The following is a 214161-nucleotide window of genomic DNA, read 5'->3' as shown; positions in this document are numbered from 1 at the left end:
GTCATCTTAAATGGAGGTTCACTTTGGCAGCAGAATAATACTTTGTGCATTAATTTCTGTAATGCTGCAGCTATTATGTCATCAGAAGTTATGAGTTAGAGTATAAGTTAGACCTAGCACAGGATTTTTACCATGCAATGCCTCCAGCCCAGTTTTTCATCATCTGGCCTAATGTCTCCATTGTGGCTTATTTCACATTTGGTCATTACAGCTCCCTTGAAGCATCTCAAGAAATTTTCCTATGCTAAAGATGCGCCATCAGTTCTTCTTGTTAAGCAATTTTATTTTAAATAGACAAATATCTGGAACCTGATTAGTTTATACACAATTTCTTAATTTTCTTATGAACAAATTCAACAACCCATGAATATGTTTCAAAGTATTCAGCTAAAATGAAAATTTGAAGAAAGTCAAAGGATGTAGAATTTTAGAACAGTATGTCAAAGAGTATGATTTTGGAGCTAGTTATGCACATTGGTTCTTTTGAAGATTGGGGGTGGGGATGGGGCTGGGGCAATTGTGGTGGAATATCTTGCTCCAGCTGGTCTTCCTCTCCCCTCTCTCACCTGCATCTACCCAGGGGGACAAATGGAGCCTTGGTTTAAAATCCAAACTAGAAAATAGCACTTCTGATTGTGTAGCACTCCCTTAGTGCTAGTACTGGATTTTGTGTTCAGGCCTCCTGATTGGCTGAAGACCTCTCCTTTTGGGACTTGGCCAATTGAATTTTTTAATATTGAAAAAACAGCTGCTTGTCAGAGTCTGAATTTGTCCAACAACAGTAGAATGAAGCTAAAGATATCCTAGTGGTACCATGATTCAAAGCAATTGGTATTTCTTGGAATCCTGAATAGTCCCTTAATAGGAAAACCAAGCTCAACATGACTGATTAAACTGTCAATCAATAATGTTCAAGGACACCAAGCAAGTGGGAAATTCAACAACAATCAACAGCTTAGTTTGGAGTTATTCCATTCTTGACAAGAATCCAAATTAGCTAATACAAAGATCTGATAAATTACAAGCTAAGCATTGCATAGGTGACCAGAGAAATGCCTTCTTGTAACTGACCGCACTGAACAAGGACAAAAGTGAAATGTGTATGTCTGGCAGAAACTTTGAAAGGCTCTTTAACTCAAATTGTAATCATAGAATCTTAAAGCACAGGAGGCAGCAATTTGGCTGCATTGGTTATTTTGAAGCCTTTGTGCAAAATCAACCCACTGCTTGCACGTGGTGTGCCTTTGTTGTGTTCTCAAGGATTTATTCAATTCCTTTTTTGAAAGTTACAAACAAATCTGCTTCCACTTTCTCTGACAGGGCATTGTAGAACTCATAACAACTCTCTAAAAAGGTTCTCATTTTCCCTTTGTTTCTTTTATCAATTAACTAAAATCACTGTTCTCTGGTTATTGATCTTCCTGCCCATGGAAACTATTTCTCCCAAATTAATCCATCCCAACCTTTCATAATTTTGAATGATATTAAATCCCTTCTCCTCCTACCCTTCTCTGCTCAAAGAAGAACAACTCTAGCTTCTCAAACATCTCCACATAATTGAAGTCCATCATCCATGGTATAATTTGGCTCTACCCCATCTGCTTCCTTTCCAAGGCATTGATATTCTAGAACAACATAAGTAATTTAAAATAAAATCTAGCTACAGGTGAATTTTGACATGGATTTTAATTCAATAAGATGCTACTTTTATCAATAGGCTTTAAAATCAGGAAAAGGAAGTTTCTTCAAAATAAAATTTGTTTCCATGTTTCACAGCTGGTTATTTTCTAATGTGATTGACAAGAATGTTTAGGGTCTTTCAGGAACCAGCTGAGACATTGAGCAGATTGGAAGGAACCTCCTTGGGATGTAGTTTAGACTGCCCTTACAGTGATGAGAAATGCAAAAAATGTTCCATTCACAGAAGAATGGCATACTATTAGACATCTTTTACTATTTTCCATTTGAGGAGATGGATGGAATTTCTACTTTAGGACAAATGCATGTTCATGTATCTTAGTCCATGTTGTAATCAATTTATAAAGTTGCTTTGCTCTTGTGCTTAATGTAGAAGGCAGGTTAAGAGTAATTCCAGTATCTTAAAATATTGTATTTATTCTGGGTGGCCACCTGAAAACTTATTTTGTTCCAGGGCTCAGTGTAAGTGGGAGTCAGTATTACTTAGGCATAGTGTTCAGATCAATTTGTCTTTTAAGTAATTTGTAAAATAAAATTTTAATTTTTCCCACATGTAAATAAGCAATAATTAAAAATAATAATCCTGGTGTACAAAGGACATAATTGGCATGGAAATTGCTACACTTAATTTCAACATATTACATTTTTGTAAAGAGGTATCTATTAATTGAAAAAATAATTGTTTAAATAGTGTAGAGGAGCAACGAGATCTTGGTTTATAGATAAATAATTCACTTACATTAATACTTTAAATAAATAGGGAGAAAAAAAATAACCGAACAGAATTCCAGAGTTCATTTCTAGAGGGATAGAATTGAAATAAAAGGAAAGGAATCTTCTATATAACCTGTACATGAGGGACTAGGCTACTAAGGGCTCAACTAGAGAATACATAGAAATGTGAAGCAACTGCCTTTCTCTTTGGACAGACTAGTAAATGAAGAGCTGAGTTTTAATTCCAGTTACTGAATGTAGGATAATTTCAAATGAAAGATAAAGCATTTATGCAGAACTTTATTGTATCTGTTGTGGGTGTCCCATGGTACCTCAAAGTACTTCCTGCACAATGAACTACTGTAAGATCTGGTGAATGCAGAAAGACCCATTTGACCCATGCTGGTTTCCACCAGAGAAATCTCATCCCACTTTCCCCTGACTTGCCAGTAGTCCAACTTTGATTCTTTTGCCTACACTAAGTGGTAATTTACAGTATTTAACCTACCAGCATGTCTTTTGAATATGGGAGGAAACCAGAGCACCAGCAGAAACCCATGCAGTTATGGCAGAATGTGCAAACTTCATAGAGATAACCCAGGGTCAAGATCTAACCTGGAGATGTATGGCAGTAGCACTAACTGCTGCACTACTGTCACACTTTTGGATAACAGGATAGTAATTTTTAATAAACAGCAAAATCTCTCACACCAAACACTGAATGACTTTTTGTCCTTGTTTTAATTGTGATACAGGATCTTGCGAGATACTGAAACAGACAGATGTTCCATGTTATGTAACAACATGGCACTTTTGCAGTCTTGGAAAAGATCAGCTTAGATGAAAAGTATAGGACTGAGAGATTATACATCCCTCATGTCTGCTCTGCCTTTCAGTCAGATATGGGCTGATTTAAATTTCCATTCCATTCATCCCAAAGTTGGAAACTTTAATCTCAAGCATCTCTTTTGTGGAAAGTAATTCAACATTTCTACAACACAATGTAAAGCGATTTTTTCACCTTTTCTCCTGGATGACCCAACATTAATTTTACCTTGATGTTCCTTCATTCCTGATTCCTTCATCAGTGCAAATTGCATCTTCCTGTCAAATCATTCTAACAATTAACCTTCAAAACTCTAGTTAATGCAATGTTCATTCTAATCCTCTATCCCCATATGCCCCTGGGTTCCTGTCAATCTAGCCCCATAAAAATCAGGCTGTGCCTCCCTCTATTTTACTACAGACTCCAACAGCTTAAAAGCTAAACATGCTTCACTGCTTTGACTCTGATTTACTGATCAAATATTGCAGCATGGAGATTCAGAAATTAGTTGCTGTTCCTGCTGTTATAATGGTTGAAAAGCTTCAACTCAAAACATCCATTTACTTTAACTCAATAATGGTAGGTGAATAGAGGATGATTGATTTAGATTGTGTTGGATCTCACAGGACATCCAGAAGTGCATTCCAGATAAATAAAAGCATGGAAAATCTGCACACAGCAAGACTTTACAAAATACTAAATGCTCAGTTTATCTGATGGTTGAAATGATATTGGTTAACATATGGGGAAGTTGTCCCCGGCACCTCTTCAAAATAGTTAATGCAATTGTTACATCCACCCGAGATGGGGCCTTGGTTTCATATCTCATCTGAAAGACAGCATAGCAATTCCCACAGCACAAAAACTGGCCAGATCATCTTGCATTATCTGTTCTCTAAAGTGAAACTTGAACAAACAGCTTTTTGACTCTCAGGGGATCCACTCATGGAGCCTGGCTAACACCCAACCAGCCAATGGATCTCTGTATTTGACTGAAGAACCAGATGTTTATTGTGCAATGGCATACAGCTGGAGTGGTGGAACACTTGGGTGTGTATTACTGAGAGGGTGTTTAATAAAAAGGCATCAATCAAGTACATAAACACAAACTGTATTTGACCAGAAAAATTAAAATTGCACCATAGATGTTACAGATACAAAAAGACACACGTAAAAGGAATACATTAATCACCCTACACATTGCTGGTAATATCAAGAAAGATCAAAGGTAATAGTGGCACAATATGTTGTCCAAATAAAATAAAACAGTACCTTGGCAAAAAGAATAGATTCTGTTCTTAACAAAAGGCAACTTGCGTGCGATTTTTCATTTCCAACTCACAGCAGTCAGTAAGGGTGAGGGTGATACGAGGTCAGAACATGAAACTAATACTGAAAATGATTTAAAAAAAAACTAAAATTGAACCAATGCGATTAACAACGATACCGTACACACAATCATATCGCAGAAAAGTTTTATTTTGAGGGGTTATTTGCAAAGAGTGTTCTAAGCAGGCTTTGGAGGAAAGGTCTGTCTCACAATATTGACAAGTGTCTGCTGGCCCAGGAGCTGATGTCTGGCAATATAAACTCAAGACTGAGTTGATGCCGCCTTTCTTTGCTTTAAAAAGGATCTAGAAGTGTGTATAGGGTGGAATAGTAAAAATTCCAAATTCTACTTCATGTCACAGAACGGCTTGAGAATTGACAGAATTTTAATCACACTAAGCACAAGTAGAATTTGCCTGTTGAACTTGACGTTGGACATATTTGTTCCTGGAAAAGGATCAATAACTTCCAGGCTGTAAATGCGAAGGATTACAAAAGCACCTCAGAGGCGCGAAAACGCACCTATGCGTCAGGAAGAGCGAGTGATTTAGGATTAACCTTTTGAAGAGGTAGCTGTAGCCACACCATCATGCAGAGTGATACTGCCAAGCACCTCTTCACTTAGGTTGAAGCCTGCAACCATCAGATGTTCCACAGTACTCATGGGGAAAAAAATCACATTCTATTCTTTTCCAAAACTACTCAGCAAGTTTTTTTTTGAAAAAGAATTTCTCTGATGTAGGAACCCGGGATTGAGGCGGTTAGAACACTTTGATCTGCCTACCTTGGCCAACTGATACCAACTCTCAAAAGGATTTGTTTATTGGGCATGGTATTCTTCGGGGAAGCTTATCTCTAACACACCAGTCACAGCGCAGTCAGGGTCTGAGAGAGCCCGGAGCTCAGTCGACCGATGTGTGCAAGTGAAGCGACAATGGGAAGAGTAGGCAAGGGGAAAAATAAAAAACTGAACGTAAAACCTGAGAAAATAAATAAATAAATAAAAGGGTACCCGAATGTGCTCACCATACACACCCACCAGACAGTGTGACCTGTATCAGATCAGGTGCAGAGGGTAATTCACGGCCATGTCCTCAAAAGATAAACTGCTGGACGATTCGCCTGGCGACATTAAACGTCAACATGCTTTATCATTTTAAATTCCGTTTTTGACCGACGGTCCTGTCCTAACCTACGGAGTCTCCAGGCCGTGATTCCGGAAACCGTTCCAGATCATACTCGACTCCCTCACCAAAAAACAAACACCTTAATTTCAAGTGCTTCAAGTGTTTTTTTTTAAATATTATGCAATATTTTGCAATTATGGTAGCCACTTTTTCCACAATGCAATTAAAATAAAAACTACACACTGATATTGTCGGGATAAAAATTCTGGAATTAGTTCTCACGTCCGAGTTTTTCTTTAATGTGGGATAACTCTGAATACAATGAGGAATTTATATTATATGGATTGTTTCCTGAAAGCAGAGGCGACCTGTTTAACGTTCGGCAGGCAGAAGTGGGGCGGGTTTAAACGTGTCAACTGGTGACAAAGAAATTTCTTCCACCGTCTCTAGACCAACAATTTTTCATATCACATCAAAGTAACCTGCAATTGAGTGAACCGATTTAATAAATCAGAGCAATTCCTGACAACGTTCTTAAACGTGGCTGTGGCACACCGGTATGTCAGCCTGGCATTTTTGCATCCGTGGAGCTGCTGGTAACTTGGTTTTTAGCCGGTCTCCATTAATGAACCGCATTGTGTTTGGCTTAATCACTACTTCAGCTTATTTTTAAATTGAAGTAGTGATTAAACCAAACACAATGCGGTTCATTGCAGAGGACTGGAACTCACCACTGACTGCAGTAACTGACAGCGGGATCACACTGTGGCTCTCCAATTACTGACCGCAAACCGACGTTTCATGATCAGAATATGGGGACACAATAAAAAGCGGTTGGCTTTTTGGTCCGGTCCTGGTCCTTCGATTCCTTCTGATGTTGGAGGGGCCAACTAATCTCATCATTACCGACCTCGTTATAACGTCGGAAGGAACCCAGATTTGTCACACTTCTGAGTCACGCGTAAATTTGGAAAAAGTTTCCAAGTGCAGTCGGCCTTTACCTCATCTGCTCGCACCGGCTGAACCGAGTGTTTAGTGGACGGACAGGTGGTTATTTCGTTACTGCACATACAGTGCACCACATCGCATCACCCCCCCTGCTCAGTTACAATAGCGCAGCCTCACTAACCTCGACCAAAGCAACAAGCAACCCGCCAGTTAAAAAGATTTTTCAGATAGGAATCTTAATTTTCTGCTCAATCACACTTAAAATAAATAAAAATGCTCTTCTCTGATTAACACTCAATGGGCAATCGATTGTTCTGTACCATGATGGTAACACTCCACATCCGGGAGAAATTCTGGTATGAATCACACGCTAATCATGCTGTTTTAATACGTCTGTCTCACCGCCGCTGCACATAACAGGTCCGACAACATTGTGATGGGAAGATGCGCGAGTTTACACGCTTGGTCCCAAAACATCGGGAATTCCAGACTTAAGGGGCAGTGGTCCGAACGCGATGGTTCTCGAGTTTGACACGAGTGAACCTATCGCCCTTCCAGAAACACCGGGGAGAGAAGGGAATAGATTGTGATGATACAGAAAGATGACAGAATTCATGCGTTTAAGGAAAATTAGATAAACAGGATGGAGGAAAGTTACGCAGATACGATGAAATGTACCAGGGTGGTGGAAGATCCTTGGGGAACAGAAGAACCAGCACAGACCAGTTCTGGAGAATTGTACGCAAAACAACTTCACTGTTTAGAACATACTTTCCTCTGGATTACTGAAATATTTAAGTCGAAGGTATATGCAGAATAACAGAGTATTCTACCCACTTGTTCAACTGTTTCAAAAACTACTCAGCTGAACTTGTGGTTGCACAGTACGGGGTTTCTAAAACCAGGTGCACATGGACAAGAACACAAAGGCTGCAGTTGGTCTGCCATTCACGTCTTGACACAAGATGGTTTCAGATGGCATCAGCAAAGAACTGTGCACAAAGCCCTGAGACAGACAAATACGTCTGACATGGCTTTCCAACCAGTGTCCTTCCTCAAGAATACTGCACAAACACATGCAGTTCTGGTCACCTATCTTGGGGATTACCCTTGGAAAAATTCTATTCACCCAAATTACAACAGGTTTTAAGAGATGAAATGTTAGGGACAGGTTTCACAAAACTTATTCCCTCCAGTTTAGAAGACGGAAGGTTAGCTAAGGGGGGGGGGGGGGTTTAAAATAATAGATTTAATAAATCAACAACTGGTGGAGAATCCAGAATATTAGAGATAGGCTAGTCTTGAGTGAAACTGGGAGCACATTTTTTCATGCAAAGTATAGAGGAAATTTACTGCTCCAACCCCACAAACGGTTGCAGGTGCTGGGGTAGAAGGGCAACGGCACTTTTCAAGACCGAGATCAATGGATTTTTGTGGAGTGAGAGTATGAAGGGACATGGAACAAGAAGGTGGGGAAAAGGTGTTGAAGTACAGATTAGTCAAAACCTAAACGAATGGACTAGTAGGCTTGTTCCTTATAGCCCAAATCCAGACAAGGTCACAGGGACAATCAACGTCAATGTGGACAGGTTGGTTTAAATAGTCTGCTTCCATGTAATAACCTCTATTTGCAAATTACATACAATCTGCTTTCACAATGACCTTGTTTTTTTTAAAATCTGGTAAAAGTTTACAATGAGATTTCTGGTTTCCATGCAAATCCATGTGCCAGAAGCTGGTGAAAACCTGATGAGCATAATATCAGTTTGCAGGAATGTTTTGCAATCAAATCTCCAATTCAGATGCCCAGGGAGGAGCTACCAATATAATTGTGAACAGTTTGACTGAAAGGCATTTATGGTACTGGTTGGAGGGATGAAAGAACAGATTCTGGATTTGCCAACATTGTGCCTTCTTACCTGTTGTATCGTATTTGGAAACTGAAAATCTCTTTTTACAAAACAAATACTGCTACAACATACAGAATGAAAATAGTGCAGCTTTGGAAATCCAACCTGTCTCAGTGGAATCAGGTGATCCTGACTGGTTATTTCAGAGACCATTACATCTTCAGTGATTATCACTGTGATGAGGGAATCACAAGAGAACACAGAGAACAGTTCTGAACTGTTTATACATGAGCTTTAGCAACAAAGCTAGACCTCAGCGTAGAAAATATACAAGTATTCAAATTCTTTCAAGTCTTTTCAGATCATTAAGTGGAATTAAAATAGCAAGCTCTCAGATTCGCATACAGTCTGACTCTGATGTGCCACATTTAGCCTTCCTTCTCCAGATTTCGATGCAGTGCAGTTCTACAATTATAATACAAAAAAAACTCATTCTAATAACCAACAAAAAATATAACTTTATAATTGAAGAGTTTGGTGGTTGCTGAAGTCATTACACATCTGGTTAACAAACTTGGAAAAACACGTTTGGTTGAATCAATCTTTGACTGCTGTGCGAAGGAAGTTAAGGCATTACTTAATAAAACTATAGTGTAAAGATAAACTTCACATCTAGACCATCTTGATTTTTCACATTGTGCTTCTACGGGTCTATTTTCCAAGCCCTTAATGATTCAGAGTGAGAAGTGTCACACATGCTAATGTTGTGTTTAAGCCAGCTATCACAAAAGACCTGTCTGCCCCAGAAGCAGTGCACAGCATACACTTACCAGCTTTATCACAGGCTGCTTTTGTGTGATGCCATCAAATCAAAACAGTATTTATTTTCCCTCTCCACTGGCACCACCCAGCCCACCCTCCCACCTCATCCCAACCCCAAAACAGACTCCTTATATTGCTAGTTCACACTGTCACCAGGAATGAGAATATCAGTGGGCAGCCTTGACATAAGGTCTTGACTTAACCTAGCAACTAATAAAATACTTGCAAGTTCTTCACTTTTTGCAGGCAAATTCTGCAGTCATTAGCAAGATTCTGGCTGGTGAAATTCACAGGCTAAGTTGAAGTATTCCATTGTTTCCAATGACTTGGCTGAGCTTGCTTGAGTGACTTTAGTGATTGGCAAATAACATTTACTGCTGGTAGCAATTTTAATTGTAAAAGAGAACACAAAAACTTTACCACTTATGAGAATTATTGCATTCAAGCCCTGTGACTTGATCTCAGTTTTGGCAGGACTGAGACAAAATGTAAATATTGAATGATAGGTCATGTCCCCATGTTTGCTTCAGTTACCAAAGGTAACATTACCTACAGTTCTCAGAACTAATTATTTTGACACTGATTAAAATATTTATACAGCCAACTCTCAAATTGCTGAATGTCAGTAATCTTCACTTGGCTAGGAATATATAATCTTCAACTGAGATTAAGGCTTTATTTCCTTAGAACCCATTTTAAATTAGCATTTAGATCATACTTATCTCACCACAAGATTGAGAGAAAGTGGTGTTTACATTGTAAAAGAACTTGCATTTATATGGTGCCTTTCAGATCCTCAAGACATTCCTTTGCATCCTGAAGCCAAATGAGTACTTTTGCATTGCAGAAAATGTGGCCAATTCCCAAACAGCAATGGGATCATCGCCAGATCACCAGTGCAGCTGCATAAAGTGCTAACACTATTCCAGACAGAGAAGATGATTGGATAATTCCCAGTCAACAAAGCCAGTGGCCTGCATTACTGTTAAGTGACAGTTTGTAGTTATGCACATAATTTATATGCAACTAACCTCCACCAATTTTTCTTGATAAGGTACCCTTTTCTGATGGGACAAGCGGCTACAGTTTGCCATAAGCTGCTCCTTCAATAGAATTTGTTTTCAGTGTAAATTTGTTTGTGTGAGTCCTGCCCTTTCTCCAACTTACACAAAAGATTCAGTGATGCCACAGACCCTCAGAATCAGTTTTCAATTATGTTGACTGAGAGATAAATGTTGGCCATATCTGCAGGTTTTAGTGTTTGAATTTTGTTGTCCTGTTTTTAAAGACACAGATGAAAAACTTGAAATGAAGAACATCCAAATCGGTTACTTCCAATTAATGGGGTAAAATCAACAACAGTGATACCTGCAGCTCAATAGTTTACGTGGCTCTAAACTTTATAAAGTGTCCCCTGACCCTACCTTTCACTGGCCTCCATTCCCAAAGCCTTAAAACTACACAGTGGGTCGCTGCGATAAACTGTTGAGAAATTCCTGGCATAGTTTACTTTCTCCTGATATTACTCCCTCTAACAACTGGCAGAATAGAAAAGCCAGATCCACAATATTCAGTTAGAATGATGTAAAGGAAATGTTTGATATGGACAGGGACAAGGGGAGGGGGTAGGGTGCAGAATGAGGATTAAGACAGACACATTCCAGACAGGTTATGAATGACGAAGGATACGAGATGCCAGAAGCATGCCAAAGCTTCTAGTGACAAATTAGTTCATGAGGAATAAATTTTCCAAAATACTTTGACAAAGGCCTTGAAGAAGTGAAAAAACAGTTTTCTGAGGTAGGGACACATTTGGAGAGCAGCATTAACACTTCATCTTATTAATCACAGCTGCTCCCGAGTGGAACTAGTGTTTCCCTGTGAAATTAACAGAGTTCATTGAGTATGGAAGCTGCATTGCACCACCAGAGATGAGAAGCTTAATTACAGCTTCCAAGCCTCAAAATGTAACAGATAAGTGATGACAATGTCTTCTTCAGAATCTACACACTGCATCAAGGATGCCCATTACAAGGATTCAGCAATTCCTACAGACCTAAATGATGTGAATAAGCATGAATGAGGAATTAACAGAGGGATGTTAACGGCCAAGATACAGGAAGGTGGGAAGAGGCTTGTGTGGAGCATAAGCACTGGCACAGACCTGATCAGCTGACTGTCCTGTTTCTGCGCTAGAAAATTGGATGTAATAACAAAACCCTGACAAGAGGAAACTGAAGCAGACATGGGGAATTATAGGGCTACCGAGCAACGAAAGCAATACTTCCACATACACCCCTGGCAGACAGCCAAATTCAAGTCTTTCCCCTGATTCTATCACACTGTTTTGGAGTCTGGGAGCAGCTTTTTGTCTATATTTTTTCCCTTGCACCCCCACCCCCTGAGCCTTTGCTACCTCTGGACGATGTCACTGATTTCTTTCACAGATGAGAGCAGTTTGGTAAAGTCCTGGCTGGCTGAGCAGATCTGTAACTGCCGTAAGTTACTCTCCAGCTTGTTGATGGCCTCCCTGAAGGCAAACTTATTACGCATTTGCTGGATGGAGTCCACGTAGCTGACACAGAAGGTGTATAGGTTCTTGCCTGCCTCCAGTACTGCACTGTGGCTGGCCATCTGCTCAGAGTTCTTCCCAATGGCAACACGTAATGCTTCTGTGCTCTCTAAAACGGTGTCCTTGGTAATGTTGGCACTGGTGATCCTCTCCGGCTGCTGCCGTGTCTTGCGTAAGGACACTCTGGTGGAGATGAGTGGGATGAAGGCTGTGGTTGCTGAGGACTGCTGGTCACCGCCTGGCGTTGCTAAGGCAGACTGTGCAGAGACGGAGGGTGCGGTTGAGTTGGTGCCCGATGCCTTGGAGGAGGACTGGGACTTAGTTGCTGAATGGAGGGCAGACTTTTTCTCCCCCGGATGACCTGGCTTCAAAGCGTCACTGCTCACAGTGTCTGTGACCTGAGTGGACTGCTTGAGCTTGATGCTCATGGCAGTCTCGCCTGTGGCCTCGTGGGTTGGGCTTCGAGGTGGTCGGACAGATTTCACGCCGGGCGGAGGAGGGGGAGCTGGTTTCAATTTCTGCAACTTACCCCGGTCTTTTATGGGGGTCGACAGGAGCTGCTCAGGAGGTTGCCTGAACCTTCGTACCTTGGAGTCATCATTCAACAGCTTCACCCCGCCCAGGATCGAGGTGGAGCTCTGTTTTGATGTGCAAGCAGCAACACTGGAGGAGATATGCTCTTGTTGAGAAGCAGAACTTAAGGCACAAGTCTTCCCTCCCTCGTCCTTGTCCTTAGGGACAAGATTGATTGATGTGATCACTGTGGGTTGCCTTCGAACAATCTTTGGAGTAGAAGATGGTGGGCTCGAGCTTGGACTGGACTCCAGGTTGTTAAAAACATCATCGTTTAACTCATCAGTCTTTTTTGGCAGTCGGGACGATGCAGTTTGGCTTCCCCGAGGAACAACGTCCACTTTAGTCTCATTTGTCCTCTTTCGAGGCAAGGCTGGCTTCTCATTCCTGTCACAACCTAAGATCCCAGCCGGATCGGACTGTTTCCCCGCAGACTGGAGATCACGAGGAAGTGTCAATGCTTTCCTCTCCGGGTCCTTGCTTCCAGGAGGCATCGTTGATGCAGAGCAAGATCTCAAGAATCGCTTTGAATTTGAGAGCAATTCCTCTTCATTCCCAACTGGCTTGCCCGCAGCTAATGTACTGGACTTTCTCGAATGCAGAAAGAACCCAGTTGTTCCCAAGAAGCTGCCATTGGCAACCCCGCCACCTCCATTGTTTGTGCTTTGTGCCCCAGTATTAGGTGAGTTCTGAAATTTTGTTGGGTCTATTGTGTCAAGAGGCACCATGTTATTCACACAAGATCCATTGTTAACATCTTTTGCAACTGCATTGACATCCTCCGCTGCTTCCTTTTTTTCTGCCTGCCCATCCATATCACGGAAAGAGCTACTGCGCTTTGGTGGGGTGGGTGCAGTCTTTTTCTTCTTCTTGATGAAAGAGCTGAAGATTGAACTGGATTTGCCTTTCTCTTTAGTGGAAGACTGTAAACGATCATCATCCAAGGTGCTGTCTGTGTCTTTGTCTTTCCGTGGTAGCATTGGAGAAATGGCCATTTCATGGTCCCCAGAATCTGTAGGAAGAAACAAACGTAAGCACCTGTACTTTTTACACATTACCAGATCCTGAATCTCTGGACAAGTGCTACTCCTACTGTTCAAATAAATGATCACATGGATCACAGTACCTTCAGTGGTCTGAAGATGGCCTCTCAGTTTGTTTATGGATGTGTGACTGGGGAAGTGGTCTTGAGCAATGGAGGATGGTCATTGTGTTGGATATGTCTATGAGTTTGTGATGGTGTGACAAAACTGTGCTGTTAATGGGAGAGATGCAGGCATGTGGGTAGGACATCAGTGGGGAGTAAAGAAAAGGGGTGGGCCCAGTCTGTGTATGCGCATGGTGGTGGAGGGGAAGTAATGCATACTTGTGTTGGGGTTGAGATGCCACTGAACTGCCTAAGTGCAAGGGCGAGTCCATGATGAGAGTGGTGAAAGACTGGATACCGATCACTGTTTAGATAAAATGTCTTGTATGAAATGAGTTCGAATCCACTCAATTCAGCTACAAATTCACGTCGGCCCACGGCACTGGATTACTTCTGATACAGGCCACCCCCATGTTGAGGAGGGGGTGCGGGGTGCATTCCTTGAAAATCATATCACAATTTTCTGTAATGTGAAGCCACACCATCTGTGTATGCATCAAGAAAGGAGAGTTGGAAGAAGTTTTGTATTCATTTACTTCTTCCCCCCACATAAATTTTGTGCGAGTAAATTTTTATTCCATATCTCAGATTTTTGGTCATGACTTGTGAATTCCGTAAGGGCGAGCTTCTGTGACCCAAACTGCTGTGATGTGGGGGGGGGTTCACCTCAAGCAATAACAATCACCCTTCCAAACCTTCATGTCACCTCCTACTTTGTTACTTACACTTCCTCATGTGATGGGAAACATACCAAGTTCACTTGAGACTTTAAATATCGAATGGGGTGCCTCTTGAAGTTCATTCGGTTCTTTGCTCTCGGTGGTTCTGCGAAGAGTACGTGTTTTGGTTGGCAATTCTGGTGCTTGTGGCTTACTACTGCCACAACACTTCCCTCCTTTCTTTCCGAGTTCCTTTTCGACCTCTGCAAAGCACATGACAAAGATCACCATGACACTCCTGGACTGTTGCACTTCTGTTTCAAGCAAGGTAGGAATTCCAAACATGAATGGAGAAGAGGAAAGAAGACAGTTTGGGGACAAAATTAACACTCAATCTGACACAACCATAGCTACTTCAATCTGTCCTGAGCCCAAATACCTGCAATTGTTTTACAATGTGACCAGACTCTTGTGACTCCCGTCCTGGTCCACTCAACACAGCACTGAGGTTCCCCCAGCCCCATGTCAATGTGTCCAATTTTTAAAATTTGGTCCCAAACCTCAAGAGTGAACGTATTAATTTATAAAGAAGTGGCAGTTGCAAGCCTGACTCAATCTACCCCAAACTTGGAGATCAACAATTATTCGGAAAAAACTAACTGAAACCAACACATGCAGTTGAAGCACATCAGATCAATCAGGTAGCCAGGTCCAGAAGATTAGAAGATAATCAGCTCACTTTCACCATCAGTTGATTTCTAGAAATTTATCATAGACTAATTAAACAATGGAAGACACTTGGCGCTTAATGACATACGTATGCCACGTTTCATCTACACAACTGAACTGCAATGAAGTCAATGGTTTAGCCACAAAACATTCAGTACTGCAGATACTTGCAAACTTTCAAGTACTCTATGCAAATACTGGGAAGAGTCTCATTCACTCCCTGCAAGTACTGGGCAGAGACTTGGAGGCTTCTGCAAAGAACCAACACATTCCCATGCCAACTAGAAGCACTGGCAGGGTTCCGAAGATATGATTTATTACCATGTGGAAATAAAGTGCAAATGAATCTATAAATATGGAATTTATCTTTAAAACTGAGATTTTTGTCTGGGGTTTAAGGCACTTTACAGTTTAAAGGGAATGAAACCAAGTCACCCTAAGAATCCCAGTTTGTTCTACACCACCACTCACCTTCTGAAATACTGGATTCCTGAAACATGGTATCGAATGCTTGATGGACATCTGCAAATGACGGTCGATCCCCTGGGTTCCACTTCCAGCCTAGAGATACAAACACCATATTTTTATGTTTGTCAAACAAGGAAAATTATTTCCATCCAACAGCATGCCTACCCATTTCTTAGCATTAAAAAAAGGCAGATGCTGGAAATCTGAAACAAAAATAGAAAATGCTGGAAACACTCAACAGGTCAGGTCGCATCTGTGAAAAGGGAGTTAATGTTTCAGGTCAAAGACCCTTCATCAGAACCTGCAACTTAACAGATCTCTATGATTTCTGGGAAACCAAACCAGGGTAGGACTTTCACAGTGAACAGTAGGGCCCAGGGGAGTGTTGTAAAACGGAGGGACCTAGGAGTACAAGTACATGGTTCTCTGAAAGTGGTGTTGCAGATAGACAGGGCGGTGAAGAAGGTTTTAGGCATGCTGCCCTTTATCAGTCAGGGCATCGAGTATATGAGCTGGGACGTTATGTTGCAGTTGTAAAAGACATTGATGAGGCTGCATCTGGGGCAGCTGGTATAACTTTGGTCACCCTGTTATAGGAAAGACATATTAAACTGGAGAGAGTGCAAAGAATATTTACGAGAATGTTGCAAGGACTCATGGGCCTGAGTTATAGGGAGAGGTGGGCAGGCTAGAACTTTATCCTTTGGCGCGTAGGAGACTGAGGGGTGACCTTATAGAGGTGTATAAAATCAAGAGGGGGCTTAGATAGGATGAATGCACAGAGTCTTTTTCCCAGGGAAGGGGAATCAAAAGCTAGAGGACATAGGTTTAAGGTGAGAAGGGAAAGATTTAAAAGGGGCCTGAGTGGCAACTTCGAGGGTGTGAATATACAGAACGAGCTACCAGAGGAAGTGGTTGAGGCAAGTACAATAAGAATATTTAAAAAGGCATTTGGACAGGTACATGGATAGGAAAGGCTTAGAGGATATGGAACAAACACAGGTAAATGGGACTAGTTTAGATGGGAATCTTGGTCAGCATGGATAAGTTGGGCCAAAGGGCCTGTTTTTCCATGCTATATTTCTCTACCTATGGCAGGCATTTCATCAAGTTTCAAGAACTGCTGACTGAAATCAATCACTTTAATACTTTGCTGTCTATTCCCATTCTCAAATCAACCTTCTGTTGATTTAATAATAGTGACCACCTTTACCCAGAGTGTGATTACACTTTTTTTCATCCCAGGATTAGGGATGAGGGAATTCAGTTATCTGGAGAGACTGCAGAAGCTGAAATTGTTCTCACTTCAGCAGAGACCGAACAGAAGTACTCAAAATTGATGTGTTTGGAAAGGGCAGTTTATCTCAACCACTCGAGTAATATGGCAAACAGGGGGAAAAGAACTAATTATTCTGCCAAGTGGGTGGGTAACCAGAAGTCACAGATTTTAAATAACAACAACAAGAGGGAAAATAACAAATTTCTTCACAGAAATTATATTGCAATAAAGGGTGGTGGATTACACAGCAACTTTGAAAAGTCCATAAGTCGTACTTGAAGAGGACTAATTTGCAGAACTATGGGGTAAAAGCTTGAAGGGTGGGTTAAGAACTAAATTGGACTGCTGCTTCGAAAAGGCAGCACAAGGGTAATGAGCAGCAGTCTGCATTTAAGAGAAAGCAAGGTAGGTTCTGCAAGGCAAAATTAAGGACAAGATATAGCAGGGTGATGGAATAAAAACTGTCATGGGCCTGTTGAGCCAAATAAGGTGCAAGTTCTTTGTGGAGTGGTCCATTTAAAGCATGACACACTTTCATTTACCCAAGTATTATTAAAATCTGTACTGAGGGCAGATTTTCAGTTGCCATGACTTGTGGGCATACTTCATAATCAATCCTGCATGTTCTTAAGTCAACAGTTCCTGTTCAGTTTTGCTCCATCAGTTATGATGGAATTACAGGCCATGAGCTCCAGTGAGTTACACAAGTCCGTATCCAGTATGTTAGAAAATTAATCAATCAGCCTAATGGTCTCCTTGGCTTTTTCCAAGCAGTTAGCACAGCCACAAGGGGCTAAACAGCTGCCTATTTGTCCTGCAAGGTTTTCCACAGGACAAATTCTGCAGGTAAATAACGACTGACCAGTGAAATAATCTGGCAAAAAGCAGCTTTGATGTTATACCTAATAGTCCAACAATGAATATATCTTTGGATGCTGCAATGCAATGGTGCTTTTGCAATGAGTACTTTTCAAGTATAGGAAAAGCTGCAGCCAATTTACCTACTGTAAATCAGTCCTTAACAATGCTGATTAAGGAATAAATGTTGGTTAGATTACCTCAGACACCCCAACGCCCCACACCCCTCTTCTCTTTGAAATAGTGGCATGGGATCTTTAGCATCTTAAGAGGTTGGCAGGGCTTTGCTTAATACCAAATCCAAAAGAAGGCATGTCCCACAGTGCAGAACTGCCCCTCCAGCCACAATTACTGTGCTCTGAATTGGGACTTGGACCCACTACCTTCGGATTCAGAATTAAGTGTGCTGCTAATTAAGCCACGGATGACACAAATGCAACTCATTTGATTAAGTGACTAAAACATTAGCACACAATATAACTGGTTCTCCCTTTTTCTCCCAAGGTTTATCAGGAAATGTTGGCAGCTGTAAGATAATGTATTATGCAGAGTGTAATTGTGCCAATGAATTAACTCGCACTCACATGCACGCATCAACTCATAAACTTTCTCCGGGCAGCCCTCGGGCCGCTCCATCCTGTAATCCTTTTCCAATAGGTCATAAACTTGCGAAAGGTCAATTCCAGGGTATGGGGACATGCCGTACGTTGCAATCTCCCACAAAAGAACACCAAATGCTGCAGAGAAAGTAAATATTGTGTAATATCTCAGGTAAAGTGCGAAAAGAGATCAGTTTCATTGTTGCAGTTTTACATCGTAACCGGTTTAGTACATTGCCTTATGAGACATACTGGTTCTCTTTACATAACAGGAAGAATAAGAAATGCTCAAATCACTGACAAATTCCCACTAAAGCAAGGGAAGGCTGACACAAATTACCATGTGTTGCATTCAAAACCCCATGCACTAACTAGAGAGATACTCAAGATGCATATCCTTCCATGTTTTCCTCATTATTTTTACCCTTTCAATAACGATCAAAGATAGCCTAGTCAGGGAGTCTTGGCTGTGTGGAGAGAGGAGAGAAAATGACTTGAAAGCTCAATGGAACAAACACAAAGCGAACAACTCCCTGTTAATGGTGAAATTTTAATATCAGCTTGCATAAATATTGTTAGAATCAGAACTCAATGTTAGAAAACACAACATAAATGAGTTAGATGTTTGGGAAATATAGTTATTTTGAGCCACCTGCTTTATTTTTTTTTAAATAGAAGAATCTTTCCTAAACCAATAATCATGAATCGAGATGGCCCTCTCCCAAATCATACATGTGTACTTACCCCACACATCAGATTTAATTGAAAATTTGTTGTAGGCCAGGCTCTCTGGAGCAGTCCATTTAATGGGAAACTTTGCTCCAGCATGTGCTGTGTACGTGTCTCCTGTCATCAATCTGCTTAGCCCAAAATCAGCCACTTTAACCAAGTGGTTCTCCCCTACAAGACAGTTCCTAGCGGCAAGATCCCTAGAAAAAGATACAATAGATATTTAGGTTCTGTGAAAACAAATAAGGAGAACTCCAGGAAAAGGCAAGGAACTGTTAAATCTCCAGGAATAAAAAATACAAGAAACGATTAGAATTAGATGAAATTTCAAAAGAACAATTAAATCGATAAAGTTGTAAGGAATAATTAGACCTTACCTTTATACCTTAATTAGGTATAAATGAAACATTGTAAGAAACAATTGGAATTGCAAGTTCAAGCAGCGAAATTTATCCATGAAGGATGGAAAGGTAATGTGCTAATGCAGATAGAAAGGTCAGATATTCTACAGACCAAACAACAGATAGTCAAGCACTCTTAACTCATGGATGCCCATTTTAAAATGATAATTCCATCTCTTTTACATAAATTAAATATAACTGTAGAAAATAAATCAAGTTCCAGTGATCATAAATATAGAAAACGTATAAAAAAAAGTAGTCATTTTATGAATGTTTATGTGCAAAGAAAATGATCATTCTTCACGTATCTCAGCATGAATTTATGAAAGGGAAATCAATCTACTGGAGTTTTTTGTGAAGATGTAATAAGTAGAGTAGATAACAGAGAATCAGTGGTTGTTGTGTATTTGGACTTTTCAGAAGGTTTCTGATAAGGTCCTACATAAGCAGGTACTGTGCAAAATAAAAGCACATGGGTTGGGGGTAACATACTGACATGAACTGAGAATTGGTTGATACACAGGAAACAGTGGGAATAAACAGTTGGCAGATCCTAACTCTTCATAATATTTATTAATAATTTGTATCAGGGTACTATATTTAACATTTCCAAGTTTGCAGCCAAAAAACAAAACATGGGGGGGGGGAGGGGGGGGGGAGGGGGTGGAAGTGGGGGGTAGTGAAAATGGGAATAGTAACAAGGAGCATTCAGAGAGATTCCAGTGTGATTTAGACAAGTTAGGTAAATGCACGGCAGACTTCATACAACAAAGATAAATGAGGTTATCCACTTCGGTTCAAATTCAGAAAGATAGATTTCTAAAGTGACAGATTGTGAGGTGTGATAAGATCTGGGTTCCCTTGCATACCAGTCACTGAAATCAAATGTTCTACTCCTGCAAGCGGTTAGGAAAGCAAATGGCACGTCAGCATTCATTGCGAGAGGATTTGTGTATAAGAGCAAAATTGTCTTGCTACTGCTGTAGAGTCTTGGTGAGACCCCATTTGGAGTTGTGCATGCAGTTTTGGCCTCCTTGTTAAAGGATGCTCTTGCCATGAAGGGAATGCAAGAGAGGATTATTAGACTGTTCCTAGGTGTGGCAGGACTAATGGACAAAGAGAGTTTGGTCAATTAGATCTATGTTCAAGTTTTTCTTCACTACATATTCATCCAATTTCCTACTGAAGGCCACAAAGGAACCTGCATCCACTACACCTGCAAGCTTTGCCTTCCAGATTCCAACCATGTGCTGTATAAAAATGTTTACCTTCATGCCTTCTTAATAATTCTCTCCTCTTGTATTTGTACCTGTGAACTCTGGTCAACCTCTCTACCAAAAGGAATAACTTCCCACCAGCCACTCTGTCCAGAGCCCTCAGGATTTTATATCCTTCCACCTAATCTTCCCTCAGCCTTTTCTCTGAAGAAAATAGGCCCATATCCAAAGAAAATTGATAGATTATGGTCAGTGACCCAGCAATTTCCCCCCTATAGCTCTCTCAAAGTTCTTGTGCATACCATACATTCCTGGTGACTTATTTACTTGAAATTCAATCAATTTTTCTCATACCTCCATGGTATCAAATTTTAACATCTCTAGTGTCTCAACTATCTCTTCCTTCACTACGACTTTGGAAGCCCCTGCTACCCTGGTGATGACAAATACATAGTACAGGGGGTCCACCCCAGTTACAGATGACTGACTTAAGGAAGTCTGACTTAATGCAAATTTTCCCAGACTTAGTTATAGGACTTGAATCTCTTCACCAGGAAACAGTGCAAAGATTACCCATAGAAAAAAAACCAATGCCTCCTCCAACCTCTCCTTCAGGCAAGATCAAACGTTACAGACCCCAAGCCACCTCTCCTTAGCACACACACTTTCTTTTATTAAACTATCAATAGTTTTCTTGCTGATTAACAGATCAGCCCTGCAACCCCTGTACTCATTTAGTGCCCTCAGCATCTATATGCAAGTTCCCATTTTTGCCTTAAATGCGCCCCACCACTCCATGTGCTGCCCTTTTATTATTTATGCACTTATCAAACACCTTTAGATTCCCATTTATGTTGGCAGCTAACCTTTTCTCATACATTCCCTTTGCCTCTCATTTTAATTTTCATTTCCCCTCTGATCCTTTTGTAATCAGCTTTGTTCTCACTGATATTTACAATCTGACGCTTGCCATTAAGATGCTGGAGGAAGTCAGCAGGTCAGGCAGCATCCGTGGAGAAAATGTCAATGTTTTGGGTCAAGAATCTTCTTCAGGACTGAAGATAGGAAAAGGGGAAGCCCAACATGGCAGGGGGAAGAGGTGGAAAACAGAGCAGTGATAGGTAGACAAAAGAGGGGAGGTGGGGTGGGCACAAGGTGGTGATAGGCAGATGCAGGAAAGGAGGGGAGAGCAGATCCACCGGGGGATGGGTCATAGGTATGGAGGCAGGCGGCATAGGGGGGAGGGAAGGAGAGGAGAAAAAAAAGAGGGGCTACAAACGGGAAGAAAAGAGGCAAGGTGGGGGAGGAGGTGGGTGTTTTACTTAAAGTAAGAGAATTCAATGTTCATGCCGTTCGGCTGTAAGGTCCCAAGATGGAAAATGAGGTGCTGTTCCTCCAGTTTGCATTTGGACTTCTCCTGGCAATGGAGGAGACCAAGGACCAACATATCAGTGATGAAGTGGGAGGGGAAGTTGAAGTGACTGGCAACGAGGAGATGCAGATCGAGGTTACAGACAGAGAGTAGGTGTTTTATAAAACAGTCACCTAGTCTGCATTTGATCTCGCCAATGTAGAGGAGGCCACACTTGGAACATAGAATGCAGTAGATGATATGTAAGGAGGTGCAGGTAACTCTCTGCCTCACCTGAAAGGACTGCTTGGGTCCCTGGATGGAGGTGATGTAGGTAGGGGCAGGCGTTACACCTATGGCAAGGATAGTGGAAAGTTCCCCAGGGTGGGTGGGGAGGGAACAGTGAACTAGGGAGTCACGGAGAGAGTGGTCCCTGATGAAGGCTGAAAGGGGTGGGGAGAGGAAGATGCGCTTGGTGGTGGGGTCCCACTGGAGATGATAGAAGTGGCGGAGATCGTCTACTCCATTCGGTGCTCCAAGTGTGGCCTCCTCTACATTGGCGAGACCAAACGCAGACTTGGTGACCATTGAGTAGAACACCTACACTTCGTCCATAACCACGATGTGCATCTCCCCATTGCCAGTCACTTCAACTCTCCCTCCATCACTGATACGTCAGTCTTCTGCCTCCTCCACTGCCAGAGAAATCCAAACAAACTAGAGGAAAAAAAACCTCATTTTTCGTCTTGGGACAGCCTAACAGCATGAACATTGAATTCTCCCACTAAGTAAAACAACCCCCCCTCTCTTTTTTTCTCCTCACCTTTTTCCTTCTCTCTCCTTTCCCTCTCCTCCCCACCCCCCATGCCACCTGCCTCCATACCTTTGACTCATCCCCTAGTTTTTCTGCTCTTCCCTCCTATCACTATCACTTACTTGCATCTACCTACCACCACCTTGTGCTCACCCCACCTCCCTTCTTGTTGTCAACCTACCACTGCTGTTTCTCCCTTACCCCCCCACCCCTCATCCAAAATATATTGGGCTTCCCCTTTTCCTATCTTCAGTCCTGAAGAAGGGCCCTGACCCGAAATGATGACTGTTTTTCTCCACTGATGCTGCCTGACCTGCTGAGTTCCTCTAGCATCTTGTTGTTCTTTATCTAGAGTCCAGCATCTGCAGTTCTTTGTTTCTCTTGCCATAAGCAACTATATTTGATTTTTACCTTCCTCTTTTGGCATTCTTGGAGTTCTGAATGTGTTTGTTTTTCTTTTGCCTCTCAAGGGAATGTGCCTCAACTGAATGTTTTTGCAGCTCACAACACACTATTTAAATAAAAAAACATAATGCTGGAAAAGCACAGCAGGACAGGCAGCAGCTGTGTGTCTTGGACCTGAAATATTAACCGTTTCTCTTTCCACAGATGCTGTATTTTCTGTTTTATTTCAAATGTCTAGCATTTGCATTTAAAAAAATTCACATTACTTTGTTAATAACTCAACAGGTGACAAAGTGGTGTCAATACTCACTTCACATATCAAGTTGGTTATTGTTCAAGGCACAATCTCAATACTGTGCTCTATTTTAGATTGTGTTTAAAATTAAGTTTTAAGTGTGAAAGTACGCTGCAGTGAATCACAAAATAAAGTGAAATTAATAATATCCAAACAAAATTCTAGCATGCGAGGAGAACATACCTGTGAATGAAATTCTTCTTCTCTAAATACTCCATTGCAGAGGATATCTGAGTTGCCATATATAGCAGCACAACTGCATTCACCTCCTCTTTGTTACAATCACGAAGGTAATCAAGGAGGTTTCCATGAGTCATGAATTCTGTGATGATGTAAAATGGAGGCTCCCGAGTACATACACCTTTTGGGGCAAAGTGAAACAAAACATTTTTTTAAAAAATGGTTGACTAATAGTCTACCAGATGTTCAAATACGACAAGTTTTTTTCAACCGAGTTCAATACAAAAAATTGCACTAAGGCATTTGAATATTTTGACCAATAGAATCAATGTTTCCCAACTTCATTATAAAATGGCATTCAATATTTCAGGGTGTGAAAGAAATTGCAACATTGCAAAGTTTTTGGCTGAACTATTCCACATAGCCTGTTATTCCACAGCTCCCACAGGGTTCTTGGCTGTGATTTTAGAACAAAATTCCACAAACCTTTTTGGAACAAGAATTTTAGTTATTTTACACAAAAAAAAATCCTGTTTTGGGTTTGTTACATTTTAGTCTTGAGTATTCAAAAACAAAAGACATGAAGACACAAGCTGATTCAACAATATGATCATTATTTGTTCCCCAATTCTATTAAAACCTTAAGAAATATAGAGTGCTTATGAAGGATCATCAGCTTGAAACCTTAATTGTTTCTCTCTCCTGCCCTGCTGAATACTTTCAGGACTCCATTTTAATTAAAAACACACGTTGTAAATATTTCTTGTTTCTCTTCTGGTACCTTTAACCTTAAATCAAGTTCCCAAGCCTTCAAATATTCTACAAAGAAAAATTTTCCAAATTTAATTTATCCACACAATTGCCCCTAACTGCACCTGGTAATTAACTAAGTATAAACATACGAATCAGAATCAGGCTTGGGCCATTTGGCTTCCTCATGCCTGCTCAGCCATTTAATAAGATGACAACCGATCTGACAGTCACCTCAAATCTACCTTTAGGAACAATGCCTTGGCTCCTTCATCCAGGTCATTGATAAAAATTGTAAATTTGAGTCCAAACACCAATCCAGTGGCACAACAGTCTTTACATCTTGTCAACCAGAAAAAGATGCATTTATGTTTGTTAGCCAGAAAATAATCTATCCTCGCCAACATCTTCTATACCAGGAGCTTTTATTTTCCATAATAACATTCTATGCGACAAATTATCAAATGCCAAATGGTTGATAGCACATATATTGGTTCCCCTTTATCCAAAGCACATGGTACTTCTTCAAAGAGCTCCAATAAATTAGTCAAATGTGATTTTTTCCAGAAAACACATCGACTTTTTCTGATTATTTTGAATGTTTCCAAGTGCCCTGCTAACTTAATTCCCTCTCTAATCCCATTGCACCTTCCAGAGTAACAATCCATATTCCAGTACCAGTCAATGTAAAAATAATGTGCTTCTAAACTCCATCACCATTTTTATTTATAATGCTGTTATTTTACCTTCTTGATTTTAGTTATTTTGTGGAAGGCCATTGAAATCAATGAGATGATTTTTCTTCCTGAAAAGCAGAGCGTTCATAGATTTCGATTGGTATAACAAATCAACTCAACTGTGCAAACTTACCTAGCAGCTGTACCAGGTTGGGATGCTTAATTTCCTTCATAACTGCAGCCTCTTTCAAGAACTCTTCCACTTCCATAGTATCTTCCTGGGGAAAGGGAACAGTTCCATATTAGGTATGAAATACAATGGAGCAAAGTGTGCAGCAAAACACAAAAATGGAGACATTGAGGCAAGCTTCTGCTGAAGTTCATTGGTTGCCAAGGAGAGAGAGTATGGCATCACCTGTAATTCAGGAGAAACATCAGTGCCCCTTACTTGCAGGAAACATTCTCTTTCCCTTCTGACTTTTGTTCACTGGATTGAATGTGATGAGACTTTATTTTTTAAAAATATCATCAAATACACATTGTTACATTGAAATTTGCGATACATCAACAATGGCAATAAGGTTCCTGACTTATGAGTAAGTGACACATATCAAATTTTAAGAGAGCAGCAACGCTACTTCTATTTACTGATATTCACTTGTTCTCAGGATTACGGCAACACTTTCAAGTCAGCAATTATTGTTCACCCCGGTTAACTTGAATAGCAGTACTCGAGCCTGACGAGGTGGAGGTGGTAGTACATGTAACAACCAATTGTTATTTCTGCTGCTAACCCACATACTATCATATTTATCTTCAGCTCAGTGTCACAACTTGCTTTGGTGGGGACATTACCCTGAATTGAACGTGTACTATAATAATCACTGGGCTAATGTTCCAGCATTGCTGTGCATAGAAAATTTAAACTTGGCTGCTTTTAGAGTGGCATGTTAAGCACACATAATATATACTTTAATGTACTCTTGATTATTGCAAGTGGGGATGGTTCTAAACTCTTAATTGTTCCACAGTTCATCAGTCCTTTGCTCAGGAAAGACTTTTTCTCCTTCCCAATCTCTTCAATATCCTTCAAGATAGTTATCCAAAGACTCTATAATCTGTAACTCTGTGCAGCCAAAATGCTGGAACATCAGTTGATAATGGAATTGATGGGGATTGGCACAAGGGACCAATGCATTTCAAACACAAGGAAACATAGCTGGAACTACTGATGCCAACAGCTTAAAGAAAACAACTTGCTTTTACAAAAGGACTTGTTGCACCACTTATCCACGAGCCAAACCAACTTATCCTTAAATTATTTCAAATTATATGTATTTTTATATAAACTTATTCATTTTTGTTTGAATTCTGAGCATCCCTGGCATTCATTGTCCATTCCTAATTCCCCTTGAGAAGAGGGTAATGAGTTGTCTTTTTGAATCACTGCAGTCTTTCCAGTGAAGGGTCTCTCAGGGGAGGGAGTTCCAACCCATGGAAAAAAAAAGTGAATGGCAATATACATTTCAGAAAAAAATACTGTGGTTTAAATATTTTTTGTTTGAAGTATTTCAGATGAACCACATATTCAAACTTGGGTCATTTATCACATACATGGTCACTGCCTGTCACTTATGTCTTGGGTCTTTCCAAGAGAATCTCAAACTAATTTCCTTGCTCTTTTCCCTCAGACCTGTTACAATTTCTGCTTTAAATTTTAAACTACTTTTTCTCTTACAGGTCATTTCTTATGAAACAAATGCATAACATAACAGTGGAATGGCTGGAGCTGCTGCCTTACAGTTCCAGTGACCTGGGTTCAATCCTGATCTCTGGAGGTGCAAGTGTGGCATTTGCAGATTCTCCCAATGACTAAGTGGACTTCCCCCAACATCAAAGATGTGCAGGTTGCAATTGGCCCTAGTGTAGGTGGGTGTAGAATCTTTGGCCGGGGGGGAGAGAAGAGTTGATAGGAATGTGGGTTGAATAAATGGGATCAGTCTAAGTGGATGCTTCACAGTTGGCATGGACTCAATGGGTCCAAGTGTTTATTTTAATGCTGTTAAACTATGAAAACTGAAGAAACCATAACAACTAAACTAACAATATAGTATTACCAGTACAGGGGCTCCTCGGATTATGAATGACCTGACCTACTGAAATCCAACTTTATGCAACTTTTAAAGCATTTTTCAACGTAGTATGTAATAACGTTTCATGGTATTCATTAATGACTGGATACAATATATATTTCATTAGTTCAATAATGGATAGTGTGAGGGTGATTATTCAGTGAAACGAAATTATCACGTGTATATACAGCTATACAATATGGGTAGCTAGAGAAAACAGACTTCTGACCGACAGAAAATCGGCGCATGGACAGTTCTCAGAAACTGAACCCTTATGTAGGGCCCAGGGACTGCCTGTACTGTATATGTGCTCATACAGAGTGAAGCAACAGACTTGTTGCTGGACACCGACTTCAGGGACACTTTATATTTATATTGTACTCATCCCCATTACCATCAATGCTGCCAGAATGGAGCTTCTGGGCTCCAGTTCCTATATGTGAACCAAACAGAAATGTGATGGAGAACTCATTATTACAGCTTAACTTTGGAACTGGTTTAGGCCAAATATACAACTCGCATTGTGCAACTTCAGCTAGTGCTTCTTAATGTAAACTCTAAACTTGTATTTTAAAAGTTCTCAAAATTCACTTACATGGCTACTAAAGCCTAACTTTTTTCACTGAAGTGCACAACCATTAAAACAGTTTGGTGAACCAGGGAATCGTGGAGGGAATGATCCCTCAGCAATGCAGGACGAGATTTGTTTAGTGGTGGCACACTGAAGGTGGCAGAAATCGCGGAGGATGACCCCTTGACTGTGGATTGGTAGAGTTGAAGACAAGGAAAATTTCAGTAGGATTTTTACAACACCCAAACAAAATGATACAAACTAAATTTATGGCACATTTAAATCTACAAGCCTTTCATGAAGAGCACTATTTCTGGAATGTAATTTTTCTGTCAGAGAACCTGTCAGGAATTCAGGAGCACCTCTAATTATCTTTTGTTCTATCAGGAATTCAGAAAGGTAACTTGATTGGAACAGACCATTGGTTTTATGGCTTAAATAAATAGTTTTCAATCATTATCTAATAAAAATTCTCAAAGGAAATATTTTAATGATTGACCATATCAGAGAACTTGTTTAATCCTGTGTCCTAAGGGAGCAACCTAAAACTTTCACCTGCAGGGATTTGTTCTGTGTCAGTGGTGGAGGTAACATTCTTGCTGCACATTAGCATACATAATAACACAACCATCAAATAACTACTCAGTTATTTTAAATGCTTACATGCACTTAGAGGGTAGGAACACAGAAAATGCATCTTATTATGGATCTGCAAAATGAATCACTGAGTATTTTACGTTTGGGTACAAGAATGATCAGGGCAGAGAGACCTGCAGTCATGCATTTGTATAAATATGCCATCAATGTTATGGTATGACTGATTCCAGTTTCTCCACAGCTGCTCCCTGACTCACTAAGCATTGTCAACATTTTCTGAAAGGAAAAAAAGACCTCCAGATGCTGGCAAAATGCAATAAAAACAGAAAATGCTGGAAATGCTTAGTAGTATCCAAAAGAGAAACAGAGTTAACAGTTCAGGTCAACGATCTCTCATCAGTATTTCCAAAATAGTGTTTTCATTCCAGCTTTTTCTTTTTTGGTTAATGTCAAGGATTTGGATAACATCAAGGCTCCCTTCCTTTCTTCAAAGTAATTATGACAAACTGTCAAAGCTGAAAACAATGAAATGAGCATTAGAACAGAACTTTCAAATCCTCAGGATACCCTACAGGATGGCAATTAATCTGGGTAAGATCCCACAGAAAACAAATCATATGATAACTGTTAACTGTTACCAGCGCTATTAAGGAATGCATGCTCACTTGGGATCCCTTCACAGGTGTCCTGTTGGGGTTACGAAATTCGCTCTTACAAAATTTACAAATGATTCCCCAAAAATTTGAGGTAGGGAATAAAATGTCCTCTCTCAGAATTAACGTGGAGAAAAAAAATAAACAAAATCTATTTTTTTTCTCGACTCATGTTTCTTGACGCATGCACAGATGACACGGCTTCACGTTATGGAAAATCACAATACGGACTATTTACTAGGGACGCAACCCCCCGCAATGCAAGGGTTGGTATACGTCCACCTAAACTGGCAGACAGATATGTGGCTCAGCTTGCAGCATTCTGGCCTGAGTCAGAAGTTGTGGGTTCAAGTAGCCCTCAGAGAGAAAAATCTGGCTGACAGTGCAAAACTGCGGGAATACTGCACTGTCTTTTCTGAGAGACATTAAACCATTGCCCCATCTTCCCACCAGACACGGAGGTAAAAGATACATGCTATTACTCTGAACAATTAATACCCCTTGCATCCCAGCCACAAATCATAGAAACAGTTCACCTGGTCTTTACCACATTTGAAGCTGTTGTTTGAGATTTCTCTGTGTAAACTGCTGCCTTGTTATTTAAAAGAATGAGTGTGACAATACTTCAAAAACTACTTAATTGGCTGTACAGAACTTGTTGCCTTGAGGTTATGACAAAATATTGTTCTAAGCATTAATTCAGGAGAACAGCTCCACTGGAGTTAGCTTTCCAAACTCACTGCTTGCCAATTATGTCTTGAAGGAATTCTCTCTCTTTTCTGACCCTGGTACTGAAGTCACTTAAGATCATTTTGTCTTCCACTGGGATCCAGAATAGGGTTTCTGAAGGTCATTGTATAGTTTTCAGAACTGGAGCTTATTTGCTGATGACTGTAGCATGCTGGTTCCTTGTGTGAGTGATCCAGAGGGTCACGACATGTTCAGCTATCCCACAGGAGGAGTTGCGCAGATGCCCGACTAATTCGCTCTTGATAGCAAACCTCACTGTATGATGATAGTATCCCTCTCAGGCCTCCAAACCTCTCATATCGGGGGAGAACTTCCTACCTGCTACCTATTGTTGCATTGACGAAATGCAGCAAGATCATGTTATGCTCAAGTACAACACTAGATGGAGTAGATGGTACACTTCATATGGCGTATGCGAGCACTACGTGGTGGTATTTCAAATCAATTTGTTTTGTTAAACTTTGCTCATGAATGTTCCCCTTCCTCTCCTTACATTTTTGGGGTACTCCTTTAATTTGTGGTCCAACATTCCAAGTGGTGAACTACTGCAAGACTATCACGAACACTCAGGTAGGCAGAGATATAGAGCCATCAACACTTGGCAAATCCAAACCTGGAGATTTTTAGCCATATACACACAAGCCAAAATCTTGTTAAAGTGATGAGAAGCATCCACTTGTTGGATAGTGGTCTGCATTTTAATTCCAGTTTGCCGGTCTATTGCAGTTTTTGAGTCCCCAATGCTTTTCAGCACTAATTAGTACTCCCTGAAAACTACAAAAAAATGCTTCCCATCAATTAGCTATGAAGTCACAGAGAGGTGGTAGCATCAGAATGAGGAAGCATAAATTAGGAGGGATAGGAATTGGCTTGCCATAAAGACAGATGTCAGCCCTAACCACAAACACCAAAACGCGTCCATTCATCAAAAGCACTTATGTGATTATCAGTCAAAACACCTTGACAGCACTTTACTGATGTTGAATCATTTTAGTGACCATTATGTAATTATCTTTTCTCCAGCTGAGCAAGCTCTGGGAGCGTTCAGTTAAAGTTTGGCTAACTTGACAGCTACATTCAATCAGAGTAGGGGAAACTTGAGCAAGGTGGTTGCACATGTGTGTACATGGAACACTGCTTTCCTCAACACCCCAGCAATGCAACTTGGGATAAATTAAAACCCTGGCTCCTGGCTCTGACAGAGGAAAAAAAATTTAATAACAAATGCATTTCCCTGACCATCTTCTAATACTTTCTCTTTTAGCCCATCTGTTTTCCATTTCTGTCTCAAAAGCTGTTTGGCAGCATGTACGTATGATAGAGTCACTGGTCTTTGTTTCCTCCTTCAATCAACAAATGCCTTGTCAGTACAGCCTGCTCAAAATCCATAGCTGCTATAAAATGTTTCAGTCCTCTTGTGAAACAGTGATAGATTTTGAGAGTCTGGGAAAGTGCCATTTCTATTCAGTTCTTTCTCATTTTTGCACAACTCAGTGAAATAAATTAAGTACTAAACACGGTTGGCTGTTGCAGTGCAGATTCATGGAGGGGTGCATTGGTTGAGTTGAAGGCACAGGTACAAACACTGCAGGGCTGAAGAATGAGGGAGATGAAGGAAATGGGAGTTGGATTTAACACCTCATCTGAAAGACACTACTACCATCAGCACAGCACTCCCTCAGCTCTGAACCAAAGGGTTGTGCCCAAGTCAAATGACTGTGGGTTAACAACTGTTGATAGGGTTAACAATTTTTTTTAAATTTGAGGGGTGTGGGTGTGTGGTCGATGTACAGGGACTCAATAGCCAGTAGGACAAGGATGATGGATGAGGACTTGGTGTATTTGAAGACATATTTCCAAATAAACTTAGGTTCATGGAGACAGTTGATGGAAGATTAGCCAGGAGAGTAATTGAATCATTGAAACTAGAGGTAACAGAGGAATATTGTAAAGCCAGGATTCACCAACATAATGAAGGCAGGAAATTGTAACTTTTGGGACAATGTAGTCTAATGTCTTGTGCAGGGCTGTTGAACTCAAATGAATCTGTAAGAGTACATCAATTAGAATATCTCCTGCTCTTGGTTTCCAGAATTCCCAATGTATGTCAGTATTTCCAAGTGGAAGTATCAGCTTAATGGATGTTTAAAAAACCTTCTGCTCTCGAATCCTTCTATTCACCAATTCATGCTTTATTGTATACAGGTTGATTGCTGGATGCCCTGGCTTAACATGCATCAGGACACTAACAAATTAGAAGTCGTGACATAACCCTAATTTTCACCTTGTTGGTTAATCAACCTAGTCAATTTCCTTTGTAATTATTCTCCAAGAAAGTGCACATAACTAAAAATATTAAACCTCTCTTTTGCCCTCTGTCTTTCAATGACTGATCACTTATATTTGCTAATCTTGAGTATCTGTACTTGGTACGACTGCTCTCATTTCCCCACCATCTTTTTCCTCTTCAATCATGTCACTGAAGACTCATTTCAAACTATGCCCTCCTTCAGCTCTCTTCCTATTCCCAAACCTTTCATCTGCCTGGATCACTCCTGGTAAATGACTAACCCATTCTAGGTCACGTTCTTACACAGTAGGGAAGGGAAGCAAGGTGGAGCTCCATACCAGATCTCAGGGAGCCTAAATGGAAAGTGTTGTACTTCCAAATCCAAACAGGTCAGGGTGGAGGAGCAGGGCAACTCTGGTGAACTGCAAGAAATGTGATTCTTTGGATGAAGGGACAGAACATTTTCATATTAGCTTCATTAAATATGTCTACAAATAACTCAACAAAACTTAGAATGCATTCTGCCATGGTTCATGTCCATTGGTCACGAATGAAAACAGTAATATTCCAGCAGTGGAACTGTTCAAGGGTAAATGTTCCAACTAATGGGAAAGATCAACACATTCAAAGGTGAGCTACCAAAACAAATTAACATTGAATTTTTAGATGAAATGCAGAATTTCATTTGCCATGACCAATTCTGTTTGTTTTTGTTTAGAATCCTTCAGCAAGCATTAACTACTTGCTGCATACACAATACTCGCTTGGTGCTGTTTCTTTCTCTCTCATCAACCCCCTTTATCCCTCATTACACAACAACTGTCTCCACCTTGTACAACCTATTTGTTCAATCAAAAATAGCCAGTTTCGAATTATACTTATGTCTTGGAATATTTTACCATGTTTAAGATGCTATAAAAATGCAGGGTGTTGTTTCAGTTTGATTTACTTTACTAAAATAAGCCACATGGAAATGCCACTTCAGCAAGCAATAAAGCTAACATATTCCACATTTACACTTGTGTTTAGTCACAACTGTTCACTGAACTTTCATCTCCTTGCAGTTAGCTGCAAGTTGCTACAAACATACCTCACAATCTACCCTGTCATGGCCCTTGCACCTTATTGTCTATCTGCACTGCACTCTCTGCAACTATAACACTATATTCTGCATTCTGTTATTGCGTTTCCCTTGTAGTACCTCAAATTACTTATGTTTTGGAATGATCTGTATGGACAGCTTACAAAACTAAGTTTTTCACTGTATCTCGGTACATGTGACAATAATAAATCAATACCAATAGTTATTACTTGATTGTTTTTATGTACAAGGATAGTTCTGCCTGTAATCAAACATAATCCATATCAGAGTTACTTTTATAGAAAGAAAATAATTTCTATAAAAATGGACATAATGTGGATCATATTGAATTGAGCATCTCTTGCTCCATAATTACAGTCACTCTAAGATACTGCAAAGCAATCAAGTACTTCTGAATTGTGTTCAAAGCAAAATTTAAAACAAATTGCACATAAACTCCCAGAAACAGTAACATGATTGTGACTGAATGGTCTGTTTTATGGATGTGATTTGAGGGACACCTGAAGACCAAACAATTCTCCAACTCTTCAAAAGAAATCATGCGACTTCTTTGGCATCCACCTGAGATGAGACTCCAATTTACCATCTCATCTCAAGGAAAGCACGACTCAGAAATCCACCCACAAATGTCAGCATGGATTGCCTACTGAAACCTCCAGAACAGTGTGATGCCCTGCAACGTCGGTTGAAGGAAGCCTTGGGGTAATAGGGGATCCACAAGATTTTAATACTGAGATAAACTGAGTTTTCAAATCAGGTTAACAATAAATAAATACAAATACATTTAGCTTACTCGCTGCATTGGCTACAGGGCTGATAACAGCCCCTGGAACAGTCCCAACTCCTGAAAAGGAGTGCCTCAGCATCACCCACCCACCCCACCCCCCCAACCTAACAGGGACAGAGTTCCCCTTGTCCTCACCTACCACCCCGACACAGATTGGGTGACAACTTCGTCAGGCACCTTTGTTCCGTCCACCACAAAAGCAATGATCTCCCGGTGGCCATCCACTTCAATTGCACATCCTACTCCCATAGTGACATGTCTACCCACGGCCTCCTCTACTGCCACGTTGAGGACAAACGTAGGTTGGACGGACCACACCTTGTTATTTCGCCTCAGTAGTCTCCAACCTGATGACCTCAACATTGATTTCTCTAACTTCTGGTAACCCCCCCCTCTTCTCCCACCCCTTCTTTTTTTCCCTCCTTTGTCTTCCTTCATTCCTGTGGCCCCCTTCCCCCATCCTCATGACCTGCCTATCTATTCCCCACCTCCTTCCCCATATTCCATGGTCCACTGCCTTCTCCTACTGGATTCCTTCTTCAGCCCTTTGCTTCTTCGACCTATTGCTTCTCAGCTTCTTACTTCTCCCCCCTAACCCACCCTCCTTCCTCCTCTCACCTGGACTCACCGAGCACTTGCATGTGCTCCTCCCCCTCCCCCGACCTTCTAGTTCCGGCTTCTGCCCTCTTCTTTTCCAGTCCTGATGAAGGGTCTTGACCCAAAACATCGACTGTATTTCCCTCCATAGATGCTGCCTGACCTGCTGAGTTCCTCCAGCATTTTGTGTGTGTTGCTCCAGATTCCAACATCTGCAGAATCTTGTGTCTCCAGGCATTTTCTTGGTGAAAAGGTGAATATTTTAAACAAGTGCAAACAAGTGGGGCTTTAAATTTAAACTCTGCTCTAGAGTGAGCAAGCTCAATCTTCTGATACAGGAGCAAGTGCAATCTGGGGTTAACAACCCCAGATTTTGATACACTAAGAACTTGCATGAAGTTTACCAAAGTAAATTGCAAATCTTTCACAAGAAACTTTGAGCCTGACAAGCAGCTACTAAGATTCCACCCACTTGTGTGAAAGGGCTGTGAAGGAAAGCTACCATACCTTTAGTGTCTTTACTGCCACGGTGAGATTGTATTTCTTCCAGACTCCCTCATACACTTCCCCATATTGTCCACCACCTAATTTGTGTTTCATTGTAATGTCTGTCCGTTCAATCTCCCACTTGTCATAATTAGGCGAGACTCCATAGATCGTAGGCTTGTTGCGTTTTGGAGCAGGGTAGTGTAGGGTGGTGATTAGTCCATCGGCCACTGTTGAATGGTGGTGAACAAGCTCTGCCAATGTGTTGAAACGACTCTCCGAAGATACATACAGCTGAAATAACAATGGTAAACATCAGTAGTATTCAAAATAACAACAAAAATTTCATCAAAGAAACCTTGCTTCATGTTGCTTTAAATACCCTTGCACCCTGGATACACCATGTCTGTTCCTACCATGCCCTCTTCCAAACCAGCTTGCATTTGTTACCAGGTTTTCAAAAGTATACTGAAACCTTCAGTCTCATTCACTTGCAAATTTCATTCACCTACTGGCATCCCATTGTTAAATTTTGAGATGTTTTTTTATCAAGGTGGCTTTAAAAAGGCAAGGTGTTACACTGCTGTCTCCAGATGGAGCTACGCTATATACAAGTAGCATAGAAATATCAAATACTGAAAGTTGCTATCAAACTAATGGGAGGCCAAAGCTTGATGCCTCAAGAATCGAAAAGGTGAAATTCACACATCAGGAGCAATTTAGGTTGAGTTCACACTTCCAATATCAAATTATTACCATCTAATTTTTTTTTTAAAGCTGGCTGTCAAAATAAAATGGCTTCATTTGTCAATAATATGCTCTGTTACAAGGTAATTCCAGCAGAGAAACAGTCCTTTCAGGTCAACTAATTAATTCCAGCATTTACTCTCCAGACAACTTTTGTTTCTATTCCTTACGTAACCCCATCTACCATTCACTTACAAAATTCCTTCAACTAACGGCACCCCCTTGTCAAACTTTGAGATGTTCTTTTTTGCCACATTGCTTTACAAATGCAAATTGTTACATCAACATACTCTTATATTCTTTTTCCTTTTACACATTTATCAGGTTTATCTTAAATGCATCTTACTCAATTTCTTAAAAACTCCTTGTACCTGTAAATTTTATATTCCAACCATTCTGGTGAAAGCTTCTCCTGAATTTATTACAGATCATCTTATATTCCTGTGTTCTAACAAGGGTCTTGCCCAAAGTAATGAATCATACAGTAGAAAGACCATTTAAAATAACTTTAGTATCTAGTAGAAAATTTCTAAGATCAGTTTGGAGAAGGAGTAGTTTAAAATAGGAAGAGTAAAGACAACTGCAAATCATGGGATACTGACAGGAACAGGCTGGATGGAATCCTCCTGAAACATCTAAAACTGATTTAATTAGTTACTTTTTTTGTCTTTGTGGGAACTCATTAAGCCCAAATTGGCTGCCATGTTTCCTGCATAACCAGATATGATTACTTCGAGTACTTCACTTATGAAAATCACCATCCAGATTCAACTTATTTTACTATTCAAGAGTAATAGAGAAAGAGAAAACAAATTGATGACAAGTTATTTTAATCAGCTTGTAAAAACTGGAAATAACTTGCCTCAGGATAGACAAATGGATTAAATTGAACTTTCGCATATCAAAACAAGAAACATCAGTTCATGGGGCCTATTTTGTTTTCAGCCAATGGCTCCAGAAACTTGGGTGTCCTGTGACTAGAGGCCACAATTTTACAAGGTTATATTAGACCAGTGGCAGACTTTATTGAATCCAGTAAACATACTAAACAGGACAATGCTAGTCATAAGGTTTTCTGTAGTTTTCATAACTTTTGATATTCATATTCTGCACATGTTCTGGCCAAAATCTCATGGCTAGACATGTGAATGTGGGGTCCACTGTGAAAGGAAGCAACTTAAATGTATATGCCACCTGTATGTCATCTACTAAGATCCTATTCATTTCAAAAGGAGGACCAGCATTTGTACAGCATCCATAAAATACAGGTGTTGCTATGTTTAGCAGCTGTACAAAGCTAGAAACCAAAATTACAATGAGATTAATGACTAGGAATATTGATAGGAGGAGGAAGAACTTGCTGGTGTCCTTCAAATTTGCCATTAAGATCCACGCCAGTGCAAAGTAAAAAAGTGTCTTGGTTCACTGCCTCATCTGAGGGATGGCACATCTGAAAACACAGGACTCCCTCAGGAAGGCTTCAGACTTTCAGCCTCTAATTGCATGTTCTAGTCAGAGAGAGCAGGAGCTTGAATCAGCAAAATGGAACAAGGGGAAATCCAACCAAAGTAAGCCAAACTGAAAATCAGTCCAGAATGAATTTTACTGAAGTTTGTGAAAATACTGGAAACTCCTCAAAGAAAAGATCAAAGTTCTGACTGGGTGAACAACAAATGGTAAAAGTTTTTCTCTCACCCATGCATTAGGAAAATGTCTCAATCTCCCATAATGATAGTAACACAAATCAGCAGAAACCAAAATTAACGCTTTTGCTCAGAGGCACAACAATTTAAATGCAAGTCAATGTAATTACTTTTTTCAAACCAATGTTATGGTATGTAGTGTTTTGGAGTATGAAGATGTCCATATGTATTTAGCTTTGGGAGAAGTGAAACTCTACCAACCGCCATATTAAACATGATACTATTGAAATATGTATTGTATATTCTTTCAAGTATCATTTACACAGATTGCAGCATCCAAGAGAACATTTAGAAAGGATTGCTGTTGTTGGATCACTGCCTCTGAGACCACTTTCAAACCATTAAGGTAAATGTTCGGCTTCAGCTGGTCAGATATAAAATTCATTAAGTAATTGTGTTTCATTCCTTTTACCAAAACGAAAGCCTTCAGCTTTGTGGTCTGAACAATCCCAGGAAGAGGAAGTAGCAGACATCCTTAATTAGCAGCATGCCAGGCCGAATTCACTGAAGGGCTAGTTTGAATAGTCAGTCTCATCTCTACCGTATTACTCTAGGACTATCAGCCCATTCATGTTAAGTACACTACAGTAAAGATCCAATAATCTGGCACATTCAAGACCTTGGTGATACTGGACTGGCACATTTTCCAGACTACTGGATGTTATTCCTATTAATACATGAACACACTTTTAATTCATTTTACGTTACACAGTATAATAATAAATTTTCCTGTAATCTCGAGGCAACAAATATTTCTTATGTTCTTATAAAGCATTTTTCATATCCTAGGATGTTCTGAAGTTCTTCAGAGGCAATGAATTATAAAGAAATATGTCATTCTAAATAATTGCCCAAACTCTGTAATTTTTAGAATTGGATTTGAAAAAAAACATTTTAGCCAGTGTTGCTCTTGTACAATTCTGCTCAGCAGAGCCACCTATATTGCCCCTACCAATTTAGTGCAGCACAATGGCCGTGTAACAAGTCTACCTGTACCAAGGTCATTAGAAACAATCCTGAAAGCACAATCACCTGATTCAAAAACAAGGCCTGAAATTATTTTGAATAAGACATGGAACACAAACATTTAATCCAAATCAAAGCACCCTACTGTAGCCTGTATTCTACTGCCAAACCAAGGAGCAAACAGATTGGGTGACCAAGATAATGCAGGCAACCGCATTATGGCCGCTCAGGTAACGGACATTCATCCATAAAGAATTCACAAGTCACTACCCAGAAATTTGAGATACAGAATAAAATGCACTCTCACTGAATGTGTGTGAAGACTAAATAAACAAATTATTTTTCAACTTGACGCGATGCAAGTGCAGATGATGCAGTTTCACGTTACAGAAAATCGTGATGTAAACACTTTTCTAGGAAGGAAACCCCCTCCCCCCGCATAATGCGGAAGTCGCCACGTAATCCAGAGATGTTACATTCCACATGGATAGATTTGTTTCAAAAGAGGAGCAAGATGAGCACCCAAAGAAACAAAGGATAGGTTAGATAAGAGTAAGACAGTGAGCAGTAAAAGGCCTGTGTGAACATAAACATTGGTGTAGACCTGTTGAGCTGATTCACTTGTTTGAGCTGCAAGTTCTATGTATTTGCTCAAATAGGCAGCGAATGTGTTCCTCCGAAACTGTTTTTCCCCTCCTGAGTACACAACCAAAAAAATCACAACAAATGAGATTCCACATTGGCATTGCTAATGTTTTCTTTTAAATCTTTATACAAAGATACCACCTTGTGCAATGGAATCAGATGGATCACAATCCTGACCTTCCTGTGGGAGGTTTCAATAAGCCAAAACCCACAAAGGAGGGGATAGAAATGGTAAAAATTATACAGAGAAAAAGCTTCTCTGCTATGAATGGTATGTTGTAGAGTCAGAATCTGCACACACAGCGTCTTGGAATGACCGTATTCCAGTGCAAACCAGATTCCAAACCCTGGTTAATCACCCTGTAAGGAATTTTATCAGTCATTCCACACCCTGAACAGTTGGGATGAAGCATTTGCAGAACCAGTAGTCAGCTAATCTCAGGGGGTCCCAATGAGAGCAAACAGCTGAAGGGAGTGCTTTCCTCTTCCTTTATTTTGAGTGGCTGTCACTTGTATCATAATTAAATATTTGCACAGTTGGAACCAAATCTTCCAACATTCCATCAAATACTATTCAAATACTCGTACATCATTATCTCCCACCCCAAAAAATTGGCACCATATCCTGAGGAGACTCCCACAGGCTGTTCTGTGTTCCAAAATTCCAAAGGCATACCCACTAGTGACCCAATTTGACCAAAATTCTTATTTACTTCAAATAAACCTAAACGATTTAAAGAACTTCACTGAACTAGGAGGCAAAACTGGACCCAATTGGCCTTCAAACTTAGAAAAAAGTTTCACAAGTTCACAACCCTGTTTTCAAAATCACTATCATCAACAAAACCATTTTTCTTTCAAGTGGCAGTGCAGAAAAATGTGTTGATGTAAAACTGCTGCTATCCCACTATTTTTAACAAAGGGACAAAACAATGAAATGCAATGACAGAAAAGCAATTGGGGGGGACCAAACCACAGACAATTCAGTCTTTGATATCAGACTCCACTTTGGAAGTATCACAAAGAGGCCTACCAACTTCATCTCAGGACTAGGATTGGGCAATAAACATAATTTACACAAAAATATGTCTGGATACACAGAGAGAGAGAATGGACACCAAGCCAAAAGACAACTGATTTGAAGAGAAGCCAAAAGATTGGTTAAATGAGTGGGTTTGAAGGAGCGGAGGATTGCATGGTAAAATCTAGGGCTTTTCAATCTGTGGCTGTCCTTTGCATTGCCTTCCCTGCCTATTTATGGTCAGACAATTACTGCAATTGTTACTAAGTTCAAAAGTGGGAAAGATCCAAGTAATCAGCAAGTTATTTGCTTTAAACAAGGTCACCTCTGCACGATTTTAACTGTCAACTCATTCATGCAATTCAGTAACTCAAGCCAGCAACTTTTATGCAACATTCAACAAACAAATCCAACAAGAATGTTACACAGAAGTCAAAAAAATGACTGTACATGCCTTGGTTCTGCAATTCACTTTATTTTTGGGCACATGTTCTCATCTTTCAATACTGGGATTACTTGGCCCTTGCCATGTAAATAGTCAATATTATCTATTGTCATGTCTCATCATTTAACTGAAACAAGCCACCAACATATCAGTTACATAGAACATAACAGCACAGTACAGGCCCTTTGGCCCACAATTTTGCACCAGCATTTTATCCTGCTCTAATATTTATCTAACCCTTCCGTCCCACATAGCCCTCCATTTCTCTATCATTCGTGTCTAAGTCTCTTAAATGTCCCAAATGTATCTGCCCCCACAACCTCTGCCAGCAGTGCATTCCACGCACCCACCACTCTATGTTAAAAAAAACTTACCCCTTATACCTCCCTCCAATCACCTTAAAATTATGCCCCCTCGTGTTAGCCATTGTTGTCTTGGGAAAAAGTCTCTGACTGTCCACTTGATCTATCATTTTGTACACCTCTGTCAAGTCACCTCTCATCCTCCTCCTCTCCAAAGAGAAAAGCCCTAGCTCACTCAACCTATCCTCATAAGACATGCTGGTAAATCTCCTCTATACCCTCTTTAAAGCTTCCACATCCTTCCTATAATGAGGCGACCAGAACCGAACACAATACCCCAAGTGTGGTCTAACCAGAGTTCTACAGAGCTGCAACATAAGCTCGCGGCTCTTGAACTCAATCCCCCGACTAATGAAGGCCAACACACCACATGCCTTCTTAACAACCCTATCAACCTGCACGGCAACATTGAGGGATCTATGGACATGGACCCCAAGATCCATCTGTTCCTCCACACTGCTAAGAGTCCTGCCACTAACCTTGTATTCTGCCTTCAAATTCGATCTCCCCTCCCCCTCGCTCTGCATCCTATGAATATCCTGTTGTAATCTACAGCAACCTTCTACACTATCCACAACATCACCAACCTTTGTATCATCAGCATACTTATTAACCCACCCTTCCACTTCTTCATCCAAGTCATTTATCAAAAATCACAAAGAGCAGGAGTCCCAGAACGGATCCCTGCAGAACACCGACCTCCAAGCAGAATACACTCCATCTACCACCACCCTCTGTCTTCTATGAGTGAGCCAATTCTGAATCCACACAGCCAAGTCTCCCTGGATCCCATACCTCCTGACTTTCTGAATGAGCCTTCCATGAGAAACTTTATCAAACACCTTATTAAAATCCATGTACACTACATCCACTGCTCTACCTTCATCAATGTGCTTTGTAACATCCTCAAAGAATTCAAATCAGGCTTTTGAGGCACAACCTGCCCCTCACAAAACCATGCTCACTGTCCCTCATCAGCCTATGCTTCTCCAAATGCCCATAAATCCTGTCTCTAAGAATCTTCTCCAGTAATTTGCCCACCACTGAAGTAAGACTCACTGGTCTGAAACTCCCAGGGTTATCCCTACTCCCTTTCTTAAACAAAGGAACAACATTTGCCACCCTCCAATCATCTGGCAGTACTCCTGTGGCCAGTGAGGACACAAAGATCATTGCCAAAGATGCAGCAATCTCTTCCCTTGCTTCCCGTAATAACCTTGGATATATCCCGTCTGGCCCTGGTGACTTATCTATCATAATGTTTTCCAAAAGTTCCAGCACATCCTCTTCCCTCATGTTGACATGCCCTAGCGTATCAGCCTGTCGTATGCCATCCTCACAAACTTCAAGGTCTCTCTCTCTGGAGAATACTGAAGCAAAGTATTCATTAAGGACCTCCCCTACCTCTTTGGACTCCAGGCACGTTTCCTCTTTTATCCCTGATCGGTCCTACCCTTACTCTACCCTTCACATACGTGCAGAATGCCTTGGGGTTTTCCTTGATTCTACTCGCTAAGGACTTCTCATGCCCCCTTCTAGCTCTCCTAAGTACATTCTTAAGCTCCCTCCTGGCTACCTTGTAACTCTCCAGAGCCCTGTCTGATCTGTGCTTTCTAAACCTCAGGTAAGCTTCTTTCTTCCTGGACAAGATATTCCACATCTCTTGTCAACCATGGCTCCTTCACTCTACCATCCTTACCCTGCCTCAATGGGATAAACCTATCCAGAACTCCATGCAAGTACTCCCTAAACAACCTCCACATTTCTGCTGTGCACTTCCCCAAGTTAGTTAGGAATAAATACTTGAAAAAGTTGCAAAATACTAGTTGAGATATGACCAGTGGGGAAAAAAATAAATTTGAGTACTGACAATTTAGGAATCTTGGATTCATAACTTAACTTGAAAATAAGTTGAACTGGTTTTCTGACTATTCTGTAGAAAGGCATTTAGCAATCAGACATAGATAAACATAATGGAAGCAGGCAGTTTGGTGGAGTTTAAGAGGCTTTTAGATGAACATTAAGGGGATGGAAGGCTATGGATGTTAACAGGAAGAGGACTTTTAGTATAAATTAAACAACAGAAATGCAAATTTTTCTTCATTCCTTTCTTCTATTATATCTCAGTACTTCAACTTTTCTCGAAAAATAAACACCAAGGGACACCTGTACCAAGGTCAAAAGACAGCATCAGCTACTGGAAAGAAATATAATTCCCTCAATTAAAATGCAACAAAATATTTTGAATAGAATTCAACAAATACAAAGGAAGTTTCCAAAAAATTTGTACAAGATATACCCAGCTCTAAATGGGATGAATTTTGATGATCTTTTGGAGTCCATACAATTTACATACCTTTAGGTTCTTTTCTCCCTATAGTACATGTTAGAATTAATGCTTTTGCAATTATCTTCAGATTACTGGAAAAACACACAAGTTTATCCTCCTACCCTCGCCTTGCTTTTTTGTTTGAAAAACTGAAATCTCCAAGTTTAAGGAATCTAGCTCTTCATATGTATGAAGTTTAAAATCACTAATACAGGATTGTAATTGTTTTGACTTTTACCAGTGTTTTCATAATTTGGGAAATTTTAAAATCATAAAGCAGTTGAATGATGCCTGTGGGAGAATGCATCAGTGTCACAGATTAATATGGTTGCTCATATACAGCAGGCGCTCACATGGGTAATTTCACTCCACCCCTCAAGGTATAGTTGGTCAAAATTGGCTGGTTTATATATGAATAGGTGATCATGCCAGACGAGGTCATAGCCTTTGGGCACAGTGCTGGTATTCACACATTTCCTCCTCCTCCTCCACCAGCCCCCTTCTCTTCCCCCCCCCCACCCCCCCCCCCCCCAAACCCAAAACACACTTTGGCCAGTGTCTTAAGTGAATATGATTCAGATGGTCATTGGAAGGAACTGGTATCACACAATTCAATAGGTTTGTATTCCATTTCTGTTCCACCCACAAAGAATTCCTATTTGTTGACACTGAGGAATTTCAACTTCATCTAAGTGAGGTGTAACAGCAACGGCTTCATTTATTGAATCACTGCAAAACTAGTCACTAATCAGGAACCATTTCTCTTCATACATTCAGTCTGACCTGAGTACTTTCAACATTTTTGTTAACTATAATCTGCAGTATTTTGCTTTAAAATATACTGATTATGGCATAAAAATGAAGCGAGTTTAAGAAATGTACATATGGCTGTCAAGTTTTTCCATAAAGCTACATTTCCACTAATTGAGGTGTCAGTTGTGTCTCAATGACAGTACCCCAACTTCTCTGAACTAGGAGGCTGAGGGCTCAAGTATCACTTCAAAGATTCAAGCACAAAGTCAAGGCCAAAGCACTAGCCTAGTACTGAGGGAGTGCAATGTCATTTGAAGTATGGTCTTTTCAATGAGATGCTAAATGAAGCCCTGCTTTGCCTTCTCACATGGATGCAAAAGATCCCAAGGCACAATTTCAAAGAGGGCAAGTGGAATTATGCCTGGCATCCAAGCCAATATTTATCCCTCAATCCACATCACTTAAGATAGCTGTGAAACCTTGCTAAAAATACCATTCTCTGCTACATTTCCTTCATTAACACAACAATGCACTTCAACTTTGTTTTTATTATTTGATAACATATTGTTTAGCATCAATGCATTTCACCACCCAGAAAATACCATCAGGTTATTGCACTTATGACAGACAACAGGAACAAATATGTCAAATTTGCATCAGAGATAACTCAGTGGACAGCACAAGTGCCTCAGAATCAAAATTGTTGGGCCAAGTCACACCACAGAGCACAAAAATCTAGGCCAACTCTCCAGTGCAACAATGAAGGTGCCGTCCTTTGGATGAGATTTAAGGGATACTCTACCTCCCTTCTCAGGTGGAGGTATAAGCTCGACTTTTGGACAACCCATACAGATAAGTGAGCATCTGGGAGATCAGCAGAATCGATGGTGATGGATTTTGTCTGCTACTGTGGGACTACAGCACAGAAATAGGCCCGTGTGTGCAACTTGTCCATGCCGACCAAGCTTACACCATTTGCCTGTGTTTGGCCCATATCCCTCTCAGCCTTCTTATCCATGTACCTGTCTAAATGTCTTTTAAGCATTGTAACTGTACCCACCTCTACCACTTCATCTGGCAACTCGCTCCACATACCCACCACACTGTGTGCTCCTCAGATCCCTTTTAAATTTTTCCCCTTGCTCATTTAGTGTGCGAGGCCAGCTGGTGGCCACTCTTCCTGCACCTGCTCGCTCTCCCATTATAGCTGTTTCTGTGATCCTTTCCTACACACTGTTTTATTCATTTCTGACTTACGATTAATCACATTAGCAACAACTTACACAAAAAAGCTCATCTATTCAATGGCTAAATTATTTCAACCTATTACGCTTCCTCCCCACCTTCTCTGCTATTCTCTCCAATGCAGTCATATGTAATGATGTGACCAGAATTGCATTCAGTGCTTTGGCCTTGGCCCAATTAGCACTTAACGTAATTCTAACAAACTCTCTTTCTTTTGTTCTATAACTTGGCTAATAAAAGGAAAGTATCCCAGAAGCTTTCTAAACCACTCTGGTACCCTGAGGATCTATTCCTCCACATATTCCTTTCTCATTTGCCCCTCCCTAATCCATTACCTCAGAGTTCTATGGACACTCCTACCAGTGACTGAATCACTTTTTTGTTCAATTTAACCTACACGGCTTTACTTTATGATCCTCCACGTATATTTTTGTAAATATTGTCCTTATGGCTATAAATATTACTTTATCCTATTGTGCCACCCCCATCACCTCAAGTGATAATCCTATAATCAGGAATGCTTAACCACTGCTACCAGCCATGATTCAGTAATACTTATGGTATCACTTTTCCACATGCCAACCTACCTTCTGCTCATCAGCCTTATTCACTAAGCTCCTTGCATTAAAATATTCACTATCAATCTGCAGCAAAATCTTTTGCTGTCTTTTTATACAAGTTCCTCTGCCTTCTAAATCTATTAATTGTCTTCCAGCTTTGTTTTCTTTCCCTTCTGAACCTACTTTCAGATTCCCATTCCAAACAAGCACTAGAAAACTTCCCTATGATTCTTAGCGAGTTGCAAACCTTCAAATTGTTCCAACTTGCACAGGTTCAAGCTCACACAGAATTAGTTCTAATATCCAGGGCAATTGCAGTTCAGCAATCATTGAGAATAAGATCAGGAATAAACTGCCAATTTTGAAAAGGTTTACAAATACACACACACAATCTCCATGCAGAGAATTTTTCCACACTTCCAACTTCTTTATTTTGTTTTCTATTTCTTCAAGAAAATACTCAAATGGTGAATTCTGAATTATGATTTTAATCCCAGTGTCTGGCAGCCAGCAAGAATGACTCATCTACGTGGTCTGCTTGGGTCGGGGGCCTGATGTGACCTGGGTCTCACGAGATAGTCTTTGGACTTCAGCCAGGCCCCAATAGCTCCTCATACTTTCAAAGAGATGTAAAGTCAACCTCCTATGAGACTTGATGAGGGAAAGGGTCAGAGCCTTACACAAAGGAGTCCTATCCTCCGACACAAGTAATGGTCCTACTTGGTCTACAGCAAGGGAACATATAGGAAGTAGCAAGTTCGGATTCACAAACAGCTCCCCCTCACAATTTTCAAGGAAGCAAATGGCTGGTTCCAGGTAAGAATCCTAAAGAAACATATTATTAAAGAACTGTGACTCTGAGGTCAAACTGTGAATGATGGAAACAAAGTCCAATCTCAAGTTTCAATGAAAGACATTTAAATGAACCAAAGTAAAACATTCCAAACTGATAAATAAAAAGCAAGCAATTTCAGAGAAGCAACATCTGAATCTGATTGCTTGAAATTTACTATATTTTCTGCTCATTCTATGTCTTTCCCTTTTTGAATTCTATGCATCTTCTTAAATCACTGCCAATGGAAATATGCCGTAGGTCTTTGAGGAACTTCTTTATTCTAAAACTTTGGATATATGACTAGACACATTACAGCACAAATCAAATTTGTTTGAAACTCTACAATAAGATGACAACTTTATTACTTCCTGCACCTGACCACAAAACAAAGCCTCCTTGCAAGAGTTGTTCCATTGTATAAATCAGATTCTCTTCCTTTCTAGGCCCTTTGCCCATTTAATACATTCTGAAGTTAAATAATCTCCTATACTGGTTATGATTTAAATAAAATGAAGCTTGAGATCAGCAGTAAATTCATTGATGAGCATTGTCACATTGTTTGGCACAGTCATGACCTTCAGACAAAATAAAAACATAGATTGGTCCACATCATTTCGAAAGTGAATCAGTTTGACTTGAGCAGTACTGTCTCAACCAGAAGGTCAAGGCATTAAGTCTAACTTCAGAAAAGCAGCACTATAAAATTATGAGCATTATGTTCTCAAGAGATACTCTAGTTAAACAGATTGAATTATCAAGGGGCACAAATTCCTGTTAAGTTGCACGCCTCCCAATTTGCTGACATAAACACATCGTGGGTGCTGTGAATTAGGAATTTTGTATTGGTGAGGCATCTGCATCAAAACAGATAAATGAAGTTCAAAACTGGGCAAACTGATACATAGCAAATTAAGCTGACAATTTAAGGATGTTTTGGACATTACTGGTTCAGGCCGATTTTGGAGTAGAATTGAGGGAAAGTATACTGGTTGGTTTATTTAATTGAGGAACATGTTTGTCTCTGTCACAGTACGAAAGGGTATGGCAAAGTCCCCACTATACAAATGGAAGGCTGTGATTTTTCACCCCTCCCCCAGTGCTGAGGGAAATATTCTTCCTTCAAATACTGGGTAACCAGTTGCTCATTCAAATGCAGTGAGGGATTGAAAAACATTACTGCATTTGCCTCGGTACCCAACTGTTCCGAAACCAGAAAATAATTCACAGCAAACAAGTTGGTCTGAGTGACACAAGAAGACAATAATAATAAAGACAAGTTTCTCTTGCATCTATTAGACTTTCCAGGAGTATTCAATTTGACAGTTTTCAATATTTATTTACATCCTCAGAGGCCTCAATTTGAATCTCAGATTGGTCAAATAAAAGGCTCTGATTGCCTTAAATCCAAGGTAACATCAGAACCGCTGTTGTACATCAGAATCAAATTGAATTCAGGAAGGTCCAGCAGTATCAAGAAATAAAACTGAGACAAATGCCTGGAGGATATAAATACTTTCCTCTCATGTAATCTTCGTGGAGGTCAACAAATAGGATTTGTACAAAAAGAGTATGCACTGGCAGCATATCCTGCATCGGATCACCTTTTGATTAAAGTGCTGAAAGTATTGAAATGTTGCACAACTAGCAGCATTCAAAAAGATAGAACTTTTGCCCGGAGCAAAAGGGAAAACCTTAGCAATGAGTAACATTCCAATTTTCTCTGGGCAGACATTGCATTATGACTGCACTTCACGCAGGGGTGCTGTTCAGGATGTTAAACTGCTGCCTTAAATTTCAATGCTTATTAAAAAATTAGACCATTGTTACTTCAGAAAACATGTTCCAGTCACCGAATAGAACTTCAACAACAGATGTTCCCCCAGAGTTGGTTAGTTCCACAATTTGACCAGTAAAGAGCAATGACACTATAATAGCTTTCTGACTGTGCTTTAGAGCAATGAATTACTTTTGATCGCTTTATTTTAATTAGTAACATGAAAAGGTAGAACATATATTCCCTCCCACCTGCTCCACCTTTTCCAAAGTGCTGGCTAACCTTCTCTATTAACTCTGTTTCTCCAACTGACCCCTTTATCCTGTAATTCTCATAAACATCCAAAAAATAAAGATGCATTCTTGAACATAATGAATGACTGAACATTTATTGCCATTTGGGGAGAAAATTCCAACTAATCATAACCAGGTGAGGAAAGCTCTCCTCATCTCAGACCCAAACAAATTCTGAACCGCTAAACTTACGGAAGCAGACATGTGTCAGTTTCAATCTCATTGTAAAAACTAGAGATTTTGAAAGCTGTTTGGTTTGGGAAATTCAGACAGTGAATAATAAAAGACAGAATGCAATAAGATGTGATAAATTTGCTAAAATGGCATGTAATTGAAAGTGTGAGATGGTGACTTTTGCTATAAAAGGAAACAACAAACTGCATGGATTACAAGTTAAAATGGAATAAATAAGCAAAGGGTACTGCAGATAAACAAATCACTGCTGACAGATATTAATAAAGAGTAAAAAATTCAAAGCCATAGGTTCATAAATTCATGTCTGGAGTGATAAAATTGAAAATCAGAATTGATGTTATGTTTGTATTAAACCTTGCTTTAATGTCAATAGAAAGCACAGTGAATAACTCTGGTCTCTACATTTCCGAAAAAGGAGAAGGTGCAAACAGCTTCACAAAAATGATGCCATAACAGAGGATACAACTATCAGGAAACATTGAAAAGACTGGGGCTCTCTTTAAAAATAAGGCTGTAAGGTGAGCTAATAGGTTTTCCAGATTATGAATCATTTTTGCAGCAGAGCAGTAGGGATGATCTTGTGGAGTAGAGCAAAACTTGAGATCATAAATGCAAGATGTATCCTAATGAATCCAATAGAAAATTCAGGATAAATCACCCAGCATTTGGTTAAAATGTGAACCTGAAACTACCAGAGAAAGATGAAGGAAATTGCATCGATGTGTTTGTTTATCCAGTTTCCAATTAAATACAAAGTCAAAAGGAACTGAAAGATTTGTTATGTGGTTAACAAGGAGTGATGAAGTCTGGGAAGAGGCTCCTGTGGCACACAAACACTGATAGGTGACAGGCCTGGCAATATAGCCTGTTTAACATGTTGGAAATTATACATAATCCAATTTACACATTGTCAATGACTATGTTACATGAAAATTTGTTCTTCATAGAACTCTTCATTGTTAATATAAAAACAAATATTACGTTAACACATTGTTACAGTGCATTCCCAAAGGGAGATGTACCTTTCCATCAGATGCAGTGTTTATCCTGTAGTGGTATACCCTTCCTTCATAACGAAGCGATATGGATCTTTGTCCGGGGCTGCTTTCACTCTCCCGTACCAGAAAACTTCCATTGATGCCACTGCTGAGGAGATACTCTGCAGCATTGCGTGAGACTGGCCCATGGTACCAGGAGTGTTTCTCTAAACTGTTAACTGGTGTTATGTAGTTGCTTGGAACCCAGCCTTGACCATTTTTAGTCTGAGCCTCGCACCATTCTCCATTGTGGTTGTAGCCCAGAACACGAAGCTTTTCACCTATAAAGAGAGAATCCAGGTTTCTATCCATAATTCTGTGCATCACAAATACAAGGTAGTGAAACCATTTTCTAAAGAGAAAACAAATAAACTGCTATTCTGCATGATTAGATGTTAATGTACCTTCTACTTTTCCTGACAGATGCACTGCTAATATTTGTTATATTTCTGGACCTAGCTTTGGAAGTTTTTTACTTTACATAGATAGGTATTTGCACACACCCTCAGCCCCCTCCCAAAACTCCTAATCTACCCCAGATAGTGGAGTCACAAGCTACTGACTAATTTCACTCTGTTGTTAACCAACCAAATGACATAGGGAACAGGCTCACTTCTTAGTCACTGTCATACCATTTCCCAGATCTGGGCAACAAAGGCAAACGTAAAGACCATCCATAAAAATCAGTCCAGACCACGTTTGGACGTGGAACTCAAAGCACAGATAAAATGACCTCCTAAGAGGTTCACGCTAAAGGCGTTTGGCATATGTGATAATCTGTGTTTTTGCACAGATGTATACTCAAAGCCAGTTTTCATCAAGGTAAATGTGGTCAGTGCAATTGAAGCCTAATACTTAGAGTCAGGGTTGTAGCTATCTAGTCCAAGCTGCATTCTGTAAATTAGCTGCAAGGGAATTCATTATTTAGGAAATGTCAAAGTTATGAAGTTACTTGTAAACAACTATAACTAGTATTTGGGAAGATTCTGAAAGGAACAGCACTGATTAGAGAGCAAAACTGAAGTAGTGATGGCAACAGAACCAGGGCATAATGCTAGATGTAGAAAAAAGGTTTTAACTTCTGAATACCAACTCAATTTAAAAATCACAAGACAGATGCATCAAAAATGTATTGTCATGTTTAAAAGAATATTGCAACCAAGGTCCAAGGGCACAAAACAATACAAGTCCAGGTATATCTTCAGAATTCAAATCAAGACTAGTGCGTAAATCAAAGGCTAATTTATCTTCACCCACTCCCCCACACTGCTATTTGTTTGTTCTATGAAAATACCGAGGAAAAAGGGTTTTGCTAACTATTGGTATGGCATAGCTCAGCACGCACTGTTCATTCAGGTTGAACACAAGATCACTAACTCTGGATCTCAGTATATTCTACTATTGTATATTGCATTGCGTTTGATCTCTGAATCGATTGGCGATTTGCTGCTCACCTTTTGTTATGCTGAGAGTGTTATCACCACTGGCAACAAAATCATACAGTGCAACAAAAAGATTGGGGTCGTTTTCACTGGGGCAAGCAAGCAAGTTCTCTTTGGAATTCCACCGAGCAGCTTCATTCAGACCCTGTGACTCAAACTCTGGACGGTGCAGGGCTTCTGTAAAGAAAACAGAGTTAAAATTATAACATGTTGTATGTAGAATATAATCAACTACCTGGTTAAATCTGCAACTCCAGTTAGATGTTGTGCATTCAGTTTGATTACCAGACCTTGTAATATTAGACTCGCCTCATTCCACAAAATATATCCAACAGCTGGTAAAATAACTATGGCTTTCAAGTAGTCACTGATAATTAAATTATTAGTTAAGCTATTTGAAAATGATTTAAAAGATTAAAAAAAACGAAGGATTCAAAGGATTTGCATGGCATCTCATCACTGCCTTCTTGAGATTCCCCCCATAACATTCCATCTTTGATGCTGGATAAACTAACAGTCTGAAAACCTGTGCCCAAACTTTGATCTAAGGGATGTGTGCTGCCCTGGCATCTCAACCCATGAAGCCCAAGGAATGTACTTTGGTGCTTACAGTTATTTGGATTTACATGAAGCATTTACAAATAATGTTAGACTTGCATTTTAATGACTTCAGAATATCCTGCTTGATTGGGTCTCAGGATGTCCCAAAGCAGTCACCGTAATAGCCAATATTGCTTGGTAAGCATCTGTTAACAGCAATGAGATTTTAAAAAAATTCTTGTCATCCAGTAACATTGATCAAGGGGTATTTATTGGCCAGAATATTATGGACAACTCCTCTACTCTTCTGCAAAACAGTGCAGTGAGGTCTTGTACTGAGAGCTGACAGAGCCTCCCTTTTAATGCCTGATCTGACATAAAATATCTCCAACGGTGCAGCACTCCCTCAGTACTGGGCTTGACAGTAAGCCTAAAATCTGAATAAAGTCTCAGCCTCAGGAGTGCAACTCACTGAACCACAATCAGCAATAACAACATGACTTCGATATTTCTATTGAAGGTTATTGCAGGCAGACTGCTAGAAGACAGCAGCTCTCATTGTTCAATTATCTTATTTGCCTCTCCATACGTAAAAGATATATAAAAAAAATTGTCTTATAATTGTCATATTTCATACCATCAAAACAACACAAGAAAAACCATTCATTTTATTAGTGTCCAGTCTGCCTACCACTCTCTCAATACTTAACCACTAATGAATCTTGACAAATAAAGCAAATACAACTTAATTCCATAAAGCAGTGGTTCTCAACCTGTGGCACACGGTCCAATCAGCACACTGTAACAGCTTGAGATTAACAAAGATGAGCAGAACTTTATTCACTCACTGTTCACATTCCTCTTAAGTATGGAATTCTTAAGAACTCACACTAGGACACACAATTCAAGATGGAGATTTTTAAACATGTGTATCAAAGAATGAAGTTAGTGTGAAAAAGAAGAAATGAGATAAACAATCAACCAACAATCCTGTTAAATGGTAGAGCTATCACAAGGGACCTTATGGCCTTGGCAGATTTTCACTTAAATTATATGATTTCATATCCTTCTGACTTGCTGAAATATATTTGCAATATATATATATATATAGACTCTGGGATGTGTCTTGCAACTTTCCATTACTGTGGAGAAGCACATCTTTGTTTCATATACTGCTTTGTATAGGAATTTGCACAATCTGGCTTTCAAAGTTTGCTTCCCATCTGGATCACTACGGAAGAGCATCAAAATTGGAAAATGATTGACAAAATTTAACTGTGCTTCTCTGTCCCAGCAATTAATGTATCCCTTTGACTAATGATTACAAGAGTTAAGCTGAACAAAAGCAAAAATGACCTTCCCCTGTGCACCTCCCTCCCCCGGCTCATTTTTCATATCAGTTAATATTGCAGAACATTTCATTGTTTTGCAATGTATACATTCAAATGCTGTGATTTGTTACCTCTAAGCTAAACCATTCTGGCACTCTTCAAGCTATCCTTCCTTCATCCACCATTCATATAGCACGATTCATCCAAAACTCCACTTCTGTAGCATCCCATTCTCTCGTCACCCCATTCTTGCTAACTTAATTTTGGCACTCAGTTGATCAGCAACTCAGTCTTAAAATTTTAACCCTCATTTCAAAGTTGAGTTTACTATCATATGCACAAGTACATGCATGCACAGGTGCAATGAAAAACTTACAGCAGCACAGGGACATAGTATCATACAAGCAGCATTCACAAGGAAAGCAAATTAAACAAATTATACACAAATTTTTACAAGAAAGAACACAATTAGAAAAAAAAAATCCATTTTAGTGTTGTTAAGCCCTAGTGATTAGGCTTGTGCCAGTTGGATCAAGAGCTGAATAGCTGAACCTTCTCCAAGGGTCTCCTCCAGCTGCCAAACCCCTCCCACCCCACCCACCCCAAACTCTGCACTCTTCAAATTCTAGCTTTGGTTAGAATTTTAATTGCTCCATATTGACAGCTGTGCCTTTAGCTATTTCAGGCCCAAGCTCTGGAATTCCTTTACTAAACTTCTCTCTCTGTCCATCATTGTTATTCCTTAAAAGCTCTCCCTTTGACCAGCCTTCTGGTCTCCCGTCCTAATATCTCCTACATGATTTGCTGTCAAATTTTGTTTGATGATACTCCATGTGATACCTCATTAAAGTTACTATAAAACAGCAAGCTGTTGTTGCTCAAAGATCATTATGAATCACCATCACCAATCCCACCAGTTTAAAAGGAAGATGGAATATTTAATCTGGTCAAAAGTGATTATACAAAGGCCCATTGATGCTATTCAGCAAAGGGCTTATATTGCCTCTGAGCAGCGACTCACTGGAAAAAATGAACATCTAATACAGAATAATTTACTGCACTATGATAACATTGCTGTCACTTGGCAACAGTGTATGAAATTATGTTAGGGCAGAATAAGCCTTTTTCCTTACAAAAAGATTTTTTACTTTGATGTAATGATGTTGTATAAATATTATAAAGAGCCATGCCATAGATCTGACATCTGTTCCAACAAGTACAATCATCTAATGTTTTGCTGCTGGCTAGGCAAGACACCTTCAATGTGGTAATAGTTCTGCCTGATGAATGGAATGTGGAATTTGAAGAGCTTTGTTCTAAAATGCCATCATGACTTTTGCAAGGTACTCAACGCATTTAACATTGAATCTTAAGCAACTGTTTCAAAGCAAAATTTTGCTACGGATTTTGGTTTCCTTTGCCCTGGCTTGAATATGAAGCTCAATTTTTGCTCTCACAAGAATGAACCCCAAAGGATAAATTTTGTTTTGAATTCCACATCACCAGCTGAACTATAATTATTGCCTTGCACATCAGATTATGCATTTTCATCAAGATCCAAGCTTTGAAATACACTGCTCAGGAAGCAATGATTATCTTATTCAAAGACGACCATTCTGCTTCCCTTATTCTTTCAAAATAACTTGACAGAATTTTAATTCCAATAATTACAAGCAATTTCTCAGAGTAATTGGTTTCAAAATTAGTTTAATTAATCTTTGTTCCACAGCTGCTAGAAATCCAGTTAATAGTGAAATAAGAGGAATTAAATTCAAGACAATTGCCTGGCATTGATCATCCATGAGAACCTGTGTCAAATTTTGCCACAGAGCTTTCCGATTGATGGGAGAGCACAGATCTCCAGCTGCTTCAGGTATTTCCCCATCTCTACCTACATAGTGGAAAAGGTTTCACTGCTATTAGAAAAAGTGAAATGTTTGAGCCAAGTTGCAATTCATGAATAACTAGTATTACATACCAATTTCAGCACATAAACCAGCCAGAAGGCCCAAATGGCTTAGACCAGAAATTATGCTGCACATACCTCCTCCTAATGTACTTAATTCACCCAAACAGCATAATTTTTTCATTTGTTTTTGCCTCATCTTTAATCCAGTTTCTTCTTAAATTCTCCCATGTCATTTGCCTTAATTGCACTGCAAAAACAATTAAGGTTTCTCTTGAATTCCTGATTTATTGGCAAGTATATTATATTTGTATTACTCAATTTCAGTCCACCCATCTTTTTTTTTTGCATCTATTCAGCCTGTACTTCCTTCATTTTAGTTGTAACCATACTCCCAAAACACTTGGGGCATAGTATTCATATTTCCTTATGATATAGGAAGCCATTCTACCCATTAACGTTCATGCCAGCTCTCAAAGAAATCCCATGAATCCTAATTCCTCAATTATTTCCCTGTAGCCTATTCTCTCACACATGGTCATCAGCTCCGCCCTGATTCTCCCACCACCCACCTGCATGGTCACAGAAAGAATATGTAAATTCCACATGGCTGCACCAGAAGTCAGTCAAACCCAGGTTGCTAGAGGTATGAGACAGTTGCATTATCTGCAGTATAGATGACTCACAAATTACAGCTGTTCAGGTTACAAAAATTTGCCCTGACAGAATTCACAAACTACTACATAAATTTGAGATACAGAATAAAATTCACTCATGGAATTTGTGTGCAAAAATCGTGTGTTGATTTATTTTTTTCACCTTGCGTTTCTTCACACATGCAGATGACACAGGTTCACATTACAGAACTTTCTGGGAACACAATCTTCCATCCTGTAACGCAGGGGTCACCTGTACCATGACACTGGGGTCATACTGGGAAGTCAGAAATCCCCCTTCCACCCAAACATAAAAGGCAGGACTCCAGAACTAACCAAGAACTTTAAGATATGCAAGAAACAACCATACAAGTAATTTTGTGGCAGATACTAAAACCATACACTGGCACCTTAGGTTATCACAAACCACAACTGAGGGAAACCAACACTGGTTTCTCAGAATTTGATCTTATAAACAGATAGAACAGTGGAAAGCCACAGACTTGTGGCATGTTTATACCACAAACTTTTAGGTTGGACTAAAAGTATTTTTCATTTTTATACCTGAGGTCTGACCAAGTCATCTTCAGTGTTTCATCAATGCACAAGGTTTTTGCTTTAATATTGTGAAATTAAGCTACATGCATCACTTAAGTCCTTTGGATATAACATTGAAATCAGAAGAATACAGCCAATATTGGAGCTACTGATTACACTGCAATGCTTTGGGACTGAACCTTGCACAAATCACTTTCCAGGGATCATAGCGTCACAAGGCCATTAGAAGCTCATAAAGGCTGGATCCTAGCAAGTCTGTGGGTTGATCTGACCAACAATTTGCCAACACAATCAAGAAAGTTCATTTAACTGAATTCAACTTCAGTTTAGTTTATAATGGAATAGCCTTTATACAGTGGAGACACGAAACAGCAGATGCTGGAATCAGGAGCAAAAAATAAACTGCTGGAACTCAGAAAGAAAAGCAGCATCTGTGGAGGCCCAGCATCAGGACTGAGAGATAGAAGTTTGAAGGAGGGGTGAGATAGAGGCTGGTAGGTGTTAAATGGATTTTTTTTTGGTGGGAGGGGGGTGGGGGAGAGAAAGGGTGCCAGAATGACAGGCTGATAGAGCCAATTGTGCAAGGGAGAGGAGAGAATCCTGTGAGGCTGGTAGGTGATAGGTGGAAACACAAGGAAAAAAAATCAGACAGATGGAGCTGAGTGGAGTAGGGGAGGGGAGAGGAAAAAGTAGAGACACGCTGGTAGATGATAGGTGGAACCAGACAAGGGAGGGATGATGGAATCAGGTAAGGGAAGGGGGATAGGAAAGATGAACCAAGGGAGAAGAAACCCACTTAGGTAGATATGTGGGTGATAAGGGATAGAAAAAGTGAACAAAGGAAGAGAAACTTTTAGGAGTGGCAAAGGAACAGAGAAAAAGGAAAATTTAATATTCATACTCTGGACTGTAGGCTACCCAAGCAGAATACAAGATGTTGTTCTTCTATTTTGAATTTAGCCTCACCGTGGCAGTGGAGAAGGCAGAGGACAGACAGATCTATGTGGAAATCACAAAGGCAAGTCAAAGTGACATACAACCACAAGTTCAAGATGGCTGTTGCAGACAGAGTGCAGGTGCTCTGCAAAATGTTGGCCTATTCCACACTTGGTCTCACCAACGTAGAGGCCACATCCCAAGCAATAAACGTGACAGACCAGGTTGAAGGAGGTGCATGTGAATTTCTGCCTTACCTGGAGTGGCTGTTTACTTCCCTGGATGGTGGTGAGGGAGGAGTGCAGAGACAAGTGTTGTACCTCCTACTGGGGGGGGGGGGGGGGGGGGGGGGGGGGGAGAAATGGTGGGAAGCGATGAGGGAACCAGGGAATCACGGGGTGGTCCCTGCGGAAATCAGGAAGTGGGGGGGCGGGAAGGTGGCAGAAGCACAGAGACATGGCTGGTGGAGGAGTCTTGTTGGAGCTGGCAGAAGTGGTGAAAAATATGTTGGATGTGTGGACACAGAAGCTAGTGGTAAGGTCTCTTGCTGCAGGGGCCACTCTATCCGTAACTCCCTGACTGCTCATCCTTTCCCACCACATCTCCCTGTCCTCTGGTACTTTCCTCTGCAAACAAAGGAGGTGCAACACTTACCCTACACTTCCTCTTTCACTACCATCCAGGGACCTAGAAAGCCCTTTCCAGAGGAAGCAGAGATGAGCGTGCACCTCCTCCAACCTGCCCATCATCCCCCTCACCTATCCCCTTCCAAACTCTCTCACCCCTCCCTTTTACTTCCATATACTGCCAATCCTTCCTCGACACTCTCAGGCCCAATGCAGGTCTCAACCTGAAATGTTGACCACCCCTTTGCTTCCACAGATGCTGCTTGACCCAGAGTTCTTCCAGTTTAATTTTTTGCTCCAGTCTCTGTAAAGTCTTGTTTTGATGTTGAAATGCATTCTGGAATGGAGTTAGATTTTGCTCCAGTATTTTGCACTTGAACATTTAAATTAAAACACAAGGAATACAATATAATTTAGCACCAAAGGAAAACAACAGCATGTACAAGATTAATATACAAGGAGGAAAATAACTTCTTTACAGCTCCAAAACATACAAAAAGTACTTTCATGAGCTGTTATGAAAAACAAGGGACAGGCATCTGCAACATTCTTCCCCGCAATTACAAATTAATTTTGGGCCAAATGTAATGTTAAAACTGAAGCTGACGTACTTTTGCATCCAAAGGTTTTGAGGGATATCTGATACAGGGATATGGAGATAGTTCAAAAGGTCAACAAGAAGTGGTTTGAGGAACTAAATGGCCCACAGCTGTTCAGGTGTTCTTATTACTATTCACAGCTGCTAGACTCCTACTCATTCAAAGAGAGTAACCAAAATTTATCACTCTCAAGCATACAGTTCACCCCCTTTTAATTTTAGGGGGAGTCAGCCTTTGAGCTTGGGTTTGGAGTGTGGAAAATACTCTGTTGTACTGATGGAGGCTTCCAGAGGCCAGAGCCACCTTCTTGCTTCACGTGAAGTAGCTCCTCGCATCAAACAACATTTCTTTGTGGGTGAGTGCGGAGGTTGGTTCCCCAGTCTATGGAAATTGAGGGATACCAAGTTGCTGCCTGTTGGTTGCAGTCGTTCAATACAACAATCCCTCACATTCAATTTACAAAAGAGGAATTCAAATTCTCCCTTTTTGAAGATCAAAGATAGACAGTTTTTTTAAAAAAAATGCTGAAAATGGACTACTACTTCCCTAGCATGCTTCTATACCCTGAACTTGCTCCCCTTAAAAAAATTTAAGTTGGAAAATCTTACTTCAGTCTAAAGCTTAAGTATTGATCTTTCCCCATATTATTCTGCAAGGGAAGTCCTCCCCTGGTTACAGCAGGGTTCTGTCCCTGTGAACTGTTCGCAATCCAGACAGTTTGCAAATTGGAAATGCAGCTGCAAACCAAGTTGCCAGGCGGCGAAAGATGCCTGCAGCAGCCAGCAAATCCATCCCATGGTCTCCCAAACGCTCGTTTGTATATACAGGCTGTAGCAGGTCAGGCATCATTAACCTGGGGAGGGCCTGTAATTACTGTTTGGTTACTGAGGATTATTGTTATGGCCATCACCTACCCAAATTTTCTCATAAATACTTATCTCATCAAAACCCAAATGCTAAAATTTTAATGAGAGAGTCGGTAGTAAAAGGCTCTTTTGGGCACATGGAAATGTGAAAAGCATTAAAAGAAAAAAGCCTCCTTACAGTGGAAAACTTAGGCATTCATTCACAGATTTTAGTTTGTATCAAGGCTAAAAGGAATAATTTGAATAGTCAAAAGTGTGCTGGTATGTTTTTCTCTGCCAAGTACCTATCTACATCACCTGAACCTGCCTTTTTGAGCAATTGTTTCCTTTTCAACCCGAAAAAGTTTTGTGTTTGAGAATTCCACACTTGGGCACAAGTTTCCTCCTTTATATTTAAAATAGTCTCACATTTTTGCTCCTGCATTTATGTCTTACTAATCAGTGGAAATAATTCATATAAAGATGCACTTTCACAACCTTTACAATACCAAAGCCTTTACAATCATGAAGTATTCTTTAAGTGCAGTCACTAGTAATCCAGAAAAGGTGGCAACAAATTTTCATACAATAAGCTCCTACTAATAGCAAGATGATAGTGACGTTAACTTCAGTTAAAATATTGGACAGGACACCATGGAAGATTTTCCTTGTTTTCTTCAAAATATCATGGGATCTCAGCTGATGTTTTATGAGACCTTAATTTAAAAAAAGTTTCAGAGAACTATATATTCCATAATTTTACCCATTGTTCCTTGAAAACTTCAAAATTGTCTTGCTGGAGAAACCTATTATGTCCTTACCCAGTCAGCTTTTTCCCTGCCTTGTTAAACAGTCAATTTGTAATAACTGAAGCTAAAACCATCTAATAATCATTGCTATCCCTTCCCACAGTCAAGTTATAGGGTCAAATTTAGCCCATGGAGTCCATGTCAGCTCGCTGAAGAGTACTCCAGTTAGTCCCATTCCCCTGCTCTTTTCCCACTGCCAACTTACCTTTCTTCCACATATCTAACTTCCATGCAGATTTGGTCCTGTAACTCCTTACCAATATTCAGAGGCTTATGGAATGTGACCATATTCTTTGCTTCTCACTCTTTGTCCTCTTGTGCCTCAGTCAGATCAGAAGTATTATGATTTTGCACAGTAAAAGGAGATCTGAATTCAGTCTCTCAGTTTCAGCATCATCCAAACTAAAGCAAGACTACTCACATCAAGAATGAAACCAACACAATTTGCATATTGGAAAGCAAAGTGGCTTTTCTGAAGTTGGAAGCCTCTGAATGCACCACACTCAAAACCTCTGTTGGAAATACTTTCCACACTGTTTAAATCACTTCTGCTTGGGAAGTGTTTTCCACTTCAGCTTGTTACTTTTTCCAAAACATCCATCTACTGGGATTTTCTGCCATACATGGACAAAAGTTACTATTAACATTTTTCTTTCAAGTTGCAAACAACTACCGGGCATATGAAGTATCCCAAACATTTACTTTGGAATATGTCACGCTTAACATCAATGTTTCTGGGATCAGATCTCAAAATTGCGCTTCTGCATTGTAGGAATCATCCTGCCTAGGATTCAGGATGTATGTAAATAATTAACTACTATGACATTTCCCAAAATATAGTTCACTGGATAGGATATCAGATTCCAATTCACATATCAAGTATCAATTGTGTTCACGCTCCTTTAGCTCAGTGTCAAAATAATATAGATTGAAGCCCCGTCATTGAACTTTTGGTACACAATTTAGATTGTACAGTACTGAAGAAATACTGTATTGTTTGAAGTATTGTCTCTCAAATGATTTGTTAAACTTATCTGTACAGTAAGGAATACAAAAGATTCCAAGAACCTATCCAAGCAGCAGGGCCATTCTCCCTGTTTTTTGTGATGATTTGTATACAGTTAAGTAAATAGATAAGAGATATGTTTATTGGTCACATGTACATCGAAACGCAGTGAAATGCATCTTTTGCGTAGAGTGTTCTGAGGCAGCCCGCGAGCGTCGCCACACTTCCTGCGCCAACATAGCATGCCCACAACTTCCTAACCCGGACGTCTTTAGAATGTGGGAGGAAACCCACACAGACACGAGGAGAACATACAAACTCCTTACAGACAACGGCGGGAGCTGGTGCTGCATGTGGTCACAGGATGTCATGATATTATCTTGGGTACATACATTAAATTACACATTTCTATAACATAGAAACATATATATTTTGTGTGTGTGTGTGTGTACATACACACCATGCGTAGGGAGTGCAAGAAAGCAGAACTTCCCAGAACTCCAACAACAGTCAACTCAGGACACATGATAACATGCAAAGAACATATGGTGTGTGTGCACAAACCAGCTGCGAGCTTTTAGGATGAGTTCTCTTACCAAGGGAGTTTTTACACCTTGGCTCAGTAGGCTGAATCTCCCGAAGACTATTCTGCAAAGACAGACGTAAAGAATTCCCAGCAGCTGCTTTTTACCGTGGAGCAGCAGCATTTGTTCTCAAAATGGCAGCTCAAAGGGGCTTATAGCAAAGTGTGTGTGCAATACCACCCAAGCCACCATTACAACCATGGAAATGGTTGATGTGACTATTCCAGTGGGCTCATATTAATTTTTGTCAAAAGACTGCCAATTATTTCCTTGTATACAAAATATTTACAGAGCAAGTACTCACTTTCTACATCAGTAATAAATTGGTTTATTATTGTCATATGTATCGTGGTACAGTGAGAAACTTTGTTTTGCATGCCATCCATATAGATTTCATTACAACAATGCATTGAGGTAGTACAAAGGAAAACAATAACAGAATGCAGAATAGTGTTATAAATATCAATGAAGGGGCCAAATGAAACACATCCAAACTTGTTTAAGAATAGTAACACGAGAAGTGATAAAGATAAAGCTATTTCAATGGACAAGTTAAGTGAGTAGACAACAAAGTGGCAGGAGGAGTACAATGTGAAAAAAATGGAAGATCCACTTACACAGAAACATAGAAAAACTACAGCACAATTCAGGCCCTTCGGCCCACAAAGCTGTGCCGAACATGTCCCTACCCTAGAAATTACTAGGCTTACCCACAGCCCTCTATTTTACTCAGCTCCATGTACCTATCTAACAGTCTCTTGAAAGACCCTATCGTATCCGCCTCCACCACCGTTTCCGGCAGCCCATTCCACGCACTCACCACTCTGAGTAAAAAGCTTACCCCTGACACCTCCTCTATATCTACTCCCCAGCACCTTAAACCCTTGTCCTCTTGTGGCCACCAATTCAGCCCTGGGGAAAAGCCTCTGACTATCTACCTTATCAATACCTCTCATCATCTTGTACACCTCTATCAGGTCCCCCCTCATCCTCCATCTCTCCAAGGAGAAAAGGCCACATTTCCTCAACCTGCTTTCATAAGGCATGCTCCGCATTCCAGGCAGCATCCTTGTAAATCTCCTCTGCACCCTCTCTATGGCTTCCACATCTTTCCTGTAGTGAGGCGACCAGAACTGAGCACAATATTCCAAGTGGGGTCTGACCAGGGACCTATATAGCTGCAACAATACCTCTCGGCTCCTAAATTCAATTCCCCGATTGATGAAGAACAATACACCATATGCCTTCTTAACCACAGAGTCAACCTGCGCAGCCACTTTGAGAGTCCTATGGACTCGGACCCCAAGATCCCTCTGATCCTCCACACTGCCAAGAGTGCTACTATTAATACTATATTCCGCCAACATATTTGACCTACCAAAATGAACCAATTCACACTTATCTGGGTTGAACTGCATCTGCCACTTCTCAGCCCAACTCTGCATCCTAGCTATGTCCCTCTGTAACGTCTGACAGCCCTCCAAACTATCCACAACACCCCCAACCTTCGTGTCATCCGCAAACTTACTAACCCACCCCTCCACTTCCTCATCCAGGTCCTTTATAAAAATCACAAATAGCAAGGGTCCCAGTACAGATCCCCGAGGTACACCACTGGTCACCAACCTCCACTCAGAATACTACCCTTCAACAACCACTCTTTGCCTTCTGTGGGCCAGCCAGTTCTGGATCCACACAGCAATGTCCCCTTGGATCCCATGTCTCCTCACCTTCTCCATAAGCCTCGCATGGGGTACCTTATCAAACGCCTTGCTGAAATCCATATACACTACATCTACTGCTCTCCCTTCATCGATGTGCTTAGTCACATCCTCAAAAAATTCAGTCAGGCTCGTAAGACAGGACCTGCCCTTGACAAAGCCATGCTGACTATTCTTAATCATATTATACCTCTCCAAATGTTCATAAATCCTGCCTCTCAGGATCTTTATCAGCTTACCAACCACTGAGGTAAGACTCACTGGCCTATAATTTCCTGGGCTATCCAGGAAATTATAGGTCTTCTGTAGAAAGTTTTTTTTAAATAAATGGTGATGTTCCAAAGTCATCTGAGAGTCTCTGGCCATTTTACTGATAGCCATCATGCAGGTGCAAATGGCAATTAAGAAAGCAAATGATACTTTGCCCTTTTTGTCAGGGGATTTGACTCAAGTAAATTTGTCTTACTTCAGTTGTAAAGGGCCTTGGTGAGGCTACATCTGGAGTACTGTGTCTAAGGTAATTTCAGCTGCCAATTTACCTACCAGCAAGTCCTTCAGATCTGGGAAGAAATTGGAGAACATGAACAAAACCAATGCAATCAAGGAATGTACAAATTCAGCACAGATAACACCAGATATCAGGATTGGACATGGGTCCCTGGGTGGCAGTGTTGCAGCTGGTAAGTGCCATGATGGTAGGTTAATTGGTTACTGAGAGTTACTCCTTAGTGTAAGTTAATGTTAAATAATCAAAAGGCAGTTGATGGGCATGTGTAAAAGAAAATACATTGTCAGGGTACAGGGAAATAAGGAGGGGGTGAAATGAGACCAATGTGATTGCACAGTGGCAGCTGACATGAGCACATTGGGCTGAATGGCCCCCCATCTGTGTCATTACAAGTACAAGGGACAACATAATGTACCCAACCAAGTCACATGAAACAGCATACAATGATGAAAAATATCATTCCTTTGGGGACACAAGAGGAATTCATGTCAAGCAAACAGAAAAGGAAGGTCATTGGACTAAAGTATTAATTCTGTTTCTCTCAGCAGAGTTGCTATCTGTTCTAATGCATTCTTCCAGCATTTTTTGCTTTCACAACAGTACTGGGCAGTGTTTAGAAATTTGGGACAAAAATCAGTCCTTTCAAGCACAAACCCCAGAATACTGACTGGATGGTACAGTCAATAAACTACCTTCCTGGAACTATGGAGGAATGAGGTACTGTTGGGAAGTCAAATTCGTCTTTCACTTCACATTCAATTAGAACTACATCCAACCTGCAAATACAATCTTAAAAGTATTCCACCTCAACAGTTATATTTAAAGGAAGTCCTCTCCCCAGTTAAAATTATAATTTTGGGAATCTATCATCCAAGTTTTAAAGCTAGAAAAATTGGATCTGAAAAACAAAAAGTTTTCTCTTTTTTTTTAAATTGTTTGCAATATTTTTAAATGCCTCAGCTAATAATCAAGAATTTGGCATAGTTTTACTCTTCCTCATTACAATTTTCATCTTACCCAGCTCTATAGAAGCTCTATACTTTGCAGTTCCACACATAAGGGCTCAAAGCTAGCCGCTGTTATCTTTGCCACCAAATTTTGGTTCCTTAAACTTGCCAAATGAATTAAGAGATTAAATCAAAAATTGGATTTAGGTTCCTGCCAAAAGGATAAGTGGATCCAGTGGTATTAAAGCAGAGAGACAGCTTATGAAATAGTCTTCATCTCATTTTCTCTTGGGACTACAGATAGCAACTGGCTGTAAGCTAGTTGAACAATGAGGCCAGCAATATGCTGCGGTGATCCTGCAGGTAAATTTCTTAAAGGTAGTTCTTCAAATTGCTCCTTTTACTTGCACATGTGCAAGTTAAACATGGGCTAAGGGAATGAAAAATGTAATGAATCACTTGATCAGAAGCTTTCCTGTGCAGGCCTCCCATGAGAGAATCTTAATTCTCTTTTTCCTCAAGAGTTGGTCAAAGTCCTAAAATTTTTTTTGCATCTAATTGACAGATTGCTGACTGAACTCCATGTGAGTTGCAAATGAGAAAGGAATCATGGAAAAGAATGACAGTAGTACAAAATTTGACTGAAAGCTTTCAGGCTTAGCATGAAACTAACCCAAGTAACATCCAAGCATGAAAAATAACTCAAGTAACATCTACTCCAATTCTAGGCTTCTCATCACTCTACCATCAAGCAGCTGTTCCTTCAGGTTTCCTCCCCAAACCTCTCTGCCTTTCCTCCTGCAAGAGACAGCTTAAAACCTACTCTTTGAACAAATTTATTGCCATCTCCTCTTATCCATCTCAATCCCCAATTCTTTTTGACAAGACCACTGTGAAGGGGCTGGGAATAATTTTTTTATTATTATGGTGACTTTAACATATTTTTGCTGCAAACCTCTCATAAGAAATAGAAGTCGTCAATACATCCCTTGAACCATTCAGTAAGAGCATGACTGGTCACAAATTTGGGAGTCCAAAATGATTGATCCCTGTATCCATGGATTACTTCAGTATCTAAAAATCTATCCAGGGCAGTTTTTGAATAAACTCAATGACTAAGCATTTACAGTCCTCTGTGATGGAGTTTGCAAAAGATTTACAATCCTGATTCAAGAAATTTTGCCTGATTGGTCTTAAATGATTGACCCCTTCCCAAGAAAATAACACCACCTTCTGGACTCTTCAACCCAAGAAAGCAGTCTCAGCCAGTCCCAAGAATGTTATACATTTCAGTAAGGCCATCTTCTTAACTCCAGTTGGTACAGGCCAATCTTATTGAGCTCTGACTGGGAAAGACCTCAAATCTAAGTGAATCCTTTCTTTGGTAGAACAAAGAATTTCTTAGGCCCTACAAAAAAATATACCTACTCACATTTGATTTAGCCCTCCACTCACCTCCCCACAATAAAGTCCCATCTGCCTCCTGATTATTCTCATTCCAACACATCTTTTACTCACCCACTGTAAACTCTGGATTCTGTGAACACAAGACCCTCGACAAATATGCCAATGTTAATTAATTATGATTGGCTGTTTCTATGCAAAACTTAAGCAACACAGAAGTAAAATAATGCAAATGCTGGAAAGTGGAATTACAAACTGAAAACAGTGGCAGGACTCAATAGTTCTGACAGCAGCTCTACAGAACACTTAATGAAGGGTTAGATAGATCTTAGAGCAGGATAAAATGTCAGCACAGCATTGTGGGCTGAAGGGCCTGTACTGTGCTGTAGTGTTCTATGTTAATACTCCAAGTCCATGACTGTTCTGACAAGAGATAACAGACCGAGAAAGGAACTCTTAATATGTGGTTTAACCACCTGAGTGTTTCCAACATTTTCAATTTATATTTATCAAAGCAATGTTTATCAACTGTGTGCTTCTTCCCTCAACTTTGCTCACAATCCTTCATTGTTTTTAAAGATGAAAGTTTAAGGTATCCCTTTTGTGCTGTCGGCAGTCAGAAACTTGATATCCTTCTATGCCTGATAATGAGCATTAGCCATATCAAACTTTAGATGGAAGGCTTCAGAAGAGTGCTTGTTATACTTTTCCAATGTGTCTCAACACTAACATACCATTTGTGACATAAGAGCATTTTTTTTTCTAAATGCAACATATTTTTAAAGATTGACTTGGTATGGAATAGCTTTACATAGTCAGATATCAAATACCACTGGAGCTATGACCATCTACTCCATCACACAACTGAATTCTAATAACATGTCATCGAGAAGCTGAATGCAACGTTAAGTACACTTAACTATTCACAACATTATCCTATTCTGCATCTGAAATGCAGGATAGGAAAATTTATGTCATTTATGGCTTTGCTGTCATTCCAGCAAAGCCATAAATGACATCAGGCAAAATGGCTTGGGACCTCTGCTCCTGACCAGAGATACAATGGACAGGTACTTTGCAAGTTAACAGATGTACTCAAAATCAGGCTCAGCTACAATTTGTCAGACCGTCAATTATCTTGCAGATACTAGTGGATTTATAGTCACACATTTGGAAATGCTTTTTGAACATCCACTGAATTAATGTGCAGCCATAATTTATAGGACAAGTGCTCAAGTACAGGAGGCTAACCTTCCTGTCTCATTCTTAATCCCAGAATTCAAATAGCTACCTTCACATCTTGTTGACTATTTTCTTCTGTCATGGCAGTAAATTGTCAAGACTTGTTTTTCCACATTAAAAGGTATTTTCTGCAAGTTTCCTTCATTATTGACAGTGTCAGAGAAATCTGTCCATATCTAGACACTAATGCTGTGCGAAACCAAGGGAACAACATTACCAAAAGGTAGTGATAATTCTATGAACTTCCAACTGCTCCCCAAAATTGATGAGAAATGCAATACTATTGCAAGATGGAAGGACATGAAAGATTGATTCATTAGTTTTAAAAAGGGAAATCAAAGCACAGGTTGAATATTGATACAAGTTATAAAATAAATAGTGGTTTGGGGAGAAGCTAGAAGGAGCACGCAAGTAGTCCAGGAAACCTGAGTCACTCTCCAACAGATTTTCCTTTCTAGATAATGTTGGGGAGCAATAGTTCCTCAACAGAGTGCACTCAGAGCCAGCAGTGTGGCATTGCAACTGGTTCAACTGCATAGGAGGGGAGGAAGAGGAGTGAAAGGGCTAGAGCAATCAGGGATTTAATAGTCAGGGGACAAACTGGCATTCTGTGGCCTTGGCTGTATCTCCAGAATGCAAAGTTGCCTCTCTAGAGCTCGGGTCAAGAACATCACCGAAAAGTTGTAGAATATCTTAAAAGGGCAGGGTGAACATCTGGAGGTCCTGGTCAGTCAAAAGAAATAGGTGGAAAAGGGGATGAGATCCTGCAGGCAGAGTTTAGGGAGTGAGGGAAGAGGCTAAAAAGCAAGAAATAAGGAGGTTGTAATCGCAGAATTATTCCCAGTGCCACATGCTCAGAGGAGAGAGCAGATGAATACACAGCAGAAGGGATAGTGCAGGAGAGAGTTTCAGAATTGAGACATTGGATCCATTTCTGGGGCAAGTGGGACTTGTACAAATTGGAGAGTTGCACCACAGCAGGGCTAGAACTTGCATCATTGCAGGAGGGATCAGTGGTCCAGATTAGTGAGGCTATGGGAATCTCAAAGAATTCAGGAAAGAGAAACAAAAAAGAATAGGGTAAAGTTGTCGGTGAATTAAATAAGCAGAAAAAAAGTCAAGTAACGAAGGAGGTTAAAGTACAGAAAAACGTTAAAAGGACAAAGTTCAAGGTATGGTAGCTGAATCTTCCCAAGATAAAAGCATTAATGAATTAATAGCACAAACAGAAGCAAATAGGTTATGACCTTATTGCCATTACGAAAGCTTGGCTCCAGAGTGACCAAAACAAGGAATTAAATATTCCAGGGTATTTGACATTTAGGAAGGATAGGTAGAAAGTGGTGGTTAGCAATGAGTAACAAGTGAGAAAATTGGTACAGTGGATTGAAATGATCTTGGCATGACATAAAATGCAGAATTGGAATCAAATGGGTAAATCTTAGAAATAGTCAAGGAAAGAAAACTGGGGGGGGGGGGGGGGGGGGGGGGTTTACATTTGTATAAAATAGTCCATACTGCAAAGCTGTGTCATAACACCATAAGACATTGGCCTAATTCTGCTCCTTTCAGCCTGTTGAGTCCGCTTTGCCATTCGACCCTGGCTGATTTATTATTCCCTCTCAACTGTATTCTCCTGCCTTCTCCCCGTAACCTTTGACGCCCTTACTAATCAAGAATTAGTAAATTGGGCAGGCACGGTAGTGTAGCGGTTAGCATAACGCTTTACAGTGCCAGCAACCCGGGTTCAAATCCGGCTTCTGTCTGTAAGGAGTTTGTACGTTCTCCCCGCGTCTGCATGGGTTTCCTCCGGGTGCTCGGGTTTCCTCTCACATTCCAAATGCGTATGTTGGCGCTGGAAGCATGGTGACACTTGTGGGCTGCCCCCAGGACACTGTACACAAAAGACGCATTTCACTGTGTGTTTCGATGCACATGTGACCAATAAAGATAGCCATCAACCTCCACTTTAAATATACTCAATGATATGGCCTCCACAGCCATCTGTGGCAATGAATTTCACAGGTTGACCACCCTCTGGCTAAAGAAATTCCTCCTCATCTCTGTTCTAAAGGGAGATCCTTTTATTCTGAGGCGGTGCCCTCTGGTCCTAGACTTTCCCACTACCGGAAACATCCTCTCTATCCAGGCCTTCCCATATTCAGTAGGTAATCTGCATGTTCATCAAGAAATGAGAATTGAAAAAAAAAAGTTGGTTTTACTTATTTTCCCCACACAAATTCTGTGAGAATGAAGTTTATTCTCTATCTCAAACTTCTGGAGAGAGATTTGTGAATTCTTTAAAGACGAATTTCCATTACCCAAACAGCTGTGGGGGTTGCCTATACCTGCCTTAGAAAGGATACACTTACAACAAAATCACCCATCAGGGATGGGGGATTTGCTATATGAGGGGGGAGAGAATGAAATGTCTTCTTTAGAGATAAGAATAAAAGAGATTTCACCAAAGCTTAAAATTCTTAAGAGTTCCACAGACAAGATGCAGGGAGGATGTTTCCATCAACTGAGAGTCTAGGATCAGGGGACGCAGTTTGAGAATGATGGGTAAGGCATTTAGGATTGAGACAAGAAGAAATTTCTTTTTTAGAGGGTGCTGAACCTTTGGAATTCTCTACCCTGGACAGCTGTGGAAACTCATATTCTGTTCATTTAAAACAGAAATGAATAGATTTCTGAGCATTAAGGGAATCAAGGGATATGGACATGGTGCTGGAAGGAAGTGCCAAGGTCAGTCATTATTTTGATGAACAACAGAGCAGGCTCGAAGGGCCGGACAGCCTATTCCTGTTCTCATTTCTTACGAGAAACTTTGAAACTTCATATCTTCATCTTAGACAAGGCACAGTGGGAGTTGCTTCATGCAGAGTATAAAAATTAAACATAGAACGGTTGTGCTGAATGCCATTTGTCTTGCAACTCCTTTGTTTGCAAACCTGTAATTCGAGCCACCCCCTGCCCCCCCTGAATAAAGCTGTAAAAACTGTCAAGTGCTGCCTTCTAATCAGCTCCAAAAGCACAAATTGAACTAACTTCTGCTTGTATTTATGGGCTACTTGTTTTGGGGCATGTGACTAGCTGCATTGGAACCATGAAGACAGATCATACACAAGAAAATTAAACAATAATTTTCTAAAATTTGTGAAAAGTGCTCCAAACATCAGAAATGAAATTGATAAATCAAAGATTTAGGAGGGTGACAAATCTGCCATTGATGCTTGAAGTGTCAAGACTTGGATATCACATAACACATCCATCTCCTATCCCAAGGTCTTTAACTAACATTAAATTGTAGTTTACCAGGATATATATTTCCTGGAAAGACAAACCTAGATGAATGAGATTCAAACTGAAAAACCAGCATCTCAATAAGAAATGAAGTGAACTGGAAGTCTGCCATTCAGTTAGCAATTCAATTATTTAAAACAAAGGAATTCAAATGCATGTGAATTGTATTTAGATGTAAAGCACAATTCAAATATTAAGCATGTCTTCCATAAATTTGCAATAGTGCACAAAGATTCCCTTTCTCAATAATAATTGCTTAGTTAACTGAATTTTCAAAAGGTGGAGCAACATTAGCAAAATTTAAAGAGACTTCTGCAAAACACCAGAAATATCCTTGACTGACTTTCTGGTGCACCACAAACTACCAGAGCAAAATTTAGTCACTGATAGTATATATAGTGCACATTTTGAAAAACAGTACTTGCTGTATGCACGATCTACTATTGTACAATGCTCCACCTTTACCTGCAACTTAGAACACACCACTTCACAAAAAGTTTGAATCAAAAGGGTCGATAACCAGAAGGCATAAATTTATGATTAACATATGATCAGAGGTGACACAAGTACTTTGTTTTTAAAAGAAAACAAGTCTGTGTTATCTAGAATGGGTAATCGGAAAGAGTCGAAACAGATTCAATAAAAGTAGGACTCAATAAATGTCTGCTAGAAATATTTTCAGGGCTACAGGGAAGGAGCAGGAACTGGGATTAATGAGAGCTCTAATAAAGAGTCAGCATTGCCAAATTGCCACTTTCTGTGCTGTAACTTTGATTCTACGTCTCCACCATATCAGGGTGGAAACAATGGCGATTAAAATTCCTCAGACTTCAATGTTTTGTGATGAGTATTGATTTCAAATTTTAAACCATGCGAGCACTGTGGTTCTGGTACAAAGGACTTCCCCACAAAATCATTTCCAGTTCTGCAGATCATCTCTAAAAATTATCAAAAAGGAAGAAATCTGTGACAGCAACAAAAGCAAGACAGCATTTTGGCAGTCTCTCAACACACCCCTCAATGTATCCAGAAACACTTCATAGTGTGCAGTGATATTTTGTACATGACAACATCCTTAAAAAAAAAGCAGCAGTGAAATGATTAACCAATTAAAATGAAATAAAAACGAAATGCTTAAAAGACAGTAAAGAGCATTGGCAGAAAGAGGAACAGAGTTAACATTTTATAGTTTGATTTCTCAGCAGAACCAAAACCAATTAGATTTGAGATGCACAGAAAGATGGTAGAGGAGCAAAGAACAAAAAAGTCCACGTTAATATGCAATGCAGGAAATGCCATTGACTGAGGGATGAACTGTCAGGACAGTCCTGGTGTTATAGGATCTTTAGCATTTACTTGGGTGGGCAAATGGAATAATGGTTTATATGACATTTGAGTGTGAACATCTTAAAGGATGCAGTACTCCCTTAATACCAGGGATTTCCTTCGAATGCACACATAGGTTGCACAGTGGGACATGATCCTTGTGCCTTTTGACTTGACAAAAGTACTTTCAAATGAGCAAAGTTAAAGAAAATGTTTCATACACTTCAGTCTTTTCTTTTGGAGGAAATAATCTATGGCAAACCAAGACAGAGGGAACTGATCGGAAGGTTGGATGGAAGAATGAAAGCTGCAGTGGTAAAGAACACACTCTAATATATCTGCTTTATTTATACACTGCTTCATTAATGAGGTTATTCCAAACAATATATAGTTTACCACTGAAAAACTCCTATGGTTTTTTTTCAAGTTACTTCATTATTTTGTTTTTTTTCATTGCTTTAAATCCACCTTACAATCTCTCATTACTGTAATTTTTGGCTCCAAGCTCCTCCTCTGGCCAGAGTGATGAGAGTATCTGGACAACTGAACCCAGTTATTCTTTCCATAACCATCCATCTATTGCATGCATGCCAATGAGCATTCTTCAGAATATATTTCATTATTTCCCCCCACAATGTTTTGTTGCGAAGTTCTACAGTTACAGCAGCATCAAAGATGACCACACTAACTTGCAAGAGGCTGCATGCTGGACATGCAATTTCAATCAGAGACTTGAGTGGAAGTCCAAAGATCAGCTAGGAAGAAAAACAAGAATTTCATTTGCTGCGGGCTTAATGTTTTCTCAGGTTGCTAGAGCCTCCAGACTATCTGCAGCTAAGAGGCCAGGTAGGCACAGGCACTCAAAACAATACTACTTGAAACTAGATGTTAGCAGAAGCTCCAAGAAAACAATACATTTTATGCTCTGTTAGGGTAAAGTACAGGCTTTTGATCATCAAGGTGAGCAACTGCGGGAATTGATTATTTTCTACTTTATGATGCAGAGCAGAAAATCCCAAAAGTGCAGAGGAAGGCTGAGGAGGAGCAAGAGGAAAATGCTGGCCACAGAACAACAGATTTAAAGTGAAGTGAATGAACCCAAAATCTCTGCAGCTAATGGCCCACCTCCTTACACACCAAATCCTTTCTGCAACCTACAAGGCATTAGTCAGGAATGTGATAGAATTGCTCTCAGAAAGCTCAGCATCATCCAGGTCAAAGCAGCTGTTTGATAAGAATCTTATCAACTACTCTAAATGTTCATTTCCTCTACCACTAGTGCAGAGAGGCTGCAGAGTGCACTAAATGCAAATTGCACTGCACTTGCCCAACAGCACTTACCAAACCCAAGCCAAAGCAGGACAAGGTCAGCAGGCACATGGGAACACTACCACGCTCGCATGTCCCTCTCCAAGTTGCACATCATCCTGATTGATGTACATGTATAAATATGATGTATAAATGAAATATATCACCAGTCCTTCATCACAACTAGTTCTAAATCCTGGAATCTTATCCAACAGCTTAGGGAAGTATCTTCACCAGAGGGGTTGCAGAGGCTCACTATCTATCACCTTTTCAACATCAATTAAGGATGGGTAATCAATGCTAGCCCTGCCAACGGTGCCCAGATCCCAAAAATGACTAAGGAAGAAACTGGAACTAGAGTCAAAGTCATAGAACACAGAAATGGGCCCTTTGGCCCACCATGTCCATGCCAACCTTTTTGCCCACCTCCACGAATCCCATTTGCCCACGTCAGAACTGTATCCTTCTCTGCCTTGATATTTGTGTATCTAAATGTCTCTTAAATGGAGTAATTGTATCAGATTCCTCCACATCCTCTGGCAGCACATTCTAGATATCAATCACTGTGTAAAAAAGATACTTTCATGTGCAAATACAAGCAATGACTGTTGTTAGAACTCATTGTCCATGCAATTCAATTTTGGTCAGTGATCTAGAAAATATCATGTTGCAAGTTATTCCAGAGCATTTTTACAAGTAAATGAAGTACAATTTGCAATCTACAGCCATTCTGTGCTTTGGAGAAAATGTGGCTTCCAATTTAGACACAAGATCTCACATAATACAGGACATTAACCAAATAATCACCTTTTATCATCTTGATTGCAGGATAGATATTACGCAAGATGAAGGGTTTATCTCCCCTTCGAAAGCATGTCAAAGAATTTTTAGCATCTTTAAAAAGAGAACAGACAGGCCTCAGTTTATTGTCCCATCTGAGATATGGCACATTTGACAGTGCAGCACTCCATTAGTACTGCACTGAAGTGCCTCTAAAGTGAGGCTTCAACTGGAACTCTGACTCAGAGGAAAGAGAATTATATATAGAGGCAAAATTAACAGAATAGAAACAGAATGTAGGCCCAAGCTGGTGAGAGATTGTCTCAGAACTACTTTCATCGAAGTTGAATATCTCAAACAAAATACCACCAAAGCACAACTAACCAGTTTAAAACAGATGATGGGTTTTAACATCCCTTTTAATAGCTATTAGCACACATTTATCATTACAAATAAGTTTATTCTGACAACTGTCAAGACAATATTTCGCCTTGCATTTTCAGATTTCTCATAGCTTCTAGTCAATAAATATGAATGTATTTATAACCGCTCCATAAGAAAACTGAAATTTAACTAGACATTTGGGAACAAGCCTTCAAATGCCAAGCACTCAATATCAGGAGTTCTCACCCTAAGCCTCTCTGCCTCTTCAAAGACACTACTTAAAATCTAGCACTTTGACCATTTCTAATACTTCATGCAGCCTAGTGCAATTTTGTCTTAAAGCTCTTCACTGAAGTACCATGGATGTTTAACTCTAAGATGTACAAATGCAAGCTGTTACTGAAAATCTAGGCATCATCACTTGGATGGCACTAGATGACCCACAATATTGGGGACCTAGATTTGGATGCACTACTATTCTATGTCAGAACATTGAGCGTTCATACCCTTTTTCTGTTCAAGCACATAACCTGGATTGCCATTTCACCAACAGTACTGACAGAACTCTAAATTATCTGCGGTGCCATTATTCATATACTTGTTCACGTAAATGATGAATAGTGATACTGTAGAACCTGAGGACTGAATGCTCTCAGTGTCTGAGAAAATGCTCTTACATTAACAAATACTACATAAACAAATTAGCTTTGGAGCAGTATTGGTACAGAACAATACCGAATTAACTTGTACAGCAATTAATGCACTGTAAGAGAAACCCACTAGCTGATGCTTGTTAAATGTTTTACTCTTAGTGGCTGTTTCTTAATTCTTCCCATCTTGCACTTGAATTATTAATATCTCCATCTTAGCTCTGAATTTCATCAGATGTCTTGCACTTGGGAACGCCTTGAAATCCCTGCAAAATGCTCTTTGATTCTCCCTCTCACGAACTTCAAGCTTACAGCATGTCTTTGACTACAATTCTTTTTACCCTTTCCGATTTTCTTGTTACTACTTAGTATAAATTCCTTTCATCTCTAAGTTGCTTAGAGACATTTTTCCACATAAGTAGAGCACTGCAGTATCTTGGTATGTCCATGTGGAAGAAAGATTAGGCTAGAATAGATTTAGTGCCCCACACAGCCTCCTCCTATGCTGTAATTTTAAATTATACATTGGCCAATATATTTCCCCACGCACCCCAGGCATTGTCAACACCTGCAAGGCTCAGTATCAAACTTTGACTCAACCAACCCCACTTATTAAGCTCAGGTCACTTTTTCTCAGGCCCACGATGAGATAGAGGAAGCACTTTTCACCAATTTCATTAAGTGAACCTATTCAGGACTCAGAAAAGGATGACAATTGTGCACAAAAAATATTTGCAAGGTATGTGCTTGCATACGATGCTCAGCTGGGTTTCAGGCCAAATCCAATACACAAAATGTGTGGTCTATAAAAATACTATTTTGCATCATCATTTTTCAAAATATAAGGCCTTTGGCCAAATTCATCCATGCTGCCCAAGTTGTCTACCTGAGCTCGTCCTATTTGCCTGCATTTGGCCCATATCCCTCCAAACCTTTCCCATCCATGTACCTGTCCAAATGACTTTTAAATATTGTAACTGTACTCACCTCTAACACCACCTCTGGCAGTCAGCTCCACATACCCATTACTACATGAAAAACTTGCCCCTCAGGTCCCCTTTAAATCTTTCCCCTCTCACAAAACTATGCCCTCTATTTTTAGCTTTAGACTCCCCTATGCTGGGAAAAAGTGATCATTTACCCTATCTACACCCCTCATCATTTTATACATCTCTACAAGGTCAGCCTCCTACGCTCCAGGGAAATAAGCCCCAGACCAGCCAATTCCTCCCCATAATTCAAGCCCTCCAGTCCTGGTAACATCAACATTAGAGCCGCTAAGAGTTCCCAAGATTAGCTGATTCAGAATATTTCTCATTATTGAAATTATTTCTATTGCTGCTCATAAAATGTCAATCATGTGACAATTTTCCTTCAGGCAATTGACACCAAAGAACTGGGACTGAGTTTCTCCAATATAACATCAAAAAAGAACCTCCCCCCAGACTATCAAGTTTGAAAACCAATTCTTTCACCACTCATACTGCAGATTTAATTGGTATTTTCAGAACAATGTTCAACTCATTTCTTGAATGTCTCCACTTTAAAATCTTACATCTTAATGTCTCTGTGGTCAACCACTTCAGAATGAATGTATAAAGCAATACATTTCAAACCTTATTAAACAAAATGATTGTGATTATTATCCATCTATTTGCCCAAAGAGATTCAGATAAATTCTGGCATTAGCAAGCTTTTCATCATGATTGAAAGTACCCAGAGAAGCAACTTAATTTACCCTCAAAGCAGCCAAATATCACAAATGGAATGAATAATATTCAGTCATTACTTTGAAAAGTACATTAGTTTCTTTTGTTAGGGAGGTGGTAATTGAGATTGCCATGATTGGTAGCACATCCTCCAAATCACATTTATAACTATATTTCATTAATCACTAAATAGCTTTACTGTTCTCAAAATAAATCAATTATAATAGTCAATAAAATTGGACATATTTGGGAAAGTTAAAATTCCGCAACTAGCACTTCACACGCATGTTGCTGCAGCAAATGGCATTTATAGAGCAATTTTAACACACGAAGTGTTGTTAAAAATATCTATTAAAATACTTCACATAAGTATTTTTAATAGATCAAACACTTAAACATGTTGATAACACGGAAGTGTTGGTAATATTCTAATTGTATTCCTGTATTTAGCAAGGAAAGACAGTACAATGAAAATACAAAAACTTAAAATGCAATCAAAATATGCTCGAGGAATGAAATGTTTAAACAGATCTTAGGATGTGCTACTTAAAGTAATTACAACTTTAAATGCACAGGCCTGGTTACACACAATTCCAATGTTACAAGAACAATACAATGTTTTGCTTGGTGTAATTCTCCTCAGCTCACCAAACAGCATGCCTTCGTAATTAAGAGCATTGCTGGGAGCTGTTTTATAGTTTAATTGCTCATAATCTTCTTTCAGATTCTTTTCTAAGAACAATGGCAGGCAACAACATTCATTCTGGAAGACTGAAACCACCAGGCTATCTAAACCAAGATTTTGCCAATAATTTCAATGGTAAACTAAAGATACATTAACTTTCAAATGTAGCATTAACGATCAAGACGAAATCTAATTTCTGATCTGCTCCCTCCAACAAATTCCTTCCTTGTTATGGACTCTTGCTTATTTAAATAATGTCAAGTCAAAAACCTCCCATTTTGTAACTCCAACATTTATTCGAATTTTCAAAGGAAATGATAACCAAAAATTACGGAATATTTTAACTGTTCCCTAAACAGTCCTGATTGTTAAACTTTGATCATGCACAGCAAGCAAATACGAAGAAAATAAGATTCAAAAGGGACTAATTGCAGCAAAGACGTGTTTAAAGAATTGCACACTTCTCCGAATAATTAAACGTATTTTTCTGTGGTACACATTTTTCAGTAAAACTTCTGACAGTTAAGAAAACTCACATCTTAAAAGTTAACAAATAAACTACAAGTAAGTGCATGGGGCTTAATGCGATGCTGTGCAGAACCTTGCAACCATTTCTTTCAGGAAAGTCCCCTAAAAGTCCGGAGGACAGAAGTAAAAACACGAATAACAGAATGCTATTCCGGCGGCAAGGAGCAAAATGTCTTCCAAAATTCTGCTGTTTACGTCTGTGCTGACGCAAACTGCTATCTTTCTCTCCCCCTCCTCAGCCACACGAGAGCAGAGGCCTCTGCAAAGGATTTTTTTTCCAGAACTCAGGAATTTACTTCAGGGCCTCACTCACTTGACTTACCGATTTCCTATGGCACTTAAAACCTTACCTTCCAAGTAGCAGCTGGATGAAGCAGAGAGAGTCTTCCTTGATTTACACCCCACCAGCTTACGACAAATCTCCAGCATTTTCATTTGTTAAACTTCAATTCGAGTAATTTTTCTTTCGTCCCCTTTTCCTTTTTAAAAAGTCCCACAAGTTCGGTAAAAAAAAATTCCAATTTCAAATCCCCCTCAGGATTGCCTGCTTCTAATCCAGAAACTGCGGGGGGGGGGGGGGGGGGGGGGGGGGGGGTAACAACTGATTTAAGTTTTTTTCCAGCCGGGTCTGAAACTTAGCGAACACACGCCGCACCCATTCTTTTTTTTCTTGCAGCAGTATTTCAAATCCTACTTAAATGTTCTTGTGGCGAATTAGTTTTTCGAAGCGGTGGAGAGACTGTGCACGACATACGAGCTTGCTGCCCACCCCACGCATACACACCCCCAGCACCGGGAGACTTGCTTATGCTCCACAACCAACAATGAAGGCCTTTGATGCTCTTGCCTGGCTTCCATCGGTGACATCAGCAGACTGGAGCCACCCACACTGGCTTTAATAAAAGCCAGTCGAAGCCTGGCCACATCACTATTGGGTTTCTGGTCTCAACTTGCTGGCAAATTACGTGCGGGAGGAAGTAAACACGGAACACGAACACTACACTTATACTTGCTACTTAAAGTTGTACAAAAAAGGCTAATTATCAACGCCCTACATCGACCCCAAAACCTCAACAGTTAGCACGAGGACAATTCCTCTTGACCAGCGAGATATTAGGATCAGAAAGCATTAACTGATAAGGTGGGAGAAACAGATTCAATAGTATCAGAGAAAGTGTATACTCAGGAACATGTTCACCCCATTCTATCTAGGCTATTTAATTCAATCTAATCCCACCTTTCTAGCCCATCCAAGTATATTTTTTGAAATGTGGTGGGAGTTTCTGTCCTTCCTCCCTCTCAGGCAGTGAGTTCCAGACACCTACCGTTCTCTGGGTGAAACTTTTTCCCCCTCATCTTCTCTCTATTCCTTCTACCAATTATTTTAGATCTATGTTCTCCCCACCACCACCCCGGATGTTTACCTCTCTGCCAAGGGAAATAGATCCCTTTCATTAATCTATCGAGGTTCTTGATTTCTTTATTATGCACCTTAGCAGTATGTCCTTCACTCCAGCATTACCATCAAGCTACAGAACCAACCCTCATTCAATGTGTGGAAAGACATGCAGGTATCAACCAGGTTATGTCACAATACGAGACCATAAATGCAATTTATGGTGATAGCAACTCTCAATGGACATCATTTAATTAACTTCATGGCTAACTAATAAAATGAAAACTCTGCAGACCTACCATTATTATTAAGAATTCAATGGACAATTAAACAATACATAGGAGTTTCAATGAACATTCTCATCTTCAATGATGGTGAACTCCAGCAGACAAGACTAAAATAACTGCAAGCATCTTCACTCAGTAGTGCTAAATTAAAAGTCTATTTCAGGTGGTGATCATCATCAGACACCAATCTTCACCTAATTTGCTTTTGTCCATGTGCCATGCCAGTCTTTTCCCAAGACTCGATTTACTTCCGGCTAAGTTATTCTGGTACATCTAGAATAGTCTACTTATGTGGAAAATTCTCAGTACGCTCCACCACAAAACACAGGGCAAACCCAATCTGGTAAATTAACGTCCCATCAATCTACTCTCATTCATCAAAGTGATGGAAGATGGAAATATATCAGTTTGTACACTATTGTTGGAACTCTTTTGAAAAGTGACTTCAAAGATTGCAGCAATCCAAACAGGAACCTACTACCACCATGTCAAAGGTGGACTTTGGCAGTAACACGCTGCTCTTTTATAGCCAAACGCACCCTGACAATTTTTCCACATTGGCAGAGAATTGCATCTATGCTGAGGCAAACTTAGTTTTGAAACAAGAGCCAAGAACACCACAGCCAAGATGTTTTTGGGACCATGAGCTTGTGCTACATCCAGTGCACAGCTGTTTTTAAATCTTGAAAGTGAAATAAAAAAATAATTCCTTTTGCATTTTTTCCACTGTAACTGAAAAGGAATTTATATTGACAAAAATAAAGAACGTGAAACTTAAAAATGGGAGCTAATTGTTCAATTGCACAAGATCGCAATTGGAAGTGGAGTAAAGCTCGAGCCCAGTCCATCCTAAGCTTTTCCACTTCACTCTTTTCCCATACTATCCTCATATTCCTGGATTACCTGAAGGTTCAAAAATGTTATCTTTTGAAAAGACTCTTAATGATTTTATATAATCAGAGCTCCTCTTAATCTTTTCTGATCCAGGGAGAACAACCCAGCTTCTCCAGTCTATCAACTTAATTCCCTCATTTTAGAATAATTCTGTTAAATACCTCCATTACCTTTCAGGGCCTTCACCTCTTTCCATTTCTCTTTTAATTGAATTCCAACACTTCATATTTGGCTTAGATTCTTTAAGTTCTTGAGACTATTCTACCCATGAAGGAGCAAGGATTGGAGGATGACAAATGTTGTTCCCTTCAAGAAAGGTAATAGGGATAATCCTGGAAATTAGAGACCCAGCAAGCATTTGAAGAGGATTCTTAGGGACAGGATTTATGAGCATTTGGAGAAGCATAGTCTTATGAGGGATAGTCAGCATGGTTTTGTGAGGGGCACGTCATGCCTCACGAGCCTAATTGAGTTTTTTGAGGTAACAAAACAGATAGATGAAGGTAGAGCAGTGGATGTGGTGTATATGGACTTCAGTAAAGTGTTTGACATGGCTCCCCATGGCAGACTCATCCAGAAAATTATGAGGCATGGAGACTTGGCTGCGTGGATTCAGAATTGGCTTGCCCACAGAAGGCAGAGGGTAGTAGATAGAGAGTATTCTGCCTGGAGGTCAGCAACTAATAGTGTTCTACAGGCATCTGCTCTGGGATCCCTGCCCTTTGTGATGAGGAAGTGGAGGGATAGGTTAGTAAGTTTGCAGATGACGCAAAGGTTGGATGTGTTGTGGATAGTGTAGAAGGTTACCGTAGATTACAACGGGATACAGACAGGATGCAGAGCTGGGCGGAGAAGTGGCAGATGGAGTTCAATCCGGAAAGGTGTGAAGTGATACACTTTGGAAGAACGAACTTGAAGGTGGAGTACAAGGTGAATGGCAGGATTCTTAGCAGTGTGGAAGAACAGAGGGATCTTGGGGTCCAAGTCCATAGATCCCTCAAAGTTAACCACCCTGTCAAGTTGTGTGGTAAGAAGGTGTATGGTGTGCTGGCCTTTATTAGTTGGGTGATTGAGTTCAAGAGCCACGAAGTAATGTCGCAGCTCTATAAAGCTCTGGTTAAACCACACTTAGTGTACTATGTTCAGTTCTGGTCACCTCATTATAAGAAGGATGTGGAAGCTTTAGAGAGGGTGCAGAGGAGATTTACCAGGATGCTGCCTGGATTAGAGAACATGTCTTATGAGGAAAGGTTGAGCGAGCTAGGGCTTTTCTCTTTGGAGCGACGTAGGATAAGAGGCGATTTGATAGAGGTGTATAAGATTATGAGGGGCATAGATAGAGTGGACAACCAGCACCTTTTCCCAGGGCAGCAAAGGCCAATATCAGAGGACATCAGTTTAAGGTTAGAGGGGGAATGTTTAGGGGAGATGTCAGAGGTAGGTTTTTTTTATATACACAGAGTGGTGGTAGAGGCTGAGACAACAAGGTCATTTAAAAGACTCTTGGATAGGCACATGGAAGTAAGAAAAATGGAGAGTTATGGGCTGTGTAGGATGGAAGGGTTAAATTGAGTAGGCTTTTATATGGATTGGCACAACATTGTGGGCTGAAGGGCCCATATTGTACTGCACTGTTCTATGTTCTATGGTAACGGTCAATCTTAGAAGATTAGACCAATCTTCACTTCAGATCTTTATGCAAAATAATATACCATGGATGCGGGGGGTGGCACTTGGCCCATCAAGCCTCTACCAGCTCCTTGATGGAGCTCTCTTGCAAGTCCCACTCCCCACTGCTTTTCACAGAGTCCTGAAAAGTATTTCCACAAAATATTCCCCTTCTGAGCATTCCAACTGAATCTGCTTCCACTGCCCATTCATTCTATATTAAAACATCCTGAAATGACTGCTTGGAAGTATTTTACATCTAAACGGAGCTTCAGGCCTTTCTGAAGGTGACAATGCAAGGGCTCATTTTCCAACCATAGCCAATATCCAAGTATGCAAAGGAGCGACTTTCAAAACAAGAACTCCTGCCAATATTTATACACATTTTACTCATTGTACATCACAAATTTGCTTGTCTGATATGTGCCACGGGTTATTTATTTCCAAAACTCATTTGCCCAAAGAAGGTAGATGTGAATCACCTTCTTGAAACAAACTCATTTGCTGAGCAACGATTGACTGAAGAAATTTTTCATCTCAACTTTTTTAATTACCAATCCTTTATAAATATTAACCTAAGTTCAAGACTCTCCAGGCAGTAGAAACAATCTCTCAGCATCTGCCATGTCAAGGTCTTCAAGAATTTTGTACAATTCAATGAGAATATCTCCATGGAATATAGGCCATTCTGTTCAATTACCACTTTATTTCACTTGAAACAACATTTGGTCACTAATCACAAACACTGACATGAGAAAACAGCTTTTAAAAAGCTATCCACTTATTACCACGGTGTGGACAATAACTAGGTAATAACTCTCAGCATGCACCTTTAGCACTAGATCCTCTCTTGGATTATTCAACAGAAAATTTCACACTGTGTTTCATGAGTCACTGATGTCAAGGTAGAGAACCTAGCAGATTTTTGCTCCTTAAGGCTCAATTTCATGATGTAACAATACAAACTGATGAGAGAAGCACAGAGTTTAAATTAAATGACGATCAAGGTAATTGGAGAGATTTGGGGAGAGAATTCCTAAACTGGGGCCTTGACAACTAAACATAGGACTGTCAATGGTAGAACAATTAAAAATGCTGAGGACTTCAAAACTGGAGGAGTGTAGAAATCTCAAAAAGCCTGTTGGGCTGAAGTTGATTACCAACAAGAGGAGCAGTGAGGGCATGGAAGAATCTGAAAAACAAAAGGGTGAGAATTTTCAAATCTAGGCTATGCTTAACTGGGAGCCAGCTGGGGGTCAGCAATTACCAGGTTACTAGGTGAATAGGACATGGACTGCAGAATTTGAAAGAAGTGAGAAGTTGGCCAGGAATGCATTGGAATAGTCAAATTTAGTGGTAACAAAAGCATGGGTGAGAATTTCAACAGCAAACAGGCTGATGTCAGGTGGAAATATTGGAATTTAACAGTGGTAATTTTGGGTAAAGATGACTTAAAATTACCAGTATCCTTCAAAACAACTTATTGTACCACAAAAAAATCAAGGAAGTTGCAGCTATTGTTTAAACACATTATATTGTAAATTTTATATCTCTTTCTTAAATTGATTGTGTTTCTCCCAACATTTTACCGTGCAGTTATGCCTCACACTGAGCCTCAACAGGAAGCTCCTAAACTGACCATAGCTGCAACAGCTCTTGGATGCCATTGTATCTGTGTGTGTCTAGTTTGCAAGGAAAGAAAGAAATACAGTCAAAGTCGAGTTTATTGTCATATGCACAAGTACATGTATGCATAGGTGCAGTGAAAAACTTACTTGCAGCAGCATCACAGGTGCATAGCATTATATAAGCAGCATTCACAAGAGAAAACACAAATTAAACATAAATTATACATAATTATTACAAGAAAGAACACAATCAGAGCAAAAAAAAAGCCCATTTTAGTGCAAAGTAATTAAAGTGGTCATAGTGTTGCTAAACTGTAGTGATTAGGGTTCTGCCGGTTGGTTCAAAAACTGAATGGTTGAAGGGAAGTAGCTGTTCTTGAACCTGATGGTGTGGGACTTCAGGCTTCTGTAACTCATTCCTGCTTTCAAATCAGTTTCCAGTCACCCTGACAAAAAAGAGCATTTGAGGATGGATAGGGCAGTCAGTTATTCTGTTTCCAAAATTGATTAGCTCACATTTGATCCATGTTGGTTTATTTCCATCCACATTCTCCACAGAACCAACCTCCCCCCCTTTATACAATAAATTCTGCACAATCCTGAAAACAGCAGCTCTGTAAACATGTTTAACTCTACAGCCACTGGATGCCCTCAGGACTTGATGCCAGATTCTTACAATGTTGAGCTAAATCTACCATTTGTTGCTTCATAAGTGAATCAGACTCCACAGCTACCACACAGATTGCCATGAGAATCTAAACTCCAAGGCTTGAATATCAACTAATTGATTATTGCAGCAGAGACCTTCCCATATTTATATTTCTCATATTTTCTTATGGGAGGCCATTTACATTCCCATTAGTTCCATTCCCCCATTTCCCTGTAACTTATTCTTTCTCACACATAAATCAAGTTCTCTCTCCACTGCCCCCCCCCCCATTCTCCTGACACCCACGTACTCTGGGGCCAATCTACAGTAACTAGTTAATCTACCAGCAAGCGTTTGGGATGTGAGAGGAAACCCATAAAGTCACAGGAAGGTGCTAACTCCACACAGCATCTGAGATTCAGATCAAACCCAGGGTGCAGGAGCTGGGTGGCATCCATACTACCTGCCATGCCATTGCGCTGCTATCTTCCTGATCCATGTGTCAATTACAATTTCCATCATTTCTAATTCCCTAGCTGTAGTATGCTTATGGATATCAATTTTGCTCAGTGTTCAGGGCTAGATAAGAATTTAAGTTTTTATGTTAAGGAGCTACAACTCATTGCTATTAACAGTTGTTGAATATTCTAGTATAATAAAGTTGTTAACTTTAAAAAGAACAGATAAGGCAGTGATTTAGAACATTTGCTCAATACCATGGCAAAGACAGTTGTATCTTACAATTTAACTTAATATTTTAAATGCACTTTCAAGAACTTTTGTTTTGAACAATTCACCAATTTCCTTCCCGTAATGATCAACTGTCCATTTTTCATGCTTTGGCTGAGTAGTCAGGATAAAATCCAACAGATTTCGACAACAGCTGTTGATGCATTTCATGATCAGCCAGCAGGAAGTATGACTCAAGCAATATGAGGTGGCCAATAACAGTGTAGAACACCTCAGTTCTTCCAGTCACCCAACAAGGAACAGACCACATTCATCCAAATAAGGTAACTATGATCTCAGTAACAGGAAGGCATACGTTTAAACTAACTACCTACTTCTGCCGACATGCATCTCAGTTCTTCATCTGTCTCCATTTTTGTTTAAGTTTCATGGGCTACACTGCTGTGCAGGCAAACACTGCAGTCAATCTGCATACAGTAAGATCAAATAAACAGGCAGGGCTACAAGATTACAGAATTCATTTAGTATAGCACCGAAGCTTCAGTTTAGATTGTTTACCTAAATGTTGGACTGGCTTAACAGAGGCAAATGTGCAGTCACACAATTATTATGTACCACCAATTTTAATTAAAAAACATAAAAAGAAGTTAAGCTGATTAGATAAGCAACATCCCCTCTGACTCCCAAGAATCTCAGGCCCATGACCACTCAAAGGGGATGTTATTGAGAGCCTCGAAGCCATGCATTGGGAGCATAAAGAAGCCTTCCACAAGTAGCAGATGTGACAGACTACTACCCAACTACCCGTCCGTTCGGCATAATCTGACCCGTCTATGGAAGAGTCTGTGGTTCCTGCAATGGCCTTATTTGCAACCTCAGAACCCACTTACCAGAGTGGAAGCAAATCATCCTCAATCTTGAATGACAGTCTAAGAAAAGATTAGCTAGGACCTAGATGTGTGGAGGATACTTCCATTCAGTCAGTTAAAAAATTTTTTTAAAACCCTGCAAGATGCCATCTAGTCTTTTGTCAAATCTAAAGGGACTTTCTCTCTTACCAGAAAATGCACATCTTCTCCCTTCTAATTCAGGTTACTGTTAGGAGGTAAAAAAGTATTTGGAGAACTTTTATATTGTTGTGAAGGTCCTCTGAGCTTAAAAAGAACTAAAGCTCTTCAAGTATCCACGTAATGCAAGTGGGTTCTACAGATCCTCTTACATGGAGGTGGGGGGTGGGGAGGAATGCTTAAGAGTAAAATACACCTGCTTTAGACAGAATTCCAAACACTTAAGGGATACATTTTGGATGACACTTCAACAATTATATGTTATTATATTAAACTGGGTTGTTTGACTTTCAGTGTCTGGCATTCACTAACCAGCTTGACAAAAAAACAGATTAAAGAGTTCAGTCAATGAAGTGGTAACCTTTAGCACATCAAAACCTTTAGCTTTCATATCAAAATTAGGTTGCAGGGAAAGAGAGAGGTTGAGTGGAGGGAAGGAAGGAACAAGAACATGTGAGGGAGTAAGAATTTGGAAAGGGTAAGAGGGAGGAAAGTGGAGACACAGGTAGAGGGCTATGGAAGCAGGAAAAAGTAAACACCAGATCCAATTTTGAAGTTTAACTTCCTTTCACAAATCTGAAAATGTGGGTGAGCCCCAAAGAAATTCCCCTGCAATATCTCCCTGGGAGACAGTGACAGCTATAGGACCCAAATGGAACCAACACCATCTCACAGGGTAACATATTCAATGCTCTTGTGTGAACACTTTGCAAATTTTTCCATGGTGTCACAAAATTATGATGAATTTCCATAAATCACCCATCTCTACCAAAGAACCTCATGCATTCTCAATAAAAGGTAGACAACAAAGCAAAGCCTTTGAAGTGGAATGGAACATAATTTATGATACAGACCACAGAATAAACCACAATCAAAGCATATCAGTCCACCCAGTGATATTACAGCCCAGTACTACATAATTCATTAAACATTCTGTAATTTTGGAGTGTGCTACACAAATATTCCGCTCAAAGTTTGAAACATTCAGTTTATCATTTCCAAGATTCAGACTTAACTCTTAGCATTCTGCATACCAAGTTGCAACAAACCAAGTAGAGGTAATGGCTCTTTTAGATCAGAGAGTTTGTGGAAATAAGATTCATACAGAGAAGCTGGAGAGGGCTGTGGGAAGGGGCAGGGCAGGGGGGTGTTCCGCAATTCAGCAAATATAGCTATTATTCAAGACACTTCACTAAAATGCTGCCTTATTATTCTCGCAAGGAAAGCTTTTAGCTGGTTGGATTCAGACATTCAATTCCCTGGACTGGGATTTGTCTTTGTAGAGATATTCAAGAGTACACATTTTGCACCACTTCTCACACCCAGCATATCATGCTGACCCAGAAGCTTTGTCAACTCTGCTTTGCTTAGACCACATACCTACCAGCAAGAGTGAAAAAAAAACATCACTAAGGGGCAAAAGTTCCCTGCAGAATATATTGGCAAAAGGTCTTGGCTAACATTGGCAACAAAAAATTTGGCTCACTAAGCATGTTGATGGAAGACAAGCACTTACATCAATTTAAAACACAACAAATGATTTTTGGGCTTTGACCAAAAGCAGCTAGTTTGCATCCCACTTTTGGAAACAAGTACATGAACCTTAAACATGATGTAATTATATGTTAATGCAAAAACACTGCCTCTTACTGTGGATAGCTTAGGAATGGGTGAATGGAATTATACCCCTCCCTACTCCATGAGCCAAAGGACTAAGAGTATGACATTACATTAGTACTTATTCCAGAAGGCATTGGTCAAACATACAGAATCACATCCCCCCTTAATCCAGGCGCTTTAGAACACTTGCCCAACTGGAATCTGAGATTATAATGTCATCAGAACATCTCTACCCAGCTACTTGCATCATTTCAATGAGCGGGACTCACTGGATGGTTTTAATAAAACTGAACATGTTGAGTCATATTGCCTTTTTCTTAATTGTAATTTCATGATGGAACATATAAAACTAATACCATATCACTGAATCATCTCCTATCTCTCAGTTCCAAACATCTTTTAAGCTCTTGTTCATTGCAAAGTATCAATGTGTAAGGTGTGAGGTTGAGCATGCTTCAGCACCCAGGGCGGGGGTGGGGGGGGGGGGAGGGGGGAGGAGAGTGATTCCAGAGATGATCTCATTTGGATCAACTGTATTCAACTTTTTCTTTTAGTTTACATTAATTTTTTTTGAGAACACTCGCAGAATGCCTGGCAATTTTATGGTACAAATGTTACTAACAACTTATCCAGACATTGTCTGGGTCTTGCCATATGCAGATATCAGCTGCCTCATTGGTTGACGAGTTGCAAATGGAGTTGAACACTGCACAACCATCAGCAAACATCCCCACTTCTGACCTTATGTTAGAAGGAAGGTCACTGAAGCAGCTGCTGAAGATGTTTGGGCCAAGGATATGACCCTGCTGCACTCCTGCAGTGATATCCCAGGGATGGTATGGAGGGAGGTAAGAAGTCAACTGGGGTTACTTTGCTCAGGAAATCTGAAGAGAGATCTCACTTTTGGCTACAGCATCACAAAATGAATAAACAACATTTTCTCAGCGCAAGTTTTCCTCTGATCAATTGCACATGGTTATAATCCAATATACCAGAGAACATCATGCACACTTCCATATCAAAATAAATAACAACACTGCTTTGCAATCCCTCTTGGCACTGCTGCATCATGGCAGAATTAATAAGTGTAGAATTTGGTATATATATCACTTAGATTTTCATATTCTCCCAGAAACCAAAGCCATAATTGGTCATTCCGAATGGCTGAACAAAAAAAGATTGTATCCTTTAAATGGACAAGTTACACTCACTGGACCAGAGTAAAATCTCAACTAAGATAAAGGCAGATGGCTTGTGATTTACCTTGCAATTCAGAATTAAAATTTGCAGCAGGGTCATAACATCAGTTCAGCAACATATTGCAATATGTAAACTACAAAGAGCTTTCTCTATCCTTGTGACAATCACAGGGGGAACGGGCAGTTGGGGGTGGTGGGAAGAAATTAAAGAAACTCTGATTACAAAGTTGCATCTTTGAAAGGATACTACAGAGGCCACAATCACAAGTATGCAATGCTTCACAGTGATTAATGAAAACAAATTCAATTTCTCTTGTACAGAGGTCCAGAATATTTCCTGGTGCTTTGAGGATTGTACTCCACAATTCCATCAATCATGCCACAAAAATCAGTATGTTTATTTATTTGCTGAAGGGTGCAAGATACTATTCTACAAGTGCCACTTTGTAGGATTTCAGCTGTGGAGGCAACGTTGCCAAATGTCAGTGAGTCAGTCAGTTAGACATTGGAAGTGATTGGTGCCTTTACAGATTTAGTGTGTTCCCTAACTGCATCTCATCAGGAGAACCCTTGTGGTTCTTCTTGGTCATATTGAAACACTTCAACCCACTGAGGAGGAAAGCTTGGAAACAATGGTTTGCATAGTCATGACACAATGAAAGGAAAGCATGTAGGTCTATCATGCTGGTCTTTATGTTCACCCCAAGAACCAGTCCCCAATTCCTTCCATCGAGACTTGCAGTGCCCACAGTGTTTTGATCTTGTCACAAACATTGCGTTGTTACTGAAAGTGGGCCTCTATTTGTAGAAGTAGTTTAAGCTTTTCTTTGTGGAAATGCTGGTGCAAACATTGATGCACTCTTGAAACCTTCTGCTCGGAGAGTGCAAGAACCATCCAAAATGTTTTGTGGCATAAAGTAATTTATTATATATCATTTTAATAGCAACAGCATCCCAGTTTCAAAACCTGCACTGCACTTCAGTGCAAGACAGCCCCGGAGGGCAGGATTATTTAGCTGCTCAATTCTTTCTGGATCTTGTATTTAACATTCATAAGCAGACAAATGTGTTTGATATGAAAGCAGTTATATTACTGAAGTGTATTATGTAGGTTAACACTCTGGAATAACTTTAGCCTATGGCCTCCAAGTGAATAAATCTTTAAAATGTAACTTTTTTTTTAAACAAAAAGGACTAAAGCAGTAATCACAATAACTAATACAGGTCAATATGCGTCCTTGCAAACTACTACCATCTCAAAACCTTCTTCCTCTCCATACACGCCAAACAATTTTGCTTCCACGGTCTTACCTTTTTCCAATCACCATCAAATGAAAGAGTTGTATTTCTCCATTTCTGACCAACCCACTGTTAGCCATGCATTCAGCTACCAAGGAATGAGCTCTGGAATTACCATCCTAAAAATCCCTTCCCACCAAGACCATCCTTGAAAACTACTATTCTGGTCTGTTTAAGTACTCTAATCTCTCTATATGCTTTAGTGCCAAACTTTGTTTGATAACACTCTTGTGAAGCACCTTAGGTCAGGTTACTGTACTGCAGAAGCTATGCAAATACATTGCTGACGTACAAGAGGAGAACATCTAGCCACTCTTAAATGTACAATTTGTTCTGATTACTTCAATAATCGCAAGGATGTGCAGGCTGTGCATATCAATCACGGATTTCACTTGGGGAGTGTACAGAAAAGAGTAGCAACTATTTTCATATATTGAACCTGAGATAAACAACAGTGCTAAATGGCAAGGCTCTGATGTTACCTGAAATGAGGCTAATACTTGTAGTCCAGATATAGAATTACAATCTTCATTATTCAGCCTAACAAATAAGACTGGAGTTATTGTGAACATTGAAAGGCTTGCTTAAGTGTGATTCATTGATTTAAACTTGGGAATGACCAATTATGGAAACACAGCCCACTGCATTTTTATTACAAAGCAACTAATCACAGCCAACAGATTTGTATTCTTCCACTAGACAATTTCCAGAGGTATGTGCAGTACTGAGGCTACCACTATGCCCCTCATGTATCCAGTATGTAACCAGCACTATCAACAAATTTGATGGAGGGGATGAAATATCATAGTTCCAATAAAACAAACAAGGTGAGACTGAGTGTAGGGAACAGGATGTGAAGAGGCTCCAAAGGGTTATGGACAAGCTGACTACATGGACAAGAACATGACAGATGCAATATAATGTGGAAAAATGAAGTTATCCACTTTAGTGCATAAAACAAAAAAGCAGGGTAATTTTTAAATGGCGATATTTTAGGTAATGTTGACGTTCAAAGGGATTGAGTATTCTTGTAAACATAACTGAATTCCATCATACAGGCGCAGCAAGCTGTTAGGGAAGCAAATGGTATGTTGGCCTTCATTTATGAGAGAATTTGAACACACGAGTAAAAATCTCAGTGCAATTATATCGAGCCTTGTTGAGACCTGGAGTGTTGTGTACAGCTTTGGTGTTCTTGCCTATAAAGAGATATACTTGCCATTGAGGGAGTGAAGCAAAGATTGAATCATTAGAGATGGCAGGTTTCGTGTGTGAGGAAAAGTGGAGAAGACCAGGCTTGTATTCTGTAGAGTTTAGAAGAATAAGAGATCTCATTGAAACTCAAAGTTCTTATGGGGCTTGACATGCTGGGCCCACAGAAGATGTTTCCCTGGCTGAGGAGTCTCGAATGAGTCTCAGCATAATGGATATGCTATTTAGGACAGAAAAGAAATTTCTTTGCTCAGAGATTGTGAATCTTTGGAATTTTCTACTCTGGGAGGTTCAGGTACTGAGTTCATTAAAAGAGATGTCTGGATGCAAGGGAATTGAAGGATATGGGAAGAGTTCAGGAAAATAGCCAAAGTAGATCAGCCATGATCTTGGTGAAATGGTGCAGCAAGCTCGAAGATGTAAGTGGCCCACTCTACCTCCTATTTCCTACATTCATATGAAAGGTTGAGGGTGGATGAAGAGGGAAGGAGCTAAAAGGTGATGGGTGAAGGGTAAGGGAGGTGATAGGGAGGGATACAGGGAGAGAGGGAGGGAGGGAGGGAGGAAGGAGATTGATTGAGGCAGTTAGATGAAGAGGGTAGAGATAGGGAGACTGAGGGAAAGGGAGATTGAAAGAGGGAGGGGATCAAGGTGTAGGGTTTACAAGGTAGGATGTACCCTGCCCCTGCCTGTTCTCCAATTGTTCTGAACCTCCTTGCTACTGGACCAAAATCTTGTGCTGACCAGACCATGTGACAGCTACCCAACATTTAAAGAACTTGTGCACAGGCATCTTTCACATCTCAAAACTGAACTGGAAAGCAAGTCGTCCTTAATTTCATGAGCTGCCTAAGAAGACACTATTTACTTCATGCCTTGCATACTTCAGCTGCAATTGAAAGAATTTGAAATTAATGAGTCCTGGAATTCCCTCCTTAAATTTGTTTCGCTCTGCTCCTTTCAGATATTCTTCAAAACTATTTCTTTGACGGAGATTTTGGTCATCTCTATTAATAACTCCTTCTGTGGCTTGGTGTAAAATAATGTTTGAATCTACTTCTGTGGAACACCTCACATTTTACTGCGCAAATACAAATTATACTGACTTTTCATGGCCTTGAATCACCATGTGCAATTCCTTTTTTCAGTTCAAACTTAAACGGAGAAGCTGGTGTTTTGTTACTGCTTACTCCCACTACCAAGTGACGAAAAAGTTAATTCCCACTTTATGGCAGCCAAACTTCTAGAATCAGAGTCCCTAACCCTGGAACACATTGTGCTACTCTCAAGAGATGAGAACATTTGTATTGTTTCAAAGAGACACTTTTTTCTTGAAAAACAACCTTGAAGGGGAAGTGAATACTTACTTTATTGAAGAGTATGAAAAACAAAAAATGTAACCATTTTCTCATATATCCTCAGTCAATCTACATAGGGACAATTAGTTCTGATGGATGCAGAGTTGTTTAACATGCCCCTTTTCATATTTATTGCAGTGAAAAATCTTACAAAAAGCTTGTTTGCTTTGCCGAGTTGAAATTTGATCTCCAAACATGTTCTGCAACGCTGTCAGGCTGTGTGGATCAGAACTTTGAGCCAAATGTAGATTAAGGCCAGACAGTTTCTGTGTTATGGTTTCTATCACCTCCCTTTCACATTTTGCAGTGTAACCTCTGCCACTGATTGGGAACAAAGATCAACAAATCCAGCCATTCCACATAATGGAAAATTTTCATGTGTAACAGACCAGTGGCCTTCTATACTGACTTTTCCAAATTTAAGCTTTGATATCAGTTTTCCATCAACCACTAAATGTGCTTTTACCTTGCTGCAGTGGTTTCTGGAGTTGCTTCACTACTCGCCTCCCAAAGACCCCATTCCACAGCCTTCCCCCTCCCCCTATTGTTCTCTAGTACAGCTTCATCTGTGGCTCAGTTCGCTTGACAGCACTCTTGAATCTGTATCAGAAGGTTGTGAGTTGAAGCCCATGTAATCTTGGCAGCCATTTGAGGTTGGAGGTGAAACCTTAAACCAATGCCCACTTAGATCCACAATTCATAGTGGGAAATAAGAGCAAGGACCTAACCAATATTTACCCTTCAAATCAACCTCACTAAAGCAGACTATCTGGTTATTTATCCCGACTGTTTGTGGGAGCATGCCATGTACAATAGGTAGCTGTGCTTTTCTAAACACTGACAGCACTTCAAATATACTTATCTGGCTGTTGAACATTCTGGGACATCTTGAAATCATGAAAGATTCCATTTAAAAGGAAATCATTCATTATTAGATTTGGAGGAAATAGAGCTGGTAAATTCAAAATTTACACATAAATAGGTTTCAAAAGATGTTGGAATAAGGGGAATCCAGCTTCTATTTTCAAGTGAACAGGGATTACATGTTTGCCATTAACAGTAGACTTTTAAGGGTTGAGCTTGTAACCAACAGTCAGTATGTCAAGAAATGATATCAAAGTGCAGCTCATCAGCAATGACAAGATATTGTTTTTTGCTCAAGTTCAAAGGGTAGGTGGTTCCTTTTTTAGTCACATAAGGGAATATCAACACACAAAATCAAACAAGGTGGGAGGAATTTCTTGTGGAGTATATGCGCTGACTTGGATACATTGAATTGAATGAGCTATTTCTGCTTTCAAATTTGACATAACTTAAAAAAAGCACTGCAACAGTGATAGTGGGCAAAATAAACTACAAAGTTGTGTCACTCTTTATGGGGAAAGAATGCAGAGGCAGAATAAAGAGCATTAACCAATTGAACTAGTCTGCAAAATAGCAGGGGAGAAAAAAAACTACTTGTACTCTCTGCTGCTGCTCACTGCCCAGAAGGTCCAGGCTAACCCTAAAAGAAGATTAATATTGCATTCTATGTTACCTGCTCTTAGTGGCCACTTGCATTTCTATTCTGCCCATTTGCAATGGCTGTACACCACTGTTTAACTGCAAATATTAATGGGTGGAATCAACCAGCTCAATTCTGAAGGCAAGTCCAATCCTGAGCATCAAATAGAAATTCTCTTCCAGCTAAGTTACATGGTTCTAAGTCAAACAAATTAGTATGTTTTTGTTTGACTTGTAACTTTCCTTCCTCTGCTTAGCTTACAATTGCTCAATGATTGCAGCATTATTGAACTTCATACCTTCCTCCAAAAGTGAGAGATATTCCAAAATTGAGTGACCTATGTATATTTAATATAAATTGGACAAGGAAAACAGATCTCTGAAAGAGCCTGGGACCAAGACTAACTGTAAAGTTCATTCAAAGAGACTTTATGGGCTTCTCCTTATAGAATCACAGAAACTTAGAGGATACCATTTAGTCCAATGTGTCCATATCAGCCAGAAAGGGAGTCATTCAGGTTCATCATTGAATAATTCAAAAATAAATCACACCCTGATTATAAACTAACATAAATATACTCAAATAAGTTTTGATATTTCCACTTAACTGACTCTATCAACTGAAGCCTGTATCCCAACACTATACATCTGCCAACAATACCAACCAAGAATCAAAACATAAACTTTCTAGATTTGTATGGCTCAGCTAATTAGAGATTCAACGAGACAAAAAATGGTCCAAATTCAATGCAGAAAATAAGCCCCATGTTTTTAGAAAAGCTATGCTCTATGTTTTCCATCCATGACAACTCATGAAGACAGACTCAACTGACTATATTCTGGAAGTTGAGACACCGAGGGACTACAGATGCTGGAATCTGGAGCATATTCTGAAAGTGAGTTGAATATTACTAAATTGTAAAATTCTTGTATTCTAATTTAGACTTCGTCTCCAGACTAGTCAGGGAAGACAAAATTAAATTTAACAATGAAAGATAATGGGAAAATGTAATGCTGGATTCGCAAGAACACAACTGAAAGTAACGTAGGACTGGTGGACTGCATCCGGTAATATGAAGAGTTGACAGGTAGGGAAAAAGAAAAACTGCACAAATTGGCTACTGTGTTACTTCCTACAGTAAGATAGTGACTAGGTCACGATGGCCATTGTATAAATACATAGCATAACCAATAAAGCTGATGGAATGGAAAGTGTGATGTTATAAAAAGGGAGCAATAGATTGTCTCTTGAGACAACCAACACCAACAGCATGGAAAGAATGAAGCAAAAGTTCTCTCACAATGGTATGCTCACCTCCCACAAATATATTATAATGACAATGTTGTAATCCGTTTTAGTGATGTTGGTTGAGCTATAAATATTGGTAATGACAACAGAGGCATTATCCCTACTGTTCTTTGAAATGGCATGGAACACAACATCCAATTGAGTGAGCAGACAAAGTCAGCTTACCATCTCATCTGAAAGATAGTACCTCTGGTGAGTGCAATACTGAGAGAGTTGACTGAGAGAGTCATCATGGATTTAGTGGTCAAATCCGCAAGAGTGTGACATGAACCTCCAACCTCCTAGTTCATAATAAATAAATGCTCGACTCATCTCTCTCTCACTTTTGGCTAAATACAAGGGAAAATTCAAGCAACATTTCAGGTCCCAAACTCTACCCAGTGGTGTCCTGGAAATAAGGGTGAATGGAGATTTGGTTAGGTACCAATGATTGGATAGTCAAATAGATCCTTTGAATAGTGACTTAAGATGAATAAAGAAATATTAAAGGCCTCCTTCAAATTATCTGCATTTTAATTTTTTTTGTTATTAGACAGAATACATGAAATGCTGCTGATTCAGTCTCATTTCAGAGGGAGGCCTTTGTCCAATATGGTTTATTGATATATCTGAAATTTTTCAGGAACAAATTACATCAGGAAGTAATTCAACAACTTGGGTGGTTCTTTTGGGATGTTTTCATCATAAATTCAAAAGTCACCATTCATCTCTCATATACAAAGATATAAGAAACTAATTTCCCAAATACTGAGGTGAACCCACTTGATCTTCAAATGAGCTTTGGTTTGAGATAGATTTGAGATAGCAGCTCTTAAGGTTCTTCATTCCTTCCTTCAACTATCTACTCCATTTCAGATAACAAAAGGAATCTTTAAAATGTTTCAGAGACTTAAACAATCTTAAGACTACTTTATTTCAAACTTAAACTATTCATAATAAAAATATATACAAAGGAAGAAACAGTGCAAAAAACTTTTACATTCATGGTCATTACATGCAATAGTGTAAACTTTTTTTTAATAAAAGCAAACAAATATTGCACCATGCCACTCATGTGGCCCCCAGGGGTGATACAGCCTTTTCATTGTTCGAGGTAGCGGAAGAAGCCTATAGTGTGGTCCTTGCCCAAAGAGACTTAGCATTGGCTGCACTGATGCTTCACTCAGTGTATCACTCAGCATATACTCCTGCAGCCTGGACTGTGCCAGTCTGCAGCATTCCCTTACAGACACTATGGGCTTTTTATAGTCTGAGTCAAGCATTAAACTAGTAAGTCTCTCGTTGTGCTTCCCCATCTTGGAGTTGGTGACTAAAAAATAAAAATAACAAATTTATCTGTTTCTGCCAATCTGAATCCAACAGACAAGATCAGTGATAATATAGCCTTTTGGTTCATACATTGGAATTGGTTTATTATTGACACTTGTACTGAAGTACAGTGGAAAAACTTGGCTTGCATACCGTTCATACAGATCAATTCATTACTCAGTGCATTGAGTTTGTACAAGGTAAAACAATACAGAATGCAGAGTAAAGTGTCACAGCTACAGAGAAAGTGCAGTGCAGTTGGACAATAAGGTGCAAGGTCATGATGAGGTAGATTGTGAGGTTAAGAGTCCACCTTATTGTACTAGGGAACCATTCAATAGTCTTATAACAGCGGGATAGAAGCTGTCCTTGAGCCTGGTGGTACGTGCTTTTAGGCTTTTGTATCTTCCATCTGATGGGAGAGGGGAGAAGAGAGAATGTCCCGGGTGGGGCCTTTGATTATGCTGGCTGCTTTACCGAGGCAGCGAGAAGTACAGACAGAGTCCATGGAGGGGAGGCTGGTTTCCGTGATGTGCTGAGCCGTGTCCACAACTCTCTGCAGGTTCTTGCAGTCCTGGGCAGAATAGTTGCCATACCGAGCTGTGATGCATCCAGATAGGATGCTTTCTCTAGTGCGTCGATAAAAGTTGATAAGGGTCAACGGGGATATGCCAAATTTCTTCAGCCTCCCAAGGAAGTAGAGGCACTGATGAGCCTTCTTGGCCGTGGTGTCTACAGGTTGGACCAGGACAGGCTATTGGTGATGTTTACTCCTCGGAACTTGAACCTCTCAACCCTCTCGACCTCAGCACTGCTGATGTAGACAGATACAGGTGCATCACGCTCCATTCCCACCCCCCCCCCCCCCACTTCCTGAAGTCAACAACCAGCTCTGTTGTTTTGCTGATAAAGAGTACCCGCATGGTCTTTTGAATATTGTAACACAAATTAATTAATATGTATCGGTTCCTTGGGATAAAATTCCATTCACAACACATAGAAGTGCAAAATTTTAACTAGTGGGAGCTTATGGCAACAGCCTTTTTTCTGCAATCAGATAAAAACATTGGGAGAAAGCCCAAATCACAATGCAGATATTTTATGCATTTAAAGAAAGTTAAAACTTGTGTTAATATAGTGCTTTTTGTGACCAAGACATTTTCTCTCAATGAAGTACAGTTGTAATGTAGATTTGGTAGTAATGGAGACATTGAGAGTCAATTCCACAAGCAGCAATGTGACATGGGCATATGATGTGCCTGAGTGACACTATAAATATGAGGATTAATTGTTGGTATAAAAAGCTTCCCTGCTCTTCTTCAAATTGTGATTTTTCTCTCCAGTTGAAAAGATGGATGGGCCTATGTTTAAAATTGTTCATATAAAAGACAATCTCTAACATTGCAACACTCCCTCTGTACTCCATAAGCATTTCAGCCGAAACATTGTTTGATTTTCCAGTGTGGAGCTTGACTTTACAACTGATTGGTTTCTTCATCAGAAGTCAGCAAGTTTAGAATTTTTCTGTCACCTTTTTACCAAGTCGTCTTGGTACAATTTTCAGTTACTTTTTCCAATACATATCTCTCCACCAGCTCTTTTCAATCAACAATTAGTTAAGTATGTTGTGGTGTCAACTTTTGCCTCCTCCATAAAAATTACACTTGAATGCTTAAATCCATCATCACTTCTGAGCAGATTCACATACTCTGCACAATGGCAAATTTAAATTAAAATTCACTAAGCCAATACAGCTTTGCCCACCATGATGTCCTCCTCTTTGCAACTTCTGTTAAATGTCATCATCACTCCGAAATCTTTAGCATAATTACTTTAGAGAACATTAAATACCAAAAAATCAACATTTCGATGTTTTCAAAAACTTCCATGCTCAGGCCTTTAATCAAAAATCCAAACATTATAGTCAATGCAAGGCAAGTTCTTTTTGAAAGCATACATGGTTTCAATATACAAGGTCAGCTTCAATAAACCCAAGACAACTAATGAAGTAAAGCAAAAATATATTGCAAAGTTTTACCTTTAAAAGTCATACAACATTATATATTAAATCTCTGTGCAGCAAGAATAACCAAGCCATTGAGACCTCCTCACTATTTCAAAGAGCTTTACACAGTACTTGAAATTAATTCCATGTGTGGATTAAGTTTCAAATTTGTTATGCTGTTGATATTTAAAGCATGTCAATCTAGGTATGTTTAATCATCAAACTTATGATTTGTACAAGCTAAACCAAGTTTCATGTTTTTCAAAATCAATAGATTTAATCTGATGAATGTCTTTATGTCTGGCTTTACATCATTCATAATTTATTTCACTCAACCTGCATTTGTGGAATATTGTTTAACAATATGGCCAAGTCAACTTGGAAGTTCCTCATGGCCTTACAAGTAAAACACCACACTAACCAATGTGCAATTCATCTGAATGATGCCTGTCCAATCCTATCTCATCAGTGCAACACAAACAACTGAATTTCTATTATGTGCTTCTGTCACACAAAATGCAAAATTCATAAAGGAATGTGAATGTTGATTAAATGATCCCATGATTATTTTCTGCTCTATGTCCCAAAAGCAATTCAAATCCACTTACACAGCTAAATTGCCTCTGATCATCCAATTATTCTGTAGACCACTGATATTATTTCAGAACACAATGCATTTTTTTGAAACTCATTTTGTCGACATCTTTATAATCTGTTTTTACTCAAGCAGATGCATTATTAATAATGCTGGTAATCAATGTCAATTGCATAGCTTTTACAGCACAGAAATACACCATTTGGCTCAAAAGGTCCCGAACAGTGCTTCTGCTCCACATAAGTCTTCGCTCTCTGAGTGGTCATTCCAGAGGACAAGGACTGTACCAGGTTACTTTTTTTTCCCAACCACTACCAACCACTTCCTTTAATTCCTGTCCACCAAACACAAAAGCCATGGTAACAACCATTTGAGTCATAAGATTGGAGTTCCCACCAGAGATATGCACAACAGGCTGATGGTGCAGGACTTTTTGGTTATTTCACTGGATTGTCAGAGGTGCTGCCTATGAGATGAGATATTAAACCATAGTCTTGTCTGCTCTGTAAGGTGAACATAAAAGATTCCATGGTACTATTTCAAAGAGGAACAGAGGAGTTTTCCTCAATGCCCAAGCAAATATTTATCCTCAGTCATCATCATCATCATCATCCGACAAATTATTTAGTCACATCGCTGTTTGTGGTAATTTGCTAGTTAGCTGCCACACTTCCTACATCACTGGAGTGACTACACTGCAAAAGCATTTCATCGGCTATAAAGTGCTTGAGGACAACTCAGATGTCATGAAGGCACAATATAAATGTAAATCTTTTTCCTTTATTCATACCAGAAGCTCATTTGCATCTTTGCGTCCAAGATTACACTGTACACGCAGCAATCTCTGCCATTTTTATACCTTTTGCAATGTATTACACTACCTCTAGGCCATGAAACTTCCCAAAAACACAATCCTTCAAGTTCTACATCTACATGCTCCTTGCCCTTTCATATCTGGTGCATTCCAGGAGGCCTCTTGCTGGGTCTTCTCTCACCTCCAGGCTGTGGCTTCTGATCCCACATACTTCCAACTCATGGCTTTTAGCTCTTAGCATCCCTCCTGACCTTGGCAAATCCCACACCTGACTTGGCAGATCTCCCATACACAGGCCCATTTTAAAATAAGCTTTTTCGTGTTGGTGGTGGGAGGGGGCTACTTTAAGGTCTGTGTGAATTCATTGCCCCTGAAAGAACAATCCATAGTTACACCATCACCATCTGCCAAAGTCGCTTGCCCCATTGTCCCCATCGCTGCTGTCAAAGCATCTTAAAATTCATCTCTTCAACTTTGCTTTCAATCTCCTTCCTTCTTGCTTTATGCCAATTTCTCTGCCTCGCAAATGTGCTTCAGACGTATGTGAGGAGCACAACAGATATCATGAATGCTGATTCAAGTGTTCAATGAGCAATATCAGGAGTTCAACAGAGAGCAAGAAAAATTAAAGAATGCAGGCCAATTCATCCCTTCCTTACCCAGAGGTCACTGGACAGGCATTGGGAGCTGCAGCCCAGACTGATTCACCTTTCCCTAACCCAGAGCTCAAGGTTCACAGACACCCATCTTACATTAAATTCTAAGCTGACTCTTCAGTGCGGGGGTACAGTTTTCTAATCAGACATGAATTCAAGGCCCCATTATTCTCTCAGATGGGCATAAAAGATCCCCTGGTATTATTTTGAAGGAGAAATGGGGCAATTATCCTCAGGTTCTCAATAAATCACACTACAACAGAATATGTGGTCATCAATACAACAGGTTATCTGGTCAGCAATACAAAGTTATGTGTGGGATTGTGCTGTGAGGTTGTGTGGCTAAGTTTGCGGATGACACCAAGATAAGTGGAGGAGTAGGGAGCATAGAGGAAATAGAAAGAATGCAGAGGGACCTAGACAGTTTAGGAGAATGGGCAAGAAAATGGCAGATGAGATTCAATGTTGAGAAATGTGCAGTTGTACACTTTGGAAGTAGAAATAAGCGGGTAGATTATTATCTAGAAGGAGAGAAGATTGATAGTGCGGTAGTACAAAGGGACTTGGGGGTACTTATACAAGATACCTTAAAAGTTAACCACCAGGTTGGATCGGTGGTTAAGAAAGCGAATGCTATGTTGGCATTCATCTCGAGAGGTATAGTGTATAAAAGTAAGGAAGTGTTGATGAGGCTCTACGGGGCGCTAGTGAGGCCTCATTTGGAATACTGTGCGCAGTTTTGGGCCCCGCATCTTAGGAAGGATGTGCTGACGTTGGAGAGGGTTCAGAGGAGATTTACGAGAATGATTCCAGGAATGAAAGGGCTTAAGTACGATGAGCGTTTGTCGGCTCTTGGACTGTACTCGCTGGAGTACAGAAGGATGAGAGGGGACCTCGTAGCGACATTTAAAATGTTGACAGGTAAGGATAGAGTAGATGTGGCTAGGCTGTTTCCCTTGGTGGGCGTGTCCAGGACCAGAGGGCACAATCTTAGAATTAGAGGGTACAGTTTCAAGACAGAGATGAGGAGAAGTTTCTTTACCCAGAGGGTGGTGAAATTGTGGAACTCCTTGCCACGCACAGCAGTGGAGGCCAGATCAGTGGGGGTGTTCAAGGAGGAGATAGACAGATATCTAAATAGTCAGGGTATCAAGGGATATGGGGATAAGGCTGGCAAATGGGATTAGAATAGTTTTTTTTTTCTCTCTCTTTTTTTCCCACCCCATTTCTTTTTCCCTTTTCCTTGGAGCAGACTCGATGGGCCGAATGGCCTGCTTCTGCTCCCTTATCTTGTGATCTTGTGATCTTGTGAGTAGTATGGCTAGCATGTTACCTATATTACAACAATGACAACACTTCAATAATACTTCATTGACTGTAAAGCTTTTAGGAACTTCCTTAAAAGGACGCAAAAGGTGCTAAATCAGTGAAAGCCATTTCCTCTTCCTACTTCAAACCATTGAGCTTAATTAGCAAACCAAGCTCAAATCACACCTGCAAATATTCAAAAGGTGATTAGAGATAGGTTTAGACAAACTGGGATGGGTAGGGAGAAAGAGCATGAAAAATGGGAAAAGGAGTTAAGGCAAGAGAATAAGTACATTTTTCTGTAATACTCAAATACACCATTCAAATAATGTATGGTATTCATTGGGCCGATGTCTTGTGTCCCAACAATCATGTGCACCAACACCGAAGCTTATTTGGGGCACAGTACTCAGCATCACAAACTAACGAGTCCAAATGGAAGTAAATACAATCAAATCAGGTTTAGCAACCACTGTAAGGTTCAGGCAAAATAATAGAGATGAGGCAGAGATAAATTGGGACAAAGAAATTCAACCTAGTTGCCTGGAACTTTTAAATTCAAGCCCTGTTCAAGGATTGAATGTCATAACCCAGCTCACACTTCAGCACACCATTTATTCCTAGGATTATTGAACAAAGTCATGCCTTCCCGTTCAGGTAGATCAATAAATTTCCCACATCATTATCCTAAAAGAAGGGAATTCTCCAAAATACCCCACCTATCACTCTTCTTTCTCAACCAACACCATTAACAGTTTTGCTGCTTATTTTTTGTGTCAGCACATTGGCTATATTTCTCTATACGGCATGAAACAGTGACTACATTTCCAAAGAAATCAGTGGACGTACACAGTGTAGCACCTCCCACAATAGGTATGATACAATGTAAATTTAAGTTCTCCTTTTAGATGAAGAACTTGGGAAGAGAAAATAAAAACAGTGCAGGATAACTTAATTTTTTTGTGGGAGGAGCTTAGAATCAAATAATAATATCTAAGTTTTACAAAATAATAATACCCAAGTAACAAGTTGACATGAAACACCTCTTGAATGAATCTTCAGAATACATGTGCACTTCCAGGTTCAAGAACAATAATATTAGATCATTTCCAAAAGAGTCCACTGTACTGTTCAGTTAACTTTCCTTGACTAAACAAAAATATTTTTACTGAAACACGAGTTGTACAATCCCTTTGGAGATAAAACAGGCTACATTACACAAGCACTGCATTTTCAACATTTGTAGCTGGAGGTCACTGATCACTGAAACTCTGCCAAGTGAATCACAAGGCAAGTGGAACAACTTTCCTCTCCATCCAGGCAAACAACAAAGCTCCAGGCAGCCTTAAAAGACAGTTTCTCTAGTAACTAGTACTGACTGTACAATATGTCTAGATTGCTCAATACTGCCAAAAAGAAATTACTGCTTATTTAAGAGAGGCATCAGAGTTTTTCTCTTAATGCAACACCAAAATGTCAGTCAAGGTTGTCTAGTAACAATCTATTCCAAGTTAGACAATGAAGCACAAAGCCAGATTGACAATCACAATGCAATAATGAGGGTATGCTACTCCATTGGAGGGGATGTCTTTCAGATGAATGGTTTGATAGTACACCAATCTGCACAAGGAGACATAAAAGATCCCACACGATTATTTTTAATTATAGGAAAAATCCCCTTTGGGTCTGACCAATATTTACTGACATTCAGCATTAATAAAATTAGTAATCTGGTATTGCTGGTTGGGGAATCTCACTGATATTACATTAGCTGCTGCTTTGCTACCTCTTTCAAAAATTCTAGAAATGCACGATGTGCAACATGGCATTAAGTCTACAAATGCAGTAGAAAAAAATGCCAAACTTGTCAGATCTATTTTTGTTTAATCAATGTGGCTTGACTATACAGCTAAGTTATAGATTCAACCATTTTATAATAATTCAAGCCCGAAAGCATTTGAGATGGGATTTCCTGACTGTAACAATATTTTAAAATTCATTTTCAAGATCTGGGCATCAATGGCATGGCAAGAATTTGACGCCCATCTTTAACCGCTTGAGAAGATGGTGGTGAGCCACCTTCTTGAACTGCTGATGAAGGTACTCTCATAATGCTGTTGAACAGGGAGTCTAGATTTAGATCCAATTTATTTCCAAGTCAGGATGACATAGGATTTGGAGGGGAAATAGTACATGGCAGGTGGCTGTGATACTGGGTACCTGCTTCTCTTGTCCTTCTTGAAGTAGAGTTTGCAGGTTTGAGAGGTGCCGCAGTCACAATGTGGAGAGTAGGTTAAAAACGGGCTCAAGACCCTCCTGGACAAAGCAGCCTGTTTTGAGGGGGTAAATTTTTCACAGAGTAGCTGATATCTGGAATAGCTGCCAGAGAAGGTGGTGTACAAAGGAACAATAACATTTATGAAACATCTTGACAGGCACTTGAATGAGCTTGGCATGGAGGTATATGAAGTTAATGCAGGTAAATGGGATTAGTAAAGATAAGCATGATGGTTGGCACAGATGCAGTTGGGCCGAAGGGCCTGTTTCTATGCTGTACAACTCTATGACTCTGAGGAGGAAAGTCATGTGTCACAGTATTTATGTGGCTGGTCCAGTTGAGCTTCTGGTGAATAGTGGCTGCCAGAACATTGAAGGTGGAAGACTCGCCAGTGATAATGCCATTGATTGTCAAGGGTAGATGGTTTAGACTGTGCCTTGATGGAGACAGTCATTGCCTGACGTTTCTGTGACATAAATGTTACTTGCCACTTATCATTCCATCAATGAGTCTTGTCTAGCTCTTTTTGCTTGCAGGCATGGGCTGCTTCATTTGCTGAGGAGTTGCCATGAAATTAAATATTCCCACTTCTGACCTCATCTCGTCCAGCACAGGCTGTGGTGATGCGACCAAGCCACTCTTGGTGATGCATATTGAAGTCCTCCTTGAGCATATCCCGTGTACTTACTACTTTCAGTGGTTCATCCAAGAGTTATTCAACATGGAGCAGTGATTCATCAGCTAAGAGAGGATAGTTGGTGGTAATCGGGATGTCTCCTTGGCTATATTTGACCTGATGTAATGAGTCTTCATGGGCTTGAGACAATGTTGAGGACCCCAAGGCACACCCTCTCACTGTGCCAGAATCTCTGATGGGTCTGTCATGCCGGTGCAACAAAACGTATCCAGGGATTGTGATGGAGGTTTCTGGCACATTGTCTGCAAGATGTAGTCTTGTAAGCACAACGAAGTCAGATTGTTGCTTGACGAGTCTGTGCAACAGCTCTCCCAATTTAGGTGCCAGTCCTCAGAGGTTGGAAAGGATTTTGCAAGAGTGGCTGTGCTGGCAATGACTTTGCAGTGTCTGAATTCCATGCCCAGGTTGATCCCAGGTGGTCTCAAGGTTTTATTCCTTTTCTGTTTAAAAGAGTCAGTAATGATGCAATTGAGTGGCTTGCCAGACCTTGCTAGAGGATATTTAAGAGTCAATCACATGAGGTGGGTCTGAAATCACAAGAAGCCCACATCGCAAGGATGGCAAATTTCTTTCCCAAAGTACATCGGTGAACCAGATGGATTCATACTACAATCCAGTAGTTTTCAGGTCACCACTACCAAATCTATTTAGTGTTATTAACCGATTTATGTTCCGAATTTGCCATTGTAGAATTTGAACTCCAGCCTCTGGATTACTTGCCTTGTCCTTTAACTGTTGTGCCACCACTGTACAGGCGGCTCCGCATTATAGGGGAAGGTTGCGTTCCCAGAAAACAGTCTGTATCGTGATTTTCCATAACACAAAGCTGCGTCAACTGCTCATGCATCAAGAAACACGAGTGCAAAAAATAAAGTTTGTGTTTATTTACTTTTTTTCCCCACCCATGTAAATTCCGTAAGAGCGAATTTTATTTTGTGTCTCAATTTTTGGGTAGTAATTTGTGAATTCTGCAAGGGTGAACTTCCCACTGTTTGAAAAGGGCTGTATCCAATGGAAATTCCAGTTAGCTTGGTCATTATTAAAGATTACTAAATTAGCTGGCAGAGTAGTGACTCATAATTTGAAAGAAAAAGAAAAATTCAACTTAACATACCACACTGCTTTTCAAAGTCATACAGCTGAAGCCTCCTGCTGTCTGACAAATCCACTGGGTGAACAGAACAACTACAGAAGATATGGTAATTTTTCCAATGACAAATGCAAACAAAACGAAACACAAATTAATCTTTTATTTATAAATGTACTACATGTTTCGATTTCTGAAAACAGTGCACAAGGACCAGAAATGACAATTCTGATAATGAGAAGATCTGCTCCCAGCAACGACAGTATCAGGTAAAGAAATAGCTATTGATGGATGGGAAAACAATTACATTGTTAAAGACCTATTACTTTCCCGAACAAAGATAAACTGGATGACATCTGGAACCATCAGCAACACTGAGGAAGACTATGCATTGAAAACTAGAACTAGACAGCTACACAGCATAAATCAGCCTGTTATGCAACCAATTTAGTTGCTTTAAGAAGATGCCAAACAAAATATTAAAATAGACAGTTTTGCACATTGAGATAAAGCACTTTTATTTGACAAACTAATTAGATTGCAGAAAAGCATCAAAGTAACTGATTAATGGTAAATTATCCTTTTACATTTGATTTGCATAAGTCTGAAATACTGAATTTAGTCTTGTGCCCGAGCACTTACTTGCAACCTTAACTGTGTTGGATTAATTATTCATATAGCCTTCCAAAAATTAACCCAAATTGTCTGAAAGACTACTGCTTGGCCAATACAAAATTCAGAAAAAGATTCTGTATTCAAAACAAAGTAATTACATCTTACAATAGGAACAAGACTGACTGCTTGCCCTTAGGCTAATTGGAAGTGAGCAAAGTTCAATGTGGACAAGTGCTAAGGAGAAATTGATTGTCTCTGTGGAATAAGTCCAAAGAGCAATGAACAGGGAAAGGCTGCTCAGGTTGACTGCAATCCTTCCTTTCAAACCCAAGTAATTGTGCACTCAGGTCACCCAGCACAAGTGTGCACTTTACAATTGCCACGTTACCGTAGCATTCAAGTCGATGACGGTGCAAACACAGCCTCAGAAGGGTGATCCGTGAGAAATGACCAGATATGCTGAATCTCTTTACTATCGTGTAGGAAAAACAACTTTGCAAGAGGGAAAAACAAGCCTACAAAGGTACCTAACAAAATCCAGACTTGGCAAGACGAAAAGCCAGGGATTCTAAATTCAGAGGAGAAAATTTCAGGCAGGCAGCAGAAGACTGATCAACAAGTCGCCAAAAGTAGTTTCAGAGGAAGACAGTTGATTAATTTAAGAAAAGGATGGATGTTGCAACAGCAGAACTACAGGGTTGCCATTTAGAAAGGTTGAAATCCAATCAGCCAAAATGTCTTCTGAATACTTTGTCTAAAAATGTTCAGGGAATATTGAAGTAAATTGCCTGTAGGAGGGAATTTTGAACTTAACAGTTGTTTCATTGTGCATCATTTCTGTATTTAATATCATTCAATCAACTTACTGATTACACTCCCAGAAAAAGGGAGTGAGGTCTTCAAAAATGCATTTACAGAAACTCACTTTCATTGTACATGAAACCAGATGGGTGTTGCTGGTCTGCACAGCACCAAGGGAATTTAGGTATTGTGAAGCAACTCACCGTCCGAGCAAGTGAACCGGCTCAGCGGTTGGGTCGTGCATCGTCGGAGCAGCGAGGCCCAAGATGGCACTGGGCCTTTGTCTTCCCCGAGCGACGGGGAGAACCCATGCGCAGGAAAAGTTTGATGACGTAGCACATACATCATTTCCGTTTTCGGTGGGCGGGAACCGTTCCTCTTAAAAGGCCCACGCAAGGCGGGAAAATAAATCAGTTTTGTTCTGCAACTCACTCATCGACTAGTGTCTTACTTTCGCATCGCGGTAGCAGCTGCTACATTGGTGACCCCGACGGTCCGAATGGATTTTGCACCCACACAATGGAAGACAACGCAGCAGCCAACGCAGTGGCACTCAAGCTGCCCACCTTTTGGACACTGCAGCCCCGCGTCTGGTTCGACCGGGCCAAAGCACAATTCCAACTTCGGCAGATCACCTCCAACTCCACACGGTACTACCACGTGGTCAGCTCCCTGGACCAGGAGACGGCCGCCCAGGTCGGAGACTTCATCCAGTCTCCTCCGGAGGAAGGCAAGTACCCGGCTTTCAAAGACCTTCTTATCCAAACCTTTGTCCTCTCCCGTCGCGAGCGCACCGCCCGCCTGCTTCATCTCGACGGCCTGGGGGACAGATCCCCATCGGCCCTGATGAACGAGATGCTGGCCTTGGCTGAGGGACACAAGCCCTGCCTGATGTTCGAACAGGCCTTCCTCGAACAACTACCCGACTACATTCACCTGCTGTTGGCCAACGCCGATTTCAGCAACCCACGTGAGGTAGCCGCCCGGGCAGATGTCCTGTGGAAGGCCAAATGCGAGAGCGGGTCGTCCGTCAGCCAAATCGCCAGACCGCGGGCCCAACGCCTATCTAAACCAGTTTCAGCAACCAAGTGACCACACCCCAGAAACACAGACGACGACACTGGCGTCATGACAGCTGTGTTTCTACCATCAGAAGTGGGGCGCGGAGGCCCGTCGATGCCGCCCACCCTGCAAGTTTCAGGGAAACGCCAGGGCCAGCCACCGCTGATGGCTACGGCAGCTGGCCACCAACACAGCCTCCTATTCGTTTGGGACAAGCAGTCCGGGCGTCATTTCCTCATCGATACTGGAGCAGTCAGTGTTTTGCCCCCGACCGGCCGCGACACTCATAGCAGGCAACAGGGTCCCGCACTCAAAGCCGCAACTGGCACAGTGATACGAACTTTCGGTACCCGTACAGTTCAATTACAATTCCGCGACAGCCATTTTACCTGGAACTTTATCCTTGCTGCCGTCGCCCAGCCATTCCTGGGAGCTGATTTCCTTCGGGCCCACAGCCTGTTAGTCGACCTGCAAGGGAAGCGGCTAGTGCACTCCAGAACTTTCCAAACCTACTCCCTGGGAGAAGCCAGCCTACCAGCCCCACGCCTGGACTCCGTTTTCCTGTCTGGCAATGAGTTCACCAAGCTCCGAGCTGAGTTCCCATCAGTTTTGGCACATCAGTTTACAAATTCGATGCCCAAACAAGGGGTGCGGCATCACATCATTACCACAGGGCCACCCCTTCATGCCAGAGCACGACGGCTACCTCCAGGCAAGCTCCGCCTGGCAAAGGAAGAGTCCCGCCGCATGGAGGAGCTGGGGATCGTTCGCAGGTCAGACAACCCCTGGGCCTCCCCCCTGCACATGGTCCCCAAAGCCACCGGCAGGTGGAGGCCCTGCGGCGACTACCGCAGGCTGAATGACGCCACCACCCCCGACCGCTACCCCGTCCCTCACATCCAGGACTTCATTGCGAACCTACACGGGGCCCACATCTTCTCCAAGGTGGACCTCATCCGGGGATACCACCAAATCCGGGTCCACCATGACAACGTCCCCAAAACTGCGCTCATCACTCCATTCAGCCTCTTCGAATTCCTTCGAATGCCGCTCGGCCTTAAGAACACCGCGTAGACCTTCCAGCCGGCCGATGGATGCAGTAGGCCACGACCTGGACTTCGTGTTCATTTATTTAGATGACATACTAATCGCCAGCCATGACCGCCAAGAACACCTTACCCACCTCTGCCAACTGTACTCCCGTCTCAGTGATTTCGGCCTCACCATCAACCCAACCAAGTGCCAACTCGGACTCGACTCTATCGATTTCCTCGGCCACAGAATCACCAGCGAAGGAGCAACACCCCTACCCGCCAAGGTAGACGCTATCCGCCATTTTGCCCATCCCAACACGGTCAAAGGCCTGCAAGAATTCCTGGGGATGGTCAACTTTTACCTTCGGTTCATCCCTGCAGCAGCCCGTATCATGCGCCCTTTGTTCTCGCTGATGTCTGGCAAGGGCAAGGACATCGCCTGGAACGAAGAGGGCGTGGCTGCCTTCGTTAAGGCCAAGGACGCCCCGGCAGACGCCGTGATGCTGGTACACCCTAGGACCGACGTCCCAACAGCCCTCACGGTAGACACATCCAACACCATGGTAGGTGGGGTACTGGAACAACTAATTGAAGGCTGTTGGCAACCCTTGGCGTTTTTCAGCAGGCACCTTAGACCTCCCGAACTGAAATACAGTGCTTTCGATCGGGAACTTCTAGTGTTGTACCTGGCGTTCTGGCATTTCCGGTACTTTTTAGAAGGCAGGCCTTTCACCACTTTCACTGACCATAAGCCTTTGCCTTTTGCCTTCTCCAAGGTCTCCGATTCCAGGTCAGCTCGTCAGCAGCAACATTTGTCCTACATTTCCAAATTCACAATGGATATCCAACATGTCTCCGGAAATGACAATGTCGTTGCTGACGCGCTTTCCAGACTGACCATCCACAGCCTGTCCCTGGGTGTAGACTACGCGGACCTGGCTGACGCACAGCAAGCCGACGACGAGCTGCCTAGCTACAGAACCGCAGTCTCGGGCCTGCAGCTCCAAGATTTCTTAGTCAGTCCAAGTCAGCAGACCCTCCTTTGCGACGTCGCAACAGGTCAGCCCCGCCCTATAGTTCCTGCAGCCTGGCGGAAACGCGTTTTCGACTCAGTACACGGGTTGGCGCACCCGTCCATCAGATCAACTGTCCGACTGGTCGCCAGCAAGTTCGTCTGGCACGGCCTGCGCAGACAGGTCAGTGAGTGGGCCAGGACTTGTCCGCACTGCCAGACATCAAAAATCCAACAACACACCAAGGTCCCACCACAGCAGTTCGAGCCTACCCGTAGAAGGTTCAACCATATCCACGTCGACCTCGTTGGTCCCCTGCCAGTTTCAAGAGGAGCCCGGTACCTCCTTACCATCGTGGACAAGTTCACAAGGTGGCCAGAGGCAACCCCTCTATCTGACATCACAACTGATTCCTGCGCCCGGGCGCTGCTCACAACTTGGATCTCGCGTTTTGGTGTTCCAGCCCACATCACTTCAGACAGGGGCGCCCAGTTTACCTCCAGCCTATGGCCTGCATTAGCGAACATGCTAGGGACGCAGCTGCACACCACCATGGCCTACCACCTTCAATCAAATGGGTTGGTAGAACATTTCCACCGCCATCTGAAATCAGCCCTGATGGCCTGCCTGAAAGGTCCTAACTGGGTCAACAAACTACCTTGGGTCCTGCTCGGCATACACAAGCCCCCAAGGAAGATCTCCACGCTTCGTCAGCTGAATTCGTGTACGGTGCACCCCTGGTCATCCTAGGGGATTTCATACCCGTCCTTCGGGGCCAAGAGGAACAACCCACGGCAGTCCTGGAAAGACAGCGCGAGAGGCTCGGCAGCTTGGCACCGATTCCCACTTCGCAGTATGGTCAAGCCCCATCCTGTGAGCCCAAGGAACTACGAGACTGTAAGTTCGTTTTCGTTCACAGGAGCACACCCCGGGCACCATTGCAACGACCATACTAGGGGCCGTTCCGGGTCATCAGGAATAATGGGTCCACCTTTATTTTAGACATTGGGGGCAAGGAAGAAGTTTTCAAGATGGACCGCCTCAAACTGGCCCATTTAGATCTACAACAACCGGTCGAGGTCCCAACACCCTGACGCAGAGGCCGACCTCCTAAGCAACGGCTAGCACAGCCCGCGAACCTTGGGGACCATATCGCTGGTTCTGGGGGAAGGGTCGTGTAGCGACTCACCGTCCGAGCAAGCGAACCGGCTCGGCGGTCGGGTCACGCGTCGTCGGAGCGGCGAGGCCCAAGATGGCGCTGAGCCTTTGTCTTCCCCAAGCGACAGGGAGAACCCACACACGGGAAAAGTTTGAGGACGTAGCGCATATGTCATTTCCGTTTTCAGTGGGCGGGAACCGTTCCTCTTAAAAGGCCCACGCAAGGCAGGAAAATAAATCAGTTTTGTTCTGCAACTCATCGACTAGTGTCTTACTTTCACATCGCGGTAGCAGCCGCTACAATTGGATAATTTCAACAACACTGATGATTTGTTATTCCTTCATCGTTGCTGGTTTCGAAAGACTGGCTCAAGTATCAAGACCCATACATTTAACATTCTGTGAAGCAACAAACTGGAGAAATTCACTCAGCTCTCCGTGGCTACAACTAACCTAATTTCAATAAAAAACTAACAGCATTCTCCAGGTACCAATCTGACTTTCGCAGCTTGATACTTAGAAGATCTCCAATACCTGCTGCACAGAGCCACAACTTCCATCAACTTACCTCAAAAGCTACAACTCAAAACTCAGCCTCTTTTCCTCCCTATCACACAGATGATTCTAAAGCGTAAAAAGGTAACAGAGATATGCCCACACCACTACCCAACAGTTCTCACACAGTTGCTGCCTTCATCCCATTGCCAACCATTCACCCACATCCCTCCCACCTTGCCTTAATAAAGTATATTTAAATGCACAAAACTGCAAATAAAAATATTTCAAACTGGCCCAAAAGAAGTGAATTTTCCAATATCAGAAGCCAAGCATTTATGCATAGAAGAATGATTTCTTCTCAGAGTAAATCATTCAGATCTGTTGATTGGAAACTCACATAGTAATTTCTTTTTTTTTAAACCAGTTTTATGCTGCAAGACTGCAGGGTTGAAACCTGGGAAGCAGTGTTTTTATAAGTGGATCTACAATTAAAAATTAATTTTAAGTAATTCTGGCAATGTTAGCCCAAAGCTATCATAATCTAATATTACAAGCCATGGTGAAAATTGAAAGAAAAACTGCAGATGCTGGAAATCTGAAGTAAAAACAGTAATTGCTAGAAACACTCAGGTCTGGCAACATCTGTGGAAAGGGAGATAGCACTTCAAGTCCAAAACCCTTTGTCAGTTCAGAGCCTTTTCTTAAATTAGTTCAGTGTTCTCAAACTACTTTCAACAGGCTGTGCAAGTTCAACTGCAAAATCTGCTGCAAAGGTGTAGTGGTCTTTACAACAGCACGGCCATGAATGCAATTGGTCAAAAATGTTCCTCCATGAAAGAAAACTGTGTAGGCACTCTGAGTAAGTAGCCGTAAATTTTGTGGCATCAGGTCTGAGCAACCCACAGCAAATACTGCTGTTTTGCCTTTCATATAAAAATATACGTTTCAATAAGGGAGAGTGGTTTAATTAAACATTTTCAAGACTGTGGGGTTAGATTTGGAGCAAAGACAGGGAAATAGAACTTAAGTACAAATTATCTCTAATTTAACAGAATGGTGAATAGAAAGGTTTGAAGGACTGAACGGCCTCCTAGTCCTATGTATTGAAACATAGCATGAGTAAATAAGAACAGAAAATGCTTTAAATTGGGCAGTCTCTATGGAGGGAGAAACAGTTAATATTTCCAGTTGACGACCTTTCTTTTGATGTGACTGACCAGTTGAATATACCTAGTATAATTCATTTTTGACTACAATGAATTTATTACAGGAAGATTTAACTATCAAGAATTGCTTGTTATGTTCTTAAGGCAATTCCAGAAACAAAATAACTGGTCAAATTGTTCTGACTGCAAAGACCATCAAACAGAAGCAAACTTATCATATTTTTATCATTCAGATTTCACACCCTGCTCTCATATTGCTTCATGTCAACTGAATTATTGCTACAATGGAAAACAACATTTAAGCAAGATCCTAAAGCGCAGGTCAGTCTAACCCAATGCCCAGCCAGCATAATCCTCTGCAATAAAAGTTAATATCATTTAATAACTTTCAGTAATAATTGACTGAATTCCAAAAAGCATGCTGACTTGTTTTTTTTAAACAACAGTACATTCTGTTATGGGCATTTAGTAGGTTTTAAGCAGGCTGAAACATTCAGCCAAAATATCCTCAGAGCAAAAGTCTTCCAAGCTTTTTTTGTGGTGCAAAAATCAGGCTGATACTTGGTTGAAGACAGAATTTATTCCACATTGAAAACACTGCATCAGTTTGTACATGTACACTGACAAAACCAGCTCAACCTCACTACCACCTCTCTTGACCTTACACAAACTAAATTGTTGGATAGCTTGATTAACAACTTAAACAAAATCAGCAATTTCCACTAAAGATATTAGGAAGACAGGTCACAATCCCAGATCCCCATGGCAAATATCTAGCTTCCAAAGCCATTCCTCTTCCATGCAACCACTTGAAATTGAACAAACTATCTGTAACCTTGATGTCACATCAAACCCAAGATGAACTCTGTACCACCTATCTTTGTCTTTACTATGATGACTATTTCAAACTTCTACAGGAGCTCCTGCCTCAGCTCATCTGCTGCTGAAACACGCATCCACATCCTCATTTTCAATGGATGCTCTTCGTGGTCTCCTCAGTTTTATGACGCCGAGATTCCAGGCTCCTGTAATTCAGGCTCCTTGATTATCTGCAAATTTAATCAATCCTACACTGGTGGATTGCACCACCAAATGCTAAGACCCTAAACACAGGAAACCCTCTTCTAAAGTTCCTCACCTCCTTACTCAATCTTTGAAATGTATCCCAAAACCTGTTTAATTTTGGCTGTTGCAAGTGCTCCATACATCCTTGTCAGCATTATCTGTAAAAACATGAAAGTGCGATAAAACTCTCTTTAAATAGTCATACAGCATGGAAACAGGCCCTTCGGCCCAAATGATCCATGCTGACCAAGATTCCCATCTAAGCCAGTCCCATTTGGCCCATATCCCTCTAAACTTTTCCTATCCATGTACCTGTCCACGTACTTTGTTAAAGTACCTGCCTCAACAACCTCCTCCAGCAGCTCATTCCATATGCTGACCACCCTCTGGGTGAAAAGGTTGCCCATCAGGTTCCTCTTGAATCTCTCCCCTTTATCCTATGCCCTTCAGTTCTTGATTCCCCAACCTTGGGAAAAAGGCTATGTGCATTGACCTATCTATGCCCCTCATGATTTTATACACGTACTTCAGTCTCAATGAACTCCATAACTACTCCTTGTATAATATGCATTATATTTTGAATTCAATATAGATTGGGTCACACAACACATTAATTTAAAATTTCACTTGACTATGTGAATCTGGCTGTCATTTCCATCCAAAAGTATGACCATTGTAGTGGAAACTGCTCAAGTAGAGAATAGTTAAAGATCAAGTCCACATACATAAAGCAAATTTCATAAAGTTGAATTTATATTTCAGACACCATGACTCACTAGAATTATAAATATTTAAAAATACAAACTTGTTCTGGGAAACATTAGTAACAGGAACATACTTTGGTTTCCTGCTCAGCAAATTACGGGTTCCCAATGGCATTCAGGCAAGAGGCATCCCAGTTACCAGCCACTCCTCGTAAAGCTGCAATACTATTTATAAACAACGCATCTGTCTATAACTTAGATTGGAGGTTTATCATATGTGTTGTAGATGTGAATATTTATATTTCAAAGGTAATGGATATATGTTATCAAAAGCTATTTGGTCAGAGCTACTTGAAGCCTGTCTCCCTTACAACCACAACACACAATAAACTTCCAATCTAAGCTAACTGACAAGAGGCCAATTGACCATCTGATTTACTAATTTTTATGTTACAAAAGTGCCACGAGATCCTGAGCGGTCACCTAAACAGACAACTGGGACTTTGACTCAAAATCTCACTTAAACAGCTGCACCTAAGAGTGTGTTCCTTCCCTCATCAGTGTACTGAAGTGCCATTCTATATTATATCCTACAGGCCTTGAAGCCCCAATCCAATGATTCATTGACAAGAGTGCTACCCACTGGGCCAAAATGGTACATATATTTGCAGTTTTAAAAGCAATTAAATTTATACCTAAGTTAGGTTCCTCATGTTCTAATACAAGTTTCTAAACACAGCAAGAAATAATTCTACTTGATTGAACAAAAGGTAGCATCTTTTAACAATGCATAGGATTATGTTTCATTCTCAATGCAGCACTTTTTTGTAACCAATTGAAGCATAATATGCACCGGTCAGGCAGGGTCATTGAAATGGCCAAGTTCTCAACATGCACAAACCAAAACTTATCAAGTTATGTGAAGTATTCTATACAAGAATCTGGCTTGCATCACATTCTTTATTGCAAGTCAGCTCTTAAGAAAAAACAATGCTGGAGTAGGCAATACTAGTGCCCACGCTGCTCATGCCTCATGCAAAAATATCACCCGAGAGCTGCTCTGCATTCTCTCGTTGGTCAAACGTACTTATACTTACAAACACTTTACAAAGTCAAGACCTGCATCACAAAAGCATCCATAAACATGATGGAGTTAAGACTTTTAATCAAGTCCAGATATCCAAACTGTGTAGAACAGCCCTGTAACCTCGTGGATACAAGATTAAATTTGAGTTCCTTGTATCAGATAGACTAAAACTGGCAAGGAGCTTGGTCAAAGTACAACACTAAATGATGCTTTCAAGAGCTACACTGATATCACCTTTCAGAAAATGAGAACCTGTAACTTTAGAGCTGAGAAGTTAGGGGCAATGATTAAAAAGACAAAAATTGCAAGGCAGGAAGTGTAGAAGTCTCAAGGACATCTTACTTTCAGTATTCATTCCAGGTACAGGCAAGGACAATAGTTCCTCAAACAAGTATAGCCTGAAGCAAATCCAAGACACTGCGAGTGCTCAGCTTCACAGGGGAAGAGAAGAAAGGGGGGGAAAAGGGAGGGTGGAAAGATATTTTTGCAGCCACAGACATGACTCTGTGTTGGTAGGTTGCGTTCTTGGTGCCAAGGTCAAGAACAACACCAAGTAGCTGAAGAACAGTCCGAAGGGAGAGAATGAACAGCCAGAAGTCATAATGCGACAGTAGAAATAGGCAGAAAGAGGGATAAAATCCTGGAGACAGATTATAAGGAACTAGAAATAGATCAAAAAGTACAACTTAAAATCTACCACTACTATGTACTGGCAAGAACAAACTAAAGTTTGGTGCTGATGAATGTGAAATTGAAGAGAGACTATGGAGAGGGCTTCAGATTCCAAACCCACCAAAACCAATTCTTGGAGAAATGAAGCCTGCACATTCCACAATTCAACAGGGCTGGGACAAATACCTTTGCGGAGAAGGTTTGCTAGTCTCAAGAGGGAGAATTTAAGCTTGTGCAGTGGGAATCTTAAGAGTAGAATCAGAAAGGAAACGGGCAAAATTTGATACACAACAAAAGGCAGAGGAAAGAAACACTGGATAAAACGTAATGGAGAAATCTGAGTGGTTAAAAGGTATATACAGGCGACCCCTGCATTATGGCCCTTCAGGTAACAGAAATTTGTCCTTAAAGAATTACAAATCACCAGCCAAAGGTTTGAGATATGAAATAAAATTCTCTCTTACAGAACTTGTATGAAAAAAAGTAAATAAATAAAAGCAATTTTTTTTCAATTCGCATTTCTTGATGCATGCACAGATGACATGGCTTTGTGTTATGGAAAATTGTGATACGGACTGTTTTCTAGGACTGTAACCCCCTCAAGTGGGTGCTTGATAGCCAGCATAGACTCAGGGCCTGTTTCCATGCTGCATAACTCTATGACTCCAATTCTTAAAATGACTTTAAGCTGTCTTTCTTTTAACTTATGTAAAAAGTCCACAAAAGAGTTTTGGACATGGGGAATGAAACTGGGAAGGTGGAAGAATTTGTGGTGGTGATCAGAGATCAATTATATTTAGCATTGTGATTAAAAAAAGACAAAGGTAGACAATGATTAAAAGTTCTCAACCAAGATAAGACCAATTTCACTGGGCAGAGAGGCTTTAACAAAAGTGGACTGGAAACAATGACAGAAAGGTGAATCAGTGTCAAAGGATTCAAGGAGTCTTCAGAGAAAATATGTTCCCAAGAAAAAAAAGCTTGGCTTCCAGATCTGGATATTAAGGTGCCTGGAAGGAGAATAATGCAAAGTAAAAAGGAAGTTTATATCAAAAACAATATGCAAAGTGCAGATTGAGTGCAGTGAAGAGAGGGCATGAAAAAATGCTTGCAAATAAAATTAAAGAAAACCCATTTTAAAAAAAATGCATAAAGAAAAAGATATCAAAGCAAACAGAAAAGATAACCTGTGTAGTGAGGCAGACGACATGAGTGGTTCCATATCAACATAGTTTATCTTTACAAAGGAGGGGGATGATTCAGATGTTGTAGGTAAGGAGGAAAGGTGTAAAATACTGCACATGATAAAGAGAGGGAATGAGGGAGCAGAAAAGAGAAATTACAAGGTTTAATATCTTTAAAAATTGCCAGGCCAGGATAAAACATTTCCAAGGCTGTTAAAAGGGAGGAAATATTGGAGGTTCTGACAATCATTTTTCCAATCCTTGTCAACCAGCATGGTATCATACTATTCTTTGAGAAAGGGATAAACAAAGAAATTAAAGGTTATCATTTAGAAAGGTGCAGAGAAATAAGGGACAGTCAGCACAGAGTTGTTAAGTCATGAGTGGTTAACATGATTAAGGAGGTAACAAAGAGGGTCAAATAAGGGGAGTATATTTGATGTAGCCCACAAGGACTTTTTGAGGTCTTTCATGACAAGCTGATTACCAAAGCAGAACCCTATGGACCCGAAGGAAAGTTAGATCCAAAATCGATTCTGGGTGGCAGAAAACACAGGGGATTAATCAGAAAGTATTATATTAACAAGAAGGCTGTTTGCAATAGAGCGCTGAAGTGCTCTGTGTCAAGTCTCTTGCCAATTGAGGAATCAAAGAGTTAGATTTAAATGCTGGAGCATGATTAAGAAGTTTGTCAAGGATACCGAAATTGAATGCCTGGTTATTAGCATGGAGGTAAGCTATAGAATGCAGAAATGTAGCAGTGGACTAGACAGGTGTGCAGACATCTAACAAATGGAATTCAACCTAGAGAAAGATGAGGCAATGGCTTTGGCACTGGACAAGGCAAAGGATGCACAATTAATAGTTCAATAATGAGTAATGCACACATCTCCGCAAATTCCTGAAGATGGGAGACCAGGAGGAAAGGGAGTATACAAGTCACTTTCCTTCATTGACCAGGAATTCGACAACATGAACAGGGATGTCAAGCCTGACCTGTATAAAATGTTGGGCAGTTCTGGTCACCAGATTACAAAAAGGATCTGACAGCAAAAGAGAAGGGACAGAGGAGATATTTACACTGGGTATTACCAGGGCTGCATAAGTTTAGTGTGGGGGTTGGATTAGCTAGGTTGGGGTTTGCTTCTGTAGAAATAAGGCTGAGAAGAGATTTAATCAAACTCAAAAATAATTGGGTGAAAATGAAAAGGAAGGACCTATTTCTTTGAGCAGAGGTTGATAACTAGGGGGCATGAATATAAGGCAACAAATAGAAGAGGCAGAAAGTTTGGAGAGGAGCTGAAGAAAAATGTGACAGTCTGAAACTCTGTGCAAAAGGATAGGATTGGACAAAACCATGGAAAATGTGAATCACTCTATTTCTCAGGACCCATCCACTCAATTAAGGCAAATATCAATGGTAAAATTCACCATTGCCTTTCGTACAGCATCATAGCCTTTGGCAAACTGAGAAAAAGAACATTTGAAAATCAAGACCTCAAATCCAGCAAAAAAAGATGGCTCACCAGGCAGCCGTAATCCCTACCCTTCTGCATGCTTCTGGGACATGGACCATTGACAGCAGGCACTGGTGAGACACTACAAACAATGTCACAATAAAATCCTCTGAATCCACTGCCAGGATAAGCAAACCAACATCAGTGTGTGTCTTCTCCTTAACCAAAATCATCGGTGCTAGGGCCCTAACTGCACCAAGTCAGCTCCAAAGAGTTGGCCACATCATTCACATGCTCAACATCAGACTCTTGGAACAGACATTTTACTCTAAGATCCATCGCAGCAACAGTCCATGAGGTGGAAATGACTTGATAAAATCTGAATCATTTTTATACTTGAAAAACTGTTTCATCTCCATTGATTCATGGGGAACCTTGGTATATCACCACACAAAATGAAGGAAGACCATTCTGGATGGCATTGAAAACATCGTTTCATCAGGTGCATAAAGCCCAGCACAAATATTGGAAGGAGCACAGCACCCACCAAACTTGCCACTGATTTGTTCCACCAAGGTTTCCTGTCCAATCTTTGGTTCAGTGTGTGGTTCCCATACTGGCCTCATCAGTCACCTCAGTTCCACACAACCAGAGTGGAAGCAAGAGATCTTTAACCTCAAGGGACTGCTTAAAAGGCCGAAATACTCACCGCATTTAAAAAGTGCCTGGATCAGAACTTGATGTGCCATAACCAATGAATGTGGAAAAAGCAGCTGGAAACAATTTATTGTAATAAATTCAAGGCTGTCACATAACTGGCACACACAAGGACTGAGCTGAAAGACCAGGAATTGGGATTATTCCAAACATCATTTTTTTTGGCTGGTATGGATATGATGGGCTGAATGGTTATCGTTGATACTATAAGTTCTTCTATGTTATGGAAAACCAGGCAGTTTTAACCTCACTGAATGAATTTATTTTGCATTATTGTTCATTAAGCAATTATTCAGGGAGACATGCCACTACCAAAGTTGGAAAGAGCTCAGTTAGAATATTGCCTCAGCAACAAAATAACCGTTGTTTACAGAATTGAACAAATCTTTCAGCACAATCCTTGTGTGTGCCAGTTATGTGACAGCCTTGAATTTATCACTATGGATTGTTTCCAACTGCTTTCCTCCATACTTATGCTTTTCAAGTCAGTCTTAATCCGATTCCTACAGCAAGCACTGTTAGTATTTAACGAAGCCTAGTTCTTGGTGGGCACAGCAAGATGGTACACTTCACAAAAATGGGTTGCCTAGATATGCATCCTATGGTCAATGGTGAAACAAAAATGCGCAAAAGGAATGGAACAGTCCTTTCCATTAAAATAACTCACACTAAAATAAATTTTAAAAATGGATCTGCTGGTAATTCTATGGGATACCTCTAGTGCACCAAGTCACAAAGAAAAAAGGGTAACCTAAGTTTAACATTCACTGCCACACCACCATTAATTCTGTACCTGTGCATTACAAGTGTTTGCAGTTGCAATGATTGACTTGCAGTAGCAGCAATAACAAAAACTTTGTTTTCACTTACAAGATGGATCTCCATTTTAGAAATTCAAAACTATTTTTTTTCCCCCAGAAGAGCATCTTGCACTTTCTTAAATGATAACTGCCAATCCTTCTTGGCAAAGTAAACCCTATCTGAGCAATCCTTCCTCATATTAATTAAGAGCATGGCCTTCACAACCACAAACCCATTGCTTCTTGTTTTGTTACACTTGCAGTAAATTACCTGAGCTCTCTCTTATTTGAGGCTGAGAAGTCCTATCAATCTCTCACAGTTCTAACTGGGAATTCACTTCATTGCTTTATTGTGCACTGTTTGTAATGCTTGGGTCCCAGCTCACAATTGTTTACTGTACTCCAGGGTTCCGCTTCAACAGAATTTATGGGGTTTGGAAGTTCTGTTTAGATAATATAATCTAGAATTCTAGTTGATTCATGGGCATCTAACAGTCTTCCTCAATGGGCAATTCTATCGCAATACTATCAAGTCATTCATTGGGAAATTTCCAAATCAGATATCATTCAATCTTGTGGGGATGCTCTAAGGCAGGTGAGGCATTACAGAGACCAATATTGTTGAAGGGACTTTTGGACAATGTTGGAAATGTTCACAAAATGTGATGGGATCACTTAGCCAAAGTTCTATCAATAAAAAAACATTTGACTCTTACGACCTGCAATAGGTTTAAGTAGCTCTCTTTTCATTCCATATTTTTGTCTCATTCATTTCTACGATGGTACTCCCTTCTTTGAAGTACAGCTAGATTGTCTCTCTGGATTGTGGGCCATACAGCAGACTGCAAGTTAAACCACACAAACTGTAGTCACATCTTAAAAACATTGCCAAAAAAGTGAAATTTTAACAAATTCAATACAGGGGTTAACAAAAAAACAGAATAGTTACATTGCCCTCACTCAAAGCTTTGAAATGTCCAAACTGTTGGAAGGTTAATAAGAGGGAGATACTACAGGAGGAGGTTACATAACACCTCCTGTATTGTCTCACTCTGAGATTTTAGGTATTAATCAACTTCCCTGGTCTTTCTCCACATAACTGCTATTGAATTTGCTTCCACATTCTTTCAGAGATTACATTTCAGATCATAGCTCAAGGGATAAAATACCACCTCCTCCAGTAGCTCATTCCATACAATCACCATTCTCCGTGTGGAAAACTAGAAAAACTCAAGAAGGTGGCTCACCATCACCTTCTCAAGGGCAATTATAGATGGGCAATAAATGCTGGCATTGTCCAGTCCAACAAAGTGTGTAGAAGTTAATGACACAAGGCTAAACCAAAAAAAAAGGCAAAGCAGGAAACAAGACATGTGAAAAACGAAATTGTACCAAGGCAGTGTCCTTGGATATGCAAAAAAAATGCAAAACCATCCATGCTGTTACATACACAAATCACTTTTGCATTATGAAACTCTAAGTTGCCAAAGGAATTTCATTTCCTGCATGTATTTTCTTGTGCAGGACTGGAGTTTTCATAAAGGGGCAGTAAGTGCTGTCAATACCCCTTAAAAGTGGTCATTGGATCAAAAAATGAAGTTCCGTCCAAATGATGTCACCAGCTATACAAATTTATTTAGACTGAAGGTCAACCAGTTCTATTCAGCGTACACCAGCAAAAAAAATAATAGCTACATTTTAGCAATATCCTGCTGACTCTCAGTATTACTCAAAGTGCTTTAAAACCAACATTGTGTAATTATGAAATGCAGCGGTCAATTTGCGAACTATAAAAAAACCACAGAAAACAATTTATCTAGTCATTGCCTCATTGTTTTAACGATGTTGCATGGAGGGGTAAGAGTTTATTGGAACACAGAGGACAAGTCTCCTGCCCTTTGTCAACTGAGAGGAGGGAGAGCATTGGGGAGGAGGGAGAAGTGATAGGGTGGGTGGGGAAGGGAATGGTAGAAAGAAAAAGAGAAAATGCCTCCTGCAACAGTCACGAAAAATCACAGACTCTAGAAATTCTGAACACTAGCACTGCTGAGTCCAGTGGCATATATTCAGCTTTTGTCAGGCAGACCTTCAATTCGAAATTCACAGCGGAAAGGCATCTATTGAAGGTTGTGTGTTAAAACACCACAAAACCATAAGCAAATTCTGTGGATAAACTTGATGTTGCATTTCCTGAATGCAACCACAAAACTCTTCTAAATGACAATTCAGTTGCAACATATCATTTCACTACCTTTCCTTTCTCTGATCTGCCAACATTCTCAATAACAAATACTGAACAACAGTTTGTGTCCATGACACAGTGCAAGGGAGAAGGAAGCAAATGTAAAAGCAGGATTGCAAAGGTGAAAGTGTGATAGCAATACATTGGAGGATGGTGGAGTGAAGAAATACAACTTTCCACTTTCCCTTTCTCCTCTATTTGATGTTGATCATCTTTTTCTAACTTCTGATCCAAGATCCAGAAAATTGAGTCAAATATCATCAGCTGATGCGAGCAAATTCTGAATGGCAGTGTTCTGGAGACGATCCTGACATTGGGTAGTGTCTGTGTGATGCATACATGCTCTCCCCAAGATTACATTTTTGCCCCAGGTGCTCCAGTTTCCTCCCACATCCCAGAGACATGCTTGTTGGTTAACTGACTAAATTAATAGTTAGTGTAGTTAGGTTGCAAAAGAATCAAAGGGGAGTTGTGGGGGATGTGAGAGACAATAAGTTGTGGGGGTACAGTGAATTAAGAGGGCAAGTAGGACCCAATAGGATTGTGCTTCTAGGAGATGGCATGGAGCCAATGGCTGAATAACCTCCTTAGAATGACCTCCTGATTATAACAGACCCACCGTTATTTAACGGCAGCAAGTCGGGATTGCAATTGCAACTTAAGTTTAAGATACCACAAATTGATGGGGAGCATGGATTTGAGACTTGGAAATGCCTCCAGTCTGTTGGCAAAGTTCAGAATTTTGAACACTCTGCAAACATATTTAATGGGAAACAAAATCTTTTGTTTTTTTTATTTCAGATCAACGTACATGGATTAATAAGAACCCCAATAACATAAAAAAAGATGTTCAGCCAACATTAAACAATCATTAATATCCCATAGGGGATATTGATCTGTTGGGCAAAAGCTATAGAGTAATAGGGAGGTACAAAATGGATAGTTCTTTCAGTGGCCAAATACAGGCAAAATGTACCAAATGATCTCCTTTGGTGCTGCACAACTCTATGATCTACAGATAACTATCACTACTGCAGTTTCTTCTTTAACATTACTGTTCAAAGTAATGTAGTGTTCCAAGATTGTTGAGAACAAATATCTGTTCAATATAGATTTAAGCCCCAAGATTAGGAATACAAATAACATACCAAAGTCCTTTCCATTCTCAATCCCAACACTTGGCTGATTTGTTGGTACTAATTTATGCCTATTTTCTGTTCTTTGGCACCACAACCTCTTTTTAAAAAATACTGCACAGCAATAAAAATGTCACTGTAATTACTCCAATATAAACATTCTTTGAATATTAACAAAATAGGTTTTGCAACTTTTGAAATATCATTAAACCTACCATTACAAAACCAAGTACAAAATGTAGAGCTCCAAATCTAAAATACTCCTCACTTTGCTCATTGAGTTACTAACTCTATTCAGCTTTCCAAATTAACTGTAGTATCTTGTCATTCAGTTGGCATGACCAGAAAATACACAGTATTTTGTACACAGAGAAATGAGATCTGGCAAATGTAATCCACATACTTTGGAACTGGTCTGCTGCTCATTACTTATATAAAAGTGTTTGTGGTGAGTGGGTGGGAGAGAATGTTTAAAGAATGCCTGTTAAAAATCTACAAGATCATCAAGTAGTCAAAAAATGGAGATGTAACAAAAATTAGTTTTTAGTGAGGGCAAACACTGCTTGCAAGGAACCTTTTGTTCTTCACAAAGCTGCTCATACGATAATAGTTGTGTATACTTCTGATCTTTCACACGAATAAAGGGTTAATGGTTTTAGTGACAATGGACTCAAATCCAGGGCATTTAAATGCAGATATATTTACCCTATATAGTTTTGGATTCCTCCAAAAGTGGAGGAGTTGTCTCTACCTCTAGCCTATCAAATCCTTTCATAATGTTGAAGATCTTTATCATGTCTCCCCTCATATATTTTAAATTTCTTTTTATTTTTAATATCAGTTTAGGTTTGGGTGGTGGAGGTCAGATCATTAGATATACTTCAGGTAGAGATGGATAAATATTTGAAGGATCAAGGAATTGAGAGGCACGGAAGGAGTTGAGGCCAGCAAAGATCAATCATTATTATATTGAAAGGCAGAACAAAAAATAAAAAGTGTAATATTTTGTTTCTACTGTATTAAAATGATTATGTTGGCAAGATACCAATGTTTAGATAAACAGTCTTGTTTTCCCTTTCAGTACATCTGAATGAAGAGACAAAGAGACAGGACAAATACTGCATTAAAAGGTGGCTATAGCTCTGTCTCTGTCAATCAAGGTACTATAATGGATAACATATCAGTATTGAAAACCATTATGGAAGAGTTGTTCTATTCAAGTACACAAATATGTTTAGGAAATAAATAAAGGTCTTTGAGTTAAATTAAGAATAACTGAAAACACCACTTTAGCATCCAGCAACTCTCAAGCATGAAAGTTAACACAGTTAACTATTTGAATAATAGTTCTAAATAAATGAACAGCTATAACTGAATACTTCCAAAGTTGGTTCCTTCAGAAAGGCTGGGATATATTGGATAGAAATATGCAATTTCAATATTAACAAGTGTTACGTGAAAATAACCCTGTACTGCAACAGCCCACTTTCTCCCCATCATCCACCTTAGCTATCATTCTTTTAATTTATGCCTTGCTCATTTTCAGTTAAAGATCAAAACTGAGGACACAAGCAAATCACATTTTCAAAAAATGCTCAAAACACATAAGAGAACAATCAGTATCAATTTTGACAAAAGATCATTGATATGAAACATTAACTGTTTCATTCTCCACAGATGCTGCCCGATCTACTGAATATTTTCAGCATATGTTGCAAGATTTACAAATATTGCAGTAGTGTTCAAACCCTATCATGAAGATAACAGGACCACTGCATGGCTATTAAGATCTAATTTTTGACAAGTTCTCACCACCAGAGCTTCAATGCTTTAAGGATAGTACAGACCTCAGAGGGATACATTTAATGCACCTGAACCAGGAAAAATGGGGCCCTTGTAGTCAAGTCCATAGATCAGTTGGATGTGCAGTGTGAAACCACTGCTCACACGCATCTGTCTGCAGGATGCCCCAACAAAAAAATACAAGAGGTCATGAATTACAACATTTTTATTTTAAATTCCTCAAAACCTCATCATAATCATTAACTTTTAGAAACACATGAACATAAAAAGGCCATTCAGCTCTTCAAACTGCTCTATTGATCAATAAGATCACGGCTGATCTCTATCGCTCAATACCATCTACCCAATTTGGTTCCATACCCCTTAATACAATTGACTAGAAGTCTAGTGTTCTCAATTTTGTTTTTTTTTGTGATTCCTAACATCAACAGCATTTTCAAAGCCAATAAATCATTATGTGATTATGAATCTAGCAAATCATATGCAATTACCTCCATTCAGCTTTATACACACCACATTAAAGATAACACTTTGATTGGAGAACATTAATATTTTGAATTGTATGGATCTGATCATTTATGAAGACAAAATAAACTGCAGATGCTGGAATCTGGAGCAACAATCTGCTGGAGGATCTCAGCAGGTTGAGCAGCATCTGTGGGAGGAAAGGAATTGTCAATGTTTCACATTCTGATGCAGGGTTTCGACCTGAAACATCGACAATTCCTTTCCTCCCACAGATGCTGCTCGACCCGGTGAATTCCTCCAGCAGACTGTTGATCATTTGTGAAGCAGTCTTTATAAGGAACATTATCTTTCTGTTAAACTCAGTTTTCCTTTGGAGTGGTTTATCAACACAAAAATATAAACATCAAGTCAGTTTTGTCATATTATTATATTTATGATGCCAAGTTCCTTAAAAAAGAGATAGGTACTCTCTTCTCAATAAAACATTTAAAGGGAGGAGGAATTAAAATTTATCATTTAGTAGGAACCATTAATTATTTATAAGCAAGCAGGATCTCTTTGGAATTCAACTAATCAACAGGTTCACATGTCCCAAAACAAAGTTCATAATTTACCCACATTTAGCACATCAGTGGGGTCTAGAAAACAAAATGCCACTGGCATATGTAATCCTATGTACTCAACTCCAGGTAATTCTGCAATACAGGTACAGTGGTCAATCAGCTGCAAAACTACGGAATTTTTTAAAGCCAGTTACATAACAGCAATAACCTCCAGATCCATTGTTATGTCTATGCATGCCACACCTCTGTTATTTTCTCATGTATGTTTATGACATAGGAGGCCATTCAACCCATCGAGTCTGTACCAGCTCTTAGAACAACCCCATCAAGCCCATTCTCATTTCCTTGTAACCTATCTGCTCTCATATACCCATCAATTCTGCCACTGCCCTTTCACCTCCCACCCCACAATTCTGCCAATCAGGAAAAATTTATAGTACCAATTAATCAGAATATTTTTGCATGAGGAAGAAACCAGGACATCAGGTGGGAGGGGGCAGACCCACTTGGTCACAGGGAGAACAAACAAAATCCACACAGACAGCAGAGTTCAGAACTGAACCAGGGTCGATGAAGCTATGAGGCATCAGCATTACCTGCTGTGCCACTGTGCTGCCCTCTCCCTGTGAAAGTTCATGAAAAATGCCACTCAAGGATCCATGCAATCCTTAAAATAATGGAACTCAAGCTTAAACAATTTGAATGATGATGACTTTCTGCTCATGAGGAATTGAACTAACCAGGTACTTTAAACAAATATGTATTGATTTGAAAATCCACAAGTTCATAATGTCACTATTCAGTCTGAATTCAATTGCCATATTCTGCAACCCTGAACTATCATGCTTCTGTTCTTCTTACAGCTTTTTGTTACAAATATCATTTAAAAGTAAAGTTGTCATTAGTTCCACCTGCCTTCCAGAATCTGATGAGAACTTCACAGAGCTGAAATAAAGCATTATTTTTCCAGTGGAGGAACCATCCCACAATTTTTGACAGAATAGGGACAAATCTAAAATCCAGATGCTGATTATTTCAAGTCTCCACGTAGGTCGTGGGTTCATGTTTCATTCTGGACTCCAAATCATAGTCATCATCATGCCAGTCCTAAATGCAATCATGTGCACCACTAACTGGAGCTACTGCAGGATGCTTGAATGGTAACCCTGATGTAAGATGTTGGAAGATTATGAAAGGATTTGATAGGACAGACTGAGAGAACATGCTTCTACTTGTTAGGGAGATAAAGCTCAATGCCATAAATAAGAGCCATTAATCACTCCAACATGTAATTCAGAAGAAACTTCATCAGCAAAGAGATTACAACACAGAACTTGAGATACTACAGGTAGTGGCAGTAAACAGATGATTTTAAGAGAAAGCTAGACATTAGGTACAAAGAAGGCAATCACAGAGGAATAGGGCGAGATGACATGAACACCAGCATAGATTAACTGGGCCAGACAGTCAATTTCTCTGCTCCAAATTCTCTATTTTGCAAAGATGATTGAGTGAGTTATGGGTCAACTTAATTAGAATTAAAAAGCTTATAAATTGAAGATTTCCTTTCAAAGCTTATTAATTATACCAAGAAGATATTCCTCTGGGTGCTCCAGTTTCTTCCCACTTTCCAAAGACGTACAGGTTAGGAAGTTGTGGGCATGCTATGTTGGCACCGGAAGCATGGTGACACTTGCCGCCCCCAGAACACGCTATGCAAAAGATGCATTTCACTGTGTGTTTCAATGTACATGCGACTAATAAAGAAATCTTATCCTAATAATGAAAATACATGCCCTCAACCAGGCTTCACTGCTCCTTGAGTATGCCATCTTCTAGCCAACACACTGCTGCCTGTAAGCACTACTACCCATGTCCTGCACATTAATTTATCCTCAACCAACATAACTACAACAGATGATATGGTCTTTGTCATGTTAAATTTTTAAAAGCATTTGCAGAAATAGATGAGAATATTTCCTACATCACATATTGTCAAATTTCACTAAAGTGCTTTATGGACTGTTAAAATGTGTTGGAAGATGCTGAGGTGTGGAGGACATGAAAGAAATGCAAGCAAATTTTCCTTTGAAGAGCTGGAGCTGTCAGGCTGCTTAAAATTTTTTAACATAGTGCATAAACATACAAATAGAAGACAAGAGAGACTCAATAAAATAAGACATACCAACATTATGAGGGATGAAGTTCAAGTACTAAAACTTAAATACGTATATTTTCCCACTTAACCAACAAATTACAGCAACATTACACATGGAAATACAAATGCAATCATGATTTGATACAAGTACCCTCTGAGTCAGTTATAATCAATGTCATCAATTTCTAAATTTTAAAAAGTTGAATAGAATCACTGTTTACAGTTACCAAAACACTTGCAATAATGTCACAATTCACTAAGAAATTTAACATTGAATTTATACATTGGTGATAAGCAGTGGCCTCCAGTTCTGAGAGGAAATTAAATCTTGCACCTACCCCCCCCCCCCCCATAAAAATCCCTTTTCGATATTAGAACATAGACATAGAACAGGACAGCACAGTACGAGCCCTTTGGCCCACAATGTTGTGCCAACCTTTATAAACCTTATCCGCATTCAATCTATCCCCCTCTCTACTTCACTTCCCATAACCTCTATTCTTCTTTTGACCACATGGTCTCTTAAATGACCCTATCGTATCAGCCCTACCACCACCCATGGAAGTGCATTCCAGGCACCCACCACTGTAAAAATAACCTACTTCTGACATCTCCCCTGAACAATCCTCCACGCATCTTAAACAGGTGACTTCTAGTACTGGCCATTGCCACCTTGGGGAAAAGATGCTGGCTGTCCACTCTGTCTATGCCTCTCATAATCCATATACCTTTATTAAGTCTCTTCTCATCCTCCATTGCTCCAGAGAGAAAAGCCCTAACTCACTCAACCTCTCCTCATAAGACATGCTCTCCAACCCAGGCAGCATCCTTGTAAATCTCCTCTGCACCCTCTCCAAAGCTTCCACATCCTTCCTATAATGTGGTGACCAGAACTGAACACAATATTCCAAGTGTGGTCCAACCAGAGTCTTATAGAGCTGCAACATTACCTCTTGGCTCTTGAACTCAATCCCCAGGCTAATGAAGGCCAGCACACCATACACATTTTAAACTGCCCTATCCACTTGTGCGACAACTTTGAGGAATTTATGTATTTGGACCCCAAGATCTCTGTTCCTCCAAACTGCTAAGAATCCTGCCATTAACCAATCATTCTGCCTTCAAGTTTGTTCTTCCAAAGTAGACTTCACACTTTTCCAGGTTGAACTCCATCTGCCAGTTCTCTGCCCAGCTCTGCATCCTGTCTAAATCCCGTTGCAACCTACGACAACCTTTTTCACTATCTACTAAACCACCAACCTTCATGTCATCTGCAAACTTACCAACTCATCCTTCCACTTCTTCATCCAAATCATTTATAAAAATCACAAAGAGCAGGGGTGTCAGAACAGATCCCTGCAGAACACCACTAGTCACCGACCTCCAGGTCAAATACTCCCCTTCTACAAGCACCCTCTGCCTTCTATCAGCAAGCCAATTTCAAATCCACACAGCCAATTTTCCATGGATCCCATACCTCATGACTTTCCGAATGAGCCTACCACGGGAAATCTTGTCAAACGCCTTGCTGAAATCCATATATACCACATCCACCGCACTACCTTCATCAATTTGTCTTGTCACTTCCTCAAAAAACTTTATTAGGCTCATGAGGCACAACCTGCCCTTCACAAAGCCATGTTGAGTATCCCTAATAAGACTATGCTTCTCCAAATGCTCAAAAATCCTGTCCCTTAGAATCATCTCCAATAGTTTGTCCACCACTGATGTAAGACTCACTGGTCTATAATTCCCAGGATTATCCCTTTTACCCTTCTTGAACAATGGAACACACTTGCCATCCTCCAATCCTCCGGCACCACTCCCGTGGCCACGGAGGACTCAAAGATCATCATTAACACTCCAGCAATCTCTTTGCTCACTTCCCATTGTAACCTGGGGTATATCCTGTCCGACCCCAGGGACTTATCTATCCTAATGCTTTTTAGGTAGCTCCAACACTGCTTCTTTCTTAACCTCGACATGCTCCAACACATTTACCTGCTCTTCACTAACCTCACATTCATCTAAGTACCTTTCCCTGGTGAACACTGAAGCAAAATATTCATTTAGGACCTTCCCTACAGACACATTTTCCCCCCTTATCCCTGAGTGATCCTACCCCCATCCTAGTTATCCTCTTGTTCCTCACAAATGTGTAGAACACCTTAGGGTTTTCCTTAAACCTACCTGCTACCTTATAACTCTCAAGAGCCCTATCTATTTTTTGCTTCCTAAACCATAAATATGCTTCCTTCTTCCTCTTGACTAAACCTTCCACCTCTCTTGTTCAACCATGGTTCCTTCACCCTACCATCTTTTCCTTGTCTCAGCAGGACAAACCTATCTAGAACTCCATGCAAGTGGTCCCAAAACAACCTCCACATTTCTGCGGTGCATTTACCAGAGAACATCTGTTCCAAATTTACACTCCCAAGTTCTTGCCTTATACCATCGTAATTTGCCCTCCCCCAATTAAATATTTTCCTACAATATCTGCTCTTATCTTTGTCCATGGCTATGCTAAAGGTCAGGAAGTTGTGGTCATTATCCCCGAAATGCCCGCCCACTGAGAGGTCTTTCATCTGACCAGGTTCATTGCCTAATACCAGATCCAGTATGGTCTCTCCTCTAGTCCTCTACATACTGTTTCAGGCATCCTTCCTGTGCACACCTAACAAATTCTGCCCCATCTAAACCTTTTGCACTAAGGAGGTGCCAGTCAATATTAGGGAAGTTGAAGTCACCCACGCACGACAACAACCCTGTTATTTTTGCACCTTTCCAAATTTTGCTTACTTATCTGCTCCTCAGTGTCCCGACAGCTATTTGGGGGCCTACAGAATACTCCCAATAAAGTGATCGCTCCCTTCCTGTATCTGACTTTCACCCACACTGACTCAATAGACGATCCTTCTATGATGTCCTCCTGTCCTGCAGCTGTGATATTATCCCCAAGTAGCAATGCCACCCCCCACTCCTTCTACCCCCTTCTCTATCCTTTTTGAAACATCTAAACCCCAGATCCTCAAGCAGCCACTCCTGCCCTTGCAACAGCCAAGTCTCTGTAAAGGCCACAACATCATAATACCATGTACTGATCCATGCTAGTTTAAACCCTCCCCAACAGCTCTAGCAAACCTGCCCAGAAGGACACTAGTCCCTCTCCAGTTCAAGTGTAACCCATCACTTTTGTGCATGTCATACCTACCCAAGAAGAGATCCCAATGATCCACAAATCTGAACCCCTGCCCCCAACTCTTCAGCCACTCATTGATCTGCCTTATCTTTCTATTCTTTCCCTCCCTGGCACGTGGCACAGGCAGCAACCCAGAGATGACTACACTTGAGGTCCTGCTTTTTAGTTTCCTTCCTAACTCCCAATACTCGCTCTTCAGGACCTCATCCCTTATCTTACCTATGTCGTTGGTGCCAATATGCACCACCACCTCTGGCTCCTCCCCCTCCCCCTTATGAATTCTGTGCACTCGATCTGAGACGTCCCTGACCCTGGCACCTGGGAGGCAACATAGCATCTGAAAGTCTCGTTCTTGTCCACAGAATCTCCTGTCTGTCCCCCTAACCAATGAATCCCTATCACTATTGTATTCCTCTTCCCCACCCCTTCCCTTCTGAGCCACAGAGGAAGACTCCGTGCCAGAGACCTGGCTGCTGTGGCTCTCCACCAGTGATTCATTCCCCCCCCCCCCAACAGCAAGATATACTTTTTATCCAGGGAAACAGTCACCAGGGTATCCTGTACTGACTGCCTATTCCTTTTCCCTCCCCTAATGATCACCCAACTACCTACATCCCGCACTTCAGATGTAACTGGAATGATCCGGAGTTCATCCAACTGCAGCACCGGCTCCCTAACACAGTCTGCAAGGAGCTGCAGCTGGACACACTTCCTGCAAGTGTAGTCATCAGGGACACGGGGGGGGGGGGGGGGGGGGGGGTGGTCTCCCTGATTTCTCACATCCTACAGGAGGAGCACACTTCTGCCCTCACTGCCATTCTCACTGTTCTACACAAAGAAAACTACAAATAACAGAGAAAGAAAGAGAACCTACCAGAAGCCTCTGCTCATCTACTCCGCTTATATTGTTATATTGTTAATAATTCTACAATAAACGAGAATTCAGATTGATTCAGGTTTCAACCCTGGATATAACTGATCACAAACTTTTGAGCTGGTTTGTTTGGCTGTTGAAAGGACATGGCTGCCATCAACGACCATTTCTGTGATCATGAGATTTCTCCTTACCGTGTTCCACAAAAACATTGAAATGTTGAGCTCCATGTTTGGCTGTTTCTCTCCTTCCTCCTTTGATGAACTGCAGAGCAGTTAGAGTCGGCCTCCTTTGGTCCGCAAGAACTTTGCCTGGTTGTTGCCCCATAAATTAACTGACTCCAGGTCCAAGTACCAAAAAAAAAACTCATTTAAAACTGAGAACGAGTAGGATACGAGGAGGGTAGGAGCAGAAAAGGATAGTGTTAACCTCTCAGAATAGGAACAAAATTGGGGGCTGAGGATTCAGGTAGTGGTATGGGTGGTGGGGGTAAGGGGGAACAGAGCGAGCTTACAGGTTGGGTGTCAAAGGATGAAGTGCAGATAGAAATCATAAATTAGGGGTCAAGGTGCTGCAATAAATTGGGTACAGGGAGAGGGCTCACGGGCTAAAGGCTATGGGCAGAGAAGGGTCACAGAATTGGGGTCAAAGTTCCAAGCCCAGAGGGGAGTGTTATTGAGAACCCTCTGAGTTCCCTTACGGGGCACTATTTCGGGCCGACTCCGTTCCCATCGGCTCCTCTTCACTCATATTTCTCTTCTCACACCTCGGAGAGGCAGGGCTGAGAGGAAGGGCTGGGGGTAAAACTTTCCTGAGATGGAAGCCGCCTCCACTCGGTCTCCTCACTCAGCTAGAGACACCCGCCATGTTTGGGGTAAACTGCGCTCAAAACGAGGCCACGCAATGCCCGTGGCGTCATCGCGCAACCACCGCCGCGCTTGTAAGGGGGCACCCGCCAGTTGTCAAGGTCCAGGTTTCAATGGGTCAGGTATCGTCTCTCATGTGTGACTTTTAATCTAAAATTCAAAATGAAAGGTCATAAACTAACTTTATAACTTTCTAAAATGTTTCTTCTGCTGCGGGTGTAAAATCACAAATCTTTGAAGGTGATAGGACGTGAGGTGCTGTGAAGAGTTGAAAGCACATGAGATCTTTAGTTTCCTGAAGAGAAAAATAGAGCTTTGAAACAAATATGTCATGTTAAACTTTTCTTCAATAAATCACAGATTAAGCCCCAGTGAGAGTATTATACCCAATACAGGGCACGGGAGATTTACCAAGTTAGTACCAGTGATGACGGATTTGCTCTGGGAACGGAGAGGGTGAAGAAGAGATCTGATTCAATCAAAATCACGAAGTTTCTTTATTCATTTCTTCGATACCATCACCCTGCCCTGCAGCACGTTAAGTAACTCGCTGTTTCTATTATTTCTCATTTCTGGCCTGGATTTTTTTTTACCAACTATCTGAAAGTCTGACCTTTGAATATCAACCCTCGTCAATACCATCAGGTAGTTCTTATCTAATCTATTAAACTCAATTTGAACATCTCTATCAAATCTCTCAGCAGCCTCATCTCTTAAGAGAGCCACATGATATTCTCCAGTCTCTCCACGTATCTGAAGTCCTGCTTCCTTTGGGTCATTCTGGGAAATCTCCACGGAGAGCTTGACATTCTGTTGTTCCATTAAAAAGCTGCAACCGTAGAGGGTTGTTCAATAATTGAATGGCAATTATACCAAGCTTGGGTTTAAGACCAATGGTTGCCGAAGGGTTTAACCTTCCTGCCTGCCAACTGTGTGGTTCCTGGAATTGGATGTTTCCTGTTGTGAAAAAACAGCATTCTTTTCTATTTATCTGATAATATGCTCAGGGTCTGAATCAGGTCAGCAATTAATCTCAATAGATTATCACTTCTTTTATTTTTTATATATAGACCATGATGAGAATGTGGTTTTTGTGGTTTGTGCCTTGCACCATTACTCATTGATTAAATCTTCTGGTGCTTCATTCACTCTTTGTCTATCTTGCTTCCTTCCTTAGAGAGATTGACAGGCAGAGACAGAAGCAATTTCCTTCAGCAAGGAAGTCTCAAACTGATGTACATTGGATAAGAGGTTAGCCATTTTGAGGAATAATTACAATCAGAGAATTGAGAATCATTGGGATTCCTCACCCAATTGTTGAATACATACATTGCTGAATTTCATAAATTTTGGATTAATAAGAATTTGGAAATTCTGGTTAAGATTTCGACAAGGTAGAAGATCAGCCATGATATTAATTAGCTCAAGGGGCCAAATAATATTCCTTTTTCTTGTACTGAGATTTTTCCAAACCTAATGATCATCATGATTCCGAAAAGAATTTAGTTATGATTCTGAGCATAGGAGCAAAGTGTGAAGAAACAGGAAAGAAGGAGAAAACATATTATGAGTGCAAGCTAGACATTAGAGATTTTGTCAGTATGTAAAAAGGAAGGCTGCGAACAAACACTTGGTATCTGTCTTCATGGTAAGAAACACTAGAGGCATCCTGAATATGGTAGAGATTCTGGGGCAAAAGGTAGGGAGGAACTTAAGAGTCATGGCCACAAGGAAAATGATACTAGGCCAACTAATGTAATTATAGAATCATAGAGCACTACAGCACGGATACAGGCCTTCAGCCCAGTGAGTCCATGCCAACCATGGTGCCCACCCATCTAGTCCCAATTTCCTGCATTTGGCCCATGTCCCTGTAAGCCCCACCCCTGCATATTACCTATCCAAGTGCTTCTTAAATGATACTATTGTACCTGCCTCAACCACATCGTCTGGCAGCTTGTTCCTTATACTCACCACCCTCTGGGGAAGAGACTGCTACCATCCACCTTATCTATGCCCCTCATGATTTTATAAACTTGTAAAAGACCACCAATCATTCTCCTATGCTCCAAGAAATAAAGACCTAACCTGGCCAACCTCTCCCTATAATTCAGGCCCTCTAGTAATCTTTTCTGCACTCTTTCCAGTTTAACCACGTCTTTCCTACAACAGGGTGACCAAAACTGTTCGCAGTACTCCGAGTGCAGCCTCACCAACAACTTATTCAACTGCAACATAATGTCCCAACTCCTATACTCAGTGCCCTGACTGATGAAGGTCTGTGTGCTAAACGCCTTTCTCACCACCTTGTCTAGCTGTGACGCTGCTTTCAATGAACTATGCACTTGTACTTCTAGGTTCCTCTATTCTATTACTCTCCCTCGTGCCCTACCATTCATAGTATAAGTCCTACACTGGTTTGACTTACTAAAATGCATCACCTCACAATGATCTGTATTGAGATCCATTTGCCACTCCTGGGCCCACTTCCCTAAATGATCAAGATCCCCCTGTAATCTACGAGAACCTTCTTCACTGTGCTTCTATCCCACTGTGATAAGACTATTGAACAGTTCCTTTATATGATGAGATGGACTCTGACCTCACGATCTACCTTGTGACCTTGCACCTTATTGTCTACCTGCACTGCACTTTCTCTGTAGCTGTGACACTTTACTCTGTACTGTTATTGTTTTTACCCGTACTACCTCAATACACTCTGCACTAATTCAGTATAACTGCACTGTGTAATGAATTGACTTGTACAATCGGTATGCAAGACAAGCTTTTCACTGTACCTCGGTACAAGTGACAATAATAAACCAATACCAATACCAAAATCCACATCGACTCTTCCTAATCAGACTCTGTCTATCAAAATGCTGGTTGATCCTGTCCCTCAGAACTCCCTCCAGTAACTTTCCTACGACTGATGTCAAACTGACCAGCCTGTAGTTGCCTGGCTTGTCCTTGCCACCTTTCTTAAACAACAGAACAACGTTAGTCATCTTCCAGTTTTCGGGAACTTCACCAGTAGCTAATGATGAAGCAAAAATCACCGCTAGGGCCTCCGCAATTTCTCCTCTAGCCTCCTGCAAAGGATGCACTCGGTCAGGTCCTGGTGATTTATCCACCTTAATGTGCTGTCAGGCTGCAAATACCTCCTCCCTGGTAATACGCAGGTTCTCCAAAACATCACCACTAGTTTCTCTTATCTCTTCAGCAACCATCATTTTCTCCTCAGTAAACACCAAGGATAAATATTCATTAAAAATCTCACCCATCTCCTGACATAGGGTGCCCTGCTGATCTCTAAGGTGACCTACTCTCTCCCAAGCTACCTTTTACTCTTTATATAGCTATAGAACCTCTTGGTGTTTTCCTTAACCTTACCTGCCAGATCCATCTCATACCGTCTCCTTGCCTTCATGATTTCCCTTTTAAAGAGTATTTTAAATCTTTTTATAGTCATCAAGGTATTCACTTGTCCCCAACCTCCTGATACAATGTATGCTTCCTTCTTTTTCTTGACCAGAGCCTCGATATCTCTCGTCAGCAAAGGCTGACCGGTTTTTTGAACTGCTTTCTAGGAACTTAAAAGAAGTGGCTCAAAAATCATGGATGCATTGGACATGATCTTCCAAAATTCCTCAGTCTCTGGAAAAGTCCCAGCGGAATAGAAAACTGCAAATGCAACTTTCCTTTTTGATTAAGAAAGGGAGACAAGGCAGAATACCACTGACCAGTTAACCTTACATCTCATTGGAAAGATGCTGGAAGCAATTATTATTATTCTTATGCAGTCCCTCGGGGGCAAGGATGATTTCCTTTCACTCCACGGTCCTTATCACTTCACAAAGTTAAAGGCTTTTGTTAGGTCAAAGGTTGCAATGTTTAATGTTTGATTCTGCTCCTACTATATTCTCTGGAGTTGTAGTTAGGTGATTATCTCCACTATACTCATTGATGGACTGGATTACCCCCCTACTCGGAGTGTAGTTTTCAGCCACTGGAAGCAGGTGGTGAATGGGAACCTTGTGATGACTTTATCCATGGCATACAGCAGAGAGGCTCCTCTGTAATTGCCACTATTTCTTTTTTCCTTTCTGATTGCAATTAAAGCCTCTGAGGTCTTCTGGAATGTTGTGCACTTCCCAGATGAGGGAGATGAGGCTACAAACTTGTGGCAGAAGTTTCTCTCCCAAGTTTTAGAATTTCAAAAGCAATATCATGTTTTTGACAGCTGGTTGGTCTGGAATAACAAGATCAGACTCCCGGATACTGTGTTGTAGAATGGAACTCAAAGACACTCACATCAACGACCAAGTCTTGGTTCAGGGGTTTTCCTAAGCACTCCTTCCAGCCGGTTGCCTTTCTCTTTAATAAGCTTTCCTATATTTTTAACTGTCTACAGGTGGACCCTTGGGTATTTGGGCCATTGATGGACTTGACAGCATTGAAGAATCCATCATGTTATGATTATTGACCAGTTGCTGGGTTTCCTGTTTTGCTTCCAACCACCCTCTGTACTTTGGGTCACATTTTGTTCTGTTGCATCTCAGGCATCATATGAGTGCAGAGCTGTTTTCTTTCCCTTGAGGCATTGAGTTCCTAATTCAAGAATACTTTGTGTGATGTTTAATTAGCTTCTGGATCTCCTGGTCATTCTTATCAAAATATTTCTGGTGTTTTCTGGTAAAGAAGCAAAGAGTCTCTTCACCAGTGCCAGCTTTGGTGGACTTCAGAGCTGACCAGGTACTGTGTGCTCCTGTTTGTTGGGAGCTATCAACTTGTTTGTGAGATGTTGTTTGTGGGGCCCGTGAGACCTTCTTGCCACAGTATTTTGTTGTTTTGGGGCCAAGTTAATGGAAATGATGATATGGATTAGGTACTGGTTGATCCAGCAGTTGTAGAACCTGCCATAACATAAGTGATGCGAACATTCTTGCAATCTTTTGCTCAGATTATGACCTAATCTAATAAGTACATGCATTCGCGGTTTCCGTGAAGTCTTGTGCTCTTCTCTCTGATGAAAGAGGTGCTAGAAATGAAATGGGTGTGTTCCAAATATTTTGTCAGGAGAAGGATTCCACCAGAGTTGCTTTCCCTGCTCTTTCCTTGGCAACTTATAGACTCTGGTATTGAAGTGTCCCAGGAGGAACAGTCTGTATCCCATTGGGATCTGGCCAGGGTTTTTCAAGGTCTGGACAGAGCATGGTAATCCATCATCAAAGAGGTAATAACAGGACAACTAGAACATAAGAACAAGAGATTTTTTTCCAGAGGGCAGAGACTGAGCAGCTGAGAAAATGATTTAGTCTCCTCTGTGTAACAGAGCAACTATTAATTTATTTTTGATGGGTAGCAGATAATCCACTATATTGTCTCATTCCAATTCAAACCCTTTTCTTCAGGAAAAAGCATGAAAGTGTTTGTAAAGACTGAAACAGTAACTGAGACAACATTAGTATTGGTACATTCCCCAAATGCCCCAGTAAGAACTATCAAACCACTGACCCTCTAACCTGAGTAAATGCTGGCACATTCGCAAGACCTCTCTAATGGCATATTCCTAGGATCCCCTCCCTGGCACCCCTCCCCACCCCCCCAGCTCATATTTGAGGTGCCAGTAAATCAACCCTCTTGGTTACATCCTCAAAGAACTCGAAGAGATTTGTCGGACACAACTTCTCACACACAAAGCTGTGCTGACTGTCCTGAATCAGACCCTGTCTCTCCAAATGTTGGTAGATCCTATCCCTCGGAATCCCCTCCAGCAATTTACCCACCACACTGACCTGTAGTTTCCTGGCTTGCTTTTGCTACCCTTTTTAAACAATGGTACCACATTAGCCATTCTAGTCCCCCAGGAAGAGGTCCAGTGTTCAACCCTTATATCTGTTCCCTCTCGTAACTTAATCTTCAATCATTTGCAATAACTTATCTTTATTTACTCTGCCTAAATCATTCATGGCAGGCTGTTGAGTAAATAGCAACATGGTCCTGAACCTCATTAAATTTGAGTTCCCTCCCAAGTACTCCCTTGTCCCAAAAACTGCAGGCTACTAAAAGGTAAAAAAGAAAGTCTTGTATCTTGTGCAACCTCAAGATATCCCAAAGTGCTAAGATTCCACAGTCAACAATATGAAAGTGGCTCTCTAAATTTAGCCTGGCTACCAAATTGTTCTCATCCAATCCCACTGTTATTCACTGAGATAATGCATTTTGAGGAAGAAGGTAGGACAAATATAATTTCCTATTCCCCAGTCTTTCCACCCCACCCCACCCCCACCCCCAACCTTGCTTTCCTGCCAAGACGCAGCATCCAGCTAGAAATTGCAACTCTCTTCAGCAGCCGGACTAGAAACTAATAAATCTGGTGATGGTGAGGAAGGCGAAGCATTCATCAAAAGTAAAACGTGATCCTTTGAAGTGTGACCCTTTGCTCACTACATACCAGTCTTGCTGTGGGCAAATTGACTAGTAGTAATCCTGGAGGCTTTGAATGCCATCAGTTGTATCTTTAGTCCGGCTGGAGTGTTCCAGTGTTAATATTTCTGAAGAGCCTCCTCCCACTTTCATCAAACCCTATGGAAGCTAACCTCCTATTCCATTTTCTCTCGTTTATATAGTTTCCCCAAAACGTATCCATTCTTTTGACTTCAACCACTCTTATGTCATGAGTTTTATATTCTTGCTGCTTTCTGGGTGAAGATGTTTCATCTGAACTCCCTTGATAGTTTCATTCTATTGATTTTCTCTTAGTCCTACCTTGTATTTCTTACTCCTGTTTTTGAAGGCACTCCACAGTGAAAGTATTTCAATGCATCTACACTTTTGAACCTTCTTCAAGAATCAAAACATTTCTCTTGGAATACCATTGAAAAGTCTTGAGAGTCAATTCTCAAGGACAGCTTCTATGCCACTGTTATAAGACTATTGAACGGTTCCCTAGTATGATAAGATGGACTCCTGACCTCACAATCTGCCTCGTTATGACTTTGCACCTCATTGTCTGCCTGCATTGCACTTTCTCTGTAGCTGTGACACTTTATTCTGCATTCTGTATTGTTTTACCTTGTACTACCTCAATGCACTGTGTAATGAATTGATCTGTATGAACGGTATTCCTTGACAAGTTTTTCACTGTATCTCGGTACAAGTGACAATAATAAACCAATTCCAATTCCAATTCTTGCCTAAGAAAACCAATCCTAGGTGTTGAAATATGACAACCCAACCCATGCCAGACATCAATCCATTTGGTTTACCCTGTGACCCTGACTTTGTTTTATGCAATCCAAAATTGAATGATAAGCAATAACTTTATTAAGAATTGGGTATGTTCCATGCAACAGTTGAGCCTCTGTGAATCTACTCTACCACGGCTCAAGGTGAAAAAAACCTGCCTCAAACCAACTATTTCAATGTTATTTTTAGCTGCCTCAGCTGTAGCTCTCACCTGAGTTAGAAAGGCCCACTCTGGAGACCTGAACATAAAATCCATGCAGCCAGTGAGGAATTACTGCACTGTTGAAGGAGTCATTCTTTGCATGAAACATTAAACCACGGTTTTGTTTGCCCTCTCATCTCCCATCTAAAAATTACAAAGCACTGTTCTAAGAAGAGTAAGGGCATTCTCCCTAATGTTCCAGTCAATGTTTATGTCACAAATAAACTAATGTAGGTTACCTAGCCATTATTCCATTGCTGTTTGTGCAAGTTTACAGTGTGAAAATTGGCTGCTGTGTTTTCCACATAACAGTACTTCAGAAGGCATATTGTTAGCTAGAAAATGGCCTACTCCTGTTCCTTTGTGATGAACTTGTATACTAAATTCAGGTCAATAAGAGAGTCGTCAGAGCAATTTATGAATTTCAGACTATGGCCTAATTGTCTGTTTTCAGTTTTTAAACATTGAATTGCACAATTTCAGCAGGGGCATGAGTAGGACTTGAAACCTGAAGGCTTTTGCAGAGCCATGCACATACCTTCCTAAAATTACAAGGTGTACAGTTGCTCGTAGGTCCAAGGCCTAAAGTTAGACATATTTGGATGTCCTTATGTACCATAATAATTCTGCATTTGATTCTGAATGATACTGAAGGTGATTGGTCTACATAAGTAAAGTTCCAGCACCCCCAGCTGGCTGTGTTGATGTATGTCCTAAAGGAAGCATTTGGACCTGGCACAGTTGCACATGAAATCAAGTGGTTATGTTTTTTAGGATGAATAATCTAGACAGTAATAGCTCAAACCCCTCATGGCCATTTAAAGTAGTCCTTAGCACTGAATTCAAATCATGTTATCATTAATATCAGTTATGAAGCTGTCACTTTGTACTTTGAAGATTTACCACTCTGTTCGGCAGATGACTTTTCATATTTTTCACAACGTGAAAAGATCTCATTGATCTCATTGCCTATGCATGTTCTTGGAGTAATTCCATCAGCCCCAGTCCTCAAATTATTTCTCTCTCATGTCTATCAATTCCCCTCAATTTTCCTTCCACCCACCTGCACTGGGAGCAATTAACCTACCAAACAGCTGGTCTTTGGGATGTAGGGAAGAAACCAGAGCAAATGGAGGAGTGTTGTGGGGAGAACATGTGAACTCCATCCAGACAGCTCCTGAGGTCAGGATCAAACTTGGGTCCCTAGAACTGTGAGGTAGCAGCACTAATCACAGCACCACCATGCCACCCATTCCCACATCAATGTTGCCAACTCTTAACTGGGGTATTAGCTTTGGTTGAGTGGTGAGCATTTTGGCCTCTGGGTCAGAAAGCTCTGGGTTCAAATTTTAGATCAGACACTTGGACACATAATACAGGCAATCATTTCAATTCACTTGAAGGAGTGCTTCAGAGTTGAAGGTGCTGCCTTTAGGTGAAGCCCCTTTAACTGAACTGCTGCATCAAAGGAAGTACATACTTTCTATCTATCCTCCTTTCAATCATCTTAGGATTGTTGAATTATAACAACCCAAAAGAACACTATTCAGTCTGGTAACCCTGTACCAGGCTTTTGTTTTTGACATAGCTTGGTTCTATGTCCTGGCTCTTTCCTTTTAGCCCCTCAATAAGATCACTGAACGACCTTGGTTGGATCATCCTTGAACTTAAGAGAATACAATACAAGACTATATGTTTGTCCTTGTAATATAACCAGCTTAACCCCCCAGGATCATTCTGGTAAATCTTCCCAGACCCAATATATCCTTCCCCAAGTGTGCTGCCCTGAATTTAATGCTCTGCTACAGACATAGAACCAGCCTGGAACACTTCCACATTAGTAGCCCTCACTTTGGCACCTGGGTCAAAGTCCCTACGCGTAGATAACATCACCTTCTTCTGCTTGGATTTGCTGTCAGTCTGTAAAATGATGTGAATCTATTGCCAGTGAATTTGCTTTAGGGACCAAAATGAATCTCATTAAAAGTGAGGCGATGTTTTTTGGCAGCTGGTTTGACTAATCCTTTGTTCCCTTCACTATCAGGTTCAATTACCTGAACATGCTTTGAATATAGTTCAGAGGAGCCAGGGCATGCACCGAGAATGCGATGGGATGTACTGTTAAGGTCAAGGAAAAACTGTTTTATTCTGGCAACAGCAATCCCTCTTGATCACTGATTATTTGCTATTGGTTTCCTGCTTATTGGGTGCAAGCTGCTCTTAGTATTACTCTACTTGGTGCAAGTGTGGTCCATATCTTGCGACTTCACTTTAGCAGACACCTGCACCCTTTTCCAGTTTATGTGGAGCTTAAAAATACATCAGGTTCACAAAACTTCAAGGTATAAACCTCCAGAAAAAGGGGGCAAACACAAACTCAGCTTGGCCCTCATTTTGATGGCTACCTTTGTGTGCAGATTCATCAAGCTATATATCGACCCTGGATACATAAACTCCAGATGTGTCCATGTGCTGAGTTTCCATCTGACCCAGTGTCATGAAGGACACATATGGCCTTATTCCCTCAGAACATTCCTTTTAGTCGGACTGTGCAGCAACATCCTTTTAGTTGGACTGGGCAGCACCACCAGTACCTCGTAGAACACTTTACCCAAAAGAACACTTCTGTTCACAAACAAATCAGTAACCCATCATTTATTTTCTTCTAGAAAATGCTTTTGCCAGAAAAATCTGGGAAGAGATGTTATTTGTCAAGGTTCTTCCTGATCAGTTGCACAGCGCGGGATTCTGTGTTGCATTGCTGTTCCCAGGGTTACACACTGAGACAAATATCACCTAATGTTGGAGAACCATCAACTTAGTGAAAACATCCATTTATCTACTTGAAACTTGCTGGTCTTCCATTACAAGGTGTTGCCCATGATTGAGTCCTACAAACAGGCACAACATAAGGTCCTGAGAGTCGAGCTGAAACCGAGTACAGCCATTCCATTGGGAAGGGCAACAGTTTAAGGATTTTTAACACAATTTAAAACCCTATAAGCTGTTTGCTCAAGGATTGTATATAATTGATAATTGATGTGTTAATGTGAAGTTAGTAGAATAACATGACTTGTGATGAAAATGTTGGCTTGAATGTTCTGTATCGTATACAAGCACCTGAGATGAAAGCAGAGACACAAGGGACTCTGCAGATGCTGAAATCTGGAGCAGCACACACAAAATGCTGGAGGAACTCAGCAGGCCAGGCACCATCTATGGATGGAAATAAACAGTCGATGTTTCAGGTTGAGACCCTTTAGGACTGGAAAGGAAGAGGGCAAAAACCAGAATAAGAAGGTCGGGGGCGGGGGAGGAGCACAGGCTGGCAGGTGATAGGTGAGTCCAGGTAAGAGGGGGAAGGTAGGTGGGGGGAGAGGGGGGATGAAAGGGAGTGATGTCGAGTGTGGGTGAGCACATGGTTGAAGAGCTGGAGAGCAGCAGAGATCACAGAGGGGGAGCAGTGAGAGAGTACCTCACAGAAATCCTGTCGAAGAGAAGAGGAAAACCTCTTCAGGGTACACATGGATGAAGAGCTGGAGATGAAAGCAACCTTCTTGGCTGGTCAGCAGACAGGCAGATCTGAGAATCAAGCAATCAGCAGACTTAACTTTGAGCATGCCATAGCTGTGATGTTAATTTTATACTTTAATGGAATAACAACTTGTATTGATTAATACAAGCTCCATTAGCCAGCAATTGTGCTACATGATGCATTCAGGATTTGACACCTTGATCTAGGGGCTGGAGGAATGTTGTGGCTTTTGGAGGCAGAGAAACCAACTCGAAATAGTAATACGCAGCCTGAAGGCTTTCAGAGTGGTTTGGAGATATCAAGGATAAATAGAATGTTAACTGCCAGGTCCTTTGATTCTAGATAACATTCCATTTTGTTCCCAAAACAAATCTTAAAAAAAATCCATAAGCACTGAACTGACCTGTAAAACACTTGTAGCCAATTTTTATCTGTGCACTTAGGTACACAGGGATTCTGAGCTTTGTTAAGCAGCATTGGCTTTATCATAAAATTCCCCCAATACAATTCCATGGATGAGAAGACCCCATTGGTCTTTCATAGCCTTGAAACTCAGAGTAGATTACTCTTTGTTTGAAAGAAATGTTCTTTTTGGCGTCTGTTTCCAAAGTGAGTCAGTTTTATTTGCACAAAACACTTTCTAACCTTCATCCTCAGTGAGTCTGGCCCACTCAGGTGGAAATGTTGTGGCTCCATCATGGACTCCTTCATGGACTGACTAATTTAACATTATGCAGCTCATGCCTTTTTGAATTACTCAAACTACCCCTGACTGGCTATAAAAGTACTCTTCTTAGTTATGGTCTTTTCCCTGGAAGTTGACACAGCTTTTTGTTTTAAATAATTGGATTATCGCTTGGCCTTTTCTTGAATCACTTGACTATGAGTGGGAAATCATATAAACAAGTCCACAACCCATTTATACTAATTCAACATTAATCCCGCTTTTCTTATTCTCCCCAGATTCAACCGTTCACCTACACAAAACTGGCAATTTGCAGTGACCAATTAATCTACCAACCTGCACATCTTTGGGATGTGGGAGGAAACTGGAGCATTCAGAGGTAACCCATGCAGTTATAAGGAGAAATTGCAGATTTGCACAGACACTACCAGAGATCAGGATTGAACCCGGGCCTCTGGTGTATGAGGCTGCAGCTCTACTAGCTACACCACTGTTCCACCCATCCAAATAGGGAGTTCATCCAAATACTTAAGGAGTGAAGACCTGAAGAGACAGAGCATGTGTTGCAGGCTTCCTCCATTCATAGACTACACTTTGCAATCTTCCTGGCAGCAGTATGCCGGGGGCAGCTGACTATAGCCCTGGAGAGATTCTGGGGTCCCCTTGTCCAAAGGACGTGGCTCCTGCAGGCACTGTTCTTCACCAACCTGTCCAAGTCCCTATGGTCTTCCTGTCCTTCTTCTCCCCATCAGCAGCACTCCAATTTCCCTCTCTTCATTAGAACATCCATTCATTCAGTACAACTCTCAGCTATAAATGGAAGTCTGTTGTTTATATGTTGTATGTCCCTTTAAGAGCTGGCTGCTTAGATCACGCTTGTCATGCTAGAACTTCCAAAACATCAATGGGACCACTCAATTATCTCATTGACTTATGTGGGAGCTTGCTGTGTGCAAATTGTCTGCTACATTTTCTACTTTACAACAATGACTACACTTCATTGACTGTGAAGGATTTTGTAACCTCCTAAGGTTGTGAAAGGTGCTAGATAAAGTTATTCTGTACTTTTAAAATCTAGGTTTTGAAATACATCTTGTGATATTCATAGCTAAGCTACTTTATTATTTATTCTCAGGATGTGGGCATTTCTGGAAAGGCCTGCATTTATTGGTCATACCTGGATGCCCTTGAGAAGTGGTGGGCTACCTTCTTGAATTGTATCAGTCCCTGTGGTGAAGACATTCCCACAGTACTCTTAAGGGGGAATTCAAGGTTTTTGGCTTTTGAGTCAACACAAGGGAATGGCAATATATTTTGAACAGTGGTATGTGACTTTGGGGAATGGAAGGTGAGGGCATTCTCATGCATTTGGTTCCCTTGTCCTCTGGATGTTGTGGGTCACAGATTTTAAAGATTGTGTTGAAGAAGTCTTATGTTATCGCTCTTGTGGAAATGTATTTGGGAATTTGCAAAAAGCAGTGAGGCAATAAGCAGTAACTTAAGATAACTTGCTTTTAAGTGATGTTGATTGAGAGAAAACTGGGGAGAACTCATATTAAGTCTGCAGTACACTTGCTGTGGGTGGAGGGAGGAAATATTTACACTTTGTGAATAGACTTCTAATCACATGTCAATCAATGTTAATGTTACTCTGAAGCTTCATATTGATATTGAACTTCAGTAGGTCTTTAAAAATTCACTAAGTAATCATAAATGAATAAGGAATGTTAGAATAAAAGTGCTCTCAATCATAAATATTGAACTTAATGCTTTAATGGAAAATGTGTAATTGTTCCATTTTTTAATGATTTGTAACAGTGAGCTGAGTAAATAGTCTCTATTTGAAATCAATATGAAAACCTGTGTGTTTCCTGTTGTATTTAAGCCCAGTTAGTATTGTACAGTATTTTTCATCAGCATCTCCTGAACTGCTCAATGGAATATTGCCCTTTTTGTGGTTTAAATGGATATGAAGGCACAGGGCCCCTCCAGTACCAACCACTTTGCTCAATTCGTAGCTTCATTTGTGCTTCTGTTAACTGATTACATCTCGCTTTATTTATGTACGCTATTTTCTGGAATTTCTCTCTTTTTTATGTATTACATTGAGGAGCATTTGAGGCAGAAGCAAGCCATTTGACCCTTCAAACCTTCTGCATTATTTGATTAGATCATGGCTGCTCTGTATCTCGACTCCATTTATCCACCCTTGCTTCACATCCCTCTCTACCTTTACCATAAAATACTCGGCCTTGATCGTTCCAATTGACCTCTACCATCCTGTGGCTTCATAGGAGAGAATTATGGTTTCTTTTAGCCTTGTGTGAGAGTTGCTTCCTGATTTCTTCCTTAATGCCTTCGCTGTTTTGGAACATTGTATCCCCTCATCCTTGATTTCCTCAGAGAAGAAACAATTTCTGGGTCCTGATGTAGGGTTTCAACCTGAAATGTCGACAATTTCTTTTCTCCCACAGATGCTGCATTACCTTCTGAGTTCCTCCAGCACATTGTTGCTCCAGATTCCAGAATCTGCAGACTCTTGTGTCTCCAACAATTTCTGTGTATCTACTCCATTAGTGTACATACCATTGATCAAATCAACCCTCAATCTTTCACTCTCTGCATAATACAAGCTAAATGTAATATAAGAAATGGCAAAGGCCAGGCCATTCTGTCCATTCAGTGTGCTCCACTAAACAATCAGAACTGATCCCCAACTTCAGCACTTTCCTTCCCTGTCCCTCATCTCTTAATTCCTTTCACGTTAAGTAATCTTTCTCTCAAAGTTTTGAATATTCCCTATGACTGAGAATCCACCACCCTCTTGGGTCAAGATCCATAACCATTTGAGTAAAGAAATGTCAACTCATTTCAGTCCAGAATAGTTGACCCTTTATCTTGACACCATGACCCAGATTCCAGACTCTTTGGTTAGGAAACACTATCTCTTTGTCTAGCCTGTCATGTTCTTTATAAAGCATGTACTATTCTTAGCATTTTTCATAAAGTCATAGATCATACAGCTTGGAAACAGGCCCTTTGGCCTATCGAGTCTATGCTGACCATCAAGCACCCATTTTCATTGATCCCACACTATCCATATAATTGCTCCCACATTCCCATCAACTCTCCCCACACAAGGGACAATTTAAATTGTCCACATAATCTACAAACTTGAACAACCCTGGGATATGGGAGGAAACCAGAGCCGCTAGGGGAAACCCATTCATTCACAGGGAGAACATGCAGAAAGAGAGCAAAGCGGTGAGTGTTGAACCCAAGTCACTGAGCTCTCTGGTAGCAACTCTTCTGGCTGTGCCTATTCTTTCTTCCAAACTTCGTAGAATTGTCAGTCTCGCCTTGTTGTACAACCCTACAAAACCTATCCTCGCAATTTAACTTTCAAAGCCCCAGTGACATCCCCATTTATTCTGTCACACTTGAGCCAATGTACTTCCCAAAGCAGTTCACAATGACCTCACAGTGCATGTATAAATGCAATCTCAGATTCAATATAATTCACAAAAACGTGGGATGTGAAGGCGAGGTATTTCAATCAATTTAAAAAATATAAACAAAACAAATTAATTGAAACTAATTGCTTCCTCTTCAGTGAGCATTTTTGCTTTGGAGAAAACTTGGCTGCGCATCCCAGACACAGTGAAATGGATTCATGAAAAGAAACCTGGAAAGTCATAGAGTGAGTCATAGATAAATTGAATTCATAAGTTGCCCAACAACCCTCAGAGGCTTTCTCTGCATTCCAAGATCCATGTTTACCTTTTGGTCTGCTTGGTCTTCCCCTCCTTTTCAGTTCCCTATCCTAGGCCAAACAGAGAGGCTCAGGAATGGGATTTGTTACTAAAGCTCAATATAGAATAAGTTATATTTAAAAGGAATCAGAGCATTTTGGAGGATTAGTCTGAAGTTCAACATTCATAACATAGCAGCACCCAACAATTGAAAAAGACGTGCATACATGACATAAAACAGAAAGTGCTGGAAATTATTAGCAGGCCAGGCAGCAACTGTGTAGAGAAAAACAAAGACTGTCAGAACAGGAGTCCGCCATTCAGCTCCCTGAACCTGTCAGGCCATGACTAATTTATATCCTAACTCCATTTATGTGCCTTAATTTCATCTCTTTATATCCATGGCTAGTAAAAATCTATTAATCTGAAATCATTATTAAGCCAGCATTTCTTTCTTGTGAGAGAAATTTCCACACCTTCCACCCTCTGATGAGGTATTTCCTAACTTCTTTCATAATGATCTAGTTTAAACTTAACCTACAGTTTGCCACTGGCAGAAAAAAGTTTCTCCTCCTTCTACCTGAATGAGTTATTTCAAAATCCTAAATCCTCATTAAATCACCTGAGCTTTTTTTAATTCCAGGAAATGCAAGCCTAGTTTATGCAATCTCTCCTCAAAATACGGTTCTTACAGAGACCTGATACATTATGGTATATCTGTTAATTTATCCATTTCAGGTGCAGTACCCAAAATTCTACACAGTATTCTAGATGTGATCTAACTAGGGCATTACATATAAGCTTTATAATAAGATATACATGTACATACATATAACATCTATATTTAACATAAATAATGTATGTATTGTGTTTGCAAATGTATAAGGTGTTAAATAATGCATATGCATTTATGTACTGGACATATGTTTATACATCATGTACACACACAATCTGTGTGTGTGTGTATATAATGTTTTACTGAAGTTATGTTGAAGTTATGTGTGAAGCTGTTTCATGAACTGAATACTTGTCAACAATCGAGAATTAAAGTCACATTGCTAAACCTCTCTTTATTGGCCTCCATTCCTTGGCCTGATCTTCATCTCTACAAATTTGAGTGAATACTGCCAGCCAGTCCAAGAGGACCACTCAATTCCATTTGCATATGAGGTGTGATGGCCCTTCAGGTATCGGCCGTTGAGGTTGGAAGTATGGCAATTATGGTACCACCATGCGCCATGGTAGAACATGGCACAATTATTCATGGAGAGGTCATTGTCCCGATCCTTAGTGGTGAATCTCATGCCGCTGTGCTTCAGGAGGGAGTCCCCTGTAGAAAAAAGCAAATGGTTACTGCACTGCATTGAACACCCCTGAGTCTTGACCTTATCATGCATGACACTCCTGCCACCTTGTTAGATCCTATTCCTTACCAGTTGCTGTTTGTAACCATGGTTCAGTGGTGTCGTCCTTGCAAGTGGATTAACAAGTTGTGGCTTTAAATTCCACTGCGGAGAGTACATAATCCAAGGTAACACTCGCTGTGCTATACGGTGGGAGTGTTGCATTGTTGGGAAGTGACAACTTTTGCTAAAGATATTAAACTGATCCCTTTCTGCACTTGGATACATGCAAAAATATCACATGATCACTGTTTTGAAGAAGAGCAATGAGATTTCCTCAGTGTCCTGAACAAAAGATAACCCTTGAAGAACTGTTTAAAAAAAAGATTAACTATTTATTATTTTATTGTTAATAGGACCTTCCTTTGTGCAAATTGGCAGCCCTGTGACATACCTTTCATCAGAGACTTTATTTCAAAAGCAGTTCATTGGCTGAAAGCAATATTGCATGACCTCCATCATGACCCCAGATAATCTCCTCCTTCCATTCTCCCTCTCCCATCTGTTAATTCCCTTCTGCACTCCCTGATAGTCTCATCATGCTGCCTGATAATTGTTTCCTTCCCACTATAGTCTGTCCATGCTCACCAGTAACCTTCTGATGCCCCTGAAAATCCTTTACTTCTACCCTGTTAACCTCCTCCTGACATCCTGATAAGCTCCCCTGCCACTCTCAATGACACCCTAATCCAGCAAAGTATTCCCTGGGTCAGTTAAAATTGAAATTGAGACCTGCAGTTCCGGTGTAGTCTGCCACAGTCAGTGGATAGCTGTCACTTTCTGGGTCAACAGAGAACAGTCCAATCCCAAATGTCCCATACTGAGCATAGGCTGTGCTGTTCTCAAAGTCTTCCATCTCCACGCGGAGTTCATAATGTGACTGAATGGTGAGAGCATGAATCCTTTTCAAACCTAAAAGGTGGAAAAAAGTTTCACATAGAGTAATCAGGACAAGGTACAAAGTTGACAGCATGAACTATACGTATAAATGGGCATCAGATTGACCATATACCACAGTGGGTCAATAAGATCTGAGGTTAATCTACAATAGCAGAATACCAGACTGCTAATAAACATTGAGATGCAATGTGAACCATTTTCACAATGTGGCATTATTGCTGTAACAGTATGATAAAATTGTATGTTTCTAACATCGCAATAGTGACCACAGTTCAAAAGTACTTATTTGGCAGTCAAGAGTTTTAGCTGTATATCTTTCTGATTTTAAATTGTTTTGTCTGTATAGATTTTTGGGATAAGCAGAGAGAAAAGATGTGGAATGGCTCCATAAACTGTCCAATAAACGTCAGAGACTACTGGTGTTCAAGAGGTATGTTCACCTGCCGGTCTCTCCTCCTGGTTTGCCTGTCCTTTTGCCACTATTAAATTGTGGAATTACTGGGACAATTACAGTGCAACATCATTGCAGCATGTATAAATAACTATTAGAACATGCAATCATTACAGGGTGTCACCCACAATGTGTAGCAAAATCGGTGCATAATTTTTACCTGCCCCTCTGATGATCATCATGAGGCATAAGGAGGTTATACAAGATACTGAGAGTTATTGAGAACAGGAGGAGGTTTTGAGGGACACAGAGGCTATCAGGAGGGACTGGGGCATTACCAAGTCAGAGAATTTGTGGCATGATGAGGTTATTGGGGGCAGAAGGGGGAATTGTAGATACAAGGAGATAATTAGAACAGAAGGAGGTATTTGTAGGACAGAAGAAGGCCATGAATTACTCTGATCTTCTAATGTCAATGTCATCACTTAGTTGAATTTGATATGAGTCAGTGGAGTGACACATTGATGAAGGACCATATTTTAATTTGAAAATGGAGATTAGTAATTGGAAAGCTGAAGCAAAGCAATGCGACAGACCTTGCACTCATCATGTGCACAGTACATATCATTTTGTAAACAATTGCTCACTAATCTTTGGCAGTCAGCCACTAAGATAGTTTGTGCACAAGAGGAAATAAAAATAGAAAACCAAACAGTCCTTGAGGTGGAGCAACAATTCACTTGCACTTCTTCCATTTTAGTGTATTGCATTTAATACTCACGATGTGGTCTCCTCTGCAAGAGAGAAACCAAATGCAAATTGGGTGAGCACTTTGCTGAGCACCTCCAGTCAGTCCATCAGGGCAACTCTGATCTTCCAATTGTTTCTCCCTTTAATTCCCCATCCCACTCCCACTCTACCCATCTGTCTAGCTTATGTCATTATTCACCAAGGCTGAGGAATAGTACGTCATCTTCCATCTGGGCAAGTTGTAGCCTCTGGGTCTCAATACTGAATTCAACAATTTCAGGTAATTTACATCCTCTGTTTGTATCAGAACTGGCCGGTTCTTTTGTCAGGTTATCAACCTGTAATGTTAACTCAATTTTTCTCTCTCCACACACACTGCCTGATCTTCTGGGTATTTCCAGCATTTTCCTTTTGCTTTCGTATTCACAGGTGTGCAGCTAGTAGAGCTGCTGCTTCACATCTCCAGTGACGTGGGTTCAATACTGACCTCGGGTGCCGACTGTGTGGAGTTTGCACATTCTCCCTGTGACTGCATGTGTTTCCTCTGGTTGCTCCAGTTTCCTCCCATATTTCAAAACTGTGCAGGTTGGTAGGTCGATTGGTCACTGTAAATTGCCTCTGGTGTGTAGATATGTGGTAGAATCTGGGAGGAGTTGATTGGAATGTGGAGCGAATAAAATAGGTTAGGGAAGGTCCTATCCATCTCTACCCCACTCTTTCTGCACTTTGAAACTCACCTGTTTTCTTACTTTTCAATTCTGCTGAAGGGTCTTGGACCTGAAACGTTAACTCTATTTCTCTTTCTGCAGATGGCCCCTGATTTGCTGCTAAATACATGTTTTCTGCTTTAATTTCAGATTTCCAGCATCTGCAGATTTTTTGATTTTTCAAATATTGTGCACAGCACGATCCCAAAGGAATCCATAATCCAAGTTGATACCCACTACTACAACTGAAGAAGTTTTGTATTGTCGTTATGTGTTGTCTTTCAGGTAAGATGTTGAATGAAAGCCTTTAAAGATTTCTCTTTGAAGAAGAACAATGCATTCTCCACAATGTCCTGGGCCAATATTTACTAATTGACTACAAATACAAAAAGAAAATCAGTTATTTGGTTGCTGTGTGGGGGAGGTTGCTTAACACAAATTGGCTGCACATAAGTGCCTACACTTAAAAAAATACTTAATTGCCTGTAAAGCATTTGTGTCATTCTGTTATTATGAAAGGCTTCAAGCTTTTTCTCACGTGAAATAAAACAAGTGGATTGCTTCCAAGCCGAAGAAGCACACACTGAAAAAAGCTTTTCAGAAAAGCATAATCAGGAAATTGAGGAAAAAGAATAAGGCATGCCATATGTCTCACTTTCATTTTAAAAAAATCAAAGATCAGTACAAAATTAATTTCTGAATTAATTCAATTGTTCATTTTCTCAGGGAACATTTGAAAGCTAAAGAAAAATTATGCAGATGCTGGATATCTAAATTTATTCTCTGAAGTTTTAAAAATTGACATGCAATTAATGATGGGGGCAGAATAAAGTCCGTATTCTGAGTTATATAGACATGCTTTATTTTAGAAAAGAAAGGAATCTTTTGTCAGGATGAATGTTTGATTGGAAAAATGATTGAGTTGGAAGTCCCTCAGTGAATGAGGGATTGCTGGCCAGCAGGGTAAGCATCTATTATCAATGCCTGATCCAGCAGAATATAGTACTCAGAATCAGCTTAGCCACGTAAAGTGATCTTCAGTCTGACAGGCATGAGAAGCCTTTGTGGTATAGGCCGCATGCTTTTTATTTAATGATAAACCACTGGCTCAGTGCCTTTACTTGTAGCATCACGGCCCAAACAATCTGATCGATTGGAACAGATCAATTGCTAAAGTCTTTACTTACTGGTGCACCCAATCCTACAGGAACATTTCAAGCCTCCCATTTAAAAGAATCTGAAATCTCCCTCCAGTAACAACCCTCATCTTCCAACAGATCTTGATCATGTTTCTTCCCCCATCACCCCTACTCTTCTGTATCAGTTTTTTTTCTGACCAAATCCCCAACTCTCAAACCTCCCTCTGAATACCCTTCTCCAGGTCACTAATTTTTCTCCAACCCAAGTATCAGTGCTGTTCCCAATCCACCATACATCCACTACCACCCAGCTCCGTAGGTCTCAATACTATCTCTAATCATAGTCTTTTTCTTGTCTCCAATCCATTCCTTCTAAGTTTCAGACCCTTCTCTGATCTTTGTCTTCCCCTTTCTAATCTTCATGAATCCCTTCTAGATGCTTCCTTGGCAACCTCTGTTCTCATTAATGGTGTGGCCTCATGCCTGGGGCTTATTTAGTGGGCTTGACTGAGAATTGCCTCAGGCCAATGTTTTGTGAACATGATCTAAGTTTACACTCCTGTGTGGTTCTGAAGGAATTCTGCATTGCTAGAAGTACATCCTCTTAATAAGACATAAAACTGAGGCTCCATGTGCCATTTCAAGTGGATGTAAAAGATGTCATTATACAATTTTGCAGAAGAGGAGGAGTGTATTTCCTTGTGTCCTAGTTAATACCTTATTCTTCAAAGTCATAAAAAACAGCCTGTGATTAATCTTCATTTTTGTTGGTGAGCCCTTGCTGTATGAACAAGGTTTGCTGTATTTCCTACATTATATTATTAACTGTACTTCAAGAAGTACTTGATTGAGTGTAAAGTGCTTTAAAGCACCTGAAGTCTGTCTTTCATAAAGTTGCCTGAGGGATAAATGTTGATCAAGGTACCAGAAATATTTCCTCTGTTCTTTGGAATAGAGTCCATGGGATCTTTCACCTGACAGAGCAAACACAAAGTAGAAGAACAAACTTCTAATGTAATGGCAAATATTCTTCAAGTTGAGCTAAACTCATGCATATGGCGATTCAAAAGTAGGAAGGTGTTCCATGTCTTAAGGTTCCAGTTCATCTAATTATCTTCTCTCCAAAGAGAAGCACTTGAGCAGTGATACAGAGGGAAACTTCTTAAAATAATGTAAGGAATCAACAGCTGATATTGTGAACTTGTGTTGGAAGCAGGAATTAGAATATCATTGCTCCCTCATTTCTCTCTCCCCATGATTCTGGAAAGAAAACAAATCAACAAAAGCAGACAAGCTCCCCATTCCACACTTTCCTTTACCCTGGCCACAGTGTCCCACAAAAATCTCCAAATACTAAGGGTGCATTCAAGACTTGAGACTGATTGTTTTTTGTTGGATATCGAAAGTAAAAGAGTTAAGGCAGGGAAATAGAACTGAGGTGCAGGTCAACCATGATATAATTGAATGGCTAAGCAGCCTTAAGAGGGCCAAATAGCTTTCTGTCCCAAATAAGACATTCGTCTCTTTACCCAACCAGTGCTCTCCTGTTATCCTCCCGAATCCATCTTTGTAGGCATCCCAGCCTTGGAAAAAATTCACTGACCCATCCTTCCGCCGCTGAAATACCTGCAAAAGCACAAAAAGATGCAAGGAGACTTGTGAAAATTGAACATCAAGGAGCAGTCAACATCTGTGACAAAACTAATAAGATAAGTAAATATGATGCGTCTCCTTTCCCCATCCCAGTGAAAATGGTGGACAAGGGGTTGTGACCATCACAGTAAGTGGGCAAGAGGGAGGAAGAATGGGATAACAAGTGGGACTTTGGTTCACTGTCTCATCTGAAAGGTAGCACCTCCAACAGTGCAACAGTGCCTCTGTGGTTCACTGTGAGTGTCAGCCTGGATTACAACTTGAAATGAAATTGGTACTCTGAACCTGTGCATGCATGCATTTGTGCATATGACAATAAACTCGACTTTGACTTTTCAGACTCAGTATGTGAGAGAATGGGCCATGGTTAAAATGATTCTTGATGCTAGGGGGGATTACAAAGGATTCTCTATATTCTGAGTCTCTATTTCAAGTCAGTAAACAAGACCAAAAGGGGAACAAATATGAAACAGAAACTATTTAGATCAGGACTGATATCAAGATACCACTGCTTAACAATGTAATCAAGAGCTGGGTCAGAATGCAGAAGCAAAAACCTCTCCACTGTTCCAAAAAGCACCGAGAGGCTGTGATGTGCTGAGTAGGAATTGCAGGTTTCTAAAGGGATCAACAAACAATCTGCCGGAGGAACTCAGTGGATCGAGCAGTATCTGTGAAGGGAAAAGGAATTGTCAATGTTTTGAGTCAAAACCCTGCATCAAGAGTTGGATGTATTGTGCACCCATCCGCCACTTCATATATTGTTACAGCAATGGGAAATAAAGATGTGAACATGAAAACTGCTGCAAAGATCTCAAGCCCTCTTACAGCTAGGAGCAAATGTACAGAAATCCATGTGCAAAAGAAGAGAATTCCCCATAGATTTCCCTTCAGACTCTAATCACAACCTCACTGCCTTAAAGATGCTGCTTCTTTGAAGTGGAAGGAAAATGTGGAAGTGCTAGATTTGCTTGGTTGATGAATGAGGTCCTGTAAAGCCATTACTACAACTTAGGGCTTAAGTTTGATACTAAAATGAGATAACAATGAAAGCTGAGTGTCATGGGCTGAACTACGTGATGAAAACTAAAACAGAAGAAGCAGATTTCACTAAAATTGCTTCCCTTTTTTCTTGTCCTCTTTCATGTGAAGCAGGAAAATGTTAGAGAATGGAAAATCCTTTCATATTCCTTATGAGTGTTTCAGTCTGAGAACATGGAATTTCTCTGTATGAAATGTCTTAGGAAAGAATCAAATCCATTGGTGCTATTTCCTATAAGATAATGTGTTCTTTGAACCCGTTACATGGGAAAAGAGGCCATTCACATGTTTGAGAGGAAGAAGAGGTGGCCATTCAGTCCCTTGAGCATGTTACACAGCTCATAACTCTATTACAAAGGTAAAGAATGTCATTCAGCACCTTTACATCTTGCCCCTGAACTCCCATCATTGGTTGCCAGACTTCTCAATCCATTAGACACTCTATTAGCTACCCCTATTAATCAGAAAGCAGATACACTTAGTAAGGGGCATGCACACAAATGTCAATTTGAGGGGCATATCAACTTGAACACACATTGTAAGGAAATGGACTCATGAGTGCATCCTAAATGTGCATAATGATTACTGGGAGGCCTGTGCCGCGACCCTTATGCATGTCACCACTCACGGTTGTTCCACTGGTTGATTCTTCACTCTTCTCCATCCTCATTTTTTATAATAAATCATATGCACATTATAAATAAGTATAATTTTTATTTAGGTGCCTGTGATTTTTTTTTCATTATGTTGTTCACAATAATGTCCTAAGTTGTTCTTCAACTTGCAGTAATTCCAGGTCAATCCTAATCTTAATGGAAAAGGCAGCTCTAATACAATGACACATTTAAAGAGCACCTTTAACATAGTGACATCGTGATTTATAGAAATCGAACCAAATGAAATGCAATTGAGCCCATCAGACCTCCCATGCTCCCTAACCTCTCTCTGCTATATGCATAATGCTTGGGGTGACATGATCTGGAGCTTCAAGTTCCTGGGGGGTCAACATCTCGGAGGAACTACCCTGGGCCCACCACATTGATACAATCATGAATAAGGCACGCCAGCGGCTCTACTCTGTTAGTAGTTTGAGGAGATTTGGTATGTCACCAAAGACTCTTACATATAAATTTCTATAGATGTACGGTGGAGAGCATTCTGACTGGTTGCATCACAGCCTGGGAATGGAGGCTCCAATGCACAGGATTGTATGCAGCTGAAGAGGGTTATAGACTCAGCCAGCTCCATCACGGACACAACTCTCCCCACCATTGAGGACATTTTCAAGAGATAGTGCCTCAAGAAGGTGGCATCCATCACTAAGGACCCTCATCATCCGGGACATGCCCTCTTCTCATTACTATCATCGGGGAGGAGGTACAGAAGCCTGAAGACTGGCACCCAACAATTCAGGAACAGCTTCTTCCCCTCCGTCATCAGTTTTCTGAATGGTCCATGAACACTCCCTCGTTATTCCTTTTTTTTCTACGATACTTATTTATTTTGTAATTTATAGTAATTTTTATGTCTTTGCACTGTACTGCTACCACAAAACAACAAATTTCACGTCATATAAGTCAGTGATAATAAATCTAATTCTGATTCTGAATGTTACCTTTTGTAATTATCAGATGGCATTAAATTGGTGTCAACTTCTGTTAACCTCATAGATAAGCTCATGGAAAGGTTTAGAGCATCAAAACCTAGCCTTGAAGGTGTGGACACCAATTGTAGGACAATGAAAATCTAATAATGCAAAAAAGGCTTGGAATTCAGTGGTGCAGAGTTCCATTGTCGCTTACACTGGGGTGTTTTATAAGGGATTGGTGAATAAACACAGAATGGGCTCACAGGAGAATATGTACATGAATGACTGCTTTCAACTGAATGCTGCAAATAGAATTTTTAATGATGCAGCCTGAGCTCAATGCAATGTGATGGACAAACCTGGGGAATTCAAATTGCTTTAGGACTTTAAGTGGTTTACAAAAAAAAATTCTATAAAAATAAAAATGGTCTGCTCTAAACAATTTGGATTCATATGGCAAAGCAAAGATTGATTCAAAACATTAATAGAAAAGGTATTCCTGGTGCATGCACAGGAATTTAAATTTGATTGTTTTTCAAAGGACGTGTTAAGAAGGTAATAATTATACACATATGCACACATACACGAGGATTCTTAATGCACTATGATTATAGGGGACTCCTACCCCTGCAGGTGCCTCTCTGCATGATCCTGCTCCTAAAATTCCTTTTGATTTCTATGACTTGGTTCCTAAGTAGTCATAGAAATCAAAAGAAACTGGTTTTCCCAACAGCATTTTATGTGTGTGAAAACTGGATTTTACGGAAGAGCAAAAGGAAAAGAATACACTGGTTTGAAGTGTGGTGCTGAAGGAGATTGCTCAAAATCCCACAGCTAACCGGTCAAATCAACATTCAGTCCTCAGCCAGTAAACTTGACTTCCTTTGAGGGCCAAGCAAATGAAAGAATAGAGAAGACAATTGTGTTTGATAAAATAAAAGGATTAAAAAAAGAAAGGCAGCAGATAAATTGGAAGTATGGAATCAAAGTTGCAACAGATATGTCTCTACAGCTGCTTCAGCATTTTGATAGTGATAAATTGAAGAAAGCTAATCCATGAAGTCAAAAGAAGCTAATACCAACTTAATGCCATCTGATAATTGCAATGAGTAATATTACTCCAGATCATGACCTCTTCTAGCATTATGTGTATATATATAGGTTATGTATAGAGCAGAAACAGCTCAGGGAACATGGGAGGTCTGGCAGGCTCATCTACATTTACTTTAATGCAAGGAGCCCCACAGGTAAATCAGTGATCTTAGAGAATGGATCAGCTCTTAAAATTATGATATTATTGCAATCACAGAAATGTGGTTGACGGAAGGGCAGGAATGGCAGCTTAATGTATATAAATTTCAGACATGGCAGAGGGTGGGAGAGTCACACTACTGATCAGAGAGAACATAATACCTGTACTTGGAGTAGATATACAAACAAGATGCTGCGGGAACTCAGTGGGTCAGGCAACACGATTGCCAAGTTTGCATATGACACAAAAATTAGTGGTGCTGTGGAGATGGAGGAAGGTTGTCTAAGGCCACGGCATGATATAGATCAGATGGAAAATTGGGTGGAGTGTTGGCAGATGGAATTTAATCCCGACAAATGTATTGATAAATTTTGGGGTCAAATAGTGGTACGACATGTAAAAGAAATGGTAGAGCATGAAGGAATGCTAATGAACAGAGGGACCTTGGGTTTTGAGTCTTTATTTCCCTGAAAATGGCAACACGGGTAGGTAGGGTGGTGAAGAAGGCTTATGGCATGCTTGCCTTCATAGGTTGGGGCATGGAATATAAAAGTTGGGAAGTTATGTTGCAACTTTAGAAAGCACTAGTTAGGTCACATCTGGAGAAATATGTGCAGTTCTGGTTGCCACACCACAGGAAGGATGTGTTGTGTTGGAGAGAATGCAGAGCATATTCACAAGGATGTTGTTTCGATCGGAGGACTTTGGTTATGGAGAGAGATTGGATAGGCTGGGTTTGTTATTGCTGAAGCAAAGGAGGCTGAGGGGTGACCTGATACAGTTTATAAAATTATAAGAGGCGTAGATATGGTAGAGAGTCAGAATATTTTTCCTGTGGTTGGAGTATCAAAAACAAGAGGGCATAGGCTTAAGGTGAGAGGAAGGAGTTTTAAAGGGGAAGTTTTTTACACAAATTATTTAATATCTGGAACTCATGCCAGTGGTGGAGTCAGATACAAGTACCACATTTAAGAGACATTTAGATAGGCACTTAAATAGGCAAGGCATGGAAGGATTCGGACCTAATGTGGGTAAATGGGATTAGTGTAGATGGGCTAAAAGGTTGGCATGGATGTGGTGAGCTGAAGGGCCCATTTCTGTGCTGTACAACTCTAGGACTCTGGGTTTAAAACCATGTTTCTATTAATTTGCAGGCATCAGAGAAGATAAAAAAAATTGAATAGGATTTTCAAGGGGTGACCTCATCATGGTCTTTTAGGTTAGGAAGCTTTTTTAAAATGAATTAACGGAGTGTGAGTATTACTGGACAGGCCAGCATTAATTGGACACCTGAAGTAAATGGCTTATTAGGCTATTACACCTGTTAAGAATCACATTGCTTAAGTTTCAAGTTACATACAGTACATATGTATATGGGTAAGTACATGGAACTACGACATGGTGGCCATTACAGTGACTTGGCTGTCACAAGGGCAGGAATGATTACTGGATATTCCAGGGTTTAGATGTTTCAAAAGGGACAGGGACGGAGGTAAAAGGGGGGGGGGGAGTAGCTTTGCTGATCAGGGACAGTATCACAGCTGTAGAAAGGGAGGATGTCCTGGAGGGATCGTCTACTGAGTCAGTGTGGGTGGAAGTCAGAAACAGGAAGGGAGCAATCACTCTATTGGGAGTATTCTACAGACCCCCCAATAGCAGCAGAGACACTGAGGAGCAGATTGGGAGGCAGATTTTGGAGAGGTGCAAAGATAACAGGGTTGTTGTCAATGGGTGATTTCAACTTCCCTGAGGACCACTGAGGACCATTGAGACTGAAATAGTTTGGAATATGACTAGTTCAAGGCTTATAAAATTTATTTGTTATTGTCTAGTTTTGGTTTGTGAGCATATAATCAGATTGAGATTGAGGAAATAAAACAGAAGGGAATGGAGAACTGAATAAAATATGAAGATGAAATTGGAGTGAGTGAGATAGAGAATGAAATAGGATTTGGGAGACAGAATGAAATAATTTGGGAAATATAATTGAATAGACTTGAAGATAGAATGGAGTAGATTAGGAATTAAAATAGAATGGATTATCAGCGTGATTGAAAGTATGGAGAGCTAGAATAAAATAAAACGTGTCAGGTGTTGCATTTTGGGAGGTCCCAAAGTAAGGGGATAGATGGCAAGATCCTTAGAAGTGCAACTCCCTGAAAGTGGAAACACAAGTGGATAGGGTGGTAAAGATGGCATATGGCATGCTTGCCTTCATCAGTGGGGCACTGAGTATAAAAGTCAGGAAGTCATGTTGTAGCTGTATTAAACTTTGGTGAGGCCACATTTGGAGTATTGTGTGCAATTCTGGTTGCCTCATTACAGGAAGGCTTTGGAGATCATGCAGAAGAAGTTCACCAGGATGTTGCCTGGATTAAAGTGTATTAACTATAAGGAGAGGCTGAACAAACATGGATTGGTTTCTCTGGAGTGTCAGAGGCTGAGGGGAGACCTGAGAGAAGTTTATAAGATTGTGAGAGGCATAGATAGGGTAGGTAGTCAGTCTTTTTCCCAAGGTAGAAATGTCAGATACTAGAAGGCATAGCTTTAAGGTGAGAGAGGGAAAGTTTAAAGGAGATGTGTTGGGCAACATTTTACACAGAGAGTGGTGGGTGCCTGGAACAGACTGCCGGGGGTTGGTGGAAGCAGATAAGATAATGATGTTTAAGAGGAATTTAGACAGGCAGATGAACATGCAGGGAATGGAAGGATATGGATCATAAGCAGGCAGATGGGATTATTTGAATTTGGCATCATGGTTGATACAGACATCTTGGGCCAAAGGGCCTCTTCCTGTGCTGTACTGTTCTACGTTCTGTAATTGAGTTGGATTGGGTGATATGGTGGAATGGACTTAGAGAATAAATAATTTGTAAACATGATGGAATGGATTGGGAGACATGATGGAATAGGACAGGGTGATATAATGAAATGGGATTTGGGAGATGGGATGGAATTTTACAAAAAAAAAAGTTTCCATCATCTTTCAGTTGCAGATTGGCTACTTACTGTCCAGCCTCCTCCAGCCATGGTCATGTCACATGAGACCTGAAATCCTGCCGGGTAATGGGTAGGAAAAACAGAATAGATTCCATCCTCCTTCTGTCCCCTCAAGAAGATATCATAGCAGTCTTTGGGGCGAGGGTCTGCAAGGGATTTCCAAAGGAGAAAGAAAGGGTTTAGATAATCTATAACTTTTATCACGGCAATTGTAGAGTCATGCAGCACAGAAGCAGTCTCTTCTTGCCACAGTGTCCATGCCTACTATCAAGTACCTATCTATACTAAGCCCATTTACCAATACTTGAATTGTAGCCTTCTATCTTTGGCAATTCAAGTGTCTGTCTTGATACTTATTTCATATTGTGAGAGTGCCTGCGTCCACTACCCATTGAGGCCGTGAGTTCTAATTCTATCACCAGTTCTTCCTCAGAAACCTTCTAAACTCTTACCCCTTACACCAAACCTATGTCCTATATTTTTAGAAATGGGGAAAAGTTTCCTCCTATCTACCCTATCTGTTTGCCTCAAAATTTTGTATACCTCTATCAGGTCCCCCCACCCCGCTTCATCCTTCTTTACTCCAATAAAAACAAACCCTGTCTGTCTAGTCTCCTTGTATCTAAAATGCTCCATCCCAGGCAACATCCTGGTGAATCTCCTCTGCCTTCCTCTAATGTGGCGACCAGAAATGCACAAGGCACTCCATTTGTGGCCTGACCCAACTTGTACCATAACCTCCCAGCTCTTAACTTCTATGGTCTGGCAAATGAAGGCAAGTATCCCTTATGCCTTCTTCCCACCTTATCTGTCTGTGCTGCCACCTTCAGGGATCCTTGGACTTATATATGAAGGTTCCTCTGTTCCTCAATACTCTGTACAGCCCTACCATTCTTACAATGACAATGATGATTAAAATTTATAAAAGTGAAGAGCTGAAAGAAAGAACATTCACTTGTGAAGATTCTTTCACAACCTCAGGATATCCAGAAGATGTTACTGTTGTAATGTATGAAACATGGCAGGCATTTTGCAGCACAAACACAATCTGATAATTACTGAATAATCAGTTTCATTACTGGTTTACAAAATATTATAAAATATTAATAGCATAGAAGCTGCTATTTCAGGCATTTATACGTCACTCATGCTTCCTCCCACCCCTTTTCATCTAATTCCATTAACATAATCTATATTTTCTCCCTTGTGCTCATTTAGCTTACCCTTAACTGAATCTGTGGTACTTGCCTCAGCCAGTCCTTGTGCTACCCAGTTCCACATTCACCCCATCCTCTGGAGAAGGAAGCTGCTTGTGAATTCCCTGTAGGATTATTTAGTATCTTGTGGACCCTAGTCAGGTACTGCTTGCAACTGAAACATTCTCTTATATCTACCCTGTTAAACATGATCATAATCTTGAAAATTTCCAACAGTCTTTTCTCTGGAGAAAAGGGACCCAGCTAATTCTTTTATTAAATGAATTCTTTGAGTTCTGATATCATTCTAGTATTTATTTTTATCCATCTCCAGTGCCCTCTTTTGACTTTTATAACATGTATATCAGAACTGTTCACAAAACTACAAGTATACCCTCATCAAGGTTCTATATAACTCCTCTGCTTTTCAATTCTGTTTCTCTAGAAATAAATTGGAATGCGATATTTGTTTCTTTCAATGGCCACATTAACCTACTTTTCATGATCTACATCCCTATATCACATTGCACCTATCCCTATGTCTACATTAGTTTTTGAGCAAGACATGGCTTCCAAAATGCTTGTCTTCACCTGAACCTTTTATTGAAGCTCATTTCTCAATTAAACATTGTCTGTTCTGCACATTTATCAATATCTTCACGTATTTGTTGCAATTCTCCTCTCTACTAACTACACCTCTAATTTTCTGCCATTGGAAATTGTTGACATTCCTAAATCCACTATTTGTAACTAGTGACCAAGAAGGATCCCAGCAACAATCCTCGTGATAGACCACTTTTATCATCTAAGTTACGACCTTTAATTTCCACTCTGTTTTCCATTTTGTAGCAGCTTGATATCCATTCTGCTACTTATTCCCTAACTCAAAATGTCTGAACTTATTCAGGTTGAGATATAAATGTTGTCTCAGAGCATATATTATTCCCCTGCACCTTTTGAAACAGAGAGAGCAGGATTTTTTAGATCCCTCTTACTCATCGGACAGGGTTTCTTTATCAGTGGATGACAGCACCTCAGTACTGCACATTCCCCCAGTAATGTTCTGGCAGTGTCAGCCTAGATTGTGTGTTTGAGTCTCTGAATGAGATTCAACTCACTACTTATAGATACAGGGGCAACCTCTCCCACTCCCCAACCCCACCACCCCCTCTTAAGACATACCTGAAATGTGTTAAAAAACTTTGAGTGGAATGAAAATGGTTAAAATTATGAACTGCCTTGTTATAAATGAAGACAGATGGTAAGATGGCACCATACTTTGGCTTTAAATACAGATTCTGAGACACTTTTTTCTTAAAATATATTTCTGTAATTATCACCTTCAAACGGGAATACTCCTGCTCCTCACAAATAACCCACGCTGCACTGCATGAATATGTCATATCTTTACTGTAAATGGGGGTGCTCTGTGTCAATTTAAAATCCAGTGGGCCATCAAAGAACTAACAAAAATATTCCTGATCCAATTCTAAACCTATTTTTATGTCAGACTTAACCATCTTACCTTGTACTTGTAATCACACAGAAAGAGGTTATTTAGCTCTTCAGGGGTCCATGCTGGCTCCCAGGGGAGCAATCCCGTTAGTCCCATTCTCCCGCACCATATTTTTCTTTATTCTTTCTCACACATCGTCATCATTTTTTTAACCTGGATCAAAAGAGGATCCCTGGAGCTGTGAGGCAGCAGCATTAACTACTACGCTATCATGGTGACCATTGTAATGCTTTCTTGATCACTTCTTATTTTTAATCCTCTCTAAACTTAAGCTTATCCAAATCTCTGCTTTCCCAAGTCACATCATTCCATCTTCACCCATCGACTCTGAGTTTGCTAACTTATATTGGCTCTTGAATTTAAAATTGTCACCAAATCCTTCTTTATCCTCATTGTTCCCTACCTTTGTAATCTCCTCCCATCCTGCAATCTACTGAGATCTCTGTGGTCCTGGAATTCTGATTTCTTGCACATCCCCAATTTCCTTTGGCTCTTCATTCTTGGCTGTGCCTTCAGGTGACCTGAAATTTCCTCCCTAAATCTTTGTCTTCTTTTAAAATGCTCCTAATATCTACCTTTTTGACCAAGTATTTAGATCATGTGCCTTATGTGGCACAGTGTAATCTTTGTTTCACTTTGTTTCTCTGATGCACCTTGAGACCTTTTTACTATGCTCATTGTGGTCTATAAGTTCAAATATTGTTTTTGCTTCTCTCGGGTTGATGGGCAAAAAATTCCAATGAAATTGTCAAACATGATTTCTCTTTTATAAGTCCTTATTGTCTCTGCCCAATCCTCTTATTATTTTTCCAACCACCTGGTTCCACTTCCAGTTACGGGTGAACTTGTACATGAATCACTGTTATAAATTGACTGCTGGAAAAATGGGTTTGCCTGTATAAGGAGGGATTAAGCAAACTGAGCCTATACTCTCTGGAGTTTAGAAGAATGAGCAATGAACTCACTGAAGCATAATAGATTACAGCATTTCCCCTGTTTTTGATGTCAGCCTAACTGTTCTATAGATCACTGTTTTCTCTCTCCCTCTTCTTAAATTGTGGGGATACATTTTATATCTTCCAATCTGTGTGACAAGGTTCCACATGTTAACTGGAGTGCATGGTGTATCAGGTGTTCTATGCTGGCAAGGACTGAGGATTGTTTAATGGAGAGAAATCAGAGGGTCAGAATAAACAGGTCATTTTTGGGTTGGGAGGCAATAACTAGTGGGGCACCACAGGGGTCAGTGCTGGACCAGCTGTTCACAATATATATCAATGATTTGAATGAAAGTATCAAGTATAATATACCCAAATTTGCTAATGATATAAAACTAGTTGACGGTATGGGGTGTGAGGATGTATAGAGACTTCAGGGTATATAGGCAGGCTAGGTGAATGGGCAAGGATATAGCTGGTGGAAAATAATGTAGAAAAATATGAGGTCATCCACTTTGGTAGGAAAGGTAGAAAGACAGAGTATTTTTTAAATGGTGAGGGAATGAAAGGTTCAGAGTGACAGGTGAACTTGTACATGAATCACGGTTATAAATTGACTGCTGGAAAAATGGGTTTGTCTGTATAAGGAGAGATTAAGCAAACTGAGCCTATACTCTCTGGAGTTTAGAAGAATGAGCAATGAACTCACTGAAGCTTGGTAGGGTAAGTGTGGAATTGATGTTTCCTCTTCAGGGGTCACAGTCTCAAAATAAGGGGTTAGTTATTCAGGAAAGATATGAAAAGAAATTTCCTCACTCAGAAGTTGATGAATCTTTGGAATTCACTATCCAAATGGAATGTGGAAACTAGTCACTCAAGAGGAAGACCATAGATTTTTGAATATTATGGGAATCAAGGGACGTGAGGACCATCTAGGAAAATGCTGCTGATGTAAAAGACCAGCTATAATTTTATTGAATGGTGAAGCAGGAATGAGGGGGCTGAATGACCCACTGTTTTTTTATGCCTTAGGGTAATAGTTGCTGCGCCAGTACTGGGGAAGTGATGTACTATTAGACAGATATCCAACAGATAATGTGTATCCCCTTTCAAGTGGATTTAAAAGATCCCATGGCATTATTTTAAAGACTAGTTCTTCTCAAAGTATGGTTAATACTCAATCAATTTCATTAAAACAGTTATTTGGTTATCACCAAATTGTTGTTTATGATTTCTTGCTGGGCACAATTTGGATGCCACAAATTTTCTTCATGCAACAATGACTACAATTCTTTTGGAGTAAAATGCTTTGGGATATCCTGAGATTATGAAAGGCTCAGTGTAAAGACAATTAATATTTTAATTTCTTAATTCCTTTCTCACATTCTTTCATCACAAGCAAAGATGAGGGTGCTAATCATACTTACCATTTGGGCAATGCTTGGGGCGATGTCTGGTTGGTCCTTTCACCAGATTTGCCTTCACATGGGGCTTTAAGGCTCCTTGTTCTCTCTGGAGAGAATCCAATGCATCACTCATCGAACCTACGACTTTAACCAAGTTAACCTGACTCTCTGAGAGTAGCTATGGGGAAGAGAAATAGTATAACAGGAAGATTTAGGTGTTGTCAACTCTTGTTGGCCCTATTCCCAGAGGAGTCACAAGATATCCTGCCACTAACAGCACTCCTCACTCTCCGACATGCCCTATTTTCTAACATTAATCAGAGAACCTAGCAGACCACTCATTACTCTTTCCACCCTCCCACATCTCTAATTTTTTTTAATATAATTGATAGCTTTTGCTGCATTGGGTCTGACAGGAATGACTTTAGATCCATGAGCACTTATAATTATCGGAGGCCCCAGGATATCACTGCAGTAGTTCTACAGGGAACTTTCCTAATGCCAACTGTCTGTTGCTGCATTATTGATGACAACAATGGTGTTTATTGATGATTGCATGATGTTAAATTGCATTGTACCTCCTCAGCAGATGAATAAGCCCACCATCGACATCCTGAGGGGGACGACTAATGGGAAGTGTAACTGAACAACCACAGAAACACAGTGATTACAAGAGCAAGTCAGGTGCTGGGTATCCTGCTTTATGTCACTTATGAATTCCCAGAATCTTTCCACCATCTAAAGTCAAGTCAAGAATGTGATGCAACAATGGCTGCTCGCTCATAAAGCTCAACAGCATTCACAAAGCAGCCCTCTTGATCAGTCCCTAAATATTCACTCTCATCACGATAAGTGCACCATTTGTGTGCAGTGTTTCCCATCTACAAGTTGCAATGTAGAGAGTTGCCAAGGCTTCTCTTTTCAACAACTTCTTCCACACCTGTGAACTTCACTACCCGGAAGAACAAGGTTAGCATCAGATGGGAATGCCATTACTTCAAGGTGTCCCTCCAAATCACACCTTGTTAATGTGAAAATTTCATGCCATTCATTCGTCATAATTAGATCAAAATCTTGGATATCAAAATCTAACTGCTCTGAAGGACTACCTACAGCAAAAGACTGCTGCAGCTCACCATCACTTTCTCAAGGGCGCATACACACACACAACTTGCAAGAGGGCCCCCATCATTTGAGAGTGAATTAAAAAGTCAGAAGGTTTGAACAATCCATTTCCATTAAGATTTCAAAGAAAATGTGAAATAAATATAGGCAGATTGTTTGCCAGACTATACAGGAGATTATTTTTTAAATATTGTGCAGGATGCTAGGGAATCATGCTCTACTTGTCCAAACAATGTTGGTGAGTTTACATCTACCCAAGGGCAGATGTGGCCTTGGTTCACCATCTCATATGAAAGATAGAATCTCCAAAAGTTCAGTAGGAATGACAGCCTGAATTTCTGCTCAAGTCTCTGCAGTGTGCCTTCTGAGTGAAAAGTAAGAGGGCTAACCCACTGAGCCACAATTGTCTTCAACGGGAAAGAAAATTGAACAGACTGCAAAATGGGCCACTGATTCCCTGCCACCAAAACCATGATTCAAATGTGATCCTTTAACCAGCAACAAAGCTGCTATCATTCCCAATTATTTGGTCATATTAACCTGATTCTGATTTGAATTTGGCCCCTTTTTACTCCTGTGAACATACGGCATTATGTAAATACAGAAGCCACAGTGGAAAATAATATAAACTGTCGGAGAATGATGTGAGATTGAAAGTATTTGTTCAGGCTTCAAACCTGCATCCCTCTCTCCCCTATGAACTTCGCCTGCATCCCTACATTTTATTTTCACTTCAAGTAATTATTTAATTCCCCCTTGAAACTCCTTGTTAGGTCTGGTTTCACCACCCTTTCAGGGAGAGCTTTCCCAGTCATAACAGTGTACCACAAGAATGGATTCTCTGCGATTTCCCTCTGGTTCTTTTGCCAAATTCATTAAATCTATGTTACCTCCAACTATCTTGGTAGTGAGAAAAGTTTATCATCTACTCTATTAAATCCTTCCTGATTTTAAATCACTCTTTAAACACCCCTGCTGAAAGGATCACAACCCCAGATTTTTCAGTCTCTTTACATTTGTGATATAAACAATTAAAGGGATATCCTATACTATCATGTTGCAGAGAACAGCTGCCAATGGACATAGAAAGTGGGTAGCAATGTCAGTGTGTTAAGAACTTAACTGCCTGACCTGACAGGCTTTAGGGTGAACTGTGAAATGAGCTTCTGAGTCCTCTTTTCCATGAATGGTGTTGATTTCATTGCCTTACCTCAATTAACCTGCCTTGCTCTGACTGGAGTGAATTCAGTTCTTGTCTCAAGTTGCCTTGGCCCTGTTTCAAGGTCTCATAATCCTGTCTCAATTGGGATGAGAGCCTGGACACTTGGTCTGCCACTGTGACCAGCATTGCCATGTCTTGCCCCTCAGTTGCCCCCATGTCCTCTCCACGGCTAGACACAGCAGTGAGAACAGATGACTGGAGGCCTTCCAAACGGTCCAAATCACTCTTGTAATCCGGGCAGTTGGGGTCGACAAAGATGTTGATCCTTGAGCTGTCAGCCTGGTCAATGGTAACCAGAGCCTGTGTCTTGTCCTGGTTGGTGCTGATGAGAGGTGGTGTATCTGTGGCCTGGTGATAATGGTTGAGGAAGAGGAGGGTTCCTGTTACTGCCACAGCCAGTAACACAGCCAGGAAGAGCAGGACCATACATAGCACATAGCCACAGCTCAGCTTCTGCAACAAGGAGAGGTTTTGGTAAATTAGGATTCTCAAGTTGCTGGGACTTTTACAGAAAACAGGATCATCATTGAACCCTTGGAACATAGGGCCAGGAAGAGGCCATTCAGCTCCTCAAGCATATTCCACCATTCATTTAGACCATGGCTGATCAGTGTCTCAATTAGATTGACCTGCTTCAGTTCCATAACCCTTGATGTTCACGTCAAAGAAAAATCTTGTTACTTTACCATTTTCAATGGACCACCCAGCCTCCACAGCTTCATGAGGAGGGATTTGTACATTTCCAGTACCCGTTGTGTGAAATGCTTTCTGATTCTGCCCCTGAATGCTCCCGCTCTAATTTTATGCTTAAATCCATTCGTTCTGAACTTTCCCATCGGTGGCTTCACTCCATCCACCCCATCACTAATCATCTCAAGCTCCTTTGTTAGAACATCCTTAGTATTCTGTACTTAAGGGAATGCAGATGTTGCCCATGCAACTGGTCTTCCTAATTTAACTTGGCATATCCTGAATTATTGCAAGCCCCTATGCAAATACAACTTTTACCTTTTTTTGCATCCAGAAGCCTCAAGCTCTCAGGAACTTGTGGATGTGGCTCCAGCGCTGACAACTGGTGTGACTGTTCACTCCAAGTTAATCCGATCCCCAGTATGAACTCCATTTGTCATCTATAATATGGCACACACTTTGCACACAGCAAGTTCCCATATGTGGCAATGTGATAATAACCAGTTCATCTGTTTTAGCAATTTTAGGTGAAACATAAATTGTTTTGAGTGCAGCAGGTATAACCATTTGAAATCATGCCTATTGACCAGGTAAAACCATTGGAAAGAGCAGATTGGACGTAGAATTAACATCTCATCTGAAAGGTATTTCCAGCAGTGTAATGCTGCATCAGCACTGCAATGGGAGTGTAAACCTGGATTATGTACCAAAAATCTGTTGAATGGGACTTGAAACTTTGCTTTTTTTTTGGCTCAAAGATCCATCTAATTAATTTAAGAAAGATGGCTGGGTTAAGAAGTAGGTGTGTCTTGAGGAGAGGGCATGGCAGGAGCAACAGGGAGTGAGAGAGGATAAATATGCAAGTTTTGAGTTCTGTAAGATGGGAGTGAAATGAAAGGCCTAGGAATTCAGATTTGAATTGATGATGTTGAAAATGAGAAGCTCAAATTCAAAAATCAGAGCCCGTTCTTAGAAACCAAAGTGGATTGGATGAGATGATCCATTTTTAATATAAACTTCACTACTTGATTGAAGGCACTTAGAAGCACTTAAAGAATTTAAAACCTACACAATGCTTTATGAGTCAGAATGCACTGAGAGGATTTATTCTGTTGATTTTATTCTGTTTTGATCTTGGTTTACAGTTGCATTTAATGAGACAGGATACTGGCAGATTATACAGAATCATGTCCAAAGTCCTTGTGTCTTGTTGCAAACATCTGTTCTTCAGAAACAAAGTGGTGTTGCTTACCTAGAACTATTGCAAATCACACATGGCTAATGAAAAGCTTGAATTTATATGTTACATTTCACACCTTCAGCATGTGCTTTACAGCCAATGATGTACTTTTAAAGTGGAGTCACTGTTGTAAACAAAGCAGACAATTTAGGTCCAGCAAGTTTTCACGAAGGGTAACATGAGAATGAATAGATAGCCTGTTCTAATGATGTAATGTTAATGATCTCGGAATGTAATATTGTCTAGAACACAAGGCAGAATTCCTGTAGTCTTCTTTGAAAAGTTGGCCACAAAATCCTTTTTTGAAGAGGCTGGATATAACCTTGGTTAAGTGACTTACCTGAAAGACTGCATCTCTGATTGTGCTGCATCTCTTAGTACTTGTATGGAAGTGTCAACCAAGCAGTATGGTTTTGAATCCACAACTTCTTAATTCAGATGACGGTATGTTGACAGAGAGCTGATAGAAATACCTTTCAGGTAAGGCTGGGTAATTATATGAAAGAAAAAAGACCAGAGGATATTCCAATCCTGTGATGAGATAGGGTGGGAGAAAGCTTGTGTGCAACTTCTTTCCATCAAAAGTACAGAAGCAGAGAAGTGTGCTGATGAATACACAGTGTTCAGTTTCTTTTGCAACTCCTCAGCAAATAAAGCAGTCCATGCCTACATGCCGCAAGACCCAGACAACATGATATGTGGTAAATAACACTTGCACCACAGAAGTTCCAGGGCAGTGACCACCTTCAATGAGAGAAAATTTAACCACCTAGCCTGACATTCACTACCATTAGCATCACCAAGTTTCTTACCATCAACATCCTAGAGGTTACCATTGATCAGAAATTCATCTGGACTGGCCACATAAATACCATGGTTACAAGAGCAGGTCAAAGGCTAAGTATCCTAGAGTGAATGACTCACCTCCAGACACCACAAAGCCATCTACAAGGCACAAGTCAGGAATGTGATGGAATACTCTTCACTTGGCTGGATGACTGCAGAAGATCAACACCATGCAGGATAAAAAGAGCCTTCTTGAATGACACCCCATCAACCACTTAAAATATCATTCCCTCCATAACCAGCATACACTGGCTGCAGAGTACACCATCAACAAAATGCACTGCATTTACTCACCTCGGCTACTCTGATAGTATCTCCTAATCCCATCTACCACCAAGGACCAGGACAGCAGACACATGGGAACACTACCACATGTAGATATCCCTCCAGGTCACCAACCATCCTGACTTGGAAAAATATTGCTGTCCTTTCATTGTTACTGATCTAAATTCCTTAACCAACAGTACTGTGGAAGTATCTCCTCCACAAGGAGTGCAGCAATTCAAGAAGGCATCTCACCACTATCTTCTCAGGACAATTAGGGATGGACAATGCCCAGATCTTGAAAATGATTTTTAAAATATCCAGTACTAATTAGGCCAATTTCTATGTGATGGAAAAATATCCTTTAAGTTGAGGTGGATTTTGTGCGGATTGGGGCTTCCTGATGAAATAAAATAATTGGGCTAGAAATTAATTCCCACAATTACAACAAAAATCAATGCCCTGCTCTTGAAAATCAGTTAACTGGAGTAGAGCAATTTAATGTACATTTCTGAGCACGTTAGCGTACATTGAGAAACTCATCTTATTTTTCTGGGATTTTTCATTCTCCCTGGCAATTCCTTTCTAGCATAAAACAATGCCAATGACATTAACTACAGTGCAATACAGAAAATGTTACTACAGTGAGATTTTTAACCTTATTGATCTGAGAAGTGACAGTTCTTATTACTCTCCAAACACTAGATTTTACTAATCCCATCTTGCCTGAAAACATACTATTTAAAAGGCCAACCCTCCACCTTCATTCTTTGTCTCTACCGACCGCAGTAACCTCCTCTGATCTCAAATACAATCTCAAGTTTATCTTGACTGGTTTACCAACAGAGCTCAGAGTCATGATCACTCTCAGCTTCCCTGCCTGCAGATCACTGCTGACCATTGCTGTTGATCCCTGTTACAGTTTGATGCCCATTGTTGGATTAGGCTAGTCACAGAAACTCTGCTCAAGGAGAAGAGACTTCATCTGCTTTTTCTTTATGTGACCTTCACAAGTAGGATTACAACACTGTTTTAGTGTCAAGACAAAGGCTTAGAACAACTTCTGGGTCAACATTTTCAATAAGATGGCTGTTTCCAATGCAGTTATGTGTTTGCAAACTCAGGGATTCCTGACTCTAGCTGGATATCCCCAGAGGTCTCATCACCTCACCTTCCAGGTGCCAACCACCCTGCCTGTTAGGTCTTTTCTCTTTAATTTCTGATCTTTCTGTAAGTAATTTTTTTAAGAAGTATTCAAAGACTACAAAACAAAATACTTTTTAGTGCCCTAATGATTTTCCTCCTACATTTGTGTTCGCTGTGGTGACCTGGAGATTAATCTTTAATTCCTGAGGGCTTCAAAGCAACCCTATTTGAGCTGCAGCATCTGCAGGATACTGATTATCCAGATCCTTTTAAAAAGTGAGAATAATCCATGCACTGCAGCATAAATCTTTGTCCTTTTCTTCTTTGCTGCTATATGGTGTGTATTGCCAGTAATTCTTCATGCTCCTGCCGCTATATTAATTCCACACTGACTTGATCCTGAAGTTCTGCTTGTGTGTTTGAGGATAAACTGGGGGAACTTCACATCCATACATTCCATTGTTAAAATCCCATCTGAATTGCATAGATGGAAAATGTTATTGATTGATTTTGTAAGCAGTGAGAACAAAGGATTTAAAAACTGCAGGCAAAGCGAATATTTTTTGGCTGTTGAATTAGATTAGTTGTTGCAAACAAGCAGCAAACATTGAACAATCACATCCATCCTACTCCTGTATCAACCAAACCAGACTGTAAATCACAGAGGAAACAATAAAAAAAGGCAGTTGTAGGGAATGTAGGGTTAAAATAAGAGGACAAGTTACTTACACAAGTCTTATATTGCCTCATATTTGGGAGATTACGGGTTGATCTAATTATGGTGTTTAAGGTGATTAAAAGATCTGATGGGTTAGATAGAAACTATTTCCTCTTGTGAGTGAAGTTTAGAATAGAGGGACATGACCTAAAAATTAGAACAAAGCCATTCATAAGGGGTGATGTCAGAAAGCAGATTTTCACACATTGTGTACAGGGGGTCAGTTGATAGAACTTTGTTAGATAAGGGTTTTAAGGGTTACTGAACTAAATCAGGGAGAGGCTGTTAAGAGCAGATTAACCGTGATCCTATTGAATGGTGGAACACATTCAGGGTCCAAATGGAATCATCCAGTTTCTGGTATTCTTGTGAACAGAGCAAAAATAGTACAGAAATTGTTGAACAGTGTGCAGTAGTAGAAAAAGAATGACTTGGTGAGTCGAGCATAAAGAAATGCTACAAGATGTAAAAAGCTAAAAAGCAGCATTAAATAGTCATAAATAGCATGGCATATTGTAGAATAATACACAGTGGTGTGCTTAGTGGAATCATGTGAAACGGTGAGAGAACTGAAGAATTTTGAAATTCAGTGGGATTGTGAAAATTGGTTTTCACTCGTGTAAAGTTGTGGTATTGAATGCAGAATGGTTAGTGTTAATGTGAATAGCGTGAACTAGTTCGTATTGACATCGAATGACTTCTACCGGTTAATATCAGTGTTGATGAAGTATTATTAGTGTAAATATTATTGTAAAATAGGATTACGATGATATTCTTTCAATTACACAAGATAACAGGAGATCTGTAAAGAATCTATGATGCTGTAAAATAAATTGTAGAAATACCTACTTTAATAATATAAACTCTTGAGAAGGAAACATTTCAAGAATCTTGGGAAAAGCATGGGCAATGGGGCCAGCAGAGTGCCGACGTGAACAGTGGGCCGAAAGATCTCTTCCTGTGTTGTTAGATCCAGTAATATGCAGGATGTTGGTGAATGCATTAAAAGGAAACGGCAATTAATCTTTACAGCCTCAGCGTCAACTTTCCTTCTCTTCTCTAAGCTGGTGTTCATTTTTAGCATTTTCTTACATTTTTTCCAGCCTTTTTGCAGGGTTTTATGCAATCTTTCCCCTGACTCTGGTGCAAAAAATACTCCTTTCACTTGGGAGTTCTGTCAGATCTTTAATAAATAAGTCTCGCAGACCTCGATAAACCACAGCGCCCTAGCAGACCGCTCATGCCTGGGTTCCATCGTTACATTTTGGAATATAACCTCTGCCACTGGATAAAGCAGAGATAACGTCAGCCGAAAACGAATGGGAAAATGCAATACAACCTAGATAGGAGATGCAGAAACAAGAGATGCTGAACCCGTTCAATGTTCCAAGAAGAATGTGCAAAAGGAACCCGATATTATCTAGCCGCTGCCTTCTCTGTAATACAACGTAGTATAAAGCAGACAAGCTACCAACAAAGGGTGATTCTTCACAGCGGACAAGCCACCATAACAGTTTCTTTCTCACTTGCAATTTGAGCAATGTTAATTTTACTCACTTTCACCAGCGCCCGGGTATTGTAATTTATTGTGGCTCACAGCCGAGCTATTCCTTGTTGAGAAATTGCTCCAGTTCTTTTTATGTTCCCACACAGGTAAAAAAACATTAATTCAGTTTTAAAACACGCTTCGCGGGGCTCGAACAATTATTGTAACCTTCGCCGTGCTCTCACACTTTCTTGTGACTTGCGAAAGAAAACACAATTACCTGGGTATTTTGCTTTGGGCTGTCTTGTTGCCCCCCATCTGTACTTTTCCACCTGTCGTTCACCATGCCGGAGTCATCCGGGGCTTCGCTTCTAATTCTTCAGGAATCTTGCGTTGTCCATTCCAGACTCGGCACCGTTTTTACTGCTGAGAAGAACGATTGAGGTAGCAAGGGGGAGATAGAGTGAGACAGAGAGAGAGAGACAGAGAGAGAGAGAGTTGGCAGTTGGGGAGGGGTGATGGAATAGAGAAAGAAAGGGATAAGAGGGATAGAGATGGAATTATACGTAGAGAGGCAGAAGAAAGGAGGAATATACAGAGAGAGATCGTGAGAAGGATGTACAAAGAGGAATGTTAAGGATGGTTTAACGCACTCAGAGATAACAGTCTTCTTGCATTCTGCCTTCTTATTCTAAGTGGAGAAGCAGAGTTTTTTTTAGTTTGTGAGGCTCTTCCGGGGTTCAGAATCCAATATAAAATGTCCACTTTCTTGCCTTTCAATGTAGTTTAATCTGGTGGAAGGTTTCGGAGGTTCCCAGCGTTACACACAAGGCAAAAACCTTGCCTTCCTCTCACCGGCTCATTTCACCAGCAGGTATTAAGAAAGGTTGTTATGTGGGTGGGTGTGGAAACTGACACAGGGCGCGATCAGCAGCTCCCTGCTGAGAACTACAACCTCCAGTGTGAATCTGGAATGAAGGTATCGGGGAGAAGGGGCTGTTGGAACAGATCCCAGTCACGTCAACTATCGCCAGACCCTTCTCGCTTCATGTCTGCAGGCATCCAGCTGCTGCTTCCGTGCATGTCCAGTCGCAAACAACCCTGATGCAGCAGATGTATCCAAAGCCTATTTCCTCGTTAGTGCACTGCTAGTTAGGAATTTTTAAGTAGGGTACATTCCTCAAACTGTCTAATCTGCTCCGCATAAGCTGTGTGTCAGAGACGGAATTAAACAAGTCCTGTACATGGTCACACCATTCTGCAAGGATATATATGGTGCACATCGCTTTGAGGAAGCACGGTGCAGGGTTAATTATTAAATGGAGTTGTTCGATATTCATATCAGATTGGAATCATTAATTCACAGCACGCGTTTGTTTAAAACCTCGGGATGAGGAGTCTCTGACAAGGGCAACATTTATTGACCTTTCTGTGTTGCCCCTAAAAGTGGCGGCGGGGTGGGGAGTTTTCTGAAAGGAATGTGGGTTTAAAATCATTGTGTATTTGACACACAGAAGAGACTTGGCGGGACATTTCAGAGGAGCAGTTCCGAGTCAAACACATTTGTGTGCCTCTGGAATCTGATTTCAGTTTTTTCCAGTGCGATTTAGAAATTATTTTTACAAATTCTCTGCAGCTTCTACTCCGTCACCAATGTACAATTTTTGGAATGGATATTTGTTCTTGGTCACTTCAGCTGCCTCCTTTAGTGCAAGTGATCGATGATGTATTTGTACCCGTCTGTTTTGGTTGACCGGTGATTTGGAGTTTGTCATTTAAAAGGCCATTGTGAACTTAATGGCTGAATTTACGGTTATATCAATCTTACAGAAGTTGACAGAAATACCCTGGGGATGGGAGTTGACTTGTTTACACCCCGGTTTAGTCGGTTGTGAAGTGGCGAATGAGGCCAATGGAAGAACTGCAGACTCTTCCACAATGGGACGGAGGGTGCTTGACATGGCAGGTTGGTGGGTAATTAGTGAGATGATCGCTCCTTTCACTTCATACAGTGTGCTCCCCAAGCATGGCCTCGAGGTTCGCAATGTTGTTTCAATATTGTCCTTTGCCTCTGCTGCACTTTGAGTGGTCATAGGTCAGACATTCTCAGGAATTAACGGGAATGTTACATTTCTACAAGGAGATTTTGAGAACGCCTTTGAATCTTTTTCCCTGTGCTAGAGATGTTGGCCTTGGGGGTGAGGGGCTCTTTGTTGGGAGAGGACACTATTTTGCTCCACATACCCTTCCAGTGAATTTGGAGGTTTTGTGGAGACAGTGTTGATGTTATTTTTCCAGTGCCTTGAGCTACCTGCTGTAAATAGTCAAGGTTGAGGTCTCAGAAGCAATAGGATGGAAATACACCCAAGCAGCAAGTTGCAATCACATAGTACCTTCCATGTAATAAAAAGGCAACAAGAATGGGGAAACACACACAAAGCTGGGGGAACTCAGCAGGTCAGGCAGCAAACTGGAGTCCAGATGAAAGGTCTTGACCTGAAATGCTGATTGTCCGTTTCCCTCCATAGATACTTCCTGACCCACTGAGTTCCTCCAGCCTTTTGTGTGTTTTTCCAGATTCCAGCATCTGCAGTCTCTTGTGTCAACAAGAATGGGGAGTTGTGCCATGGTTTCAATGTTCTTCACATTCTCTGCTATTATCGCAACACCATGTTTCAGGCTTCTCCCATTAGTACCAAGCCAATGGTTGGATCACTCCCTTTGGGAGGCTAGGAAATACTTGATAATCCCATGGGAGGTGAAAACCCAACCCAATGTTCAGTGACAAATGTAGAGTTGACAATTACAAAAAGACAAGTAAGAATAGCCATTGTGTCTTGCATGAGTTTGTTATCCTATATTGGAACATTTCTACTTCAAGAATAAAACACATATGTTCTATAATTTTCCACACTGAGAGATGAAATATCACCACATAATGTGGCTTTTTGTCAATGCACCCCAAAAATTTCATCCCATGCTTTCTGCATTTCATTGTACTCCTTTCTCCCTTGATCAAGTTTCCCTTTAAATGTATCAAAGGCATAATATGGTTTATGTATAGGTGAGTATTCAGGGGGTTTTGTGCAGAGTACAGTCTTTGGATATATTCCTAATGCTTTCAGAGTATAGAATGCTTTCTCACAGGAACGATTTGCAGATTTAATTCAGATGACAGGGCAGTATTGATTAATGTCAGAATTATACTTATAAAAGCAGAGAAGATAGTCAAATGTTCATTTGGCTGTCACATTTATTACACCCAGAGGGTTTGCAGCGTGCAGAGTGTTAGGACTCCATGGAAAATCTTAAAATGGAAAGACAATGTCTTTGTGTTCTTACTTGCAGAGATAGGACCAGTAGGTATATTTTCAGGCATGCTGTTTCAGCTGCAGGTTTATTTATCATTCTGCACCAGTAAACATATGGTTGAATATATTTAAATCTATCCAGCTACACAATTCCCATCTTTACTATATCCTTCACACCCTTTAAACCCCTCCTTAAAATTCCTTACTTAGGCTGTTTTTGGATACTCATCCCTTGACTGATGTATTGAAATGTTTATATGAAGCACCTTGAGGTGGTTTTCTATGTTGAAGATATACAAGTGAAAATGGAACAGAGAAATACAGGAGAAGGGTGGAAAGATACTAACCACTTAAGCTTTTGAGATGGGCATTGATGCACAGCCTTCTTACGTAATAAATGGAGAACTATCCACCGAGTCACAATTTATATGCCATATAAAACATGACATTCTTAGGCATAGCTTAAGCCTTGGGAAAGGAAATTCACTGGTTATAATTGAAAATTCTACACATCAGAGAAATGAATTGAGTACAGTTTGACACCTTCCACTTCTGGTTTGTATAGGACTGAAGCTAATTGCAATTCAGGTCAACAGCTGTCTGTCATAAATTTCATCCCAGACCAATTTAAACATTTCTCAAACAAAAAATATGATGGGAAATACACTCAACACCATAAAATATTTATCAAACATCTGCCTTCACTCAATAACATATCTGGTTCATGATTAGATGTGACCTTGAGACATGTTGGTAACTCTAATAGGTGAATATGTTGGATCACGTTGATTGGTTCAAGACCACACCTGTACTTATGACATGACTGGCACATTAAGGGCCAAGAGCCATTGACAGAAAGCTGCATTATGTGGAGATATTTCATCTCTCAGTGTGGAAAATTATAGAACATATGTGTTTCATTCTTGAAGTAGAAATGTTCCAACATAAGATAACAAACTCATTCAAGACACAATGGCTATTCTTACTTGTCTTCTTGTAATTGTCAATTCTACATTTGTCACTGCACAAATATCACACCTCAAATTCCTCTGCCAAAGCATCACAGTCAAAATGTCATTGTCCAAATGTAACTCTGCAAGTGCGACACTCCAAACATGCAAAACTATGATAGATGAAAGAAAAATGATATCAATAATTTCCTTACGTTTCATCTTAAGTTAGGATATAGAAGTTGTTGACATCGTGTCAATATCGAAAAACATGCAATAGGAGCTAATCTTGATTGTGGGCAATTTCTAAAGATCCTCCTACCAATCAATATCAGTTGTCATGTTACCCATTGCTGTTGTGGGACCTTGTTACGCGCAATTCATATGCCATTTTTCTAATATTATAACAGTGATTGTACTGCAAAAATAGACTTTATTCAGCTGTGAAATTTTGTGGTCACTGAAGGGTACCATTTCAATTAAGTTCTTTCTTCCATTCGTACTTTCTTTCCTGCCTAAAACAGCCTGGCTAGTTTAGCAGCCAATAATACATATCACCACTGTCGTCCATACCATCACCGATCTCATCACTTCAGGAGATCTCCCCTCCACAGCCTTCAACCTGTTAGTTCTGTAATCCTCAACTGCCCTTTTCTATCTCCTACCCAAGACTCTCAAACAGGACTTGCAAACAGGCCCATTGTTTCTGCCTGCTTTTGCCCCCCTGAACTTATCTCCTCATACCTCAATTCTGTCTTGTCCCTTCTTGGCCAGTCCCTTCCCACTTACATCTGAGCCATCTTCCATGCTCCCCACCATTTTAACAACTTCCAATTCCCTGGCTTCCACCACCTCATCTTCTCAATGGACATCCAATCCCTATACACTTCCATTCCCTCTCAGAAAGGCCAGTGGGCTCTTCATTTTTTTCCAGAATATAGATCCAACCATTTCCCCTCCACTATCACTCTCCTCTACCAAGCGGAACTTATGCCTGCCCTGAACAACTTTTCTTTTGATTCCTCCCACTTCCTACAAATCAAAAATGTGGCCATGGGCACTTGCATGGACCCTAACTACGCCTGCCTTTTCAGTGGCTACATGCAGCACTCCCTGATCCAAACCTACTCTGGCACCGCTCCCCAACTCTTTCTCCACTGCATCAGCAACTGCATTGGTGCTGCCTCCTGCACCTGTGCAGAACTTGTCAATTTTATCCACTTCGCTACTAACTTCCCCCCTGCCCTCAAACTCACTTGGACCATTTCCATCACCTCTCTTCCCCTTCTTGATCTCTCTGTCTCCAACTCAGGAGATAAACTATTCACTGACATTTACTACAAATGTACTGACTCACATAGCTACCTGGACTACACCTCGTCACACTGTCTCCTATAAGAACTCCATTCCATTCTCTCAGTTTCCCCAATCTTTGCCACATCTGTTCTCGAGATGAGGCCTTCCACTCCAGGACATTTGAGATGTTCTCCTTTATCAGGAAACAGGGCTCTCCCCCCACCTCACCTATTGTGGTTGATGGATCCCACACCCACATCTCCTCATTTCCCGCACTTCTGCTCTTACCCCACCTCCCCACAGACAGAACAGGGATAGAGTTCCTTTGGTTCTTACCTTTCACTCCACCAGCCTCTGCATCCAGCACATCATTCTTTGACATTTTTGCCAGCTGCAATGTGATCCCACCACCAGTCACATCTTCCCCTCCCCACTCCATTCTGCTTTCTGCAGAGACCACTCTCTCCCTAGCTCCCTGGTTTCTTTCCCCTACAAATATAGGAGGAGTAACATCTGTCCCTATGCCTCCTTCACCACCATCTAGTAACCTCACCTTCCAGGTGAGGCAGAGATTCACATGCCTTGTCTATTGCATTTGGTGCTCTCAATGTGACCTCTTCTAAATGCAGACGAGTTGATTGCTTCGCTGAGCACCTGCGCCCTGAACACCATGGCCATGTGGAGCTCCTGGTTGCAAGGCATTTTAACCTCCCCTCCCCATTCCCACACCAACCTGCCTGTCCTTGGCCTCCTCCACTGTCAGGATGAGGCCAAATGCAAACTGGAGGTACAGCACCTCATATTCCACCTGGGTAGTCTACAACCCTGCAGCATGAACATTAAATTCTCCATTTTCTGAGAACCTGCTTCCCCCTCTATCCTTTTCTCTCTCGTTCTGATCTATCCAGGTCCTCCTACACACACCCTCCTTTCCAACCCTCACCCCTCAGTTTTCTTCCCTTCCTTCACCTACTCCATCTGCCCATCACCCACAATCTCCTCCCACTGGACCCTCCCCCCCCCCCCACTGTTCCCAGCTGCCTTCTTTATTTGGTTCCATGCTCCATCTTCCTTTCCCATTAGGTTCCATCATCTGCAGCCCTTTGTTGCCTCCACCTATCACCTTCCAGTCTCTGTTGCTATTTCCACCTTTCCTCTCCAGATCCCACTTGCCGGTCAACCCCTCCTCACCTGGATCCATCTATCACTTGCCTGCTCTTGCCCCACCCCTCCCCCTAATCTCTTTATACTGGCTATTTCCCCTCTACTCTGTCAGTCCAGATGAAGGGTCTCAACCCAAAATGTCGACTGTCCATTTCCCTCTGCAGATGCTGCCTGACCTGTTGAGTTCCTCCAGTAGCTCATTTTTTTCTCTCCACATTTCAGTATCTGCAGTCTCTTGTATCTCCAATAGTACATAGATGTTCCCGGATCCATTAACAAAGCAGTGCGAGATCCATGGGTATCTATGAAAGCAATGAGACTGTCTATCAGACTTCCTAGGAGAGGGCAGCTGACCTCACAAATGTATCTACCGCAGCCCCATGAACATTGCAACAAGAGACAGAACAGGTTAAATTCGCCGGATCTTACCATCAGTTTAACATATGTGAGTACAATATTGTATTCTTGAAAAGACTACAAAACATCTGACTAACCATGAGCAGTGCAACAACAGATCTAACAGATCTCCTGGTGTATGTAATTCAAGTGGAAAAGTAGGTGAAAACTCAAGGTAATTTTTGGTCTAGTGGGGAAGAACACTTAACTTTATCGGAAGGTTCAAGCCCTATTCCAGAGATTTGACCACATAATCCAGACCAATACCCTACCCTATATTTAAGGAACACTGCACTGTCAGAGGTATCTTTTTTCGAATAAAATACTAAACCCCATCTACCATCTCAGATCCCATGACATTATTTCACTGATTTCTACCCATGTCATAGCCAATAGTTATCCCTCAACTACCATTAGTAAAACAGATTGTCTTTTAATATAACAGTGCTGTTTCTGGGAACTTACTGTACACAAATTGGCAAGTGTGTTTTCTACAATCCACTTCAAAAGTATTTCATTGCCCATAAAGTGATTTGAGGAGCCCTGAGGTTATGAAAATGATAGGGAAAATGTTGGAATCTATAATAAAGGATGTAATAACAGAACAGCATGAAAAGTATAATAGGATTCAGCAGAGTCAGCATGGACTTATGAAAGGAAAACCATGTTTAACTAATCTGCTCGAGATCTTTGAGGATGTGATTAGTCAGAAGGAAAAAGGGAAACCACTGAATATGGTGTATTTGGATTTTCAATAAGGTCCCACACAGGAGGTTGATCAACAAGGTCAGAGTTTAGGCACAAGATACTGACATGGATTGAAAATTGGTTGTTGGACAGAAAGCAATGAGTGGGAACAAACAAATCATTCTTCGCTGGCAGTCTGTAACTAGAGAGGTACAGCAGGGATTGGTGCTTGGACCCTAGCTATTCACAATCTATACAAACAATATAGCTAAGGGGACCAAATGTCATGTTTCCAAATTTGCTGACAATATTAACCAGATTTGATTGTGAGCACAGAGGAGAATGTAAAGAGACCTTAAAGGGATCTGGACAAGCTGAGTGAATGGGTGAGAACGTTGCAAATGGAATATAATATAGAAAACCGTGAGGTTGTGCACTTTGGTGCACAGAACTGAAGAGCAGAGTATTAAATGATGAGAGATTGCGTGGCGTTGAGGATAAGGCACCTGGTTGTGCTTATACATAAGTCGTTGCAGGCTAACAAGTGAATGCAGCAAGTAATTAAGAGGGTAAATGGTATGTTAGCCTTCTTGCAAGAGGATTTGAATACAGGAGTAGGGGAGTCTTCCTGGAATTGTATCAGGCTTTGGTGAGAATGCAGCTGGAGTATTGCCTATATTTTGGTCTCCATGTTCAAAAAAAATATACTTGAGGATATACTTGTCAGAGAGAGAGTGAAGTGAAGATTCACTAGAATGGTTCCAAAGATGCTGGATTAGCCGTATGAGGAGAGATTGCACAGTGACTGTATCCTCTAGAGTTGTGAACAATGAGAAGAGATCTCATCAACACTTACAAAATTGTTAAAGGCTTGACAGGCTGGATACAGGGAGGATGTTTCACATGACCAAGGAGTCTACTAACAAGGAGCACAGTTTGAAAATAAAGGCTCGGCCAGTAAAGACTGAGGTGAGGAGAATTTTTTTCACTCAGGGAATGGTGAATCTTTGGAATGCTTTACCCTGGAGGACTGTGGTGCCTCAGTCACTGTGGTCATTCACAACAGATTGGTAGAGATGTGGGGATAGTAATGGAAAGCAGCTATGATGTTAATAAATGGCAAAGCAGGCTCAAAGGGCTGGATGGTCTGCCTCTGTTCCTATTTCCATTTTCTCATGAAAAGTGCAATGGAAGTACAAGCCTTTCTTTTTCTTTAACTTTCCCTAAACAATAGTCATCAAAAGAGAATAAATGACAGTCAATGAATCAATCTGTGTATTTCATGCACTGGGAAGGCAGAACGTACTCTGACACACTCTGCTTAAACAAACAAACTCTTCAGGGGCTTTGCAGATGAATTGGTCACAAGTTTATTTCTTAATTCTCAGTCACAGTCAGATTAGATGCCAGGTGCACAGATGGGTTTCGAGGCTCCTTAATCTAATAATCAACTTAATTCATCCTAATTCTCATTCCCTTTATTAAGTTTCTGTCTTCCTCTTCTGTTGAGTTATCCAGCCACTGCTCTGTTGTGCAAAATTTTGGAGATAAAGATATTCATACCAGCAGTAATTCCCCAGGACAATCCTTCAAGGTCGTTAATTTTTTATCACCACCTCACTGCTTTAAAGTTAGTGCTATGGTTTATGTCACTGATGTCTGATAGAATCCCTCAGCAGCCATTGTGAAACTCCAATTAACAGCAAGACAGATTTCATTAATGCAGGTTAAGAGCGTAAGGAATAAGAGCAGGAGTTGACCATCTAGTCCCTCAAGCCTATTAATCCACTTAACAATGTTATGGCAGATCTTTTGCCACAACTCCTGTTTCCCATTCTGTCCCACAGGACTGTGTTTGTGTTTGCTTTAGCAGCCTTGGTTTGATTTTGCTGTGGGAACTGGGGCTTGTTCCATGAAATAGTGGCTTTCTATTGTCTAAACCACATTACTTTTCATTCCTCAATATCTGCCTGTCCAACCAAGTTTCTGTTATTACTGCTGCAAACCACCTTTAGATATTTTACTTTGTTATAGATGGTACAGAATCGCAGTTTGCTTTTTTTTTGTGATGTGGATAGCTTGACCTGACATCTATGCTGGCTTGGGAGGGGCCAAATTTTGCAGCATTGTTTCATTATAGGCACTGACCACTAAACCAAACACTAAAATCTGTTAGTGGTCAATGCCTATAATGAAGCAACGCTGACACAAGAACTAGATACCATAAGAGTCACAGAGTCAGAGAGAGGTATAGAAGGGAAACAGGACCTTTGGCCCACCGATTCTGCACCGAACATCAACCACCTATTTATGTTAATCCCAGAATGACGAGCGGTCTTGGGGAATTGTGTATGTTTTTTAGTTTGTTCAAAGGATGGGAAGGGATTGTTCATCCCTAACTGCCCCAGGGCTATTTCAGAGGGTAATTAAGAGTCAACCATATCAGTGAGTCTGGAGTCAATAACCAGATGGAGTACTTCATAATCATACACTTACAACAACAGAGGAGGCCATTCAGTCCATTGGCTCTATGTCAGCACTAGGGGAGCAATCCCATTAGTTCTATTTTCCCCTTCCTTATCTCCCTGTACCCCTGCAACTTATTCTCTCTCACATCCCCACCATCTCCCAGTTGATTCATTTTGCCATTAACCAGTGAGGGGTAATTTTCAGTAACCAATTAACTTATCAGCACATCTTTGGGTTGTGGGGATAAAAATGGAGCACCTGGAGGAAACCCATACTGTCACAGGGAGAAAGTGCAAACGCCACACAGACAGCAGCCCAGGTCAGGATTGAACTCAGGTCTCTGGCCCTGTGAGGCAGTGGCCCTACTAGCTGCACCACTGTGCACTTTAGAACAGTCACCAATAAATCCAGTCAGGAATTCAGGAGACACTTTAACCAGAGAGTGGCGATAATGTGGACCCAATACCACATGGAATAATTGAAGTAAGCAATAGAGGTGCTTTTAACAGAAAGTTAAGTAAACACAGGAGTGAGAGAAGATTAGGATATGTAGAAAAGATGAGATAAAGTAGTGTGGGAGAGTGCTTTATGGACCACAAACACTGACATAAACCCGTGGGAATGAATGGACAGCTTCTGTTTTTCAAAGGTTTGTTATTTGTGATATTAACAATGAAAATTATTTATGTATTATTGGAAAAAGAGATTTAAATGTTCTGGTCTCAGATACTTCACCCACCCTCCCTTTGTTATGTGCATTGGCAGGGTGGTGTGGAAGGGGGAAAAGTGACTTCTGACTGCCATGGAAACAATTTCTGATATTAATCAACTTAAGGAGTCTGGCAATTTAAAACAAAGTATTCGCAAGATATGCATGCCCTATCAAGGCCAGCATTCATTGCCCATTATAATGCCCTTGACAGGGTGGCACCTTTGTGAGCTCTCCCTGTAGCTTCTGATACAACTGAGAGGCTTGCCAGGCCATTTCACAGTACATTTAAAAGCCAATCACATTTCTGTAGACTTGGAGGCCAATAAAAGCTAAACTGGATATGGAGATCAGGTACTTCTTCTTAAAAAGACATGAACCGGATGAGTTCCAACAATAATCTGATAGTTTTATGGTTTCATTATTGGTACTTTTTTACTCCAACATTGTTTAATTAACTGAATTTAAGTTTTCAAGATCCCATAGTTGGAATTTAATTCATATTTTGAATCTCTTGTCCAGATCGACTGAATTAGTAATCCAGTGGTAATTCACTGGTAAACCGTATCATGGTTATATTATTGGTATTGGTATTGGTTTATTATTGTCACTTGTACCAAGGTACAATGAAAAACTTGTCTTGCATACAGATCGTACAGGTCAATTCATTACACAGTGCAGTTACATTGAGTTAGTACGGAGTGCTAATCCAGTAATGTAACCAGAAAGTTGCCTTCTGTGCAGTGTGGGTGTGCAGCTTGTGTCTGTGCTCTTTTGTTTCCACTTCTTTTCCTGAGACCTTTCTTCCCTAGCACAGATCTTGTTCACAGGTAAAATGTTCCACTGAACAGAGCCTCAGTCAAACTCCATTAAAGCATGTTCAGTTCTAGGTAAATCAGCAAGAATTACACCAGGATTTAGAGGGTGAAATTATACGGGTCAGCTTGTACACAATGAGCCAGAAGGTGTGTTATAATTCTATGCTGAATTAAGAAGAATGAGGCTGTGATGATGGGTGAGGGGGAGGGATGGTAGACATGGTGCTGAATCTAATCAGTGCAAAATGTAGAAAGTATTCAGTAGGGACAATAGAGACTCTCTGATTGCGAGATTCTAGAAAAAGGAGGACTTACTTTATGGAAGGAAAATAGGAATCTCCTCAACAGGCAAAGAATAGTGGGTATCTGGAACATTCTCCTCCAAAAAGGGCAGTGAATGCTGGGGTTGTGGGGGGAAGTGAAGTGACATTTTCAAGACTGAGAGTGAGACAAAGATTTTTATTGGGTAAGGGATAAGTACTCAAGATGGAGTTAAAAATAAGCCATGATCTAATTCAATTGTAGAGCAAAACTGATGGGCTGAACGGCCAACTCCTGTTCTTCTATTCAGTCACTGACAGAAATGCAATTTTTCTCCATTTAGACACGAGCAGATGAACTGATAAATAGTTTATGGTTAAAAATGTATGATGTTCAGAGAAACATAAAAAGGATTTTAAGGATGTTTAATGAAACTGAAATTGTGGGTCCATTAAGTGGAGAAGATTCCCTCTGAGAAAACCACAGGGAATTGCAAATAACCAGCATCACGCTCTCTGTAACGGACAGGGGTAGATGTTATTTCTGTTCCTGTGCAGATAAAACCTTGTTGCATACAGTAAGACCTCCCTACCTTCTCTCCCCTCCACTGAACCTCTTCCCCAGACTTCTTTTCTTCCTCCTAAGACCCTTCTTTACCCTCTTCTTTCTTCCTCCTCTCATCCCTACCTACCTCCCAGGCCTTCTTCCTTCTCTTCTCCTCTGTCCCTCACATTTTCCTCACCTTTCCTCTCAACAAAAGCTGTAAAGCCAGAGGAGGTACCACAGGGATCCATGCTGGGGCCTCAGCAGTTCACTATCAGTGATTTGGATGAGGAAGTCAAGTGTATCATCTGATGATATAAAGCTCAATGGTACTGTGGACTGTGAGAAGAATGCAGAGAGGCTTCAAAGAGATAAATGAATGGACAGGACATAGCAGATGGAATATGATGTGAAAAAATGTGAGGTCATTCACTTTGATAGAAAAAATAGAAAGCCGGTATATTTTTAAATAATGAGAGATTAAAAGGTGTTGATGTTCAGAGCGACTTGAATGTCCTAAAATATGTATCACTGAAAGTTAACATGCAGATACAGCAAGCAAATAAGAAGGCAAACAATAGTTTGTCTTTTATTGCAATAAGATTTGAGTATAAGAATGGTGACATCTTGTTCCAATTATGCAAGCACTAATGAAACCACATTGAAATATTGTGGGTGGGTCCAATCTCCCAGTTAAGGATGCATATACTTCCGATAGAGGGATTCCAGAAAAGGTTCACCAGGTTGATTCCTGGAATAGTGGGTTTGTCATATGAAGAGAAATTATGTACACTGGGCCTATAGTTTCTTGAAATTAGAAAAAAGTACAAGATTTTTATGAGGCCTTGACAGAGTGGATGTGGAGATGATGTTTACTCAGTCACATAATAAGAAGTTGGCCTTTCAGAACAGAGATGAAAAGCAATTTCTTCATGCAGAGGGTAGTGAATCTTTGGAATACACCACCCTGGGGTGCTGTGGAACTCAGTCTCTGAGTATATTCAAGACAGAGATTAATAGATTTTTAGATATTTAGAGAATCAAGACAGATGGGATTAGTTCAGGAAAGTGGCGCTAAGGTAAAAGATAACCAATGATCACATGGAATAGTGGAGCAGGCACAGGGGGCCAAATTGCCTACTCCTTCCATTTCTGATGGTAAAGATAATCTTTGATTTCCACTTACTTTTTTTTACATAAAGAAGTGCTTCCTGATTAGCCAATCTCAGTTTTAAATTATGCTTCTTTGTTCTGGATTCTCCAAGAGCAAATAGATTCTCTGAAAATACTTTATTTAATTCTTCATCACTTTTAACCCTTCAATGAGATAGTCCTCAATCAATTCGTAGAAATACAGCTGTACCTACAACTTGTCCTCATGATTTTATCCTTTAATTCTGCAAAAGCTGCACTGTACAGTTCTAAGATCAATACAGCTTTTCTGAGGAGCTTTCTTTTGCCTGAATTTTTTAATTAATACCAATGACAAGAAAACAATTCCTACACATCTGCTTCTCCTGATGCTTATGACAGACCCTGAAGTGAACTTTATGGTGATGATTAATGGAATTTGACATTTACGGATCTTTTCATGTGGCGACCGCAAAAGGATAAACAAAATGTCTTTGTACCTCGGAGATGTGAGTTTAAATCCAGTGCAGAATGCTGAGATATAAGCACCCTATCTCTGCAATCCCAGTGCAACCTCTTATATGAGTTTAGGACTATAGAACAAAACTGTCCCTCAATTGTCATTAAATTGATAACATTTAAAGAGGTTGAGAATAGAATGTGTGGCTGTATGAACGTGTGCATATAATTGTACGTGTGTGTGTGTGTGTGTGTGTGTGTGTGTGTGTGTGTGTGTGTGTGTGTGTGTATACATGTGTAAGCAAGTGCATATTGCTGTTTTGGAGTGTGTGTGTGTGTGCGTGTGCGCGCGCGTGTGTGCGCACACATGTGAATGTCTGTGTCTGTATATGCGTGTGTGTGCATATGGGCAAGCCAAGTAAGCAGCTGGCAACTGGAGATTAGGAAGGAGCAGGGCAGTGGGTGTGTCAGAATCAAGAGGGGAAGGAAGAGGTAACAGCAAACTAGGAAGGAAGTGAGCAAAGAGGAATGGAGCTGAGAGGGATGAGGACCAGGGAGGCAGTTAGGGAATAAGGTTGGAGGAAGGGAGACTGTAGGAGGAGTTCAGGTTATGGATGGGATGATAATAGGGAGGTGCTGAGGAAAAGAATGTGTAGGTAGTCCTAAGTGCATCTCTGTGTGCTATGTCTTGGCAGTGAGCATGGTCTCACCTTGTTGTGGACAAGGATCTTGCTTTATCAAGTGCATATGGTAGCTCGTGTGCAGTGCAATCCCATGTTAAAATAAATCATGCACAGGAACCTTCAATTCTTCAGTGAAAGCATGTCATCCTTGATTCTGAAGGACTGCCTAAGAAGAAGATGTCTGTGCATGTGTGAAACACTCAGCAGGTGCAGCAGCATCTGTGGAAAGAGAAACAAAGTTAACATTTCAGATTGAAGACCCTTTGTAAATAATTACTCTAATCTCAGTAGTGGGCAAGTGTATATGTACATACATATATTATTCCAACTGAGAAATATAATCATCTCCGGAACGATTGATATTCCTGCTAACGTTCCAAAACTGAGCAGAGAGGAACTCCTGATATAAATTCACAGCTTCAGGTCCCTCATGTGGGAAAAGGAAGATATGCTCGGGGATTTCATGGATGACATAATCATGACCATCTTCAAGGAAGGAGGCAAATTCTGCTTTTAGTAATTACAGAGGAGTCTCTCTGCCATAAGGAAAGTCATAACAAGGTTCTACCAAAATCACCAGACAGAGCTGCTCCCAAATTGCAGTTTGAACTCCATCCTTTAAGATGACTTGGATAGACTAGGAGAATGGGCAAAGAAGTGGCACATGAAATACAATGTTGGAAAATGTATGGTCATGCACTTTGGTAGAAGAAATAAATGGGCAGACTATTATTTAAATGGGGAGAAATTTCAAAATTCAGAGATGCAAAGGGACTTGGGAGTCCTCGTGCAGGATACCCTAAAAGTTGACCTAAAAGTTGAATACAATGTTGGCATTCATTTCTAGAGGAATCGAATATAAGAGCAAGGATGTGATGTTGAGGCTCTATAAGGCATTGGTAAGACCTCACTTGGAGTACTGTGTGCAGTTTTGGGCTCCTTATTTAAGAAAGGATGTGCTGACGTTGCAGAGGGTTCAGAGAAGATTCACTACAATGATTCCAGGAATGAGAGGATTAACATATGAGGAACATTTGACGGCTCTTGGGCTGTACTCCTTGGAGTTCAGAAGAATGAGGAGGTACCTCATAGAAACATTTTGAACGTTAAAAGGCCTGGACAGAGTAGGTGTGGCAAAGTTGCTTCCCATGGTAGGGGAGTCTAGTACAAGAGGGCATGGCTTCAGGATTGAAGGGCACCCATTCAGAACAGAGGTACGGAGAAATTTCTTTAGCCAGAGAGTGGTGAATCTGTGGAATTTGTTGCCACGGGCGGCTGTGGAAGCAAAGTCATTGGGTGTATTTAAGGCAAAGATTGATAGGTATCTGAGTAGCCAGGGCATCAAAGGTTATGGTGAGAAGGCGGGGGAGTGGGGCTAAATGGGAGAATGGATCAGCTCATGATAGAATGGCGGAGCAGACTCGATGGGCCGAATGGCCGACTTCTGCTCCTTTGTCTTATGGTCGTATGTACAAGGAGTGTGATCTTCACCATGTACCAACTCCAAGAAAAAAGAAAGGAGCAATATAATCACAAAACATACCCTTTTTTGACCTCATTCAGAGACTGTGGAGAATCCTCAAATTTGCTGTTCTCAAAATTTTGTCTCCATTCTACATCTGCTGTATGCTGGCATACAAGCTGTGATTTTAATCAACAGGTCTGCCAGAACTAATCCCAATGCATTCTAGGGTCAAGCAAGACTGTGTTATCCCTCCAATGCTCACTTCGCTGCAGTGGAGTTAAGCTGCAGGATGAATGGGAAGCTGTTAAACCTGTGTCACCTGCAGTCCACAACCAATTACTCCAGCCTCAGCTGCAATACACAGATGATGTTGATATGTGTATGCATTCAGAGGCTAAACTTCATTGTTGAAGAAAATCAAACATTTGCAGATGTTGGTAATCTAAAATGAAAACCTAAAATGCTAAATACACTCAGCAGATTAAGCAGTGTCTATGGAATTAGAAGCAAAGTTAACATTTGAGGTTGAAGACTCAGTCAGAACTGAGAAACTAAACCAATGTTGACTCATTCACTGAAGCATATGAGAGAATAGGCCACACTCTAAACATTCACAAAATAAAACACCTCTACCAACTTACCCCCGCTCTGATAATAAAGGTCCACAATATGACTTTGTAAAACATAATCACTTTCCATACCTCGGGATTGAAGGCAGACATTGAGGTTGAAATTTACTATCGATGTGCCAGCCCAGCCTTTAGCCTTCCTGGGAAAAGAGTGTTCGAAAATCAAGACCTCAAAACAAGTACAAAGCTCGCGGTCTACCAGGCAGTGGTGCATCCCATCCTCCTGGAGATGGACAATAGCATGTACCCTGAAGACCTGCCACCAGCACTGACTCCATGAAATCCTCCAAATCCATCCACAGAATAAGCAAACCAAGGGTCAGCAGCCTCTCCGAGGCCAGCATTCTCAGCATCAAGGCTGTATTACACTCAGCCAGTTCCAAGGGCAGGCCATATTGTTCAGATGCCTGACACCAGATACCTAAAGCAAGCACTAATCTGAGCTCTGGTATGGCAAGAGGGCAGAGGAACTTCTTCAAGGATATTCTCAGAGCCTCCTTTACAAAATGTAACATTGTGACCAATTCGTGACAGTCCAGGCCTGTGACCAATGAAAACAGAGAAGAAGCATTTGGGATGGAAGCCCAGGGAAAGCAACACATCACACACACACACACACACACACACACACACACACACACACACGAGCGCGCATGCACACACATACACACACACACGTGCACACACACACACACACACACACACACACACACACACACACACACACACACACACACACACACACACACTCCCAACCCCAGCCCCACCTCTGCAAAATCCGTGGATCCCACTTTTACCTCATAAGGAACCACAGAACAAAATGAGAAAAACGTCATCCTTGATCCTGAAGGGCGTCTTAAGAGAAGAAGATGTGGCTGAGTGAACAGGGTTCTGTGAAAATATTTGATCATGGATATGATCACACTGTGTATGTGTATGTGTGCTATTGTGTGTGTGTGTGTGTGTGTGTGTGCACATGTCAGGCTTAATACGTACTTGCTTGTGGGTGTTGGCGTGTTTACATAGATGTTTATGTGTTTGTGCGCATATGTATGTGCACATGACTGTAATCGTATAGTGCTTATGTTTGTGTGAGTCTGTGTATGTGTGCATGTAAACATGTGTATCTGTGTGTGTGTGTGTGTGTGTGTGTGTGTGTGTGTGTGTGTATGCATGCATGTGTTTGTGTATGTGTTTATGTGTGCAAAGAAAGCACAATCCTGGTATAGTAGGATGTCCTGTATTAGGAGGTTAGAGCTGAATATTTGGAATGTTTCATTACTCATAGCTTGGTATTGCTTGGATGGCAACACTGAATAGCTCTGAAGAATTATTCCCTTGGCAGAACAGACTGTTCTCAGTTTTTGAAGGGGGAATCAAATATTCCAATTTAAGCCAAAAAAAAACCCCTTCAAACTAAGGGCTGTGAAGCTTTGGGATTCACTTCCAGTGTTCGTGACCAACAAAATGACAAACTGAAACCAGATCCACATTCAAGATTAGATAAAATAGATGAAGGTACAAGCAGAACAGGGCCTTGCTAATCAGATGGGTACATGGGACTTAAGTTAGAGAATATGAGGAGCCAGAGGTTACTGGTATGGAGGTTACACAGCAACCCAGAATGGTTGGTCAACCAAGTGATGGGCAGTGTCATGGATGGAATTCCTCAGGTGAGGGAGAAGTCCCTGGGTCAGTGGGTAACATCCTTACCTCTGTGTCAGAGAGCTGTGGATTCAAGGTGACACTGCAGTACCCTCCTGAGAGAATGTTGCCCTAAAAGAGGTGCAGTTTGGCAGATGAGATGTTAAATCGACATCCCCAACACTCATTAAAGTTAAAAGATTACATACCATTATTTGAAGAGATGGAGTCTTCTCCCTCATGTGTCCGTTAATATCCATTCCTCACTCAATCTTACCAAACAAAATACAGGCTAGGTATCAATAGCTGTGGGATCTTGCTGTGTTCAGATTGGTTACCATCTCTTTTGTATTATAACAGTGACTATACTTCCAAATTACTTGCTTGGTAAAATGCAAGTTGTTATCTGAGGCAGTGAAAAGCAGTACATAAATGCAAATATGTTCTTTTAAAAGCATAATCCTTGGTTTTATACATGGGCACTGAGACATGGTGCATCAGAGCTTTAGCACTCACTGCAGTGAGAGAGAGAGAGAGAGAGAGAGAGAGAGAGAGAGAGAGAGAGAGAGATAACACACTAAATACAACAGGTCATGAGATTTACTTAACCATGCTGCCAACTAATCTCAACTTCAGCTGTCAAGAGGATTTATCACTATTTTGTCACTGCATTCTTAACATTACATTAGAAGAGTCATTAACTGTCTTGGAGTAAACCAGTTGTCTCAATTTTCAAAGTGATCCCAAGTGAACTGTGAGAGGTGTGAGAAGCACGCAGATTTAAATTGGTTGAAGTGATGTCACCCACAAACCCCATGGCACCAATCCTTATTCAAGTGCCTTCATAATTCAGTAACAGCAGTGAGGGGCATCAGTAAAACTGGGCATCCTGGTCAAACAAAGACCAAACAATTGACAAATTCAATCTGACAGTGTTTGACAAATTAGATGTCGAGAGGCTGTTTCCCTCGACTGATGTATATGAGGCATATTCTCCCAAGAAAGGGTCAGCTGTTCAGGTCTGTGATGGAAAGAAATTTCTTTGCATAAAAAGATGTAAATATGTAACTCTTTGGAATTCTGTGTTAAACACAATGTTGTTTTTATTTTATTTAGTTTGAACACTTTTATTAGTTATCAGAATTATTGGAAATGATCAGTGGTGAAGGTTGTTTGGTTAAGGGTGCTATTAGAGGCAGGATGCTATGTGTTGAAACCTCCAGGAACACAACCAGTCAGAGTTTGGAACTCTAGTGTTTATATTCTGTGGCTCATATTGAACAAGAGCAAATGGGTTAAGTGACTGCTTTCCTTCCCCTTCCTCCTTTCCCACCGCTCCCCTCCTCTCATCTCCTCTTCCATTACCTCAACTCTTCCTCGACTTCCTCCTCCACATCCTCGCCCTCACTTCACTCTCACTCTCCTCCACTACTACTTTTACAGACATTCAATCCAATTCGATGGCTGTTGCCAATATTTTTTTTCCATCTCAATATTTTATAATAATGATGAAAATAACTAAGAAAAATGAAGCAAGAACATTTTTGGAGCATTTACAGCCACATGACTCAATGATCATTTGTTAAGAATTGCAGGGAATTATTTAGTCACACTTCCATTTAATTCTTTCGTGGGATGTGGGTGAGACAGCTAACAGCAGCATTTATTGCCCAACCATAACAGTAATGTCATAACACCATCATAACCAAAGGCCCTGTTCTTGTGCTATACTGTTCTATGTTCTACGTATGTTGTATAATTGGCCTTGAACTGGATGAAAACATGAAAAGCTGGAAGCCCTCTACACAGGCCTGAAGTGTCTGTGGAAAGAGACACAGAGTTACTGTTTGTCAGATGGTGACTGACCCGCTGAGTGCTTCCAGGGTTACCTCAGATTTCTCGCATCTGCAGATTTTTTGATTTTCTTGAATTGAATGGCTTGCTCAGTCATACCAGACTCAGCCACGTTGCTGCATGATTAGACTGTCACAGAGGACAGATTGGGTAAGGATAGCAGAAGAAATTAGTGCACAAGTTGGGTTTGAAAGTAGCAGTCCAGTAGTTTCATGACCAGCATAACTGATTCCAGTATTTTTGTCCAGCTTTATTTAATCAATTGCATTTAAATTCTCTTGATGCTATGATGAGATGTGAATACATGTCTCTGGATCATTAGTTTGGATTTATGGATTATTGGTCCAGGAATTTAATTCCACTACCATACCACTGACAGCCAACATGTCCTTCACTGCTGAAGCAGAACCTCACAAAACATAAAATTAAACCAATCGAAAACAGAACATACTTTTGGTTAAAAAAAGTTTCATGTAATGCTTTTTGCAGTGCACGGATTTTTAGATCTTGCAAGTTTCCAAAACCACAGTTCACTGCAGCCTCAGATAGTGCTATAATCCCGAGGTGGCCTGTAAGGGTCCAAAATGATGAAAATCAGAGGTTATTATTTCATAAGTGATCCCTTTGATGCTGCTTGTATTCAAAGGTTTTGCTAAAGACTAAGTGTATGAGCAGCAGAGGAGAACCAAACTTTATGTGCACTTTATGACTGACCCAGACTGGAGCAATACAAGGACTGCAACTGGGGACAAAATTGGAACAGTTCTGATTTCGGAGGCTCCCTTGTTTTGTTGATGGATTCATTTTCCTTCCTGTTTTCCCTTCTCCACCCCCCATGCTTCATGCTGATATTGTAGTTGATTTCCTCCCCAGCCTCTTTTAAGATTCATGATAACCAGAAGCTTAAGAACAGCCTTGGGCAACACTTGCTCCTGTTTTCCTCTCAAAGGAGATTCTATCCTTTGAACCCGAGTACAATAAAAGGAAGAAAGAACTTGCAATCCTCTGCTCTCTCACTCTCTCCGGCAGTCACTCAGAATTGAGCATGACTTGCTTCCATTCATGTTCTGTGGTTTCTGAAGTAATTGATGAGGCCAATGTCACAATTGGGGCATGAGGCATTTGATGTGCTGGGCTGGAGGGTGGTTTGAGAGATGGTGCACTCTTGCTGTTTACGCTCAACTTCTGAACACTTCTGATGAATGGACTGAGGTTCTCAAAGCCTATAGTTCCTCTTGTATTTTGGGCAATTATGGGCCAAGGATTTCTGTGGTAGGTGGGGATACTAGACATTTTCAAGGAGGCTCTGAGAACACCCTTAAATCTTGTCCTCTGTCCACCTGGTAACTTCTTGCCATGATGGAGCTCAATAAATTGTTTTTTTTGGAAGTCTGGTGTCAGGCTCATGAACAACATGGCCCATCCCTTTGAGTGCATTGATTGTAATTAGAGCCTTAATGCTGGCCTGGGAAAGGATGCTAGCATTAGTTCAGTGGACCTGGAGGATTTTGCGGACACTACATTGATGATATCCCTCCAGTACTTTGAGCCTTCTATAAGTAGTCCATATTTCAGAAGAGTACAGAGATCACTGCTACTGCAGAGATGTTCAGTTTTGTGCCTCGTTGAGGTCTTCATCTTCAAACACTCTTCTTCAGACATCCAAAGGCTATGATGGCAAACTGAGGGCGATGATTTTCACAACCTCAGGATGTCCCAAAATGCTTACAGTCAATGAAGTATTCTTGAAGCATTATACATTCAAATATGCATTCACAAAGTTATGCATGCATGTGCACACAAACATGCACATGCTGACTTGTGTAAACATCCAAAAAACAGGCACACGCATGAAATAAACATAAACTAACTCTCTCAAACACCATTTAAAGACCATAATAAAGATAAACTGTATACCGCATTGGGGATGCAAACAAACACACAACCAAGCCCCGCCCCCCACTCACTCACATACATTCATGCAGGAAATGCATACACATACACACATATGTACACACACAAACACACAGAAAGTCTCAGTAAGCTGTCACAAGACACTGTCATATTCTTTTGTGCAATCCATCATTTCTGAAAATTGCCCGTGGAGAGAATCCAAATAAACCCTTGAAGTTGACATTAATTGTATTTGTTTGTCTTTTCTGCAGAAGATCAGCCAGTTTCAATTCCCCTTTTGGAATTGGGAAGCTGATACGTCTGTGGAAGTCGATAAGATTGCAGATCTTGTTACTCCTTCATTTAATGGAACAGTCAGTGTGATATTAGTCAGTTTACACTGCGACTGCTCTCTTGCAAACTACTGTATGTGAACAATAATATTTGGAGCTTAGTAATTTACTTGTTTTTTTTGAGCAGTTATATCCCACTTGATGATGGCGTTGCATCTGTTCCACACGAAGATAGTTTGCTCAGATTCATCAGAATTTGGAACTCTGTGCCCCAGAGGGTTGTGGATTTCAGTTTTTCAGGATGGAGATGGATTAAATTTTGGATGCTAAGTGAATCCTGGGATGTGGGCTTGGGTGGGAAAGTAGAATTAAGATATAAAATCAGCCATCTTATTAAATGGCAGAAAAGACTTGGGAGTCCAAATGACCTCTCCAGTTTCTATTTCTTCTGTGGTGCCTTGTTATAATTGTGATTGAACGAAGAGCAATGTTGGAGTTTATACATCAGCTTTCATGATCTCTGAATGTTGCATTGTCTTTCACAAATAATGTAGCTCTTTTGAAGTACTGTGATGTCCCATGTCCCATTAACAACATAAACAGAATGCAATTAAATGGCACTTTTAACAAAGGAGGATGTCACTAAGTGACAAACAGTAGTAGAATGCACAGGCAGATCACTTGTTTAAGCGTTCTAGTTGAGTTACAAATATTGACTAGGACACTGAAGAAAGTTCCTCCATTCTTTTAGATCTCTTGTGCACTTATGTATATTAACAATATTGAAATTGAGAAGGTTGAGGTGGGGTGGGGTCTCATTATCTCAAGGGAAAAGCAGCAGGAGCACATTGTTGGGGAAATAAGTTGTTTTCAATGACAAAATAATCTGCCTTTCACTGCCTTCCATGGCCCCTGTAATATTTAAAGCCACAAAATACAAACTTTGAACAAAACCAAATGAATTCAACCAGTTTGCCAACAATAAATAAATAAATAGATCATTCCATCAGAGTTAAGGGATTGTTTTTCTTGAAGCAGAGAAAATTTAAGGAGAGATTTACTAAAGGGGTTAAAATTATAAATTTTTATAACGTAAATAAGGAGAAAAGTGGCAGGAGGGATGGTAAAATGCAGATTTAAAATAATTGGTCTCAGGAGCTGAGAGAAGATGAGGAGGCAACTTTTCACCCAGCAAGTTTTGTGATTTGCAGTGCACTGCCTGAAATAGAGGTGGAGACAGTTTCAATAGTAACTTATTAAAAGTCTGGGGGAAAAAGTCAGGACTTTTGGGAAAAACAATTCCTTTCCCTCCACAGATGCTGCTTGACCCACTGAGTTCCTCCAGCAGACTATTTGTTGCTTCACGTTCAACTTACCTGGCTTATATCTTACCTTTTACACTAACAATCTCTGCAACTATAAGAACAAAAGAGTAAGGGAGAGGGATGGGTCTCTCATACCTGCTCTGCCATTCAGTAAGATCACAACTCATCTTATTTTTGTCCTAAATTCTATTTTTCTTCCCAATCCCCAAAACTATCGATGCCCTTATCTTATAGTTCAAAATTCCACCTTGAACTTGAATATATTTAATGACTTAGTATCCACAGCTTCACTTATCTTCTTAGGCTGTGCTCTTGCTCGAGACCATAGCAAACATCCTCACAGCAACTATCCTGCTAACCCTTCTCAGATTAAAATAATTTTTCATGCTTCTAAATTCCGGAGAATATGGTTGCATTCCACTCAATCGTTCCTTAAATGACAATCCTTCTCTCACCACTAAAATCACACAATACCCTATAACCACCATCCTAGGAATCAATTTAGTGAATGTGCATTCCCCTCCGATAAAGCAAATATACCCTTCCGAGAACAAGGAGACTTAAGTGTGGTCTCGCAAAAACCCTCTACATTAATCTTGTATTCCATTCTCCTGCAATTAAGGCCAATGTTCTATTTGCCTTCTTGATGTACCTGCCTGCTAATTTTCATTTTTTTAATTCGAGATCTATCTGAGCATAAAGGTTTAATAGTCTTACATTATTTAAATAATATTCTATTTTTGTTGTACCCCATTTTCCCCATATTATACTTTATCTGCTACGTTTTTGCCCACTCATTTAACTTGCCTGTATGTCTTTGCAGATACATTGTGTCCTCCTCAATTCTTATTTTCTCACTTATCTTTGTGTTGTCAGCAAACATAGATTCTTATTCTCTTTCCCTTCATCTAAGTCATTAATATAGGCTGTAAATAGATGAATCCCCAGCACTAATCCCTAAGGTAGACCACTAGTTGCAGTTTGCCAATATGAAAATTACCCATTTATCCATATCCTTTGTTTTCTCTCTCTCAACTAATCCTCTGTTCATAGTATTACATCCAACCCCTGCAGTCAATTTTATGAGGAGGCTTATTGAATGTCTTTGAAAAACTTTTCCTCTTTATCCACCCTGCTAATTGCTAGTTACAATCTCAATTTTATTAAATACAATTTTCCTTTCATAAAATATATTGATTCTGCTTTGTCATGTTATGCTTTTCTAAGTGCTCTGTTATAACTTCCAAAATGATGGATTCCACCATTTTCCCAAGAACTTTTGTTGGACTGCTTCTCTGTAGTTCTTTTTTCTCTATCAACCAGCAATATTACATTTGGTGTTTTGTAATCTGCTGGAACCTTTCCAAAATCTAGGGAATTTTGGAAGACAATAACCAGGATCTTGGCAGCCATTTCTTTTAAAGTCCTGGGATGCTATCAGATCTGGGGGATTTGACAGCCCTCAGTCCCATTAATTTGCTGAGTACTTGCTCTGTTGTGATATTAATTGATTTAAGCTCTTTCATCTCTTTTACCCTTTGGTGCCTACTATTTTGGGAATCCCTTGATGCAATGTACTACAAAGAGAGATATAACATTTTTGTTTAATGTTTTTACAATTTCTTTATTCCGTATTATTAATTCCCTTGCCTCAGCTTCCAAGGAACCAGTGTTTACTTTGCTATTCTCTTCCCTTTAAGCAGCTCTGTTTATATCCCATGTCTACATTCAGATCTTTCCATCCAGATCTCCCCTTTGTCCTACTACAGTACGGTTATTTAAAGATTCCTGGCCTACAGATTAATCAATTCTCTGCTGTTTTTTTTTGTTCTGACGAGGTCTCTCAGAGCAGCTTTGTGTTTCTTTGATTGTAGAAAATTATAAGGATTTGAAAGGGTAGCTGGAGAGAGAGAAGCTATTTCCTCTAGTTGCTCAGAACAAGGGGCAAAACTTTAAAATTAAAGCTTGGATATTTTGGGTTGATGTCAGTTATATTTTTTTTCTGAGAGAATAATAAAAATTTCATGCACACTTACCTGCAAAGGCTGTTGAGGCTTGCAATCAATTGAAAAATTCAGAACCAATACTGATGCACTATTGTTAGGCATTAATAGATATAGATCCAATTCAGGTAGATGGAATTAAGATATACATCAGTTATATTTTCATTGAATGATAGGACAGTAAAGCATTTGACAAGATCTGATCCAGAAGATTAAGTCACATGGGATCCATGGTGAGTTGGTAAATTGAATGCAAAATTGGCTTGATCATAGAAGATGGAGGGTAGTGGTCGAGGGGTGTTTTTCTGACTGGAGGTCTGTGACCAGTATGTTCCACAGGTACAATAGCAATGTTTAAGAGACATTTAGACAATCATGTGAACAGGCAGGGAATAGAGGGGTACAGACCATGTCCATGCACATGGCATCATGGTTATTGCAGACATGGTGGCCTGTTCCTGTGCTATACTGTTCTATGTTCTATACTCTAACAGGCTCAAGGGACTGAATGGCCTCCTTTGTTCTAATGTTCTTTCTTTCTGACATTCACAAAATTAAAATAATTTTCTTTCATCCACAAACTCTAAGATTATAAAATGAACAAGCAGTGCAGCATTTCATTGCTCAGATCCACATATATTTTTGATTTATTCATTCTCAGGATATGAATGGTGGTGATAGGCCAGCATTTATTGCCTTCGCTAGCTATCCTTGAGAAAGTGGGGATGAGTCACTTTTTAACCACTGCTTTCTATTTGGTGAAGGTACTCCCACATGCAGTTAAGTGAAGGATTTCAGGAATGTTGTCCAGCAGTGATCGAGGAGACTGGGAAATGAATATTCCTAGGGATTTTCTGCCCTTCAATTTCAAGTTTATTATTGTCATAAGCATACCTGCACAGGGTGTAAATGCCATGAAAATTCACTTTTTGCAGCAGCAGCCCAGTACATTACAAGATGATGACAAACATAAATTAACATCAACTTATCATAAATTATACATAACTTGCATAAAATAAACAACAAAATTAACATACATGTCCTTGTCCATCTACTTTGTATAAGTCATGAAATTGGGAGCTACTGTGAAAGAAGCCTTGACAAATTCCTGTTAATTGTGTATACCCCTGTCAAGGTGCACTGAAGGTGGAATTAATGGATGTTTACTGTAGTGTATGAGGTGCCAACCAAGTGAATTGCTTTGTCCAAGATCGACTGCTTACTGTTTGTGAAATATGTTTAATTCACACTGCCTGTTTCAACAAAAACATGAGCTTGTTAAAAAGTCGGGGTTGGAATGCCATTATGCATTCATCCACTATATCACCATCAGCCATCTTTATGCAAATGTCGCCTCTTTCAGCAACTGGAGCAGTGAGGTAATTTTCTGAATGTGCTCCTGATGGGGAGCATTGCCTGCTGAGGGCCTATAGGTACATGATTTTTTTTTTGATTTGAGGGAGTCAGATTTCCCTGACCTATTGTGGGGAAAAGGTTTCACTGAAAGGTCAGAGATGGAGAAACACCAGCTCAGCTCCTTCAGGCTGTTGCTCCGATTCTACTGCTCAATGTCCTCAATTGCAGATTTATATTAACGTAAATTAACTGCTTGCCATGTTTCAGCTAGAAGGACATTTATGGGAATCACTATTTAAATCTGCTTGCAAATCACCAATGGGGAAAAATTGTTTATTTTTCCTTTAAAACAGGATGTGCTTGACATTCTTAATGTTTAACAAGGATTTAATGGCCGTGTTGGTCTTCTAGCGCCTGCAGTTCAAGGCTCTGAGCCAATTCAGTTCCAAATACAGTGTCAGAGTCGGTCAGTCTTAGGGTCAATCTCCCTCTTAGGACCTTATTAATGTTGCTTTCTATCTGACTAGGATAATGGCCATTTCACTCTTAATTATGATGCTAATAAAATGAGGAAGCAGCTTTTTGCTGCTTGTGTGATTATGGACAAGATGGGAAGAATGAATTTGAATTTATGCAGTGCCTTTCACTACCTCCGGGTGCTCCAAAGCACTTTACTGACAATGAAATATTTGGTGAAGTGTAGTAACTGCAATATGGGAAATTAGTTTAAGCTTTTAATATAGGGTAGAATTAGTTTACAAAGAATTATTTGGGCAGCTGCAGGTTGAATAAATCCCATCCAAGGGCCAATCTTGGGCAAATTTCCCAGATCATAAGAGACAATGCTTCTCTATATAGGTACTTATAAACAGGAGGGGATTATTTAGCCCCTCAATCTGTTCTTCCTCTCACTTAGATCATGGCTTATCTGCATCTTAACTCCAACAACCCACCTTGATTGGTAACCCATAGTACCCTCACCCAACAAAATGCCATTGACCTCAGTTTTAAAATTTTTGATTAATAACTGAGATGCTCAACACTAAGTAACAGGCATAATGAGTCAAGGATGACCTACCATTGAGGTGTGAACAAAGGCCAGAAAGGCCAAAATTAGCATATTTCATCAGCTTCTTACAATTTGAAATCGGAATTGGAATTGGTCACATGTACCGAGGTACATTGAAAAACTTGTCTTGCATACTGTTCCTTCAGATCAATTTCATTACACAGTCCATTGAGGTAGTACAAGGTAAAACAATTACAGAATGCAGAATAAAGTGTAACAGCTACGGAGAAAGTGCAGCGCAGGTAGACAACAAGGTGCAAGGTCATAACGAGGTAAATTGTGAGGTCAAGAGTCCATCTTATCATACTAAGGAACCATTCAATAGTCTTATAACAGCGGGACAGAAACTGCTCTTGAGCCTGGTGGCAAGTGCTTTCAGGCTTTTGTATCTTCTGCCCAATGGGAGAGGGGAGAAGAGAGAATGTGCAGGGTGGGTGGGGTCTTTGATTATGATGGCTGCTTTACTGAGGCAACAAGAAGTATAGACAGAGTCCATGGAGGGGAGGCTGGTTTCCCTGATGTGCTGACCTGTGTCCACAATTCTCTGCAGTTTCTTGCGGTCATGGGCAGAGCAGTTGCCACACCAAGCCGTGATGCATCCAGGTAGGATGCTTTCTATGGTGCATTGATAAAAATTGGTAAGGGGTGACAGGGACATACCAAATTTCTTTAGCCTCCTGAGGAAGTAGAGGTGCTGGTGAGTTTTCTTGGCCATGGCATCTTTGTGGTTGGACCAGGACAGGCTATTGGGGATGTTCACTCCTAGGAGCTTGAAGCTCTCAACCCTCTCGACCTCAGCACCATTGATGTAGACAGGAGCACGTGCACCACCCACCTTCTTGAAGTCAATGACCAGTTCCTTTGTTTTGGTGACATTGAGGGAAAGGTTGTTGTCATGACACCATGTCACTAAGCTCTCTATCTCCTTCCTGTACTTTGACTTATCGTTATTTGAGATACTGCCCACTCCGGTGGTATCACCTGCGAACTTGTAGATGGCGATAGAGCAGAATCTGGCCACGCAGTTATGAGTGTATAGGGAGTAGAGTGGGGGGCTGAGGACGCGGCCTTGTGGGGCACCAGTGTTAAGAATAATTGTAGCAGAGGTGTTGCTGCCAATCCTCACTGATTGTAGTTGTTGGTCAGGAAGTCAAGGATCCGGTTGCAAAGGGAGATATTGAGTCCCACGTCTGAGTTTGGTGATGAGTCTGCTTGGAATTATAGTATTGAAAGCGGAGCTGTAGTCAATAAACAATAGTGTAACATAAGTGTTTTTACTGTCCAGATGCTCCAGAGATGAGTGTAGAGCCAGGGAGATGACGTCCACCATAGACCTGTTTCGGCCGTAGGCGAATTGCAGTGGGTCCAAGGTTGTCTGGGAGGATGGAGATAATGTGTGACATGACTAGACTCTCAAAGCACTTCAAGATGGTGGATGTCAGAGCCACCCGGCAGTAGTCATTAAGGCACATAACCTTATTTTTCTTTGGTACCGGGATGATAGTGGTCTTTTTAGAACAGGTGGGAACCTCAGATTGAAGCAGGGAGAGGTCTAAAAATGTCTGCAAATACTCCCGCCAGCTGATCTGCACAAGATCTAAGGAGACGGCCAAGGACACCATCCGGGCCAGATGCTTTCCACGGGTTCACTCTCCGGAAGGCTGATCTTACGTCCACGATGGTGACTATGGGTTCAGATGCATTGGACACTGTTGGGGTGGGTGATGACAAACCAATCTTTTTCTGTTCATTAAGGTCATTGGGAAGGGATGCACTGTTGTCGGAGATGCTGGCCAACTTCATTTTGTTTCTCATTATAGCATGTAAGCTCTGGGACTCAATTTTGGATTGGCATTGTCTCTTGGTATCTCTGATAGCTTCATGGAGGTTGTATCTCGATTTCTTGTAAAGGTCAGGGTCACCTGATTTGAATGCTGCAGTCCTAGACTTTAGTAGGAAGTGGATCTCCCAGTTCATCCATAGTTTCTGGTTTAGGAACACCCAGATTGTCCTCTTTGATACACAGTCCTCAACACACTTGCTGATAAATTTAGGTGCCATTATAATACAAAGTATACAATAATACTTATTCTTTTTGTAAAAGGAAGATCAAACTGACTTAATCCTGATTTTCTCTCTGTCCTCTGAACAGAATTCCAGTCTTTGCCTACAGACCTGATCTCTTGCCTTCAGAAATGAACCAAACCCCTCTCCATTTTTCTCTCCTCACCTGATTCCTAGTCTCTATCAGACTTCTGACTTGTTTTCTAATCCCTCTCTCTTTCTCTGACCCTTCTGATCCAATCTCTAAAAACTTTCCATCTCCTGAACTGATCCTGAGATGTTTTGACTCTCCTGACATAATCCCTGGTCTCTCCCTCTTTCCTGACCAAATCCATTGTCTCCCTCTGCCTCTTGAACTAATCCCCTGCCTCTCTGGCATCTCCAGATCTGAAACCCAAAATCCCCTTATCTCTGATGTGATCTGATCTCTCTTTGCCTCTTTTGGTTTCCAGACCTGATCCCAAGTCACTCTGTCTCTTGCCTCAAGCCCCAGTCTTTCTGTTGACTTTATCACAGATAAATCCTGGAAGGGATGATTGGATTAGAAAATGGGACAATATTTAATGGAAGAAAAGATGCATTTTTATAATGCCTTCACAACCTTAGTACATCCTGTTGCAGTTCATGAGGTAAGTTTGGAGTGTATTTGCTGTTTGAATGTAGTTAAACAATTTGTGCAGAGCAAGGATCCACAAATAACAATTAATGAAAACTAGTTTTATCTACTTTTTAGTTAAATTGTGTGAGGGAAAACTATTGATTAGGACGTGAAGGGGAATTCCTGTATTCTCCTTTAAAATAATGCCAAGGGGTCTTTTCCATTTGCCCAGCATTGACATGATGGGCTGAACAGCCTTCTTCTGTACCATATACTTCTATGATCCTCTTAGTAAATGAGGCTTCAGCTTTTGCCTCAACCAAAAGTCAGGATGTGAAGCACTTCCCCTTACTGCACTGGGAGCATCAGCCTAGATTTGCCCAATTAGATACTGCTCAGATGGCAGAACTTTCACTTCTGAATCAGGGGATGGGGGGGGGGGGGGGGGGGGGGGGGAGCGGGTTGTGTGCTCAGGTCCCATTCCAGTGACTTGAGCACAAAAATAGATCTGACAGTGCAGTGCTTTACTGCAAGATTGGAACTGCCTTCAGCACCATTGCACAATAGAGATTATCAGATCATTACTACACTGGTGTACGTGGGAGCTTGTGTGCATATTTGCTAGTGTGTTTCCCATGTTACAACAGTGACTCAAGGAAGTCTAGAAGTTATGAAAGGTTTTTAATAATTAAAAGCCTTTCTTTTCAATTATCGTGTGCTCAAATGTCTGGAGTGGGACTTGAACCCACAACCATCTTACTTACAGCTAGGAAAACTACATACTGAGCCATATATTACAAGTAAAAAGCAAAATAGTGCTGATCCTGGATATTGAAAATAAAAATAGAGTATTTTGGAAATATCCAGCAGGTCAGACAGATAGCTCTGTGGAGACCTTCTGTGAAGAGAGTGAAATAGTTAACATTTCATGATGAAAGGTCATTGAACAAAATATTAAGGCATTTTCTCTCTCCTCAAATACCAAGATTACCACCCCCAATTCTGCATCCCCAAGTAATGTTATGACTGGAGATGAATGATGGGCACCCAACGGAAAATCTGTTTGCAACTTAATATTAATGCATGGGTCTTAGAGGTGCCTGAATTGTGCTTGGTAACAAAAGCATTAAAAAAAAAGCTTTTATTTCTTCCTCTAATGAGTTGAACACATTGCAAATGTCAAAGAAACAGATGTTTGAAGGAACATAGGACTAATGTTAACTCTTAAATTAGCCTCAGGCAGCAGCACAGGAGCAGACGCCTGCATGAGTGAAAGAATCTTTCAGACACCTACCCTGTAGGACAGAAAGCATCCACATTAGTTCTAGTGGATTACTTCACTCAGAAGCTGCAGCATAGAAACAGGTCATTCAGCCCAGTAAATATTTGCAGGTGTTTATGCTGTACATTAGAGCATCTTTTCAGGTGTTTATGCTCTAGTATGTCCTTATATCCCTTACTCCCTTGGGTGTTTATCCAGCTTCCCTATAAATTCATCAATGCTCTTCATCTTATACCCTCCATGTTTGATCACTTTGCACTAAAGTTGACTTTTTTTTGTTCTAATTGTGTTCTTTCTTGTAAAAATTGTGTTTATGTTTTTCTTGTGAATGTTGCTCATATGCTATGTACCTGTGATGCTGCTGCAAGTAAATTTTCCATTGTACCTGTGTGTACATGCACTTGTGCATATGACAATAAACTCAACTTTAACTTTGAAGTTCCATGTTCCCATCACTCCCTGGATAAAGAAGTTCCTCTTGGATTTCCTATTGGATTTATTATTGAACGCTTTATATTTATGAACTCTACTTTTAGTCTCCCCAGCAAAAGAAATATGCCTTACCAATGCTACTCATGGTCTTCAAGATCTTCATCTGTCAGTCTTCTCCATGGAGAAAAGCCCCAGTCAGTTTAACCTTTCCTGATAGTTCTAACCTCTCGGTTCAGATCATAGAGTCATACAGCACAGAAACAGGCCCTTCCTCCCAACTGGCCCATGCCAACCAACATTCACATCTAAGCTTGTCCCACTTGCCCACGTTTGGCCCATATCCCTCCAAACTTTTCCTATCCATGAACCTGTCCAAGTACCTTTTAAATGTTGTTAATGTACCTGCCTGAACCACTTTGTGTGGCAGCTCATTCCATATACTGACCACCAACTGGATGACAAAGTTGCCCCTCAGGTTCCTATTAAATCCCCTCTCACCTTAAACCAATGCCCTCTAGTTCTTGATTCCCCATCCCTGGGAAAAAGACTGCGCGCATTCACCCTATCTATACCACTTATAAAGTTGTTTTTGTGTTTTCCCAATAATACAGAGAACAAGACTGCAGGGTAGTCCAAGTATGGTCTAACCAAAGTTCTTTACAGGTTTAACGTACCTTTATTTGTTTTCAATTCATTCCTTCTAGAATTGAACCCCAGTGGTTTATCCTCCTTTTAATGTACTTATTAATTTATGTCAGAGGGTTTGGGCATGAACAGGGTGACCAAGAGGACAGGGAAGCAACTGCAGCAAATTGCAAATCAGTGAAGACAAAACAACTTTTGACACTGATTGGGAGGCTCGGGAGAGCCAAGCACAGCGGCAGACTCACTAACTTTCCAAAATGTCATTAAATAAGAAAAGTGATTGAAGAGGAGAATGGATCTGACATTATAAATGTCTGCTGCGAGTATTGTATGGAATTCATTTGACACTGGATGTGAGGAAAATTGTTAAAAATCCAGCACTGCTAAACATTCAATGATGGAATAGAAAGATAGGAAAAATAATAATTTTAGGAAGCTTTTGTCGTCAATCAAATAGCTGTGAAGCACATTCAGTGCTCTGGGGACTGAAGTGGAACATTAATACATTCCTCAATTCAAAAAGAAGTAATATGCATTTCCCTGAACCACAGTCTGTTCAACATATGGCAGACCTTACAGAACAAGGATGAGGGAAAGTCAAAGGGAGATTCGATTAGCTATTGGAGAGAAGCTTTGTACAAGGCTACACAGGGCTCCCTCTGTTGGTCACTCAAGCTTTCCCAGAACTGCAAGGAACAGAGAAAGAAGGGAAGGTTTTCCCTTCAGGTTTTCATGTGTGTGGCAACTTTCACAGCTGCAGGATGTCCCAAAGCTTCTGCTGTGTTGTCAATTGATTTAAATGCAAGAATTATGGTATCCAATTGTGCATGAAAGGCTCACACAAATAGATTGGGAAAACTGGAGCTGCAATGAACCTGAATGAAATAATAACCAGATGTGATGGTGGTTGATGGATAAGTATTGGCTGAGAATCTAGGGAGAACTGCCTTGTACATATTTATAAGGTGCAATGGGATCATTTTCATCTCCAGCTGAGAGGCAGATAGGGCCACAATCTAATGACTCATTTGGAAAACAGCACCTTTTGACACTTGATACATTAGTGGAGAGTCAATGTGGATCAGCGTGCTCAACATTCTGCCTCAGGAAAGAGAATTTTGAAAGACTTTTAATAGTGATCCCTATTTTTTGATTCTCCCACATCTAATGTGCCAAGGCTCCTCAGGGTCTTGTATATTGCAATCAAGTCCCCTCTCACTCTTCAATAAACAATAACAAAAGCTTTTGTAATCACTTGCTGCACCTGCATACTGCCTTTTGTGAGTGATGGACTGGCACACCTGAATCCCTTGGAATCTCAGAACTCTCCACTCTCTCACATTTTGATGAAATATTTCTTTTCTTTAATTTCCCTGCCAAAATGGACCATTTGACATATTCGCACATTATATTCCATTTGCGAGCTGCTTGACCACTCACTTAACTGATCGATTTTCCTTTGTGGCCTCCTTTCATCCTCTTCACTTTCCTACCTATCTTGTGCAAGCTGGATTTGGTACATGTTAGGTTACAGGTAGCAGAATTAGAGATGGGCTCAAGTTTACAGGAAGCAATGGAAAGGTTAAGTCTGGAGGGAACAAAGGCATGTAAACAGATCATCAGCAGATCAGCTCTGGCAAAGACAGAGTCAAGCAATGCAGTGGAGATAAATATAACTGTTTCTGCTGATTGTGGTATGTGTACCTAACTATGATGTCATTATAATATATTCAATCATACATTTATCATTGTGCATAGTTTTACAAAGACCTGGAATAAATTTTTTGCAGTATTTATTTATTTTTGTAATTAATAATAATTTTTATGTCTTTGCACTGTACTGCTGCCACAAAACAACACATTTCACATCATTGAAGTCAGTGATAATAAATCTGATTCTGATTCATGTTACTTCATTGTAAACTTGGAATATATTACACTCATGATGAGACTGGAATGGAAAAGAATTGATACTGCCCAAAGTAACAAAATCGCCAATCACATCAACAACTTTTTACTCATGGATCTGGAAACTTAAGGTTAATCTCAGTAACTTCAACATTAAGAGTTAAAGCGATGAAATTGATGTTCAGACTAAAGCATAGGAGCAACGAATGGAAGTATTTGCAGATCAGGAACATCACCAAAAGCAGGTCAGAATCTATCTACTTTTATTGGAAACCTTGCCAATATATGATGAATTCTGTGAGTTCATTTCTTTTGTAGAAAGGATGGAAATGTTCTTTAGGCAAATAATCTTGTCAAAATTGACAGGAAAGACCAAAGTATGCCTGTTCAAAATAAACCATTTGAGAACATAAGAAAGAAATCTTATGACAGTGAGACTGCAGAATTACTTTAATCCAGCACCTTCAGATAACAGGGAACATAAAACATTACAACACAGTACAGGCCCTTTGGCCCACGATATTGTGCTGATATTTTATCCTGCTCTAAGATCAATCTAACCCTTCCCTCCCATATAAACCCTCAATTTTTCTATCATTCATGTGCCTATCTAAGAGTCTCTTAAATGTGTCTAATGTATCTGCCCCCACCACCTCTGCTGGTAGCTTGGTGTCAAAACTTGTTT

At 40.6% G+C, this 214161-nt stretch overlaps 2 protein-coding genes across 4 annotated transcripts; both read right to left on the bottom strand.

The window, feature by feature from the left end:
- Window positions 1-4360: 4360 nt before the first annotated feature.
- On the bottom strand, window positions 4361-135118 carry abl1 (c-abl oncogene 1, non-receptor tyrosine kinase). 3 transcript variants are annotated; one of them, XM_052036797.1, is made up of 12 exons: window positions 134426-135118; window positions 51347-51511; window positions 49878-50173; window positions 35004-35276; window positions 25211-25295; window positions 23594-23771; window positions 18943-19127; window positions 18184-18336; window positions 15466-15555; window positions 14358-14528; window positions 11731-13471; window positions 4361-8957 (listed from the first exon to the last, which is right to left on the bottom strand). In XM_052036797.1, the coding sequence occupies exons 1-12, from the start codon at window positions 134556-134558 to the stop codon at window positions 8921-8923; spliced, it is 3507 nt and encodes a 1168-aa protein (XP_051892757.1). In that variant the 5' UTR covers window positions 134559-135118; the 3' UTR covers window positions 4361-8920. The 3 variants fall into 3 exon arrangements, with proteins under 3 accessions (XP_051892757.1, XP_051892759.1, XP_051892758.1); XM_052036799.1 differs by lacking the exon at window positions 134426-135118 and adding an exon at window positions 78579-79109; XM_052036798.1 differs by lacking the exon at window positions 4361-8957 and having other exon boundaries at window positions 9423-13471; window positions 134426-135090.
- Window positions 135119-151592: 16474 nt separating this feature from the next.
- On the bottom strand, window positions 151593-178485 carry fibcd1a (fibrinogen C domain containing 1a). The gene is made up of 7 exons (XM_052037196.1): window positions 178420-178485; window positions 171738-172202; window positions 169424-169580; window positions 164356-164492; window positions 157342-157438; window positions 152658-152837; window positions 151593-151852 (listed from the first exon to the last, which is right to left on the bottom strand). Exons 1-7 carry the CDS (start codon window positions 178483-178485, stop codon window positions 151593-151595), a joined length of 1362 nt encoding a protein of 453 aa, XP_051893156.1.
- Between the last annotated feature and the right edge of the window lie 35676 nt (window positions 178486-214161).

The sequence above is a fragment of the Pristis pectinata genome, chromosome 23 (genome assembly GCF_009764475.1).
Source record: "Pristis pectinata isolate sPriPec2 chromosome 23, sPriPec2.1.pri, whole genome shotgun sequence".
Classification (NCBI taxonomy): domain Eukaryota; kingdom Metazoa; phylum Chordata; class Chondrichthyes; order Rhinopristiformes; family Pristidae; genus Pristis; species Pristis pectinata.
This window is presented reverse-complemented; position numbering and strand designations above follow the sequence as displayed.

Coding starts and splice junctions, on each gene's coding strand:
- abl1 (XM_052036797.1), bottom strand. CDS start 134,558: ATGGGGCAACAACCAGGCAAAGTTCTTGCGGACCAAAGGAGGCCGACT. Junction 35,277..49,877: donor ACACTGCATCTGATGGAAAG/GTACATCTCCCT, acceptor TTGTTATTTCAG/CTGTATGTATCTTCGGAGAG. Junction 25,296..35,003: donor TGGCAGTAAAGACACTAAAG/GTATGGTAGCTT, acceptor CCCTTTCCCCAG/GAAGATACTATGGAAGTGGA.
- fibcd1a (XM_052037196.1), bottom strand. CDS start 178,485: ATGGTGAACGACAGGTGGAAAAGTACAGATGGGGGGCAACAAGACAGC. Junction 164,493..169,423: donor CCCCAAGCATTGCCCAAATG/GTAAGTATGATT, acceptor AATCCCTTGCAG/ACCCTCGCCCCAAAGACTGC. Junction 152,838..157,341: donor AACAGGAGAGCACTGGTTGG/GTAAAGAGACGA, acceptor TCCACCTTTTAG/GTTTGAAAAGGATTCATGCT.